Source organism: Candoia aspera, chromosome 1, assembly GCF_035149785.1.
Source record: "Candoia aspera isolate rCanAsp1 chromosome 1, rCanAsp1.hap2, whole genome shotgun sequence".
NCBI lineage: Eukaryota > Metazoa > Chordata > Lepidosauria > Squamata > Boidae > Candoia > Candoia aspera.
The window spans coordinates 109,425,775-109,681,588 of NC_086153.1; the positions used below are offsets into that span (position 1 = coordinate 109,425,775).

General features: G+C 38.3%; 1 protein-coding gene across 2 annotated transcripts; it reads left to right on the plus strand.

Annotated features, from left to right (window-relative positions):
* Positions 1-22,855: 22,855 nt before the first annotated feature.
* On the plus strand, positions 22,856-236,785 carry ASCC3 (activating signal cointegrator 1 complex subunit 3). 2 transcript variants are annotated; one of them, XM_063311715.1, is made up of 41 exons: positions 22,856-23,003; positions 26,197-26,347; positions 27,254-27,837; positions 39,336-39,456; positions 40,299-40,506; positions 41,664-41,805; positions 43,958-44,083; positions 58,993-59,193; positions 59,660-59,800; positions 78,027-78,191; positions 97,024-97,200; positions 102,677-102,748; positions 118,313-118,447; positions 128,151-128,342; positions 128,665-128,889; positions 137,945-138,064; positions 140,529-140,693; positions 141,409-141,495; positions 143,191-143,367; positions 144,067-144,292; positions 145,538-145,692; positions 146,593-146,691; positions 148,185-148,353; positions 152,438-152,658; positions 153,317-153,402; positions 154,139-154,305; positions 154,430-154,575; positions 154,672-154,792; positions 156,260-156,402; positions 166,339-166,476; positions 167,291-167,411; positions 168,488-168,620; positions 169,376-169,501; positions 179,741-179,852; positions 180,161-180,295; positions 208,291-208,515; positions 227,174-227,325; positions 229,346-229,487; positions 234,696-234,905; positions 235,744-235,919; positions 236,010-236,785. In XM_063311715.1, the coding sequence occupies exons 1-41, from the start codon at positions 22,914-22,916 to the stop codon at positions 236,149-236,151; spliced, it is 6,624 nt and encodes a 2,207-aa protein (XP_063167785.1). In that variant the 5' UTR covers positions 22,856-22,913; the 3' UTR covers positions 236,152-236,785. The 2 variants fall into 2 exon arrangements, with proteins under 2 accessions (XP_063167785.1, XP_063167794.1); XM_063311724.1 differs by lacking the exons at positions 179,741-179,852; positions 180,161-180,295; positions 227,174-227,325; ... (2 more) ...; positions 235,744-235,919; positions 236,010-236,785 and having other exon boundaries at positions 208,291-208,480.
* The last annotated feature ends 19,029 nt before the right edge of the window (positions 236,786-255,814 follow it).

A 255,814-nucleotide genomic window follows, 5' to 3' on the forward strand; every position in this document is an offset into this window, starting at 1 on the left:
TACAACTGTAACAGTAACACGCAGCAATAATTCTTGCTGTGCGAGTTTTCTAGGTGAAGGGGCAGATCTGGGACTTGCAGCTGAGGACCTCCTCCTTCTCCCACTGATCATACAATATTGTAACTAGGAGTTTGTAATTGAACAATTTTGATCCCTGTGCTTATACCACTGAATCCACCAGTTGCGGGGAGGGAATCAAAGCAGTGAAAACAGCTTCAAAATTGGCAACATAGCACTGCTTTGTGCTTGAAAAGTCAATCTTACTGAAGAGTAGTTTTGTCTTGCTGCATCTCCTACCACCAGATGGGACTACTATATTGGCAAAATTAGGCACCCCAATGTATGTCTGCCAGACACCAACACTGGGAGTTTTGAAGGCAGAGTGCAACATGTGGCAAAAACACACACGTACACTTGTGCCTCTCCTCCCACTTCTACTTTTTCAGAGTTCCCCTCTGAAGAATCAAGGGATTTGGCTTCTTGAGAGATAGTGGTGGCAAAAGAGGAGAAAAAAAGAGCAAGAAGAAATGAGCAAGAAGCAATGAGCTAAAGTCCCTAGAACAGCAGTTCTCAAAAGTGTGATTGGGGGACCCCTGGGGGTCCTCAAGACCATTTCAGGGGGTCCGCGAAGTCAAATAAATAAATATTTTAACATTTCTGTTTTAATTTCTGATATAGTATATATTAATAGATATAACCCACATAAACCAAAGCTCTTTGGGGTCCCCAATATTTTTAAGAATGTAAAGGGGTCCTGAGGCCAAAATGGTTGAGAACCACTGCCTTAGAAGACGCCATGGAATGTTGGTGGTAGAGAAGAGCAATAGCAGAGCAACCTTAGTGTAGCAGCAGAGGACAGGAAGAACTTTGAAACGTGTCAGCTGCACAACAGAGAGGTCCAGAGTACCAGCAGTCATCCTAATGGGGCCCAGGATGGGAGTGAGATCTAGGGCACTGGCAATTGCATGAGGAGGCCCGGAGCACTGACAAGAGTGCAAGGCGGCCCAGCTCTCTGGCAATAGTAAGAATGCTGGAATCCCCAGTCCAGGAGGGCTATAATAACACGCAGAGTGCCAGCAATGCAATATGAAAGCCATGGGAGCTGGCAAGTATCTGTGGAGGCTCAGAGTGCTTTCAAGTGGGTAGGGGGAGCCAAAACACTGGCAGACATCTCATCCAAGTTCTCAATGGCGGCAGCAACTGGCAAGGGATCTGAAGGCCTACCATGAGGCTGGGAGCTTAAGTTAGCCCAAGCAGCAGCCTGTGAACATCTTGACATTCTCAGCAGCAAGCCCAAGCACCAACTCTAGAGAGAAAGTCGAAATGCACAACCGAGCCACAGCATGGTTTATCAGTATCAATAGCACGTTGGGGTGGACAATGCAGAGATGCTCTTACAATTCTACTCCATATGATCTGCCAAGGCCATGCTTGGGAATTTTAACTGGCAAAGTTGCTATAAAGCAATGTATGTAGGCATAAGCAATGATATGCCATTCCCATTTCTGCAACAGTATCAAAATGAAGGACAATCTCTAGAGAAGCAAATTAGACTTGCAAATGTTTATGCTGTAGCAACACCTTTTTCAGAGGCAGTGTTTAGTTCCAAAACCAACAGACCACTTAGAGTCTTCCTGTTATTTTGAAAGGAGGCATTAAGCTATAGCAACAAGATCAAAGGGAAGAATGACAGCTGATTCTAAATGATGCAAACTCAGTAAAGTGCGCTGCTGTTGTTTTCCATGAACAGTATGATCACTTCATAATCATGGGTAATAGAGATGTTGGATATTTTCTGAGGAAGTTTCATTGTCCCTACATAATAACTCTGATTTAGGATTCTTCTCACAATTTCCGTAACAGTAGCATCTGCAGAGAGGAATTTCATTTCAATCACTTGATACACACATCACAACAGAGAGCACTTGGAGATCAGAGATGAGTCAAATATGCTTGCTAGGTTGGGCCAAAAAATGAGGCCATAGTAAATTAATTTGAATGACAGAAGAATGTGTGTGTGTGTTATTTTTTCATTTTTATGGTGCCTTCAAGGCAGCGTTGACTCCTGGCAACTGCATGGACAAGTCCCTGTAGTTTTCTTGGTTTTTCAGAAGTGGTTTACCATTGCCTGCTTCCTAGGGCTGAGAGAGAATGACTGGCCCAAGGTCACCCAACTGGCTTTGTGCCTGAGGCAGGACTAGAACTCCCTGCCTCCCGGTTTCTAGCCTGGTGCCTTAACCGCTGCACCAAACTGGCTCTATAGGGTATACCAAAATCAGGCCCCCATAGGCCTATCACAGTATGTTTTATTAATTTTATTAATTTTTTTTTCTGAGAAAAAGTTACTGTACTTAGGAATGTTCAAAGATCATATATCAAATGAGTAAGAAAGTGTTTAGAAGAAAATGGCAACCATTACCTAATGGGAGCATAAAGACTACACAAACACTTACATATGCACACATACACGCTACATTCCAATATATTTTCCAAAGGTTACCCCCATATCTCTGCAGCATGAATAGATAGACTATGAGGAAGAGAAATAAACCCAGTTTCTCCTTTCTGTCAGAGATCCTGCTTCCAGTCACTGCTTTCCTGATGCCATTAGCAGTATGAATCCAGCTGTTTTGTCCCTGGCAATTTGCTGAGTGCAGCATGCCAAAACTGTAGGAGGAGCACCAAAGGAGCTTTGAAGAGCTGCATGCAGGTTGCCCATCCATTCTGTGAATAGCAATATTACGATTCATATTCATATTATTATTATTAAAAATAATTCTGCCCACACAATATATTCTTAAGGTATATTTATAAACTGTACTACAGCCATTTGGGAGCTCTCTGTCTGTGATACCCTCAGAGGCCTCTGCAGGATCCAGTGCTTTTGTCAACGTGACTAAACTAGTAGCATCATGCTATCATGCTGCAAGCTCTGACCCTTTCTTATCTGTGTGCAATGTTTTTACCATTTGCCTCCCCCACAGCACCTCTGGATACCACACTACATGTCTGGGTGGCATCTAAGGGTCTTTCCCCACCGCTGAGTTAAAGTCCTACGCACCCATCCTTATGTCATCAGCAGACAACTTACCAGCATGACATTTGCTGCTTCGTTGCCGATCCCTATCCTGCCTTTATTGCATCTGTTCTGAGTTACTGCTGAATGCGGCTGTCCTGATTATGCATGTGCAGTATGTGATAAGCAGAGTGTTTGGCTGATTCCTCTGGCTTTGTTGCCCTTCCACTTCAATGAATCAGCTGCTGGCCAGAGGAACAATCACAACGCTGCAGCAGGAATGGATTGCATCTGACCGTATGCCCATTATTTTGAGGCTCCTTCCTTTGTCCTTCTTCATTCGGCTATAAAAAAACCAACTAAACCACAAAGGGAACTGAATCACAAGCCACACTTTTACTTATGATTTCTCACCCCCAACTTTTTTAAAAAATGTAATATTGGTAACAAATGCCATCTTCCAGATTCTGCCATGTTCCGTTTGGGAGATAATGGGGAAGGGGGTGGAATTGGTCCCATCATTTCAGCATTATGCCATTTCAGTCTTGTATTAAACTGATACGGGTCAAAGAGTTAAAGCATTTACAATACTGCTCACTGAGCACTGTAGTGCTATTATTCAGTTCCCAGAGACTGCCATCCAAATTTATTGGCTGTTGAGCACTTCCAACATTCTCTAAGGGATATAAAATGGCAACGCCCATATGTCTGTCTTATTTATTTACTGCTTCAACTGCTGCTAAATAAAATAAATAATTCCTTAAATTCATTTATCCATTTAATTTACAAGGAATTATACATTATTAAAATAAATAATAAAAGGCTGCTGCTGTATGGATAGACATGTGGTCGTGGTGGGAAAATATTTGCATAATGCCAAATGAGGGCTGCCTAAGAAACCCCTATGCTTGAAACAATACACTTATAAGAGGTAAGCTTCCAGATGCAATTCAAGATGCTGATTAATACCTTTAAAGCTCTACATGGCATAGGGCCTAGTCATCTGAGCGACTGTCTGTCTCCCATGGCCTTCTCTGGCACAGCATCCTCCTAGAGATTCATATGGCCCTCATTCTACCCACCTGTAAACAAAGTTTAAAAAACTGGTTCTTGCCCCAAGCCTTGGGTTACTGTATGGCCTAAGTCAGAGAATAAGGGTTTTTTGGACTTGGTCCCTCCAGGCAACAGCTCTTCTTTTTATATAATATCATTTTTATCTGTTTTTTTCCTTGTGAAGCTGCCTGGAATCATTCTGGAGTCAAGTGGCCTGGGAATGGAAGGAAGGAAGGAAGGAAGGAAGGAAGGAAGGAAGGAAGGAAGGAAGGAAGGAAGGAAGGAAGGAAGGAAGGAAGGAAGGAAGGAAGGAAGAAATTCTTGCACAAATCAAACCACCAGCACAGCACTGCTAGGCCTGATTCTTTAGGGAGGCAACTACAGAATGATGGCCAATAAGGTTGACAAATGATAGATTACCCATTATTAGCCTGAAACAGCCAAGATCCCCCTGATTTTATCTACTACTCATCACCTGAACTCAACCTACACATAATGGGTGGCAAAGCACAACAGGCTTCATACCTCCTGCAGGGCTCTTTGGATGCTGTCATGTAAAGGAAACGCACAACTTTAATATTGGTATAGACTTAAACCTGTCTCACAGCCTGGGGGTGACATGAACATCAGGGGGAGATAGCAGAAAAAAGCTGTTGCCAGGGCATGTTTGTTCCTGGTTTTGTGCCAGGGGTGAGGTGGAGAAGAAACTTACAAGGATGCATTCAAATGAATGGGACAATCATGTATCATTCCCACTAAATCAGACATCTTTAATTGGACCTGTCTATCTGCATCACTCAGAGAAGCCACTGCTGCATGCTTCCAGCACCTAAGAATAAATCACTTCTAAGAGCTGCATTAGAAACTATATGATTTTTGAGGGAACAGCTACATTTAAACTGTATTATTTATGGTACTGCTATCTTTGGATTTGGGATATCAACATTCAAAGATCCATTTGACTGCATGGTTTCAGTGGTGCTCCTAATTCAATCTGGTAAATGGACCAAGTTTGAAAACTTGCAGATTTATCTGGGAACAAATCCTGCTTGAATCTTAGTAAAAAAAAAAAAAAAAAAAAGGTCCTTGTTTCTTTTCCCTTTTGAATCCTAAAATCTGTGTTCTGCTTGTCAACCTGCAGAAGGTCCAAAAGCCATTTCTGATGGAATGGAAAGATCTGCTTCCTAAAACAAAAAGCTTTGTGTTCTGCAGGGAAAGCATTCAAAAAGTCTTTGAATGGTGGTCCCACTTTAAAAAAAAATATGTAAAACCTGTGTAGTAATGGAATGTTCAACTAAAAAGGTCTTAAAAGATAGTTACAATCTTAATGAGAAGAAGGTTCTTTTGGAGTGTTGTTAAATAATTAATTGAAGTTCCCAATATTGTTTGAGTAGTGAAAAGGAAATGTTTTCAGAAAATTGCTGGAAAGCCTCATTACACCAAATAAGAGCTTTTTTTCATAGTAAATTGCTTTGGGGAGCAGTCATTAAAATTTCTATTAGATTTTCAAAGCAAACATTTTCTTACTGAAGTAGTTTCCTAAGCTTCTCTAAATCCACAAAATCTCAACTAACACCCGCTTGATATTTTAAAAGGCTGCATTTATTTTTAAAATCTTAATAAAAATACTGTGTTCATAACCTCACTGCTGCTTACATAATGTTGTGACTGACTATAGCAGAAATCAGATGATGCCACAGTGATGTAAGATTCAAATATGCTTGCAAAGAAAGAACAGGTTCTTTATGTGTTCTCTATGACACAACAGCAAAAATTTCTTTGCTTGTCTTTTAATTCTCTGATGAAGGCTAAATTTTTTTTAAAAATGTGTTAAAGTTTTTATACTAGAGCAGGATAGTAAAAACTCACCTATTTCCTAGTTCTAGGGTGCTATTTTGAAAACTGAAATATAGTATTATATAAAGAAAAAATAATCATGAACTTGACCGCAATTAATAACAGGAGGGGCAAGCTCTGTGTCCTGTCTGCTAAGGAGGGTTGGCTGGCAGAGCCCAGGATGAGAGCCTTTTCTGCCATGGCACCTGCCCACTGGAATATCATCCCTTTGGAGAATAGATTTGCCCCATCCCTGGTGGCCTTCCATATGGCCTTGAAGACTTAGCTCTGTGCTTGAGCCTGGGGGCCCAGGTGTGTGACAGAGTCTGTTTCTTGGTTCTGTTCAGTGATTGATTGTTTTTGTAATATTTGCTGGCTGCTTGGGGGTGGTTTTTTTGGTATATGTTTTTATCATTTTTAATATTTTTAACCACCTAGAGTAGTGTATTTCAGAGAGGCAACCATATAAATCTAATGAACAAACAAATAAAATAAACTGTATTTAATTCAAATTGAGTTTTACCAAATTAGTGTTGTTGTTGTTGTTATTTTGACCCTACACACTTTTGTCCAGGCCCTCTACTTTTTGGAAGGTGTCATCTGACATTACTCAAAAATCAAGGACACTCTCTGACCTTAAAGAGGTTGCTCACAGTTTTCAGATGACCCGCAGTCAAGGAAAGCCCTCCCCCAGGGTTAGTCCATTTGGATTCACGTGTGGAGGACCAGAAGCAGTGAGGGGATAAAGTTAGAGCCCCAAATAGAAAGGATACCCATGCTGTTTCTAGCATATCTTTTTTTTTTCCCCCGTTTCTGACATATTTCCTATCCCTCTCTCATTCTCACTCTCTTTTCTCTCCATCCCAAGCAACAAAGCTCTTAGCTGGTCTCTCAGGAATTATTTTCAGGGCCCTTCTGAAATGAAGCAGAAGACTGCAGGCATTCCTAGGGACACAGGCTGTCCATTTCTGCTTTAGCCCCTATATTCTAGGAGACAACCTTTAAACAGTCATGTGGTGAAGCCTCAGACTAATTAATATATTGTTTTAATCTCTTCAGCTTTTCAGTATTATTTTGGTTGTGAAGCTCATATATCATATCCCCACTCCCTGCCTCAGTGCTATTTCTGGTTTTGCAATTGCTGCTAGATTACAAGACCATTTGCCAGCCCTGATTTTAAAAAACAAAACTATTCTAAATACGTACAGTTTCATATTTCAGATTCAACTTATGGCATCTTCATGATTACAGGATTAAGTAGAATTGCTTCATGCTATCTTGATATTAAACACGTTTTGCTAGCAAAAAGGGGATTTGAGAGACACACAGAAAATAAAATGGGCATCCATAAATGTAGTGATGGTTGGTCCAGATGCCAATGATGGGTCTGTAGTAAGGATGCTGTAGTGAGCAGCATCAGCGCCATTGGCCATGGAATGCCCAGGAAGGTCCAGAGCAGCCTTTCTCAACCTTTTGACCCTGGAGGAACCCTCGAAATATTTTTCAGGCCTCAGGGAACTCCTGCACATTCAGGCTCAAATATAGAACAGAAGTTACAAAATTATTATATTCATTTCATGAGTAGGCCTGTATATATGCATTAACAGTGTTCTTAAACTAAAAATAGTGAAACTGACCTCTTTAATATGAAGTTGCACAAATTTGAAATATTTTTTAAAATAATTATGTTCTCCCAGGGAACTCCCAGTGACCTCTTGCAGAACCCTAGGGTTCCATGGAACCCTGGTTGAGAAACCCTGGTCCAGAGATTGGTTGCTGATTCAAGTACCTGCTTTGCACCTTTCTCCCAAAATGGAAAGTCAGCACTGAACTTTAGCTGGGTTCTCACATCACACTAAATTATAGTTTAAGCATAATTTGTAGAATAAGTGCAATTGACAAGATTTACATATAACAATGAGCAGTAAGCCATGGTTTAAAAACCACACTGGCTGGGTTAATGGAACACGCTTAGCAAAACTGAGAAAAGCCACATTACTGCTTAATATGATGGGTGAATCCGTCCTGTATATATGAAATTAGTTCCAAAAGACAACCAGAAAGCAAAAAACATGCAGTTATTGTGCACAAGTATCCCAAGGTATTAGAATGTATTGCAATTTGCATTTTTTTTACTTTGATTTATTAACTTTATTTAAAATAAAAACAGAATAATAAAGAATAGCAGCAATAATAAACAAAAAAAATCCAAAAGGGAGTAAAGAACATCTCACTGGTATACAACCTTTTCATCCTTATTTATTCAAAACCATATTCCAGTGCATCTTATAAATTACATTTTGGTAATTAAATAACATAATATAAAAAAGAGCTATGTTACTTACACACACATACACACACACACACTCAAATATAATATTCCCTGTCACTGAATTCCAATAATCCATATAATTTTTGCTGCTTCATATTTCCAAATTGGAGTAAAACTTCAGATTCTCTTAAAGTTTGACTACCTAACTATATTTTTTTTCTTTTTGCCAACCCCCCCCCCAATTGAATTCAGTTTCAAATATTTCACCAGGAAAATGAAATATTTGGCCCTAAAGTTTTTGATTTCTTTGGTGATTGTTAGCCTACTGATTTAACTAGCTAGCTAGCTAACTAGTGAAATAAACGTACTGATTTCCATTTCTGAGACTATTTGAATTACAAATTGTGAACAACAAACAAATGGTAAGAGAAGGTAAGAATAAGGGGATACATACCCTTTTTTAAAATTCTAATCTTGAACACAATACGAATAAAAGGATTTTTTTTCATCTTTTCAATATCTTAGATGTCATTTTGCAACAAAAGTTATAGTCAAATAAATTTGATTACTCTTCTCTATTTGCACCCAAGTCCTGTGTACTTCTTCTTTACTTAATGAAATCAAACATTGTTAACTGATAAACTTTATAATAAAGCTTCAGATCTGGTAAATCCCATTGCCCTTTCAACATACGAGAATAAAAAAGATGCCTTTTTTATTTGTGGTGCTCTTTTAAAAACTGTAAATGCTTCTACTTTCCATTTCCACCAGAAATTTTTTTTTTCAGATACCCAATATGGAATTCTATAGCAACACTGGTAAGCTTAGGAAGTAAGAATATTTTCATCACAGTTATACTACTGCTTTTGAGATATATCTGATTTTTTCCAATTTATGTTTGTGATCCTCATCTCCGACGGCACCACTATGGTGTTAATTTGCATACCATCCATTAGCCAACTATGTTCAGTAGAGACAAAAGCAGGACATTTTTACTGAATGCTCTCCCTGCAAAAGCCCCCCCGCCTTATAATTTTTAGATGAAATATAATCAGCCGAATCAATCCACTGCAGGATGAAGTCCTCTTCATTGAAGTTGTTGACTGTAATCTACCATGCTGGCCCAGTACAAGGCAGTAGATAGATTTTTTTGACCCAGTCTAAGGCTTCTCATCTAGCAACTTTAACTATTACACCAAACTGACTCTCAGATAATGCTACTATTTAGTTTCAAGCAAATTGTGAAACAGCATTTCACAGTTCATATATGTGTGTTTGTACATATTTTTTCTTGTTTGATATTGTAATTTACTTAATCAATTTATATAGCTGTTTAATTGACATACAACAGAGTACAGATTAAGTAACAGAACAACAAAATATTGGTTTTATCACTTTATTATGGATGTTTCATAATGCAATTTTATTTAATTATTTTAATGTCTGTAAACTGCTTCAAGTCTGGGAGAATTGAAGTGCCAGATAAATTGCATAATAGGTAAATCACATATACACACATAGACATAGTTTATATATGTATATATAATTAATATTACTAATTGTATTTATACTGGTGAAAGGTGAAAGGTCCCCTGTGCAAGCACCGAGTCATGTCTGACGCTTTGGGGGGACGCCGCTTTCACGTTTTCTTGGCAGACTATAGAGCCGGGTGGTTTGCCATTGCCTTCCCCAGTTGTCACCTTCCCCAGGAAACTGGGTACTCCTTTTACCGACCTTGAAAGGACGGAAGGCTGAGTCAACCTGAGCTGCTACTTGAGAATCCAGTTTCTTCTGGGATCAAACTTGGGTCATGGGGAAAGTTTCGGTTGCAATACTGCCACCTACCACTCTGCACCTCATGAGGCTGTTTGTATTTATACTAATTCTATTAAATTTCTTTTCAATCCCCACCAAACTGCCCAAATGGGTGGACATGTTTTTTTATTATTATTTGGGATTTTTTTTTCTTTTAATCTAGCCAGGTTTGTATTTCCAGTAGAGTTTGATAAAAGGGAGCATTTTTTCCCCTCTTCCTTTTTCTTTTTTTGACAACAAAAGAACTCACATTGCCATCTTGCTCAAAATATCCTCACTTGCTTATGCTAGAAATGCAGGCAGGCTGCCCAGAAGAAGTGGGCAGCAGCTGGTGGATTGCTTTCCAGTTTGCATACACTGGAGTGTTTAAGGGAAAGCTGTACTTCTTTTTATTAGGAAGAAGAGCAAATCAGTGCTAATTTTAAATTGTCCACAACACAATACAGAATAATGAAAAAGGAAATGGCCATTTTGCTCCTCAGACAGATAATAAATTGCATCCAAAGGTGGCATTCCTTGTTTTACCAAAACTATAATACAGCACTGGGCCCCCAACATTTATTTTACACTTCAGTTCTAAACATGTCTAGTTAGAAACATTGCTAGTGCTACTGAAAACAGCTTCTAAGAATGAGAGTGTAGCAGGAGCTCTCTAACAATCTGATTCTAAAGCAATTGATTATCAATCAAACACATTTTTTATTTTAAGAAAATGTATTTAGCTTGTGTGACAGCCAGTGTGGTATAGTGGTTAAGGCACTAGGTTAGAAACCGGGAGACCGTGAGTTCTAGTCCCACCTTAGGCACAAAGCCAGCTGGGTGACCTTGGCCCAGTCACTCTCTCTCAGCCCTAGGAAGGAGGCAATGGCAAACCACTTCCAAAAATCTTACCAAGAAAACCTCAGGGACCAGTCCTACACTCAAAGGCACCAAAAATAAAATAACTTGTGAATAGGATAGGTAGTTTAGTATCAGTTAGGGTTTACAACTTCCCTGTCTTCCCACCCACATTGTGGCAATATTTTTTATTATTCACTTATTTTACAGATTTTGTGTGCCACCCCAATTACTAGGACTCTGGGCAAGATGCACCAAAAACACAGAAAAAAAAACATAATACAGTCACTAGAACCAATAAAAATAACCAGCAAATATGCTATGGGCCAATAGCCCACTGAAACAGAAGCCTTGGGGCATTCCTGAAGGAAAGGAAAGGAAAGTCAGGGCCAGTCATGTTTCTAGAGGCAGCATTTTTCAAAGTGTTGGTATTATGAGAAGACCTGATGTCTTGTTTAAAGAACATGGACCTCCAGAGGAGTGGGATGCTGTAGCGAATCACAGAGATGTCCTTGGAGAAGGAATGAAGTAGTTAGCAAAACATGCTTTAAGCCTGAGAAAGGAAGAAAAAGAAAGGTGAACTGATTCTGCTTAACTCTTTTTGGTACAAAAAGGAGGGAGGGAAAACTTCCAAAACAATTTCAGGGAAGGAAAGGGGGGGAAAATCCTATTTTACTACAGTATATTTAATAATTTAATCATTGATTAATAGAAAGCTTCATTCATTATAACCTAATAAGATACTGTACACAAACCCATGTTAGCAATTATGTTTTGCTCAATCCCATAAGGATCAAAGCCAGTGATTCTCAAAATGTGGCCCATGGTCTACTGGGAGTCCAGAGGTCTGCCAGGTGGACCACTGCAGGCTCCACATATACCAGCCAAAGCCCACTCTGTGCACACACAGATAATCAGCTGGGGATTGACTGTTAAGTACTTGCAAGGTGAGGCTGAAGCAGGGAGGGTGTTGCTTGTAAACTCAGGCACCCCGAGTGTCATGGAGCTGAAGACCTATTCCCAGAATTTGGGAGAGAAAACAACTTAACCTTTGCAAAGGTGGCTTTCTGCCTATCCGAAAACACAAATCACTAAGTATTTCAGGCAAAAGCAAAAGCCTTTATTAAGGGGGATCAAACTCTTTTATAGGGTACAGAAACAAATGATACATGCATTCAGTATATGTGGTATGTCACAAAGCAAGTAATCAAACAATAAAAAACATTGATTACATGTGAGAACTGAACAACAGAAAACACTGATTCTAGGTAACATTCCACAAATGGCAAATTTACAAGTTACATCAATCCTTTTCCCAGCGGGGTTTGTATCTTTTAAAACTTGCAAGTGTATTCAAGCACTTTCAGAATACACTCTATTGTTTAGTTGCTGAAAAGGTAAGTTCTCACATACCAGAAGAAAAGGCCTTGGCCCAGAAGAAAAAACGTTTTCCTAAAGTTAGAAAGAAGCCTAGACTGCCATGTGAGAAATGCCAATACCACCTTTCTTTAAAAGCTAATAATGAAGCCTAAAAATTCCAGGTAACAATTCCCCCATTTGGTTCTCAAACTATTTATAGTTTGCTGAACCATCATTATGTATAGAAAGGAAATGAGTGGTTAACATTTGAACTGTATACGGCCTATGGTTGCAGTGCGTTGTGGAGCAGATCTAAAAGCATAGTGGCAGCAGTGCATGGCAGGCAAATATTGTATTAGACAACATCCAAGTATATCAAGAAGTACCAAGACTATAATAGCAATCACACCAAGCAATAAATGTTTCACCCAGCCCAATCAGGTAGTCAAGAAGTGAGCCAATCCCACATTGATTCGTTGTCCTGCTGTTGTTCTTGAAAATGTTCCCTGTCCTTAGTTAAAGGAAACTTATGTTAGCTGACTTCTTTTGTTGTGAAATCAGGCCTTCACTTCTGTCATGAAACATGCAGCAGGTTTATTTCATATAGACACAAACTCCTCCATGCTCTACTAATACCTGATTTAAGACAAGTCTATTTTGCAGTACTATATTTTTCAGAGAAAGGATTTTATCCTGAAGGAGCTTATGGCTTTGTGAGGTTTCATTACCAAAGACTTCAAAAGCTAGACATGTTTACAACAAATGCATCCAAATTATGAATGTCTTTGTATTCTCTAGCAACTCCCACAGCTGGAAATATTGTCTTCCCAATTTGTTTTCCTCTGGGAAATTTTATGCCAGGAGTAAGTGCCCCAGGTGTTCTATAGTTAAGTCTAAATAACCATTTAATTTCTGGTGAGAGAGGGTGAATCCCTCCTGGCCGTAGCCAAGAAATTGTACAAATTCCTTGCCAGGACTTTGGTATAGTTTTAATACCATGTATGCCACAAGCCCACCATAAACCATCAGGTAGTCTGATGCCTTCAGTGATATATGCCAGGGCTTGGGCAACATTCTTTAAAGTGGAAGTGCCATTCTGCTGGGCCGTCTGCCCTGTACAGACTTGCATTCCCACATCCCAAGCCGCTTCATCATTAACTGGATCAATACAAGTATGACAGAAACACCACTTGTGTAACAGGGCTGTTAACATAAGGGAACAATTTTCCCACCTTCCCACAGACCAAGATCCATATATTCTTTGAAGAAGGGGGCATTGGAGTGTTGCCGCATAACAGTGAAATCAAATGCAATAATGTGATTTACCCACCAATCAGTACTTAGAGATATCCCTTACCTCCGTGGAATCTGTAAAGAGGAAATCCAACCATTTTGTTTTACAGGCCAGCATTTTTGACTGCATGAAACTTGGGCAGAACGAGAGTTGTGCTTTCCCAATCTGTCCCTTCACCATTTGTAGCATAAAAAGATTATAAAAGATGCAAAAGAAGCAAAAATCCAACACAAATCATGGTTGCTTAGTAATAAGTCCACAAAGATTTTTTTTTTAAAAGTTCATCAGGAAGTTACAAGAGTCCAACAATCTCCGCCTGTGAGAATTCTAGGAACTTTTCCTTTGCACAAGGACAGTGGCTTTGGGTAGTCAGTAAAATCTGGAACGGGCCCTCCCAGGTTGGATCAAGCATCTTGCAATGGAACTTTGCCACACAAATTCTCCCAGCTGGAATGGATGGATCTGGTCACTGAGAGCAACTGCAGCCCCCACCACCTTCCAGAGCTCTCTGTGCTGCTTCTGTAAGGATAGAAACTGCTTGGCAGTTAGTTCATCCCCCCACCCCACCAACCATAGATGCACTGAGATGGCAGGAAGGCCCCCCCTTTGTGAGTCCTTGGCCCAGAAGAAGCTCCTGGAAGTTTCCACATAGGCTCCAGGAGCAAGCCAGTCTACAATAGCTTGAGTACCACAATGTCCTTTCAGATGTACTGTAGTTGTTGAGCCAGAAGATGAAGAAAAGTATATGGGACAACTGGTTGCCCATTAGGAACCATCCAGAAGGAACCATTCCAAGAAGCATCATAGAGACATTGCAAGTAGCAGTCCGAGCATCTGAAAAAAACTCCTCATAAGCAATAGCACATGGAACTTGAAACACAGGTGCAAAGACTGAAAGACACAAGGTTGTTGAGCAGCCTTCCTAGCAACCTCTTCAGCGAAGCGATTGCCTTTAGCAATAAAAGGAGAGGTGCATCCAAAGGTGAAACAACCAGGCCTTTGAGAGCAATCTGGTGGCCTATGGTAGTGAAGAATCTTCTCACCTTCCATAAGATACCTGTAGCATGGCAAACATTAAGTCAGTGAAGATAGTAACAGTTTTGACTCTGGCAATACAACAAGCTTGAATTAAGGCAGTAAGTTCAGCTGCTTGGGCCCCCAAAGAAGGTGGCAAGAGTTCCACCCAGCAGATGAAAATAAATAAATAAAATTGCAGCCCCTGTTAAATGGACTCTGTCAACCAAAAAGGAAGACCCATCCAAAAAGAGTTCAGAGACAGGATTCTGTAGGGGCACATCTGCAAGCTTTCTCTACCAAGTTACGGTCTGCAAACAGTCATGTTGGTAACTTCCTTCATCTGTGTTCTCAGGAAGCAGAGTTGCAGGATTCAAAGTTGTACACCGCTTCAAAGTCACATGTGGAGTAGCTAGAAGGTTTGCTTCCTAAGCGGCTAAACACTGATGTGCAAAGGCTTGAGTTCAGCAACCTCATGAGGAACAAAGCACAGTTAATCAAAAACCCATAACCAAGTCTTTTGATATTTGAACAAGTAGGACAGTAGCAGCCAAAGCTCTCAGGCATCCTACTGCACCATGAGCAACAGGGTCCAGCTATACAGAACAGTGGGCTAAAAAAAAAGTCAGTCAGTCTGTCAAAAGCTGGTATCCAAGGCTTACAGAACCCTAGAGTTCCAAATAAGGCTCTCACCTGGCACTTGATAGAAGGCAGTGGGAACTGAAGAATAGCATCCACTCTGGCAGGGAAAAGTTCTCTTGTGCCAGGGTGTATAATATAGTGTAGGTAAGCCACTTTAGGCAAACAAAACTAGCTTGGCTGGTGAAGCCTTGTGATCCTATTCTGTGGAACACAAGAGTCAAGTCTTTAGGTCTCTGTGGGAGGCTTCAGCAGGTTTTAAAAAGGTCACATCAGTAGAGGACCAACCCCAGAGAGATTCAGGAACATCTGCAAGTTGAGGACGTAATTGAAAAGGCTCTACTGGCAATGTAAAAGGAAAGTTAACAGATAACCCTGATGGTAAGGAAAAGGTTAGATCACCTAGAATACAGGGTATGGTGGTGCTCTTTTTTTTTTTTTTTTACAAAATTGTCAGGTAAAAGGCATATTTTAAAACCAATGTACCCATAGTTGTTAATGCATAGATTTCTCAACATCAAATCCTTTCCCCCCCCATTTCAATTACCCTTCCCAATCTCTGCAATTCAAAATCAGCTTTCCCCTGGTGCACAGTCAACAAAGAACAAGAAACTCTGCATCAAGCAAACACCTGCAATTTTTTTCTTTCAGTTTGTAATATAGCATAAGGCTCACCTCTATCAGAATGTTCAATAGGCAAAATTGCAGCTTCATTAATCATTTCCTTTTCTTCCCATAAACTCATCTGGTACAGTGTTAACAAGAAACTCCTGTGTTGGAAGTGGTGGTGGTGAAGAAGTGAAGTCCCAGTTGGCAGCTGCTGTGTTGCGGCCCTAGTTAGATGGTAATGGTCCCTGGGGATAAGTTCAAGTAATCTTTTTTTTAAAAAAAATGTGACTGGAAAAGAACTATAGCCATTGGAAAGAAAGTTGTAATTCAACAAAAATCAATTTTTAGTCCCAAAAATGCAAGGATAAGGCAATCTCAATCTTATATGGTTTGCACTCTGCACATGTAGAGACACTCAGTGAAATGCTGGTGCAAGCTCAAAAGATTGTATTTAATGTGTGTGAAAGTATTGCAAAAAAAAAAAGTAAGTAATAACTCAACATTCTTGGCATTACTGCATGCACCAAGAGACAGTTGGCCAGAGGCCACCCTCCCATACAGACCCTGCCTCAAGTGGTAAATAAACACTTAATTTTGGGTTAAACATTTTGGTATAAAATTGAGTTCAGATAGGATTTTAAAAATGCATGAAATGGGGAGTCATACCCAAATGCCACATTAATCATTCTTTAATTCACTGAACATTTTAAATTCCTCCACTTTCAAAGTTGAAAATTTATGGGGGCAGGGTGAATTGGGTAGTCTGCATTTTACTATTATCAATTTAGTGGTCCAGAACTGCAGAAAATTTTAAGAAACACTGGCTGTTCAATTTAAAGAGAATCCTAAAATAACAAAGTCCAACAATTGTATGTTAAAAACTTCATATTAAACACCTATTTGTTCAACGCATTGCAGAAGTGTTTCAGTGACCAACTGCCAGATGCCTAACCGCATCAAGGCCAGCTCTCTAGCTTGGCTTGGCTCTTGAGAAAGTCCTAATTCCCGCGTGCTCCATAAAGGGCTTTATCTGAAGTTAGTAAAACCTTGAAGCGACAGACAGCCTCTGAGAGCCCCCTCAAGTCATTGCCTTGTCTTCAGAGCAAGCCCCATATAAAATGAATCATAGATAACCAGGGCATGCACTGTCCTAGAAAGATACGTGTCTGCGAGAAAAAGCAGATTTGATTGAGTGGCCTTACTTGTTGAGACTATTAGCAACAACCATATCTGAGGTAAGTGACAGGCCAGTCTAGGATGGCACCAAAGTCTCAAGTCTTGGACCCAATGCTCTGCTGGATTTCTGAAAATTATGGGAATTGTGTTGTTTAGTTCTTCTCACTTTGAGAAGCATTTAGGTGTGCTGGACTACAAATCCTTAGTCAGCCCTGCTTCATCGGTAGGGCAAAACAATGGAGAAGGTTGGTCTTATTCTGGCTTTCCCAAATAGTCAGACTTTCTGAAGCAGCTCTGGGAAAATAATGGAATGGAAACATTTTTATGAACACACCCATATCTGGCTTTCCCTTTCCCGAGGCATGGTTCCGCCAAAGGAACAGCACAGTTGACCTCTTGGAGTGGTTTGCTATCCGGCTAAGAAACTCAGCCTTCTTTTCTCCTTTTAAGCTTTCAGTTCCTTCTCACCCAAAGGCAATCGACTGTCGCCAGTTAAATCAACCTCGGCATGCCACTGATAAGCTGAAGCGGATCTTATTCAGGTTAATGGTGTTATGTATTAGCAGAGAAAGGCCATGGAACTGCAAGCCAAATACGAACTGCTGGCAACAAACCACTGAAGGAAGTTTTTGAATGCTCCTATTTGCTTCACCCCGCCCCTCCGAATCTGACTGAATTTGCAGGAAGGCAGGAAAGAAGAGCGCATTCTAAGTTTCTGCACTTGCTCGGGATTTATAGGCGGGGCGCCAATTTTAGCCCGCAAATCACGGGCGACAAAAGGCTTCCAGTGCAAACCGGAAGTCTTTCTGTCATCCATCGAGCTGCCACTCTTAGACTTCACCCCGTCGATGATGATGTGTCACGGTCTTTTCCAAATGAGGACGCTCAAGGAAACGAAAGAGAAAGTCGCAGCTTCTCCAAGGAGGTGGGGCGCCGCGCTCCACCAGAAGGAACGTTCACGCGCTGTCCTCGCGCCTGGAGCGTCATTGGGCTCCCGAGAGCTCCGTACGGCTCGCGGCCCCGCCCGCTCGGCGCAGCCGGCAAAACCAGCGGAAGGGGAGGGCCGCGCCTGCGCCTGGAGAGGAACCCGGAAGCGGCTGAGTCGAAATAGTGAAGGCAGGCACAGCCCTTCGGAGGGGAGGAACAGTCGGAGTGGCAGCGTGGCCGGCCACAGGGGGGAAGCGGAGCAGGTAAGCGGAGCAGGTAATTCGGTGCCTTTCCTTGGGCTCCAGGGCTTCCCGATCTCCTCCACCTAGAGGTGTAAGCGAAAGGGAGAGATGGTTCGAGGCTCTTGGCGTGTTTTGTCTACCCCACAGCTGTGAGTGCTGGTGCTCCAGTAAGGGCATTGCCAGTGAGAAAAGAAGCTCCAGCTTTTTCGCTCGGGCGATCTTGAGTTTCCATTACTCCGTCCCCTTGTAGCCTGTTTCTAGGTAAGTTTCCTCGATGTAATCCCCACTGAACTCATGCAGCCTAGTCTCGAAGGAGTGGGCATGAGGTCTTACAACTTGGGGGGAGGGGAGGGGTCGTGAGCTGCCCGCATTTCTGAAGAGTTGATAGAAATCTTACTTGGTACTAGTTGTGTCCTGGAAGTTCATGCTCTGTTAATGGAAAAAGGACGTTGCTCATGGTTAGAATCACAGCTGCCTATCCCAGACTTATGCTGATATGGAAGCAAGGCCTGCTCGTCTCCATGAGTCCTGTTTCCAAAGGACTGTGCATAGTCCCATTGCTGAGGATCTTTTATGGGCTGTCAGTTCTCCTTATAGGATTAAAAGAATACGCTGAGTTGTAGAAAATCAGGGAGATGACCTTGAGGGAAATAGCCAAGAATCATTATATAAGCAAAGAGGGAGGGTGGAAATATTCTTTATATCCTGGGAAGCAAGATCGTATTTGGAAGTGACTCAGGCAAACACCTATCTGATTCACTGGGATATAAGACAGAAGAGAGGTAAAGCACAGTCAGGCTTGCAAGATTCTGTGTTTACAGCCTGTCTCAATAAAGTATAATTCTAGTCTTCCTGTGGAGTTGATTTTCTGGTCTGGTCTATCTCAAACAGCTGAAATGAGTAGACTTTGAAATTTGCACTTAACTTGGAGAGAGGCTTCCAGGTACAGACTGCCAGCTCTGCCAATTAAAAGATACTGTGCAGCTTTTGAAAAGAAATGTATGTGGCTCAGCAGATGGCAGCACCCCCCTGACCTTATCTGGGTTGTTCTGTGCACTAGAAAGAGGTCTAAACCTCTTAGAATGCATCTAGATAATACAGTCACTTGCTTATTCACATTGTGAGAGGACAGCCATGTTAATCTGTTAGCCAAAAATTAAAAGAACTCTGGTAGCACCTTTTCAGACGAACACATTTTATTAAAATATTTTTAATGGGTGGTTTTAAGGAACTTTTCCTCTGCAGCGGTATCAAAAGCTTCTGTAACTCAGTTGGCTGTAAGTAGTGCCGTGGGTTTTCTAGAAACTGGAAGAAATTACAGGGCAAATTAAATTGCATGGTCAGTTTTCATCTATGCATAATCAGTTGTAAGACAGTTACTTCATACTGTGAAATTCAGAGCAATAAGAAAGCTAAAGAAAAGTTCTGTCACCATTAATTTGGTAGATTATTCTCTCGAGTGGAGCAGCCAGTGCTTTCAGGGGAGACCAAGCTAATTCATGTCTTGTTAGGCCATTGTTTAAGGTGATGTTTAGGTTGGCATTAACCACTTATTTTATTTATTCATGCATTTATATGTCCACACAACTCAAACTATATGACTCTGGGTGGTGTACAAAAAGACAAAAAAAACCATAATTAATATAAAATGACAGCTCATTAAAAGATGCTAAACACTAAAATCACAAACAGAACTGAAAGCTTCTACAATTCACTCACTGGGGACTCAGCTCAATCTGACCTCAAAGCCTGGGTGAACAGCCGGGTCTTAACTGCCTTCCTAAAGGCCTAGAGTAGTTTGGGGCCTACTCTATTAAACCACTCTAATAAAAACAATCCTCTTGACCGGTATTCTAGTTCATGGTAAATTTTAGGAAAGCCAAATCTCTCTTTGACTGTGGTACTGACCATTTAAAAAAAATAGTATTTTTATTTGGTATACCCTTATACCTAAACACAATTCAAGAGTGGGGTTTTTTTGCAGATTGTTTACTAAGATTAGGATTAACAGCCCTTTAAATCATATTTAAAACAAAATCCATTTATAACTACGAATAACTTGCTGCAAGCATTGGCAAAGGTGAAAAGTATAAACAAAATCAATATATGGCATGTTTGATGTTGTTTCTAATACAGTAAGGGCCTACCAACATAGTTATTTATGCAGATAAATCTCTGGATTCATATGCTAAGACATAATGTGGTGTATTGGCTTTGAATTTTTGCCTAGCATAAATTCCTTATTTCATCATTAGTTATAATAATTTGTCCAGAATTAAATTACAAAAAAGCTGACTAGTTAATTTAAGCAGTATTACTTTATTTATCGATTTGTATGCTGCCTCAATCACAGAATTACTGTAGATGGCTTATGCAGTAGGACTAAACTTCAAATAAATCACAAGTAAAAGCAAACAAAAGGGAATCCCCAAAGAGTATATGGAATACATTGGGGAGGATAACAGTGCAAACATATTCCCCCTTACCAAGCTACCATTGGAGAATAGACACTTCATTCTACCTCAGGATACATAAGTATGAGCTGGTTTTTATGGCTTTATGGAAGCTGAAGAAGGTTGGGGCCATATGGATTTGGGGGTATGCTGAGTACCTCAGCTACTGAGAAGCTGACTGCTTTACAACTGGGACCTGGAGTGCACCATCTTTTCCAGATCTTATTAGTTGGACAGAAACAACAGGAGAAAGATAGTCCAGTAGATAACCAGAATGTGATAAACTATGCCTTGAACAATACTGTAGTTACAGAATCATCTTATAGAGCAAGCAAGATAGTAACTATATTTAATCTGAGGACACTAGGAGTATGACTGTATTTATTTCTCACATTTATATACTGCCAGAATCTGAAGACTCATACCACATTAAGCTATGGATTTTTTATAATGGCTTGTTGAATAAATCATGGTTGGTTGGGTTCAAACAACAAATCATAGCATGATTTATAAATAAGGAATGAATTCACACCACAGGTTAAGCCAAAATTAACTTCCATAACACATTATGGCTTAACACAATGCATTAAGCCAACCTATAAAGAAATAAAAATCTTGCATCAAAGGAGAGGTGTAGTATGCATTCCTTAGCTTGAATTCCATTTTGCCTAATGTAGTTTTCTAAATGATACTACATTTGCATTGGGTCAGTGTTTTTCCTTTCTACCGCTATTTTTGTTTTTACCTGAAAGAGTAATGGATCAATTTTTATTTTTAAAAAAATAAGGGTTATATTTCTTTAAGTTGCTACCAAGCATTGCAGAATGTGATGAGTACTTATGATGTCAGTCTTTGGAAACATCTGTACCAGGACATCAAAGTCTACTCTTCTTATATGTTTTTATAGGAGGGGGATGAATTAATTATAGACTGTGATATCATTAATTGTAGTTCTGAAACGTGAGTGTTAGTGAGCTATTAATTGGGACAGTTTCCGCTGTAAAATTCAGCTGGTGTTTTAAATAACTTGTAAACATGTCTTGACTTAGACAGTGTCCCTACACTTCTTATATAATGATCCAGATGTTAACAGTGCTTTCTTATATGTCTCAGAACTAAACCCTATTCAGTTCAGTGAGGCCTATTCAAAGGTATGTAATGTTCCCAAGGAAATACATTTAGTTATTGATAAATTTGACCTAGTTACTGATATAGTATAAAATGCCAAATATTTCTTTCCTCTCTTAATGAATGCCTGATTTTTCTCTTAATTAGTAGATGTACATATATTAAGACACAATAACATTGTTGGCAATGTTTGCTTCAGGTGACATACATTCTGATTCCACACTACATAACAGGAAGCAGAAGATGGAGAAATACATTCTAGTGTGATTCCAAGTATAAATTATTGGGTCAAATGTGCTAGCATAATTTGGTCTAGAAAACGTACAGTCAGAATATAAGATTGCTATAAGGAACAGATTCAGAACATGTAAATTATGTGAAATAAAATAAGAGGAGTTATGGGAAGAGACAAGAGACACTGAAAACAGAACTGGAATGCCCAAGCTATATGTTGATAGCAAAGGAAAAATGGTTGATGAAAACCTCAAGCAGCAGAAGGCTGTGTGGTAACTGAATGCAGGCTTTCATAAGCAAGCACGAATGAATAAAGGGAAGATACCTCAGCCAAGAATCTCAACAAATAGAGGAAAATAATAAGGGAAGAACTAGAGAGGTTTGTAAGAAAATCAGAGTAAACACAGGACAGTTGACAGCTAAGGTACAGCTAGTCTGGAATAATCATGGAAGAAATTTAATAGAAGCAAGTGAAGTTACAGAAGGATGGAAAGTCTATACTGAAACCCCTTAAAATAGCATTATCAAATTTGAGAAATATTGTAATGAAGGAATATACAAGAATCAGTTCTGCTAGAAATTAAGTTCAAGAGTTATCAAATAGAAGAGTATCAGATGCAGTGTGTTGTTTGAAATTGAAACTGAAAAGGGAAAACATATATCAGTCCTGCTGACTATTTAAATTACATATTGTGGAGAGAGAAAAAATAAACTGCTTCATTACAGTTATTTTTTTCTTTCCAGTCTATGTTGGCCAGTTTCTGTTTGTTTGAGCTGGTAAAGCTATACTGTGAGCATTTAAAAACAGAATACTGTTGCCTTGAATGCCTACTTATAAAAATGCCTACTGTATAGCAGTGTTTGAGTCATTCAGATAATTGTTCTGTCTTCCCTTGAAGTTTCTAAGCCATTACCAAAACTTAATTTGATCATCTTGTTCATTTTCAGGGCTTTACAAGTTGGAAATGAATTTAATGTATCTTCATATGGATCACTGAATGGATAATAAATGGCCCTTCCTCGCTTAACAGGAGCGCTCCGTTCCTTTTCAAATGTCACTAAACAAGATGATTATAGTGAAGAATCTACTGACCTAACAGTAAGTTATTTGAATAAAGGTTAAGCACAAGAGGGATTTTAACATGTTGATCGATTTAAAATGTATACTTGTTAATGTCAATAACATTATCACAAAGTATGGGTTTCTTCCATGCGTTGCACTAGAGGTTTCTTCTAGTTAAATTTCATATGTCAAGGGTAAATTTCCTCTTGTTGGCAACAGTGGGCATTTTAGGGGATGGGTTGGTGCCAGTATCCAACAAGTTGATCAAAAACGTATCTGTTGTACTATAGGACCTCAATTTCATAAATTAATTGTATGGCATTGCACAAGTGTATGTGATTAGTGTAACTGCATAATCGTTACAATGAAGTCATTAGTGTAATTGTTATTATGTAAAAGATGTAAATTCATGCAAATGATGTAAATTTGTGGAACATTATATGGGTGTATGGGCAATAATGCAAATTACATCAGGAGTCTGAAGAGCTTCGGAAACAACAGGCTTTGTTATTTGGGGATTACTTCTGAATTAAATTCCTTCTAAAGTTCATTGAGTGGGAATACATTAAATTGAGGTTTTACTGTATGTTGTTATGTTACTGTTATCCTGTAAGCAAAGTTCTCAGTGGCTTCATCAGGAATTGTTGATATAATAATTGGGAACTTGCTAGATTAATTTTTCACTTTTCTTTATGCTTCACTCCTAAGTCTAATTATTAGTTGTGTATTGATGTATTACTTTTGTTTTCTTTTTTTGTGAGTGCAAAAATTCTGCTGCTTCACTTTTTGTAAAACAAAACTCAAATTTCTCTCCTGTTGCTGATATTCATGAAACAAAAGGCAAAGTAGAATAATGTGACTTTAAATATATAAAAAAAAGGCTACTAGCCAGTTGTATCTTTCTTTTCAGTAAATTAAAAAGAGGGAAATTGGCACCTCTCAATTTGATACTATGGTGTTATCAACACCTATACATACCCAAGCTCTTCAGGACTGATCCTGATTTCCAACATGTCAGTATAACTCAGAGTAACTCTACTGATTTTGCTTGTTATTCCAGTGGGGTTTTTTTTAATCACTATAACTAGAGAAGCAATTTGGCCCTTTCTTTCCATGTCATTTGAAATAGTGCACTTACACTAAATGAGCCATTAAAAGAGAATCCATTCACTGAAACAAGCATCAGCAACAACTAATATAGCATAAATTGAAGGAACATACTGTACAGCACTTTAATGCATTTTTCTTAAATAATCACTTGATGGATGTCAAAGATGAGTTCGAATACTTGTTATATTTAATAATCTGGATATACAGCTCTTCTAGCTGCCTCTGCTTTCACTGTAACTGGTACAGCATTAGTTAGAAAGGGCCATAATGAGATTGTATTTGTGCTGATACATTTGTATGTGTTCATGTTCTATTTCCTTTGGAGCCTTGTCTTTTGGAAGAATTGAAAACCATAATAGTAAAAAAGGACAGTGGTAGAACGGAGAAGCCTACTGAGGATAGGAAAGGAAGAATTAAAAATGAAAAATGTCACTGGAAATTGCAGTTGTGGGGGTGAGGTAGGAGTTTGATTAATAAATGGCCAGTCCACCTTTTCTCATAATGGGAAGGGAAAAAATATGAAGAAATCTGTTAACACAAGTTATTCATTCTTTCCTATTTAAATACAGAATGGATTTAATGACAATGAAGCTATTGTCATGCATTTGAATCTGGAAAAGTGGGGAATAGATCAGATGGTAGGCAACCCTAGGCTTTTTAATCCTATGACTAGTACTTTTGAAAAGAAAGATGACCTATTTTAGTTTATATGGTGTCTGTCTCTCTTGTTCTCTCCCATATTTATGTAATGAAGGGCATAGTTCTGGTTTCAGGACTTTTCTCAGCACTTTGATCATGTGATAGTTGTAGCAGGAAATGCAAGTATCTTCATAACTCTCCTATATTCTCTCTTTTATAAACTATTACACTTAAAAATCAATTTATTAACATCTGTTACACACCTCTCCCTGGATATCTTAAAGGCATCAGATGTTAAGTGGCAGCAGAATTGAGCTCATAGGCCTCTTCACAACTTAGTTGTGTAGGTGTAAGGCAGAAATTCTGTAGTTATAACTATCACACTTTCAAGATTTTTTTAGGGGGGGTTACATGCCTAATGGCTAGTTTGAATTTGTCCTGCAAATATGGGAAATGAAATAGGTGCCTGAATCTGTTGCATATAAGGTAATGCAGCTGCACGGATAGTAAATGGTATCGGGTACTCGACACATGTAACACCACTGCTACGTGAGCTGCATTGGTTGCCGGTGTGCTTCCGGGTGCAATTCAAGGTGCTGGTTGTCACCTTTAAAGCCCTTCATGGCTTGGGGCCGGGTTACATAAGGGACCGCCTTCTCCCAGTTGTTTCTGCTCATCCAATTCGATCTAGTAGGTTGGGTATGCTGCGGGTCCCGTCAGCCAGGGAGTATCAGTTGGCGGGAACTAGAAGGCGTGCCTTCTCCTCCATAGCGCCTGCCCTCTGGAACATCCTCCCTCCAGAAATTAGGATGTCCCCGACCCTGTTGGCCTTTTGTAAGGCCGTGAAGACCTCGCTTTGTGCCCAGGCCTGGGGCCTCGAGCGTGTGGATGGTCCCGTCTCTTGGCTGTATTAACATTCATGCATTGCTCGCTTGGCAGCCATGTATATTTATTTTGTATTTATTTTATATTTTAACTGTTTTAATTGTAATTGTTTTAATTGTTTTATAGTTTTATTGTTGTAAGCCGCCCAGAGTCACTCGCTGAGATGGGCGGCTATAGAAACCAGATAGATAGATAGATAGATAGATTAGATAGCCTGATTCAGGAACTCTAATGTGCATTCATGTTTCTTGCATGAGGAAAAGATTCCCTATTAATGTCATTATCAGTTAAATTTATGAGACAGATATTTTATATGGGATGAGTGCATCGGATCTTTTTGTTAAAGAGAGGGTGCAATTCTGTTTCTAAATTTTCAGGTTTTATCTTACTCTAAGTGATTCAAATGATGATACTGTTGCCTTTAACATATGAATGCAAATCTTTGCATTTGTAATTTTCATTTTTACTAAGAAACATAACAGGGTGTACACTGAATTTTGAAGTGTGGGGAAAACATGCACCTGTTGCTTTTCTTAAGTGAAAATCAATGGGTTCAAAGAAAAGCTCTCTGTTGACTATGAATTGTTGTGTTCAGGATAAAAGATCCAAGTTACAAGAACAGCTGTGCAATTCGGATCTCACTTGGCAAAAAATAGTAACATTTGTTGATGAAAACTCACCCAAGGAGCAGCAGCAATCTCTACACGGAGATTTAAGGGCACTATTTCATGCTGCCAAACAAATAGGTAAGTAGTGTTTTGGAGTGGGTATAATTAGCAATAGGCAGTCAGCCCTTGATGGAGGGAGGGATGGAAAATTCCTTTATTAATGGCATTCCAGGAATATTGTGGGGACTATGGAATAATGGGCAATAGACACTGTCAGCAGCGGAAATTTTGTCTTGATTAGCACTTATTATTAGCAATTTTAGCTTTCTAACGTGTTTTTTCCTAGTATTGTGATTAATAATAATAATAAAATTGGCTTAATGTCTTTAGATGTTAATGGCAAAAAGAGAGTAAGGAAGTTCAGAAGAAGGAAAGGAGAAATTTGTATGTATGGGAGGGGTAGGTCTTTCCCGTCCCTCATTTTGCCAGAAGGAAAAGTTGTTCCACCATCCATACCTACACTTTTTATCTAAAGCAAATCTAAGCAATAATTCTACAGTCTCCTCCAGCCCTTATTTTCACAGGATTGTTCTTATATTTCAAGTTTTCTGTTTTGTTACTGTGGACAGATAGTTGTTTTGTTTTTAGCACACTTTATTGAAGAATATCTCCTGAGGTAGAGCTTTGGGTTGGGGAGCAACATGATTTGGCCATTCTGGGCATGATCCAGTAGTCTTCTGGAAATTCCCACCACATTTTGTCTCTAGAGAGAATATTTTGCAAGAACCTAGTTACAAATGAATGTTTTTCCTTCTCTTCCTACCTTTTTAAATTATACATTTTTATTAACAGTAAAAAAAACTAATCTTACTCATTCCTTTTTCATATTTTAAAATGTTCTTATCTGGCACTGCTTCAGGATGTTTATATAAAAAACATCACCCGAGTAAAATCCATCAAATTTACAGTAATTGTATTGTAATTAGTTAATCAGATAACTTGTCGAGTTTTTTTCTATTTGTTTCTTTTTTTTCCTATGCCTAGTGGGATCTGAGAATGGACAAGAAGCGATTGAAAGTGGCGCCAGCTTCCTTTTTAAAATGTTTCACACCAAGGAATGTATTGGTCATGATGAAACTAAAGCCATCAAGCAGATGTTTGGACCCTTTCCCTCCTCCTCTGCCACTGCAGCCTGTGATGCCACCTGTCGGATTGTTTCACAGTTTACTGACGAACAGCTTGCAGCTCTTCTGAAAAATTCTGAAGAGTTAAACAGTGACCCAAAGTTATGCTTTGGCAGAAATATTGCATTTTCTTTTGACATGCATGATTTGGATGACTTTGAAGAATTGCTGATAAATGGTGAAATGGATGACCAGAAAGTCATTAGCCTGGATTATGAGAAAGTTTTTAATAACCATTTTGAACATTATCCAAATAACTGTGGTGGAAATTCTGGTGCAAAACCTTCTGGAAAAGTAGATGATACTTTCCTGTGGTGTGAAGTTGGGAAGTATCTGAATGACTCCCTACAAGGAAATACTGCAGGCCCAACAATGGAACATCTTTGCTGTACTTTGTATGAGATGCTTGCCTCACATAAAAGCGGTGATGAGCTTCAGAATGAGGTAGGGGTGCACTTAATGCTCTTCTGTTGTCAATATAACAAGCATAAATGGTTCAGGTCTCATGTTTGAATGAAAGCTATTTGTATATTAGGGTTTCCTTCCCCCACAATTACCCTTTGCAAAATCTTTGTATTTTTCCCCCAAAGTCACTCTTCGAAAATAGCACGAAGGTGACCTTGGCGGCTAGCATCAGGCAGTTTTGGAAGAATGCATCACATTCGTTCCTTTTTTGTTTCTTTGTTTTGTTGAATGAAGTGACATTTTGAACCAATGGAAAAATGGTAATGTGATGCATTGATATGAGAAAAATAATTTCACACCAAACTTGATCTTGCGTTTGTTATTCCCATCGTGTATTTCATTTAGCTGATTGCATAAGAGAAAGCAGTCTGGGATTTAATTATGACAAGGTTGCTCTGTAGAAACTTTCTGTGCTGTAGATCAACTGCCCATATCTAGAAGAACCTTGGAAGCTGGGAGGGTAAAACAGCGGCCTGAAAAGAAAATTGAGTGATCTTCATTGCATGTGAATCTGGGACTTAGAACAGTAGGGGTACAATCTACTCCACCTAAGGAAATGAAAACCTAAGTGTCCATTTAAGTGGAGTTAAGTGGAGAAAGTGCAAGTTGGGTTCAGAGCATGTCAAAGTAAAAACAGACTTACTGTATAGTGTAGTAGTTTGGGCAAAATAGTATTTACTGATTGTAAAACCAAAAACTAAATAGCTGAATATAAAACTAATTTGGCATTTTGAGTTAAATGGAGAATCTAAAGCAGAGTTGACTAACTTTACAGATGTGGGATCACTCTTGGCTTTTCAGTGACATGCCAGAAGCCACTTTCAAAGTAGATAGGGCCAGAACAAAGTCATTAGCAAGATGTTTTGCTCATCCTGTTGGGATTTTTCAGGAGGCAGAATTAACTTCTGATTGTCCAGCATGGGCAAATACCTCTCCATTTTTTCAACTTTCTCTTCACAAACTGAAAGACTTATTGGAAGGAGGGATTGGTGGCGAGCACAATTGTGCATTATTTATTTACATCTTGCCTGCCTGCTACATGTTGAACAAGGTCACTACCAACAGTAACAAAATGCATTATTAAAAAAATAACAACCAGTTAAAGCTAATTCTAATTACATATCACTTTAAGTGCCAAAAATCTGTCTGAAAATTATTTTGTTTGTCAGGCTGGCTACTTTGTGTTGTGAAAATGTTTTCTAATGATAAAATGAGAATGAGGATAACTTTCCCTCTAACATTATTCTTTGGCTCAGTTAATACTATATGTTGAAGCTTGCATTGTATATTATTTCCTTTCTTATTCTTCTGGAAAAGACTTGGATGCCCTATGAGAGATCACAGCAGTCTGGCACAAATGTATCTAAATTATGTAGGTGACTGTTAGGCTCAATATCCTGTTCTTTCCTTGTTCTGGGGAATCAATCCTTTTTCTCAACTACAGATATGTTACTATAGCACCCTCTGCTGGAACTGTGTGATAAATTGATACAAATTCTGTTTGCAAAAAAGAGAAAAGGTCTTTTCAAATGTATGTTGGTCTCCACAGTCTTAGTCTGAACTACCATGACACACATGATGTTTTTACGTGCAAGATTTCAAAAGACCTTTTTACCACTACCTCCCCACATGCATGTTGATGTTGAGGTTCCTGTTGAATTTCTCAGGCAAACTACAAAAACTACAATGTCTGTGTTTGGATTTTGGTTTTGTTTTAAAAATCCTTGGGGGAAAATATACATGCAACTGGGCTGGTTTGCATGCAGATCTCATTGATTTGATGTTTATGATATTTAGGTATTTTATCTGCTATTTTTAGTTTAAATGTGTAGCCCTGGGAAAACTTTATTTTGAACAGTGGTGCATAACATCTTTTAAAAAATGATATATCAGTGGGCAACTGCAAAGCCTCAGAAGGGGGTGTGCTTTCCCTCCCCACTTCTGCTCAGCCAGGAGAAGGAATTAACACATCTTGGTTATTCCAACTGCGATCTTGTTATACATGAACTAGGAATCCTGGGTAAAAATTCTTTAGGCAATTGCTAAAACATGGTTGCTTCAAGAAGTGGAATATAAATTAGACTTGTTGAACAAATCTGTGCATGAAACAAGCCAAGAATTAGGGAAAAAGAAAATGAATTAGTTATGGGGGAAGAGCAAAGAGCTGGATTTTGAGTATTCCACAGTAGCTTACAGAAGCTCATGCCAATACAGTGTGGCTAAATGGTGAGTTACTTTTAAATGTGAACCAGACCACTGCAAAATGTAATCTGACATATAATATGACAGTGCCTTGATTTGGAAAATTGAGTTGCTACTCCCTGGTTGAAGCAAGCTGATTTGATCCATTCCTTCTGTCACAAAATGGGCTCATGCTTTAAAGCCACTTTTAGCATTCAGATCAACGCAGCTTAGCCCCATTTCAATATTAACATGCTCTATGAAGCTCCCAACGGCTGTAGATCAATGCTGTTTTTAAAAGTATTGATATGCCCCATCTTACCTTTTCCTTTAATTTAATCAACTTTTTCTGCAACACCACACAGTCCAGGAACTCAAACTAATTGCCTTTGGCATTGATGGGATCATCTTATTCAATATACTGTACCTTCTAAGTATATTGTGATAAATTGAGAGAGTACAGTAACCCTTACAAAATCCATCTGTGAAAGAAAAGGCAATCCAGCGCCCTCCAAGTGTTTTTGGGACTTTTAAAATCTTTTGCTGCTGGCTTCATCATCAGAAGCTGCTGTAGGTTGAAATTCAAATTATATGGAAGGTCCCAATTTGTACAGTTGTACTTTATAGCATTAAACACAAACTATTTTTCATTCTTCGCCTGAGTACAATTCTCAAGTGGTGTTAGGCACACTCACTTTGAATTGTAGCTACTTCTTCATGTTTTCCAATTCTGCTTGATGACATGTTCTAAAATCTCTTAATGCAATGATTTCCATTTAGTTTTCTCTTTGCTCGACTATTTCTATTAGCAATTTCCATGTCCTGCTATGTGTACAGTATGCCAAGAGTCCATATAGTAGTTAACATTTTGAATTTGGACCTTAGGTTTGTGTTCATTTGACTACAGGGCTAATCTCTATCCAGATGTTTACTAGTAGATGCAGATTTTTCTTCTGCCCATCCCTGTCCTGGGAGATGAGTAATGCTTTGTCCTTTAGAAAGTGGGAATTTCAAGAGTTTATATGAGATGCTTTCTCTTCAACCTAACATGTCTCTTCTGAGTGTTATTTGAGATCCTGAACAGTGGGGACTAATATGCTTTTGGACATTTCCCTGCCTTACCAATTTATTTTTTATTAAAAAGCAGGCAAACAAAAGACAACAGCATCATGTTTAATTCAAAGAAGTTTCAAGAAATGTGGCATCCATAAATGAATGTACCTTGTTGTTAAGCATCTCTTTTAAAAGGAAAATGAAAAGCACCTCTCTTCACAACTCTTTCTATATTCTTTATCAAGCACAAAAATAAAAATCTAGCATGTGCTTTTGTTTACAGTAGCAGGAAAATTGGGTTTTAATTGTTGCAAACCAGATGCTTCCGAATCTTCCTTTCCAATCCACCCATGCTCCCTGCTGGCACATTGTCTCTAACAGCATCCAAGACTTAGCTTTTCCATATTAGCTCTGCCCTTTCCCTCTCTCTCTAGATGAATCAACATCCAAGTCTCCCAGATGCCTTCCAGCTGCTGCTTTTCTCCCTTGCCGAAATAGAACCAAAATTTGCTTTCAGAGTACTTGGATTACAGCTGCTTCTTTCCTAACATGGGCAGTGCTTGTGATCTGCTATGTAATCAGTTGGTTTCTTTTGAATTGGGGAAAAGTTCTAACAAAACTTTGTCTAAAATTAGATCTAGTAAAACTAATGTAATAATTATAAAATAAACTAGTTTGATTCATAGTTTTATAATGTTTTGTAAATGCAATCTAATGAAATTGAGCTCTCATGCTTCTTCAGGACCAATTGGATTGGAATTGTTCCATTTACTTTTGGTTGATACACATATTGTATCCAAACTGAAATTGGTAACAACTCATACAATTCAGCATAATTGATGTTATTTATAAAATTACAATTAATAGCAGTTTCATTGTTGATACACTTTTGGATTAGAAACTGTTTTCTTAATATCTGTGTCTTTTTTGGCATTTTCATCAATGCATGTGTTATAAAGACATAATTATCTAACGGGGGGACATTTTCCTTGACGGTCTCAGGCAGTTCAGTGTTAAACAATGCTATAAGTACAGGGTTGTTCGTTTAGATCTAAACAGTCCATACCTGCCTCATGAGAAATTGAATTAAAAGTTCCCTTAGTTTCAAAGTTGTTTTGCCTGGTGTTATGCTGGGTTCTTGATAAAAATATAAAAGCTCAAACATCATTTGGATGCTTTATATCCCAGCCTATTTTCTTATGTAAAGCAAACTTCATAAGAGCAGAGGTGAGGAATATATGACTTTCCAGATGTCCATGAAATAAAGTATCTAGAGGACCACTGGTATCTTGCCCATGTTTTGGTCCAGTCTTCTCCAAATTAATGCTAGGACTTTTACCTAGCAGCATTTCTACTGGTATACACTATACAGGAAATTGAGTAATAGTAAAGATTTTTGTTGTAATTACACAGTAAGGTGCTTTACATAACACCTCATATTCACTAATCAAAATAGCGTCAAGATACAGTTATAATTACTACCAGTACTGTGAAAATTGCTCTGTTCCCATGTGCTATTCAAGATATTACTATGATTTATTGGAGTGTTGATAGTTAAGTCATGACTTAACATATGATTGATATTAAGATGGTTGTCTGACACTTGAAAGAGCATTTTTGATGCCTTCATATGGAAGAAATGCAAACCGTGACAATAATAACAACTTTTTAGTATTTCACTGCAATTTTTTTATATATATACACACACAGAAAGATAGTGTCAGCTTTGGAAGAACTGCATCAGCCCCCTGTTATATGTAGGATTTTTATATAAACATTTTAAAAGTGGGAATAATATGCACAGAGGAATATGTGCATAGGCATACATACATAGTGACATTCTCCTTTCTTTTGTCTACATATGAGTATCTGCTTAGCAATGCTGTTTAGGTTTTGTTTTTTTTAATATTACACAAAGATAATTGACTCTTCTTTAGACTAAAAACCTAAAAATCCCCCCCCCCCGACACCTTTCTCTTCTCTTTGAATAATTTTTGAAACTACACAGATATTATGCCTCTTCCTAGAAATGCAAAATAAGAAGCATGTTGACATCGGATATTAAATTTTATCTTGAGTAAAAGCAGATTTAAGGCACTAATTTATATAATGCCATAATGTAATTTGGTAAGTGGTTTTAAAGATTATTGACAGACTTTTTCAAAGTTTTAGGAAAAAGAGGAGAAGCTGATTTTGCTGCTCTTTTTTTGCAAAGGCACATTATTTGGCATTATAGATCTACTGTTATGGAAAATGTAGTTGTTTCACCAGGTAGCATGGTACTATTTTTAATAATGGATTTAAATTATGGATTGTGAAGAAACTGTCTACAAAGCTTTAGTCGGGGGGGGGGGGAACCTGTATACTATTTTGAATACCGCATAAAATTACTCTGAATTTTTCAGAGGGATGGATGAGAAAATATAAAGGTTAAAGATCCCTTTACTCAAGTTAGTTTTCTGGTGATTTTATGAACACATTCATGGAGTTTTTGTGACAACAGTATGGGAGAGGTTTGCCCTTGCCTTCTGGGGTGTTTTTCAACTTCCTAGCCTATTCTACTCATCCAGGCACCAGTCAGATCCAACCTGGCTTAGCTTTTTGAGATACAAGCGTTTAAGCTTAGTTTAGTTAACTTGTTAAGTGGGAATCTGTAAGCTGGCCAGTCATACCTCCTCTGCCCAGGAAAGTTCCAAACAAAGTTAAGATTTTTTTAATGCACTTATATGGAGAAGATTTTTTTTAAAGCAGCACTTTACTGTTATTTTGTCTAACATACTGAGGAATGAAGACTGTCTAATTTAGCATCCACAGAAGACTTGGAGAATTTACTTGGGTGATGATACGGAAATGTTAGGGAATTATTTCTATTTCTTACTTATGCAAACAACCCTTGCTGCAAGAGAAGTCTCTTTTTCTCTTCCAATCCCTCTGCAGAACATTTTGATTATGAGTAAGTGGCAAAATCTTGTGAGATGTTGGCATTCTTTTTAATTTGGTGCCAGCACAAGAGACCAGTTCCAGTACCCAAACAAAACAATGATCTCTCAGCCACAAATTGGTAACCATTGTTCTAAGCTTTTAGCATCTATTTCTTAGACTAAAACACTAGTTCTCAACTTCTAATCCAGAAATTACTGTTAGTCTGTGAAAGTACTATTAGTATGGAATAAAATAAAAATACATTTTTAGAAAACCAAAGTCTTGCAAAACATTTCAGCCAGAACTCTAAAAATTTGGGAGATTTGATAATTTTGCAATATTTCAGCCATTAAAAAAATTATGTCCTTTATGTGCCAGTCTTCAAAAGTTCTTGATGAGAATATAGTGGTTTGCATTAAAAAAAACTGATAACTGATGGACTAAAAAAATTGTTTTGAACTTTGTGGTAGGGAGTTGTCTAAACAAGACATAGGAACAAGAACTAGTTGTTGTTTATTCGTTTAGTCGCTTCCGACTCTTCGTGACTTCATGGACCAGCCCACGCTAGAGCTTCCTGTCGGTCGTCAACACCCCCAGCTCCCCCAGGGACGAGTCCGTCACCTCTAGAATATCATCCATCCATCTTGCCCTTGGTCGGCCCCTCTTCCTTTTGCCTTCCACTCTCCCTAGCATCAGCATCTTCTCCAGGGTGTCCTGTCTTCTCATGATGTGGCCAAAGTATTTCAGTTTTGCCTTTAATATCATTCCCTCAAGTGAGCAGTCTGGCTTTATTTTCTGAAGGATGGACTGGTTGGATCTTCTTGCAGTCCAAGGCACTCTCAGAATTTTCCTCCAACACCACAGTTCAAAAGCATCGATCTTCCTTCGCTCAGCCTTCCTTATGGTCCAGCTCTCGCAGCCATATGTTACTACAGGGAACACCATTGCTTTAACTATGCGGGCCTTTGTTGTCAGTGTGATGTCTCTGCTCTTAACTATTTTATCGAGATTTGTCATTGCTCTTCTTCCAAGGATTAAGCGTCTTCTGATTTCCTGACTGCAGTCAGCATCTGCAGTAATCTTTGCACCTAGGAATACAAAGTCTTTCACTGCTTCTACATTTTCTCCCTCTATTTGCCAGTTATCAATCAAGCTGGTTGCCATAATCTTGGTTTTTTTGAGGTTTAGCTGCAAACCAGCTTTTGCACTTTCTTCTTTCACCTTCATCAGAAGGCTCCTCAGTTCCTCTTCACTTTCAGCCATCAAAGTGGTATCATCTGCATATCTGAGATTGTTAATGCTTCTTCCAGAGATTTTAACTCCAGCCTTGGATTCCTCAAGGCCAGCTTGTCGCATGATGTGTTCTGCATACAAGTTGAATAGGTAGGGTGAGAGTATACAGCCCTGCCGTACTCCTTTCCCAATCTTAAACCAGTCTGTTGTTCCGTGGTCTGTTCTTACTGTTGCTACTTGGTCGTTATACAGATTATTCAGGAGGCATACAAGATGACTTGGTATCCCCATACCACTAAGAACTTGCCACAATTTGTTATGGTCCACACAGTCAAAGGCTTTAGAATAGTCAATAAAACAGAAATAGATGTTTTTCTGAAACTCCCTGGCTTTTTCCATTATCCAGCGGATATTGGCAATTTGGTCTCTAGTTCCTCTGCCTTTTCTAAACCCAGCTTGTATGTCTGGCAATTCTCGCTCCATGAACTGCTGAAGTCTACCTTGCAGGATCTTGAGCATTACCTTACTGGCATGTGAAATGAGTGCCACTGTTCGATAGTTTGAACATTCTTTAGTGTTTCCCTTTTTTGGTATGGGGATATAAGTTGATTTTTTCCAGTCTGATGGCCATTCTTGTGTTTTCCAAATTTGCTGGCATATAGCATGCATTACCTTGACAGCATCATCTTGCAAGATTTTGAACAGTTCAGCTGGGATGCCGTCGTCTCCTGTTGCCTTGTTATTAGCAATGCTTCTTAAGGCCCACTCAACCTCACTCTTCAGGATGTCTGGCTCTAGCTCACCGACCACACTGTCAAAGCTATCCCTGATATTGTTATCCTTCCTATACAGGTTTTCTGTATATTCTTGCCACCTTTTCTTGATCTCTTCTTCTTCTGTTAGGTCCTTGCCATCTTTGTTTTTGATCATACCCATTTTTGCCTGGAATTTACCTCCAATGTTTCTAATTTTCTGGAAGAGGTCTCTTGTCCTTCCTATTCTATTGTCTTCTTCCACTTCTGTGCATTGCTTGTTTAAAAATAATTCCTTATCTCTTCTGGCTAACCTCTGGAATTTTGCATTTAATTGGGCATATCTCCCCCTATCACTGTTGCCTTTTGCTTTCCTTCTTTCTTGGGCTACTTCTAGTGTCTCAGCAGACAGCCATTTTGCCTTCTTGGTTTTCTCTTTCTTTGGGATGTATTTTGTTGCCGCCTCCTGAACAATGCTGCCAACTTCTGTCCAGAGTTCTTCCGGGACCCTATCTACTAAGTCCAGTCCCTTAAATCTATTCTTCACCTCCACTGCATATTCCTTAGGAATATTAGTGAGCTCATATCTAGCTGATCTGTGGATCTTCCCTAATCTCTTTAGTCTGATCCTAAATTGTGCAAGAAGAAGTTCGTGATCTGAACTACAGTCAGCTCCAGGCCTTGTTTTTACCGACTGTACAGATGTCCGCCACCTTTGGCTGCAAAGGATGTAATCAATCTGATTTCGGTGTTGTCCATCTGGTGAAGTCCATGTATAAAGCCGTCTCTTAGGTTGTTGGAAGAGAGTGTTTGTTATGCAGAGTGAATTGTCTTGGCAAAATTCTATCAGCCTGTGTCCTGCTTCGTTTTGTTCTCCCAGGCCATACTTACCTGTAATTCGAGGTGTCATTTGACTGCCCACCTTAGCATTCCAGTCTCCTGTGATGAAAATAACATCTCTTTTAGGCGTGTTGTCCAGTAGGTGCTGCAGATCCTCATAGAACTGCTCTACTTCAGCTTCTTCAGCATTTGTGGTTGGGGCGTATATTTGGATCACTGTGATGTTAGATGGCTTGCCCTGAATTCAAATTGAGATCATTCTATCATTTTTTGGGTTGTATCCAAGCACTGCTTTAGCCACTTTACTATTAATTATGAAGGCTACTCCATTTCTTCTGTGGTCCTCTTGTCCACAGTAGTAGATCTGGTGGTCATTTGATGTGAAGTGGCCCATTCCAGTCCATTTCAGTTCACGGACGCCCAGAATGTCTATCTTTAATCTTGACATCTCACCAATAACCACATCCAATTTGCCCTGGCTCATAGATCTTACATTCCAGGTTCCGATGGTGTGTTGATCCTTAGAACATCGGATTCGCCGTTCACCACCAGCACCGTCGGCCGCTAACCGTCCTTTCGGCTTTGAGCTAGCTGCATCATCACGTCTGGGGCTAGTTGAGCTCATCCTCTGTTCCTCCCCAGTAGCATTTTGACCATCTTCCGACCTGGGGGTCTCATCTTCCGATGGTATACCGACATATCTCTGGTTGTACTGATCCATTTAGTTTTCACGGCAAGAATACTGGGGTGGGTTGCCATTACCTTCCCCAGGGATCGCATTTAGTCTGACCTCTCTGTCATGACCTTCCCGTCTTGGGTGGCCCTTCACGGTTTAGCTCATGGCATCATTGAGGTGCTCAAGCTCCAGCACCACGACAAGGTAACGATCCTTTGCTGAAGAAGAACTAGTTACATTAGAGATAATATCAGAAAAGATTCTTGGAGGCAGAGTAAGCAGGTGAATAGCATTATTGGTGCTGGTTTGTGAGGAGGAGAAAATGACTAGATTTTGTTTTCTTCTTGATAGAGACTAATACAAATACCATTCTTTTAGTAAGTTTTCCTGTAATTTGTGTGCGTGTGTAGAATTGGTCTTTAATTTCTGATTCTCAATGTTCTTTTAATATCTGTTTTTAAAGAGGATATCAAGCTCTCATGGATTAATATGCTCTCATTATTATACTGATGTTTTTAACTCTGTTCACCATCCAGAGTTGCCCTAGCAAGATGGGCGGCCATATACTGTGAATAAAATAAATAAATGAACAATGCACTGTCTTCCTTAGTGCCCATAAAGGTTGGTATTCTCTCCAGAAACATCTCTCAAGCCAATTGTCCCACTAATTTCATATTATTTCTGAAAATAAAGCATTTATCTGAAATTGTTCAGTTAATTTTTTTTCTCTATCTTAGCTGAATTAAACCCAAACATCAAGCAAGTGTTTTTGCTCATGTTCTCCACTCCTCTTTGCTATCCTAACCTCTGTTGCCCTCTTGATTTCCTACCCCATATTTTCCCCAGGAGGACCTCTTTTTCTGCAAGTTATTTTTTATATTGATGACAGTGTCTAGTAACAATAGCAACCATGCTGTCCAATTGTCTATTTGTATCTGTGCAAGAAAGTTTCCATAAACCTTAGCAATTATTTTCCTTTCTTAAGCCAAGTGAGTTTTAAATTGAGCGCATTGCAGTGTTTAAGGCTTGTTACCAGTAATGGGAAATATATCCAATTTCAGATTAACTGTCTGGATCATTTGACATTTGTGTGTATGTATGTGTGTGTCTGTATATATGTATACATAAATAAATGGAGAGCACTTACTGAATCATTCTATAGGATGTATGGCTGTGTCTCTTCTTGCAAGTGATATCAGAGGATACTAGAGTGTATTGTGTGGCAAATTGTGTACAGAGATATTTCTTATTGAACTATAAACTGTTGTGCATTGCCTATTAGGTTTGCAATTTCTTATAAATTAGTTTTGTGCTGTTCAGCAAGTATGATTGATAGTATGATAATTTATTTTTTTCAATAATGACTTGATTAATTTGAATTCATCTCCCAGTGTTTATAAGAAGACTTGTGTGAACTTGAGCTTCCATATGTGAGTCATGTTCTGAATTGGATTCTGCATAATATCCCTCATAGGCAATCATTTTTGCAAGTGTTGATAGCAGTAGCTGTCTGCTCAGTGCGTTCATTCTGCTTGATGCTGAAATGAATCTATATAAATATAAGGAAATGGGCTCTCTTAATCAGCTCTTGATCCTTTGTAGGTCATCCCCTAATGTCACTAGTAGAATTTTATAGTATCTTCATGTGCCTGGAGCGCCATATATAATGGCAAGTAGGAGAAACTCTACATGTTTTTCAATTGTTGAACATAGTGCCTTCAGATTGTAAATATGCAGACTTTTGTGAATGGACTGTATCAACAAAAATGATAAAATCACATTTTCCTTTTCTTTTTTTTTTCTTCCCCCCTCATGTTCAGCTGTTTGAATTACTAGGACCTGAAGGATTTGAATTAATAGAAAAGCTCCTGCAGAACAGAATTACCATTGTGGAGAGATCTTTCTCTGGGCCAAATGATTATAAGCTACAATCTTTACAAGGTAAGTATCAATACACAAGACTTTACATAGCAGTATAGCTAATGTCTTTCTTTAAAAAAAATCATTTTATAAATTATAGTGAGATTAGTAAATACAAAGATTTAAAATGCATAGTTAATTTCTTCCTTAAATAATTTTTTTAAAAACACCTTTTTGAGATGTATTGTTTTAAAAAACAGGTGGATATGATTGTGGATATAGTTTGATTTCATTTTTCTTTGGGAGATGATCCATCAAAATGCTCCAAACACTCAGAATCTATGATAATGCAATTTGCCTTACACCAACATTCCAGAATAATCCGTTTTAAAATATATCACTATGATATCTCAGTCTATGTAAAAGAATCACATTTTTGAGATGGGTGGCTATATAATTTTGATAAATAAATAATAAAAGCTTGTACTATAAGTGAGGATTAGACAACAAATACAAATATCTTCCAAAGTAGCTGACCTTAATACAAAAATCGAATTAAGCATTTAATAGCCTGAATTGAAGTTAGCTCTATTGAAATATGCAAGGATAGGTGGGGGAATGAACTCTCAGTACGTTAGTTTAGGCAATAAAGGTTCTCTGGGTATTTTATAGAAAGCAGCTTTGCTATTCTATACCTGCTTCTTTTTCAGGGTTAGACTGTATTTTGATAATGGGATCTCCTTGTTTCTATGCTATTTTGTACAAGGAAATCTGAAAAACAACTGGTATATTAATTTTTTGCAAGCTTCTAGTTGATTTTAAATACTTCTTAAAACAACTTTTAAGCCTTCACAGTCTTGTTCAGAACCAAGAGTGCAGAGAACAGGAATCTGTAAATAGCTGAGTGTGTTTCTATGTTGTAGAACAGTGCAGAAAATTGACAGGAGAAAATTCTAAGCCCAACTATGGCTGCCAAGTCACCATTCAGTCTGAACAAGAGAAGCAGCTAATGAAACTATATCGCCGTGAAGAAAAACGAAATGCCAGGCGAGAAAAACGAACTGGGGATGAAGGAGAAGTTCTTGTTGATACGGGAATCTCCTTTGATCCAAAGGAGCTACGGATGCAAAGGTAAGAAATGCCATTGTAATGTCATCCTTGATGTTTACCAAGCATTTACTTTTCCTTAATTTGGCTCTAGCAATGAGAAAGTTCCAACTTCAAGTCAAATTCTAATAAAACTACAGACTATTTCTGGGTTGGGAAATGTTTCTCTCTCTAAAATATTCCACACCGATTCCAAATTGTTATTGTATAATGGAGTGGTAGGAAAAGGTAGAGAGGTAGACATTAAGCTATACTGTGGTTTACCTGGTTTTGACTTAGCATGAACCCAGCCATTGTGACATGATTTATGGCTTAATGTGTGTATGAACTTGGTCAATACCAAAATAGAAGGTATGCAACCACATACCTTGGTGGCCTTTGAAAATGCTATGTGGGGACAGTAGGGACTATTCCATTCCCTACTTCTGGTAGGAAATGGAATATTCTGAAAGGCATGAATAGGCGGTCAGTTTGAATGATTCCTCATTAACCCTTTTTTAATGTTATGAAAAATAATGTAACTTTACTCATGTTTAGGGGGAGTGCAATAAGCACATTAGCACTCTCCCTTCATGTAATCCTCCTTTATATTATAGGCATATAATAGAAAGGATGGAGGAACTTATCTGTGAGAACTTTCCACATGAATGGAAAGGACTTTCCACCCTGATTTTTCAGTGTCTTCAGTCATGTGATAACTGTCATCAGTTGAAGCATTTCTGCCATAGACAAGCATCCTCTACATATGGGTAGAGAAGTAACTACAGTAGTGCTATTGTCCTCACTCCCATTACACATGAGTAGAATTTTTATAATATCCCAAGAGGCTGTTTTTGAAAATTCAACATATATCTTTTATTATTTATCTATATGTATATATCTATATACTGTACCTATGCATAATTATATAGGTTTTTGTTTGTCTGAAGATGATAAGTGAGAGTTGTTCCCCATTTCTTCTTCCCTAAAAGTGGCCATCATGAATAATGTTAATGTGGGCAAAGACTTACTTGCTTAACCAAGGAGTGTTTGAAATGTAAGGCTGCCCTGATGCCCAGTAGGAAGTTCCCTAACCCTAATGTTGAATTTGCTTAGTATTTGTAACAGTTGCCATGACATCACTGCGTTCTGCGATGAGTTCCTGTGGGCCACACTTTTGGTGTTTTCTTTTGTGATTACAGAGAACAAGCACTTTTGAATGCTCGTACAATGCCAGTCTTAGGCAGACAGCGAGACATGGAATTTGAAAAAATTCATTACCCGCATGTTTATGACTCACAAGCTGAAGCTAGGAAAACATCAGCTTTTATTGGGGGATCAAAGGTATGCCTTTGCAGTTTGCTTCTGAGTAATGAATTAAAGTGAGCTTCCTTAGAATAGTTTAAGACATTATTTTCTTATTCTGAGAAGGTGATTTTTGTTCCCACTGCTCCCCCCGCTGCCCTTTTGATAGGTACTTGGATATTTTCTCATCATGGTGAGAAATGTCAATCACTTGGCCCTAAAGATATCTTAAAGAATTCACTGCCATTAGTTCCATGAAATAGTTTGGGGGCTTGGGTGACTTTTACTATATTCAGCTGTTTTTTTATTGAAATATTGAAATCCTTTTATTGGCAAGAACATATATTAATGGACCACCCAGGGGGTGAAAGATGTTACTTCAAGTTATAAATTAGATCTGCTCTTGAATAGAACTATATTGTACCTAATGGCTCTCAAGTTACAGAATGTTAGGTATTCTCAGCTGAAACAATGGGAAATGAATTCATTCATTTGTTACAAATCTCTGGGCCATAGATTTAGAATTTCATGTTGCATATTAATTAGGAATCTAAAAAAGTCATAACTAGATGGTAAAGCAAGTCATAACACCTGCCTTTTCTATTCCTCATTGTTTCATCATGATAGGAGACTGGAAAAATACATTCACGATACTTCCCTTTTCTTTCTTCTGCATGATGTTTATCTAACCCTCCACATTTGTTTTAATCATGGTGTAATATTTATCTGTGTTATAATGCTGATTATAGTTAGTGTTGAATTAAGTTTTGAAGCTGGTTGCAAACTTTGTTTTACTCATTGATGCAGATGTTTCTTTATTATGGTGCAGTATGAAGGGCAAGGGGGAAAAAACATGTTAAATAAAAGTAGGAGGGAGGCAAGAAACTTGAAAGACATGTTTAACTAAAAGCTTTGTGGAAGTACTCTAATATTTTGTTGAGCAGTCCCTCTAGTCTTCTGTATCTAAATAAGCTTACAGCCACATCATTGACATTTTTGGTTGGTCTGAGGAAAGAGTCCCTCTCTGATCACATACCTTGCCATTCTACTGACAGGTCAAATAATATCTTGAAGCAAACAGTACAAAACACGCAGCCTTATTCTTACCAAAACATATTTGACTGGATAACCTAAAACCATCTGCAGCCAGTGCCCCTCCAGATGTGTCAGAACTGTTAAGTCTTAAAATTCCCTGCTGTCATGCCCTTGTTGGGAGTTACAATCTCTGTCTTATACAGAGGAAGGCTGGTCTTAAAAGTGATCTATAATCTACTACAATAATACGTTAAAATGGTGTGCAATAGAAATGGAATCATGTGATTTCCCCCCCCCCCCAAACAGGCTTGTTATTTTCTTGACTGCTTGCCATGATTTTTCCCACTCCTGAGCAGATAGTGGAAAGGCCATCTTAAACAGTCAAATTTACAAGCAGGAACTTGGCTTTAGTTTCATTAAGTGGAGTACATAATGACATATACATTCAAATTACTGTATTCCAAACGTTTTCTGATTTTTCTCTCTGCGATGACTGGAACACTTGAGCATTCACTCAATCACGACTCATAAGCTTTTGCTTATAAATCTATTTAATGAAGCGAAGTGTCCAGTACAGAGAAAAAGTTGCAAATGGAATTTTCTGAGCGTTTCTACATTTTAAAATCACAGTAACTTCAAATTCCACCCCCCCACTGCCCTCTTAGGTATGTGCCCCCTCCTTCCCATGCCAGCATCTGGCTGTAATGGTTCTTCCAAGATGACCTTGGTGCAAGGAGCAGCTAGCCCAAACCAGATGATTCCCACTCCATCCATGCTCCCCCTCCCAGCTGCCTGCTGGTCGACTCGCAAGTTGACACCGGTTGCTGGAAGATGGATGTGAGTCCGATAAGATGTTCTGTGAACATTTGATTGGGAAGCCTGACATACTCTTTTTTTAAAGAGACAGATTGAATCTCACTGTAGAATTGGGAAACGTATCTCGAAGACCAGAAATATTAAGTGGAGTGAGTTAACTTTAATGGAATTCCAAAGACTTGTTTTGTCCATTTTTAGAAATCTCTGCCTGTTTTAGATTATGTTTAAACTGATTCCTAGTTTGCTAGCTGTTTATGGAATGAGATGCAATTGTTCTATGTCCAGTTCGTTACTTTAAACTACTTTTTCCCCTTCCGTTTCTTCTATTTAATTTTTACAGATGCTTCTACCAGAAGCTATTGAGAGAGAAAATAATAAAATGTATGAAGAAGTAAAGATACCTCACAGTGAACCAATGCCAATGGGATTAGTGGAAAAGCCAGTTTATATAAAGGATTTAGATGAGGTGAGAAGAACTTAACTTCTTAATTTCTGCTCTGAAGCATTTGTAGAAGCTTCAGCATTTTATTGTTCTACAATATAAATATTGAGACAGCAGTATGGAGATGAAGTAAAATTGTTGTTGTTAAAATTAAAATTAATTAAATAATGAATAATTAAATTTCTTTATAATAAATACATTTCTTTTAATTTAAAGATCTTTTTAAAAATATTCATAAACATTATATATTGCTTAGAAATAATGCACATAGTAGGTATATCTTATCCAAGATGGAAAATATAGGATGGAAATGCACAAATGCTTTGTAGGCCAAAAGTGACAACATTGAGACTGCTATATGTACTCCTGAATTTTCCTCTCTGTACTGCTTTGTCATCCTGCAATTACACTAGGAAAGAGGATATGTGAACTCCCTTTTTCGTCATGGGGGGCGGGTGCTGAAGAGATCACATGTGACCTTTTCAGGATTGGAAATAATGTACAGATTTGTTTCTCTTTACCTGAAAACCTTGACCTGTCCTACATTCTTAGATACAGGTAGCCCTCGTTTAATGACCACACATCCAGCAACCGTTCGAAATTACAACGGTGCTGAATGAGTGGTACTTACAACAGGTCCTTGAAGTTCCAGGTGTTCCAGTACCCCCATGGTCACATGATCACAATCTGGGCACTTGACCACTGGCTCACATTTACAACAGTTGCAGCATCTTGCGGTCACGTGATCACCATTTGCAAACTTCCCTGCCAGCTTCCCACAAGCAAAGTCAATGGGGAAGCTGGCAGGGAAGGTTGAAAGTCACTCCAGTAAGTCATTCACACACTGTGGAGTCCTTAGTGCTCTCTGAGCCTTGTTGTTTTCTTGCAGACATTTCATTGCCAGACTAGTTAACATCTTCAGTGTGAAAAGGGAGTCAGCCTTGCTCTCTGTTTATATGCCGTAGTTTGTCCAGCTTGTGTTGGTGGAGGTGTTGTTCTCTCCTTGGGAGTTCCTTGATTGGGCTCATGCACTCCGCTGCCCAATAGCAGCCACCCCCTGCCCTGCCATGCTCACGCCATGCAGCCATCCGAGCACGCTCCTCCGCCTGGCAGCAACCACTTACCTACCTGCCAGACTGCTTGCAAACCACCTGGGACTCACTTAACAACCCACGATCCTCATTTAATAACAGCAACGAGGACTACTTGGATTGCCGTCACTGAGTAACGCTGTCATGTGATGTCACGCTTTATGACTGCATCACTTAGGGATGAAAATCCTAGCAGTCCCCATTGCCATCATTTATATTTATTTTTAAAATAAAATGTCCTTGGAAATTTTGCATGCTAAGTTTCTGAAACCTTATTTTCTTGGATCATGTAGTCTTAAAAATATTCAAAATGCTTATGCAGTGCTTTCAGGTTGTGCCTGGTTGTTGTTTTTACTTCAAAAGTTGCATTGCAAACTGACATTAAAATAATAAACCTTGTGTCCCAATTTCTTACCTAGTTGAGTTGTCAGATGTTTTCCAAATATGGTGATAGATATTACCAAACAGGGCTGTGGGGAAAAATATGTTCAGATTTTAATTTTAGCTGTTTTCTGTTTGGAAGAGGTGTTTGAAAATATCAACCTAACATTAGACTATTTTAAATGTGAGGGGCAATACTTTGTATAACTAATACTAAGGTCAGTTTTTTTCAACTTGGTGTCTTTCAGATGAGTTGGTGTATAGTTCCCATCATACTTAGCAGTATATTTGTGTATGTGTATAACATGCACTCTACCTATGGGTAGCTTTACACAGATACTATTCCTATGAATAAATAATGCACACTCCTTTTATCCCATTTATAGTACTTATTGAGCAATATAGGCAGCACAAATGCATGGGTTAGAACATTATTGCATAAATATTCTCAGTACCAGAAAAAATGCATGAAACATGTTTTAGGAACAAAATTGTATAAACATGCTATCAAATAAATATTAAGTAAAGGTGGAGAAAGCATAATTTCTGTTAGTATATTAACTTAATGTTCTAAACATAAGCAAAAGAAAGAAAGGTATAGTGACGTATTTGCCATAGAGTATTCACAGCTTTCTGAAGTTGTAATTTTGTTGAGAACAGTCTTAATGTAAACTACTTTCAAAATAGATAAGAATCTCCATTTCTACAGTATATCAGACACACAAATCTAATGTTCTAACTTCTGGATCCACATGTACCTGCATTCACATATCACACAGTGACAAGATTTTTTAAACCATAGTTCATTGAACAAGCCATTATGGCCTGGCTCTCACAGAATACTACATTATAATGCATAGTTTTGCATATCATAATAAGCCAAAAGCAAACAAATCCTCTGGAACAGTGCAGTTGAGCAATATCCATTAAATGACTCCTAATTATGTGCATATTAGAGCAAAGCAGTGAAAGGGTAGTTCGTGTTCCTGTAGGCAGTATACCTTACAGCAGCCATCTGCCACTAACGTATATAGGAATTATATGGGGGTCTCTTGAGCAAGTCGAGTGTAGAAAGTAAGAAATATCAGCATTAGTGACTATAGAGAATTTCCTTGTGTATTTTATTTAAGAAAAGCATCAATTATATAGACTTTAAATAAACCAGTTAAGTGGGCCTTGCCAATAGAATCTGGGGGCTGAAAATCATCTACATTATTTTAGCCATGATATTAATTACCATGCAGAAAGCTTCAATTTAAATTATTGATTTTAATCAACCCTTTTATCTGTACGTCGGTTAAACACAAAAGGTACACTGCATGATTTATTCAGCTGAATAAGGCTTTGGTCTCTTCTTACCATGTTGATATAATAGCACAACAAAAAAGGCATAACTCTCTCTCTATTTAGAATCTTCATTTTAAAATATATTGTGGCTCATCATTTTATAAAATAGTTCAAGAGAGTAAATATAGAATATCTATATCTTTTGGAATTTCTTGTCTCAGTGGAAGTGCTTGAAACAATGTCCTAGCCCATGTATTTGTGGAGAAATTCCTGGAATAGAAATTTCTCTACAACTGAGAAATAAGTCTGAAGATTTAGTTTTCTGGCCATTTCCCAGCCATACTGAAAGACCAGCTCCATCCTTCATTTCCTTCTCCCCAATCTGTATCCAGCTGGTCACTTTATAGGCATTACAGTTTTAAGTGTAAGGATCAGTGCCAGTGTATATTTTATCCTCCTCTTTCCTCATACTTTTTCACCCTCTTTGTCATGGTTTTAGACCTGCAGGCAAGGTTGGTGGTGGTGGTGGGGTGTCAGTGATTGTAAGTTTTGAACGTCTTTTTGGCAGTGGAGCAGGATTAAAATTCTAGGAAGGAATTTAAGACCAGGACATAATTCAAAACACGTACTTCTCAAATATTGGCAGGATTGTTTTGAACTTAGAGCAGTCTACTATAAAAAAGGAAGAAGGTAATAAAGTAGAAATAGAACAAGTCTCTCCAATACTGAGCTTCTCCTTCATTGCCCCCATCATTGGCCTTTTGGGGCTTCCTAAAACTGGCATTTTTTGACTTTGGAAGTCACTCAGTCTCTGATCTATGGTCTCTGGATTTCACCAGAGGATTTCACCTCAAAGGTGGATGATAGGTCCAGGATGAAACTCCTGGAGCTGAAGAATAGTTGCTAAAGCATTTACAATTGGTGTTCTGATTGTTGCTGTTGTGTCAAATGCCTAGATATCATTCTTCTCTATAGTTCTCTCAATTTACACTTAAGTTAAACTAGTCACCACATGTGGGATAAGACATACAAGCTGGGTATGTAGAATTTATGTAAAAAAATACCGTCTTCTGAATATTGCTGTAGGTGAGATTGCATGTTTATTGCTGACAACTATCCATGAATTAGGGGCATTTTCACTTGCAATTGGCTGCATAATGGCTACACACATGTGGGGAAACTATTTTGTTATGTGTGCAAGGGAGTAGTCTTTACCCATAGAAAGTGTTCAAATATCATGTTATTGTTGGCAGATGCTGGGAAAGCCTTTAGCCCAGGAGAGGTCAAAAAAGTCACACACCAAGCATTTCTATAAAAATAATTTATTTACAGAAAGCAAAACAAAAACAAAACATATTTAAAGGACTTAGCTCCCTTTGGAGCAAGCCTTGCTCGGCTACATTGCCGGCAGAGGGCAAAGAGGAAGTGAGAACAAGTCCCGGCAGGTTTCCTCCCCCCCCAGGTGATTTGCATGAAGCACGTGAGAGGAGACAATCTAGCCCAAATGATTAGGCACATATAGCAGTCTTAATCTGTTAGTAGGAAAACCTCAACAGTTATGTCACAATTTAACCATGATCTGCTGAACAACCCACAGTCAGCTAGGTTCACACAACATGTTAGGCCATAATGACCTAGTGTGATATTTGAATCCAGTTATAGTGTGGAATAACAATTCATATTTAAAGGGTTTATGTTGGTAACGGTTATGAAGAACTGTGAATGACATCTATATGACACTGTCTTCGCAAACTTATTTTGATGCTTAAATTTTCTGGAGTTTAAAACATTGATACTTCATTTTCATTCAGTTGAAACAATGGCTGTATCTTATGAAATTAAGTTCATGATTTCTAAATACAAGTTTTGTGTAATTTCTACTTCAGGAACTTTAGTTTGTCTTTTTCCATATAATTACCAAGTAACAACTAGAATTTGAATACTGTTATTAACTAGAGTTAAACTTTTGTGATAAAATGGCATACATAGTGAAAGTTACAGAAGCAGATAATTATTTTGAGTTTTACGTATTATAAATCTGCTCTGGGTATGAATAAAGCAGTGCCCTCCTTTTGTCAGTGTTAGGCATTAACAGAATACATATTATGTGTCCCAGAAACACGTAGACAATAATTAGGAAAAACAGTTCCGTCAGCCACCCCACCCAAAAGCTGTGATATCTGAAAATTTGCTTGTTGGAATGGTAGAAATGAAAAAATGCAACTTCTCTAAAAACTTTAACTAGAACTAGGCTCAAATGTGCATCACACAGTGCCTCGTGTGGTGCAGAGTGGTAGGTGGCAGTATTGCAACCAAAAATTCTCTCCGCAACCCGAGTTCGACCCCAGCGGACGCTGGATTCTTGGGTAGCGGCTCAGGTCGACTCAGCCTCCCATCCTTCCGAGGTCGGTAAAATGAGCACCCAGCTTGCTGGGGAAGGTGACAACTGGGGAAGGCAATGGCAAACCACCCTGCTATAGTCTGCCAAGAAAGCGTTGTGAAAGCGGCGTCCCTCCAAAGGGTCAGACATGACTCGGTGCTTGCACAGGGGCCTTTCACCTCTCACAGGCTCAAATGAGTTTTGTTTGCATACCCAAAGAGCAACCTGCCATAATTCTGTCCTACTATTCAACAGGCTGCAGAAGAAATAACAGCATTATTTTGGCATTTGGGGAGCTGTCAGAATGCGACTTCACATTCTATTAGAAGAGTGTAAATTAAAGATTTCACTTACACCATTTGTCCCCCAAATCATACGAGGTGACAATGCAAATAGGTTATAATGATTTTTATTTTTGGCGTTCCACCAAATAAATATGGGAGTTTGAAAAACAAAACACAGAATTTCTGAAACTTTATATTAAAGCTAGAGAAGTTCCACTAGTATGAAAAGCTTAAGCTACCAGTAAAATAAAATATAAGGCCTGGGGAGGAAACAAAGTATTTGCTTGGTGCTGGAAAGGCCTCAGATAAGAGGTATATTCTGTAGCAAGGATGCTGCTATAAGAACAGAAGTTCTGTGCCAATTAGCTTAGTTTTTGCCCTGGATCAATTAGTGGAAAACTTAAAAATGAAAGAATCAGCATGGCTTCTGCCGATGTTTAAATCCTGGCTTACTAAACTTTGAGGGTGTTGGCAAGTATTTAGTAGGCGTAATCTGGTAGATGGCTGTTTTGTTTGGGGGTTTTGAAAAGCTTTTTCACAGTACCACATCAGAGACATCTAAAGAAATTTAATCATGGGCAAGAGGAAGGATCCCATTTTAAATAAATCAGATCCCTTCTTTTACCTCATGATTGTTAAGGCCCCTGAAAAGTGGCATTTTGACCTTTTATAAATGTCTGGATGTAAGGAGTGAGCAGTGAAGTGTCAAAGTTTACATATCCCAACTTTAGAGAGGGTAATTAAAACAAGTGATTGCAAAAATGGATTTTCCTCATTGGAGATAATGGCATTAGAATTACAAACATAAGGTAAACATAACCAAGTGTGAAGTGATGCACATGAGGCTAAATTTTCACAGTTTGACAAATACGCTAGCGGAATCTCAGCTGTGGAGGTGTACAGCTTGATCAAAACATCAAGTGACATTGAGAATGCTGTGCAAAAGGTACAGTAGATTTGAGATTCTTAGGACAGAAGCTAAAAAATAATGGCACCTGTATCACTGTCCCTATACATATACATATACATGAGGTCCTCACTTGAAAGAGTTTGTACAGTTCTAAAACTGGATAGGATGCCTACTAAGGAAGCCAGAATAATCTAAGGTGTGGGAGAACTTTTCAGGTGAAGAAATATTAATTATTTGATGAGAGTTAGCATAAGGAAAAAGGCAAATAAGGACAGAGCATGGTAGAGGTATATAAAATTATGCATAGTATAGCAAAAGAGCAACTCTGAAGTCATTCTATCAAACTGAACGTTGGGAGAGTCAGGATAGACAAAAGGAATCACTGTGAGCATAGCTCAGATGTGGCATTTCCAGCCCTACTTTGGACCATTTCAAAACTGAAATAGACAAATGTATGGAATACAAGGCTAAAAACTTTAGTCTTGATGACTATTTGATGAACTACTTCTGTTCTCAGAGGCATTTGCCTTTGGGTATCAACGGTTGAAAAACCATCAGCAGAGCATCATTGGTCTTGTGATTACTCTTCTCATCTTCTCATAGGCCTTTGTTTCTCCTTGAGGGGAACAGAATATCAGATTAGATAGGTGCTTGGTATGATCCAGCCAATTGCTGCTGTTACAGCAACATCATTCCTGGCTGTACTGTGAGAAGTTTGTCATTTCAGTAATATGGTATAAATAAATTGTGTGTTTGTGTGTACGTATACATATAGCAAATATACCACAAAAAACTATGCAATGCCACAGTATATGCTTGAATAATATGTTGCATTGTATTTCCAAAATGCCTGAATGTCTGCGAGAAAAAAGTAGTCTGGCAAAGGATGCCAGCTGCCTCGAATAAAAGAAAACTCTGCTCAGTTGCTGAGGGAGTAGGGCCAGCTGCATGTATAGAAACTGTGTATAAAACACTGTTCTTTTGCTTACCAGGTTAACGGGTTTTACTTATAATGTTATGGAATAACCAGTGTCAGTAAACTGAAAAATGTGGATTGCTTAATAATGTATTTGTTTAAATATTCTGTTCCAAAAGAAAAGGGGGAAGAAACAGTAAATCATACTGATAATTAGTAACCAGCAGTCTCTTCTAAATATGCTTACTCAGAAAAATATGCATACTCAGGTGCATGAGTTCTGCATGATTTTTCCCTTAAGTACATTTTTAATATGAATATGAAATATTTAATTGTACTGTTCATGTTTAAAATGCCTGCATTTTTGAGTGTCCCAAATGGCCATTGCTAAAATTGTGTGGTGCTTTTTGATGTCTGGAGACTAAGGTCCTAAGAGTATCCATAAATTGTTCAGGTAGTACAATGCTGGGTGGCTTCCTGGACTTCCAGAGCATTTTTTTTTAAAGAATCTAAGGGGTGCTAAATAGACATAGATTATTTAAAAAATCTCTGCAGGTTTTGAATTTTAAGTTTGTCTCTTTGAGGTTCTGTTGCACAAAGTGCTTCAATCTTCTGTGACTGCTTTCAACTTCGTTGTGCTATTTTCCATCTACCCAAATTCCCAGATATTATGAAGTCAGAATTATGGAGTGTGTTTAGTATGTTTTGAATAATGGAGTTCAGTTCTACTGGGCACATCTATCTAGCAATGTAGCCTTTGGGGCTCTCTACTAAATTGGGTTATGTAGATTTGATGTAGGTTTGATGTTGTTTAGAGTTTTGTGACTACCATTCCAGTAGACTGATGGCGAATCTAGAGCCAGGGATTCCCTGTAGCTAGGGCTATATGGATTGTGTAGATAGAATCCAGTGCTCAGTGTGTCCTCAAATGTGTTGGGAACAGACTTTTAAGGGAGATGTTGAAGAAGTGTTCAATGTTTTTGTGTGTGTGTGATGGAATGGTACTCATACAACATGGGGTTCTATCTTGTATGATTCGGGTGAAAGTCTAGAGGTTGGTTGATAGCATTCTTCTAACAGTTTTTACACACACACACACACACGTCATTAATAGTCTTTTACTCTAGCTAGCTATTGTATGAAATAACTTGAGAAAAACAAGCTGTGTTAAAACAGAGCTCATGACATTAATGTTTATTCTTGGAATAATGTTCTTTGTATTCACAGTTGTCTCACTCCTCCTTGACGGGTTAACGTTTATTACCTCTGTCAGCTATAATTACCCTTTAAAATAGACTTTGTCAGTTCTGCCCCCTTTTTGTTAAATAGATACTGTAGCACCAAGCTTGAAGGAGGTGGTTTATCTCCTATCATAGGAAAACAGGCAAATTAAATATGTACTCTGAAAATCATTATTCGGTATGTGTGGGGATCCCAAAAGTGGTAAGATCATTCAAGGCTTTAATCGTGACTCATGCACAGACAGCTGGAAGCTGCACCATTAGTATGCCTGTAGAGAAGGAAATCTTACTCTGGGCCTTTGTGCTCCACAGTTTTATTGCGCAATAAATACACACCAGTTGAACGCATTTTCTGCCAATTTTGCGCTTCTGTTGCTTATTATGTTTTCTAGGAACTCAAAGCATATTAGGAAAATTGGTTTCTTTCCTAGAAAACACACCTTCTGCAAATAAGCTTCCAGAACTGAGTGGAACGTAGCTCGCTGAGTATCACCACCACCTCTGTTGTGGTGAATATCATGACTCCTTTTATTGCCATCATCGTTTGCTTACACAGTATCTTGTGAGCTATAAAGTATGTGCTATGAACAAGTAGGGAATTCTAGGGAAGCTACTATCTGCAGGAGTGGCCTGATGTTTTATGCATGCTCAAATCTGTTTTTTAATATACAGCTTTAAACATTATGCACTCTTTAACTCTGTGTGTCTCTGAATTATTTATTTATTTATTTGATTTCTGTGGCTGCTCATCTCAGCGAGTGACTCTGGGCGGCTTACAACAATAAAACCATAAAACAATTAAAACAATTACAATTAAAACAGTTAAAATATAAAATAAATACAAAATAAATATACATGGCTGCCAAGTGAGCAATGCATGGATATTAATACAGCCAAGAGACAGGACCATCCACATGCTCGAGGCCCCAGGCCCAGGCACAAAGCCAGGTCTTTACGGCCTTACGAAAGGCCAACAGGGTTGGGGACATCCTAATTTCTGGAGGGAGGATGTTCCAGAGGGCAGGCGCTATGGAGGAGAAGGCACGCCTTCTAGTTCCCACCAACCGACACTCCCTGGCTGACGGGACCCGTAGCATACCCAACCTACTAGATCGAATTGGACTGGCAGAAACAACTGGGAGAAGGCGGTCCCTTAGATAACCCGGCCCCAAGCCATGAAGGGCTTTAAAGGTGACAATCAGCACCTTGAATTGCACCTGGAAGCACACCGGCAACCAATGCAGCTCATGTAGCAGTGGTGTTACATGTGTCGAGTACCTGACACAATTTACTATCCGTGCAGCTGCATTCTGCACCAGTTGAAGCTTCTGAATGCTCTTCAAGGGCAGCCCCACGTAGAGCACATTACAGTAGTCCAGACGGGAGGTCACGAGGGCATGAGTGACCGTGAGCAAAGCCTCTTGGTCTAGGAATGGGCGCAGCTGGCGCACAAACCAAAGGTGTGCAAAGGCCCTCCTAGCCACGGCTGCCACCTGCTCCTCAAGGATCCCCAGATTGCACAATGGGTCTGTCTGGGGCAGTGCAACCCCATCCAAGACCAGAGGTGGAAAAACCTTAGCACTGGGAGGCCCACCAACCCAAAGCCACTCAATGTTGCTTGGGTTGAATCGAAGCCCATTGCACCCCATCCAGGCCCTCACAGCCTCCAGGCACTGGGTCAGGACATCCACGGCATCACTCAGGCGGTCTGAGGTAGAGATATAAAGCTGAGTATCATCAGCATATTGATGGTATCTTACCCCAAGCCATCGGATCACCTCCCCCAACGGTCTCATGTAGATGTTAAATAGGAGAGGGGAGAGAACCGAGCCCTGAGGCACCCCACAAAGTAGGGGACGTGGGCTGGACCTTTCCCCCCCTATCAACACCGACTGGAACTGACCCCGGAGGAAGGAGGAGAACCAGCAAAATACTGTGCAGCCCACCCCCAACTCCCGAAGCCAGTCCAGAAGGATACCATGATGAATGGTGTCAAAGGGCGCTGAGAGGTCAAGAAGAGCAAGGATGGTCGCACTGTCCCCATCCCGCTCCCACCAGAGGTCATCTAAGAGTGCGATCAATGCCGTCTCAGTCCCGTAACCCGGCCTGAACCCTGACTGAAAAGGGTCCAGATAATCACTGTTTTTGCAACACAAGCAGCAGGGCTGTTTTCATCCAGTATAACAAAGCCTGACCTGTTTGCCATATTCATATGATTAGCTGGAGGGTGGTTAATTAGCTTTTTCCAGGCCCTGTCATGATCCAGAAATGCAACTGTTCACTAGTCAAGATTCCTTATTGTAAATGTGATGTTCTATAGATGCTAGGATCAAGCGAAGCAAATAGTTGTGTTCTCTTGGGTATCAATTAGGTAATATTAGTGTCTCTCGAAGTATTCTTTGAGTGCAAGACTTATTAGATCATTAAGTTATCCAGTGACTTAATAGGTTATTAAATTAATTTAAATGTACAGAAAGAAACCCTAATTCTAGTATAGTGCATTGAATTAGCATTTGCTTTCAGTATAGCTGATGCATACTCAAATTCTTTCTCAGGTACAGAATTCAGAACTAGTGTTTTTTTCCCCTAGTTTGTTTGGGTATTTTAACTTTTCTTTTTTCTTTTTGGTTTTCATTAAAACAGATGGATGTGAACCAGCAAGGCTTTTTTTCTTTATTGGAGACTATATCTTAGAAGTTAGATGATGGATCTAATATCTCAATTATAATAGCTAAATACTAAGATGATATAATCAAATGCTGGGGAAAATCACAGTTACTATGCTCTACAATATTCTATAAAATTTTCTAGAGCAGTTTATTTCAGTGTATTTTTCTCCAGATATCTTTAGCATCCATTGATCTCATTCCCTTAAGGCTTTGTGGCTGTGGCTCATGGGAGTTGGTCCAAGACAACCAAAAGGCAAAATTGGTGAAGCAATTCTAAAGTACCGACAACTGTCAGAAATAAATGCATGTGGTGGTTAAGTAGCAGGAATACTACTGTGTTGCTGTAAAATTAAATTAACAGTGATCTTACATCAATATAATTGAGGAACTATTTTCCAAGTTGCAAATAGATATGCTGATTCAAATCCTTGGAATTTTATATGCATATTAAGGGTTTTTTTAAAAGAAGCTCTTATTAATTACAGGAATAAAGAAAGAAGAAAAGATTTGTTTTTCTGCTCATTCAAGTATGTTATTCCTCAGCCAGGAATAACTAGTGGTAAAAGTTAAAGGACTACAAGGATGTTGAGTCATTGGGATGTTTTTGTTTGTTTAGGTTTAGCCCCAGTGCACTTTGGGTTTTATGTCCTTAGAAAATGATAAGCAAAGGAAAGGGTGTGCTTACTATTTCGAGAAGATGGTAGTATTGAGATAGGTGATGAGGAAAAGGCAAAGCTCTTACTAAATTGTTTCAGTCTTCTCCCTAATTGGACCTAAGCAGATAAATTGATAAAAGGAGGAAGTGCAATCTAAGGTAAGTTAAGAGATTATTGGGGAGCACCTGCCTTCCATGAATGAGTTTCTAGGATCATATCAGTTACATCTGACAATCTTGAAGAAGCATGTGAAGGTCATCTCAGAGCCACTTTCTCTGATTTTTGAGAAATCATGGAGGACAGGTAAATTGCCCAAGGATTTGAGAAGGGAAAATGTTGCTTTCTTCAAAAAGGAGGCAATAAAGACCAAAGTAACTATAGCTTAACCTTGGTCTGCTTGACATTATGCTGGGCAAAATTCTGTAATATATTATTAAGCAGTTGGTTTGTGAGCATTTAGAAAATAATTCGTTGTTTAGCAGGAGCCGCCATGGGGTTATCAATAACAAAGTGTGCCAAACCAACCTGATCTCATTTTTTGATAAGAGTTTAGCTGACTATGGGTATGTGTGGACATAGTATACTTTGCTGAAGTCAAAACATTTGACAAAGTCCCCATGAGATCCTAATAGAGAAGGTGGCAGAATGTGGGCTGGACTGTGCTACCATTAGATGGATACCAAGCTGATCAAATAGTTGTACCCAACAGGCGTACATTGATGGCTCTACGTCAAGCTGAAAGTGTTGAGTGGTGTTCTGAAAGTCTTTTCTGGATGTTTGTGCTGCTCAGTGTATTTAATAATCTACTGAGGCAAAGAAGCAGACTGAACAACTAGCAGTTTTCTTGCTAGGCTTTTGAACAACAGTCTTAAATTCTCCAGTGAATTTTGAGAACTAGTCAGAGTTGTTACTTGTGTCTTTTTCTTAATCTGTTTGGATTAAGGATAAGGATAGCAGTTTGTATAATAGCAATAACAATAATAACAACAACTAAAACAATCAGAATGAATTTCAGTTGTAATGGATTTTATTTAGTTGGCAGTTTTTTATTAAAGTTTGGTCTTTCCCTTGACAACTTACCCATTTAAATTTTTAATGATTGAGAGTCAACAAATAAAGTTTTTGATATTATTGGTTCTAATGGATTGACACTATTGTTGAAAACGCTGGCTTAGCAGTAGGATTCTATACTAATTCTGTGTAACCATTTATTAAAGTAGTTTTGAGGAAATGATTTCATGATATTTGTAAAAGTTTCATCCCAAATTGGAATTCTCCTTTCTAGACATATAGAAAGGGGGTCAGAATATGAAAGGAAAAAATAATAAAATACTATATTGTTATATTGCTCATAGGCATATACTCCCTGATAGTGTTATTATGATAGTTTATAAAAATAATGACATGTAACTTGGGAACTTGTGATTGACATTCAAAGTAATTTGAGATCATAGAAGTCAAGGAATTTATCCTTTTTTTTTTTTTAATTATTTTGGTCATACTTGCATTTTGTGTCTATTAATTGACCTGCTGGACCTGACCTTAAAATGTCTGGAATAATATGGAATGTTTTGTTTGTACTACTTAAATTACATCAGTGTGAAACACAACAAAATGTACGTATTCCAAAGTAATATCCTATGCTTTGTGATTTGTATTCCCAGCCATTCTGTCCATGTGCCTTTCATACCTCTTTTTGATTGCCTTGATCTTTCACAAATAGTATTGTACAGACACTGTTGCTTGTTGGGGCATTTGTGTCTGCCTTCTTAACTGCACATAATGTATGAGAGAAATACACAACTGTGTTTCTTTTTTCCTACAAGAGAGAATAGGTCGCAAGAGATAGTATGATATATGATATGGTAAACTGGAAAACTCATGATAGGGATTTTGAATTATGGTCTAGGTCCTGTGACATTTAACTACTGCACTTCACTGGCTACCCAAAGTTGAATTCCGGACAAAAGTTTCTTACTGACATACAGAAGTATGGGACTTCTGAAATAAGCTTTCGGGCAGTGCTTTTTAATAAGGCAATTTGAAATAAGCCTATTTTCCATTGTTTGTAGGTTGAGTCGTGGCAACTGGATTTCTTTCTTTTTGGTAGAAACGTTTCGCTGCTTGTCCAAACAGCTTTTTCAGTTTCTGCCAAAAAGATAAAAATTCAGTTGCTGTGACTCAGCCTACAAACAATTCCACCTGGATGACTGAGAATCTTCATTGACCTATTTTCCATAGTTCAATTTCTTTTTCTTCTACCTTTACAAGAAGGCATACAAAAATACAGAGGCCACATGCTAGTTTCTGTAGTTTAGAAAAATGATGATGAAAAATAGTAAAAGCTTTATAAAAAGGTAAATGATGTGGAGAAGTGGGTATATATTTTTTCTCTCAGTAGTTGAGGCTCATTAAGTAGCAGATTCAAGAAAGACAAAAAGTAAATTATTCACATATTTCTCCCACACGTAGATACACGTCCTGCCAGTGGGATCTCCCGAGTTATTTCAGAGTGTATCCAATAGATTAAGCGTTCAGGGGGCCCAGAAGGGAAGAAGGGTCGAAATCCTTGCTCTGTCTACCATTTAGTAGACTACCACTAAACACAAATTGGGATTTACCCCAGTATTTGCAGTTTGTTCCACAAATGCTGACAGGCATGACAGAGAAGCAAAGTATAAAATGTATGTGTGCATGTGTGTGTCTGTCTATCTGTATATGTACAGTACATATAATAAAGAATAGCAGGCAATAGCAATTGAATTGGATTTGAAGAACAGAAAGCTTTAAGAGGGATGATTGTTATACATCTAATCTAAGTGAGGATGGTGGCATAGAGATGAATTAAGAAAGCAAAAAAGAAGAGAAAAATAGGACCTATGAAAGTTCTTCCAAGAAGAAAAGTTGAATAAATATTTGGAAATGTCAGATTGAATTGAAAGTTCCCATACCTCAAAATAAAAATGTTTTTCAGTGTCTGTAAATGAGTGATAATCCATTTTGTTATGCAGAAATATTTGCTACTGTTTGAGCAGTAGTATCTTTGCTCAGCAGTAACTTTTTTATTCATTATTTAATTGGAGTGCTTTTTTTCCCTCTTTCTGAATTTTCCTTGTAGATTGGACAACTTGCTTTTAAAGGCATGAAACAATTAAACAGAATCCAGTCCATTGTTTTTGAAACTGCCTACAACACAAATGAGAATATGCTAATAAGCGCACCTACTGGGGCAGGAAAAACAAATATTGCCATGTTAACAGTTTTGCATGAAATCCGTCAGCACGTTCAACATGGAGTTATCAGAAAGGATGAGTTTAAGGTAAGAATTCAGTGAAGTAGAGGGCAATCTGATAACTTGTTAGACAGAGCTTTGTGTGTGATTGTCACGTTTATGAGAATTTAAGAAGTTTTCAAGGACGTCTTGTTTTCTTCAAGACATATGGATAGAGAGCTTGTTGACTTACTTCATTGCTGGTTCGCAATCCCTTTTTTGGTTCTGGAAATGTTGCTGCCTGTGTGAAAAGTGTTGAAAATATATTTAGCTTTGGTGCAGAACAAATGTTCAGAATGATAGTCCTTTATAAACAAAAGACATTGTTTTGTTTAAAAATAACTGAACATTTATTCTGAACCAAAATAACCAAAATGCATATGCTGCTATTAGGTTTCTTGCTTTAGATGCTGAATATCATATTTCACATAAATTGTGATCGGTATCAGTTGATGTGAATATTCAGTGTTGAACATTTTGTTCATTTATCAATCTGGTGTCCTTTTTGGTGCAGATAGTTTATGTTGCTCCTATGAAGGCATTGGCAGCTGAAATGACAAATTACTTCAGCAAGCGTCTAGAACCACTGGGCATCATGGTGAAAGAGCTGACAGGCGACATGCAATTGTCAAAAAGTGAAATTCTCCGAACTCAGGTACCTATTTCCTTTCTAGGGCATGCTGACAGTTTATAAAGAATAACAGCTGAGACTGTTGTGTCTGATAACTACCCTACATGAGATGAGAACACACACATCATTCCCTGCTTGAGCAGTGCAAGGAATGGTTGGTGGTGCTGAGCAGACTGTCATCCAACAAAGCTTTCCCCATCATTTATTATCTGGATGCAGTTTTACATGTTAGTTCTTCCAGAGTGCTGTCCAGTGACTGACACAGCTGGAGTTTGATAGGCCTTAAAAGAGAGGGTGGAAAATCTTCCTGACAGTGCAGATAATGTGGTAATGATGTTGACAGTTCCATATTAAAAACTGCTTTGTTGGATGAGGTCCAGCCTGTGATAAGTGAAAGCCAGCCACATCTTCCTAGATATGGTAGAAACTATTGGCTGGCTTCTATGTTGTATCTAGTAACACAGAAGCTGGGATGATCCATTCCATTCTCCTTGCTCAGCTTTCTTTAACCACCTGTCTACAAGGATGGGTATTCCTTTAACCACCTGTCTACAAGGATGGGTATTCCTAGCATTGTCAGCAAGCAGAGCTGCTAAACTGGGTGGGAATTTTGGAAGTTTCAGTCTCAACCATCTGGGGACACCAGGTTGGGGAAGGTTGTTGTAGCTAATTGTTTCTCAGAGTCCTGTTTTCTCTGCTTTTGACAAATACTTTTTGAAATGACTTCCCAGCTTCCCATCTTTCTATTTAGATTTTTTTTAATCCCTCTTTTATTATTTTTATAAATAACTCAAGGTGGGAAACACACCTAGTACTCCTTCCTCTCCTGTTTTCTCTACAACAGCAACCCTGTGAGGTGAGTTGGGCTGAGAGAGAGGGACTGGCCCAAGGTCACCCAGCCGGCTTTCATACTATTGCTGAGGTAGAGAATTCAGGAAGTTCATTATATGTTGCTTAAAGAAATATACTTCCTTTTTCTTTATTTTGAGTTATTGGCAATCAATTTAAAGGAAGGATTCTGAGGACTCTTACTCTGAAAAAGTGGTTTCTCTCTACTGTTTAAAATGTTATGCATTTCTGTTACATGTTCCTTTAGTTGCTTTTTAAAAAACAGAGGTCTTCTAGGTTTCTTTCTGAAGAGAAGCTGTTTCATAAGTTGTGGTATCTACCACACCCAGAGAAGAAGAGAAATCCAACAACTAATTTGTCCTTTAGAATTTCCACTTTTTTTCTTGTTATAAGACTTTATTCTGAGTTGAAAAGTCACCAGGTGTTGTCACTAGTGTTTCCTAATATTACTTCCTCTTCCAGGACAGTGTTCGTTGCCATCTATTTACTTGAACTGAACTCTCTGGATTTTGTATTTAATTTATGATTGTATTTCAACATTCGTATTTACCACCCAAATTTACTGGTTCCACAAAAGGATTGTAATTGAGATGAGTCTTATATCAGTTTCCACAGCATTGAGGTCATGTTGGTTGGAGAATGGGAGGCACAATCTCACACAATCACAGGGTACCAGGACAGGAAAAGCTGTCTTATAATGTAATGCAGATATACATTGTGATACAGATTGGAATGATCATAGTTTAAATGTTGCCTGGATTATAAAGTTCCTTGGTGATCTCTTCTTTTTCTTACTTTTTTTTTAATTTATGAGATTTTTCTGCCAGCTCAATCCAAGTGGAACCCAGGTACAACTAAAATTTAAAACAGATTAAAGAGTTCTGTTGTGTGATATATGCGCACACAGACACACACCCCTGAACTATTTTACAGGAATATAACAAAACAATGATTTCATGAATTAATATATAATATTAAGCCATGATTTATTTTATCTGTGGTTTGAACATACCACAATGGCTAGATTCATGCCGTAAACTAAGTTATAAACCATAGTGTGTTCATATATTATGTGGATATTAATGTGCTATTTAAATATTTCTGTTGTTATTTTTAGCCCAAAGGTACTTGTATCGTAAGAGGGCTTAATCTATTTAAACAAGTAATCTGTAAAAGGAATTTGATAAAGTGCCTCATTATGGATATTGGTATTTAGATACATAGTGGATGCCTGATATTTAAAATAAGCGCATCAGCTTGTTCTCACTTGGAATTCTTTATGCACAGAAAAACCCTGGAGGAAGCTGTCTGTTTATCCTATATATGCTACAGAAGCTTGATAGGTAGATCAGCACCCAGAAATTCATTTTATAGAAGTTTTCTGTAAAGAGCTGGCAATTGTAAGATTAATGTCTAGTTTAACACAATTTATGGTTAGCACATTAAATGAGAGGGCTGTTGATAGGTTTTATTTTGATACAGTATTGTTCAGATTCTGCGTGAGAAACCTTAAGCAATCTCTTAAAAAGAGTCATCAGCACAATTCCTACATATTAACTGGTTTACTATTTTGAAAAGATGCAAGACATATAAGCTGATTTTAGTGAAGTGGGTGATTCTCTGCTTAGTGGTGTGGTGCTGCTTTTCATGAATGGAGGAAATAGCTCAGAGGACTGAGTAGAATGGCATCTCAAAGTTTAGGTGATTGATTGTTCTTGCAGGGACAGTGCAGAAGTAAGCAGTGAAACAGGCAATCTAAGAGTCGAGTAGAGCTGAGGCTGGCAAATGATACCAGGACCTTTTGAACTGTGTGGTTGAGGACCCTGATGGGTTTTACCATCTGATGGATTTCCAAAACTAGAGCTATGATGATTTTATTCCTCAATGGCAATTGAACCTAATGTATAGAAGATTTTTAAAAAATGCTTCTTGCTTTTTTTAAATAAGAAATGCAGCTATATGTGTCATGAGTAAGGATGGCGAGCAGGGGGCTCCCATCCAGGCTGTAAAGCGCATGCGTAGTACTGAGGAATTAAGCAACCATTCAAAGAGACTCAGATCAGGCCCGCCTTAGCCTTTGGGGTTTATATGTCTGGGTTTTTCCCACGCTTATTCAGTTTGTTAGGATTCTAAGACACTACAGGTAGTCCTCGGTTAACAACCACTTGTTCGGCAACCGTTCGAAGGTATGACAGCACTGAAAGGATGGTGGTTATGACCAGTCCTCAAAGTTCTGGCTGTTCCATCACCACCACAGTCATGTGATTGCAATCTGGGCACTTGGCAACCAGCTCGCACTTACAACAGTTGCAGTGTCCCATGGTCACATGATCATGAATTGTGACCTTCCCTACTGACTTCCCACAAGTGAAGTCAATGGGGAAGCCAGCAGGGAAGGTCACAAATTGCTTGGGTAAGTCTCGCCCACCTGCACACCCTCCCCAGCTCCTCTGTGCTCGCATTGCACCTCACTGGTTACACACGCACCCTCCCCGACCCTAGCTGCGCTCACGCTGCCCCTCCCAGGCCACTTGTGCATCATCCCTGCCACTTGCACAGTCTCCCCCACCTGGCAGCAGCCACTCCAAACCCCACCACGCTCGTGCCACACCTCCCCAGCCACCCATGTAACCCCTCGCTCCCTCTTCCACCCAGCAGCAGCCACTTACCTGCCTGCTGGCCCGCTTGCAAGCCACTTGGGACTTGCAACTTCTTACCAGCTTCCCCACTGAATTTGGTTGTTGGAAACCAGCAGGAAGTTGCAAGGAAGTGCTCACTTAAAGACCCACAGTCCTTGCTTAATGACGGCATCCTTGCTTAATGATGGCAAAGACTGCAGGGGTTGTTGCCACTAAGTGATTCGGTCCCATGATGTCATGTTTTACAACCACATCACTTGGCGATGAAAATTCCAGTCTCAATTGCTGTTGTAGCTTGAGGACTACCTGCATTCCTTAATATTTAGAGAATTTGGAAGCTGCAGTCTCCTGTCTGAGCATGAGAATTATATATATAACCAGATCTTTGCCTAATTTAATTGTAATGATTAAGGCTAATGAAGATTCTTGTTTTGAGATTTTAAGATTGGCCTATCTCTTTGGCAGTGTAAAATATCTCACCAAAACTGTAGAGATCTGGCTGTTCTGTGGAGCAGATAACTTTTCATGTTGAAATCCAGAAAAATGCCTACTTCTATAGTAAATAATAAAGAATGATGCACTGCTAGTACTGTATGTGTTTGTCTTCATTCATTACGCTGTTGCTTTTGTTTACTTTCCCTTTTTATATATGTTATGGGAAGAATCAGAATGAAATTATTATCTGCTGCTGATCTGATCTGGTTCGTAACCGTCAATTGAATGCTAGTAAAGATGATTTTTTAAAGACTTGGACATTTCAACAGAAGAGAATGTATGTAGCTCAGCGTTAAATTGTGGAGTCCTTGGTGCTGTCTGAAAAGACATTTGTTTATAGCTTTGCTTCACTCAAAGTTTGCTTGGTCTTCAGGATTTGTGCTATGGCTTCTTCAATAAACCATAGTTAAGCAAACCATGGGTATAATCATTTTTAATTTTTCTTTTAAAAGAAGAAAGATGGTTTCTGGCTTAAAGCCACACAGGGAGAGGAAATCATGTATGTCAACCACTTCAACTTTTCTTATAGTGCTGTTTTAGTACCAACTCATGTTTTAGGAAAGGTGAGGATAGTGCTGATGGTACAAAATTTGTGACAGACTAATTCTTCTAACTTTTCCTGTTTTATTTGTGAATCCTTCCAATTTTCTGTGACAAAATTGTTATATCTCTCCTTTATAACATTAGAGGGGATTTTTTAATTCAAAAACTTAACCGAACGATCTTTTTAGTGAGTGTGTGTATAAAATGAATATACTCACAAATTTCATGTGCATAATTTTACAGTTATTTACTTTCAACTGAATACATTCAGCTTTAAAAAGGTAAAATTGTAACAAATGAATTACGTTGAAGTTTGAAATTTGCCAACTTTAAAGGGCTAGAGAAGCATAGGAAAAAGTAATTGTGGTTTGGATCCATCACTGATCTCAAACAGTGGAACTATTTCTTGCTTATTGTGAGCTGTGAGTTTTCATGGACTGGTCCAACGGCGTCACCTGCAGGTGAACAGTGTGTCTTCTTCCCTGCAGTTGTTAATTCAAAAGACTGTAGAATGAAAGAGTCAATTTATAAAAATACAGATGAATAAATAATGCACTTTCACTTCAGAATACTTTTCTTCTTGCTTGCTTTCATCATAATAACTACTAGGAGTTTAGAGTAAACGTTTTAATTTCAAAATAGTATGATTTATACATATTGCTCTATAAATTAGTTAAACTTAGTGGAATATTTGGGGAAGTTATTATGGCACATCCACACTGTTAACAATCCAGATATGGTTATCTCACAATACCTGTAAAAGGTATTTATCAATAGGATGGTAAGCTGACGGAATAGATATGGAAACATTTTTGGTTCAACTTAGATTGATAACCTGACTATGACTGATCAGTGCCATGGGAGGACAGTGCTTACCATTACATTGTATTGCAAGATTTGTAATTTCAGGCACTAATTTGTGCAAGATCACAAAAATATCCCAGGATTTCATCTTCCCTGATTGATTGATTGATTGATTATATGCCATCAAGTCGTTGTCATCTCTTAGTGACCACATAGGTTTTCTCCCTGACAGTCTGTCCCTAACCTGGTCTTTCAGGTCTTCCAACAGTGCATTCATAGCTATTGTAACTGAGTCTATTCACCTTGCTGCTGGTTGTCCTATTCTTCTCTTTCCTTCTACCTTTCCCAGCATTACAGCCTTCTCCAGATAGCTAGGCCTTCGCATAATGTGTCCTAAGTAGGATAATTTGAGCCTGGTGATTTGTGCCTTGAGTAAAAAACTCTGGAGTGATTTGTTTGATAATCCATTTGTTTGTTTTCTTGGCTGTCCATGGTATTCTCAGGAGTCTTCTCCAACACCAAAGTTCAGAAGCGTCAATACACTTCCTATCCTGCTTCTTCAAAATCGGCCTTTCTATAATCAATAAAATACAAACTAATTTCTTTTTGGTATTCTTTGGCTTTGGCTCATCCAGCATGCATCAGCAATAATGTCTAGTGTTTCTTGGCCTTTTCTAAAGCCTGCTTGAATATCTGGCATCTCTGTTTCCATGTAGGGCTCTAATCTGTGTTGGATGATCCTATGCATTCTTTGCTAGCATGTGAAATTAAGGATATTGTACAATAGTTTGCATACTCTGTTAAGTCTCCTTTTTTTGGTATTTGAAAGTAGATTGATCTGTTCTAATCTGTTGGCCACTGTGTCTCCAGATTTGCTGGCATAACTTGGTTAAAACCTTGACTGATTCTTCTATGCTTGCCATATTTCAGTGGATATTGCATCAGTTCCTGTAGCCTTCCAACTTGGTAATGATCTGACTTCATCTTCTAATACTAATGGTTCTTGTAAGTAGGGAATATCTTCTAAGGTATTTTGGAGGCTGACATCTCTACTGTACAGTATTTCAGTATACTCCTTCCATCTTTGTTTGATCTTCTTTGAACTGGTTACTATCTGTACATTGGTGTCCTTTAGCGTACCAATTCAAGGTTGGAACCTCGTTCTGAGTTCATAGATCTTTTGAAACCCTTTCCTTGTTTTTCCATGCTTGTTTCCATCTTTGGCTTTCTCTTATCTTTTACATCCCACTTGTGAGGTTTCAGACGTCTTCTGACTCAGAAGAGGAAACAGAAACCTACCAGGCAGAAACCGGGAAAGCAAATCCCAGAAATGACTCAGGAGCACAGGAGAAGTTACAGAGGCTGATTGGACAGTCTTCGGAGGAGGATTCGAATCTTCCAATCAGCACACAGGAAAGGCATGCAGAAAAGCCCGCGAAGAAGAAGGCAGCCTGATTGGCTGCAGAGGGGAATAGGCGTGCAAGAGATCGGCATAAAAGGCAGACGCGCGAAGAGTAAGCTGCTAGAGACAACCGATCCTTTGAGCTCGCAGCCCCAAAGTTACGACGGCGCTGAATGAGGGGGACCTATGACCAGTCCTTGGAGTTCTGGTTGTCGCAGTGTCCCCGCAGTCACTTGATTGAGATCTGAGCGCTCTGTTTTCCTATGTGAGTTATGTTGATAGAGCCATGGTCCTATTTATAATTCTGAAATGTTGGCAGATAGGTATACCAGAGTTGTCAAATCATATTATTAGGTTGAAGGTGTTAGAATGTAAAATAATACAACGTGAAGGCTTTACTAACTTGCCTTTAGGTAATTTCTCTATAAAACTGAATGTTAATATGCAGAGATCATCTTTTTTAATTTATTTATAGAAAATATATGTACAGTTAAGACTTTTATATAATGAATGTATCTTTTAATTACATAAAACTAGAATATTTCTTTAGTAATGCACTCTGCAAATATGATTTTAATAATGTACTTCTCATAAAACAAACAAGATTCTCCTTAAGAGAAGTATTTCATTACCTCTATTAATAACTAAGTGTATTGTGGAATCCAAAGAGTTAGTTATTGATTTTCTTTTCTTCTTCAATATTTAAGGTTTCTCATAAATTCCTTTTGTTCAGAGAAACCCACACTTCTGAAAAATTGCTCTATAATTCTTCTGTACTTTCCCTCTAGATACAAAAAAGCACTATAAACATTAAGAGATAATAAAGCACTCTTTAACTCTTTATAGTTAATGCAAATGATGCATTAAACTAGATTCTTTTCTTAGACTATAATTTACAGGTATTCTGAAGTCCAATTATCTTTGATTTACCTGTAAAAGAAATTCAGAATAACAGCCATGCTTTTTTAAGTGAGTATTTCTCAGCAGACAAATGGATTTGAGTGGGAGAAAATAGGAAAATCGAGAAGTAAGATGGAAGTAAATTATGTGTGTTTACTGGTGACTTTTTAAAAACTCCTCTAAGAAAAATCTATTTATAAAATAGGAAGCAGCAGGACATTTACCTAAAGTAATAAGAAAACCATTGGACCCATGTTGCTCTGAAGTGGATCTTTCCACCTTGCAGATATTTGGAGCTAAACTTAAGACCTCCAAGTGAATTGTCTATAATAAATGGAATATATATCATCCCATTATAGCGAGATTATCTCATCTATCACGGGAATATCTGGGGCCTTGCAAGAAGACAAACTGGAAAGGAGGAAGGACCACATAAGCTTGTCCCATCCTGCTCCAGTTATTGCCACTTGGCATGCCACTTCTTCCCTGTTCAGTTTCCTATTCATTCTCTGAACCAATTTATCTATCTATCTATCTATCTATCTATCTATCTATCTATCTATCTATCTATCTATCTATCTATCTATCCCGCCTGTATTATTTTTACACATAACTCAAGGTGGGGAACATACCTGATACTCCTTCCTCCTCCTATTTTCCCCACAACAATGAAAGAAGAGAATGGAATATTCTTGCATATATATGCATGTAAATAAGCTAGAATATTGCTTTAAAGAAACAAGGAAGCCCTGCAGTAAAAGCGCATGCGCGCGCACAAACACGTCTGTAGAAAATATAAACTCTTTCACCTTGCTTCCCCGCCTCCCCTGCCAATTTCAAAATGCAGTACTATCTTAATATTAAGAAATTTAAGACTATGGATTAATTCCAGTATTCCAAATTATAGTTAACATATGGCAATTTTTCACATTTTGTTTAGCTTCCCTCGGTAATAAGTTTCTGATTAATATGGGTAACAAAAGGAGGAAGAAAATGAAAAACACAAGCAGGCTCATTGCTGTTTGCTGTGAGGCACAATAATGGAACATTGTTGTACCTGATTAAGTAGCTAATTAGCATCAATCAACTCTGGCAGTGGAATAGCAGAGGTTAGCATAACTATGATTACTGAGGCAAAAAGAGCAAATGGGAGGGGGGAGGGTGAAAACAACAGGTTAATAATATGCAACTCTTCTGTTTTAAAAACATTTTGATCATAATTTATATTTTCAGACTGCAAAGCTAATTGTGTAAGATGAATTTCACAAACCACAAATGTTCTTCTTCTTTTACCTTGAAAGTTCAAATGTTTTAGCAGACACAGTTCTGTGTACAAACAAAGTGGGTGTTTTGAAGTTGTTCCTTTTCAACAAGAAGTACAAAGGATCACGGGCATTCACACTTCCTCATATCTCACCTTTCCTGAGGTTTATTCAATTTCAGTCTTTCCTGTTGCCACTACTTCACTAAATAACTGGTATAATATGTCATAGAATCATTTTTATTGTAAAAGAAAAATAATAAATAATGCTGTTAAACAAATAGCTTAAAGAGTTTGTTTGTTTTATACTTCCTTCTTCTAAACATGAATGCTAAAGCCTGTAACAGTTGGGGACCAACATACTCAGTAATGTCTTCCAAATATGCCTGCTAGTAGAAGCTCTTCTGGTTTACTTGACATCTAAAGGGAAGCTGGTGGGTTGACAGTGGGTTCTGAGAAGTAGGGACACACTCTCCAAAAAAATAGTGGAACAAGGCCAAAATGAAATACAATCTAATTAAATTACAATTACTCTTAAATATGGTTAAAACTATTAATCTTTCTATGTTATTAATATTTTACTGTAATAAATCCTATGACTATATTTCAAGGGCTGAATATTTAAACATTAAGTTAAATATGTATATAAAATGGATTTAAGGTTGGAGCCTAATTTTCTCATTTATTTATATGAGAAAATAAATAAAAATAAAAGTAAATTTTCATTTATATTTTGTTGCTGTCCAGCTCCCATATCTCCAGGCAATTTACAATGAGATAGTTAAAAAAAAAGAATCCAAATATAATAAAAACTATATTGGTCAGCAAGCTCCAACAAAACTAAAACAAAAATGGCCCATTTACCATAAAGTCAGATAAGCTAAATTAGAAATCAACTACCAAATGCCTGTTAAAACAACATGTCCTAACAGTCAGGAATCACGCTGAGACGAGGAGTAGGTCTCTAGTGTTTATTACTGCTACATGAGACAGAAAATCCTAACAAACTGAAGAAGCGTGAGAAAACCCAGACAGATAAACCTCAAAAGTTAAGGCGGGTCTGATCTGTGTCTCTTTGAATGGCTGCTTAATTCCTCAGTACTACGCATGCTTTTTCCCCCCTGGATAGAGGCCCCCTCCTGCTCGCCATCAGTACTCATGACACAACATCATCTTAACAGTTTTGTGAAACTCAAGTAGCAAGGGTGCCCGGTGTACCTCCAAGGGCGAGGTGTTTTGCAGTGTAGGAACAATCACAGCCAAGGATCGATCAATTGATCGATCGATCGATCTATCACCACAATTCATGTCAGTTTCCAAGTTATGAAAAAAATAATTAAAACATCCATGGTATAATTCAGCATTATTAAAAAAAAGAAATCCATATCATAAAGTCATAATCTAGTAAATCATCCTTAACAATCACAAGGACAGAAAGGCAGAAAAAAGAAAAAGAAAAAAATAGAACATGGTGCAATCATGAGCTCAACTGAAATGCTCTCCCAAAGAGCTCAGTTTTTAACGTCCATCATCAGGGAGGGGCCTAGTCTGATCTCCCTTGGGGGACTATTTCAAAGCACCAGTGCTGCCACAGAAAAGCATCACCTCCTAGCTATGGTTCCATTCACCAGAAGTGCAGGACCACCAGCACTTCTCTCTAGATCAGTGTTTCTTTGCTGGCAGGAGAATTCTGGGAGTTGAAGTCCACCCATCTTAAATTGTCAAGGTTGAGAAACACTGCTGTAGATGATCTTGTGAGTTGGGCCAATTCAGGTTGAACCAGGGAGTCCTGCAAGTACCCAAGTATTAAGCCATGAAAGGCTTTATAGGTCCAAACTAGCACTTTAAATTGTATCTGGAAACCAACTGGCCACCAGTGCAGGACCTGCAGTATTGGAACTATATGTTCCCAACATCAGGAACCAATTGACACATGGGCCACTGTATTCTGGACTACCTATAGTTTTGGAGTAGCCTTTAAAGGCAGCCCCATGTAGAGCACATTGCATGGTCTGAGTGGTAATGACAGCATCAGTTGCAGTAGCCTGGTAAGGCTGCAACTGGTGCACTGAATAAAGGTGGGAAAAAACCCTTTTAGCCATGGCTTCAACTTGTTGCTTGAGGAGGTCTGTGCCAGTAGGACCCCTAAATCACAAACCTACTCCTTCACAGGAAATGCAAACCCATCCAAAGATAATGCTGGTGTTGATAGAGAATCACAGTGAACAAACAGCAACTCCATCTTGCTTGGGTTTAACTTACATTCTCTCCCTTAGAGCCTCCAAGCACCAGAATATAGCATTGACAGCTTTTCCCCTACAGCCTGCGGTGGTGATGTAAAGCTTGATACAGTTAGCATCACAAAGAGTTGGATAACCTCTCCCAGAAGCTTCATATAAATATTAAAGAGCAGGGGAGAGAGGACTGAGCCTTGCAGCATCCTCTAAGTCTGGAACTGCCAAACTGACCTCCAATTTTCCAGCACTAAAGACTGAACTTATCCACAGAGGAAGGAACAGAACCACTGGAAAACAGTGCTGCCACTCCCCAACCCTCTGCAGGTAGTCTAGTAAGATACCATGGTTGATGGTATCAAAAGCTGCCAAGAGATCCAAAAAGACCAGGAGAGGCATACAGCGCTCATCAGGTCCTAGCATAGATCATCCAGGAGAGCAACCAGTACATCTGGCCCTGAACCCTGACTGAAAAGAATCCAGATAATCCACTTTTTCTAGGGTGCTGTGTAGCTGGTCTACCACAGCCATTTCAACAACATTTCCTAAAAAGGGAAGGTTGGAGCACAGCAGATGGTCATCTAAGACCACCACATCCAAAAACAAGCTCTTCAGAAAGGGGCACATCATAGCTTCCTTCAAGGCCTAAGCAACTCCTTTTCCATAGCAAGGCATTAATGATCTCCAGGATCCAGGTGGTCACACACCTCTCCTGCTCCTAGTAAAAGCCAGAGCAGGCAGAGATCCAAGCTACAGGTGGCAGTGAACAGTCTAAACACCCTATTCACTTTATAGTTTGCAGGCCTAAAGGAATCCAAGATAACACAGCAAGAAGGTGCTCTAGTCACAGTGACTCTGGACACCACTCTGTCCAGGAGGAGTTAACACTTTGGTGAATCTGAGTGATTTTGCTGTGCAAATTGGTCACAGCAGCCAGGCAGATGTTCACAATACTGCCTGCTCCCCTACAGGACAGCTGGACAACAAGCCACCGACAGAATAAGAAAGAAAAGTGAGAACACTTTGCTTTCCTCATTGCCACAAGGTAGACCCAAACATGAACAAGTACCTGTACTTGGTCAGATTTCTTTTTTGTCTTCCTCCACAGGCGCTTGGGGCATTCATTTCTTTTGATCCAGTCCCCTTGATTTTTTGAAAGGACAGAAACCTAATCCTTCTCTTCCTGAAATGCACATATGAGCTAGACAGATTCTGTTGGAAGAAGACAGTTCCCAGTGCAGTAGTAAAGGCAGCTCTCACCAGCTAAAATCTTGACTATCACATTTTATACCAGTGGCAATTTCCTGGTCATTTTCAGAGGGAGCTCCACATATTCCACATTCCATTAATCTAAATGTGTAGTGATAAGGATGTGAGTTGCTGTTAAGTTGTTGGTCTTTGTTCAGTGGTGTTAATTTCAAGTTTACAACCCATTTTTATGTTTGGCAAGCAATGATCATCTGCACACACCAAGGCTCTGCAGTGACGAACATCATTCTGCCTGATAAAAATCTGGGCACAGCTAGGGTGGTGGGGAGAAAATTACATGGGCCGAGAAAAATTTAAGTTGACAGTTAAAATATTGACAGTTAACCCATTTCTATTTTGTCATGCCCTAATATAAAAGCCAGATTGAAATGTCTTGCATGAGTTCCATTGCATTAAACAAATGTGACACTTTATTTTCTGGCCATTTTTGTGCTGAGGGAAGTGAAGTGGTATAATAGTGATATAAATGAAAATGCTTTGCGGCAGTGCTTGCTAAAGTAAAAGAAAACAAGAATCTGGAAAAGTATTTTAAGAGGTTTTTATTTTGAACATGAGATGTTTTCCTCAATTTTCTTAAAACGAGGGCCTTATCACTCCATGAAGTTAATTGTAAGAAAATAATGATGAAATAATTATTTTAATGGTGTCAGCAACATTTATGTATTTTGCATATTTAGGGCTATATATAATCGTACTTTTAGTGACGCTCACCTAGTCTCTGTTGTCTTTCAGCATGAATGGAAATGTTGAGTCACACCGCTGTAATAGTCTGATTATGAAGGTCACCTTATGCCCTTCAGATATTCTGGCCTATGTAAGCAAATGATACAGTGACTGTTGTTGTTCAGCAACATCATAACTTATTAACTGGGGTGAGTTTCCCGTGGTACACAGACCGCTTGAGATCCCTAAGCATCTCATTCACAGATCCTATTTCCCCATGCCTGGAGTGACTGGATGGGGCTGAATTTTGGGGGCCAGTTCTAAAGGGATGGGGTGAGTTTAAGGCCCCTTAAGATCCCCTGTAACAAAACAAAACTCAAAGGTCAGCTCCCACCCATTCCTGCAAAGCCATACTATTGCTGCCCATGCCTCCTCATGCAGTCCCCCTAGATTAAAACAAGGAGCTGCAGAGTTTGATCAGCTTGAACGTACCTTGGCTTCCCCTTCCCAAACAGTGTGCCTCTTAAACTCTCATTCCATGCTTTGTTTACATTTAAGCATGCAGGATGTCCATGCTTACATATAAACAAGCCCATAGAAAGACAGTTCAATAGCCATGCTCTTGGAGGGTGGAGAACAAGCTTGTGACTTCATTCTAGTTAGTTAGTTAGTTAGTTAGTTAGTTAGTTAGTTAGTTAGTTAGTTAATTTTTCAAACTTCTCTTACCACCAATCTCCCCCAAGAAAGGGGGATTCTTTAACCAAGAGTTAACCAAGCTTATGGCTTACAGTAAGTGTGTCAGAAGGACTTTGTGGGTTCACAGGAATTTATCCAATAGGCAGGACACAGTATCTTCTTGTGATTCTTTTCTCTCTATTAGCAAAATGAGGCAAGCTACTATTTTCAGTTTCAGGCACATATTCCTTTCCTTCCGTCTCCCACCTCTCCATTCTATCCTGACCTTTCTGATAAGCAGTAGTAAAGCAATACAGTAAATCAAAGGTTTGATTTATGCGTATTTGTTGAAGCATTTTAAAATTAACTCTCTCAGCAGCTTGGAGAGTTAACATAACCAGGTGGCGAGCTGCTGTTAAGCAAGAATCATCTTCCCTTTGAAAGAATCAGGAAAATGGAGAGAGCATACACTCTTATTGACAATTCTGCCCTGTTTTAAGTTTTAGAGAAGTCTGTGTCGGATTACTATCTGTCAGACCTCCCTCACAAATCATTACTGTCATGCTACAGTGGTATATTCAAAGGTACAAAGAACAAAGTTTCTTTCAAATACCACTGAATTATGCCAATGATTTGTTCTTCAAATGTATGTGACTATTAATAAAATAAAAACTATCCTTCGAATGGTGTATATAGGGATCCTGGGCCAGCGAGGAATGACATTTTTGCTGATTTGAACAACTCCTTTAGCTGCATCTAGCTTTTGGCAAGCCAGTGAGTCTTCTGATTTTCTTTTTCAGGAAATTACATTTCAGCATTAGATTGCTGAAGTTCTAGGCAGGCTGAGAACGAAGCTGCTTACTTAAATCCCAGGGCATAGAAAAGGCTTGCTATTGTGTTTTAAACTGGGCATCTCAAAGTTGTTTGTTATTCTCCCTTCCACATTTCCCAATTTCTCAATACAAGATTTTAGGCATATATCTTAAAAGAAGCATTATTGTTGTTATTCTTCTGGCTTTGGATTCAGTCCATCAGGCATTTGTGCGGTCCCTGTCCTCAGTTTGTTTAAGTGGTATTTCTGTCAGAGTTCTATTGAAATTCAGCACAACTGCATACAATGTGTTCACACTCTTTTCAGTTAACAAGGTACACAGTTTCACATTTAATTACTGTATTGCCATTCTTTAGAGTTCCAACAGCAACTTTTAATTATAACAGCCATAAAAGAGCACTACATTGATACAGAATGTCCCCAAATGCTTTAAAATGAAAAGGGGGGGAGGCATACATTTCTTCTTCTTTTTTAGTTGTGACAGCATACTGTGGCACAAGAAGAAGTGTGATCACAGCAGTACCAGTTTAGCTTTGGCAAATTAGCTAAATAGCTAGTATTTGGAGCATTTCACACCTTTAAATTCTTAATATGCATTGCTAAATACATTTCACCACAGTTTGCTAATTAAGGTTCTATGAAAATTACAGCTGCTAATTTTTGTGGTTGACATAGCTCATTTCAGAGTGTTAATAAATTGCATCAGTAATAGGTGTGACAACAGTTTGTAAAATCTGGTTGAACATGTACTTTTTAGAGTTATCACAGATTCATTAAATTACAATTAGTGTGCAGGAAAACTTTGCTGCTCTTGGCTTCAGTATTATCAACTGATCTGTGCCTAGTTCTTTGGTGAGTAGCATGTTCAGCTTTTCCCACAGTAGCAGTTACAATACTAGAGATTCTTTTTCCTCCTCATTTGTTTTACTTGACCATGATTTGATTCAAACTATTGTAATGACTCATTGGACTTTTGGACTTTTAGTGTTTCATTGTTCACTAGCTATTTTCATTTTAGCAAGCTATAAAATGTCAACCTTGTTATTATTTTGTTGGGATATTCAAAGGCAATCCTTCAAAAAGCTGTTTCTGTTGTGATTATAGAAAAAATGTAAGTAATGGTATAACCATGGAGTAAGTGGTTAATTTACATTTTTATTTATAACTGCTGAAAAGGAAAATTGGAAGGCACTGCTTTATTTCTTTTCTGTACTTTTTCTCTTTTTTTAAATTTTATTTTTTCTGCACTTTTAGCTCTATTCTTTTCCTACTCCTTTTTGCTATTCTCTTTATTCTAAATATTAGTTCTTGTTAGGTTTTTTTTTATCTTTCTTTTAAAAATTTTAATAAAGTTATTTGGGGAGAAAAAAGGCTGTTTCTATTGTTATGTAACCCAATGAAGCAGGAGAGTCAGGAGTCAAGAGTCAAGAATTCCTCATGCTCACTTTCTTTTAAGTGTCTCCATGTTGCCCAAACTAAAACTCTTAAGTCGCTCTCTGAGTGAGATGGGTGGGTAATAAATTTGATATATAAATAAATGAAATAAAACATCTATGACTGCTATGTATGTTACTGAATTGAATATCTACATGGAATAAGAAGCTTAATGAAAAATTAAGGTTCTTATTCCATGTAGATATTCAGGTTCAGTCCACTGCATCTCCAGATAACATTGTGAGAGAACCCAATCTGAAATCCTGGAGAGACTTTTGAGATGTCAGCTCCCTGAATTTCCTGTGTTTCAGATGTGGGGAAGCACAATAGAAAACACTTATGCGCTCGCATGCTCTCTCTCTCTCTCTCTGGCACACCCTGCCCAATCATACTGTATTTTAAGAAGCTTCTGATTTATGAAAGTCTCTTTAACATTTTTTTGGAATATAATCCAGTCTAAGCAAAACAAATATAACAATGGTTTAAGAGTTGGGTCTTTTGTTGTGTCTTTAAAAAAATTAGCTGTTCTGGAGCGAAGGAGAGGTTGAATTTTTCAGATGCTTTTTTCTATATGATTAAAAAGGGATGGACATATTTCTGTCCTTTATTTTTGTTATTAAGCAAATGTTTGGCTGTCTAGCTCATTTTGCCATACCTTCCTTCCAATAAGTCTAAATATGTAACATGTAAACTTCTAGCTTTTGTGACAACCATACCGAGTAAAAGATTTAACTAGTTTAAACCATGTTCAAGTGCAGCAAGAAAATTCCATCCCAAATCAGCTGTTAATAAACATAAACTGTTGGCATTTCCTTGTTTTTTGCAAGGAGCAAGCCATTAAGTTACTATGGCAACAAATCACTGGCAGAGTCAGAAGGTCAAACTTAAATATCCTTAGTTTTGGGTGTGAAAAGGCATGAGCATATAAGGTAAAGCTCCTGATTTGCCTGGAGGGCAGCTTGCCTGGGCTTGTTACTAATTTCGGTTTTCTTTCTACACAGCCTTCCTCCCAGTCCTCTTGGAGCGCGTGTGAATGCCTAAACTTGTAAATATGTGTTTGTGCTTTCTGTAAATACATTTATGTTTATAGAAATGCTTGGTGTGTGATTTTTCTGATCTCTTGGGCCAAACGCTTTCCAGCACTCCGCCACATAAACTGCATTTTGTCTTTACAAGTTTTATGACCGCTTGCTTGATTTTTTCCATGTCTTAAACCTGCAAATACAGTGCAGCACTAAAGGTCAATTAAAATAGTTTGCTCCATTTTATTCATAAGATAGTTCTTGAATGTGAAGTTATGCAGTAACCCTATTTTAATGGATATTAGTTTTCATATGCCCTTGAAGCCTGAGATTTATTATTTCCAAGACAGTGATTTATCATTTCTGCTACAGGGATGCAAATGCGCAACAAATACCATTTCTTAAATTTCAGTGGTTAAGTGCCTAGGTTTGGGTCTGTTTTCTGGAGTATGAGATTGAAATTCCATAGTATTAATACAACAATATTGACATTTTAAGAGATTAGTAGCAGTGTCAGCTTTTGTGCATATGTGCCAATAAGCTTCAACCGCAGCTGAGGGAACATGGGCAATCTTGCATTCCTAACTGAGTTGGGACACTTTGGTTGATTTTTTTTTAGGTACTTGCCAGATTACAGTTTTGGATCTTAGTTGCTAGATGCCCTTCTGAAAATTACAGGGGGACTTGCTGTAACAAGCCACTGACAACTGAGGAGGTCTAGGCTTTGGTTCTCCCAGTGATCATCCACTAGTGTTCTAAAAGGAGAAAGAAAGCAGAGAAAGAAAGCAGAGCCCACCTCAGCCTTCCCAAGAAACCAGTTCCACTAGAATTTTCTTTTGTGTTGTAACTGTTTATATTAACACAAGCACAATATCAGGAATGGTTACTGTTCATTAATCTCTCATCAACACAGGGAGCCTTTCCAACTGAAGTGTGAGATAGAAATATTTTAATTAGTGAGAAGTTGCAGGTGCACATTTGAAATGGCTAGACATGAAGATAACTGGGATTGGGCATCTTTTAAAAGAGTTCATTATAAGCTGTACTTAGTGAATAGGCTTTCTATTGGAGTTTCACTTACAAAGAAGAAAGTTTTAATGCTGCCATTTCACGTTGGTCTGCTTAACTTCATTAATTTTCAAAGTTGTTCTTAATACCTCAGCAAGGCAGTGAAAAATAAATTTAAAAACTTCAACATTACTTTTTTTTTTGTCTTTTTCATTCTCAGATGCTTGTGACCACTCCAGAAAAATGGGATGTTGTGACAAGGAAGAGTGTTGGAGATGTCGCCCTCTCCCAGCTAGTGAAACTCCTTATTCTTGATGAGGTACACCTGCTCCATGAAGATAGGGGACCTGTCCTAGAAAGTTTAGTAGCCCGCACCTTACGTCAGGTATGTCAGATTGTCAGAACAAATATCTTAAGTAACTTTGTATGCTAGAGACAACTCCAGTGATTAATTAAATCCTCTAATATGCCTAAGTTGCTTCCAGTAGCAGTCATCAGTAAAGATTTACATGAGAAGACAATGCATTTTTGCCTCTCTGCTTTTTGGAACAGAAGGGGTTCTGTTATCCCTTATGAAATTAAAAAGACCTAAAGACATGTAGAAATATACAAACACCCATACATACGTACATGACATGTGCAGTATAATATGTACATACAGTATGTATGTACATACAGTATGTATGTATGTACATACAGTATGTATGTATAGGTGTGTGTATATTTCTACCTGTCTTTAGGTCTTTTTAATTTCATATGATATAACAGAGCCCCTTCTGTTATCCCATATGAAATGGGATATACAGTGGTGCTTAAAAGTTCATGAACTCTTTTGAATTTTTAATATTTTTGCATAAATATGACCTAAAGCGTGATCTGTTCTCCACACAAATCCTAAAACTAGACAAAGAGAACCCAATTAAATGAGTGAGTCAAACATTATACTTCTTCATTTATTTATTAAGCACCACTGTATATATGTTTCTAAATGTTAATCTTAGTTAAGCAACCCACCCACCCCAGAAATACATACATACATGTAGGCATGTGCTGATATTAAATAATGGTATTCTTGTTCATTTAGATTTGTTTGAAAACTGTGTTGTTGCTCAAGGTCTGCCATTTTGTTTTCTCATATGCCAACAATTTCTCCAATAAAAATCATACTGAAGAAAAATAATTCTACAAGGGTAGGCTTGATAATATATTTATATATAGATCTGAGATTGTTTATTTTGATATCCTGAATAAAATAAGGAACACTCTGAAATTTGCTCACAGTTCTCACACTGTGACCCATCTTACAAAAGGCTCTTGTGTCCTTCAGTAGAATCTTTCCAGTGATTGCCATTTTGAAATCACATAGCATTTTTTAAAAATGAAAACACTAATTACTGAAATGCAGGTCGGAAAACTGGCAAACGTGAGGTGCTTGATGGCACATGCTGGTCTAATAATTGCAGATCTAAAATCTCAACTTGGATAAAAATATTTTTTATTTATGGTTGGAACAAATAACCCAGGCACATAGTTTTAGCAAATTAATCTCAGCTTGCCCCCTCAAGTCCTGCTATGTTGCCTCATTGCGGCGGTGAAGGACGGTGTTCCTGGAAGGGATGAGTGAGGAATACTGGGACCTGATGGAACATACAGGTAGTCTTCACTTAACAATCGTTCATTTAGTGACAGTTCAGACTTACGACAGTGCTGAAACAACTGACTTACAACCAGCCCTCACGCTTAAGACCATCACAGGATCCCCATGGTTACATGATCACGGTTTGGGTGCTTGGCAATCAGTTTGCATTTATGACCATCGCAGCGTCCCACGGTCACATGATTGCCATTTTCAACCTTCCCGGTCAGCTTCTGGCAAGCAAGATCAATGGGGAACTACGTGATTCACTTAACTACCACATGATTCACTTAATGCCCATGGTGATTCTCTTAACGACCACTGTAAAAAAGATCATAAAAATGAGTTGGATTTGCTTAATGACCGCTTTGCTTAGCAACTGAAATTCTGGTCCCAATTATGGTTGTTAAGTGAGGACTACCTGTATTCTTTTTCTCTCTGTCTCTGTCTCTCTTTCTCCTTGATTATTTTGCATAAATTGAGCATTCTATTGGCTCTTGAATAAAATTAGAGAAGTAATACCATGCTACGCTTCCTAATTCATCTGTGATTCTGTATTAGATACAAAACAGGTTAATAATCCTGGAAGAGAAGAAAAAAGATTACTGAAAATTAAAACTAGCTGATATGATGCTTAAAATGTCAACAGTTGGTTATAATATTGGAAGAGCAATGTGTTATTTGGGATGGGAGAGAATCACCACTAAGGCTGAAAGTTCAAGAGGGTTTATGGCAGACTTCTTTAGAGTATAGATAGGATCACAAATTTCAGCTAGGGAATTATCTGTTTTTTAGTATCCTTTGCGAAGATCAGTTTTTAGTTTGTTCAACCCTGGGGTCAAGTTACAGCTACCTTGTAAGGAAGGAGCTCTGAGGACACTGATTTGGTCTTAAATAAGAATATAAAAACATGTTTGCACATTATGCACTTTATGCTTCTACATGTTACTCAAATTGAATTGATAAAACATTTTGGAAGGAAAAGGCTTTGAGGTACAACATCAAAAGAATCCTCTGAAACTAATTTGCACTTTGATGTTTAAAGTTATACATTCCTGAAAATAGCATAGAAGTAAAATGAAAATATTTAAAGTAGAGGTGGGAGTGAAAGCAGAAGTCTCTAGACTTCTGTGATACTTACCCAACAAATTAGTGCAATTGAAATTTCTATTTTTTTTTCTTTTCTTTTTTCCTATCTCCAAAAGAAATTTGGCTATAGTGTTACCATTTTATTGGTGTATCACTAGATGCTTCTTTTGATGTCGGTTCTTGCTTAAATTAGTGATTGAAAAGATCCCATCCCATCACAATTTGGAATGTATTTGTTCATTCTAAGTTTATTGGAGAAATCAGGGATAGCTTTATTTTAGTGAGTTGCATTGTCCCTTTCTCCACCCATTTCCCAAAACATATTCTTGTGAGAGGAGAAACATTGATGGGATGGAGAATCGGGATTGGTAGCAGTGGTAGAAGCCCTTTATAAGGTTTTCAGGGTCCTCTTCTATTGCTACCATTCCTTTAAAACAGTGGATGTTTCTTGGCTGTTCCAAGTCCCTTGCTGAAAACTATCGATTGTTTATTGGCACTGAGGAACATAGGACATGAAATTTGCAATATATCTTAAACTGAATGACAAGACCTCTACTGCTTCCACTCTATTGCTGTCTTTATCTTGCAAGGATGACTTTTGGAGAGTAGGGTAGAATTGGCTCCTTCGTGAACTGTTTCAGATATGGATTATAAAGGCTCAGTATTTTTGGAGGGGAATATTTCCTTCAATTCTGAATTTCAGTTCAGTTACTAATTCAAATGAATGTCCAGAAGGCATGCTTAGTACTCTGCCCACTAGTCACGTCAGACAGGATCAATGTCACCTCTGAGATAAGAATCAAATGAAATACATGAGTCATTTTTCCAGACAGAAAAGCTCCTCACTCTGTCAGACTCCATTACTTTTTTAAGAAAATAAAGGCAGTTTTGTAAAATTCCAAACTTCAGTAGATTCTAAAATTAGTTTTTTTCATTATTTTTAAGTAAAGTATTGGACTCCAGCACACACACACACACACACACACACACACACACACAAACACAATATATATATATATATACAGGATATGCATATACATACACACACACACACACACACAATTTTCTGTCTTCCATCTTCTCTCAGTGTCGAGTGGTAGTAGTAAGTTTCTTCAAGACAGCTTCAGTGGCTTATTTCTTTCCATACCAAACAGGTTAGAACATCACTACTGCAGACACCTTGAGATCTACACAGGTGCCCAGTGCATCATTTGAACTTGATGTATAGGGAGCTGGGGGAGTGATTCCCAAATAAGCTAGTAAGAACTAGCCCTCTTCAAGTGTTAAACAAAACAGTGATATTCTACACACATTCAAGAAGACTGGAGAGAAATGTGCTTGTTCTGTTCCCCCTTGCACCATCTTCTGTGTATAAAAACCAGCTGCAGTAAAGAAACTTCTGTCTGTGGAGGCTCTCCACGAAGCTGAAAACTGGAAAATTAGGATCCTTGTTGATGTGGAATGCCTCTTTAGATAGAAGGGCTATCTACTACAGGCAGTCACCCACTATGCATGGGAATGGGGATAGCATACTCATTTTGCTCCCCCTTAATACAGGTAAGAATGGGATTTCTGAATAACAGTGGGTTCCTATGAAACCCATCTGTCCTGCGTACATCCGTGATGAGAGAAGGGAAGATTAGTACCTTCATATGATTTGTCCCTCATCAAAATTGTATTGCTGTTCTTCATTACCATCTGTGTGTATTTGTTTTCCCTATTTGAAAACTTGTGATATTGCCAGATATTTACATTAATAAAAACTGCAGATGTTGTTGGAAATTAGCACTAGTTTTATGAAATTTCTATTCTGAGGAACATCTGAATTTTTCAGTTCAAATACTGAAAACATATGTTGTCTGGAGGAATCCTAACTCTCTCATTTCTGTGATTTCATAAGGTTTAACCTTTGTTCTCAGGGTTGCTTATATTTATAAGCTTACTTTAGTTTTACCTTATATTACCTGTTAGACCTATATGGAAAGTACTTATGATGGCTTCCAGAGGGATTATGAACTTGTACCAGATTCCTGAGTAGATAAGATTTTCTGGGTATATTGTTTTTTTTAAAGATTGCCATCTTTAAAAAATGCCAATAATCACCTGATTTGATTTTTTTTTAATCTCCTGCTGCTAGAGTAAATAGATTGCAGATTTTTTTTTGATTTATTTATTTTTCAAATTTGTATAGGCACCCATCTCATATATATGATTTTAGCTTTATAGTATAAATTATGCTTAAATTGCTCTATGATAAAAATGTAACAAGAATTTGTATTTGAATTACATTTAAATTCAAATTATGTATTATGTATTTAAATTATGCTTAATAATGTTTTAATACATTCCTGCATTAAAAAGAATGTTAATTCTTTATTTCATTCATCAAGCATGCTCTGTAATGCATAGGCAGTTACAGGCCTATCATGCTAAGTTGCAGCATGGTTGGAATTTTGTTTGCCTTTGTGGTATGCCATTTTGAATGATGGCTGAATGTTCTGTGAATCCAGTCACTCAGTTGGAAAAATTTGAATGTGGTTTGTGTTTTGTTTTGTTTTGTTTTGTTTTGTTTTGTTTTGTTTTGTTTTGTTTTGTTTTGTTTTGTTTTGTTTTGTTTTGTTTTGTTTTGTTGTTGTTTGGAAACTTTTCTTAGAATAATATGAATTCTCATCCTCTGCAAGATAGAATTAGAGGCACTGAATGTCATTTTTGTGTATGTTCCTATTATTAGGTATAAGAGCTCTTTTAGATGCTTGTGAGATCAGAGTACTTTAAACACCAGGATTCATTGGATACAGTTAGACATTGAATAGCATTACTAAGATAGTTGCCTAGTTACAAATGCAGTTTATTCAGAATAGTTAAGACATACTAATTTTGCTAGACATGGTGTACTAATTACATTTGTATGTTTGTAGTTTGGCACCCAAGGAATTATAAAAACTAAATAATAAATATTATTAAATTCAGTATTTGAATACTTTTCCTTATGCTTACCATATAGGCCTATGAGAAGGAAGTAATGGACTGATAAGGGAAGCGAAACAGCAATTTAGTCCTGGAAAAGTAGGACACATAAGAGAATAACTCAAAATAACCCCACCTTGATTCTGTATAAGATGAAGTAGAGAGAAACTCTGATAGGCTTTCAAGTTTCTGTTGTTATGCTATACTATACAACAATAAAGTATCATTCCTAGAATCCTTGCGGTATCTGTTTCCTAACTTGGCCCACCTCAAATGTTGGACAGATTGGGACTGAACATATACTTCAATCCTAAATGTGCTTTCTTGTGGAATGATCACTTGTACTATATTGATTATCAGTCTTAGTACTCTCATTGGTGTATTGAACATATGGATGCAAAGAATAAATTCTATTCTACTTGGACATTGAACTTATATGGATCTACCTTGTATTTAAATGTCATCGACATAATCCATTAATAGATAAACAAGAATAATTGCTATAGTTATTTACAGTTGCTGCATATTTTGCCTATGGTGACTTTCTGCTTACATGCTTACATGGGCAAATGCAGGACCATACTATGAAATATGTGTAATAAAGAGTGGCATTTAATTATGTGTTATCTACAGGTCTATTACTAACATTTGCATCCTGGAGGAAAGATCAGTTCCGGGATCAATACTTTTTCTTTTTTTTTATCAGGAAGAAAAACATAGAATTATAAAATTGGAAGGACCATTGAGCCCAACCTGTACTCTGTTTTCAAGGGTGACACTATCCAATCCATTTGTTTCATCTGAAGATGTAAAAGCATTCCCTCCACCATCAAGGTCATTAATAGTGTTGAACAGCCCAGAGCCCACTGGGGTTCTCCACTCAGTGCCTCCTACCAATCTTATAAGGAACAATTCATGAGCAATTTTTAAAATATGTTTTATTCAATTATTTTACAAGACAAACTAATAAAAATATAATTGCATATAATAGCAAACAGCATTAACGGATAAACACAATAACAGCATTAATATGCATAGCAATTTTAAAAATAAAAATAAAAAAGGGTCTGGAAGCCTGGAAATTAACTCCAAAAATTTGAACATATTGCTCAGAAGTCTTCTTCGTTGTCCCCTTGTCCAAAAAATGGTCTAATTCTACTCATATGAACAATCCATTGCTGCAAATCAGGCATAGATTTTTCCTTCCAATACTGTATAATATTTTTTTAGCCAATCCCAAGGCTTGAAAAAATTATTGATCTTTTAATAGCTTCAAAATCCTGGAGATACAACTAAGGAAAAGCATCCTTAATAGAAAGTGATTGATTCTAAATCATATTAACAATCCTATTGATGTCAGCCCCAAATGCAATAATAATAGGAGAAAATCAAACCATGTGCCTTAATGTTCCAGCTTTTGAGATACATTTCCAATAGCAGGTGATTGTAACTAACCCTTATTAAATATTCCCTGAGGTATCCGATAGACACAAAACATTTTTCCCTATATTATCCTCATTTTAAGATAATAGATTACAAACTTCATGTTGTTTAAAGTGTTATTTCATTGATTTGCCAAAACAGGACATTCAAGCTTGTTATTCCAAAGGTCACATAAATAACTAATATCAACTTCATCAGCATCCTACAAAGATGGGTTACTGGCTTAGGATCCATTAATAATTCCTCCAAAAACACTATCTGCTGTGGATCTTCTGAAGCAGTAATTGCATATGAAATAAATGAATACAATAAATGCCTAATATGAATATACTGCGTAGGTATATTTTTTATGAAGTTCTCTGGAGAAGATCAAATTCATTTTTAATTCTGTGAAAGTTTTAGAAGTGGTTTCTTCAGAGTTGAGTGGATTCAAAGCAATAATGTTACAAGAGGTCCAGTTTACAAACCTTTCTTCCCATTTAGATTCTACTTGTTCCATTCTGTTCTCCATCCAGAATACTTACTGTAGATGGATATCTAAATTTGTTAAATAAATCTGTAAATCTGTAATCTGGGATTATCTCATATTACACAAATTTCAGCGATGAGTTGGTCATATTTATATCTCTCACCCAATATTTACCATATATGTCTTGCAGTTTTTGAGCCAGCTTTATAGCTATTTATTTGTCATGCCATCTAGATTAGAGATGTGCAGAACTTCAGATCTGAAGCTGAAAATGTTCTGCGGAATGGGTAACACACAACACCTGTTGGAATCTCCTTTAAAAAGTTGCTTCTTTTCATAGGCCTGTGTGTTATCTGCACCATCCTAGGACAATATGTAAGTGCTTTGAAGGGTTTTGGAAAGGGTGTGAATTCTCTGTTGTTACTTCCTTAGCTAAAATATATGTTTTCCTGGGATTGTGCAACAACTGTGGAAGCCCAGAAAAAGACGCAACTGTTTTATGAAGGTGCTGACATGTCCAACATGTGTACCTACACCTGTTCCAAAGCATCAGATCTGAATAATTTCATCTCCCTAATCTAAACCATACTTGACTAGCTTACTAAACAGAGTGTCACTGAGTACTTTGTCAAATGCTTTGTTGAAATGAAGCATTCCAGGAATATGTTGAGGAAGTTGGTTGATTAAAAGTGAGTTGAGGTAAGTCTGCGACGACTTCTCCATGACAAATGTATGCTGCGTTCTGGTGGTCATTGCATTGTTTTCAGGATGTTTATATTTTATGATCTGCTCTAGGATCTCCCCAAGTAGTGATTTCAATCTTACTCTACTTTTTTTTAAATAGACACATTTATCCTCCTTCAGAATTTCTCCAAGATAATTCATAAAGTTTCACCAGATCATGAGCAAACTTCAGTACCTAAGATAGGCATTCCTTAACCATCTTTCTGTCCCAAGCTTCACTCTTGCTTTTTCAGTCTGCTCTTTGCAATTGCCTGTGGAATATATACCCCTTTGTTGGGGATGCTTGAAATCAGAATAGGAATTGAGTAGCTCTGCCTTTACTTTGTTGCCTGTTAGCAATTTGTAGTCTTCAATGAAAAGCTAGTAATCAGATTCTTTGTTTTTTTTTTTCTTTTAATATATCTGAAGAAGCTCTTTTTGTTGCTGTTAGTATCCTTCACCTGATTCATTCTGAAGTTAAGCTTTAGGTTTTCCGATATCAGGTCTACTACTCTAGGCAATCTCTGTATATGTTACCTAGATGCTACCTAGTCTGGTAACGAAATGTCTGCAAGCAAACAGCCAAGCTCAGAGAGCATCAAGGCTCCACAGTTCAACCCTGCGCTACAGATACTCTCTTCTATTCATACCACATATGGATGTCAAATGCTTCAGAAAGCACTCAAATGGGAGAAATTTGCATGTAGGCAAAGAACAAACCCCACTCCCTTCTAGCACTGAAGATGTTACCTAGTTGGTAATGAAACATCTCCAAGCACACAACCAAGCTCAAAGCACCAAGGCTCCACAATCTCTGTATGCTCATCCAGGTGGCCTGTCCCTCTTTCTACTTCTGTATGGTTTAATTTTTCTTCCAATTTTCAGTGAACTTTTTTGTCAGCACCTTTGGCTTCTTTTGCTCTCTCTCTCTTTTTCTTTATAGAATCGTTTGCAATTGTGCTTTTGGTATCTTTTAAAAGTTTCCATCACCCATCTTGAGCAACTTTTCCCATTAGCTTCTCCTGACAAGAATTTTATTCTATTTATTGCTGCTCTCATAAAATCTATTTCCTTGAAGTCCAAGTTACAAATTTGCCTCTTTTCAGGTTTAGTTTTTGTTACAACCAGAACTCCAGTATTGTATAGTCACTGTCTCCTAATGTTCTTGCTATTTCCACCTCCTCAATTAAGTCTCCCCTTGGTTAATATGAAATGAAAAGGATAGCTTATCCTCATGTTTTCTACCTCTTTCTGAATGAGAAAGTTGTCAGCAAGACAAGTCAGGAATTCCCTGGAAGGAATATGCTTGGCAGTGTTTGTCTGTCAACATATGGCCAAACCAGGTTATTTGTGGGACTGCTTCTCCCTGAGAGTATCTGCCTGTCCTACCAGACTGGATAGAGTAGGCATGCTCCAGGTCCCTTCCCTGAAATGTTATCACTTAGTGGGACCTTGGAAGCGTGCCTTTTCTGTGGCTGTCCCTACCTTGTGAAACACCCTCCCCTCCCCCGGTGATCTGGCAGGCCCCCACCCTGGCTTTTTACCCAGTCGCTAGGTAGAGTGAGGGTGTCTGGGGTGGGTTATTGGGGCATTCAGGGGAATGACTTGAGGTGCTGGGTTTTGGTTTTACAGTTTTATGTTCGTATGGTTCTGTGATTTTATTGTTGCTGTGAGCTGCCCAGAGTTGTGCTTTAAGATGGGTGGCCATATCAATCTAGGGAAGGAAGAAGGAAGGAAGGAAGGAAGGAAGGAAGGAAGGAAGGAAGGAAGGAAGGGAGTGAGTGAGTGAGTGAGTGAGTGAGTGCAGGCTAATTAAAGTCCCCCATCACTACACTACATGTTTATTAAATATCTGCAATTTGTTTCTGGAAAGTATTCTTTATATTTCATGGACTGGTCATTGACTGCAATAAAGATTCTTCTCTTTTTTATTTTATACTTTATTGTCCTGGTGATAGTAAACAATGAACAACAAACTACCTTATATTTGGTCTTCCATTTATTTTAATACAGATGTTCTCTGAAATATTATGGTCCTCATTTCCTTGAATTTCTGTGCAGATGTGGGTATTTTTATCATAGAGTACAACTCCCCTTTTCTATTGCTTCTATTCCTCTTGAATAAATTGTATCTTTCATTTGCTGTTTTCCAGTCATGGGAGTCACTCCACCAGCGTATTTAGATATGCTTACCTTCCCGTTCTTGTTCATGTTTCATACTCGGAGCCTCAGTGTGTAGATAGCAAAAGTTATGCATTTTATAAAGCAATATTCTTTCAGATTTTTAGTGTGCACTGTAAAGAAAATTGCTGTAACAAGGCTTTTCTCTGAATCTTTACCTCCAGGAGTTTTCATTTCACAGGAATTAGTTCAGTTTAAAGACTTCATGATTGATCAAATCTGTCTGGCATCTCTTTTAGGCTTGAGAAAAATGTCAGATGGAAGGATTGGTGTCTTCTCCAAGATTCCAGTCAGCAAATGAAAGTTGTTGAATCCACTCAATATCACCTTTTAGCTGTGTTCATAAGTAGTCCTGTTCTTTTCATTTGTCCTTCTCTTTTGCTCCCATTCCTAGCCCAGGAAATTTCCCTCTGCAACAAGGAGCAATAACTGGAGGAATCTGAATGATGTATCAGACTCCTCTTCATATAAGGCATTATCTCCAGTCTTTTGGTTGCAGATTTCAGTCAAATAAAAATATTTCAAATAAATATCACAAGATCTACGGCAGTTATATTTGTGTATAGTTTTTGACCGTAATTGTTGATGTCTTACTGCATTTCAGAATCCCCATTTTCATAAGTAATTATTATTTTTACTGAGTATGAAAATGATTCAAAACACAGCCAAATTATAGCCCTGACATTATTAAGGGATGATTTTATTTGTCTTGTTCTCTCAATCCAGAGAAAACGCAATCCATGAGTACACTGTAATTAAGGATAGACTATTACAAAATTAGATGGAAAGCATTAGATTATATTCAGTATGACTGCCTGCCTTCCAATCTGTTGAATTCCTCCTCTCGTTAACCTATCTGCTTTGAAGGTATGAAGGACGTGCACTATATGGGCATGACACTGACTGCAAGTGGATTCATGTCATGTCATTTTAGCTTAACATGACCAGGTTGTTATTTATTCCCATATATAATAAAAGTTGAATCTTTATATTCCTAATGAAATTGGACATAATATGTGTTAACCCTATCTGGAACCATTTCTCCCCTCTTTCCCCCACTCATATCTGATATTTATATAAATATAAATAAGCTATATAAATCTGTGCTGAAATTAGTAGGTTTAATAATAACTTTAATACTCCTAAAAGAACTATACCCTTAAAATAACCTAGTGGTTGTCTTTCAAACTGGATTAAAATTTCCAACTATGTCCTCAATTACTCTCATAATCTGTGTTCAACCTTCTTCAACTCTTCCCTACCCTATCATAATAAAGTCAGTATGGCTGTATGGCACTGCCAAAATTACATTTAAATTTATTGTACTGTATCAAGCATTGAATCTCAAGATGTTGTTTAAGATTCGAACAAAATTACCTTCATCAAAGTATTTTCCAGGTTCTGAAACCTCACAGCTTTTAAATACAGAATAAGACATGCATTTTAAGTCATGAATATACATTCATTTCTGCAGCCTATAAGACTGGAACTCCCTCTCTGTTTCTCTTGTCTGAATTTCTTGCAGTAAGGTTAGGTGATACTAAGAAGCATTCTTAACACAGCCATTAAAATGGCCTATGCTCTCCTTTTCATGCACTAGTTGTCAGTAATTGCAGAGATGAAACGATGCTCATATTCCTCTCACTTTTACCAATGAATTTGATACACCTCTAAATCATGACAGGATTGGTTGTCTCAAATCTATTTTGGTGTTCCCTTCATAATGTGGAACCATGTTGCCTTTAGTCTATTTAGTGTACAAATTAAAGTGCTCATTTTCAATCAAAGCAAGCTTTGTCAGTTTTTAATTCTTGAAATAGAATTTAGCTATGCAGTTTATCCAGTAAAGTTCCTGAAGCAGTTCTCCATATTTAGCCATTATTGTAATCATCTGCTGATTTTTCTATATGCTTTTCCATTTCTATTCTATTTCCATCAATGATTATTACACTATAGTGTAGTATGTATGGAATATGTATGTAGACGTGGGTGTATGGAACTGAACAACAACAACAAAAACAGATTATCAACATTCCAATGTATATTTCAAACAGTCACATAAAATCAATTTCTTGGTTAAAAGCAAATGGGAAGAGGTAGGTCTTCCAAACCACTTGAACCTGTAATAAAAAGACAGGTCTCCTAACATGTTTTCAGAAGACATTCCACAATTTAGCATCATTTATTGAGCATTCATTGGTCAGGCCACGCCCTGGTGGTCTTGAGATTCTCTGGTGCTGCCCCACTCTGCAGGGAGGTAGGACCCATTTGATTGGTCTGCCCCTGGCGACTGATGGACCCAATGGGTTTCAGAAGGAGCTCAGGGTTATACCTGAGAATCTACTGCACAGTCCAGAGGACGTCCTGGCTGCAGCCTGGAATAGGGAGGCAGCCGGGGCCTTGGACAGAATTGCGCTTGTGCGACCTCTCTTGCCCCATCCGACACGGCACTCCCTGTGGTTTATGGAGGAGTTGCGGGTTCTGAAGAGGATCAAGAGATGTCTAGAGTGCCGCTGGAGGAAGACAGACCGAATCTGACTGAACACAAGCTAGAGCTGCTATTAAGGCCTACCTTGTGGCAGTAAGAGCGTCGAAATGCCAATATTTCTCCGCTCTCATTGCATCTGCAAAATGCCACCCAGTGGCCCTGTTTAAGATCACACATACCCTTTTGGGGAAGGTGGGCCCAGTGGCCCACCTACAGGGCCATGCGGAAGAGTTTTCTCAGCATCTGCAGGATAAAATCGCTCAGATCCATTCTAAGTTGGACTCTTAAGTGTGAAGCACAGTCTGGGGAGATGCCGTGGGAATATACTTACCCTGTTATCTGGGAACAATTTGATCCTGTTGGACCTAAGGAAGTAGACAGGATCCTCCGGACTGTAAATGCCACATGTCATCTAGACCCATTCCCTTCCTGGCTGGTGAAGGCAGCCTGGGAGGTGACATGTGGTTGGATCCAGGTGATGGTTAATACATCCTTGAGAGAGGGGGTGTTTCGGGCTACCTTCAAGGAGGTGCTGGTACACCCCCATCTCAAGAAACCATCTCTGGGCCCTACTGTGTTGGACAATTTCCGTCCTGTCTCCCACCTCCCCTTTTTGGGGAAAGTGGTTGAGAAAGTGGTGGCATCACAACTCCAGAGGATTCTGGAGGAAACAGATTATCTAGACCCTTTCCAGTCAGGTTTCAGGCCAGGATATGGGAAGAGACTGCATTGGTCATGCTTATGAATGATCTCTGGCAGGAGCAGGATGGAGGGAATGCATCCATCTTGGCTCTTCTTGACCTTTCAGCAGCTTTCATTACTATCGACCATGGTATCCTTTTGAGTTGGCTCAGGGAGTTGGGGCTGGGCAGCGTAGTTTTATGCTGGTTCACCTCCTTCCTCGAGGGCTGGTCCCAGTCGGTGGTGATAGGAGATGAGAGAACCCCTCCTATGTGGGGTTCCACAGGGTTCGGTTCTCTCCCTTCTCCTATTTAATATCTACATGAAGCCACTGGGTGAGATCATCCATCATGATAGGATGAGGTATCATCAATATGCTGATGATACTCAGTTATATATCTCCATCCTGGGTGAGGTAAGTGATGCAGTGGCTGCCCTGTCTCAGTGCCTGGAGGCTGTGGGGGTCTGGATGGGGAACAACAGGCTTCAGCTGAATCCTGGTAAGATGGAGTTGCTGTGGGTTGACGGCTCCTTTGTATCCGGGAAGTTACCATCCTTAGTTCTGGATGGGGTTGCACTACCCCATTCAGACCCAGTGCATAATCTGGGGTCCTTCTGGACTCACAACTCCTGCTCAAAGAGCAAGTGACAGTCGTGGCGAGAAGGGCCTTTGCGCAACTTCGTGTTGTGCGCCAGTTACGCCCTTTCCTGGATCAAGAAGCCCTCCAAACAGTCACTCATGCACTGGTCATCTCCCATATAGACTACTGCAATGCGCTCTACATGGGGCTACCCTTGAAGAGTATCCAGAAGCTTCAGCTCGTTCAGAATGCGGCCACGCGGGCAGTTATTGATGCCCCAAGATTGGCACACACAACACCACTGCTGTGCAAGCTGCACTGGGTGCCAGTTTGCTTCTGGGTCCAATTCAGGGTGTTGGTTATGACCTTTAAAGCCTTACATGTCATGGGCCCAGGTTACCTGAGGGACCGTCTCATACCCATAACATCAACCCATCCCACCCAACCATGCAGAGATGGCATGCTACGGACCCCGCCAGTAAGGGAATTCCACTTGGCAGGGTCCAGGAGGCAGGCTTTCTCTGCAGTGGCTCCCGCCCTCTGGAACATTCTGCCCGCGGAGGTGAGGCAGGCCCCTTCGCTCCTGGCTTTCTGGAAGAATTTGAAGACCTGGTTCTGCCACCTCACCTGGGGTGGGAGGAGCAATAGCTCTTCCTGGGGGTGGCTGGTACTGTAGATCCCTCCTCAATAAATGAGATCCTTGCTCCTTGGATTTTGTATTTATTTATTTATTATTGATTGGCTGTTTATACTGTAATTTATATTTTTATGCTTTTAATTGTAGATTTTATTGTAAACTGCCCAGAGTCCCCCTTTTCGGGGGGAGATGGGTGGTGTTAGAAATTTGAGAAATAAATAAATAAAACACTTGTTGCAATAATAGTTATTCCTGAAGCAACCAGGAATTCACGGCCACCATAACAACCATAGACGTGACCCAACTTAAGGACCACCAGTACACATGGGAAGTCACAGACCAAATCTGTCAGCAGATGCAATGTGGTTTGAAAATGAGGAGCATTGAGTTTTATCACTTGTCATGAACAGATTGCTCACTAATTGCTATAGAGTTTTACAGCATGACTACTCTTCCGCAGGGGGGGAAGACCTATTAGATCACTCTGCCCCAGGCACCTGCTGAATCCCATGGGTTTTCAGATGGCTCTTGGGGTTTCCCAAGGAAATTGTGAGCAGCTTGGTCAAGACTGTGGTCACTTGCTAGAGAAAAAAGAGGCATGCAAGCCACTGGACCAGATTGCACTGGAGCAGCTCTCTCTGTTCATAGATCCACTGTAGCCCATTGGTTTATTGAGGATCTCAGGTAGATGAAGAGACAGAGGAGACACCTAGAGTACTCCTGAAGGAAGACCCATCTCAAATGTGACTGAACACTGGTATGAGCTCATGTTCAACCCTAATGCAGTGACAATTCAATAAGCAAAAAAAGAAAACAATTTTTTCTGCCCTTACTGTGTTGACCAGTGCTGTCCAGTGGCTTTTATAAAGGTGTTCTCTTCCTAGAGATGGATGTTCACTAAGGCCACCTGAAAGCTGCTGTGATGAATTCTCACAGCATTTGGCAGACAAAACTACTCAGATTTGAGAGGGGCTGGACTTCAGCTGTACACAGCCAGTGGAGATGTCTGCAGCCTCATCTTGTGAAGTAATTGGGATAATTTTGAGTCTTTTAGTCAAAAGGAAGTGGATATGAACCCCTGCAATATTAAATCTGTCACTTCTCTGCTGGATTCCTGCCCTTGATGGATGGTTAAGGCCCCTTGTGAAGTGGCAGGAGGTTGAATTTGAGCAGTAATTAATACCTCTTTGAGTGAGGGGTTGTTTCTGTCATCTCTGAAGGAGGCTGTACTTGTACCTCCTGCTCAAAAACCTTTTTCTCAGTCTGATTGTTTTGGACAACTGTAGACTTGTTTCCAACCTTCTACGGTGTTTCTTGGAAAGACTGTGGAGATAATGATGGTCCTACAACTGCAAAGCCCCTAGAGGAAGAAGATTATTTGGACCATTGGCAGTCAGGGTTTAGGACAGCATACAGCACAAAAACTGAATTAGTCACACTTGTGGATGATTTTTGAAAAAACTTAGATCAGGGCCATGCAACCCTCCTAGTCCTCTTTGACCTTTTGGCAGTTTTCAGTACCATCAATCATGATATCCTTCTGGAACATCTCTAAGGGATTAGAGTGAGGGGCACTATTCTGCAGTGATTTTCCTCCTTCCCAAAAGGGTTGGTTCCCGTTGTGGTGGAAGAAGAGACATTTTCCTTTACTTCCAAAGTAAAGAAGAGGCCTTTACTTTGTGGAGTATCTCAAGATTCTCCTCCCTCTCCATTTATTTTTAACATCTACATGAAACTGCTGAGGGAAGTCATCTATTGGCACAGGGCTCAGTATCATCAATATACTGATGATACCCAGTTAAACATCTCATGTCTCTCATGTCCTAGTCTTCCAGGTGCACTTCAAGGTACTAGCTGTTACCTTAAGGCCCATAAAGCTGTAAACCTATTTTCTGAGGGACTACCTTCTCCTGTATTCATTTGCCCATCCAACTAGATCAGATAGGGACAACTCCCTCTGGGTCCTGTCCCTATGGAATTATCACCAGAAAGGGCTTCAGAAGCAGACATTCTCTTTGGAGCTCCCTCCCGGTAGAGATTTGATCAGCAGACCTATCTGTTCTGTCTTGCACAAGAAGAAAGTGTCCTGTGGTTGGAAGGTGGGATTGCAGGAGCGTTGTATTTGTATCTGTTAGTTCCTGTTTTTCTTGATTTTTAATCTTTATATGTATTGGGGAGGGGGGCTTATATTTATAGGTTGACATTGCTAGCTACCACAGAGCTTTGGAAATGGGCAGCATACAAGCTAAATAAACAAATAAATAGTGAACTGTTTGCTAACCTCAGTTGGCTGACTGGCATAGCTAGGAAGAGATTATTTTTATTTTATTTTTATTTATTTTATTTATCAAATTTGTCACCACCCATCTCCTCCGACCGGAGGGACTCTGGGCGGTTTACAGCACAGAATAAATATACAATAAAAACTCAAATAAAAACACAGTAAAATTCCAATAAAATCCCATTAAAAACCAAAACAATTTCTTAACTACCCCAGCTCATAAAATCCAGATGGCTATGATCTCTTCAACCATCATGTAGGAGGGGCACTTCAAGGCACCAGCCAACCCCAAGTATGTTGATTCTCCTCCCTGCCTGAAGCCTGGTGGCAGAGCCAGGACTTCAACTTCCTCCGGAAGGCTAAAAGCGATGGGGCTAATCTTACCTCCGGGGGCAAGATGTACCAAAGGGCGAGCGCTACTGCCGAGAAGGCCCGCCTCCTGGACCCCGCCAGATGGAATTCTTTTATTGACGGGGTCCGCAGCATGCCCTCTCTGCATGAACGGGTGGGACGGGCTGATGATACGGGGAAAAGGCGGTCCCTCAGGTAACCCGGTCCCATGCCATGTAGGGCTTTAAAGGTGATAACCAACACCTTGAATTGCACCCGGAAGCAAACTGGTATCCAATGCAGCTCACGTAGCAAAGGTGTTATGTGCGCCCTTCTAGGGGCGCCAAAAATAGCCCACGCAGCTGCATTCTGGACCAGCTGAAGCTTCCAGATACTCTTCAAGGGTAGCCCCATGTAGAGCGCATTGCAGTAGTCTATATGGGAGATAACAAGGGCATGAGTGACCGTCCGAAGGGCTTCCCGATCCAGGAAAGGGCACAACTGGTGCACAACACGAAGCTGGGCCGTCGTACCACAGTCTGCCGCGACACCAAACTGTCCCACCAGGCTGGTCCACCGAGGCTGGTCAGCTGGCCCGCAACGCCGTCAATTCACCACGCTGTCAGGCCACTCCCCCGTGCTGCCAGGCCACCGCAGGCCACCATCCAGCGTCCCCAGGGGTTACCCCACTGACACCCCTCACGCCATTTGAGCCTCTCCCGAGTCCCATGCGCCGCCAATCTGCTGTGCCGCCAAACCTCCAGGACTCACCGCGTCGCTTCAGATATAAGAGTCTTGAGCTGTGCAAGATTTTAAAACTGGAAGCCAGCAGTTTGAATTGGACCAAGAGGTAAAATCAAATGAGATAATTTAATAATGGAGCCTGTTTTAGTTAAGAAATCTTGTGCAGAAACCTAAAATGGACTTTTGTGTGAGTGAACTGTAAACTCAGTTTGAATTCTTTTTGTTGTTGTTGTTGATAAAAGGAGGAGGCTATGAATGAGCAATACTTTATTCCTTAGTTTTGAGAGTGTGTCTGCCTAATTTGCATCAGACTTTGGATGGTGGCTTCATGGATTTCAATTGCAAAAGGAAGCAAGGTAAAGGAGAGAGAGGATGAAAAAGGCCTGCTTAGCTTAACCTGCTTACTTCTACTGTGAAAAAGATCAGTACAGGTAGTCCTCACTTAACGACCACTCGTATAGTGGTCTGTGGCGCTGAACGAGTGGTACTTACGACCGGTCCTCATAGTTGCAACCATCACAGCATCCCCGCAATCATGTGATCATGATCTGAGTGCTTGGTGACCAGTTGGCAATTAAACGATGTCACAGCGTCCCGTGTTCATGTGATTTTGTGATCTTTACTCCCAACTTCCTACAAGCAAAGTTGATGGGGAAGCCAGCAGGAGGTCACAAATGCTGGCCATGTGACGTTGCACTTAACAACAGTGTGGGATTCATTTAACAACAGCAACCAGAAGTGCCAGAATTGCTGTTGCTAAGTGGCATGATCACATGACATTGCACTTTACAACCACATCACTTAGCAATGGAAATTCCGATCCCAATTACCGTTGTTAAGCAAAGACTACCTGTATGGCTTTCTTTCTCAATTAAAATGCAATATACATTAAATCAATATGAAATCTTTAATTAATATGCTATCTAATAAAATTAAGATAACAGTTTCTCCTTTCTTCTTTTTTCAGGTTGAATCTACACAAAGCATGATTAGGATCTTGGGGCTCTCGGCCACATTACCTAATTATCTTGATGTTGCTACATTTCTGCACGTTAATCCTTATATTGGATTATTTTATTTTGATGGTCGTTTTCGACCTGTTCCACTTGGCCAGACATTTATAGGAATCAAGACAATCAATAAGGTAATTTTAAAAAATGGGATATGATGTTGAATTCATTTTTCTCAAAAATATGTTTAAGCATGTCTATTGAGGAGTATATGTTTTGCAGCCCAAAGGAGCCAGATTTTACCCTTGCCATTACCAAAGATACTGCCTGAAACCTGAGAAGCTGCCATTTATCACAGATAATTTTGATTAGGTTAGAGGTACATTGTATAGGAGGCAGCAACTAAAACCATCCCAAAGAAAAAGAAATACAAGAAAGCAAAGTGGCTGTCTGATGAGGCTTTACAAATAGCTGAGGAAAGAAGGAAAGCAAAAAGCAAGGGAGAAAGGGAAAGATATAACCAACTGAATGCAGATTTCCAGAGAATAGCAGGGAGAGATGAGAAGGCCTTCTTAGATGAACAATGCAAAGAAATCAAGGAAAACAATAGAATGGGGAGGACTAGAGATCTCTTCAAGAAAATTGGAGATATCAAGGGAATGTTTGTGCAAAGATGGGCATGATAAAGGACAAAAAAAGGCAGGGACCTAACAGAAGCAGAAGAGATTAAGAAGAGATGGCACGAATATACCGAAGAACTATACAAGAAAGATCTTAACGTCCCTGATAACAACGATGGTGTGGTCACTGACTTTGCCAGACATCCTAGAGAGTGAAGTCAAGTGGGCTTTAGGAAGCATTACTAACAACAAAGCTAGTGGAGAAGACAGTATTACAGCTGAGCTATTTGAAATCCTAAAAGATGATGCTGTCAAAGTGCTGCACTCAATATGCCAACAAATTTGGAAAACTCAGCAGTGGCCACAGGATTGGAAAAGGTCAGTTTACGTTCCAATTCCAAAGAAGGGCAATGCCAAAGAATGTTCAAACTACCGCACAATTGCGCTCATTTCACATGCTAGCAAGGTTATGCTCAAAATCCTACAAGCTAGGCTTCAGCGATATATGAACCAAGAACTACCAGAAGTACAAGCTGGGTTTCAAAGAAGCAGAGGAACTAGAGATCAAATTGCCAACATTCTCTGGATCATGGAAAAAGCAAGAGAGTTCCAGAAAAACATCTACTTCTGCTTCATTGACTACTCTAAAGCCTTTGATTGTGTGGATCACAACAAACTGAGGCAAATTCTTAAAGAGATGGGAATACCGGACCACCTTACCTGTCTCCTGAGAAATCTGTATGTGGATCAGGAAGCAACAGTTAGAACTGGACATGGAACAATCAATTGGTTCAGAATTGGGAAAGGAGTACAACAAGGCTGTATTTTGTCACCCTGCTTATTTAACTTATATGCAGAGTATATCATGAGAAATGCCAGGCTGGATGAATCACAAGCCAGAATTAAGATTGCTGGGAGAAATATCAACAAGCTCAGATATGCAAATGATACCACCCTAATGGTAGAAAGTGAAGAGGAACTAAAGAGCCTCTTAATGAGCGTGAAAGAGGAGAGTGCAAAAGCTGGCTTGAAACTCAACATTAAAAAAATTACAATCATGGCATCTGGCCCCATCCCTTCCTGGCAAATAGAAGGGAAAGAAATAGAAGCAGTGACAGATTTTATTTTCTTGGGCTGCAAGATCACCGCGGATGGTGACTGCAGCCATGAAATTAAAAGATGCTTGCTCCTTGGGAGGAAAGCTACGGCAAACCTAGACAGCATATTAAAAAGCAGAGACATCACTTGCCGACAAAGGTCCATATAATCAAAGCTATGGTTTTCCCAGTAGTAATGTATGGCTGTGAGAGTTGGACCATAAGGAAGGCTGAGCGCCGAAGAATTGATGCTTTCAAACTGCGGTTCTAGAGAAGAATCTTAAGAGTCCATTGGACTGCAAGGAGGTCAAACAAGTCAACCCTACAGAAAATCAACCCTGACTGTTCATTGGAAGGACAGATACTGAAGCTGAAGCTCAAATGCTTTGGCCACCTAATGCGAAGAGAGGACTCACTGGAAAAGACCCTGATGCTAGGAAAGACTGAAGGCAAAAGGAGAAGGGGACGGCAGAGGATGAGATGGTTAGATAGCATCACCGATGTAATGAACATGAATTTGAGTAAACTCCAGGAGACAGTGGAGGACAGGAAGGCCAGGCGTGCTATGTCCATGGGATCATGAAGGCTCGGCACAAGTTAACGACTGAACAACAACAAGGAGCACCATGGATCCCTAGATTCCTCTTGGTGCTTAAGAGCACCATTTGCCCCACCTAATTCCTTTAATAAAAAATAATCAGAAATATAACATGCTGCAAAGCGTTATACCAGCCCTTAATATAATTATTTTCAGCAAAATCTTTCAGCTCCACAAAGTTGCCACTGAGTTGTAGAAAACATCCTGTAAGTTTCATCTGCTTTCTGATACATGATTTTTTATGACTGGCTATGCTCACCCTGGTAGGCAAGGGTTGTGTACGTGAGATCTCAGGAGCTGAGAAAGAAACAGAAGTATCTCAAAACATTATTACCAATAAGCTGATGGATATACTTATAGTGGTGCTTAAAAGTTTGTGACCCTTTTGAATTTTCACTATTTCTGCATAAATATGACCTAAAACGTGATCTGTTCTCCACACAAGTCATAAAACTAGATAAAGAGAACACAATTAAACAAGTAAGTCAAAAACATTATACTTGTTCATTTAAAGGAACCAACAGTTAACAAATATAGTGCAGACTGGCACTTGATAGAGTAGCAACAAAGGCCTTGGAAAAGACATTAAGATGCCAGGATGTGTCTATATCTACAAATATCAGAATCATGCAGGCAGTGGTTTTCCCTGTGGCACCCTATAACAGTGAAAGTTGGACTTTGAAGAAGCAGGATAAAAAAAGTTGACACTTTTGAACTTTAGTGTTAGAGAAAACTCTGGAGAATGGACAGCCAAGAAAACAAATGGATCATTGATCAAATCAACCCAGAGCTCTTACTCAAGGCACAAATGACCAGAGACAAATTATCATACTTTGGGTACATTATGTGAAGACTTAGCTCTTTGGAGAAGTCTATAATGCTGAAAAAGGTGGAAGGAATGAGAAGAAGAGCAGCAAAGAGGAAGGGCTCAATTATAAGGCAATGAGTACACCTCTGGAAGACCTAAAAGACTAGGATTGGGACAGATCGTCATGGAGAAAATCTATCTGTATGGTCACTAAGAGTTGACACTAACGTGATGGTACATAATCAGTCAGTTAGTTACTTGTAGCAATAATGATGCCCAATTATATTCAAGTACATTTTTTTAAGTGCAACTAGTTACACACTTCTCTTCCTCTTCTCCCCTTCCCAATTGCCCACAAGTAGGTTGCAACTAACTTGGAGCAGCTCTTGTTTAGTTTTTAGCTTAATCAATGCATTTCTTAGCCTCTTTTTATGATTACAGTATTTCTAAGGTGGCTTAATGTTTTATATTATAAAAACAAATGCTATGAATTCTCAAAGTGGGGCTTCCTAGGAAATTGCTGTTGGGACTGGGTGTTAGATGTTAGGAACAAGGTAACCAAGTTTGTTGATGATACTAAACCATTCAGGGTAGTAAAATCAAAACAGGACTATAAAAATCACAAAATGTCGGCCTCTGTGTGACACAAAATCCTGAATTATATGGAGTGTTGGGCTGATTAACAAGGTTCTTTTTTCCTTATATTTGCATGAATATAAGCAATTATTCTTTCTGATATTAGTGTGCATGTTGTTTTGTTTTCAATAATTATCTATTATTTATTCTACCTATAAATAATTACCTAGTATTTATACCTAGTATTTATTCTGAAAGTCTGCAACATCAGAGTTCATGATGGCTTTACTAGTGAGTCCTTAGCTCAGTTTAAATTTGAATTTGGGATTTCAAGTACAATCCTAAATATACTGGGTAGCAGAACTTCCGAACTGAGTACATTATTAGACACTGTGTGAACCTCTTGTTTTTGACTGCTGTAGAATAGAAATGACTTGTGAGGTCTTGCATTTTTTTGTAACTGACAAATATTTAGTTGCATAGTAATAGAGTAACTGTGCTATGTAGGAGGAGTTACTGTTTAGCATCTTTTTTTCCACACTCAAGTTATTAGTAATGTTATGCTTCATTAAGCTTGGACGTAAGAGTTCTTTGACTTCATAGGTGGTACTGAATTTGTTTTGTTCTTATTTTTGCATAGCTTGTTGTATTAAGACATGATGGTTTTTATTTTTCCCTACTCCCAATGGATTATTTATTCAATGTGGTCAATTACCATTTTAGTTAGGATGTGCTGTGGGCAGAATACCACTTCTGAGTTTGAATCCCATAGCTTCATTCAATAATATTTCAATAATAACATGGAATGAGAACTATCAGAATTACCAAAAATACAAGCTGGTTTCAGAATAGAGAGAAGTCCTGGGATCACATTGCAAATACCCAAAAAGGCAAGAGAGTTCCAAAAAAGACAGTTATTTTTGCTTTATTGATTATACTAAGGCTTTTAACTGCATAGACGCAAGAAATTGTGGACAGCCCTTTAAAACATAGGTGTACCAGTGTACCTCTGCATATGAAGAATTTGTATGTTGACAGTTAGAATGGAAATGTGGAACAACTAATTGATTCCAAATTGAGGAAGGTGTGTGTCAAGATTGCATACTGCCCCACTTTCATTTTAATTCATATAGAGAACATATAACAAGAAATGCTCAATTAAAAGAAATATAATATGGAATTAAAATTGATGGAAGAAATATTAATAATCTTAGATGAACTTTGGTGGCTGGAAGTGGGGAAGTCTCAAGGAATCTCTTGCTAAAGGAAGAAGGAAAATGCAAACACTGGTATTTAAAAAAAAATGTCAACTACTAGTACCAATCCAACACAGCTAGTTGAAAGAGTAGTCCTGGTCTTTCAGTCATAACATGGCTATGGCAGTTGGACCATCAGAAAGGTTGAACAAAGAAAAATTAGTGCTTTTGAAGTGTGAGGCTGGAGAAAATGATTGAGAGACCATTGGACAGCAAAAACAAATTATTCAGTACTAACTGAAGTAAATTCAGGCAGCTCATTGAAAGCACTAGTAATGAAGCTAAAGCTTATATATTTTGGACATACAGTGCAGAAGCAAGAAACTTTAGAGAGGATCCTGATGCTTGGAAGAACTGAAGCCAATAAGAAAAGAGGTTGACAAAAGACAAGATTGATAGATACCATCACCAATATCAAAAAGGCAATTTCTGACTGCAGACAATCCTAGCTTACTGTTGTCATGGGGTCATGAAGGGCCAGAAGTGACTGAGCCACAGCATTTTAAGCTGTGTTTCCATATATTGCTTTCAAGCATTAATTTATGTTTGAAAGTAATATGTGCAATTCTACATGTTTCTACCACTTTTCATGGAAAGAGAAATACATAATATTTTTCATTTACCAAATGTTAGTTGTGTACATTTTGAAAATATGCACCATATTTAAAAAGGTAGTTAAAGTTTCTAAAATAAAGTTTGGTGTCCTGCATTTCAGGTGCAGCAGCTGAATAATATGGATGAAGTTTGTTATGAAAATGTTTTGAAGCAAGTAACAGCTGGACATCAGGTATGTTCGGCTTATTGGCTTTTATTCAGAACTTATTTGTGAATAATATCAGCAAGAATTTATTCTTTGCATATATAAATACCTTGATTTCTCTCAGTTCCATTTGGAAATCAGCTGACTCACCCTTCTGAAGATTTTGAATGAAGGATGTCTTTAAAAATGATATTTTGTGTAAGATAGCTGTGAGATCAAAGATTGTAGAATGCAAATGTAGAACCAAATAGAATTTCTTATCTGTTCTTGCTCTTCTTCTGTAATATAAAAATAGGAACAAATGTGCCCTGACCTAATGAAATAATGTACTCTTCTGCAAAAGGACTGCATTCCTATTTTAACAAATAAAACACCTAATTGGATAGGGGCTACTTGATCCATGGAGAATGACTGAACTAAGAAACACCTGCAATCTGATGAGCCTGAATGGTGCCCTCTAGTCTATCAAGATGGTTAACACAAAATTGTGATGTGATGATGGAACGCTTTACACATTAGAGCAGGATGACCTGGTGTATCAGACTATAAAATATTAGACCAACATGAGATAGGTTGTCTCTTCATTTAAATGATTGTTTGAAAGATATAATTGTAGAAATGGGTAAAGAGCACTAGAGATTTATGATCTAGTAAATTTGATGTACTTATTCCAAAGTTTGACAGAGGGCTCATAAAGCCTCCACTCCATGCTGTTTAGTGTTCAGTCATTGTACCTGGCAAGTTGGTATAATTATATTGTCATGAGAAAAGCTGTTCATAATATGTGTTTGTTTAGCCCAAGATAAATCATATCAGATTTACTAACAAACTAATCAAGTGATTAATGTTAATATGTTTTCTACTACAGATTAAGGTTACTATGGTAACTAATCATTTTGGCTGGGTGAAGAGGTTGAATTTAATTGTCCCCTTTTCACGTGTTAATGGTTGCATTGCCTAAGGGAGAAGAACTTGCCTGGACTTGTTTTAGTTTCAGTTTGCCTTCTGTGTAGGCTTGCAGAGAGTATGCAGCTGAGAGAAATCTCTCCTCTCAGCAAACAGCCTTTAAATATGTTTGCTTTCTGTAAATAAAATTATTTTTATAGAACTGCCTGGTGTGTGACTTTTCTGATCTCTCCTGGGCCAAAGGCTTTCTAGCATTCTGCAACAGGTTATGGACCCAGTAAGCAGCCCGGTAAACCCACTAAGAAGCCCAGTAAAATCCCAGAGAGAATAGAGAGATCAGCTCCACACCTCATGCACAATTTAAAGGCAGGTAGCAAAGACCTGTGAAGATTTTCTTTGGAGCCACCTGGAGATTTTCCAGCAACTGCCCGTCTACAGGACAAAGAAGCCAGCTGAGGTGACTTGCAAAAGAAGGAAGAAGCCATGGCTACCTCCCAGCCCTCAGCAATGCCTCTGGAGTGCCTATCAGAGACCAACTATTTGAATTGGGCCCTGAAGATGGAGATGTATCTTCGCAGAGAGAATCTTTGGCTGCCAATTGGTGAGCAAACCCCCTAAAATCCCAGTGCTGAATGGCTTAGACAGGATGAGCAGGCTAGAGCCACCATTATCCTGGAAGTTGAGGACAATCAGCTAGTCCACGTGCAAGGTATGCAGTCTGCAAAGCAACTTTGGAATGCTTTGAGAGACTTGTATGTAAAGGCAACAGCAGGGAGTAAAGTTACCCTGACAAAAAAGCTGTACAAAGCCTACCTTGCAGAAGGAGATAGCCTTCCTGAGCACCTGCATCATATTCAGCAGCTGTTTGTTGAGTTGCAGGAGAGAGGAATGGAATTTACACCTCTCACAAAATCCTATATCCTCCTGTCCTCACTGAATGAAACGTGGGACACGCTGATTTGTGCCCTGGAGGCTATGCCTGAAGCAGACCTCACCCCATCGTATGTTACACAGCGCTTACTCGCTGAATGGGAGAAGAGAGAGGAAAGATCCCCCCCCATCTCTTCTGGAAAGCTGCAGTACCAGAAAACAAGGGAAAAGAAGGGAAAGGAAGCTGAAGCCACAGCACTAGCCAGCCAGCGATGCTTCACCTGTGGTTCAGCTGGACATTTGCAGAAAGACTGTGCCTTGAGACCCAAGAGTAGAAAGACAGAGAAGAAGAACACAAGGGCAACACAGAAGAAGGCTCTTCAGACAAGCCAAATTGCACAGGTTGCTGAGAAGGGTAATTCTAATGTATGGGTGTTAGATTCTGGGGCCAATTGTCATTTATGTAATTGTAAAAGCTCTTTTGTGCCACTGTCTAAAACTGAAAGACAACGTGTATCTTTGGCTGATGGGTCTGTGACCAAAATTATGGGACAAGGTGACTTGTATTTATCCTGCTTGGGAGAAACTGTAAAAGGTGTGTTGTATGTGCCAAATTTGCAATCAAGCCTTTTATCTGTGGCACAATTGGCTGCAACAGGGTATATCATAACATTTAAGAAAAATGTTTGTGAGATATGTAAAAATGGAAAATTGTGTGCTACTGGTATATTAAAAGACTCCTTGTACATTGTGCAAAATGCAAGGAAGCCAAGCTGCAAGGCTGCAGTTGGCAACACGCCATATCATGACCAACGCGTACACCTGATGCACAGGATATTTGGTCATGCTAATTTCAAGTATATAGCACAAATGCCACAGCTGTGTGCTGACCTAAAGATAAAACCCTGTGACAAATACTTAGATTGTGTAGTTTGCAAAGAGTGCAAAACACTAAAAGCTCCTGTGAGTAAGCACAGTGACAGAGTTACAACTAGACCTTTGGAAATTGTACACTCTGACATTATTGGTCCTTTTGCTCCAAGTCTTGGACAAGCAAGGTATGCAATGACCATCATTGATGATTTCTCAAGATATCTACTTCTTAAAACATAAAGATGAGGCATTTGAGAAATTTAAAGGTTTTGTGACATGGGCAAATGGAAAATTCCCTAGGCCTGTATCTGCACTCCAATGAGATAGAGGAGGAGAGTACCTTTCTCACAAATTCAAAAGGTTCCTAGTGGAAAAGGGGATAGAACAAATTCTAACCCTTACACCCCTCAGCAAAATGGTGTTGCTGAAAGAAAGGGCAGAACCTTGCAAAATGCGATGGAATGCATGCTTAAAGATTCCCATTTATCTTTTAAGTATTGGGGAGAGGCAATATCTACTGCCTGTTATGTACAAAACAGATTGTATAACTTTGTGATTCAGGACACTCTATTCCATTTGTTTTATGGTGTGAAACCAAAGGTAAACCAACTTAGAGGGTTTGGTAGCACTGCATGGGTTCATATTCCAAAACAACAGAGAAGGAAAGGAGGCCCCACAACAAAGAAAGCCATCTTTGTTGGCTATGAACAAAGCCAAAGGAGCTACAGGTTCATAATGGGAGAGAAATTGATAATTAGCAAAAGTGCTTCTTTTGCTGAACAAAACTGGGGGAGATTAAATTCTAGCTCTCCAGTTGACCTGACCACCACAAGAGAACAGCAAGGACTTGCTGATGGTGATCTTTTGCCTGATGAAGACATTAATCCAGAAAAGCAACAATTAAATGTTCTCTCTTAACCTTAAAATATAAAAACATTGCTTATTCATTCTGTTAATCATGTGTTTTCATTGAACCTACCTGTTTAGTGCAAACAGGAGTGGCAGAGGAGAAATGGCTTAAACTGTCTTTGGATTTGTTAATGTATGTATAGTGATAGCATTCTTCTCTTTATCATTTTAATTGCTGTTAAGTATAATTTTCATTTTATAAAGAATTAGCTTGCTTTTATCATAGGTTTATCATAAGTGTGAGTTTCTAGAACAGATTTTTTTTAAAGAGAACTTGGATTCTATCCATTCAAATATTTATAGAATCTCTTCTAATTGAAAAGTCAAAATTCTTACAGGTTGTTGGCTATAATGCATACTGTTGTCTCTTTTTCCACATGGTTAACTGTCCTGTTCCCTCACTTATTATTTTGCCATAATAATTAGGTTAATCTTCCTAATTTTTCCATCAACCTTCAGGGAAACTAGAAGAGTTCCTTTATTTTTGTTTCTGTATGTTAAGCTATCTGAACCTACTGGATTAAATCCAATATTACTCATTAGATGACTTCTTCTGTGCTGCAAACTCTATCTATACATCCCAAACTCTACTAGTCAGCCTTGGTAGAGTCTGAAAGGGCAGCCCCATGTAGAATACATAGCAGTAGTCCAAACATGAGGTAATTAAGGCGTGAGTGACTGTGAAGAGGGAATTGTGGTCCAAAAAGGGGTACAATTGGTGCATTAGACCAATTTGGGCAAAGATCCTCCTGGCTAGAGCTGCCACCTGCTCTTCATGCAGCAGCTGAGTGGGGCCCCAATTGTGCATCAGTTTTGTCTGTAGAATTGCAGTCCCATGCAGAACAAAAGATGGCAAATCTCTGATTCCAGAAAAAAGAATCCACAGCCACTCTGGGTAGTCAGGTTTGAGTTTAAGCCTGTACCTCCCCATCCAGATCTTCACAGCCTCCAAGCACTGGAACAATATCTTGATAGCATTGCTTGTTCTGCCCAGTATTGACAGACAACTTACAGGTAGTCCTCGACTTACAACCATTTGTTTAGCAACCATTCAAAGTTACAACAGTGCCGAAAAAACAAGTATGCACGTGTGACCATTGCAGCGTCCCCACAGTCACGTGATCAAAATTTGGGTGCTTGGCAACTGGCATGTATTTACAACTGCAAATTACAGTTGCAGCATCCCGGGATCATGTGATCACCGTTTGCGACCTTGCCAGGCAGCTTCTGACAAGCAAAGTGAACGGGGAAGCCAGATTCACTTAATGGCCATGGCAAACATTCTTTAAGGCAATTGTTCACTGGTTTACACGAAAAGGACACTGAAGCTTACTATTACAGTGGTCAAGTAAATATTTAACATGTGTGCAAAACCTACTCCAAAAATAGAATGTTCAGAACATTCTGTTTCTTCTCCAGACCACACCATTGTGAGGGTAGTCCAGCTGTTTTCTGGAAGTTAATTGTCCAAAGAAAAAGTGAGCAACAGACAACTTTTGGTTTGGAAGATAAACTTCTAAAAGAAAAGACAGCATTCCTAGCAGGGCCATAACAGTGTTAAGTGTAGCTATTACCTACAAAAAGGTTGCCCATTCCTGTCAGTTTGTCATGGTCAGAAGACTCAAAATTATATCTAAACTGCAGTATTTTCCATATTTATCTTAGACTATTAAGAAACGGTTTTAGAACTGACCCTTAGACAAGATTACAGAACTTGCTAGGGTTTCAGTGGGATCAATCTATGCTATGAAAGTATAGTAAATATGCTGCTAGATAAGATACTGCTGCTGACAGTAATGAATTCTATCTAATGGTTTATAATTCTGTAAGTTTTATTTAAAAATTCACTATTTGACATTTGTTTTGGGAAATTTATTCTATTCAGTGGCCTTCTATCTATTCCAACGTCTCAAATTATATAGGAAGTGAATAATGAGAATTAAATTAAAAAGCTGTGAACATTTTCAGTTCTAACAGAAATAACAGATGACATGAGAGATTTGTTTTTGACCCTTTGACACTCGTTCCAGTTTTAATCAGCTTTCATGATTTATTATAGCTTTATACTTGATTCAAGTCTGAAGTAAATTTAAAAAGAATGCAGATATAATGCTTGTATGCCAGATGTTGGCATTCTTTTATTATGTTTTCTCTAATGAAGTCATTTCATAGTTAATTAGTAGCCATAGTGTGTGTGCAGATGAGTAAATCTCAAAGCATAGTATCAGCCACTTTATGGACGTGTAGACAATTGTGTTGGAGCTCCCATTTTACCATTCTTATTATACTTAACAATAAAAGTAAAACCAGTTATTCTAAAATACATTTTTTAAAGCAAATAATTTCATGTCACCTGCTGATTTAAGGTGCTAAACTTTTGGTAAAGTCTAAAAGTTTTTCCTATTAACTTTTCTTTTTGGTTCTAAGAAATGAAACATGTATTTTATATGAAAAAGATCAGAATGCATTGTTTTATTGTCTGGTGTTCCCCCCAACCTCACCCCACCCCACCACCATTCTATATTCTGGTGCTGTAAGCTGCCTAATGAATCAGACTCGGAATTGGAAGAGCAGGGCTTAACAAGCTCTGATTGTGCAACTCAGGAGTCAATGACCCTGAGATATCTGCAGATGAGGACCAGTAACAGCAGGATCTGATTGGACTTCCGCGGGGGGGGGGGGGGGATGACAGACTGAACATCTCTGAAAGTGCGGAGACGACACTGAGGCTGGAATTGCAATCAAGTGAGGTGCCTGGTCTTGTGGGGCTTCTCTGGAGAAAGGAGAAGATGAAGAGATCATCCATGTGTGCTCCGGATGGCTGCTTTTCACAAGGAAGCCTGCAGGGTCTGAAAGGATTCTGTGGGCACCTTGTGAGTAAGAGCAGCCTGGAGTCCAGGAAAGGATCAGGCTTGCAGCCTCAGCGAAGCCTTTTAAAGGACATTGGATCTAACCAAACCCCATTTCTTAAATCACTTTAGATTACAACTAATGCTAAGGAGATCTTTAGAGTGGCAATTTAACTGAATCATTTGGTGAGTGTTCCTACAGCCCATAATGTATTTAATAGAAAAAGAACAAGACTTAAAAAAAAAAAACTAACTTGCAGCAAAAAGCACAGTAAGAATCTGGATAACAAAAGTTTTAAATGGATAAAGGGTCCTGGGGAGCTTTTTGGACTTTGTTTACTCTAAGTTCCAGGGAATTAATTAAATAAATAGCATGTACCTTCCTGGGAAAGCATTTTGTTATGGCTCACCAAGGAGAATGACTGGTCTGCTTTCTTAAACAAAAGGGATAAGGGACTGTCGTAAAAGTACAGGGATTGAAGACCATAGAAACAGAAGCTTTAAGGGACTGTCGTAAAAGTGCAAGATTTAAGAAACACAAAAGAGGGGGAAAATAGGTTAAAGCTGGCTTTTCTTTTAAATTTCTTTTGGATTTCAAATTAAGACAGAGAAAAATGGCCACTACTAGAGAAGCAATGAAAGAGGGAAGAAGAGGGTCATTGACTGATCAGCCAGATTACCCCTGAGATTTTATGGAGGCTGCTTGAAGAAATGGGAAAGACTGTCACAACATCTGTAACAGCAGCAGTGACAGCCTCCATAGAGGAGAAATTGGTGAATTTGGAGGAAACTGAATAAGAAATTTGAAGAATCAGCAATACAGATTAAAAATGAGATGCAACAAATCTTTTTATTTATTTATCAAATTTTTATCACCGCCCATCTCCCCCTCAAGGAGGGACTATTAAAGAAAAAGTAGAAATTTTGGAAACTAAGACTGAAGCAATAAGCCAAGAGATGGGAAAAGATTTAGTTAATCTGGCATTGTTAGAATTGAGAGAGAAGGAATTTTGCTTGAGGTTGAGAGCAATCCCAGAAGAACCCAGGGAAGATGTAAGGGATAGGATAGTTAAGGCTTTCATAAAATTTTTGGAATGGGACAAAGAAGATATGGAAGCGGAATTGGATAAGATCTGTAGAATCAATACAAGATATGCCAAATTGAGAAACGTCCCAAGAGATATATTAGTGCATTTTGTTAGGAAAAGAACAAGAGACCAGATTCTACAACATTTTAATACAGAGTTAAAGATGGGTAGTTCAGATGTAATCCTACTTAAAGAAATTCCTATTAGAATGCTGTGTAAGAAAAAAGATTACATCTTCCTGACTGACAAATTAAAACAGAAAAATATACCATTTAGGTGGGATGAATTGGAGGGAGTGATTTTGACTTTTAAGCAGCAGAGATTTCAACTTAATTCAGTTCAAAAGGCAAGAGAATTTTGGAATGACATAAGGTTGAACTAGAGGAGATACAAGAGACACAAATGGAAGGTGCTACAGTCAGGACCAGAAATATTGGAACAAGGATAACTGTTTTGGCATTTGGCCTCTGTACACCACCACACTGAAGTTGAAAGGAAACACACCCAGATGGGAGCGAAGTCAGGACTTCCAGCTGTAATTCAAGGGGTTTGACAAAAGTGGGGCACTAACCATTCAGGAAGTACAGCCAGTGGCATACACACACACACCCATCGTTGGTGGCTCATAAGTAATGGAACGAATGGCTGACAAGCAGCTGCATGGCCAGGTGTGGCCTGTTTCCTGGGTACCCCATGACCCATCAAGCAGATAAAAGGCCTGGAGGTGGTTCTGAGTGTTACATTTGCATTTGGTAGCTGTTCACTGGAACTCTCAACATGAGGTCCAAAGAGGTGTCCATGCAAGTGAAGGAGGCCATCATTAGACTGAGAAAACAAAACAAACCCATCAGAGAGATAGCAAAAACATTGGTAGTGGCCAGTACAACAGTTTGGAACATCCTGAAAAAGAAGGAATTAACTGGCAAGCTCAGCAACAGCAAAAGGCCTAGAAGACCACGGAAGACAACTACAGTGGATGACCGCAGAATTCTGCTCATGGTGAAGAGGAACCGTTTCACAACATCTAGCCAGGTCAAGAATGCTCTTGAGGAGGTAGGCATGTCATTGTCAACATCTACGATCAAGAGACTGCTTTATGAATGTAAATACAGAGGCTTCACGACAAGGTGCAAACACTCAAGAACAGAAAGGCCAGATTAGACTTTGCAAACACCTAAAAAAGCCTGCCTGTAAGCACTGGAACACTCAAGTTAGCTGGCTCGATGAAACCCCGGGCTAAATTTTTGTCAATGAACTCCCTGAGTACCTTTTTCTCAGTCTCTGACATGGCGTACATTTTCGGCTTAGGGAGCTTGGCTCCTGGGTCATTTTCTATGGCACAGTCAGTTTTTCTATGGGGCGGTAACTGGTCTGATGGCTTTTCATCAAAAATGTCGGCGAAGTCCGCATACACTCTTGGTGTAGCCGGCTCTGCCTCTGGTTTGGGTACGGGAGAGTTTTTAACCATTATACCGGCTAGTTGGGTGGCCCCCTGCTTGGGCGGTGCTGGGAATGACTGGCTCTTCCCGGTTTTAAAAATCAAGGAGCCCGTGTCCCATTCCACCTGAGGGTTTCTACTTTTTAGCCAAGGGAGCCCCAGTATGATGGCATAGTTTGCTATGGGGGCAACAATGAATTGTAGAGTCTATTTGTGGCCCCCCCACCCCCATGGCTACTGTCTCTGTTCGAAACTCCACTGGACCGCCATGAGCTACAGACCCATCCATTTGGGTGAAAACTATGGGTTGTTTGAGTCTCTTAGTTTGAGGTTCAGCGTGTTGATTAGCGCGGGTTGTATTAAACATTCGGTACACCCCAAATCCAACATTGCTGTGAGATTGGCTTTGTGGCGGGTTCTTAAATTTTTTAACTCCACCCTGACTAGCAACGTCGGGCAGTCATCACTCACCAGTGGGTCTTCTTTGTCGTCGTCCTCGGAAGCTGGCATGCTGTGCCTGGGATTTTCTACCTGCTCGCAGGCGTGATCTAGAACAGGTGAATTTCGTTTCCCACTGGCTTCTGGTCCTCAGCCTCCGATTCCTCACTCAACTCTCTTGGTGGTTCCATTGCCTTGTCCCTTCGGGCCAGCGCAGTTGCAGCCGCTCCCTTGCACTTGGTGGGGGGGGGGGTTGGTGACCTTCCCTCCCGGCTTGGTTGCCTCAATTCCTCCATGGGGGCACTCTGCTGCTCGATGGGAGTCTTTGCCGCATTTGAAGCACCACCCTCTCTTCCAGGTTCTGTCCTTGGTTTCTTTCCTTTCTCAGAACAGTCTCCATTGGGTGAACAGGAACTGACCCAGGGCTCTGGTGTTTCTTCCTGAAGCTTGTGCTCTCAGTTGCCTCCGGAACTGGTACTGGGTGTTTTCAACCTTCCCTGCCAGACAGATACATTCTTTTAATGTGGGGGGATCTCCTCTGCAGAGTGCCCATCTTAGGATCTCTGGCTGCAATCCCCCCTTGAAATAGTCTATTTTGGTGCTCTCAGACCAATCTATAACTTTTCCAGCCAAGGCTTTAAACTCCACAGCGTACTCAGCCACGCTCTTCCCCCCTTGCCTGAGTTGCTAGATGGCTGATTTAGCCCTCATCTTTTCTAAAGGGTCTTCAGACCTCTCCCTCAGGGTTTTCATGAATTCTTTCAAGTTGTTCAGCTCAGGAGCCATAGCATCATGAAGTTGTACATACCAATCAGCTGCAGCTCCCCGAAGCCTTGCCCCGACCTGGCTCACCTTCTTGTATTCCATAGGAAAACAAGTCCCAAACTCCCGCATATAAATGGATGCATTGGTCAAGAAAAAGGCCAGCTGCTGGGGGTCACCGCTAAACTTAACTTGTATATCTTTCAGGGTCCCCTCGTGTGCTGCCTCTGCCGTGGGAGCCACCGTCAATCCATCTTGGCTCTCCTCGTGGCCCCCACTCTGTCGCCGGGCAGGGAGTCGAACCCCTCGACAGGCATCACAGTGCGGTGGTGACCGCGTTGATCAGGCAAGGCCCCTCTGGAAAGCTGGGTTGAGAGCTCACCTGGCAGATACACAAGGGTGTCGGTAGCTTTCAACATGTGCTAAATCATCACCTCCATGGCTGACATCCTTGCTTCCAGCCCTCGGATCACTTGTGGGATCCCATCCACCTCTGACGCTATTCCACAGGACCCCGGGCTCAGCACTTGTACTTCGGCTTCCACGGGTTGAGGGATCTCCCGTCCACCCCCTTTGAGCTTGATGCCGATGGGCCCATCTGTTGGTCCCCCACTCTCACATCAGGGTTTGGGGGTCTGCCACAAAATCAAGGGTGAGGAGTGTGCTCTCCAGCTCTGTTGTGCTCAGCCTGGGTTCAGCTTCTCCTTCACTTTCCCCGCTTCCAGAACTCCCTTCCGATTCTATCCTTTCTTCTTCCACTTTGGCGTACAGCACGGTCTGGTCCGTGTCAGAGGAGAGCGATGGCTCCTTCGCCTTGGATTTTCCATGTTTCAGCATTTCTCATTAACTCTCAACTGGTTAGGATACCCGGGAAGAGTTACCGAATGACAGGATTCACAGCTTAATGTAAGCACTGGCTTACACTCAAGCATTCACACAATAACTGTCTAGAGTTCAAGCTCCTTTTACTGTTTTAATGAAGCGAAATGACCAGCATAAGAGCAAAGCTGCGAATGGGAAGTTCCTGCGCAAACCTACATTTAAAACTACATTCACATAATTACTTTTTCCCCACTTCCCATTAAAGTATGTCACCCCCCTTTTCCATCCAGGTGGCTCTCTGATGTATGTTCTCTCTCTGGCCTTGATGTGTGAATACCATAAATTCCTAGCCATAATAATCCACTCCAACCCAACGCCCGCTCCCATTTGGCAACACAGAGTTTGTTCCCAATGATAAGAGACCAAAGGAAGATGCTCCAATAAGGGGTTCTGTGAACCTTTTGATTGAAGGGATCTGACACTGCCCAGTTCTGGAATAAGATTCTTTGGACTGATGAAACCAAGATTAACTTGCACCAGAATGATGGGAAGAGAAAAGTATGGAGAAGGAAAGGACCAGCTCATGATCCAAAGCATACCACATCATCTGTCAATTGGTGGAGGCAGTGTTCTGACATGGGCATGTATGGCTGCCAATGGAACTGGGTCACTGGTGTTTATTGATGCCCTGACTGCTGATAAAAGCAGCAGGATGAATTCTGAAGTGTCTAGGACTATACTTTCTGCTCAGATTCAGCCAAATGCTGCCAAACTGATAGGATACCACTTCATATTGCAGATGGATAATGACCCAAAACATACAGCAAAAGCTACCCAAGAGTTTCTCAAGGCAAAGAAGTGGGATGTCCTTCAATGGCCAAGTCGGTCACCTGATCTCAACCCAATAGAACATGCTTTTCACTTACTGAAGACAAGACTGAAGGCAGAAAGACCCACAAACCAGCAGCTGAAGGCAGCTGCAGCAAAGGCCTGGCAAAGCAGCTTGAGGGAGGAAACTCAGAATTTGGTCATGTCCATGGGTTCCAGACTTCAGGCAGTCATTGAGTGCAAAGGATTTTCATCCAGGTCTTAAAGGCAATCCTTACATTTGTAATGATGTTGGTTTGTTCCCTTCCTGGGACGAAAATGGATCTGAGGTTTAGGAAACATGCTTGGTAGTCCAATCTGCTTAACAGTGAACAAGAGCATATGTATGGGAATCCAGTCAAGAAGCAGATTTTGTATGAAATCTTGGGTGAAAATATTAAATTATCTTAAGTGGCTCAAAACATGCAGAGAGATTTCACAGCTAGCTTTAATTAATGCTAACGGGGCTCAGCTTAAACTACTCGCATATGTTCAAGCGTTCCTGTCCATTGGTAAGCAATAGGAGTTTGTAGAATATTTGGAATCTGAGCCATTTCAAATTCAGAACATCCTATTTTGAGTTTGACATTCAACAAGGGCAGTTTCTAACATTTTGGAAATGTAACATGTTTCCAACTCAAAACAGGGCAAGTTGAAGTCAAAACAGTTCATGCATTGCTAATTAACAATGATAAAAAGACGTAAGATAACATCTCTGGAAAATCTAAATCTGGATATGTTTTTAAATAACTGTCCACTAACATAAGTTGAATAGCATTGATTTTATTTACAAACCAAAATACAGTTCTATCAAAAAGAAAGAATAATTTATTCTGAACCCTTTGGCTGATGGATAAGATAAAACTATCAGTAGGATGACAGTGGAAAGCTGTATGGTTAATATAAAATTGAAGTATCACTATAATGACACAGCAGAAATGTTCAATGTCATACACTTAACAAAGATTTTGACTGAATTTTCAAGCCCCCTGGGGGACTTGTGAAAATGGCCTGTTCCTATAGATACTCAAAATACTCAGCTTTATAGTCCAAAGTTAATATTTATTAATATTGACCATCCTGGAAGCATTTCAAACATTCCTGCTTCAATTTTAAGGCATACATTTTGAACTGAACATGGGATGTTTCAAATTCAAAATAAAATCTTTTGAATTTGGAATGTTTTGCACACCCCTACCTACTACTAATCAAAGAGATCACTATCAGAAGAGAATTTTAGTGAAAGTTATGTGACTGATGTTTTACGTGGTAGGAATCTTTGTTCTCATGCAGCGCGAAATAGTTTAGAGGTAAGTTGTACATCATAACAGTCAAAACTGCATTTCTGACATATGTTTGTAAAGAGATTTTTGAAATGTTTTAGTTTAAAATTGCTTCTTCTCATAAAGAGTATCATTATAATATTATTTCTTTATACCAATGACTAGTTAAAAAACAAGAACCCCACCCCCACCCCCAAATATTCTGTAGTGCTAACCTGGAGACATTTTCTTTATGCTTTGCTTGCATATTTTGTCATTTAAAAGTTTAGTTTTCTTGAAAAAAGCTACACAAGCTCTCAGCTCTTGAGACACCAGAGCTAGCTTTGAACTTCAGAGTACAGATCTAATTACACAGCTTGTAGCTGTGGAACCACTTTTCTCTATTCCAAATTACTTTTTCCAACTTATTTGCATAATGTAATGCATAGAGGTTAGCCACTGAAATAAAAAATTCTCTTGACATAGTTAGGACAGGCTGTGTTAACCCTCTTCGGTCTGTGGTGTTTTGTTTTTCGAGCTCATTTAATAGGCTGAATAAAAAGGGTGCCTTTTGAAAATCTTATTTGTTGGTCTTGGACCAATACTGGTCTATTTTTTTCTTCCTGATATTGTATTTTTGAAGTAATAATAAATGAAGCTTGCATTCTACATGCTGAATACCTTGCTGATACAGGAACTGATGCTACTCCCATATCCACATCTGGATATAGGACAATGGAATTCCCAAATTTTAACACTCTCCTCACGCAGCCTTAGTTTACAGAAAAGAAACAATTCTTTTAAATCTTACAGGTTTGTAAAAATCATACCTAGTGTAAAGAAAGTGGGTAGAAATATATTTTTCCTTCTCTCCTAATTTTAGAACTCTGAGTGACCCATTGAAATGCACTGGTAGCAGATTGAGGTCAGACAGAATTAAGTTGTTTTTCACACAGTGCTTATTGAGTTAAGAATCCATTGCTGCAAGATACGGTGCCAACTACTGGCTCTCAGGGTTGTTTTAAAAGAGCCTCATTAAACTAACGGAGTCTTGGTGATTTGTGATCGGGAAGTGGATGGTTTTATTCTACTGAGGGACCCCTTCCAAGCATTCTTCCTAATGAAAATTGTTTTGTTTTGTTTTGTTTTATTATTAAAAAGATTTGTATGGCCACTCATCAGTGCACAACTCTGGGCTCACAACAGCAATAAAACCACAAAAAAATAAAACCCTAAAAAACATAAAAACAAGGACTAAAGCCCATTGCCTCAATTGTCCTCCGGGGATGCCCCAGCAACCATCCACAGGCTCTCATCGCTGTACCCCAGCATCTGGAGGAAAAGCCAGGTCTTTATGACCTTCTAAAAGGCTAAAAGGATGGGGTCCTGCTTGCCTCTGGGAAAGTGTTCCAAGGGTAGGGGCTACCAGAGAAAAGGCACACTTCCTAGGTGTCACTAGGTGGCAATATATCAGGGAAGGGATCTGGAATGTGCCCTCTCTATCCAACGTGGTAGGGTGGGCAGGTACCCTCAGGGAGGGGGGGTCCCACAAATAAAGCCCCATGCCATATAAGGTTTTAAAGGAGACAACTAGCTCCTTGAATTGCACCCACAAGGAAACTGTGAGTTAGTGCAGATGTGACATGGGCAAACCGAGGGGCACCCATCCCTGCATGTGCCACTGCATTCTCGACCAGGTTTAACTTCTGGGCAGTCTTCAAGGGTAGCCCAATGCAGAGCACAATACAGTAGTCCAACTAAAAAGTGACTAAGGCATGAGTGACGTGAGAAAGGCCTCCCTGTCCAGGAATGGGTGCAATTGATAGACCAGATGAGTCTGTGCAAAGGTCCCCTATCCCCAGCTGCCACCTGCTCCTCAAGCAAGAGCCACAAATTCAGGAGGACCCCCAAATTGCACACCAGCTCTGTCCAGGGAAATGCAACCCCATCAAGGGTCAAAGGTGGCATTTCACCAGATCCGGGGGGGCCAAAAACCCAAAGCCAAACCCAGGAGTACTGGTGTGTGGCATTTTTAGTCTTTATGTTCTTTTAAACCATTTGCCTTTTCTAAGCCCTCAATGTGCATACCAGTGTTCAGGCTGAATGCTTTTATCTATTTTTACTTGAGATTTGTTCTCAGTTTTATGTGCACATGATTATGCTTTATGTGTGTATGAGCATCAGGAGTAACTTTATTTAAATATTCCATTATATAAATTCTTAAACTTGTTCTAGTCTACAAACAGTTTATTCATATTATACGCTTTCTTAGCATTATAACTCTGTTCCTCTCTGAAAGCTAACTCTACATTATATTTTTTTAAAGACTTGTATAAGTGTATTTATGTTGCTATTTATTCATATTCATGTAAGTGTGTATCAAAAATATTGTGTACTGGCTTTGGATTAGAAGAATTAGTTTAGATAACCACAAACATTTTGTTACAGAAAAATAAATATAAAGCTTCGCTATATCTAAACATATATTACATCTTTTTTGTGTCAAGGTGATGGTGTTTGTTCATGCTCGAAATGCTACAGTCCGGACTGCTATGGCTCTTCGTGAAAAAGCTAAAAACAATGGTCACATATGCTATTTTTTACCATCCCAAGGTCCTGATTATGGGCAGTCAGAAAAACAAGTAAGTGACAGTTTTGTCTGATTAAAGCAAGATCCATTTATGTACAAAATCCCATCAGATATACTGAGAATTTATGAGAAACAGGGTAGTGTAGTGGTTAAGGTGCTGGCATAGGAGCTGGCAGACCCATGTTCTAGTTCTCCCTTAGGCACGGAAGCCGTCTGGGTGACGCTGACCCCTGGATGGGGAGTCATAAGACTACCAACCCGCACTGGACCAGTGTGGCAGATAAGGGTTCCTAATGAAGAGACCTTCATCCAGCAGTGGATAACAACAATAGCAGCATAGGGATTGTAGTCTAGCACATCTAGAGGACACCATGCTGAGAGGCTGACCTAGCCTTCATCCTGGAGAAATACTGAAAGCCTCTTACTGCAGTGGTTCCTGGCTTTTGTGAAAATAATATCTGGACTCCCAGTATAAACAATTGGGGATTAGAGTCCCCCTCGGGGGAGATGGGCAATGACAGAAATTTGGAAAAAAATATATATATGAAAATAAAATTAGGGAGTAGCTTTATTTGTTGAAAGAAGGAATCGTTTGCTTCAGCATCTAGTTTCCCTGGAATATAAACCGAAGAGAAGCATATTGCCTGATAGGAGAAAGAGCTGTCTAGATCCTGTTCCGTAACTGAACTGGTTCCTCATTGAGCCATCTCATACCCATTCTCTTTACAGTACAGTTCAATTGTCCCCTCTTTTTAAACCAAACTGCTTGTTTGATTAGGTTGAAGGGGCCTAATTTGATATTCCTCATAGTGGTTATATTTATATTCTTTATGTTTGAGGGGGTTTTTATGTTGAACTTTAGAATCACAAATAGAGCTTTTCTTCAGGCAGAGATTATGCTTTTGACATGAACAAGTTATTTTAAGACATTTCCATCATCACCCCCATCACTATTTTCCTACTCCCAAAAATTAGACAGAAAAGTAAACCTGTCCCCACTGCAGTATTCTCAGAGAATCCAGGATAACTCTTCCATTTTAACATCAATTTGTTTGGTGGGAAATGCAGTCTTCTTTTCAGATAAACACAACGATCAAGAGGTTATATGAGCTTGGAGGATCTTAAATTAGCATACAAACTGGAATGAAGCTGAAATAGATCCCCTGAAAAGGAGTTAGGGTATGGGGACCTAACTTCCTCAAAGCTGTTCACTACTGTTTTTCTTCATAAGCTTGCTCAGCAGTTGCCAGAGTTTTGCAGAACTTACTTTAAGCTAACCAAGCTACGGCTTAAATTCCTTTTCTCTTTGCCTAAACCAACTAAACAAAGCTAATAAAGTTTCTGCCTGATTTACTTATCCAATCCTTATTTTTTACTCTCTTATTTCTTCCCAGCTACAATGCAGACAAAAGGTCACTCATAACTAATTTACATTAGAAAAATATGTTTTGTCTACTGATGAAATTCCACAAAGAAATTTGAGTCTATTCGTATTTTTCTTTTTGTTGGTACTTCATGACAAGCCATTCTAAGTAAGATCAATTTGTTCAGTGATGTCTACATCTTACTAAAAGATTAATATTTCCTGTAAGTGATGGCTTGCTGCTCAAGTCCTTAAGTTGCTTTCTCATTAAAGATAATTAATGGAAATATTTCACTGCCCAGTGAGACAAATGAACAAAAGATATGTTTTCATCCACTGACGTTTTTAGAAAAGAATCATTTATAATTCGTATCAAAATTTGGCTCACTTATGTAAAAGATCATAACAAATGTACATCAAAGATTTGATTCAGATATAACCTTGTTAAATGGTTAGCAGCTTTCTGCTTTTAGCAACATTTTTTATTTCTGATGTTATGAATGTTAACAGCAACTAAATTTTACTTTTTAAAATACAGTGTAATAAATGAATGAAAAGGAAAGCTTTAATGTACAGTATGTATAGTAAGATGGCATACTGTCAACTAACCAGTTGCTCTTACCCCATGTATATTCAGGTAACAACTTTCCCAAATTAAAAACCCAACAATTTTCTACAACTATTGACCAGTCTCTACCCGTTTCACTTGGGTTTCAGGCTGGGATTTAGTACTGAGGCAGCCTTGGTCATGCTTGCTGATGACCTGCAGCAGAGCCAGAATGGAGAAGGTGCATCTGTCCTTGTGCTCCTTGACCTCTCAGTGGCTTTTGGTACAGTCAACCATAGTATCCTTCTGAGCCAGCTCTGTGGGTTGGGGGCACAGTTTCCTGTCTCTGGGGCCAGTCACAGTCAGCATTGGTTGGGGGAGAAAGATCACTCCCTAGGCCCTCCCATGTGGAATGAGGCAGGGTTCTACTCTCTCTCCCCTCCTTTTCAACATCTATATGAAACTGCTGGTAAGGTCATCTACCAGTTTGGGGTTCAGTATCATCACAATACTGATGATTCTCAACTATATCTTTTGACCCCAGGCCAGCCAAGAGAGGCTGTCCAAGTTCAATATTCAAAATTATATTGATCTGGCTTGTTTAATTGTTCATCTTTAATTATAATGCAGGTAAAAATCGACAGTATGTATTTGAAATGAACTGAATAATACGGTAGAGGGGGATGAAATAAACCTATAATCAGCTATAGTGTACTATTGACTTAGGAAAGCAAAAAAAACACCCAGGTGAATCCTGGGATCTTCTGAAAAACACTGAAGTTCTGAAAAATGCTGTTTTAAGATATCACTGTCCCCATGCAACTAGAATTGTGATCCTGGAATCCTTAAATTGATAAAACAGCAATTCAGCATGGCAACTAATTTCTCTGAAAAGCTTGTTTTGCAACTTTCAGTCTACTTTCTGCTTTGTTACTTTGAATATACAGTGTCTCCTAATAAGGACAGCAGAAGAACAGTAGAAGCTACTTTGATTGCATTGTGCAGATAACAAAAGTAAACCACAATAATGTAGTCTCCAAGTTGAACCCAACTACTTGTAACTCTACAGACATGTCTACGCAGTTTTCTTGGCAGTAATACAGAAGTGCTTTGTTTTCTTTTGGGATTTTTTTTTACTTCCGATTGAAAAAGCAAATAAAGTTTCATTAATTCAAAGAATCTTATTCATATGTATCCATCATTTGCTTAATCCTGAGAATTTGAGATCAGCTCAGATGATCCTATTGTAGTGCTTCTGAAATGTTTTGTTTCTTAGACCAGCATAAATGTCATTCATAATAAATACTGTTCATCTATCTATCTATCTATCTATCTATCTATCTATCTATCTATCTATCAAATTTGTCACCACCCATCTCCTCCAACCGGAGGGACTCTGGGCGGTTTACAATATAAAACAATAAATATATAATAAACTATAAAACAATTTCACAAAGCTACCAAATATAATAAAATTCAGATGGCTGTGGTCTCATTCAGTCACTGCGTAGGAGGGCACTTCAAGGCACTGGCCAACCCCAAGTATGACTATTCTCCTCCCTGCCCCAAGCCCGGTGGCAGAGCCAGGTCTTCAAATTTCTCTGGAAGGCTAGGAGCGCTGGAGCTAATCTCACCTCCAGGGGCAGGATGTTCCAAAAGGCGGGTGCTACTGCAGAGAAGGCCCGCCTCCTGGACCCCACCAGGTGGAATTCTCTTATCGATGGGGTAGCATGCCTCTCTGCATGATCAGGTGGGACAGGCTGATGAAGCAGGGAAGAGGCAGTCCCTCAGGTAACCCGGTCCCATGCCATATAGGGCTTTAAAGGTGATAGCCAACACCTTGAATTGGATCCGGAAGCAGACTGATATCCAGTGCAGCTCGTGAAGCAAAGGTGTTATGTGCGCCCTTCTAGGGGCACCAAAAATAGCCCATGCGGCCGCATTCTGGACCAGCTAAAGCTTCCGGATACTCTTCAAGGGTAGCCCCATGTAGAGCGCATTGCAATAGTCTATATGGAAGATAACAAGGGCATGAGTGACTGTTCGAAGGGCCTCCCGATCCAGGAAAAGGCATAACTGGTGCACAACATGAAGCTGTGCAAAGGCCCTTCTGGCCATGGCTGCCACCTGCTCTTCGAACAGGAGCCGTAAGTCCACGAGGACCCCCAAGTTACGCACCGGGTCTGTCTGGGGCAGTGCAACCCCATCCAGAACCAAAGATGACATCCCAGATACGGAAGAGCCCTTAACCCACAGCCACTCGGTCTTACCAGGGTTCAGCTGAAGCCTGTTGTTCCCTATGCAGACCCCTACAGCCCCCAGGCACCGAGAGAGGGCAGTCATAGCATCACTTACCTCACCTGGGATGGAGATATACAACTCTTCATGGCCTTGCAGTTGAACATGATGCAAGAGTAGTAAAATCAAGAGGGCTGTTTGATGGTTCTCCTGTTATTGTGCTGGGACTCTATTGGGAGTGGTCATCCTTTTCAGGCATGATGATCTTAACACTTTTGACTCTCAATGTGTAATTATGTTATCGAGTCTAGGGTGGTCTCAAAATCTGGGGAGAGAAGCGTTAAAGATGGATTTGTGAATCCATCCTCCATGCTGCTTTTATATCAAACAGGCAGTTTCCAGATTAGGTACTGATAAGTGCTGTACAAGAGCTTTAGTGCTCACAGTGCCAATCTTAAGCAACTGGTTCTGGTATATTTAGCGAGTAAAACCATCCATATTTAAACTTAAATGTCTGAGGTGCTTCTTAGGCATTTTATTGGTTGGCTACTTCCAAAAAGAAAAGTACTAAGTATCCTAAAAATCAGAGAAGTGCATAAATCATGTGCATCACCAGATTTGTCTTCAGATTTTTGGAATCCAATATAGTGCTTTTCGATAAAGATCAAAATAAACAATCTACAAAACCTCCATCAATATGTTTAGAAATAATTGTGTAAGATTTGAGTTGAGTGTGATTGAAAAGCTACATGGGAAACTGTCTTTTTACTGTATATGCTTTATGGAATTATTTTAATTCATCTGCAAGTCACTTCTCTATAAGGTAACTTCAGAATGCAATTGGAGATAGCTCCATAAAGTCTATATATAAGATAGCTTCATTATGTTAAAAAAATAACAAGTGTGTATGTATGAGAAAGAGAGAGAAAGAGATAAGCATTGAGAGCCACCTTGTGGCTTTCTTGTTACTGCATATTCTTTTCTTGTGTTTTTCTATATAATGGATTTTTTTTCTGTTAGATTTTTTATCCCACCTTTATTTTTATAAATAATATAATCTTGATTTAGGATATCTGTCTTTCATTATTGCATATTTTCACTCTAAAAGTAAAGTAAGGCATGTTATATTTGCCAAAACTGGATTACTAAATTCTAAAGTTAAGACATTTCTAAATGAGAGCTGGTGCTACAGTGGCATAGTGTCTTTCATGGGTAATCTAGTAGTTTATCACTCTTTTTAATAACTGGATAATTAAGTGTATTTGCTAATTAATGTTGATTTTACCCCGACCCTAGATCTAATGGGTGTATGTGTGGTATCTACAGGTAGTCCTTGACTTACAACCACAATTGGGACCAGAATTTCCATCCCAAGTTGAGTCACTATGTTACTGGATCTGATTTTACAACCATTTTACAGCGATTGTTAAGTAAATCCAGCTTCCCCAATGGGCGTTTTTTGCTGGAAAACGGCAAAAAACTTAGCAAAGCGTGATCATGTGTCCGCGGGATGCTGCAACCGGTCGTAAATGCAAGGCAGTTGCCAAGTGCCCGAAATGCGATCATGTGACCACTGATAGTGGTGCGACATTTTGCAACGCTTGGAAGTGCTTTACAGGTTGTTAAACAAATGGTTGTAAGTCAAGGACCACCTGTATTCTGTTTTGACGTGGTTGAGTTTTGTAATTGGATAGTTATAAAACAATTCAGTGAATACTTAGTGCATGTGTGCGTGCTCCCTCTGTGTATTGTATATTTATGTGTATGTAGATGTGCATGTGTGTTTCTATGTGTGTTTATCATAAGGGCCTATTTGACTTCTCACAGTTGAAGCTTTTAATGAGAATTTTTTTCACCTTTTGCTTTCCAAGAACTCCGATAGCTCCGAGCAGCTGTGTATTCAGATAGTAATTAGCTTTACAGATGAATGACACTAAACTTAGGACAAATTACAGCCTGCTGATTTCTATATTTACACACACACACACACACACACTGTCTGTCTATCTGGTGTGAGTTTTGCTATGGGAGTGAATGGGGGGCAGGGGAGAAATTAAAGAAAAAAGGTGCCCGCTACCCATTTTTGTAGTGTGAGTTATATATGGCTCTTGAGTTGACAGACGTTAACAATATCTATGTTGTATACCTACAATACAAATCTATCTATCTATCTATCTAATCCAGTAAGCTTGTATAGCAATACTATTTTTGAGAAGTAAGAGAAATATCTGTGAACCAATGCAGCTCATTTTATTTTCAAAGTCTTTTAAAAATTTTCTGTAACATTGCAATTTCTTATGGAATATACAGTAGATTTCTTATTTATTTAAATGTCTCATGCCATTTTAGAAAGAGCACATAAATGAAAGGAAGCTGGAGATTAAAAATTTTATCTATCTATCTATCTATCTATCTATCTATCTATCTATCTATCTATCAGATTTATTCCCCGCCCATCTGACTCAGAGAGCAACTCTGGGTGGTTGCAAAAATAGTGCATGAAGTGTCTTTTTGATACTAAGATTAGTAGAAGGCTCTTTCTTCTTCACTTTCAGAATATGTTTCTTTTATTCTTCCATGTCTTTTTGTTCTATTCAGTATTTTTCCTAGTCAACAGCAAGGGAAAGCGAAATGTCAAAGTTAACATTAAAGAAAAAATGTATTTTTAAATTAAAAACTCATTAAATTCTACTGTGCAAAGCAACGTAGCCTTGCTTTAAGAGCTTCTCTGGCCTAAAAGGATATTAATTTAAATAAATAAACTTACATCACTATTACTTAGAAACAGCACCACACTTTGCTAATTCTTCTGTCATGAGTGATGTCTAATTAGATGAGTTGGTTCCCAGACTGATAAGATTTCAGGAGACTGTTAGGTAAACAATCAGCAGCAAGCTTCCCCATTATTAGTTAAGAGACCTGCCTCCACACAGTTCATCAGAAGGCTTTGAGAAAGAGAATCAGAAAATCTCCACCTTAAATGTACATGGGGATATATCAGTTCTAAACAGAAAACAATTCAGTTATTGTCATTCTTATAACTCCATCCCACCCATCTCTATAAATCTTGTTAAGGAGGACTCTTTAAAAAATGGCGGGGGGGGGGGGAAATCACTTTCAGTTTAGGCATCTGCAATTATTTAGGAATAATCTTATTCCTTGCCTTTGTTGGGAAATAGTATTACTTCAGGTGAGAAATGCAATAACATTATATGCCTGTGTGTGAAAGAGTGACAGGAAGGGTAGCTCTCAATATCCTGTTTTCTCTTTAGTTGTATGCTGCCTATTGTATCTATCAAATGGGGAAAGGTATTTTTTTATTTTTTTATTTAGTATGTTGGAGGGTTATGGAATAGAATACATGCCTCGAAGCACAGACTTAAGGAATCTTGCAGTCAATTTATAGCCATTTTAACCAAATATACAGCGTTCTGCTGTACATACCTTAAAATTTCCCTAAATTCAGGCTATTCTTTTCCATGGGTAAGAGGCAATTATTTTTGTGCCCTAAATCCCACCCTCAACTGATGGAGGAAAAAAAAGCACACAACAGGCATGAGTTTTGCTGTGGGGGAAATGGGTGCCCCCCACCCAGGTTTGCAGTGGCTCTTGAGCTGAGAGACGTCACAATACCTGTGTTGTATGCCTACAATACTACTCACCAGAATCAACCAGATTGGGACCATCTGTAAATATTTTTAAATATGCTCTTTCCCGTTTTCCCTACCCTGGCCAAAATGACTGTTGCATTGGAAGGTTCTTCAGTTGGCAAATTGCATATGACACAACATTCATCATAAGGCGAGTTTTCGCATTGAAATTTGTAGCTGTCAATACTTTGTATAGGGTTTTCATTATAGCATTTATTTATAACCTAGTTTACGCAAGGTTGAACAAATATAATCAGAAACATCTATAATTGTGATAGAGGTCTAAAAATTATAGCAGTATTGACAGTCTATTGTACTATGAAAAACATTAAATCAAAGTGGTAAGCTATCAGTTACACTGTGCTGCCTTTCCAAACGTTTGCAGGCTCACTTTCTTTCAAAAGACTTCCAAGATCAGTAGATTCAGAGCCCTCTGCCACCTTTTAACCTTTGTGGAACGCCTGTATTATGTTGATAAATATGTATCTGAATCTTTTATTCCTATACAAATTGTGTCAAGTTTAGCTGACATTCTAGTTTCTCAGAAGATATCTTGAGAAACTATTAGCCTTGAAATAATCTCCATGGTATCCATGCAAATGAAACAAGAAATACCGATGGCGGTCTAAATTGCTTATCCAGTTTGGATATTTTAAATTCTTCAGTACAGGTTGTTTTAAGGCATGCCTTTGAAATCTGATGACCTAAAAAGTTGGTTTTGGAATATGGACTGTCTCTGTTGACCTGAGAAAAGATTTTTGGGGAGAGGGTATGTTTTGTAGCAATAGTGGCTCAATTTTGGGAAGCTTTTTTTTGTCCCCAAAAGATAGGGTAGGTATGGGAGTGTGAGGATTCTGGAAAGAAAACTCCATCCCTTTCACCCCCCTCCTGCCCCCCAAAAGCATATTTCCACTGAACTCAGTAGTAGTTTCACATTTTTGTTGGGTTTGGGGTTTATTTATTTCATTTAATAAATTTATATGGCCAGCCAACTCACACACAGTGACTCCAGCTGGCTTACATATTTAAAATCCACAATATAAAAAAACCATCAAACCCTCACCCCACCCCCCCGGGGTGGCTACAAACACAATCAAATCAGTCACTTGATTGGCTCAGTCTCAACCTGGGGTCCCCAGGCCTACTGACAGAACTGTGTCTTCAGGGCCTTTCAGAAAAGTATCAAGGTGGGGACCAATCTAATCTCCAGGGGAATGATGTTCCACAGGGAGGGTGCCACCAAAGAGAAGGCCCTTTTTCATGCTCCCACTAGATGAACTTCCCTCAAAGAAGGGGCCCGTAACATACTCTGCCTTCCCACTCTGGTGGGCCGGGTAGATGTAACTGGGGAAAGACGGTTCTTCAAATAACCAGGCCCCAAGCCATGTAGGGCTTTAAAGGTGATAACCAGCACCTTGAATTGGACCCAGAAGCAACCAATGCAGCTCCTGCAAAAGAGGTAACACATGAAGCTTCTGGATACTCTTCAAGGGCAGCCCCATGTAGAGTGCATTACAATAGTCAAAACAGGAGGTGGCTAGGATGTGGGTGACTTTGAGAAGGTCATGGATCAAGCTGTTTTTTCATTGCAAAAAAACGAGTATGACAACAGCTATGGCCCTTTTGCATACTAAATTTCTAATTTTGCAAATTCAGAGGTTTTTTTATCCTTATGTTTGCCTTGATAAGTATATTTTAGTTCAAGGCTTAACCTAATAACTCTCTTCAAGTAACAGATGGTGTCTAACAATATTTTACTGTCTGCATTGATCAGGATTTTATATATAGTAAGCTGTCAGTTCTGAATAATATGTGACTAGAGGTGCATTAAGTTTGCATCCTATTTACTGTATGCACACATGGAAATCTCTGTGATTTTGAACATGCTGGGATTGCTATATGTTTTTCTGTAAACATTGTATTAATTTTGTATATATTTCCCTTGTCCCTTGAAAAGGTGCAGAAGTCCAGAAACAAGCAATTACGTGAAATGTTTCCAGATGGATTCAGTATTCATCATGCAGGAATGCTCCGGCAAGACAGAACTTTAGTAGAAAACTTGTTTTCTCGTGGTTACATAAAAGTCTTGGTTTGTACTGCTACATTAGCCTGGGGTGTCAATCTTCCAGCTCATGCAGTCATCATTAAGGTAAAAGCATGTGCTCTGTCTATTTTGGCCATTAGACATCCATAAAGTGTCATGGAACATGATTTTTTCACTATTTGCAGAAGAGGGGAGGAAAGATCTGCTGCTAATTATCTAGCAGTGTTGGAAAAGGTTGTTTGTTAAACTGACTCTCCTTTGGGAATCGAGTTGGATAGTAAAGATTTAAATATATCGCAGATTATAAAAGGATTACCTTCAGTACACTTTTGAAAGCCTGTTGTATTTGCCTAATTTTGGTCTTCAGCTCATCTGGTTTATAATTATGTGTGTTTATGTTAATTTTTATTAACTTTTTGTCAAATAGGGAACACAGATCTATGCTGCAAAAAGAGGATCCTTTGTTGACCTTGGAATTTTAGATGTCATGCAGATATTTGGTCGAGCTGGACGGCCCCAGTTTGATAAATTTGGAGAAGGTGTCATTATTACAACACATGACAAACTCAGTCATTATCTGACTCTGCTTACTCAGCAGAATCCAATTGAAAGTCAGTTTCTTGAAAGCCTTGCAGACAACTTGAATGCAGAGGTACGTTTTCTTAAGCAATTCTACATGCTTAATATACACAGGCCTTTAGAGAACAGTATAAATAAAATGGAGGAGAAAGGGGGGAACAATGCTATTTATATTTAGATCTATAAATTGTAACTATTTCATAAACTGTTTTGCATGGGTATGCTGTGACACTGGTAACATTAAGCAAGAAATCTAATGCTTCATAGGGTGCAGTATTTTAAAGCATGTGACGCAATGTCCCAATAGTGTTTTCTGTGAAATTATGCATACTTCTTAAATCAAGAAATAATACTGAAAGTATTCTCTGAATAATACTATAATGAGTATAAGTTATTCAACATATCAGGAGACCTGGCTCTTCATAATCTGTTGTGTTCTTTCTAAGAGTTTGGCTTTCAAGACCACATGATTTGAAAAGACAGTCCTTTCCCTCATTTTTTTTTAATCAGGAATGTGCAGAATGGGGACAGAATATTCTTCTTGTCTCCTGGAATAAAGTACCATAGCTGGAATACCATTGCTTTTCCAGAAGTAAACACCATGTATCACTCCCAATTTACTTAAAGTACACTTCTAGACAGACCCTTGAATAGCTGGATTGGCATGACCCAAGAGAAAAATGGAATGTTAGAGTATTCCCTGGAACTTTCTGTTCCCGTGAACCATTTTGCGCATCAATAATTCTGAGCAAGGCTTCCCTGGTAGAAAAGAATTCGATTGGCATGGATTAATGTCTACCCCAGAGACCCCAAATTTATAAGTGCAGAACTCCTTGCAGAAGTAATTAACACAGCGTTCCAGAAATGGACAGAGGCAGATTTGGCTTTGTCCCTAAAGCTCCTCTCTTGTCCTGATGGGCCCAAGGATTTGGCACTTCAGAAAAACGTAATCTGAACAGCTAATTTATTCCTGTGGGTTTTGACAGGAGATAATTTAAATCTGTCTGTCTGTCTCTCTAGCCATCTGTCTCTGTCCATCCTGAGATGTCTGAATCTTCTAGAGAATGGACTCAAAATGAATACTTTGAGAAGTAGTGTTTTCCCTGTGCCATTGTACTTCGCAAAGGGACTCTTTTAATTGCTTTGCACAGCCATAATAATAATAATAAGAATATGTTCACAGTATGGTATGGAGTTGGGTAGAAATGGTGTTAGTTTAAAGAAACAGCTTGCCCTTAAATCTAAAACATTTGAGAATGAGAGTGAGTTGGGAGCCAATTTGCCATGCCAACATCACAGGTTATGTTCTCAGTGGCTTCTTGTATATGATGTAGGTGCACAAAGGTTTTAAACCCATGGTTGCCAAAGGAGTATCTTCAGAAGAACCAAACCTGATTCAATAACCTTCCACTGTGGAACAGTAGAAATTATACATTATTTTGTGAATAAAACATTATTTCGGCATATTTCTTGTACATTTTTATCATGCAAGAAGAAATTCATGTAGTTAATTTACTGCATTTAATTTCACAGTTTATGATTATGGGTGTTGCCTTACTTTGCCTTAAAAGAGAATTAGCGGAATATGCTAACTGTGTAAGAATTAGTACAGCCCTGAATACCAGTTTCTGGGAACAACTGAAGGGGAGGACTATTATATTTATATCCTGATTGTTGGATTTCTAAGTGTATATAGTTGCCCATGGTAGTAAATAGAACAATAAAGTAGATAGGGCCACTGTTACGTCCATTTTCTTTATGGGAAGCTTTGATAGAGAGATCGCTATTGAGTAAAATCCTCAAAATGTCATGAGAAGACACCTCATTCAGCATACATTCTTTACTCACCTTTTCTCTGTAGCCTCAAATATCCCCTGAAAAATCTCTCCAAACTGGAAGGTTGAGCAGGGAGACCCTACAAAATACTGGATAGTATATTTTACCAGAATGAAGACAAGAACCACTGAAATTGCACAGCGGGATTTCGCACTGCTTGCACTAAGCTCTTGATTTCATTGGTTTACTTTTTTCAATAAAGCCTAGTAAAGCACGCATTTCAACTGTTGTGTGGATCTCCCTGAGACTCACAGGAATTTTTTTTTGGAAGTGAGGAATGTAGAGACTAAGGAAAGGAAGAAGGAATGAGAAATTATCATTGTTCCTGCTGGTTTCTAGTCTATGCAATGTTGGATTTCACCAATCATTTTAATTATTCCCATTTTAATCCAGTTTAATCAGTCCCTTTTCCATACTTTCCAGGAAAATAATGTAATTTTAGAAGTAATAACAGATAACTAAACAGAAAAGAAAGACAGCTATGCTTATTTTAAACTTCCCTTTTCATTTTGAAAATAGATATGTATATGTGTTGGTTAGAATGATGCCCACAGGGAAACAATTTGGTTTCATTTCTTATTTCCTGTTTCTTTCTATTTTATAGAAGAAAAGCTATGAAAACTAATTTTTCTTTGGCCTTCCCAAAATGCCATTTTGTTTTTTGAAAAAGTTTAATTCTGGTTTAAAAGATCTAGTTCACAGTAAGCATAAAATTAATCTTCAGTGGTCAGGAACTCTGCCAGTTCTGATAACTGAGGGTCAATGCTGGAGTGTGTTAATGATTTCAAATAAACTTATGTTAATGAAAATAGCAATGCATCTCTGCTACTATTACTGAAAATGCTGAAAAGCAAAAGCATGAAGCCCTGACAGAGCCATGAAACTATCATTTTTTATGTACTCTGGAACACTGGACATGACTTTTCCTGCTGACATGATAAGCCATGAAAGATCAGTATTTGCTTGATTACAGAAAATCCATTGTAAGTCAGGCCAATTTAAGAAGTTTTTCATTTCCCTTGGTTGTAACTCAGTCATTTATCTCTTTCAGATCAGATCTTCATATAAATATTTTTTGCTTAACTAGCTTTTGCAATGATGTGAGTAAAAAAGGCTTTGGAGCCTTCCTGGAGAAGAGGTTTAGGGTTATGTTTGTATGCAACACTGCTTGACAAAGAAGAAATGAAACATATAATCAGTATTCAATTTAAAAGCAATTAAAATATGTTAACTGAATACAGTTCATATGATCATTCCATTTATCTACATTAATATTACAGTTTGGTAGGAAAACATTTGGAATGGCTCTGCATCTGAATTTCTTTGTAGGGTTCATGCAGCCCTGAGGCCTCCAGATACACATCCCTGCAAGAGATGTTCCATTCATACAATGAGATGTTTCATTCATTTCTCCTTTTCCCATTGCAGATGTTTGCACATTTGAAAAGGCTGCTCTTGGATTTTTCTTCACTGGCATTTAGCCAATCCGTTAATGGGAAGGGAGGCATTCGTTGAAATTGGGCTAATCGTATCAGAGACTTTACCACTCAGTATAATGTCTGTTAGAGTTAAGTCAGTCACTGTATTCTTATGTCACCAGCTTATGGTTAAACTTGGAATAAGCCTGTTTGTGTCTACTAGATCCTTCCCATCCCATCCTCACAGTAGCAAATGGCTGCTTCTTTGAGTTGAGGTACAACTCTGAAACTTTAAGACTGCGTGTAGGTTTCAGAAGCATTGGCTACAACCACCAGAGAGTTCCAAAAGTTATTTCTGAATTATAACTGTTATGTGGTGAAGTGTTGTGAAATAAATGACCAGTGGGTACATTAGCTAAATTAAATTTAAACTGCATTTAAATGCAGTTCAATTAAGTTCAAAATATTCCCTGGACCCACCCACTATTTTTTGGAGTATAGTCTGCAACAACAACTGTCAAAGACCAAGTCACGCCCCATTGGTTTAGTGCTTGCCTTGTCACTCAAATGCAGGATGCGCAGTGCTTTTGGCTTAGACAGTTCAGAGAACACGGTCATGGTATTACCAATAGAAAGGAAGGCAGAGGAGTCAACAAGCACATTCCATGCTTAATTCTGCTTACATAAGTGTGACATGCAAATTGACTGAGTTTACTACATTTTGTTGAGATGTGTTGTTGTATAAATAAATCTTTGGTGTATCTGGTAGACACCCAGCCAACCACAAGGCTTTATATCTTGTTTGTATGAATAAAAAAAAATGTAGTTACCCGCTTTGGAACTAGTCAGGGTATTAAATCATGACTTGAGGTTGGCATATTATTTTTCCTTCTTTCGAAGCTGTTTAACTGTAGCTTTGCGTTACTTGCTTTGAACTGAAACTCACAACTCATCTTTTGGAAGCTGCATTTTCTTTGTTGTGTGTAGAAATACCACTTGCTCTGGAGTTAAGCTGCCATCCTGGGAAACTTAGTTTAGAATGACACATGGAAGGACATTGCCTTGATTAGACACGAATGGATTATTGTGGTTCAGGCATACAAATGGTTTGGTAGGAACAGAGATGTTACCCTCCAACTAGGAATTGTCCTAGACTCTGGGCAGGGATCAGGATTGACACCTATATGCCTGAATCATCGTTTATGATAACAATAGACAAAATGGGCATCAAATGGCATAGAGACAATGGATGGAAGGGCGCAAAGAGATAGAAAGCAATAGATAGAAAAAGTGGGGTTTCAATCTGTAATATTGCATTAATTACTTGGGATAACATGAAGGATGGATCCAACTCTCCTCTGTGGCACCTAGGTCCAAAGATGATGATTTAAAAACAATAAGTGCATTGGAGATTGCTTAATTCAGACATAAAATGTTAAAACAGCTGGTATGTATGTGGTGGAGAAAAGAAATGGCCATTCAGCATTCTGAAGCAAGCAATCTGGGAAGGCTAAAAAGGCTGATAGGACACTCGAGAAAAGAATTGATGCTGTGTCAGTTTAAAAACAAATACTTTACCTTCTGTTCAACCTGATTTTTTTTTCCTCAAAAATAAAAATTTTGACTGGAACCTTTGTATATACATAGAATGTACCTCTTATCTTTGTAAAGGTTTCTTTCATTGTAGTGTTCTCTCAGTTTAGCTCATGTAAAGTTGTTATTAACTATGTACCTTTGCTGATACACATGTGTGAATAGTTCAGCACATGGGGAAAATATTTGGATAAAGGCATATTTCAGTGTTTTAGCTTTGTCATTAAAACGACAAATATATGAAATATTAGGAAGACATCATTATTTTTCTCAAGGGCACTTTTGGTAATTAACTGACTATATTCTAGATTTCTATTTTATTTTATGTTGCATAACTTCCATTGAATATTATCATTTGAAATGGCTTTGTCCCTACATTCATTGATCTCCATTGTTTGTTTGTAAATAGGATAAAAAATCACTGAGGTATAAACTAAATTAAATTAACTTTCTTCTTTGGTTTTTCTCTTAAATTAACTAAATTAAGAGAAAAACCAAAGAAGAAAAGCTCTTTGGGACAGATTTTACTAGCACCAACTGATGTACTGTATCTGTTTGAAGTTTGTGTATGGATAAACCAAACAGGAGACTGTTTTTGTGTTGGTGGGTGCATTCTCTGTTTTGATACATTTTCTTTATGTGCAAGTTATTTACCTAAATTTATTTATTTATTCATCACATTTATATAGCATATAAATAGCATATTCGGCACATTTATACATATATAAATTGAAATACGTTGCAGCCCAAGTTAAGTAACTTTGTCTTAAAGTAGGAGTAGGGAACCTCTACCTCCAGATGTTGTTGAACTAAATTCCCACTAACCCCAGTTAGCATGGCTAGTGGGAAAGGATGCTGGAAAATATGATGCAGCAATATCTGAAAAGCACCAAGTTTCTCACCTGAACCTTAGGTACTCAGCTGATTTGGTGATTAAATTGAGAATCTCAAGGAACTATGTAAAATGAACAAAAATCCATGTTATTCTGTTATTTATAAATACCTGGTGCATGAAGTCTCCTGAAGGCTGATTTTCAAGTTTGAAAAATTATGTAGCCATGGCAGTAGTTTATAGATCTGAGAAGTATGCAAGTTCCCAGCTCAAGGAACAACCTAATTAGAATCTCTGGGTATATTTTCAGTAAAGCCTTCCCCCCACCCATGTGGTTTGCAATAGTCCTGCTTGCAGTTATATGTGTTTGGAATTTTCTTAAAGGATAATACAAAATATCTTTCAAGTTGAGCTCAACACTTAGTGACTTTGTAGACATCTCCATACAGTTATTTTTTGGCAAAATTATGGGTTTGTCATTGCCTTCTTCTAAGATGTTTTTCAACTCCTTATTCTAGCCTAATTGATTTCAATTTAACTCCACTTTTTCTCACTATTGCAAAATTCTTCAAAGCTGAAGAAATCATTCATGCTGAAATGGACACCAGGTGGCAGCAAATCTTCAGAAGTAATTTTTGCTGAGCAGCTCCATTAGCATTGAGTGTTGATTGTAACAGTAGCATTGCATTCTCTAACATCTTTAAAATATTTGTTTTCTAATAGTTTTGTTGACATTAATATATCCAACATGATTCTGGTTTTTTGGCTTGCTTGGAATATTTGCATGTTGCAGGTTAATTGTGTTATACATATATTTTCTGGTTATGCAAAAATATATCTAAAATAAAGAGAAAGGGTCAAATGCACTATTTTGATTGAGTGGGGTACTTTCCTTTGTTGTTGACTTTCGCTTTAGTAAAAGTGGGGTAAGGATAAAGATAGTATATTGCAAAGAAAAAAATTGTTTTCCTTTCTAAATGATAGTTTTAACAGTTTTAATGCATGTTGATTTTACTGTACAGTATGTACTAAATCTGGATCTAAGACGTTATTCCCTGCAAGCATATTGTTATGTTACTTATAGAGATAGAGGTAGAGATATAGATCATTTCTATATCAGGTGAACATACCTGATACTCTTGCCTCCTATAGTGGTATTATGTAAAAGATGAGGTTCAAACACTTCTATTTCAACACAGAACGGGTAGGTTATGTGCATGAATCATGAGAAGAAATTTAACAAACTGTGTACTATACTAGCCAAGTTATCTTTTCTCTCTTTTTAATTAAGTTGCACTCATTTTGTATAGATGTGTGCTATGTGGCCTCATTCAGTTATCAAACTTATATTTGACTTTTCATTTCCATGATAATAAAGTGATGCAATTTGCTTCAAATAAATAAATCAATATATGAATGGTTGCTTTCTCTAATGGCAGTAGGATAATTTTCTGATATGTGATGGTCCAAACAATATATTTAACAACTTCATGTCATCCTGTAACAGCTTGAAAGGTTGTAGAACAATCTTATTTAGGTTAAGATGAAAAACTTGGGGTATCAAAATAGATGGGGATATGTAATAGGAGCTTTAAATCTTATAAAATATATAGGAAACCAGAGACAAGGTTCATGGTTGATACTAGTAAACATGGAAAGAAGACTAAGAAAGAATTAATTTGTGAGCTTTGGGAACAGGGAAGTACTATTGACATATGGCATAGTTCCACTCTACTGTGAGGTTTCATGGTGCCAGAATATTAAATTTAACTAATTTGCTGGATAAGATTTCTGAGTAAAGAGGATTGATTCATGAATTCTAAATGCACTTTTCTAGTAAATATGAGAGAAATTCAGAGAAAATAAGTTGTATTTAAATGTAAATTTCAAAGTTGAATCCATTTTTTTAAGATGTTAAAGTCTGTTTATACAACAATCCCATTGTTTGTTTACTTTTTATTTAACTCCTTTTCACCCTCTGAATCCCCATTTCTTCTTGCAGGGGAATAAAAAGCAAATTATTGAATCAAAATTGTCTTCAATTTTGGGCATGTCCTGGATATGTCCTTATAGTTTTATTGGTAACAATTTAAAACTTATCTTTTAACCTCTCTTCTTCTGGGCTTTTATTTATTTACTTACTTAACCAGTCTAGCCCTGGTCTTTCTCTTGGCCCTGATATGTTCTGTTCATCTTCCATCCAAGTAATAACCAGGCTCAACTCTACTTAGCTTTCTGCGGTCAGCTAAGGTCAGCTAGATACTATGGGAGAAGGGGGGACCCCTTACCTGCCGGAGCAGATTTAAAGAATGCAACAGGTTCTGTATAATTAGGAATGGCAATTACCCCTTTTCCTCCTTTCAGGAAATTTTGTCAGCAGTAGAGTCATTGAAGTCCATTCTTGGAATTTTTAAAATTAACTTTATATTTACTATGTGTTCTCTTATTTTATTATGATTCTACCTGAACTCATTGATCTTCCTTTCCATAATTAAATGCATTTCTAGAATTGTAGATGTTCCAGTGCTTCTTTTTTTTTTTTTTGATAAATTATGTGGCATCTATTCATTGTCAATCTATTCATTGTCACATAGATAGTTAGTGCACTATAACACAATGATTATCTCAGTGGAAGTGTATGCCTGTAGGCTTTTCTGCAGGCCCCAACTAATTCTACCCTTTGTGTGTTATTCCAGCAAGTCAGATTTCAGATTCAGTGCTATTATACTTCATTAAATATATCAGTTAGCTTGGATAGATGGCAGTTCCCTATTAAACCTTCCTTCCTTCCTTCCTTCCTTCCTTCCTTCCTTCCTTCCTTCCTTCCTTCCTTCCTTCCTTCCAAAATACTCTCAGAATGTCATTTGGTCTGTCTCAAATCAGATGTGATGTTTTATTCTGAAAGAATCCTTTTATGAATGCAACTCCCATGAAGAATAACTTGTTTTGTTTATGAAATGGATTGTTAATACGGTATCCTGTAGGCGTCCAGAGTAGTTGAGCAAACATATTCCATCACAGTAATTACAGATCTGATTTCTGAAGTGAATATAAAGCGATGCTGTGAAAAATGCTCTACTTTTGTGTATTAGAAAAATATAACCTTTCTTCAGCAGAAAACTGAAGGTGGAAGGCTTCTCAGCCAAGCAGCAAATAAGGGAAAGAAATACACACGTGTTCCCTCTACCCAATCCAATGTCACACAATTGTCCTCCCTTTCCATATTTTACTTATGCTTTACCCTTATTTCAAGAAAAATGGTGGACTAAAAGTATATATTTTGTTCTAAGAGTACATTTCAACCACTCCATTGGTAAGTTTTCAATGTTTCACTGTAGTAATCTATTGGAATATTCAGTCCTGCTCATATAAAACTTGGAACATTATAACCCTTATTCCATTTTAACTCTTTAACATGAAAACTTGTTTTTATTTTTTCCCACCTGCAGATTGCTCTTGGAACAGTGACAAATGTTGAGGAAGCAGTAAAGTGGATAAGTTACACTTACCTTTATGTACGAATGAGAGCAAACCCATTAGTATATGGCATCAGTCACAAAGCTTATCAGGTAGAAAATGTGCAGAAAACCTAACTTGCTTTCTGGTTCTGTAATCCTTTCCTGATGGGAGATTAAATATTTGCCCGTGTTGGTTTTCCTGTGATCAGCAGCTCCTATACAGTTTGAAAATATTCAGAGTACAACATGTAAAAGAGCATACTTAGTTTTCTGGGGCATCGTGATAGGTGAAGTTTTCAACAGTTTGGCTAAATATATGGAGCACCATCAAATTAGTCACATTCATATATCCTATGTGCATTTTTTGTTTATCAGTCTCTGCCAGCTTTTTAGTGTTAAATGTAAGGTTTACATTCAAATGAAATATAAATAACACCACCGTTATAGTCTGTCTTGAACCATAGAGAGAATAGGTATTCATCCATGCACAGTGTTCAAACAAAAAGGAGTAAAAGGAATGCTCAGAGTTCCTCATGGAGTCCAAAATATGTAAGGTTTAGCATGTAAGCACTGCTGAAAATACCACTCTTTCACATCATGAAGAGAGAAAGCCTCCTCATTTTAGAGTGACAAAGCTCATTGAGCAAAGTCATTGCATGCATGCCTGCTAAGCCTTCATTCATTCATTCATTCATTCATTCGAACAGAGAGTAAGAGAAAGAGAGACAGACTGACTGACGACTGACTGACTGACCATAGAAACTGACTGGCCATAGAAAAAAATATAAATTATCAGTCTCCAAGCTGAATGTCAGTTCTGCCATGAATTGATTTGATTTGGTACTCTTACGGGATATACTTCCTACCTTCCACCTCTCAGATTGTGATACTAGCCAATCTTGATTGCAAAAGAAATGAATGAATTTATTTTTGAAACATAAAAGAATGACATAATGCTAAAATTATCTTTAGTGGGGGGGGGGGTCCCTGTCTGTCTGACCTCAAGAAGTTTATTTGTAAATTGCATTGATTTCACTTGAAGTTATTTTCCTTCCTGGGATTTTTTCCTTGTTAGTTTCTTCTGCTGTTTACGGTGAGTCAGTTAAAACAGAAATTCTTAGAAGAGAATTGTAACTTCTGCTCAAGTCCTAAAAACTTTGTATTAATTTTAATTTTAAAAATAATCCTGCTAAACCTGTACTTTCTCTCCTTTTATTTTGTTAACAATATTTTAACAATAATATATTCTAAGTAGACTTATAATTCACAGACATTGAAAATAGTATTAAAATGTGTTAGCATAAAGACTGTTAGTTTATATTGTCAGATGCTTATTGCTGTTTGTTCTTGCTACCATGTACAGGCATGAAAGCCATTTCTCACAATCATATTGGAGCTTATTAAGCCAAAATGTGCATGACCCTTTACCTTTTACAGGCAGGAGCTTTATATGAGCTATGATTAAATGGAGGAAGTATCTCCATTTTTCTAACTTAGCTATGTGTTTTGAAAGAAGTGAAGATATTAAAGATGTAATTTGGAGTTGGTTTAAGATACTGGGTTGTTCTAAAGACAGTAACTATAGCTTCCTAAACTGGACAAAATGGAAAACATATGTAAAGCAAACAGGTTTATAATCACAGGTCATCTAAACTGGAGTTGAAAACGAGAGAAAAACCTTGTGCATATCTCAGCTTAAAAGCCAAAATATGACTATCCAAACCCTGCTAAAAATTCAGGAAGAATATATTCATGTATTAATTTGCCACTAAAGATAGATCAAACAGGTATTCATGTAAAATTAAAACATTGCTCCCTAGATGGATTTTATATCATATTAAATGCTCCTATTTTAGGAAAAACAACACTTAAATCTGTTCTAAGGTGATAATAAGACGTTTAGAAGCCCAAACTGTACATAGGGAAGCTAAATATAACAGCTTTTTTATTGTATCCATGAGCACTACAAAAAGAAAAGGAATATTAATTATATAATCTGAAGTTTTAGTGTTAACATTTAGCATGCAAGACACAGATTTTGCAGTAATTGCCTCTAACTGTAACCAGTAATTTCATGGAGATAGGGCTTTCCCATCTCCACCAGAAATAAATAAATAGCAAATAAAGATTCCCTACCTTGCCATTTCTCAAGGATAGATTCACTCTTAAAGAGAAAGCCTAAATGCCAGTATCTTTAGGAAGCACAGAGTTAGGACCATAAGGCACTAGACCTCAGAATCCCCTATGATTATACCCTTTCCTTTCTTAATTTACCTTGAGGATTTCATACCTCTTTTTGGACTCCAAAAGGTAGGCTATTTTAAACATTATGCCACCATAAGAGGATCAAACTAACTTAAGAAATATTTTAATTCCATTAAATATTTAATTCTAAGTATTTTCAATCAGTAGTTTATCTTAATCAACTAATTCAACAGTAAAATGCACTAAAATGTACCCACCGCTATGTGTTTTGCTGAAGCAGAGGGAAAAAAGTAAGACAAGGGGAGACATATTTACCTTCTCTCTTATGCATGCATCCATCCATAACATGCAGTATCTGATTGTATTTTAGATGGATCCAAGTTTAGAGAAGCACAGAGAACAGTTAGTGATTGAAGTTGGCCGAAAACTGGATAGAGCCCGGATGATTCGGTTTGAAGAGCGAACTGGATTTTTTTCTTCAACTGATTTAGGCAGAATTGCAAGCCACTACTATATTAAATATAATACAATTGAGGTAAAATTCTCTATAATTTGGTATATTATAAAGCGAAAGCATGGCATTATATTTAACAACATTTTTATCTTTGTTTAGGGAATAATTTGTAATCCTGTGCCTGATTACATGCTCTTAAACTGCAGTGCAGAGAAAGTAATTGCAGATCTACATTATAGTTCACATTTTATAATAAAGGAGGATTCTAAAATCACAAGAGTGATTTCATAAAAATGCAACATACAAGAAGCATTTATATTCTTAAAATGTCTAGTAGCATGTTTACCCACATACAGGGAGTACGCATGCACCTTTGAAATTGTAATGCACTTCTAAAAAGTGATGGTATTTATTTTTCTGAATTTCAGAGACATTCTGTGAATCTTATTTGACTTTTGTTTCATTTTTCAATAGACTTTAAATCCATTCATTGTTGCCCTAGTAATTGAATCAATTGTATTTTAATAAGGGTAGCTTAAATTTATTTTTAATACCACTACGTGGGCTGTTGTTCTTCTGGATTTCAGTGTCATAGCAGAGTTCAATCTGACATTTCAAATTATAGGATATGAAAACTGCATTTCTTTTCAAAGTTAAAAATAATGTATTTTTTTCTAATGAAAGTTGCTATTTACAGTTTGTTCCTTTCTATCTTAATTTAATGTCTAGTGGGTGGGAAGGACTGTATTTCTAAATATTGTTTTAAACAGCAGACTGAAGCTTCTTGGTTTTGCAGACTTTCAATGAACTGTTTGATGCTCATAAAACAGAAGGTGACATTCTTGCTATTGTATCTAAAGCCGAAGAATTTGAACAAATCAAGGTTAGCATATTTCACAATTCTTTTAAAAAACTTTTTTGTGAGTGCCCTGAATGGGCCTTCTATATTGTGTCTTGATGTGTTTTTAGTCAGAGATGCAGTTTTCTGAAAAAAACCTGAATCGAAGTATTTCTGGAAAATGTTCCTGTGCAAATATTATTTTAATGAACATGCTTATCTCAATGGTGGTCTCACTTAAATTTCTGCAGCATCTCCAGCTGCTTTTCCCTTCTCCTTTTTCTCAGGCACTGGAACCAGTCAGGTAGAACCATGAAATCCCTGCTTCTCAGTTCTTGAGAACAATTGCTTGTAAAGCAAACATATAGTTTTGAAACTACCAAACTTGCTTGAAGGTGGAAAATTTTTCCTTTTTAATGTTTTTTAATCTGAATCTCTGTTTTCAGTCAAATATAGAAACAGAGTTTATGATTTCCTGAAGTTGTTACATTTCAGCATTAACCCCATCTAGACATGCTTTATACACATGGAGGCCTGTGTATGTTGGGTACAGTAATTCAGCACTGAATTAAACCAGTTACATACAATGGATCTGTGTGTGTGTGTGTGTGTGTGTATTATGAACTATACAGAGGGATGCTCATGACATTGTAATGAATACCAGAGTCTGCATTAGAAGAGTCTCCAGAAGATAGAACTTTAAATAAAAATAAATACATAAAAACCGTAAGTCATAGTTGCATCAATTTTTTGCTTATTTTTCTGAAGGTTTGGTTGAAACTGGGATACATGGTCTGACAAATAGGCAGTGAGATTCTCCTTTATAACTGGCAAAATTGACGTGATAGGAGGATAGGATTGCTGCCTCTGATCAGGCCATTGATTGGCCTGATTGGCCATTGATTTTTTTTTTCATACCAGAGTTAACAACATGTGCCCACATACAATTTCCAATCATTCAGTTGCTAACAAAATTGAGTCCCTGTTAAGTAAGAAATATGGGGAGTGATTGAGAATCCTGAAAATGGTTCAAATTATTTATTGTGAGTTTTCTTCTTAGCTTTCATATTGCATAAATGGTCAGTGCTTGATGGAAATGGGCTTCAGGTGATTCCCATCAAGTGCAAACATGTACCTTCTTTAAATAAGTTTTAGGCTAATGATCTTTCAGGATATCAAAGAATATGTAAATTCATCTCTGTTTTGCAAGTAAGAATGAGAAATTGAAATACTATGCATTACTCAAACTGTAGATATGAATATATCTTTACTTGTATTACAACTTAATCTTGTTAACAGTGAAAGCCTTAATATCGTGAATCATAGTACTTCAGAGTTTTGAACTAAAAGCATAATATGCCCCATGCAAACGATACAATTTTAATGAATGCATTTAAAGTTAATTCAAGTTTGCCCTAATCCAGAAGGACTAGAGGTCAGATAAAAAGGGAAATCTTATCAGGTGAAGGATGGTATGGTCAAAAGATTTAATTTGTGAGGCACATTTTTATCTGTCAATGGCAATCTTAATAAAAGGTGATGCATAATGAAATATAATTGTGTAATTATTAAGACTGTTTCAATTAGGTTCCATTAAGTACAGTGCTGGGAGACTTGTTTTTCAGAAACTGTAGAATGTTTAAAAACACATTTATTGAGAGATAATTGACATTTAATTTGCATGTGGAAGATTTAACAAGTTGCACCAGCCTTTTCAAAGTCCACTAATTTGTATTTCAGGTGAGAGAAGAAGAAATAGAAGAGCTGGAAGCCTTGCTGAGCAATTTCTGTGAACTTCCTGCACCTGGTGGTGTGGAGAACAGTTACGGGAAAATAAATATCCTTCTGCAAACATATGTTAGCCGAGGAGAGATGGATAGCTTTTCCCTAATTTCAGATTCTGCTTATGTTGCACAGGTAAAAGTTATTTGTTTCTCCTATCAATGACTTACCTAAGATACACAGAAAACCAGAAGTCTGTGTGTTTAAGCCCACATTCAATTGTCAAGCAATTTAGAATTGGAAACTGGGAATAGTATTTTTGTTTTTAAAAAGTGTAGCTTTCTAATCCACAGAGGATCTTTTTCAAACTGACTTTGTGTCCCAGAGAACTCTTGTCTGCCTGTAATGAAATCCATAGGTGCTGCAGAGGATGTTCCCATAACTCAGGAAACCTGATGGTTCTGACTATTGTTACATTGGAATAAGAGTTAGTAATAGAATATACCCAACAATTCTTTCAGTGGCTACCCAGATTATTGTGTTTGTTTACAAAGATCATTTTGGAGTCTTCTTTCTGTTTCAAAGTGATGTACAAAGACAAAGACATTAATGAACAAATACAAACAAAATGATTGTATATGCTGCCAAAAAAAGAAAAGAATTATCTAGTGCCCGCTAGCATTTTAAAGTGTCATGCAGAACAAAGTCGATTCCAACTAGTGCTGGAAAATGTGAAATTACATCTTTCTATAGGAATTTTCACAATGTGAGTTCTGTAACACAGAAGGTCGCAAATGCCAGCTATCATTGTGACTTTCTGAGTCAAGACAAGGAACATCACAGTGGCAGAGGAGTAGATGTAATACAGTGTGTTATCAATGTTTCATTTGGCAGAATGCTGCACGTATTGTTCGAGCTCTTTTTGAAATATCCCTTCGTAAGCGTTGGCCTGCAATGACATACCGACTGCTAAATCTCAGCAAAGTTATCGACAAGCGACAGTGGGGTTGGGTCAGCCCTTTGCGGCAGTTCTCTGTCCTGCCGCCACCAGTCCTCTCCAAGCTGGAACAGAAGAATCTCACAATTGATAAGTTGAAGGACATGAGGAAAGATGAAATAGGTAAGATGCAAAAGGGAGATCTCAATATTTAATGCTCTGTTTCTCTTGCTGCTTCCCTGTAGAGTCAATGTCTAGGGGCTTGGAAGATGGAAAAATACTTCTCTGGCACAATGCTCCAGACCTAAATTGTAGTGAACTGACACCCATAAGCATACTACTTTATGTTTAAGGATTTAGGAATCTGTCTTAATCTGACTGTTGGGTCATCTAGTTTAGTACTATATATACTGAGCAGCTCCATCTGGAGATACCAAGGATTTCAAGCTTTGATCTTTTGCCTGCAGCCCTTTCCTTGTATGTGAACCTCAACAAAATCTAATGTTAGTTTATTTCAATGCTTTCCATTTTAATTATAAAGCTCCTTGTTCTGTCTGAGTTCAGAATAAAAGCTTTTGGCATAAAAGTACAAAGCTGTTCACGCCATTCATATCCCTCTTTTCTTTTGTAACCTATTAGGGGCCTGTAGCTGAATCCTTTGCATCTAGAATATTCCAGGCTTCAAAACTCCAGTTCAAAATCTGGCAGCTGAGATCTGCCTGAGACTTTGGATAGTTGCCAACTATAGCCAGTCCTGGAGTAGAGGGACCAGTGGTCATTGTTTCCAGTCTGACGGTTTCCTTGCCCAGGGCCAGGAGCCCACATGATGTACATCTGCTGCTCTTCTTTTTAAGTTAGAGTTCTGTTACAAAACTGTTTTCTTCTCCCAGTGACTATGAAGAAAGTGGCAATTCCATATCTCAACAGCTTTCAATATATCCTTGCCCAGGATGCTTTTTAGTCAAACTTAATTTATGAGCAATGCCCCTCAGGAAGACCCTATTTTCTGCATATGACATAATATGTCTTGGGATTCTAAAAGTTCAGTGAAAGTATCCTGCCTTCAGTAAGGTCAAATTTTACATTTAGGGAAAATACATAATGGATTTCAAGCCCAGGTCAATATTTCTAAGCAAGAAGAAGAGTGGCATTATTCTAAATTGGTAAGAGGTATTTAATCAGTGACTGATCTTTTAAAAATCATTTTCTGAGCTGTAAATACAAATTCAAGTTAAATATTACTTTGTTTATATTGAGTGTCAAGATCTGCTTGCATAGTGAGAATTCCCCTTGATCTGCTTCCCCATGTCAGATAATACTGGATACAACCTTGAAACAACAAAAGACAAGCAATAAAGTATATTTGCCTTTGCTTGTTTTAGATATTTATAAACATTATTTTGCTTCAAGTTTCATATTACTTTGCAGGTCATATGCTCCACCATGTAAATATTGGATTAAAGGTCAAACAGTGTGTCCAGCAAATTCCCTCTATCACAGTGGAAGCAACCATCCAGCCAATTACCCGTACTGTACTGAGAGTTAGGTTAAATATCACTCCAGATTTCAAGTGGAATGATCAGGTAACAATGCCTAGAATATAAAATCTGCAGGACTTGTTGATAATATAAGCTCACCTAGATGTAACTTACCGAGTCTATAATAATAGGGCTGGAAGAGTCTTTGGAGGTACTGCTGTTTCTTCTTACCTATTAAAAACCTTCAGATGTGTTCTAGATAAAATAATAGAATATGTTTCCTAAATGTACTATAACTTAGTAACTTCAGTAAGCTTGGAAACCGTGGAAATTATGGTTCCTGCATTGGCGTTCTTTGGTTATGTACTGTATATTAGTTTATTCAGGTGATCATGTAGAAGCCTCGTCCCATATCGCTACTCCACTTCTGACCTTTACACAAGGAGATTGTGGTGTACCTCGCACCTTCCCCATCTTCAGGTTCACTTATGTTCACTTAAGTTCATAAATAGGGCTATATTGTTACCAGTTACCATATGTGCATTTTAAACAGTCTTGTGAAACAATCTGAACTGAACATTTCATCATCTGCGGTCTGAATCCCATGTAGTGCAGCTTTTATAATAAGCATAGAATAAAATGAACCTATCTTGTGGAAGAGGACATGTATGCAGCAGGCAGACTCTTTGCTTCCTATATATTGCGTAAGTTCAAATGTACCTCATAGTGCAATGAGTTTGGTAAACTATCTTCCGTTTATCAGAATGATTTGTTCACAGATTTAGTGTAACATATTCCTCAGCATAGGAATATTTTATAATCAGCGTTGTTGATTGTTGATTATTTTTGTTATTTTAACCAGCCTCACATAGGTCAGGAATGTCAGACTCTCTGAGCCAGTCAGATAATTGGAGTGCCATATAAGCCTAGTGAAATAAATAAATAAAATGAGGAAAGTCTTAAGAGAACATATTTGTAACGTTTTATGTTTACTTTGCCTCATAGGTGCATGGAACCGGTGGAGAGCCCTGGTGGATTTGGGTGGAAGATCCTACCAATGATCATATTTATCATTCAGAATATTTTATTATTCAAAAAAAGCAGGTGAATCTATGCTGTATAACAGCTTAGAATACACATGTTATGGGATAGTTTCCTAAACATTAACTTATAATTCATATTTATTTTATTTATTTACAATGCTTTGAAAAAAATGGAAGAGACGACCCCACACAAACTAAAAATACAAATTATAAAAAAAAATCTACCTTCAATTTTATACTTACCAATAGTCACTGGTTTACTAATGAACATAGTAGTATAATATGATCAGTACAAAATATTATTGTAAAATATCAGAAAATCTCTGCCATACACATATTGCTGCAATATTGCCTTTTCCACACATTTCTGACAACTTTCCTTGACCTCTGGAGTAACACCACATTTCCAACACCTCAGTATGATTCTTTTAGCCACCCCACAAAGATCCCTATATCCTGATAAGCAATCTGATTCCAAAGCTTTGGTGTATAGTTCAACATTACATCACCATCTTTAACATTTAAAGATTTTCCCATAAATCTGGTTATATGCATTATTACACTGTCCTGAAAAGATGCCAGATTATCACATGACCATATCATATGAGTGAGTGAACTCTTCAATTTTTTACACCTCCAACGTAGACAATTTGATGTCCATCCTTTCAGATATCCTCACTGGTGAGTCCAATGTACCTAAATAGAGTTTTTTGATGAATCAACTTCAACATCAGATCTTTTGATACCATTTTAACATTTTAAAGGACATGAATCCATTGTTGGGGCCTTAGCTGAGATTCCAGTTCTTTAGTCCATGTTTGAAATATCCCAGAAATGTCCACTTTAAAAATATTCTTCAGCTTTTGATAGAGATATATTATAGGTTTTAATTCTGTCAAGGAATTAAAACCTAAAATATATCTCTACATCATATATCTCTATATGACATCAAGTAAGAGATCAACTTAGGTCCTTTGAAGTGGCCAAAATATCTAGTTCATACTGATCTGTTAGAACATCCCTAAGTTGAAGATACCTCCACTGTTACGAATTGGGAAGATCAAATTCAATTTGGTCAATCCTTAAGACAGTCATTACATATCAGCTGATTTAAAGTAATGACCCCAGCTTCCACCCATTTCCAATAGAACAATTTGCTACCAATTTTCAAAGTAGATTTTTTCCAAAGAGTTATGGATTTATGAGTCTCATTATCACTCAGTCTACTTTTTTCCTTACCTACATTTCATTTCCTTTTTTGTGTACATCTACAGTATATGAGCCAGTTTGGTGTAGTGGCTAGGGTACTGGGTTAGAAATTGGAAGACCATGATTTCTAGTCTCACCTTACGTACAAAGCCAGCTGGGTGACCTTGGGCCAGTCCCTCTCTCTCAGCCCTAGGAAGGAGGCAATGGCAAACCACTTCCAAAAAACTTTGCCAAGAAAATTGCAGGGACTTGTCCAGGCAGTCTCTGAGAATCAGACATGGTTGGATGGATAGAATCATTTTAATCATTTGAAGAGAAATAATTGTTTGATCTTTTCAACCTTAGGTCATTGCAAAAGAAATTCAAATGTTGGTATTTACAATCCCAATTTTTGAACCATTGCCCTCTCAATACTATATCCGGGCTGTCTCTGACCGATGGCTAGGAGCTGAGGCTGTGTGCATTATTAATTTCCAGCATCTGATTCTGCCAGAGAGACATCCACCTCATACAGGTAACGATCTAATGAGAACTGCATTCCTGCACCATTATATAGAATTTGTTTCTTAAGGGGTTTACAAGCATTATATGCAGTGTTGGAGTGTTGTTTTCTTCTGCTTGTTTGTAGTTTAAATTTTCATTGATTCTCCACAGCAGTGAGATCTGTCATGAATGAATATATGTATGTATGTACTAATTTATAAATAACTTATAAATCTGACCAATTGCCCAAGCTGACCAACTCAGTGTGGCTTATAAAAATTGTTGGACAGCATTTCTTGAACCTAGTATATTGGCTCATACCTCACAGCATTTTTCTGAAATAACTCTTAATGTAATCATTGATTTGTACCATAAATGGGAAAAGAGCTATATTTACTTTGTTTGCTTGATGATGTCTTAAAATAAATACTTAGTTTACTTCACACCATTTTCTTCATTCTCCAAGTTACTGTGGATAGGCATAGAAACAGGTGGCACTTGGCCTTTCTGCATAAAAACCAGTGGCAATGTTCACCAAAGACCTATATACCAGTATGCCTATTGTTGTGGTAACCTCTATTATCATTAAGCCTAGCTCATTTGCAATTCAGCACACTGAATGCTTTCAGAAACATTCATGTCATGTGATATATGTAGGCTTCTTTTTTAACATACATAAATTCATATGTGTATCTGCTCTGTTTGGCATTGTTGCTCTGTACCTAATCTGTCTGGCTAAACATGTGTACCCTATTTATCTAATTGACTGATCAATGAGTGCTATTCAAAAGAAACAAAAAGATATTTACACATCAGCAAATAGGGGACTTTCAGGATTTATGGTAATTGACTGCCATTCCCATCTGGTTCCTCTGAAACAATGAAGTGTACAGAGGTCCTGCTAGATCAAGAAAAAGGTCTTTTTTCCTCTCTGACAGATCCCAAGAAATCACAGCATTAGCAGGGAATGATGAAAGAGTTCTAAAGTATCTGTGAAAATATGTTAAGAATATCAAGGTTTGATGCCTCAGCGAATTTTATGGCTCTCCAGCCATACCTTACTGTGAAGCATCCTAAAAGGGGCACTGAAATCTTGAGCCAAACCAAACTTCAAAGAAAGCATGTAACAGAATCATTGCAGTTCTCTGCTAATTTAGTAAGAGTCAGGTCATATACATGCTCCAACCTCTATATTCCAGACTTCTTAAGTGTTTGTCAAAGAGACACCTCCAAACGTAATACTGGAAAATATTTTTCTTAAATTTCTAGTTACATTAGAAACTTAATACAGAGATGTAGGCACATATGGTTCTAGTTGAATTGGTGTAACATCATATGGTGACGTGTCATGTCTCTTTTGTTGCATTATGTTTACTCAGATTTGCCCTTTGAATAATTTTCCCCTTTGGCAGAAATATCAAATTGAAGTTACTGGTACTGCTACTATTACCACTACTGTATTTTATACCATCTTCTCAGGATTTTAAAGATAATTACTAACACTTTAACTTGGCCCTGCCTGAAAACTGAACCATTTGGAGCTATGTATGCTATGTGTTATTGGTTCACAGAGGCAGCTGCATTCAACACAGAGTGAAACTTCTTTGAAGGCCAGTCCCACAATAATCAAGTCTAAATGTAATCTTGATATAATTTACTACAGCGACATTTTTATTTATTTATTTATCAGATTTATGATTTGATACATGGACATTTGCTTTCTTTAAGTAGGGATACTGCTGGCAAATTGGCAAATTAATGAATGCAATGTATTTCTAGCAATCAGTGTCTCATAGGTTTCTAGAGATAGCACCAAATCCTGAAGAACACCAATCTGCATAGTTGATCCTTTACGGAATATGCAGTTCCATTATCCATTTCCTATCTCTAACTAGAACAGAAGATTACTTTACCCATAAGAGCCCTGATCAAGGCACTGTCGTCACATATAAATCTGAACAAAGAAGGAATGGTGAGCAGTTCAACACCTCTCTTAACAGTCCTGATAAGGTCACTGAAGAGTTGGTCTCCATAAATCCTGTGCACACTTCAAAAATGCTTGCATTCCCATGTACTCCAAAGCACCTCTTCCCAGTCATTTCCAAAGCATGTTCCTCCTTTTGGAATTTGGATTGGATCTTTGTCTCTTCCACAAACAAGTAGATCTTCGATTCAAAGAAGAGACATACCATCTGTTTGTTTTTCTTACATGTATATTTTGAACTTTATTACTTTGTCTGATAGATATGGCTGATTTAGTAATAAGCTTAAATGAAAGGGATGGTAAAGTGTGTCCTTGTGTCATTCCTGTGTTAAAGTAAGCTACTTACAATTTTACAGATTTTATAAATACATCTTATCTAAGAAGCTGGATCAGTTTATAAATTAAATTGACCCTGGTTCTCAAATATGATGCTGTATTGGAATATTAACTCAGCAAATTAAAAAAAAATCTAAAACTTCCAATTTTATGTTCTGTTCAATTAAACAGGATTGTTAACACTTACTGCATGCATTATCTTAAAGGAGGTAAAGTCTGTAAAAAAAAATCCCCTATTACCCCTGGAAGAATAATCAGAAAAAACTAAACAAACAAAAATCCTATGCACTGTCCAGCTTCCTCTCTTAGTGTAAAGGACTGTAGAGTTGTCACACGGAAGAAACAGGCATAGTAGGGATTCCAGAAATGCTCCTTATGAATAAAAGAGCATGCTGGAATTTGTTCTGTTTGTTTTTTCACCTGGCCCACCTTGAAGGGCTGACATCAATCTTGAAGGCCTGTCCAAGTTTCTCTCTGTCCATCTTATACCAAAGAAAATCAAGAAAGGGTTATTTTGACTTTTTCTTATACTTCCTTCTTTCTTAGGACCTTTTCTGCAAGTCCACCCCACCCACCACTCACTCTGTTAACAGCTTTTTCATTCCTTTCCTGTATCCAGGCTCAACTCTATATTCCTTTACACCTTGGGAATTCTAGCTCAAACCAGTCCTGGAGGTCTCCCCACCTTCAGTATATATCCACATGTCTCACACTTGCCTATGCATATGGGTATCTGCCTGCATACATGTGCACCATTATACTCACATTCCTCCCCCCAAAAGACAAAGGCAAAATAAAATCAAATAAATGGATTAATAGCTACTAAATAAAATGTATTGTCTATAAAAAAAGGTACCTCGTTTATATAATTTTTTATTTCCACACCTGCCTATATTATTCTCTCTTGAAACATCACAAATACACACCCACATCCCCTTCCCTGTCTCCTTCTAGTAGAAACAATCAAGAAGAAGAAGAGGAAGGAAAAGATGATGGTGTAATTGGGCAGAAGGGATAACCTTGAGGTACAGGAGAAATAGCTGTAAGGTTACAGTAACAGACACTTCCAAGTCTGAATGCACGCCCCCACCCTCCTGCTTATCTTTGTGAGAACTAGAGAGGGTCTTGTCTGAGACAATTACTCAGATTACAGTTCTGTCCCAGACTCAGTTTTCTTTTATCTGACTGGTGTCCTGGTAGCAGTTCTTCCTCGTTCCTCAAGGTTATTCCTTCTTCCCATTACAGATGGAAGTGAGCAGTGAAGAGAAGGGGTAGTAGTGGTAAGGAAAGAGAAATGTGGAGAGATGAGATGAAAGTAAAAGATAATTTAAGGAAAGGCATTACCCAGAGGGCTAAATTTACCAGATAAGCAGCCCTTCACAAGCAATGGCTAATCTGCAAAAGCAACTTAGGTAACTATTTGGGGAAGAAGTCTCAACTTCCTTTTTTTGTTTGTTTGTTTGTTTGCCTTGAAGGCAGTGTTGACTCCTGGGGACTACCTGGACAAGTTTTCTTAGCAAGATTTCGGAAGTGGTTTGCCATTGCTTGCTTCCTAGGGCTGAGAGAGAGTGACTGGCCCAAGGTCACCCAGCTGGCTTTGTGCCTAAGGCAGGACTAGAATTTACAGTCTCCAGATGTTCTAATCTGATGCCTTAACCACTACACCAAACTGGCTTTCAGGAATGAATTAAGCCAGAAAATTATATCTTCTCTTACAATAAGAATCCTTGTACAATGTTTATTGAGATTTTCATGAATACTCCCTATTAATTAATGTTTATTATTAAACTTTTAGAATTACTGGACCTCCAGCCTTTACCAGTAACAGCTTTGGGATATCCCAAATATGAAGCCCTCTACAAATTTACTCATTTCAACCCAGTTCAGACTCAGATATTCCATGCATTATACCACACAGATAGTAATGTACTACTTGGAGCTCCCACTGGTTCTGGAAAGACAGTTGCAGCAGAATTGGCCATCTTCAGAATTTTCAATAACTATCCCACCGCAAAGGTTTGCAATGCATTTTATTTCTCTGAGAAATGTTTGTTTTCTGTAATCTGGTTTTCATTAGGACTGAATTTATCTGATGAATGGACTTACCTGATGAATGGACTTATATGATGAATGGACGACAATATTACATAAGGCTTAGTTTTTATCCAAGGATGTGTGTTTAATGAAAAATGCCAAAGTGAAAAAACTGCTTAAAATGAGGGCTGGTGGGGATGCTTTCCATTAAAAAAAAATCTATATGACTGATGGGAATTTGTTGCTATTTTACAATATTTCTGTATACCACAACAACAACTTGTTCTCTGGCTAGTTCACAGATAGGTATAAACATGAAGTAGAAAGACAGGCCTAAAATCCAAACTTAGGGGAAAAAATACTACAAAAAAAATAATACAAAGAGATTAAAACTAGATGTTCTAGAGAATAAAAGGTTTACCTGGCATCAGAAAGAGCACAGTGTTTATACTCTAATTTCACTTGGATTTAATTGCTTTGAAAAATGAAATAATTTTTCAACATGAAGCACTCAATTTTAGTTTAATTAGCAGGACAGTGATGTTTTAAATACTGGCCTGAAATCTAAATAACTACTGTGGTGTTGTATTTTTGTAACTCTGTATGCACTTTAATCTGCTTCTCTTGACTTGTCTTGTAGGCAGTATATATTGCACCGCTTAAGGCACTGGTCCGGGAAAGAATTGAAGACTGGAAAATTAGAATTGAAGAAAAGCTTAGTAAAAAGTAAGCTTTTTTAAGAAATTACAATAGTAATAGAGAAGTGAAGGTTTATTTCATTGGTACCTTTTTGCTGCAACCTTGTGAGCTTTCAGCTAATGCATAAATATTGATGTTTGTATAGGTTAATAGATTTGCTATATTTACAAATATTCCTTACTATAATACCATATACAGTTCATGAAATCTGAAAATTGTTTTCTTAAGAATATTTTTATGTACAAATAACAAGCGCTGGGGACTTTCCTTAAATACAGTATGTATGTATATGAGTCCAGCTTAATGAAAACTCCCTGTATATTGATTTAACCTCAGATAGAATCTACACATGAAACAATTCAAAATACTTCTAGACATATTGCAGTTTGAAATCACTTTGAAAAAATCTGTCTATGAATCATGATTTAGGCAGAAAATCAGCCAAACTTTTCTCTCCTAAAGCATGGATTCTCTTCCCTAGGACCTGTGTGCTGCCATCTTTCTCTCCTAGTTACAGCATAGGACTTGCTTGTGAAAGGAATTACATTAATTAGGATGGAAGCACACTCCTTTTTTTCTGGGTGGAACATGAGTAAGAAGTAAACGCAATATTAGGAATGTTATTGTGGTGTCACCCTTGTGTTCAGAGAGAATAGTGTTATTTCTCATGTTCCTGTTAATGTTCAGGACCAAGTAACCACTTACAAAGCAATAAAAGTTTGTGTTCTAATATTTCACAATGATCATTTGACTCCTTTTACAGGGTTGTAGAGTTGACAGGGGATGTAACTCCTGATATGCGATCCATTGCCCAAGCTGACCTTATTGTTACTACACCGGAGAAATGGGATGGAGTCAGCCGAAGCTGGCAGAATAGAAGCTATGTCCAAAAGGTTTCTGTTCTCATCATAGATGAGATTCATCTGCTAGGTAGGTATTGTTTTTATCTTTATTGTTGTTGGAACTGAAATGTGTTGGCATTGTTAGATGATCGTGTACATGTACACCCACACCTATCTCTATCTCTATCATCTGCTTTTTTCTGTTTTCCTAGGGGACGAGAGAGGGCCTGTCCTGGAAGTTATTGTGTCTCGGACTAATTTCATCTCATCTCACACAGAGAAGCCTGTCAGAATAGTTGGTCTGTCAACAGCATTAGCCAATGCCAGGGATCTAGCTGATTGGCTAAATATTAATCAAGTATGTAAATGATGCATTTGAACCTCTGAGCATTATTTTTTAAATATTTACAGTCTTAAGCATAAAAAAAATAACAACCTTATTTTATCTCTTCAGATGGGGCTATTCAACTTCAGGCCTTCAGTGCGTCCAGTTCCATTGGAAGTTCATATACAAGGTTTCCCAGGCCAGCATTATTGTCCTCGCATGGCTAGTATGAACAAACCAGCCTTTCAGGGTATGCAGCCTGATACATTTTTCTCTTAATGTATTTTTCTCCTAATACCCACAGTAGGCAAATTTACAATACATTTTTTGTGTATTTTCTTTGTACCTTTAAATAATGTCTTTTTAACAACATGGCTTAGGTTCAGCTTCATACATTAGAACAACTAACAGCACGGAGTGGGACTGAAATATATTTCAGACAGAATAATTGAGATTACTGTTACCATTTGACACTGTGAAAATATTTTCCTATAAGTGTGTTGAGATTTACAACATATAAAATCATTCTCAGTATTAATTCAGTAGGAGATTTGCTCCTAATGGAATATTTTAAAAATGTAAACAGAAGTTAGATGTCAAGCTAAGCTTACATAATTCTAATTTCACAGCAATAACCATAAACTTCAGAAATGTTAGTGTGTCCAGATATGTCTCTGTTTTCAACTTTTTATTCTTGCACTGGAAAGCAGGACAGATTTAAGAACCACCTTCATATTTTATTGAAGCATGTTCTATGTAGGTTCCATAAGGAATATTTATTATATCAATTAAAAAGAAGTCCCCAAATAAATTTTGGGTTGTGAACTGCTGTTGATTGTAACACGACAGTTGTGAGGTGACTTTTTAGCTGATCTAATTAGCCTTATGACAGAAGCGAAGTATTGATTGGGGACTAGAGACCAATCTTGGCAGTTCAGATTATTTACACCTCAAAGAGGAGCATTGTAGAAAAACACTAATGAACTATAAATCTGTCCAGAGCTGTTCAGCCACACCTGTTCCTGAAACAACAAAAATTCATTATCTGTCAAGCTTTCATCAGGAAATAGATGTATTGATTTCTATATGAAGAAGAAGCGATGTTAACATTGTCATTTGTTTTATGTACAAACATGTACATGCCTATGTTCCTACCTGCAGAAGTGTATTGTCATTTGTATTAAAATTGGATTATCAAGTATCAGTCAAAGATTTCAAGAAGTACTAAAGTTATTTTTACATTCAGCAAATTCTTTATTTTAAATATTGTGCATATTTATGACTGTACCTGAAAGAATGCTGTTAATACTTCTGTGCTTTAATTTAGGGAAAGCTTTTCTTTCCATATGTTTGATAGAATATAGTTATGCATATGTCAACTGTTGCCATTATAAACTTCATTTCTCAACCCATAAAAATGTGCTAAAAGCTGGAGCTTTTCATTTTGTGCAAAAATACCATTTAAAAAAATGCTGTTTTAGCTTGACTACTTTCCTCTTTTGCTATATTAACTGTTAAACCCTACTCCCTGCCCCCAAAGTAAGTTGACTTTGCCATAATTTTAGATTCTTGAAAGGAATCTTTAAAACAAAACAAAAAAAAACAAATTAGCATTTTTCATAATGAATCATTGCCACTGCAAGAAGCTGCTGCTGAAGGAAATGCTAGAATGTGAAATTACATTCCATTATTTGATTTCTCTTTTGTGTTTTAACAGCCATTAGGAGTCATTCTCCAGCCAAGCCAGTTCTTATCTTTGTATCATCCAGACGACAAACCAGATTTACAGCTTTGGAGCTCATTGCATTTTTGGCAACTGAAGATGATCCCAAACAATGGCTGAATATGGATGAAAGAGAGGTAAATTTTTTATTACTTGAATTAAGTGAATTAAAGTTGAAATTTATTTTAAAAATATTAGGATTTGGTGACTTTGTTCATGTTTTTGTTTTGTCTTTCTCTACTTTTTTTCTGACATAAAGTTGGCCCACACAATACTTTTGACGCATTAGTTGAGAATGAGCTTCAGGATTTCATGTTCCTTTAGTCATTCCTTGATCTCTTCTTTCTAAAACACAAGTTCCCATAACTTCATCCACTGGCAAATAAATGTTTCATTGTTGTCAAAGCAGAGTTTGTTTCTTTAAAAGGAGCTGTAACTGGAGTTCAGAGATTATTTGCTTTCCAAGAGCAAAAGAGCAGGAAAGATGTATGATACTTTGCTGTCTTGATTCCTTAGGCATTATCCCACAGTATTGCATACAAGTCTGCATGCATGCTTGAAACAAGCTGTGACTTGAGGTGTTTCAAATCATGTGGTGATTGTCAGACATGTCATATTTTCTATCTATGCTTTTAAAACCATGCACCCTGGCATCATGTTCCTAAAATCTGTCTACTTTGCCTAATGTGTTGCAAGGGTAGATAATGTTTTTTCTGTGGAGGGCTGCTTTATTTTAGTCTTTCCAGGATCTCTGTCTCCCTCTGTCTCTCTCTGATACACACACATATATTTGTCTGTGTATATACAGAGTGTACCAAAAGTCAGGCCCCATAAACGATTTGTTATGTCAATTACATTAAATGTTTGAATTGGTTCCATTTTCTTATAAACTCTAAATTACTCATTTGATACATAACCTTTGAACTTTCTTAAGTATAGTGACATTTTCTCTGATGTTCGCAAATTCTAATGTGATGGTCTCCTTTAGATCATCTGTTGACCTATGAGGCCTGAATTTTGGTACATCCTGTATATAAAAATAAACACACACACACACACACACACACATACATACATACATACACACACACACACACACATTGCATATATGGGGTGGGAGCCGCTGGATAACGTAGTAGTTAGAGCACTGCCTTTTGACACAGGAGACTGGGGTTCAAATCCTGGCTGGTACCTTCCTTGCCAGTAGGGGTCCTTTGGCAAAGACCCCCTAATGTTTCACCTGCCTACCTCAGATATGAGAGTGACCCAAACTAAGAGAGTCATACTGGCTCAGATGTTGCCCAGATTAACAAGGTCCGTGTCAGATGTTTGGGAACCAGGACAACCTGACGATAAGTGGGCTACTTGAACAAACCATACATCAACAAGACGAGAACCTGGAATTGATGGAATGTTACTACAATACTAGACCTAATGAGAGGAGATATATGAACTGTATGAGGGAACTATGAATGGACAGAAGACCTACATCCACGCTAACTTAGAAACAGCTAGTTGCCCAATGCTTCAACATAGTGAAGAGGAAGCTCTCACAACTTGAGATAGACCAACAACACATTACTTCCCGCACTGAAGAAGTCCCAGAAGAACAACTGGAGATGCAGCCAACACCTGAAGCTGGAATGTCACTGCCACCCCTCCATTACAGAGCAGAGCAGCTGATATGAGGTATAAGATCATGGATAAACTAGCTACAGTCAACTCTCAAGACCAATCACCAAGGCTCAGTGGAGAAGTACCATCGGATAATATGCTAGAAGATGCCAATAGAGCCCTCATGACAATCCCTACTACCACCATAACTGAAACCAATGAACTGGTATACACTAAAGCCACTGTAATCCTGGAGATGTTTGGCTACATGATTGAGAAGAACAGCAGTATACATCCACCCTGGAAAATGAGGTTGGAGGCTAAAATCAGGAAAACTCAGAGAGAAGTTAGTCAGCTACATAAGGGTGTGGAGATTAACAATAAAACTGGGCTACTGAAAAAATACAAGGGCCTGACTCCATCTGAAGCCCTAGAGACTGCTAAACAAAGACTCACAGTGCTGGCTACCAGGCTAAGGAAATACACAAGAGAAGCAGAGGCCGAAAAGCTAAACGCCCTGTTCGCCAAAGAACCATCCAAGGTGTACTCCCAACTGCCGTGCAACAACACAGTAACAGCAGAGCCACCAACAGCAGAAACTGAACAGTACTGGAAGAACATATGGGAGAAAGAGAAGACAGATACCACCAGTGCAAAGTGGCTGCAGGACCTGAGAGCAGACCACAGAAATCTCCCAGAGCAGGAACCAGTCCCCATCACATTAGCAGACATCCAACAGTGGGTCAAGAACATGAAGAACTGGACAGCATCTGGCCCGGCATCATCCACACCTACTGGCTAAAGAAACTAACAGTAATGCATGAACGCCTAGCAGCACAGATGAACCAGCTGCTAGCAGCAGGCTCCCACCCAGACTGGCTAACACAAGGAAGGGCAGTCTGATCATGAAAGGGAACAGCACCGTCCAACTACTGGCCAATAACCTGCCTCCCCACAACATGGAAAGTCCTTTCAGGCATCATAGCCACTAAGCTGCAGGACCATATAAGCCAGTACTTGAGCACAGCTCAGAAGGGCATTGGGAACAACACCAGAGGCTCCAAACACCAACTGCTCATTGTTAGAGCAGTTGCCCAAGACTCAAGGTCTAGACAGACCAATCTGAGCACAGCCTGGATTGAGTACAGGAAAGCCTACAACTCAATGCCACACACATGGATCTGTGAATGCCTGACTCTATACAAGGTCAACAGGACACTAAGGACCTGCCTCAAGACCTCAGTGGGACTGTGAAAGACAACACTGGAAGTCAATTCAAAATAACTCACACAAATGGCTATCAAATGCGGCATATACCAAGGTGATGCACTGTCCCCTCTGCTGTTCTGTGTAAGCTTGAACCACCTCAGCCAGATAATCATAAGGACTGGATATGGATACAATTTCAAGAGTGGAACTATCATCAGCCACCTCCTTTACATGGATGACATCAAGCTGTATGCTAAGAGTGAACAAGACATTGACTCACTGATCCACCTGACATGGATCAACAGGGAGGACATTGGGATGTCATTTGGATTGGAGAAGTGTGGCTGGCTGGATGGATGGATGGTAGTAAAGAGAGGGAAGGTAGTTAAGACTGAGGGGTGGAACTACCAGCGGACCACATACAGACCAGCTACAAGTACCTTGGTATCCCACAGACACATGGGAACCACAATGAGGAGGCAAGGAAGACAGCAAATCCAAGTACCACCAAAGGATAAGACAGGTCCTGAAGAGCCAGCTCAACTGGAAAAACAAGATCCATGCCAGTCATCAGATACCCTGCCAGTATAGTGAGCTGGTTAAAGGAAGACATGGAGACTGCCAATGTGAAGATCCAGAAGCTCGTCACAATGTACGGAGGTTTCCACCACAAGTCCAACACGCAGAGACTGTATACCAGGCAGAAAGGGTGGGTGGGGTCTGGTGAGTGTCAAAGCCACTGTCCTGGATGAAATCCAGAGCATCTACAGATGAGATGCTGAGTAAGACGGCACCTACAGATGAGCTGCTGAGAGAATGCCTGAGGCAGCAGCAGACATGAGAGGAAGAGCAAGCAGAGGAAGTGCCATGGCAAGACAAGACCCTGCATGGGATGTACCATCGACAGATAGCTGAGGTGGGTGACATTGGGAAATTCTACCAGTGGCTGGAAAGGGCTGGACTAAAAGACAGCACTGAGGCACTGATCATAGCAGCACAAGAACAGGCACTAAGCACCAGATCCATAGAAGAAGGGGTCTACCACACTAGACAGGACCCAAAGGGCAGACTGTGTGGAGAGGCCTCAGAGACAGCCCAACACATAGTGGAAGAATGTAAGATGCAGGCAGGAACAGCATACACTGAACGGCACAACCAAGTAGCTGGCATTGTGTACAGGAACATCTGCAGTGTATGGGCTAGACCTCCCCCCCCCCCCAGAAGTCCAGACAGGAGATTCCACAGAAGGTCATGGAGAATGACAGGGCTAAGATCCTGTGGGACTTCCAGATCCATATGGACAGGCAGGTACTGGCCATCAACATCATGGTAGTAGACAAGGACCAGAAGACAGCGGTGGTGATAGATATAGCAATGCCAACTGACAGCAATGTCAGGAAGGAGTATGATAAGCTGCAGAAGTACCAGGGCCTGAAGGAGGAACTAGAGAGGATGTGGAAAGTGAAGGCCAAAGTGGTCCCAGTGGTGCTCAGAGCATTCAGGGCTGTGGCCCCCAAGCTGGGAGAGTGGCTCCAACAGATCCCAGGAACAACATCAGAGCTCTCTGTCCAGAAGAGTGCAGTGCTCGGAACAGCTAAGATGCTGCACAGAACCCTCAAACTCCCAGGCCTCTGGTAGAGGACCCGAGGCTGAGGAAGACACATACCACCCATAGGGGTGAGAAGGGATTTTTTTATTATTATTTTTATTCCAAAATGTACTCTTGTTTTATGGATATAACTAAAAACAACCTTTTCTGCAGCTTTTTTTTTAAGCAAACAGTAATAGATGTCAGTGGCCTCTTTTTGTTTTTGCCAAGCTATGCCACCACTGCACATTATATCAGTTTGTTCCAGCGGACATCAGTGTCAGATTTCCTTTTACAGATTTCTAGATGTAAGAGGGAGGAGTAGAATTTGACTTCCATTGAGTATGGCCATCCTTTCGTAGCTATGTATTATCCTTTTGTGGTGTAGGATTTTTCTGCAAGCATTGGTTGGGGGTGCTACCTTCTCTTTGAAAATTAAATGTAAAAGCTGTCCTGCGTAAAATGCACACTCTGGACACTCAAGAGTGAAGCAGTTGTCCTAGTCAACTGATTTTTGAGATGCCTTGAAAGCTATTGATTAAATAAATTGTCATTATTGCATTTTTACTGCAACAAGAAAGGGAAGGAGGCACATGCTGGATTTTTTATCTGTAGTGTCAAAACAACTTTAGCATTGAGCATACTGGCTTTAGGGAACAGAGGCTTGAAGGGCTACTGCTATTCTATCTGAAGCAGTAGAAATGTCCCAGAGAAGTCCTGGATAAAAGAAAACAAAATAACTATAGATTGGGCATAAGTCCAAAATAGCACAAGGGGAAATTACAGATTCAGCGTTATAGTTGTGATTACAATATTATCTAAATTATAGAATTTGCTTGGTAAAGATTCTATTGCCAATGGAAGTATATAAAAATTGTGATATATGAAATTCATATCTGTTTGGCTTAGAATTTGTTCTGTGTCTGAAATTTCTGCTGCTTTTAGTTATATAGAGGAAGAAAATTTAGTAATGGTAAACTATTTACAACATATTTAACATTTTAAACATGTGCAGGATGTTAAGATTATACTACAGCTGTTCAATTAGATAGCCACAGCATTTTCAACTGTGATGTTTGGTACTACTTAAAACATTTCATCCAATTCCAGGGATGTAATTGAGAAGCCAACTGCACATATTGAAGAAATGAATGAATATCTGTGTGATTTCTGAACAAGAAGCTACATGTAGAGCTGAGACTGTTGCAGCGTTAGCAAAATATGTTTTCTCTATGGAACTAAAATTAGAAAAAAAATCTTTTACCCTGAATTTTTGCTCTATTTTGAATTGAATGATTGTCAAGCATATGATTCTATTTTTGCTACTTAGACCAGTAACTAATATTAGTGTGATTTTTACAATGGCATAATCGAATGGCATGTGATTTTTGGATACTGTCATGCATTTCTTCATCTTATTATTTGGGGCTTTTCCATGAGCTTGTTTAATCAGCAAGCATCACACAACAACAACAACAACAAAAAACAAGAATGGACAATGTATCTCCAGATACTGTCAAACTTTGATGCCCATCACACCAAGTCAGTATAGCTCATGGCAAGGGATGATGGAAGTTGTAATCTGGAGGCCATACATGGCCCACCTGTTTCTAAAGTCACAACCCTGGGTTAGGATGTTAGTGTTATTTTTAAAATTATTTTTCTTTATTTCTGACACGTTATATATCTTCACTTTTTACCCCTGAGTAAAGAATAAGTTATAGCTGACCTTGCCTGGGTGATTTTTATTCCTTTCAACAGTCCTGGGAAGTAGATTAGGTGGAAAAGATATAACTGCCTGAAAATCACTCTGTAATTCTGGGCGTGCCTTTCAGATTCAATTTCAACACTATACCAATATTAAGTCACAGCACTTAGAGTGATGCATATCAGTATTTGTGTCCATAAATAATGTGGAAGAGCTATGGGGAGGATCTGTCTTTGCATTTTCAGTACCACTTCCTTCTGCAGTATTGCATGTTGTCAATTTTTTAAAAAATGCACCTTAACACAGGGGCATTTTAACATTGCACAACATCTGTGCCAGATGTTAAATGTGTAATTATATTTTGTTTTAAGACTTCATCACTTTCCTGATTCTTTGTACAACCCATCTTTCTTTACTGGCCATTTCAGACCATCGATAAGCATTATGCAGTGGCATATGGTCTGAGTCTGATGTGCTTTGAAAATGCTACAGAGTACTAATAATGAGGATTCCGCGAAAATGGGAAAACCAGGGCAGCAGATAATGCTTCGAGAAAGTACGGGGTTTTAGCATCTTGAAACAATATATCACACTCAAAGGGACAGAATTGGGCTGCACAATCTGTTAGCTCATTCTTGTCCAATCTGGTCTCCTCCTTTCTTTCGGAGCCAGCGTTGTCATCAGCTTGCTGAATTATACCCTGACTGGAATGAATTTCAGACACAGGGTAATGTATCTACTTAAATGGAATTCTGCCTTTTTTTTTAACAAAAGCTTTTTAGGTATATTTTTTAAATATATTGTTAAATCAATAATTTTACACATGTGTAACAATAGAAGAAATATTCTACTTACAAGTTTGACAACAATTTCCATAACCTTGAAACTTTATTTATTTATTTATTGCCTTTTTGCTGCTTTAAAAATACGTAGAAGCCTATTACTGTATGCTTGGAAAGGAATCTTAGGCTCAGATTTTAGAGATCACAATAAAATGATGTGCTTATAATCAAGCCAAGTAACAAGAACAGTGTTTTTTTCCTCTTTAGCATCAACAGGTTATACTGGTTTATTGGGAAAGATCTAATCTTTTATTTGTAGCATTAATATTACAATCAGCCCTCTTCAGTAGACTTAAAGAAATTTCATTTGTCATGTGAAAATGTAAGTTTTCTTTGAGCTTAGAATAAATTTGGACAAGATAGGTTTCAGGCAGATTTACCCTTGGTGGTAAAATCAGTTCATTCTTTCAAAAGAAAACTGCTATATATGCATATGGATTTCTTCTGTGGCAGATGGTGTCTTGAGTAAAAAATTTTAACAGTGCATTTATCACTCCTTTATATATCTTTACTCAAATACAAGTCCTCTGAGTTCACCAAAATTTAGGTTCATAACCTGAAATCTGCTTTGTACTTTGAAGAATAATGCTAAACATCCTACAGTGGTAGTCAATTCTAGATTTTAATTAAATTATTCTTGTGCACCAATCTGGAAATTGCCCTTTCAGTATCCTTAATACTTTTGCTTCAATTTGTTAAGTTAATAAATAATATCTGTTTAAAAAAACCATCACACAGGGATTTTTTGCAACACGTTTTCATAATTCCGCAGCCATGGAATGTGCTTATAGGTTATCAAGAGAGTACTGTAATTGTTGCTGTGTTGCTATACCGATTTCTGTGAAAATGAGAGAGGGCCTGTTAGAAATAAGTGAAACCCCCTGTTGTTAACATGACAGAATGGCAGGGCATATGGCAGCACTCCTGCTAAGGGTCCTTTGGTTTTACTGTGTTAAATACATGGCGTTGCCAATATAACCTCAGGCCACAAGTCTAGTACAAGACAGTGGACTGATTGGGTCTTGAATGCCATCACCAGCCTAGCAACTCTTAAATGCATCCCCTCTGAATAAACACCCAGTGATGTAAATCAGGACCCATTGGGTAGGAATGTTTTATGATGAAGCTTTGATAACAAAATGTACAGTTAATATTACAAAATGCATGATCCAATAAGAATAAGAAATAAGGTGATGTTTTAATATTTTTCTGAAACTCTTCTACTGAGATTAAACCTTGCAGTCTGGACACTATGGTCTGATTTACGAGCTCAGTGAGCAAATGCAGTGTCTATACCTGAATTCTTTGGTATTGTTTGTTCCAAGAAGCAACCGTATAGTTCACTCACAGAACAACTCTAGAGGATTCTTACATTCTGATGTTTTTGTTTTTGATCATTTGTTTCTGGCTCATAATATTATTTGAAAAGCAAAGTCTGTTACTACACAATTCTATAGCTAGATTAAGGATTAAACTAGAGACAGATAGACAGACAGATTGAGATTCCTAGAGCAAAGGCCATGAATCAGAAGTTTCAAGTGATTTCTTCATTTTACTCCCTCTTGAAAAAGTTTAAACCGTTTCTCCTTTACAGTGCACTTGAAAAATGTGTAAAAGTTCCCTGTACAAATCCAGTATAAAGCAGTGGCCTCTCTTCTTTAAAATTTACAGAACAGGTGAAGGCACTTTTTTTCATAATCTCATTGGAGCATTAGTCTCTTTGTCTGCCTTTCATTTGGCCTTTATAGGAATGCCTTTTCCTTACGCTGCACTCTATACTGTATTGCCTTGAATTCCCTGTCTTAATTGTACTTCTCAGATAGATTTGGATAGCGGCAGCATCCATCTTTTTTTGCTGTGGGAGGGTTCATCTAGGAGCTTTCCTAATATTGTGTCAACTTATTGGTAGCAGAACTCCAACGAACTGGAGTCCATGTTGCAATCATTGTCAAATATTTTTATGACATTTGTGTTATATTGCTTTCTGTCTGTTTTTTCAGATTAGTCTAAATTTAAATAGATTGAGCTTCAATAAATAATACTGATCTTTGGAGTTTCCTGTACTGATGGAATTATTTTCTCTCATTAGCCAATGGAAGAAAAGCAGTTTCTTCTTTATTCACAGACCTACACTAATACTGATGCCATAAACAAATGTATCTGTACTACAGTAAGATAATTTGCTCCATTTTACTGACATTTTAAAGAAGGCAATAATGCTTTCCAGTCTACGGGTTTCTGATATTATCCACATATTTTTATGTGTTGTTCTGTATAAATGCTTAAGAAAACCCCCACACACTGCATCAGTCCTTCTGAGATTTGCCAACTGTTCAGAAGCAGTTGAGTAGTTGTGTGGAAGATTGCTTTCAGAAAGAAGGAATTCTAAAGGCCTACTTAGGTTTGTCACATGTATGTGCCTTTGCAGCTGATCCTTTGTCTGTATTTATTTATTATCTGAAAAGTGTTCTAACTTAAGTTGGGTGTTTAATATTGTGTCTCTCTGGCTTGATCTATAACCCTTATTTTGTGCTGAACCCTGTTATTTCAGTTGTTTATTAATCCCAAATAAACCTATTTGTGGAGACTCTATTTCTGTTCTCCCATGCTGCTCTCCACTTATCCCTTACTTGGAAGTAAGTTATACCAGCATAACATTTGCTATCCCCATTGCCTTTCCTTACCCTGCTTCTGTTGCCTCTGTTCCCAGTTATGCCAGTCCCCCAATTTTCCTGTAAGAGAATGGGTGACAAATTTTACCCACATTCAGGTGGTAGTCGGACAAGGGTAAAATACTACTTTTAACACCGGTATAACTGAGTATGATGTCAGCCTGTCCCAATTATGGGTTGGCGATGCTATGAAGACACCATTATAGGGACAGCATAAAAAATAGATATTGCCAGGGCAGATTTATGCCAAGGTTAAGTCCAAGGGGCCAAAAGGCCCTTTAAATTATTTAGCAAGGGAACTGTTTTTTCCCTTTATTTACAAAATGTTGTGGGTAGTCCTTTGTTTTGGAAATCCTTTTTTAAAATAGCATTCCTGCTGTTGAAAATGTTCTAAAAGGTTCTCAAATGAATCTTTTATACTGTTCTCTTGTGTATTACAGATGAATGTCATCATTGCGACAATCCGAGAGTCTAATCTTAAACTGACCCTGGCTTTTGGAATAGGCATCCACCATGCTGGCCTTCACGAACGAGACAGAAAAACTGTGGAAGAGTTATTTGTGAATTGTAAAATCCAAGTATGTTTACTATACACATAATAGCATACAGGTAGTCTTCACTTACCGAACACTTGTTTAGCAACCGTTAGAAGTTGTGACGGTGTTGAACAAGTGGTACCTCTCACTGGTCCTCCAAGTTCTGGTGGTCACACCACCCCTGTGATCACAATTTGGGTGCTTGGCAATCAGCAGTCTCACTTAAGACAGTTGCAGCGCCCTACAGTTCATGTGATCCCATTTGCAACATTCCCTGCCAGCTTCCCCATTGACTTTACTTGTGGGAAGCCAGCAGGGAAGGTTGCAAGTTGCTCTGGTAAGTCCCCCTGGCCTCCATGAGCTTGTGCCCACCCGCAGCCTCCTTCCCCCGGCCTCCTTGCGCTCATACTAACCTGCAGCCTCCTTCCCTGGCCTCTCTGAGCTTGCACCCACCCGCAGCACCCTTCCTCAGCCTCGCACCCTGCTTCCCCTGGCCTCCCTGTGCCCTTCTTCCCTGAGCTCGCGTGGCACTGCACCCTGCTTCCCCTGGCCTCCCTGTGCTCATGCATGGCCTGAATTGGGCCTCCCAGTCTGCCCCCAAACTTCTTACCTGGGACTCCTGCCACTTCCTGCTTAACGACCCATGTGTCTTGGGGTTATGACAGCAAAAGGGACTGCCAAGATTGTTGTAGCTAAGCATTGCAGTTATGTGAAGTCATGCTTTACAACCTCATCGCTTAGCAACACAATCCCAGTCCTAATTGCCGTTGTAACCCAAGGACTACCTGTATGAGAAACATTTTATTAACTTTGAAAATACAAGTCTTATTTACATGGACAATCTTTTTCTTTTTAGGTTCTTATTGCCACAAGCACGTTAGCCTGGGGTGTCAATTTTCCAGCGCATTTAGTAATTGTTAAAGGAACAGAATTTTATGATGGGAAAACCAGGCGTTATGTTGATTATCCAATTACAGGTATAGTCACAAATTGAAAAGGACTGTTTTACTGTAAGAAAGATTAAATGAATCTTTTTTCCTGAAAATGAAAGAGATCTAAGCTAAATTACATATGCCACTTATTTTGTTCAGATTTTTCAGTAATAACTGGATTACAATCATTTTTATTTTTTTGTTATATTTGAAGAAAATCAGAGGATTTACAAAATGTATTACTTATCTTCACTTCTCACCCATTAAGCAGTATAATGGGTATGGTTTAAAAGTAAAAAAAAATGCTTATAGTAGAATATTGCTTTAAAGACAATATAAGGAATATCATTTGAGCTGAAAATAGGTAACTTTCCCTATGAGTTACGAAGTATAAAGGGAAATAGCTGTGTGAGTTACATAGCTGATAATGGTAGAGAAACTACAATCAGAATAGATTTTTACGTACATAAGTACACAAAATATCCCATATACAATTTAAAAGATCTCAAATCCTGCCTGGAATTTTATGTTCATATCCTTGTCCCATCCATTGTTTATCAGAGATGTGAAATGAAAAGGGCTCCTTTGGCTAAAACATCTTTCTATGGCATTTGGAATCAAGGAGACAATATTTCTAGTCCCCATTGTTTCTTACCCTCTATGCAACCAAATTTAACACTTTAGATGTAGGATGGTGTTGTTGGATCTTTCAAATCGGCATTTGAAGTCTTATTTTAACTTTCTTTTTATAAATTGGAAATAACTTTTTAATGTCACATTTTATTTTATTTTTTAATTGTTTTAATAATTATAATATTATTTAATTATTATAATATTTAATAATATAAATCTTAAAGTTAAAGATTTATATTCTGCCTGCCATGCATAGCATTTTGAACCAGAATACAACATTTGAAAATGCATTATTATAGATGCAATATAGATGCAATATATGTCTCTTAACTAATATTTCTGCATTTAAAAATACTACTTGCTGTTTCTGGAAACCTACCTTAAAATAAAAACGGAGTCAGTCTCCCTCCCTCCCTCCCTCTCTTTCTCCGTCACTCATATACTCACACACACACTGTTGTATGGTTGTTACCGTTTCACTTTTGTAGATGTTCTTCAAATGATGGGACGTGCTGGTCGACCTCAGTTTGATGATCAAGGCAAAGCAGTAATTCTGGTTCATGACATCAAGAAAGACTTCTACAAAAAATTCCTTTATGAGCCTTTCCCAGTAGAATCAAGGTAAAGGGGGGGAAAGTATGTTGTTATGAAGATAAAATAGGTCATTGATAATTATATTTTCTGTATCTGCAAAGTGAACATCGACTGGCCAATTCCATACAGCCTTCTGGACCTCTTTATTTCCTCCAGATGGATTTCTTTCATAGATCTTGAGCTTAAATGATCAAACAGTATTACCAAATAAGTCTATGTCAAGTTTTTAATTATACGTCTATGATGTGGGCATTACCATTATATCCATAGTAAAAATCTGGGTTTATTGTCTTTCTATGTGTGCATGCATGAATATATCAGGTTTTGATTTATAGAGGTTAGAGAGTCTTAACAGGTAGATGGATGACAGAGTGGATATCAAAAGAATTAAAATAGTAATATTGTTTACAACAAACACTGTCCTTTTAAAGTATCTACTGTATATTCTGATGGCTCCTCATGTTTTGGGAAGAATTCAGTGGTTTTTCAATGGGGATTAATCCTGTGTTTTTCTATAGTTTCCAGATAACAGTCTCAATCTTCCTACCAAATGATTTTGCATTTGTGCACTCAATAGTGCTAGAATAGCAGTCTCCCAGTATAGAAATATAAAATATCTTGTGGGTTGACTTTAATATCTGCAGCCAGATTAAACTGGAGCCAGGTATTAAAACTGTTTATCTGCTAAATCTAATTAAGTGGTTTTTAATAGCAAAATTTCAAATTACTATAAATTATCTCAAGAAAGGTGGTATACTATTTATTTGTTTATTTTTACTCAGTTTACTAGAAGTTCTGTCTGATCACTTAAATGCTGAAATTGCAGCTGGAACTATAACTTCAAAGCAAGATGCAATGGATTATATCACCTGGACCTACTTTTTCCGCCGTCTTATTATGAATCCCAGGTAAGCTATTATATTCTCTGTCCCTACCTGAAGTGCTAAATGAAAGACAAGAGTCCATACTATTTATTTCATTTATGCAAAGCTCATGGTTCCCTCTCAGAACCATGCTGTTCCAAGGGCAGTTTTACAGTTTCTAGATGTAAATCCTCCAAACTAGAAGCAGTTCAAGGTCTCATGTTATGATTCCCGACTGTGTTTCATTACTAATTCTGTGTTTTTATTAAGCACTGAATAATACCATTTTTTACAAAGCATTAAGTTTAAATTTCAAAGTGTTAGTTAGTAATAGTAAGTTTTAAACTGTATCTCCTAATGTACTATCAGTATTAACATCCATTTTGATATTCCAGCTTAAATATTTTGAGATTGCCCTGTAGAATGAGAGTTAAGTACTCAGCCAACTTTCTGAAAGTTGTATCAGCCACAATCTAGGGGAAGCAGCTACTTAAAAAAACCAGAACTACAGTATTTCCATCTGCAGAACAAATGTATTTGAAAATATTCAGTGTTATGGGGAGAGAATAGTAGTTAGCATCCTGTAGACCCAGACTCACTGTTTTGTGGTAATTGGAACCAGTTTCCTGGGATGCTTTTGGTATGGGAAGTATCTAAAAATGATTGTGTAAGCTGTAAGTTGTAAAAATGATTGTGTAAACTTATCACAGAGTAATAAAAACAAACCATCAAATTCCTGAAATACCCACTTCCCCACATCTATAATTCACATTTTGTACCCTCTTTAAAAAAAAGCCATAAACACACCCAGTGGCCACCAAATATTTCCTAACCCTGTACAACAAATATGAGTTTGGCCCTCCAAAAGTAATTTAATATGAACTTTTTAAAGGGCATTCTCTGATAGGCACTTTTTACTTATCTGATTTTTAGCCAATAATTAAAATAATGTTTGTTTTACAGAACAAAATGCTAAATACTAGTACCAAATACTAAAAAAATCATTACAATACAGTATTTGCTAGAAAAAAATAGTCCTGATTCAATGACAGATGCACATAACTATTTTTCTAAAAATGAATTGCTATCAGTTTATGCTGTCTTGATTTGAACAAAATAGAAACATAAATTAATACAAAGAAATTAATACAAAGAATCCCCTGTATTAAATACTCAGTCCCACTTTAATGCTTTTTAGTTTTGGATATAGTATATATTTAGAATCACAATTCAGAATTCACTAAATACTTCATTTGTTCATGCATATGTTATTTGTTGATCTTTAATGTTAACAAAAATGAAGTACCCAAATTGATGCTAAGCATTGTTGGTCAGTAGCTGTCAGTATTCAGAGGTCTATAGGATGGCTGGTAGCTTGAACTGCATTTATATATAGGCTTTGAACGACAAAGTAAATGGGCAGTGTGGATGAATGACCAAAATGTCACAAAAACAGGTAGGTATTTCTGCAGTGTATTTAAAATACAGTAGTATTTTAAAATGCTTTTTGATTCTACCAGAAGCCATTTTGACTATTCTGAAGAATGTTGGGCTATGGTATAGTGTACGATGCCTTTGTGGACAAAAAAATGTTCTTGCCTTGTTAATGAGTACTTACGTTTCCAACCTTCTGTTGAAGGCACAGTAGAAAACAGGAAATGTATTTATATATAGAATTGCTTTATTTCTTTTCCCAGTTACCAGCTTCAAGACAGCTTGGAAAAATAGTAGTCCTAAGAAGTAAAATAGCATGGAAAAATAGCAAAGCACTTGGGGGGAAAAAAACAAAGCCAGGAGATAAAATATAAAGCAAACAACTAGAAAACTAGAAAAATGATATTAAATACTAGTAAAGTCACAGGAAGAAGTATTAATTTGTAAATCAAATATAGTCATTAGATGTTATCTGGCACTGAAGTGTTAAGACTGGGTGTTCGCATATTGAAGTTCTGTATGCTCTTAAGCCATGAGGAACACAGTGGGACTTAATTCTCAGAGCACAGGCAAGGATAATGTGCTTTTTGTTATAGAATTGCCAGTCGTTGCTTAAAATCCCTAGAGCTGTGCACACTTCCCAAGTGATTCAGAAGTAACACAGCACCTCTCTGATGTTTATTAAAGAAACTTGACTTTTTTCAGCCTTCTGTACAAGCCTGGAAAAAAAGATGCCACTGGTTTAAGGAATCTACTTGTTAAAATTAATGTGATGTCAGGGACCTGGAAAAGGTTGGGCAACTCTAATGAATAGCAGAGAGGTGCTGCTTTTGTGTGATGTCCAAACATTTTTTTCTGAATCATTATCAAAGTATGCACAGGCCTATCTTCAGAATTGTCTGAAGGTGCAGTATATAACCCACAGGAATTGAGCATAATGGCTTCTATTCTTTCTGAACTGGTTGCATCATTCTAATGAGCAGAAGCCAATTATGTGTTTTGTTAAATAGAAACAGTGCCCCAATCCTTTGGAACAAATTTTGAGGATGTATAGCAGGCCTCAGGAGAAAAAAAAAACACCTGTTGAGCAAATGGATGTCTACCTATTGAATTTAAAGTATGTCACACAACTTATTATCTAAAAAGACTTCATATTTGTGGAGTTCAGTGTTTGGTCTTTTAGCAACTAGTTCCTAGTTGGTATTTCTCCATTGCTTCACTTTTTTCTATCTTGATCCACGTTTTCCAAATATCTGTTCTATCCTCTCACCTATTTAATGTATTCTTTTCCAGTTTCAGTCTCCTCCAGCTGTATGGCTATTAGGTAGTAAAGACTGACTGATTGATTGATTGATTGATTGATTGATTGATTGATTGATTGATGCGCATGCATAAATACTGCTGGAGTCCTTCACATTGGTCTGGTACAGATTTGATATTCCCAGTCTGTTAACTAGAGCTTTGTATGACCAATGTCATAAAATGATAATGATACAGTTCATATTTTTGTCCGCAACTGCAATTTATATGCTCTTACTCTCTTTCCTTCTCTCCACACATGCACATCACACATTTATTTTGCATATATCCATATAACAGAGATTGTACCTCTGCTTACGTTGCACAAGTTTCTATGTCTAACCTTTGTTCAAATATTATTTTGTTCAGTTCTTAGCTAAAACACAACCATTCACTTCAATGGAAAACCTTCCCAGTGCTAATTATAACTAATATTATATAGGACCCAGAATATGAAGTCTAAATGTGAATCTTTCTTAGGACTTGCACAAAGCCCATCTGGAAAGTACAAAAATATAAATAGTGCTTTAACCAGGGAGCACAGTCCATAAGTCAGTTTGGGTATATTTCAAAGTAATAATTCTCACAGTATTGCTTTGCTGCCCAGCTTTTCCTGGCATACTAACCAGCTGGTTAGTTTCATTCTCCGGTATCTTATCATACTACATTAAGGATGTGAATGAATTTGACATAAATGGTAAAATGCTTCTTAGAGTGACTATTCCATGCACACCCTATGTTCATATGCACTATTTTCAGATAGTTTCAAATGTCACCAGTTGCCAAAACCTAAGTTGCAAATTGGTGAAGTAGTAACAGATACACAAATGAGCTAAGAAGTAACAGAATGAACAGATAGATTTATAACGTAAGGACTTCATCCATTGCCTCCATCCTGGTTATGAAAGGGGGGAGCTAGAAGGGACACAGACACCATAATGTGTCTGAAGTATTTTCTCTCCTGTCCCTTCTGTAACAGTTGAGCTCTATATAAATAGCTGTTCTCTAGAATTAAACAATCATACATGCTAGTAAATTGAATGCTAGCCATTCAGTCTCCATTGTTGTCAGTCATCTGGGTCTGGAAGAGTAAGACTGTAGCAAGTGTCATTAATTTCAGTGGCACTCAATTCCTATATAAATGCACTTAAGATCAGGCTATTGTCAGTACTTCTTTTTTCCTGTTTTGCTAATGCTTTTTATTTGTTTTAAAAATAGATTTCTGTCAAGTCAGGTTATAGGAAAAACGAAGACACAATAGGCAGAGCACCATTTTAATATGTTCCATTTATCTGGACATACCGACCAACTTTCTCTCTCTCTCTCTTTCTCTTTTGCAGTATTTTTTTTTCCAAAAGCAATTACTGCTTGGCTGGAGCATAATATCCTCTGCATTTATGGAGGCACACACCACTGTAGGAGAAGAAACCAGAGTAGGAATTATCATATATACTTTATCTTTGGATGTAAAGAATACAGCCTTATTTGGCAATCAGAACTCCTCTCTAGTTTCTTTGGTTTAGGAAAGATGTGAAACAATGAAGTTGTACCTTTGATAAGGCAGGAAATTCATTTATAGAATTACCAAACATTGATAGTGACTTTAGTACCAAGTCTAAAGTCAGAAAGATATATTAATCTTTTTTGTTATTTGTCCATTCTATTTATTACTTCTTGGGTTCGCCCAGAGGTAGTACACTAGAAACTGAAAAGACCTCTCCTTTTATAAAGGTAACCAAGCTAAAGTCCAATAGAAGTTTCCATTGGAATGGGAGAATAATTTTCACGTATTCCTTTCCCATCTCTGCCTAACACCTCTTACGGTGATTTGGATGGTCTCTCAACTCTTCATAGTATCTTTGGGTGCAACATAAGGAGTTTTACAGTAGTACAAAAATCATTATTTTAGTTATTTATTCTATTTATATAGCCACCCATCTCAAACGAGTCACTCTGGGTGGCTAACAATCATAAAAACAGTTAAACAATTAAAACAGTACAAAAAGAAATTAAATACAAATAGCAGCCAAGAGATATTACAATCCATTGGTGTCAGCACAACCAGGAAATGGGACCCTTCACACACTTGGGACCCCAGGCCTGGGCACATAGCCAGGTCTTCAAGGCCTTCTGAAAAGCCTGTCCTTTAGTGGGAACATCCCCAGAATGGGAAATGAACTGTGGCTAGCCAATCACAGAATCTCTTTCTCTTGTTTTTCTAATTAATCTCCCTCTGTCTCTCTCTGCTAAGACTCCCTGTGGTCCAAGCACACCTTAAGTTTTGATAATTTGAAGCAGTTGTCATAAAAACGAAGTAGTCAAACTGCTTAACTATTTAACTATTAATAATTCCAGGAGTATGGGGAACCACCGACTACTGACAAATAAGCACAGCCAATTCCCACTGAAATCACTTTATAATTAAGGAACAATAATTTGTTAAGTATCATTCTGTAGATATATGAGATTTCTATGCAAGCAAAGTATAGTAAGTAAGTAATCTTTATTACGATCTCTGGCCAGAATTCTACAGGTCAAGAAATAATTAAAATAATTAAACAATTTCTCTTTCAAATACAGTAAGACAACACAGAATTATACCTAAATCATTGAGGCCATCGGAGCATGTCTGGTTTTGCAAACAATTTGTATTGGTCTGATAAAAGTAACTGTACAATTTGGTTCCATTTTGATTACCAGTCAAAAATGGTAATAATGGCCATTCAATGTATTAATGGCAGAAATCTCTTTTCTCTTGCAAATGAGATAGCTCTCCAGGGAGTGCCAATTTCCTGCCCATTGAGGCATGTTGAACCGCAACTCTTGGATTAGATACAGAAAAGACATTGATTGGATCATCTCCCCGGTGTTTCATCTATCAGGGCTATGCTTAGAATAACATATTTTGTCCAAGCATCCTATCTCTGGCCTGAAGTTAAACAAATTCTTTTAATAGTATCACCTAAATTGCAATACGTTTTCGATGAATAAAATGGGACACTATTTGTTAAGATAGCTGTTTACATTATGTTTATATGAGACTAAGTTTCAAGAAAATTACAATAATCATGAACTGGGTTCTTATGAGATCCCCTCCCCCAAATTATTTGAATAGAAGCAGATTTAAAAAAAAATTCTGGAACCTGCTTTCATTATCTGTGTCATTGCTACTACCGTATAATCTGAACATTAAAAGCATGGTGTTTTGTAACAAATGACTTACTGGCCTGACAGTTTTAGCAGCACCATTTCAAGGCTGAATGAAAAATTTCCCAAGGAGATTGTGGGTCAGGTTTACATAAACTAAACAGGAAGCAATTGCCACCATCATCCACATTAAACCCAAAATGGTCTTTGTAACTTCATCTACATTTTATGTCTCTGCACGTCTCTCTGTTTCTCAGCTGATGAAATTCCAGCCTTGTTTATATAAGAAAAAATAGTTCACTTTTTTGTGAAAGTAGTATTCTGGATTTTGCTGTTTAATGCTTTGTTTTGGTTGTTGTTGTCATTTGTTATTTCAGGGCCAGTCAGAAAAAGGTAGCTGCTTTAGTGTTTTGATTATTTAAACCTTACACACTTAGTAAATTTTTATGGTACCTTTAAGTTTGTCATTGCATTGTTCCCCAATGGGCTACTAATGGAAGTTACCCTGTCTAGTCCATGTGCTGGATGCTGTTAGTAAAAAACTGCCTTTGACTTTCACACCTCTCAGGGGACGAGTAATTGTTGTGTTCAAACAGCCTGTAATTGTGATCCCGCTGGCTTTCTCAGTACGCTTCTGGCTATTAGAATCATTAAACAACTCAGCACCTGTTAACAGCATTGTAAATATTCAACCTTGCTTGTGTGCAGGTTGAGCTGAATATAGGAGAAAGCTTACAGAGCCCAGCCTCATAAATTAAAGCTCCTGACAAGTCAATTATTGTGAAACTGGGTTTCACTGAGAAATAAATGAAATGGGGTGCTGACAAAAAAGGAGGGCTGTCTGTTTGCAGCAGAGGGAAAATAATGACTAGATGATTCAATGCAGTGACCATGAAACTGCATTGTTTTTATTCTTTATCTTCAATTAAATAGTTAGATAATACAGTTACCCAGAAAAGGGGGAGGGTGATATATAGTGTAGCTTTATGCGCTTTGAACATATGAACATTTAAAGTGCATAAGAGTGATAATAGTAGTAGTGGTATGAAATATAAAGGCTTCATAATCTTTCTAGCTGGATCTCTGCTCTGTTTAACAGGATAGAAGTTTGTTTCTTCATTTGTTTGTTTGTTTAAAGGACCTGTGTTTACTTGGAAATCCAGTGCATGTTTATGCAGAAGTAAGTTCCACTAAATGTAATGGTGTAACTCATTTATACGTTTGTTTAGCGTCTCAGTCAAAGAGTTACATCCAACATTATGCAAGGAAGCCCCTAGTTGCATAGACATGCTTTTACTCTCTGCCCTCACATTTGCCCAAATCTGTTCTGATGAGTCCCCCTAACCTGGCAGAGTAAATTTGGGGGTATTTGAGGAAGGAAAATTCCATTTGTTTGGAGATGCTATGGTGCTTGGATAAAACCTAGGGAAAGTCTTAATTTCTTTGGATTTCCTTCTGGCATTTTAGTTTTTCTCTTCAAGTTGGGAAACTGGAGGATTTATTCAAGGATTTTTATGTAATCTTGGATATGCTTTATTCTTTTTAAGAGAATATTATCCTGTTAAATATTCCATAATTTGGTTTATAGCCTTGTAGTTTTCAGAGGAGGACTGAGTGATGTGTATAGTGCTCTACAACTAACATTCAGAATTTATTAAGTTGTATACTTACTGAATTAGTCAATTTGCAGTTGAATATTATGGTTCTGAAATTATCTTCTATTGCAAGTAAGCCCTCTCCCAGGTTCTGTTGAAATGAAATGAAACATTAGCAGAAATTAATCTCAAAATTATATTGGTATATATATAAGGAGAATGTTATTTCCGTATAGAGGATCAGATCATAATATTTTCAAAGACTGCTGTACTTCTTAACCTATAAAGTACAAAGGAACTGTCTCTTGTGTTCATGTGTATAGCGCTGCAGCCTTGGTAGCAAGTTTATTTCAGAATCGGTCACCTTGAACTTAATGGGTGTTATATCTGAAAAGTCATAAATAGAATTGTATTGCAAATATAGGTTTGTTTAAAAGCATGTATTTTGTATGAATATTGTAATAAGTGTAGATCAGTTTGTGACAGCAGCCGCTCATAAAATTATCCTTAAAGCACAAAGGTGCCTCAAAAGTAATCACTCTGTTTGGCATATCAGTCTGATTCATGAATTGCTTTAAGCCATAATATAGTTCGTTTGATTTTGGCTTAGCACATTGTATAGCCCAGATTTACAATGTAATGTACAAACCATGATTTATGAACTAGCACATTGTATGAACTCAGGAAATTTATTTTGATTTAATGAACCATAGTTTAGCATAGTATGTGCATTTAGTGATAATCTGAGTAGAAATATAAGCAAAACATTGATAATAGTCTAAATTGAAAGAAACCTGTAATACTCCATTTGTTGCATGGAGTGGGAATTCATATCTTTGGAGCATAACAGGTATTAAAGAAAATCTCTTATATGAGCCAGCTAAACTCAATTCTAGGTAGCCCTGTATACAGCTGAACATTTAAGAACATTTACTTTTCATTTAGAAGTAGCTCAAAATTAAATAATTAAGATCCTTATACAATGTTTAATTTTTGACTAGATCATGTCTTCCTAAAATGATAAGTTAGAATAAAATGTGCTTTCCTTTCTATTTTGTAACTTTAATTAAAATGTAGTGTGATGTTTTAATGATAATCCAAAAGTTGTACAGTATATCAGCAATTTTCCTTTAGAGTAATTTCGAGAGTGATAATAACTAAAGTATAACTACACTATCATACACTATCATGACTATAACTTACCGTTATGACTATAACTTACTCTCATGACTATAAGTTACTGTTCATGTGGCTATAATTATGAACACTATCATGTTTTAAGCAACACCCGTGTGCACAATGTTATATAGAGGTATTTATATAAAAATGTTAAGGTAGTGTATGAAAGCTGGGTAGCTTTCTATTTATAAGAGATTTTTCTTACGTATAGTTTGTTTCCAAGCTACATTTTGATATATTTTACCTTTGGTAAAATAACTGATATACATCTCCCCTCAAATTTATACCTTATAGCAAATTGTGCAGTAAATATATTGTTTGATAGCTAAAGGAAGCCACCTGGAGCTAAAAGAAGCTACTTATATTGGGCAACAGGCACAAAATAATACATTTAAACACTGTTTATTCTCAAAATATTTTGCTACATTTTACCTAAATGTCTTTTTTTTTTGGCAATACATAGCACAAACGCTAACAAATTCAGAATCAGAATAATTGGGAATACATAACATAAATCTATTTGACACATGCATTTTAGTAAAACACACACACCTAAAGTCATAAAGACACTCATGGAAAAATAATTGTGAATGTGCAGCAAGGCTACTCTATGCAGGAAGATGGAAAAATACAGAAATAGCCCCAGTGGAGGAATGGGTTGTGAAGATGGCAGGACTTGCAAAGATGGCGAAATTGACCTGTTTGATTAGGAACAAAACAATACTTTTATAAAAGACTGGAAACCTTTTATGGACTTTTTGCTGAAAATTGATAAAAATGGACTGGTGATTTCTGGGTTTACTGATTAAAAGGGGTTGAATATGGGAAGACAGGAACGGTATAACGTAGTTCTAAAGGGGGAGAAATGATCAAAGTTCATTTGCAACTGCTGTAAAGAAGATCAGAAGCTGCTGCTTTAACTTCAACTTTTTTCTTTCTGTTTTACTGTTTCTAGCACTTTTTATTTTATCTTTTTTCTTTTTCTACTTTTATACATTTGTTCTTGTTTATCTTTTAATTATATAATTTATATAAAGATTATATAAAAATCATTATGAATGGTACTGATCATCTTACTGCATTGTGTTTTTCCAATTGTTGAAAATCTAAATAGAGTGGTAACCAGAAAACATCCGTACGTCTTTCACGACTGTAACCTAACTTTAAAATGAAATAATCATATTGTAAAATGTATTTATTTGATTGATTGATTTTTATCTCAACTTTATTTTTGTTCAACTTGAGGCATTGTACAGTACATACATAATACTGCTGCCTCCTATTTTCCCCACAACAACTCTGTGAAGTGGATTGGGCTGAGAAAGAGTGACTGGCCCGAAGTCACCCACTTGGCTTTCATGCCTAGGAAAGAACCAGAACTCTCAGTCTCCCAGTTTCTAGCCCAGTACCTTAAGGGAAAGTACAACTTCCTGTTCTTTTATCTCTATCATATTCCCTCAATCATTCTAAATTAAAGTCAGGGAAATGTAACATTTGAAGTGGCCACTGATTTAAACCTAAAATGTATGACATTTCATACTGCATGCATGTGCTGGGCAGTGTTGCATTATATTGTTAATTGCATATCAACAATGTTTTTTTAAAATCTGTCCTATTTTCATTTATGCAGTTACTATAACTTAGATGACGTGAGCCATGACAACATGAACAAGTTTCTTTCAAACCTTGTTGAGAAATCACTTCTTGATCTGGAATATTCCCACTGCATTAAAATAGGAGAGGTAAGGTTAATTTATACTTCATCCAGCATTTGAGAGAAGAATTGGGAAATTTTATTAGGACTTACCTGATTATTGTGGACTTAAGAAATAATCTGTAGACTGTTGCATTCTTGGGGTATCCAGTGGGATTTTCTTGTCAATTTGGCATTTAAAGCAGTAAGTATTATTTACATTTGTTTGTGATTCAGATCTCAATATCATGCAATGTACACACCTCTATTAGAATGCTGCCCCAAATGTGTTTAACTCCAATCATGTACATCCTGCATTATTTCTATATCCAATGTGTATTTTTTAATGTCTAATAGGATGACCGCAGCATTGAACCTCTGACGTATGGCCGCATTGCTTCATATTACTATTTGAAGCATCCAACCATCAGGATGTTCAAGGAGCGTTTAAAACCTGAGTGTAGTGTGGAAGAACTGCTCTCAATTCTGACAGTAAGTTATTTGGTTTTATTAATTAGGATGAATCCAAAGTTCTCTCCTCTATTGCCATGATAAAATGGGCAAAACAAGACATTTGCTGTAATCTTTCTGAGATCTTAAGTTATCAGAGGTGACCTAGCAAAACCTATGAAGCCTAGTGCATTGGGATACTTGGTTTCCCCTATTCTTTCATTACTTTATAAACTAGACCTCAGCCAAAGGATATAATTTCCATCTATATCATACTAAATATAAGCCTATATTTGGGAGCATTGGTGAATACCTCTTTTTTTCTCATAAAACTGAGAATTGTTTGAATACTGTCTATAATCTTCAGACTGAGTAGTATAAAAATTACTTTAATAAATACATAAATATTTTATGTTTATTAACTTTTGGACAAGGGTAATATATCTACTTTTATAGGAATCGGAAGTCTTCTTTCCAGCAAAATTTTATATATATTGAAAGTAGATCTTGTTTCTTTCAAGTACTAATTTCAAAGATTTTTTTTTTTTTAAAAAAGGGAAGATATCATACTGCTGAATATAATTAAAAGTTGTGCTGGAAGGTTGGAGTGCTTTCATGGTTTTAATTTTAAACTTTGTCTATGCCAGCTTAATGTGTTGTCTGGCAGCCACAGACAGCTGTTAGGAGAGATGGAGTACACTTTTATTCAGTAGTTAATTTTTATTATAAAAAGAGAGAGAGACAAATATATTGGCCAGCATCCAGAGAGCTACTTTGGGCACACCCAGGGGAATTATTGGTTCTTTTTTCCTTTTGAATAGTAGAATTCCCTTTTCCTGTTGCTAATTGTTTCTGAAAGTTGCCTCAATTTCAAACCAAGGGGGTTCTATTTTTAAATCAGAAATCCAGAATATCCATTGTCATACAGAACTAAGTATAGGGTTCTTTGGAGCCAGACCATTGATAAGATAATCATTACCCTAGCCCTAACTTATCTCCCTTTTTCTTCATTGTGGTATGTAGCGTCTGAAGTAACATCTTTTAGGGTTAGCCTTTCAAGGTAGAGCAGACTACAATACCAAAGTCATGCATGCTAGTGCTACTTTTATTATAAGGTTACAGTAACAGAACCTTGCAAGTCTGAATGTGCTTCCCCCCTTCCTCCCTTTATCTTCATGAGAACTAGGGAGGGTCTTGTCTGAGTCTCTTACTCAGATTACAGTTCTGCCCCAGACTCAGATTTCTTTTAGCTGGCTGTTGTCTTGGTAGTGGCTCTTCCTTCTGTTCCTCAAGGTTATTCCTCCTTCCCATTACACTTACAGGCTACAGTGCATCAATTATATGTAGTTCAAGTTCCGGTAAACCTATAAGATGGCCAACTCTATATTTAAAAAAGGGTAGAATTACAGTTATGTGAATCTGTGACTTATTATATCTCTGAAGTTTCTGTAATTGTCTTCATTGCAGAATAACTCTCATGTACATAAATAGTATGTGACTATTTATACTAAATTGCAAAAGTATAAATCAGTATTGTGCAGCCAGGCTTTATGCAACACATCAAAAGCTATATTCCACAAGTGACTGAGTCCACCATCCATACATGTAGTTTTGAGATGCTTTAAGGGATTAAAAGCTTGCCTTAAGTCATGGACTAAAGTTGCTTCCCCCATTCCAAAAAAGTTTTAAGAAAGAAATGGGCCAAACTCTGACCTCAACCACTCTAGGTGATGTCTGGGAACTACAAAAAAAGATGCTGGACAGCTGTACTTTTTTTCTTTTTGATATGAGTTTGTGTGTGTATATATATTTATATTTATATTTACTACAAACCAAACCCAGAGAAAGGAAAGTAAAAAGAGAGAGTAAAAAGTGCAAAGAAAGAAAAGGTAAAAAAGAAGAAAGAAAAAGGAAAGATTTAAATAAAGAAAAAGAAAATAAATATATAAAGAAGTGACTTCCAATGTTCATCACAAGTATAAACAAGTTTGGTAGCTCTTCACCCCCTATAAGGTTACAAACAGATATCTCTTCTTCCCATAACCCATCCCTTATCTATGAGCAAATGCATAAGATATCTCCTTTACAATCTTGGTGTCAGCAAAAAGTTCATAAAGGGTTGCCAGAGTTTCATAAAAATATGTCTTATTTTAACCTTGATCAAATAAAACTATATTCTCTCCTTTTGCCTCTGAAAATCTTAATCTTTAATTCATTCAAATATTGTCATAGGATTTGATCTCTCTTCAATTTTTCTTTGTCCCATCACATAGGCTTTGAGGCTTTAGCAAGCATCTTTTATAAATCCAATAAAAAGATATTATCCAGGTCATTCTCTTGGTTTATCATTTGCATTTCCCCTTTAATTTTTAAAACTTCAGCCAGCTTCTTTTGTATATCCAGTAAAGAGTCCTTATCCAGGTAATTCTCTTGGCCTGTCACTTGTATTTCCACCTTAAATACCTTCTCTGCCTTGTGATCCACACTTTTTTTTAATCCAATATTTCTGATTCCACTATTTCTGCATCAAGCAAGATCTGTTTCACATCTGTTACTCTTTTATTAACATCATTTAAACATATATCCATAGAAACAGACATTGTTACTACTATTGTTGATAGTGTGGCTACTAATTTCTGGCCCCATTCTTCGAAGATCTCCTTTAATATTTCAAATGTTACAGTGTTTTGCATAATTTCGTAAATCCCAATCCTAATCAAAACCAAAGGCAGTTTTTTTTTTCTTTTTGCCTGGAATGAGAGCTGTGGGTTTTTATTCATAAATTAGAAATGATTTATAACTTCCTTTACACCATTTCATTGAAATGTGCTTCCAATAGAAGAGAATATCTGTAGCTCAAGGTTGAACTGTGGAGTCCTTGGTGCTCTCTGAGCTTGGCTGATTGCAAACAACCAAGGACTCCAGATTGAAATATGCATTTTATATAACTTAAATCCAGGATTCTGCAAATCTCCTCCTCAGGTAGGAACCAATAAAGAAACAATTATTTGACTGCTCTCTACTCTGTCCTTTATGTGTCACATAGATTTGCAGAGAATTGGAAGTCTTAAGAATGAGCCAAAGTAATGGCTGGTTGTTTGTTTGTTTGTTTGTTTGTTTGTCAAATTTCTCTGCTGTCCATCTCATACACAATGACTCTGGGTGGCTTACAGACAATAAAAACAGTACAATGTAAAATCAATACAAATATAATTATACATAAATACAAATACAAATACAAAAATACAAAAATATAAAGTATAAAATTCAGGATGGCAATAGGGTCTTATCCTTGACACAATCACGGTGCCAGCCACCCCCATGAATGGCTATCCCCCCTCCCATCCCAAGCGAGGTGGCACAACCATGTCTTTACCCCCTTCCTGAAGGCCAGGAGAGTGGGGGCCTGTCTTACCTCTGGGGGTAAGCTGTTCCAAAGGGCAGGTGCCATGACAGAGAAGGCCCTCCTCCTGGACCCTGCCAATCGGCAGTCCCTCATGAACCAGGTCTGTAGCATGCCCTCTCTGCCTGACCGGGTGGGACAGTCATCCATCCAAAATTTGTGCAGTACTGCTTAAGTCAAATCAGTCAAATAACATTATTTAAGCATTAGCTAAATGTAATAGTGGAAAGGCATTGGTAAAAAATAAGAAAATAAGTTACATTATAAAAGTGTCTAGATTACATCCAGACCTTCAGTCCTATATGAAGAAGGGATCAAATTTTGCAAATATTCCCACTCCTACTCGAGGACAGCTTAAGAAGGCTAATGTCACACTCACCTTCTCCTGCAGTCCCCCCCACTCATCCAATTTTCTCAGGTGCTGTCTGGCAGTTCCTCCAAAACAGTGTTAGGAGAAACAATAGGGTAGCTAACAAACATGGCTTTCCTCTTGCAAGAGAGTCCCATTTGATGAAAATCAGGCTCCAGATAGTTTAGATCCCACCTTCTGTAAATAAATGGGTAGAACAATATAATTATTTCTATCAAATGTAGGTTGCTGGAGTAACTATAAATAGAATATCTATGACTGTAGCTGCATCCTACACTTAAAAAGGTAATATTTTTGAAAAGACCAATAAGGCACTTAAGTTAAGCTTTTGCCCATGGACTAATTGATCCAATTTTTCAGTAATGGTTTTGGCTGCTATCCTAAATTATTTGTCCTGTGGCTCATGCAGTGGATTCTACTTAACACAGATTTATTTGGTGAAAGTTATATCTTACGTTTGCTCTGCTTCCAATATCAGATCTTCTCTTAAAAGGTAGTGTGCTTCTTTCATTTGTCATCTGAGAATAAATAAAATTAAATTTCCAATATAATTGGAATATGAAGATGTTTATAAATGTAAATTTAAATGTAAATATTAATGCTGTTATCACATTCTCTTTATTTACATTCAGCCTAAGTTTTATATTCTTTTATGTTCTTTTACTAATGGTCAAAATATTATCTAACTTTTTTTCTTACTAGAGAGACAGAGTTTTTCTGCAAATGTTTGCTGTGTAGAAGATGTTAAGTATTTTAACAAAATTGTCACTAAGTATCTTCCCATGGATTCCCAGAACACACACACACACACACACACGAACTATGCATTAATGAGCTTCATAATTAAAGGAGTCACTTCACACCTCTATTGTTAACCAGTGGCATTGCATCTGTCCTGTTCTATTGATGCCCTTCTCACTTACTTATTGAAGCATTTAACAGTTTTGGCAATAGGGAATTACATGGCATGGGGTAAGTTGCCTAATTAGATGCAAGTGAAAGTCCTTGGGGAGAGAGATATTTAAAAAGTAATTTGAAGAATCTCTTAATGATGCTGGCAGTGAAAATTGTAGGCTGTAGTGAAAAAAGGCACATCAACATTGCAAAACATGGTTACAGTAATAACCATGTTGTTCACAATTTACTTGTAAGGTTTGGAGGGAGGTTGTTTGTTTTAATTTATCCTGAATAAAAATGTGAATAGTTTTTTCTTATTTCTGAGATACGTTGACTGTCTTTTTAATCTGATAACCTTTCAAAGCTTATCTTACAAATAATAATCTATTTTCCGACAGTAAAACAAACCTCACAGAAAGCAGGTAGTGCTCCATGCTGGAGTGGTCATTCAGGCAGGGAGAGGATTTATGCCAACATTAGAAGGAATCCAGCTTTGTTCCGGATGTCAGTGGCTCCTTTAGTTTTGCTTGCTGAAAATTCCAGGAGTAAAGAGATTATTAATATGTTCTAGGTATCAGTGGGGAAAAAATGGATCTGACAATAAATCTTAGATTGCAGAAATTGAGTTCTGATTCCATTATAAAAATCATCTCACAGAGTAATCTGGACACTGTCCCCAACATCATTCCTTCCCAACAACTTTGTGGATCCAAAGAAAGTTGTCAAAATGCCAGATTTCCAGACCCAAGAGTTGTCCCTTCAAAAGAACTCTGTCATGTGTATGGATGGTGAGCAGGAGGGGGCCCCTATCCAGGGGGGAAAATGCATGCGTAGCTTAGAAGCTTTGAACTGTCCTTCAAAGAAACTCAGAGCAGACCCGCATTGAGTTTTGGGGTTTATCTGTCTGGGTTTCCCACGCTCCTTCAGTTTGGTAGGATTTTCTGTCTACTAGAGCAGTTAATAAGCACTAGAGACTAATTCCTTATCTCAGCGTGGTTTTTGCTTAAGTCAGGACGAACTCATCTGCCATGTGCATAAACATGTCAGAGCCTAGATTCTGGATGGATGTAAGGATCACCTACAAAGTACCCTAAGGCCTTAATAAAGCTACTTACTATAAGGATCACCAGAGCAAATTCCTTGCTGCTAATGATTTGTGCAGATGCTGATGCTAGGGAAAGTGGAAGGCAAAAGGAAGAGGGGCCGACCAAGGGCAAGATGGATAGATGATATTCTAGAGGTGACGGACTCGTCCCTGGGGGAGCTCGAGGTGTTGACAACCGACTGGAAGCTCTGGCGTGGGCTGGTCCATGAAGTCACAAAGAGTCGGAAGCGACTGAACGAATAAACAACAAAAATGAGTTGTGCATGGTCATAAAAATCTCTGCCTAGGGTATCCAGCACTCTTTTTTCCACACCTATGTCAGTTGCCTGCTCTGACTGTAGACTGATACTTGCTAACATTCTAGGCCCAGCTTCCCCAACTTGTTAGGTGTGGATGATGGGAGTATAATGCAACACATCTGGTTAGAAAAGGTTACCATAGAGTTCTGGCTGGTTTCCTTGCCTCCCAAGGTGTAAGTAAGCTCTCTTGTTTCTGAAGAAGACAAGTTGTTGATATGCATGCACTAGTACTGGGCAAAAGGAGAGAAGGACTATTTGGATGCCTAATTAAAACATAACTTCTCTTATCTTGCTCCAAAACCAGCCAAGAAAATTGGCAGAATGGGATACAGAAGGATATCTGGCTTAAGGCTGTTTTTCTACAGCTTTAAGAGTTGGGTTGCTAAATTTCTCTGAAAGGAAAGTGTTTTAGGGCACTAAAGGCCTCCAGGTTTTACAGGCCCTCCTGTAGCTCTTGGCTCCATACTATGAAACCCTTCAGTGCACATACCCTTCCCTTTGACTCTGTCCATGTGTGTGTTTCTCTCTTTACTAGTTCTTTGGTTTATTTTTCCCACAAGAGGGAGCTCACAGGGCCCTTCCTGCCTTTCCACAGCAGCTATGCAGATAAGACTTCATTTCCCTATTTTTTGCCATTCATTATCTAAAGGCTTGTAACCCACAAAGCAGCTTTTGAAATCCAGTTGCACTAATAAAATATCGAGGATGTTATCCTTGCTTTAAACATCTTACCTTAAGAATCAAACTTCGCTTAATTCTCTTGAGACATAACAGAAGGTACTATTAAAAGAAAGTTCAGTTCATCGTATTAGTCTTTTCTCTCAACTTTGTAGGTAACCAAGGGTTTTAATGATTTTACCACATAATTAAGCAGTGACATTTAAAAATATTATTTCAGATGAAGGCTTTTTTGGCTATAGAAAAAATATGGAAGGCCACTTTTATAGCTTATAACCATAGTAAAGAGAAAAGCAGATTAAAACACAGGATCATATGTATTGTCAAGAGAACAGACTTTTCTCAAGAACAAATGAATGAGAATGAGCAACTTTATTAACAGCACTGTTCAGCATTATATACAGCTTTGTCACAGGAGTTCAGTAAAGATACATTTTAAAATATCTAAATAGGTTGGGACAAATAAAGGAAGCAAACAAAGTATACTATAACTGTAATGACATAAATTTAAATATATATTTTTCCATTAAAAATACTTGAAATGAAGTCACTAAATGATAAAATTATTTTGAATTAAATGCTAACATGCTAGGTGAGTAAAGGATTTTATTACTAAACTACATTATATTAAAATACTGCTTTAATAAGCCACTAAATTATTATTAAAATGTTTCATGAAATTGGTAATTGATCTATCACTTTCTTACAGTTAAATGCCAATATTTAAAAATCATGTCAGTATAATATTCTACATCCAGTAACACTTAACTCATTTCATGGTTAGCTCCTCCTTATAACATTATGATAGACAAAATTTTGCTACGTGCCATATGATTTTAGATCCTTTATCTGCCAATAGATAATTTGCATAAGTATAATCTGGAATTATTGAGATTTATTGTATTAGGGGAGATATCAGAGATTTACTAATAATTGTTATATGATACAAAAGAACACTGGTCGTATATGTCTTTCTCATACGCTCTTCCTACATGGACAGAGCCTTCCATTCTGTGGAAGATTCTTCTAACTACCCTCCAAGGGTTGATCAACGGAATGTATTTAAGTGGGGTAAGGTGAATATGATGTTTTGTTTTTGTGCTCATTTCAGCTGCAGATATACTAAGATTGAGACTTGACAATCTTCCTTTCCTTCTCTGTACCTCTTGCGCATCTTCCCCATCTATTTGGGGAGGTCTCTCAGCTGTTCAATATGGATTTGGAGCAGGTTCAAAGGAAAATAGTTGAGACTGTTGGAAAACTGAAAGGGGTTGTTATCATTGGAAGACAGATACAGTTGGGCACAATCCTGAGCAGCAGAGAAGAGTCCAAATTGAGAAAGTCCTCTCCTTCTAATCCACTTGGTTTTTCCAGTCAGGTCTGGAGGGTTCAGGAGTAAAGCCCGTTTTGAGTGTACATCCCAAGACAGTATAAGAAAAGCTGTTGTCAAAATGTGCTGGATGTTTTCATTAGATGATTTCATCTCCCTTTTTACCTCCTTCCCCAGAGTCCAGAAAAAGATGGTGTCCAAATCCACATATTTCCCTTTTCATTCCAGAAAAAGGTGGCCGTTCAAACAGCATTTTAAATTCTCCTGATTTGAAAAAACAAGTTGAGGATTTGATTAGGGAGCAGTTTAAAGGGAAATGACAGTTTTATTTCCCTGTATTGAGACTGGATGTGAACCTGATAATGTAGTGATGATAAACCAAACAGCATTCTGCATCTCTGCTTACTTAGTGAATATGGAATGTTCCACGAAATAGAATTTATTTGATCAACAATTGCATTTCAGCTTAAGGATGTTCCCCTTTATCTGGAGCTGTAGTACAATGGCAATACAATGGAATGAATTTTCTTAACAGCTTGCAGTTGTATTAAGAAACATTTAAACTGACTTTGCAACCTGTATAACGGGTGCCTGTTCATTACTTTCTTAAGAAAAGTATTTTATGGTACAAGTATCATGCATCTACTTGCACTTCCAGCTTTGTCAGAGGAGTGGAAAAATGACTTTCTGTGCCATATTTACTTGAACATATATTTATAGATAGCTGTTCTTACTGAGAATTGATTGAATAATCAGAAGGGAACCAGTCAGATAAATGTGCAGGTTCTTGTTTAATTTTCTCTGCAGTCAGGTGGGAAAGAAGAAATATATCTGATAAGGCTGTGAAGTACTTTATATCTGAGTTTTGTTTTGTTTTGTTTTTTAATCCTTTGGAGCACTAGGGGACATGAATGGATCCCCATCTGCAACTCTTTAAAGCAGCCACCTCCTTTCCTGGTATCATGTTGCATAATCATGGGAAAGAGATGGTTGCTTTAAGAGTTGCAGAGAGGATCTGCATTCATGCCCCTATGCATGTCAACAGGCCTTTCTGACACTGAATCTGAAGCACTCTACAGCCCTAATACAAGACTCCTAAAATCAGAGTTGTCATGGGAATATAATCCCAGTAGCTGCCTGGTATAGGAACAAAACTTATCTGGAGGCTTTACCATAATGAATTTACAGGGTAAAACATCAGATGTGGCTTAGACGAAGTAAGTTAAAGCTCAATACATAGCTTAAAATAGGAAATGTAGCATCATAGTACCAATGTTACAGCTTGTAAATTAATGAAAGGTACTTTCAGCCACTATACAGGCAGGTTTTTCTGTGTAAAACCTTAGACTTGATATTATCTTAATAATGTGTCATAGTTTACTTGCATTCTTCTTAGCCAGTGAACCTGCCTCATTCCAGAAAGTTAAAGTCTCCTTTAAGTCCAGCAGACTTCTCTTTAAACTCCAGCAGTTACATAAATCACTATAATGGTCCTTTTTCCAATCTTTCCCAACCTGGCTCCCTCCCTATGTATTAGAAATTACCAGGTTGATAAAGGCTGTTGGTGTCTATATACCTAATAGTTGGGCATTCTAGAACTATGAATTCTGCTTAACTCTTCCTGTTGCAACTTAACTGATTTATGGCAGAATCTTTAGCAAGAATTTATAAATTAGCACCAGCACATGAATACAGTTGTTTTGATTTTCTGTAATGTACGTAAGTAGGTGAAATTGTTTTATGAGCTACAGTCATTTTTCTAGGACATAGTGGGATTCTGCATTTTTTCAGTGCATACATTCCATGGTTTGTGTGACCTCAGTTCTGAGCATCTCCCCAGACGTAAGTAATTCCTTCATTATTCCCTTACCACCGAAGTTCTAAAGCGAACTTTAAACTAAAACCACCTGTTGCTCTCAGCCTTTCCAACAAAGCACAGTCAGTAGGTAAATCAAGATGACAGTGCCCACCACTCATGGCTGACTAAGTATGCCATATCGTATTTTTTATGCAATGCAAAGATGGGAGAGAACAGGGAGAGGAGAACTAAGTTCAGAATAATGTACAACACACACACACACGGATAATCTTTTTATCATTCCTAGTGATCAAGGTCTATAAAAAGCATTAACATCGATATCTTTTCTCTTTGTCTATTATTATTACATTAATAGTGATAATGTTTAATACTTTATATTTTTAAAAAACTGGAAAAGAAAAATATAAGAAATATAGCATAATGGTTATTTTTTGGAATTTATTTCTAGTAATTCTATGCCATATTTCTTGGAAAAAATAGTTCACATAGAGAATTAGAACATGGATACAGTTTAAATGTTGATTCATTTAAGGAAGTTAGATTAAAAGAGAGGTGTAATAACATCCTACAGTCCAGCAAAGTTAAATATCTAATTTTAAAAAATAAAACTGAAACGTGTCAATGTAAGTAGTATAATATGAAGTTATTCTGATCTTGCCATTGAACAGCTGCAATAAGTTAATATGGTATCTGGACAATGTTGTACTAAGTTTAACACACAATTCTGTCCCCACCCTAAATAGCCTACATTCACATAAAAGCAACTTGATTAATAAATAAATAAAACTGAGCACACCCTCAGACATGCACACAATTTATTAGAACGGAATGCCTCTCTCAGTCCAGAAAATAGTGTCCACCATTTCATTATGGGGACAATCATTTGCAGAACAGGTTGAATACTATACTAATTTGATTATTTGGAGCACTTCACAGTTAGTGTTTTAACCTGAGATTTAGCCAAAAAAATAGGTGAACCCACAATCAAAGAATAGTTTGATTGTCGTGGCTTTTTGCTTTAATCTGTACACATCATCAATAAATCTGAAATCTGCATTTCATCTGGATGCATGAGTCAGAAACTTATTGAGTCAACTGTGTCAGAACTTTACAGGGGGGGCTCAACACTGATTAGAACCAGCCCTGAAGGAAGGAGAAGAATGAAGAACTAACACAAAACCATGTCCCCTACTCCAACCCCCTAAGCCAGTCTAGAAGGATATCATGATTGATGATATAAAAGCCACTGAAAAATCAAGGAGGCTCAAGGTAGATGCAGCACCCCATCCTGAGCCTACCTGAGATCATCCACAAGTGTGTTCAATTCCATTTTGGTACAATAATCTGACCTGAAATTCAACTGAAAAGTGTTTCAGGTACTACATTACTGGTAAAGAGTGTTTCTGCCTCAACTATCTGTAATACAGTAATAGAAAAGCATTTTTCTCTTGTGGTCCTTTGAGGGCCATACACAAATAGAGCCTATTGAAAATGCTGGCAGCTGGTCAGTCTTTGCCCTCAAATGTCTCTTGGGGAGTCTTACACGTCTCACTTACTGAGGCAGGACCTGCCCCTAGTTCCAAAAGAGTCTTTATTTTTGTTTTTCCACCAGGAAGACTGTGTGCCTCCATTCCTTTCAGCCACCACTCAAACAGTAATAGCCATTTGTTTCTCTTTGATCCACTTCTTTACCTTCCATGGTTGTCCTTCCATGCCCTCTTGAACATGCATTGTGCTATAATATAACATTGTATGTTTACTTATCACTTTATTTCCCTGTCTGATTGCTCATAGGAAAACACACACATCTAAATCATATTTTGCCATGAAGACTCTATCCATTTATCCTTTCCTGTTGTGTCTATTCAGCTGTACTACCAAAGCTATTCCGGGTACAGTCCTTACATGTCTTAAGGATTACTGACTACCACAACATACTCTACACAGGGCTGCCCTTGATGACTACTTGGAAGCGTCAGCTGGTCCAGAATTCAGCATGGGCAGTGATGGGCATGCTTCAGTGTGCCCATGTCACACCTGTTTCGTGAGCTGCACTAGTTGCCAGTTTGTTTCCAGGTGCAATTCAAGGTGCTGGTTGTTACCTATAAAATCCTTCATGGCATAGGCCCTAGTTATTTGAGGGACAGCCTGTCTCCCATAGTATCTGCCTGGCTGATTGAATCATGTCAGGGTTGGCATGCTCCTGATTCCTTTGATTAAACAATGCCATCTATCAGGACCCCTGAAGTGCACCTTCTCTGTAGCAGCACCTACCCTCTGGGATGAGGTTCCCTCCAAGATCTAGCAGTCCCTACCCTGCTGTTGTTTGGGAGGGCTCTGAAGACCTGGCTGTTCACCCAGGCCTTTGGCAAGAGTAAATGAAGTCTCCCTTTGGATTATGTGGGTGTATTTATTTTGTTTCCATCTGATTTTTGTCACTCTTTCCATTTTCACTCTTTGTTCATTGTACCTTATTTCAACATTTTTATCTATAACTGTCTAGTTGTTGGGAGTCAGGCAGCATATAATTTTAAATAACAACAACAACAACACATTTAAATAGTAGTTCAAATTTGGGTTGAGCAGAATACATAGACTATAAGAAGGAAGGGATGCAGTCCAAGATTTGTTACAAGAAATAGAAGTGCAAATATTGAAGTATGACTCTTTGAAGAAAATGGATGAAACTAAAGTCTTGATCTCTTAAGGGAAAAATGCAGTTGTTTACATGAAAAATATGTGAGTTACCTCTGCTGATACTTTTTCTGAGAATTTACCTCCCCAGTAAGTGTGTGTCAATATTATCACAAACAAGTCAAATGAGAAGTTACGCATTTTAGAAATTATCTACTTAATTTCTCCTGCATTGCACTCTGTTTGTAGTATTTGATCTGACATTCAGAATGTAAACAATGGATGAGCTATCCAGTCCATAAGGTGGAAGGAGGATGTTTGTAGTCTATATCTAACAGAGATATAAAACAGACAATTGCTGTTTAAAGTAATATGCTACTGTAGAAAATAGGGAATGGTTCTTAATTCTTTAGGATTCTTTTATGATTTAGTTAACTGGGTTCTAAAAGATGCTACTGTTGAATGCTATGTAAGCTATAAGAATGCATGTTCACCTTCTCTCACACAGAGCAGATGGATGCTTGACTGGCTGCTAATCCACAGCTGGAATGGTTTCAGCATTTTCCATGTTGCTGGGTTAGAGTGGTTTTCTAGTGGACTGAGAGGGCAGCGAGAGAGGGATATCATTATTCATCCGTATCCCAGTGGGATTGCTGCCAGGAGAGATTAATTTTTTCTCTTATGCTTGTAAAACAAGCTCAGGTGGAGTCTCTAATCCTCAGGGCACGGGTGGCAGATCAAGGAAGATGCTACAAAGCTAGTTAATTTTCAGATTCTAGGGGAAACAGAAGCTCTGTTAGATGTATAAATACATGATTGCAAATTTAAGTAGCTCAAATCCAAATGGGATCTTCCCAGACATCTGGTACTAAAAATCTCTATTTTTCTTTGTTTTCAATAGAACTTCTTGCAAGTTCGAATTGCAGGAAAAGTAGCTCTCTTCAGTTACCTTCCTCTTGGCAGATCTATTAGATATATTTTTCAAGTAGTAAATAGGAATGTAAGCTGAGTAGAAATACAGAGTGCACAGGTTTATTGAATGTGGGCAATGTGAGCTTTATTACAAAATTGCCAAGTTAAATTTTCCATTTTTCACTCTATTTCTTCCCTCTCCCCCAGTTCCCAAAATATGAGATAGCATTCATTTAAAATCCAGGGCTCAGCAACTTGAGCAAATTTCTACATCAAGTTAAACATTTAAGGATTTCTATTTGTTAGGATTTTTTTTCCTTTAAAGATAGAGCCATCAGCCAATATTTAACCAACTGTCAATATTCCTGCCATTATGGTCACCAAACTATAGACTGGTTTTAAATTACTGAGGTTTTGTAAAATGTAATAGCAAAAATATGTTTTTATCATTTGGGTTTACATAGTGGCTTCAAAGAGCAGCAGGACTGTAGCCCAGAGGGAGAGGGATCAGATGGATTAGCTATGGAGATGGTCACCCAAGTCTCAACCCAGAATCTGTATACCATAATCTGTGTGGATCCAGCCCCTTTTACCCCAGAAGTCTTACAAGATGAGAATTGGCTCAGTGACCCTGGAAGGCTAGTGTCGCTTAAGGGATTCCTGGCCAGAGTCCCTTAAGGCTCTCCACTGTTTAGATAGGAGGGGTAATCTTATCCAAGGGGATTAAAGCACCTTAGTTAACCCCAGACCCTGTGCAAACACATTGTTCACTTACATCTACACAATATCTTGCAATCCTAGCTAATACAACTCACTGTTCAAACCATTTGTGTCTCTTGTACAACATGGGCCCCACTTGTGGTCTGCACAGGACATTCTGCTAAAGCAACTGACAGAGAGGGAGGGAGGGAGAAACATGAGGGAACTCTGCTCATAACATTGGGCTTTCCTATCCCCTGACAAGGCACTTTGGAAATTCTTCATCATGGGATGGGGAAATAGGGAAAATTGTTCCACTCCTAGCAACTTTTCCTATTCAATTTATTCCATTTAGAAATTCTCCCATTCCTCTAGCTTTTGGGGATGCAAAGAAGCTCACTGGTAGTTTAAATGATAGCCATGCTGACTAGAAGGAGAAGGGTACTAAACTGAGGAAGATTGATTAGCAATCAGTAATAACTAGTTATTTGTTTCTGGGCAGCAGCTAAACAAATATTCAGGTATTTCCGTATGGTCATCAACTTGTATAAACCATACCAAAACAGTTGATTACAAAGATGTAGAATGTAAAACTTTTTTTATAAGAACTAGGCTTAAATCATAAACCTACTGATTACAGTATTTTAAGTGCTTCCTAACATTTTGTCAATGTATAAAAATATTGAAGTTGTGAAAACATTTGTCTATGTTATTTCACGCTTTTTTATATTATGGTCTTGCACATGCTGGGACATGTTTCCTTGTTTCAAGGAATGAGGCTTTGTTGGGTAATGAGGATTCCACAGCTACAGAATTTTTATACCATCTGTGCTGTGGTAAGCAACCTATGGACGACATCTCTGGCAATCCTTTGCAATTGGCTATGATGTCTGACGGGAATTAGTCTAAAGCATCTGTGAGATGCCAGAATTTCCTTCTCTCAGGTTATATACTTTCCCCCATGCTGAGCACTTTTAGGAAGGATCTAGGTTCCATAATACTTGTCTCCAGTATCAGTTAGGCAGAAATACACTGCTGTTGTTATGGAGAGTCAATATAGCAGACATGTAAAATCTCAGTGATTGCTTTGTGAGCAAGAAACGCCTTTCATAGATTATTATCCAGACACCATACCATACCATCATTGTGCAGATGTCAACCTATTTTATATGTGGTACAGTAAAAAGATTGCACCCCAGGCTTGAGGACTTTTGCTAATATTTCTGGAGAACATTATATTGTACATCAAGGCATGAGAAAGCACAACAGTGGTTAGTGAGATAATGGAACTTGCATGGATTTTGACTCTCTTGAAAGCATTTACATACATGTAAGAAATTAATATGGTACATTGCAGAGATTTTTTTGAAGACTTCGCTGGAGTTTCTAAAAAACTACAATAAATTATTTTTGGTCTTTCTTTTAGGCTGCATTCTTTTAAAGATTATACATGCTCTATTCTAAAATCTTTTTATATAAACAAGTTTTCCTTTTGTAAGCTTTATTACAGCAGTGAAACTAAGTTCTGTGAAACATTTATGAAAAGTGTTAGTTTAACTGCAAATCCTGCAGTTTTTGTTGTTGCAGTTGATTGTGAAATGCTAAAAATATCCGTTTCCTCTTCTTTCCCTCTCTACCCACTGAAGCAGTTTTCTAAAGCTATTTCAGTTGGGTGATCAGGGGTGCTACTGTAGAGATAAGCAATGGATTTTGCACATTCTGTTGTATGCTGCCTAGAGTCATTTGAAGAAGTAACATATAAATATGGTAAATAAATATACAAATTTGTACTGAAGGGTAATATTGACCCATTGTAGTGCTTGTTAAACCTTGACCATTTAAGCTTTTATCCCAGGGAATTCTGAAATTTTGATCAGTCTGCTTTACTTTTTACTGAGGCTGATCTTCTATTGCTCTTTTATACTGACTAAAGTTTTTCTGATGCCTTAGTAATTATGAATGCATCCATAGTTCACGGTATACATATGAGTAAAAAGAAGTAAAATTGGAAACTAAGCAACCTTTAACTTTGGGGTTCTTAACTAGCATGGGTGTTATTAGTCCTTGGTATACTTTGCTTCAGTATCAATGAATATGTATGTGCTCTCACTATGCATATTGTTAAAAATTTGATCTCCAGATATTCTTATGTGAGGGAGGCATCCATAAATATTTTTAAAAAATAAAAAAACTGCTTAAGTGATGGCAGTGTTTTAACATATAAAAGGAAACTGTCCTATGAATTCCTTTTTGTAAGCTCTAAAACAGTTCCTTACTTGAAAAAAAATGTCATCGTGATTTTTAGTCATTAAGCTGCTAAGCTATTGGAAGCCAGAAATCATGAACAAAATTGTGTTGACAGATATAAGCATTCCATGCTGTGTGCTGTTTTTTTTGTTGGAAAGGAAAACACGGCTACTACAAAGCTAATGACAGTATTAGATCTGTGCGCTTATGGGAGAAGAGCAAGTTTTGAAAACTAGAGCTGTTTGAGGAAGTGTCTTCTGTGATGGGTAGAAAAAGAAGAAATATAAGGTGGAGAGCAAATTAAGAAAATGATTAGATTTTATAGGCTTTTGGCTTATTAGGTGAGAAATATTCCATACACAGTTTGGCTAGATAAGAGTCTTTATTGCAAATAAAGTCCCAGAGTCCCTCTTTTGGAGGAGATGGGCGGCAATTTAATTTGAATAATAAATAAATAAATAAGAGTGAAGCCAAATGAAACAGTTTATTTCCCACTGCCATTCTAAACATGCAAGTTCCTCTTATACCCACAATGGTTCACAGTTGTATCCTCTTCTTCCCTTACTTCCCACAAATTAACCAGACTCTTTGTATGGCACTTAGTGGCCTTAAAACTGAGCAGGTATTGTTTACATAATGACAAAGTCTGGCCTGGGAACCACTGGTTCTCAGCTTACTTCTCACATCGACTTATTAATAGCATCTTGTCTGTATTTAATTTATTCTTGTTCACCCTCACGCAGCCCATTAGCAAATTTAGGCAACATTCACGGTACCAATTGCTTCCTTGGACCTGGATTATCATTTAAGTAGTAGTAGAGCACAATGCCATCACCATGCTGAGAGCTTCAAATTTCATACAGATATTGAACAGCATGGGGGATACTATACATCAGTAACCTAGACATTAAACAGTTACCCATCAACATTTTCTGAAAACCACCTGACATAAAAGACTAGAATAGTGCCACAAGGTCCAATCCTATCAATGATACAGAAGGATGCCATGTTCACTGTCATTCAGTTTCCATTATAGATATCCATGAAGGCAACCAAAGTAGTCTCATCATCAGTATCATTCAGATGTATTTAAAGATACAAAATCCCAAACAAGGAAGTGTTCCTTCAATAGACATCTCTAAAAAGTGGACATAGGGACTACATCCCATCTGCATGGAGGTATTGATCAGTAGCCTTAACTATTTGGCCATTCCCATCTTGGCCAGTTTAATTAGCCAACAAGGGAAGGAGCAATTAAGCAGGTGTCCCACTCTCATCACTCCATCCAACTTGTTCTTACCCTTGATATCTGCAAGCTGAAAAGAATCCTAAATAACAAAGAACAACCAGTTGCTGAAGTTACATGCTAAGACCTGCCCCAATCGGAACCCAAATTGAAGCAGATCCAATTGATCGTATCTGTCAGCAAAAAAAAAAGCATCCTAATGTGACTTGCCCATAATAAGCTATTAATTGTTACAGCTTCTCTTTATACTATCCTGGTAAAGGAAATCTGTCGTGGTATGGAAGTGCAACACTGGCCAGTTCTGTGCAGATACAGTGAAGGCTCTGCTATGGAATGGGACTTCAAATGGCTCTTCAGATTGGACTCATTCCTCACTCAAACTGATCCATTCCAAAAGTTCTTCCACTTGCACTCCAGTCGATTTCTCACCAACTTCATCACCCTCAATTAAACCAAGGAGCAAACTTAGTTCTAGAAGAGGAAAGAAAATACTTGGGAATACTAGTACTTACTGACCAGTTTATCCATGTATTCTACCAGTCATCCATGGTTTCAAATAATATAACTTACAGATAGTGAGGGAAACTCCCAAAAGGCATTCTGAAAAGCACCTATCTTTTTCTCAAACTCTACCTAAAATGTGGGGAAGGGGGTGCTGGTGGCAACAAGGTTCCAGAGTAACAGAGCTGCATTTCTGATAGATTAAGTTGAATTCATGCTTTGAGGGATGGTTTTGTGAATCTGACCAGCTGCTCTACTACTGATCTAGTATTAAAATGGAATATTGGGAAATATCGGTATTTGATAGTGGCTGCTAAGCAACCCTTGCTTGTGTCAGAGCCTGTGAGTGTCCATGGTATGTGGAACAATTGTAGACAATGAAGTGTAAGAGCAGATATGGCATGATAAAGGAGGCTCATGCTGTAATAGCTCAGGAGGAAAAGAATCAACATGTTTCCTCTTTGATTATGTCTATGGAAGACTGAGAAATGGAGGTCTCTAGAGCTGTAAGCCAGATAAGCAACTGGAGCTTTAGAACCTTTGAAGATCCATTATGATTATTTTGTATGAGTCTTTGCAGATTAAATTGTTCAGGTTTGTGAAGAACATGGGGTCATTTGGAACACTACCATATCTTAGTTGTTCCACATATATTAACGTCTGGCTCTATCAGTTTCATTGTTCATCCCTTAAGGAAGTGGATGAAGGTCTTTCATCTGTTAGCCCACCTCTTGCAGTTTTCACTGGAAGCTTTGGTTTATAAGAGCTTCCAATGACTTCCGCCTGCCAATGGTTTCTGAGATTTTTAACATTTTTAGGAAAGGCAGAGTTTTTCACCACCTTAAAGAAGCCAAGCATTTTCACAACTGTCATCCAATTTTCAGTCTCACTTGTGGAAAAGGCCCTGAGCTCTAGCTCTCAGTGGAAAACAAATTAGATAGATCCCCCTTTGAGTTGGGACCAGGCTTTGGCACAGAGATAGCCTTTGTCTCATTGATGAACATCTAGCAGTGGGAGATGATACTATTCACCACAATGTCATCTTGAAGTACTTGAGAGAATTGGGGGTTGGAAGCATTATTTTGTGATTGTCCTGCTCCGGTATCTCTGGACAGTGTCAGTGGCTGAAAAACTTCTACTTGGCCCCTTCAAAATTATTCTTGGGGTCCTGTAAGAGCCTTACTTCCGCTGCAGTTGTCAGCTCCGCCTAGGATATTTTTGAACAGTGGTCCCAGAAGTTAATTTTAAGAGTGTCTGCCTCTCTAGATACTGTGTTTAAAAGATGTTATGGAAGAGGAACAAGTTTTACCTGGCAAGATTGAGACTGATCTGAAAGTGGATTTAAAAATAACAGGCTACAAGAATGACATGAAAAAAGAAGTTACACTGGACATTAAAAAGAAACTGGCTGATGCCTTAATAATTAAAGGGGATATACAAATAACAAAGCAAGAGAGTGACCTGGATAATTTTCCTATTGGATTTACAAAAGAGGCTTGTTAAAGCTTTGAAGAATTTTGTGAGAAGGGACAAAGAAAAAAATGAAAAAAAAATCAAGTTCTGGGACATTATTTGAAGGGACTAAAGTTCAAGATTGTTAAAAGTAAAAGGAAGGAATATAAAGTTGGTTTATTTGATCAAGGTTAAAATAGATTCGTTGTTATCTCTGGTAACTCTTAATGGACTTTTGCTGATTAGGACGGAAACGATGAGGCTTTAAGGATTTCTTTATAGATAAGAGATGGGAAGAAGATATCATTTGTTGTATTTTAAGAGAAGATGATAAGTTACTAAAATTGTTTATACTTGTTGTAATGAATGGGGAAGTCATTTCTTTATATTTCCTTTCTTTTTCTTTACTATATTCTTATTTTTCCTTTCTTTATTCTTTATTCTTTTTTCTATTTTTTCTTTTATTTTTTAAATTTGTATTAGTTTTTATCTGTGTAATTGTAATTTTAATTAAATTACTATTTTAAAAAGAGTATGTTACCTACATTTTATTTAATATCTAAACCTCTGGGAAGACTCATGTATGAATTTGGAGCTAATTGCATTCGGTTCTCTGATGCTGCTCAGCTGTACTTTTCCTTTTGTACAAGCTTAGACTGAGATATGACTTCAGTTTGTAAAGGACTGGATTTTGGAAAACAGACTGCAGCTGAATTTGTACAAGATCAAGATGTTATTGATTCCAGGGGATGGACATCAGGGAAATATACCTGATCAGGACAGGCTTGCACTTTTCCTTAATTGTTATCTTCATAGCGTGGTGGTCCTCCTGAATCCAACGTAGTCACATAATATCAACAGGCGGATGGCCTTTTATAAGATTTATTCTATAAACCTATTGTACCCTTTCCTGGAGGAGAGAGATTTAGCATCTCTCAAACCGCACACTGTCGTATTCAAAGCCTTACCTTTCTTATTCCCAAATTACCTGCAGACAACCTCCTCTATATTTTATTATAAATTCTTAGGTCATTAATGTGTCAGTTTTTGCTGGCCTCACAATGGATATGCTTAACATCAACAGCTAATTCTGCTTCTTCTGCAACAGGGTCTAGATTATGAAATAACATAACTTGAATTGAGACCTGGCAGCTCCTTTTTATACTGTAGGGAGGAGATTAAAAAACTTATACTGACCTTGGATTTTTAGACTTAAAAAAAAAGACTTAATACCTTTTTTTACATTTTTAAGTTGCTGGATCTTAAGTGATCATTAATTTGAATTTTATTGGATGTTTGCAAACTGTCTGTAGCCATAAAATAGGAATGAATCTCAAATACTTTTTTTTTTAAGGTGTGGATTCAGATTTAAAAGACCTGTTCATATGTTATCTTGTCAGCTGCACACTCTCCTTTGCCATACTTCACATTGGAAGAAAATAATAAAAGAATGTCCTGCACTGAATGTGTTATTTCCCTAGCCATTTGATAGGTCACTGGAAATAATGGAGATTTAAAATAGGGGGTCAGAGAAATGTTACTTCCAGATAATGCATGACTGTTTCCCCGACATGCCTGGAAGGGAGAAGTGGGCTGAAACTATCATGCTTGATAGGCAATCAGATGAATTGGTACTGGTACATCATACTTTGACTGATCAGGCCAAACCCCCCCCCCCTTAAGTCACCCTGAAGGTACAAACAGAATTTTGCCATATGTATTCAAAGCAGGAAAAAACTCATGACATTCTCATTTGTCCCTTCAAACTATATAGCACATGTGTTTGTCCTCAGGTAAAGGCTGTCCTCAGTGTGTTTGTGTATCTGCCAGAACAAATAAAAATTCATTTGCATTTATAAAACTTTAAAAACTATGTATCCTATAAAACATAAAGCAAATCTTGTGGATTAGAAATAAACTTCTAGAAATAGAAAGCTGTATAAGAATAAGTAATACAAGAGTAAATTTAACTACAACTGTATTGTTAGGCGCCACTCTAATATAGGCATTTCCTTGTGCTTGGTTTGCTGCTTATAAATTTGGGGCTGGCTTAATTCCATCTGTTTGCTAGTAGGTATTTGTGAGGAGGGCTGGCTCGTACATTAGGCTTATACTTAATAAACTATCCAACTGTTGAATGCTGTATGTATACACATACATACACACTTGTATATATAAATCACAGTTTGTATCAGTAGTTTAAATGTCTTGGTGAAAGAAGCAAAATAAAAATGTGCATGTGTTTAATCTTATAGCTATAAAAAGTGAGTCTTAAAGTTGAGCAAATACGTTAAAGAAAATGCGCATAAAAGCAAATCATTGCAGGGCAAATATTTCACTAGCCTCAATGTATTTCTTAGCAGGTTTTGCCTTTTCTTTGGATCCAGAGAGCAGTGGGGTTATATTTTGTTCATATCTTAGTGAAGAAACATTTTAAATTTTATTTTCTGATAAAATAAACCTGAACGACTGTAGCAGGCCTTTTTCTTAGGACAGCCTTCATAACTTCTGTATTGATTTCATTTTTCCCATGTTTTCCTTAATCAGAGGACAAGATGAGGATTGGCTTGATAACAAGGATAAATGGACTTCTATCTCCAGGTTACAATAATTTCAGGGTTTTTTTTTCTATTCTACCTCTACCCAGCTGAATTTGATAGTAACTTGAAGAATGCTATATTGTCAAGACAGCTAAAAATGATTGGCATGTTAGAGTTTTAAAGTAAACATATTCTAATACGGATAATCTGACTTTTTCACAAACTACAGAAAACAGGTGTTCTGAGGTAGCAGTTTTGGTGGCAGTAGACCATAACATATGTTTGAGCGTACTTTTGTATCTACTTGTCTTTAGAAAATGAGATGGAGAAGCATTGAGATGCATATGTGAATGTTTTATTCTTATGTTAATGTATTTTGTTATGCTAAAAAGCATATTAAATATATGTGAGTGCTTTTAAAATAGTTTTATATAATTTACTTGATATTGTTCTGAGTTTTTTTCCCCTTAATATGCTTCATAAAGTGTTACAGGTTGAAAAACTAAAAAACAGATGTCTTAATGCATCACTAATTATGGGGTGACATCATCATCTCCATAATATAGAGATGGGATGGGATTGAATATCAGAGCCAGTATGGTGTGGTTGCTAAGGTGGCTAGAAACCAGGATAGTGTGAGTTCTAGTCCTCCCTTGGGCATAAAAGCAGGTTGGGTTGACTTTGGGCCAGTCATTCTCTTTCTGCTCAACCCAACTCACAGGTTTGTTCTTATGGGAAAAATAAGAGGCAGGGAAAAAAATACACACGCACATGCACATTTTTATTCAGTGTTGGGAATCTGAACTCAGGCTATTTAGATGATTTTATCTAAAGCAGTGTTTTTCAAACTTGGCGGCTTTAAGATGGGTGGACTTCAACTGGCTGGAGAATTCTGGAAGTTGAAGTCCACCCATCTTAATGTTCCTAAGGTTGAGAAACACTGATCTAAAGGGTTATTTAATTGTTACAGACATCCTTCCATCATATGTAAGTGTTGCCGATGGGTGCTAAACAGTTTTGATTACAAAACATTGTTTATAAAGCTATTTGTTTACTATTCCTGTTTATTCAGATTTCCATGGTGCTTCTAAAATCCTTCTTCAAACTTTTTATTTTCTATATTTCTAAAACCTGTTTTATTAATTCGTTTATTGCACAGAATTTCTAATCTGCCCCAATCCCAAAGGACTCTGGGTGGCTAAATACAAAATAGAATTAAAGCCAAAATAGAAACAATGCAAACACTAGACTAGGCTGGGGGGGGGAAAAACAATAATAATACAACACCATAATCTGTGATGGCCATCTATAATCAGCCGCAGATGAAGGCTGATTGGAACAACACTTTTTTAGTGTTTTCTAAAACTGGGTAATGTTAGCACTGCCCAGACCTCTGGAAATAGGTTGTTCCATAAGGAAGGGGCTACAATAGAGAAGGCCTGCCATTTGGTCCACATCCCATGAACCTCTCAAAGATGGGACCTTTCCAGATTCAGTTCTGACAAGGCATTGGCTGATGTATCTCAGTGCTGTGCCATTTACGGTTTCAAGGATCATAAGTAGCACTTTGAACTGGCCCTGGAAATTTACTGGTAGTCAATGAAGTAACTTTAAGATTGGTATTATTATACATTGGCAGAGTCTCGCTGCCAAACTTTAGAGCTGTTGTAGGTTCCAGGTCATCTCTGAGGCAGCCCCACATATAATACGTACGTATTACAATAGTCCAGCTGAGTGGTAATCAAGATGCAAGTTATTGTTGCCGAGCCATCATGATCCATGTAGGGTCACAACTGACACACTAGCCAAAGCGAGGTGAAAAGACCCCTATCCAAGGTTTCCAGCTGCTGCTTAAGCAGCAGCCTAGAGTTCAAGAGAACACCTAAATTTTAAATCATATCCATTGGTGTCGCTAGCTGCTGCTGCTGCTGTTGGGAGAGCATGAGCCCATCCACAGTAATTACCAGGACCAGTGTTCTCAGATTACTGTCTTTATGAACAAATAGCAGCTTGTCTTGGTAAGATTTAATCTGAGCTTGCTTTGCCCCATACAAATCCTCACAGCCTCCAGATACCTGTTCAGGACTTCCAAAGCATCTCCTATATTACCTACAGTAGTGATGTCTGGGCGAATTGATGATACTTCACATCAGTCTGATGGATAAATTATCTGAACAGTTCATGTAGATGTGAAAAAACATGGGAGAGAGCACTGAACTCTGTTTGACTAAAATAGAATACAGGAAAAGAAAGTGCAAGTTCTCTATGAAAAAGTGTTAGAAGATAAATTAATATTTCAGTGAAATATGAAATGAAAAGTGTATATAAAAGGATAGGAAAGCTGCCTGGACGAAGTGAGAAGAATTATGTTAGAGAGTACCACAGAAGTGTGGAAGTATGCTAATGACAAAGGATACTTGGTGGAATGCTGAAATGAAAGATGATGTGGATGAGAAAAAATGTGTATAAGAAAATGATTGCTGCATGGATACATATATACATACATATATATGTGCATCACCTTTTCTGTATTGTCAGAAAACTAAGCTGTGATGCTAAAGTTACATAACTTAGTAGTGCCTCAAATTCCACATTAAACAAGCTTCCCAGTGTAGTGTTGATAAAGAGGACAGTTGCATTTACAAGCTCAGGAAATGTGAGAGGCTGATTTGGTTTGGTTTAGTTTAAGACTCTTAGTGTTACAAATTAATCAGTTTGGCCTGAGAAGTCTACAACTCATTAACTTTAAGGGCTTTGCTATTTCTCATGGTTGAACTTAAGTTTTAACATAAATAAGGCTTTCTTTTGTCACCTGCATCATTCAAGCTATTCCACATCTCACAACTCAGTCCAATGTATATTTGCTTAGGAGTACTGCTGACTTTAATGACACTTGGTTCTTAGTTATTCTGCATCAGGTTGTGATTGTGCTGCATAATATTATTCAGGCTGACTAGAAGTTAGTTTCATTGTATAGAGGACTTAATGATTGCAGCCTTAAATTGCTATAAAATATGTTCCTGAAATACAGTATACTTGTTTCTGAATATACCTAGGAACTGGTATACAGTATAAATCTACATTGGACTAAAGTTAAGTATTTTTATGCTTAAAATAATTTGGATAAGAGAATAACATTGATGAAATAAAGAGGAGCTTACAAATAATATTAACTGAACAGTAATATTACTGTAATTCAAGCTATTATTTTCCCAAGCTCTTCTGATAGTAAACCACGTATTTTCAGACTTTTGGATTCTACCCCTCGGTATATCTGTTTTTGTGAATTTTCACTTTATATTGTATGTGACTGAAAATATTCTGCTTAACATTTGATTGATAGTAATTCAGAATCAGTTTTATTTAGGGATTTCATGGTAGGCCTCTACATTTTATTAGGGAGCAGTACAGTGTCCCTTGTAGCCATTGTTCTAATAATGGTAGAAACATCTCCTGAACAAAACAAATCTGTTTCATTATTCAGTTCTTTGGAGTCATTACCTTTGAATTGTTACATAAGGCAAGAGAAAACTGAGAACAAACATTTTCTTGAAAATCTTAATAACACAGGAGAGAGATTTGGAGTTGGAGTTGATTGTTAGGCAGAAGAGTAAATAAATGAATAAATAAATAAAAGTGCAAAGTGATGTATCTTTGAAACAGAATTGTATAGAAGTTTAAAAGGACCATCTTGTAATAGCCTAGAAATCAATAAATATGTTTCTCCATCACTTTGGGAGATCTGAATAGATTTAAATAAGCAAAACTTATAATTGCTAACAGTTATGAAAATCCCTCAGTCTAAGAACTGACTAGCCATTTACAATTTCAAATGCCGGATGATAACTGAAATATAGACAGACTCAATTCTACCTTAAGGCTGCATGATGTTACTTCATATTACCAATGTTACTTCCATTCTTGATGAGTTTGTAAAGGAATAATATTTTATGGCCTCATGTTACAGGTAACTGTCTTTCCCAGAAGTGCCACATAATATATTTTCGAAATTGTTGTTTGGTTACTAAATCCCAGTATAAGATTCTTTCACTTTGTAAAGAAGGGAGGGGAAAGGGTTGAGAGGAATCAGAATAAATATTTCTACCAGGGTAACCAATAACTGCTGGGGACTCTGAATACCCTTTTTCAGCTGCTTAACTTTTCTTCCTCATTATTTCCTTTGGACCAAAAGGAAACTCTGTAAAGGAATTGTATGCTGCTGTCAGAAAGGTTCCAAATCTATGTGATTTGGCACCTTACTTATCAGCAGATTAACATTTACAATCAGCTCTTGTTGAATTTCCGAATTAATTCAGCTTCTTACTGGCACTCAAGGTAAATGAAGGAACAGTTTATTTGACATTCAGTAATATTCTTATTGATGATTCCCCTTCTCCAATTTTGAACAGTTTTTTAAAGTGGTGCAGCAGGGCTTTTGTTTTTGTTTTACATAGACTGGCATTGTGTAATTGGTGGAACTTGCAGGGCAGAGTGAAGTTTGTGCTGAAAAGGGAAATGAACACAGAAAATGCTGAGTGAACAGCAAGGCCTCTTTGATTTGATTATGAAGGATGTTTCTTTATTCTGTCTGTCTTCGTACAATCTGAAAACAGTAGCAGGGGGTTACAAGCTGAGTTCATCATAGAGTTGTCAATCACTGCCATTTAACATTTGCAGTGGAAGATGTCTTTATTCAAGGACAGCTGGGCAAATCAGAAGCACAGATTTGCAGTTAGTAGCCTGTCCTGCCGATGCTAAACAAACAGGGACAGGGCAGACAGACCGGCCTGTCACATAAAAATATAATGGACTATGTTGACCTTGGTGCCCTACATTCAGTTTCGTTCCCAGATGCATAAAAGCTCCAGTGCTCATTCTCAATTTCCTTTAATTACTTACATGATGCAGATAAGAAAATGAACTTCACTTACAATCATCCATCACACACACGTAGGAAATGAAGTAGGCAAATGGTTTGAAACCAAAGGAGTATTTTGGAAGTAAATAAAATGGGTTGTTTAAGGGGGAGAAAGAAGCAGCATTTCTGTTTTCCAGAAATACCTGCTCAGCTGCAGCCCTTCTGCTGATCCCACCCCTTGGTCTATCTCATGGCTGTAGCTGCCAGGCCAAAAGAATCTCCTTGGTAAATATTCCTTAAAATATTTTTGAGAGATGTGGCTTAAATAAGAGTGAAACAAACATGCAGAATTCTGTAGGGCTTAAGATGGCACTGACCTTTTGGTTCAGAAAATAAATTACCACAGTTTTCACAAAAGATCTGGAAGAGACATCAAGGATTAGGTAGCAGTTGTCTGCCATATGTCTTTTTTAAAAAGAACACTGTTCAAAGCATATGACACTTTTAGAAGTTGCTTAGGTTTTATTTCTAGAGTTTTCTAAATTATTATTCCCAATTTTTTATCCTCTTGCCTTTGGGTTTTATCTATCATTTAAAAGGAATATTTTATTGTATAGTAACCATGTGCGCACAAGTAAGACTTATTACATTAATTCTCATATACAGCTTCCACACAGTGAATTTTAATTAATCTGGAATTGGCCAAATTTACAATTGAGAGAGCATTTTGTTCTGAAAGGCATTTGAACTTTTGCCAAAAAAAAAAAAATTACTATATTGTAAATGCAGTCCAGCCTTCCCCTAGTGCTACTTGTGCTTATGGATTAGCAATAAATCAGAAAGCTTTAGGGGCACTTGGGTAACTTTTTCCAATTTGTGCTTCCAACTGCGGCCCTTTATAGCTGCAGAGATCCCTATTTCTGGTAAGTGGCTTTATTGGGGGCTCTAGCAGCTCTTGGGTGAAATTTGCCAAAGCAAGCTTGTGGTTGTCTACAGCCCAGTTTTTTCCATTTTTTTATCATAATGCTCTTTTTTTTTCTTTTTGAGGATGCTGAAGAATACACAGACCTCCCGGTGCGGCACAATGAAGATCAAATGAACAGTGAACTGGCCAAACGTCTCCCCATTGAAGTCAATCCACATTCTTTTGACAGCTCACACACCAAATGTCATCTTCTGTTGCAAGCCCATTTCGAACGTGCGGTGCTGCCATGTCCAGATTATGTCACTGATACCAAGACAGTGTTAGACCAGTCAATCAGAATATGTCAGGTAAAATTTTTTTTATGCCTAATGGTCTAGTTTGGTATTAATGGCTGCCAGAATCTAGATTTGAAAATACACCTGAATTGTTCATGCTGATGATTATATCATAATGTAATTGCACATTTTTAATGCATAGTGTCTCACAGTCCTCATCTCATACATCCTCACATCAGTCATATGGGGTAGATAGGCCTTATTAACAATAGGCCTAGTTTATTCAATTAAAACAAATTGTTTGAACTGCAGTACTTTGGGCATATACATACAAGTTTATAAATGCTCAAAAACTACTTAACATCCCTCAGATAATGGCTACATGTCCTGTTCCGACTAAGACTCGACACAGGAAGCGGTGTTGAACTTTCTTTAATAATAGCAAGGTACACAATAAGTCAGAAGGCAAGTGGCCCATAAGCACACAGTTCAGTCATGGTGTGGGGTTTTCCCGCACAATGCTGGGCATGGCACGGAGAGGCAGTTCCACATGGTGGCAAGGCAGGCCCTGAGGTGAAGTCCAGTGCGAGGGCAGGGCAAGACTTGAAATCAGGGTCCGGCGCAGCAACAAGGCAAGGCTTAAAGTCAGGGTCTGGCGCAGCAGCAAGGCGAGGCTTGAAACCAAAGTCTGGCATGGCAGCAAGGCAAGGCTTGGAATCAGGGTCCGGTGTGGTGGCAAGGCAAGACTTGGATGTGAGGTCTGGCCCAGCAGCAAGGCAGGGCTTGGTTGTGAAGTCCGGCATGGCAGCAGGTCGACGCTCAGGTGTGTGGTCTGGCGCGGCAGCAAGGGGAGTCTCGGGTGCGATGTCTGGCACAGCAACAAGGCAAGGCTCCGGGGCAAGGTCCGGCACGGAGTCGCAATTCATGGCAGCAAGAGGCGTCAGGGTCAGGTTGCGTGAATGGTTGTCTCTGGCAACCTGTTCCCGCTTCTGGTGCCCTTTAAGTACTCAGTTTTCCTGCTGTTTTTGAGCAGGAGCCAGTCGTGCCTTTCTCTGCTTGGCCCGCTTCTCCATCCTTCTTTCATGTGCACTGATAGGTGGCGGTGAGCCTGTCCCCTGACTGTTTCCAATCGGCAGCTCATTGTCCAATTTGAATTTCACGCCCTCCACAGTTTTCCCACCTTTTCTATCAACAGCTCACACTCCTCCACCTCAGACTTGGCCTCCATCCTGACACTACAATCCAGTAATCACTAAAAATCATTTTAGTGCGTATCCATTTTATACATTACCACAGTATTGTAGATGTCAGTGCAATTTCTCACTGCCTGTTTCTGGCCAACATATATAATAATTTGCATAAAAGGTCAAAAGTTAAATAGGAATTTGATAAAGCTCTATTTTTTTTAATCCCGCATCATCATGTATGTTTATTATTCATTTCTTTACCATCAGAGTTGATAAGATAGCATCAGTTGTGGCATTTCAGTAAGCTGATCACATTGGTCAAGTACAATTCCCAAAACAGAAGCAATTTTTCTCATGCATTGTTTAACTTAATCTATAATTTCCTTTTTGCACAGAGAAAGTAGCATATAAGGGAGTCCTTGCTTAACAACCAGTTGTTTTAAGTTCAGACTTAACAGTATGACAGTGCTGGAAAAAATGACTTACAACCTGTCCTCATACTTATCATTGTTGCAGCATCCTCGCAGTCACATGATCGCGATCTGGCTGCTTAGCAACCGATTCGCATTTATGACTGTCACAGCATCCTGTGGTCACATGATTGCCATTTTCAACCTTCCCGGCCAGCTTCTGGCAAGCAAAATCAGTGGGGAAACCATGTGATTCACTTCACAACAGTGTGGTTCGCTTGACGCCTGTAGTGATTTGCTTAATGACCACTGCAAAAAGATTGTAAAATCGGGTCAGAGTCACTTAATGACCGCTTCACTTAGCAACCAAAATTCCAGTCCCAATTGTGGTCATCAAGCGAGGACTACCTGTATACAAATGAGACAGTGTTATGTTTATGTATTTATACTGGGACTGGTATATACATGGGGTTGTAATTTCTGTCTGTCTCCATCTACCTGTGGAGTTCAGATTCTCCTGCTCTCTACACATTCCCTGCAAGTATATTGGAGCTTTAAGTCGGAGGATAGTGGGGAAGTTTCTGCTACATGAGTAAAAGTCTCATGTAACATTGGACATAGCTCCTGCAATAGAATGAAATAGAAAAGGCTGTTTTTTTAAAAAAAAAAATACAAAAATAGTACCTTCCAGGTAGCTTGAGAATAAGACTGAATTTCATCAATACCGGGTTCTAAATATTATCACTGAGTATTTACATACCAGTAGTTCAACAAGATTTTTTTAAATGCTTGAAAGTTATTTCTAGCTATTTTAAGATAGCACGTTATTTATTAATAGAGTACAAGTATGATTCTAATTTGTCCCTATTTTGATTTAAGTGATATGTGAAAAACATTTGTTCTCTTTTCTTTCTAATCTTTACCATGGGTTCTTCAAACAGCTGTCATCCTGTTATCTGGAACACTCTATTGAATATATGTTGATTAAAGCAGTGATCTAAAATAGTAATACATTATATTTTCCATTCAGAGGATTATTGCTTCTTTTGCAGAATAATTTGACAGTTTGTTTTTTTATTTTTATTTATTCATTCATATTTATATGGCCGCCCATCTCACAGCGTACAATAAAAAACTATAAAACAGTAATATATAAACAGTTAACAGTTAACAAGGGGGCTACCCTTGAAGAGTATCCAGAAGCTTCAGCTGGTCCAGAATGCAGCTGTGCAGGCTATTCTTGGTGCCCCTAGATTGGCACATATAACACCTTTACTGCCTGAGCTGCACTGGGTGCCAGTTTGCTTCCGGGTTCAATTCAAGGTGTTGGTTATCACCTTTAAAGCCGTACATGGCAGGGAGCCAGGTTACCTGAGGGACCGTCTCATCCCCATCACATCGACCCGCCCCACCCAATCATGCAGAGAGGGCATGTTATGGACCCCGTCTGTAAGAGAATTTCGTTTAGTGGGGTCCAGGAGGTGGGCCTTCTCTGCAGTGGCCCCTGCCCTTTGGAACATCTTGCCCCAGGAGGTGAGGCAGGCCCCTTCACTCCTAACCTTCCGGAAGGCCCTAAAGACTTGGTTCTGCCGTCTCACTTGGGGCAGGAAGGTGGGTAGCCATTCTTGGGGGTGGCTCGTGCCTTAGAGCCCTTCCACCAGATTGGAATTTTTATAGCCACTTGGATTCTATATTTATTTATATTTTATATTTGTAACTTGTTTTTACTTTTTATGGGATTTTAACATTATTGTTATGGTATTAATTTTATTGTAAACTGCCCAGAGTCCCTCTTTTGGGGAAGATGGGCCATAACAAAATCTGAATAATAAATAAACGAACAAGTAAAACATATTAATATTATGATTCAAAGGCAAGAAGAGGGCAATACATATTAACAGCAATGGAGCCACCTCAACAACTCAGCATTCCCTTGGGACCCTCAGGCCTGATGACATAACCAAGTTTTGAGGGGCTTACAGAAAATTGTCTGCTTTGTGTTTAAATTATTATTTATTTATTTAATTTCTATCCTGCCTTTATTATTATTTTACAAATAACTCAAGGCGGCGAACATACCTAATACTCCTTCCTCCTCCTATTTTCCCCACGACAACAACCCTGTGAGGTGAGTTGGGCTGAGAGAGAGAGTGACTGGCCCAAGGTCACCCAGCCGGCTTTCATGCCTAAGGCAGGACTAGAACTCACGGTCTCCTGGTTTCTACAAGACTCCACTTTACTAGAAATGTTGATCAAATATTTCAGTACTTCCATGACATAAGGCTGCCCTTAATCTTTTGAGAAGTGTTTACCCTATATATGTTAAGCACATTTCAGCAGTGTACCTATACTTTGAGAGAACAGTATGGCCACATTTTGTTCTGCATCCATACCTAGCATTCTTACATCTGTTTTTTTATGTCAGAGCCTTCCATCTGTTTGCACACACAAACATTTAATTGGGCTTTTTGCTTGAGGAAAAGCAACTCTCTTAGTTCTGAAAGGTACTTGTACATGAAAATATTTATTCTGCTCCTGTTACCATATGCATGGACTTCAAATAATAGTACAGCTGTCTATTTGTGGTATTTTGTTTACTGGTATGGGACACAAATTTCTACCTGAATATACTATATCAAAACGAGAAGCTGCCCTTATCTTGTTATTGTAGCTTCATATAGTGGTGCTTAAACTTTTGTGAACTCTTTTGAATGTTCACTATTTCTGCATAAATATGACCTAAAACATGATCTGTTCTCCACACAAGTCCTAAAACTAGACAGAGAACCCAATTAATCAGATGAGTCAAAAACATTATACATGTGACCGCGACTTGCGACTTCCTGTCAGCTTCCCCATTGACTTTGCTTTTCAGAAGGTGTCTGTGAAGATTGCAAATGGCAATCACATGACTGCAGGATACTGCGACCATCCTAAATGTGTGCCAGTTGCCAAGGGCCTGAATTGCAATCATGTGACTGGGAATGCTACAACAGCTGCAAGTTTGAGGACTGGTCATAAATCTCCTTTTTTAGTACCATCATAACTTTGAACAGTCGTTGAATGACCAGTTGGTAAGCGAGGACTACCTGTATTTGATTCCTGATGGTTGGTGTTTATGCCATGCATTTCGATTATGTGAAAGAGCCAATCCTCGTAGTATTGAGAAATGCTGGGGAATCTGTGGTTAAAGTCAGGCAGGACAGAGTTTATGGAGTTCAGTAAAAATGTCCTCTACTGTCAGCAGCTCCATTCACTTTATACAAAGCAGCTTTTGGGTGGCTAGTCATTTCTGGAAATTTTCAGGTTCATATTATTTTGAACATGCAGTTCTAACAGCACTGTTTTATATCTTCCATTTGTTGGAAATGTTTCTTAATTTGGACATGTTCCACGTGTGGGCTTCAGCTTGCAAAATTTCTGTAACTAGCATAGGCATTGCTGAGAAATCTGGGAATTGGTAAACACTTCTAGAGGATGCCCATGTTGAAGAAGGCTGGGTTGTATGTTGTGTTTCTCACATAAAATGATTGTTTAAAAGATTACATACTTCTCCCCTAATAAGTCTCTTAAGTCTAAAAATCACTAACTCCTCCTTTCTTCGAAACACACATTTTACCCTTTTCTTTCTCTTCTTTAGGGGTGGATTTGTAAAATACTACAGCTAGTTCAGGGGTAAACAGTGTGTGTGACGATCCCAGTACCAATATCCTAACTTGCCGCATTTGAAACAATTTCCGCTTTGGGCATGCCGTTCCTTTTCCTTCCCCCAATCCCGGTGGGTCTCTCTTCGCCCAGCTTCCATGGTAGCAGTTGGGTGGCGCTTCTCAGGTGCACGCCCGCATTGCTGCAGTTTCACTTGCACTCGGGTTTCCTCTACTTCTCCAGCCAGGCAGATCCAACCTCACAGGGTGGTTGGTTTCTCACACGCCAGAGCCCACTCCAAGATCTCTGATTTCAAGCTGGCTCTAAAATACTCAATTTTCAGCGATACTGGCCAATCAGTCATTTTGCTTACCAATTTCTTAAATTCAGATGCATACTACAATAATGACCGGTACCCCTAAGGGTTTGTAGACTGGTTCTGGCCCGCATTGCAGTGAGGGGGTCTTCAAATCGAGTACACAGTGCAAACATAAACTCATTGAAGTCTTCCACCTCTGGGGCTTCAGCTTTGAACAGGTCCACAGCCCAGTCAGCTGCATGAAGCCAGCTAATGCATGTAGAAACCTCTAATGGCAGGCGAACCAAGAAAAGGGAGCCTGACATTATGGTAGCCAAAGACATCATTATGTTTCTTGTCATCTCCCTTGTTACTTCTCAGGTTCACTTTTCTGTTTGTCTTTATTTTAAATACTCTTAATTAAAAGTAAATAAAGTAAAGTGAAATAAAATGAAATAAAATGAATGCTGATGTACTACAGAATAAATACATTTACAACAATGGTTTGGGTGCTTTGTAGGTCCTATGGTTGTTTTTAGAATGACCTTTACCTAAATGCAGAATTGTGCAAGCAAAGTACATTTTTCATTTCTTCAAGATAGAGTTGGGCCCAACTGTTGACATTTTAGCTTCTCAGTACAGCTCATTTTGACAATTGCCTTCAGAAAAGTTGCCCCCAGACTTGGAGGAACCACATATGCCACCTGCAATGTGGCACAAAGGTCTTGGGAAAACCAGCAAGAAATGGAAACTCCTACTTTATTCAAATGTATTTTTGATACATTGGCATATAATGGAGATAGTAATGATGATGATGATACTGGCATCACAAATATGTCCAAATATTTTCATGAGTGGATATACTTGGTAGGGTTATGCTTTTTTTAAAGGGGAGATGAATATGAATATTTTTCAGTGTAGCATAAATATAAATGAACATGTCTGTATTGATTACAGCAGATATAAATACAATAAATAAATAAAAATAAAAAATGAAGCAACCTTATAGGTACTAGTTGAATACTTTCCACCTGCCCTCAAAAGGAGAATTCATTTTCAATGCTTGTGATTTTTACATGTTTGTTTTTGAACACTCCAGGTAGCCAGAAGAACTGTTGCATGGTAATATATTTGGTGTCAGTTTGATGATATGGTTCTCCTGAAGTACAATTTACTCCTTCCTCCTAAACTCACGACAAACCTTTTTCCCAGTTGGTGCTGGAGGAAATGACTAATGCTTAACCCATTTGTGTGATCAATTCACTTAAGCAGCTACTGTGAAATGTTAATCACAACTTTAATTTGTACTGCATTAGCATTTTGATTAACTTGTAGGCTTGCTAGCATACTTGAAGCACTTTTACTCATAGTTACTGCTCGGAAATGACTTTTTGATTAATTAAGTTTGTTAGATAGCAGCTGAGCTTCCTGAATGCTAACCTTATGGGGCTAAAAGTTCAGCAGAAAGTTACTGTGAACAACTGTTGCCATTGAATAAAATTCTTGAAAATGCGCTTTCAGTTCTAAGGTATTTACACAATATTGAATGTTGTGAGAAAATGGACCATAACCCTCCAAAGAATGCCAATTTAGTTGGATAAAATAATATTAAGTTTTATTTGTACTTTAAAAAATTGGGCATGATCTTAGAAATGGATTTGAATTTGGCATGTTTTTAAGTTTATGAAATCATGTTTTTCTTCTTTACAGAATCAATTATTGGACAATTCTATCGTGTCTGTGAGCAGATTCCCTTGTTTTGTAAAATATTTCATAAAGTAAATTACCGTCTTTAAAATGTAGTGCATAACTCAGTGGGTACTGCCACAAAAAAAATGAAAGATCTATAGAGCTGTTTCCTCCTTGGACCTTTGCCCCCTCAGAATTCTGGAATTTAAGAGTTTTATTTTAACTGGCCCTTACTGAGCAAACTGCAAATCAATTCTGCATCATTATAGCTTATGCAGTCAGTAGAATTTTTGAGGCTTCCCCATGCTGTTTTGTGTCCTATTTTGCTCCCTTCCAGAGATTTTCTCATAATCCAAGAAATAATTGATAGATCAGGATGTGTGAATTGATTATCTGGAACAACAGAACTTAGAACAGGCTTACAGTAAATATGCCTCTGAGATACATTTGAAATATGTTGTTCATTGTGGTCTCCGATTTACACATATGAATTGTGCATCTGCAGACAGGCCATTTTGAACCTTCTATGGTTTACAGAATTCTTGGGGGAATCTTTCTGTCTTAGAATCTTTCCTACCTTTGGGGCTTTTCCCCCCTCTGAAAAATTGCAGACTAAGCATTATAGTCCCTCTTATAAGCTTTCTGGCCTTAATCATAAGGTCTTAAAGGCACCATTCCACAAATGCCAGCATTGAAGATGCAGACTTTCCCTATTGGTTGGAGACTTTTTTTTCTACCTTAGGTAAGCATTAACAGCCCTACAAACAATCTTTGGTTCCAATTGCAAGTGAATTCTGAGAGTGGTGGCCTCCAAAGCTATTGTAATTTCTTTGTCTTCTTCAGTGTTCCTACCACATCCCACAAATTTCCTGGGAACACTGTCACCTCTTCTCAAGCAAGCTCAGATTCCCCATCTCCTGTAAGATGGCCACTGCCACAATGCCATTGGCACAGAGGTTTGCTTGAGAAATGGCCAAAACTTCTGAAATCCTTACCCCACTCAATCCCAATAAAATGACTCGAGCTAGTAGTCTGCATGGTGACTGATAGATTTTGAGCATCACTGTGTTTCATTCAAAAATTTAAAATATCCCATGATGTCCCTGTGAGTTTGCTGTGGCACCTCAGGGTGCCACAGTACTCAGTTTGGTAACTACAGCTTTACTCTCTTCTAGCACTTTGCACAATCAAACTTACCACATTCCCAGTTAGTTTGGATATAATTCTTGCGGTAGCTTACAGCATGGTGATGCAGATAGCTATGCATACTGGCCATCAGCTGCATATTATCCTCCTCTCCTAAATAGTATTTTCCACCTAACTATAATTGTTTTCCAGAACAAGCCCCAAGTGGCAAATTTTTATGCTGCAGCTTTTTCATCTCCAGGATATTTCTGCCCTTCAGACCCCTTCAAGGCAGGCCTCACATCTAAGCTCTAACCTTGCATAGCCCCTCCTTCAAAAATCTTTGTCTCCTTTATAATCAGGTTACACTGCATCTTTCACATCCTCTCAGCTTCTCAGTCTGTCTCATTGCCCAACACTTAGATTGGAATTTAGACATCTAGCTCTCTTTTAGAAAGGCTCTGTTCCTAAAGGGAACACATTTGCTGAATTTTGGATCTTTTGGTCTGGAAGTTCAACAACCACAACAGAATGTGTCGAACCCAGTTCAAGTGCACGATGTGCAGGATGCCATTACTTCTCCAGTCATAATTCCCAAGTTCCCTAAATTCCTGAAGAAAACAAGAGCCTCTGGCCGCTGTGCCATCAATCTCTTGTGGCATGGAGAATTTTTGTAGAGTCAGAGAGGAGAGCTACTGATTCTTATTTAAACATACACCTCTCAATTCACTATCAGGTTCCTACCATCAACAACATCTCAGCCATGGATAAGGAAGGCAGGAAGATTGAAGTCATAAGCTATATTCTTTAGGGTGCTTTCTCTTTGCATTGCCAACTACAAGGGACATGTGGTGGAATATTGTCCCACTTTTGTGAGAACAGGTTTTATCCCATTTGCCAAATGACAGGCATCAGATTGTCCGGTTCTTCAAGCAAAATCAGTGCTATTTGGAAACTTAATACAGTCTGCAATGCAGCTGATTTGGCAGCCAAGGTTATGGCATCATCTATTGCCCTTCATTGTCATATTGCCCTTCATTGTGATTTATTCTGAATGCCATGCATAGGATCAAGGACTAACTTATGATGATAATGGCTTGTTCATTACTAAAATTAATATGTTGAAAAGGGTCCAAAAGCTACACCCAGCAGCACATACATTTATTTTGCCCCTCCCCCACATCCATCCACAGTCCCACTTTTGTCACAACCAAAGAGCATCAGATGGAACATTCATACTGTACTATGTCCAGAAGTACTCACCAGATGTTGGTGTTCCACAGCATATTTCAAAACTGAGTTTTAGCCACTAGGCTCAACGTCCTAGGCAATACTTTTGACCACAGTATTCAGCCATAGCCTACACTTGGGGTCCACTGGGTTACTTTTGAGTACATAGGCCTCTATAACTAACAGCTTTCTCTATTGTTTCCAGGGTTGTAAAACTGAATTTTGAGCTAATCCCATGCTGAATTACCCTGTGGGTTTTAGGGCACTTCTGCAATTACATCAGGAAGTTTATCTCCTACAAAAAGGAACAGTTGATTGTATACACCAAAGGATGCACCCCCACCTCATTCCCAAGATATTATTCTTAGACCTGTATTGGATCTTCATCATTGTGGTTACCTCTTGAAGGCTTCCTCCATCAGTATGATCTTCTTGCTGCAAAGGATGTGGTTTGCATCTGTTGCTTTGCAAGATTCCTAATGGCTTCTTTTGCCTTTCTGTATACTGGATGGGTCCATATAACCAGTTAGTTTTTTACCATTCAACCTCACTCTAGGCTCTAGTTTTCCTAAGTACATAATACCTGTAATGGCATTGCTTTGTTTCCAAGATATCACTTTTGACTCATAGTTGTGCTATGCCATTCTAAGCTTTCTCACCACATCCTTCAGATGTTTCTCCTTTTACACGGCCTAGATTTACCTATAAAAAATAAACTATAAAAAATCTTCCCTTCTCCTCTCATAGATTATCCATTTCATTGGGATACGATCTATGCTACCAAGGGAACTACCTTCCTCCCATTGTCCCAGTTATTCAAGCTACATTCTCCTGCATGCAAGATATTTTGAGCAGAAGTGAGGACCAGAGCATGGGCTGAAACTATTGAGCCACACGACAACCATGATTTCAGTCATTTATCTCACCCATGTTTGGATTTGCTCAGCGGTGTGGTACTTTCATACTGTCCTCCTAGGTTTGTATGTCCAACAGCTCCTTCTCTTGTCCCTCCACCCTCCATCAAGAAGTCCCTGCACCAGTAGCTGGTTAGAGAATCTCACCAAGTGTGTAGCTTTCCTGTGTTCTTCCATGATGTTCTCAGTACTGACCATCTATCTTAGAGCAGGAAGCTCATCTCTAGTCTTTTTGTATCTAAAACACCTAGACCATACTAGAGGCTTTGCAGCATATTGAGTTCAATGCCTTAACAGTTTGGAAGCAACTTGAGGTTTCTGAGGCTTTCTTCAGTACAAATTGTATCAGGTAATTCTGTGGTTGCAAATAACAAACAAGTGGAACAAGGAACAAGGCCCATCCTACTTTAACATCTCTTACTGCAGATATGGCACTGATGATCTTGCATTCTATATTAATGCTATCAGAATGCTTGAAAATGACAGCATCCTCACTGATCTTATCAGCCACACTCAGTTGACACTTTTGAATAAAGACTATTTCTCTCAGCTATGACCCTCATCAGATCCCACTGGAGCCACCCAAGCTCACTATTTTTCCATCTCAGGACAACTGTCAATCCCAAAGCTTCTGCAGAAAAGGCAAAATAAATCCCCAGCCTTTAAGGCTGCACCTTTTTGTTCTATTGGAAGAATTCTCTTCAACACTCTTTTCCAGTGATCCCTTTCTGATCAGAGTCTTGAAAATATCTACAGGGATTCAACCAACTGAACCCTTGTTTCAACAACTGTAGTTCACCCCTCTGATGCATCTCAGTCACAAGAACTGCCACTGTCTCCTGAACTATCCTGATAGTTCAATCAGCAGGAGCAGTTGTAACACTCAATTCTTGATTCACTCCATCTTACAGCTTGGAGGATTTTATTCCATCTCAGCTCAGAGGTCCTCTGAGTTTCTCAGAAGCTATCCATAAGGGTTTCTTATGCTGTTAAGTAGAAAATCTTTGGGGAATTTGCACATAAAGAACACTTACAGAAATAACCATCACCTGCAATATCAAGTTCATCATATTTTGGCATTCCTTTTACACTTGAAACAGCATGGCTTGGTGCTCTCTTCCCTAAGAGTACACCTTGCAGCCATGTTTTCCTTCTACCTTTCAAGTGATTGTATCCCTCCTTTTTCTAATTAACTGGAAAAGCACTTCATGAAAACCCTTGCTTGCCTGAAACTGCCAGTAATTCCAAAAGTCAGTTCCTAAAGTCTATCTTTCATTCTCTCCATGTTGACGGTAAAGCCTTTTGAGCCAATGGCTATCATTCCTATTCATCAACTGTCATGGAACATGGCATTTTTAGTAGCTATAATGTTGGCTTATCAAAGAGGAGTTATGTTCCTTTTCTAGAGATTCTCCCTTCATTGTTTTTCATAAGAATAAAATAGTTCTTCATCCAAATACCTCTTTTCTTCCAGAATTGGTTTCTGTGCCTGGGTCAGGACTTTATATTGCTCACCATTGTCTGCTAGTCCCTCAAAATTAGTTGAGAGATTACTTTATTCTTGTGGTGTCCAAAGAGCTCTTGTCTGATACAGCTTCATCCCAAAGGGTCTAGCACCTATTTTTGACCTTCCAAAGTCTATCTAAAGGATTGGGTCTCTCTCCCCAACATTTGGCTAAATGGAAGTGGCAACCATAAAGTTTTATTATGAAATAGCAGGACAACAGAACTTCCTTCAGATCTGTGCACATTCTAGAAGAGGGTGACATTTGCAGCTTTCCTTCATGTCATCATTGCACACAAGGACTGAATTAGATCATTTTCCATCTGGATTTCATTTTTATCTATATTTATTGTTTATTTATATATTCTATTTATATGTTGTAATTATATTGTATGTTTGGTGTTTTATTGATTATTTTATTGTAAACCGCCCAGAGTCCCTCTGGTGGGAGGAGATGGGCGGTGACAAATTTAATAAATAAATAAATAATCTCCCTATTGAGCTATCCCAGACACTTGAGCAGTCCTTTCATTCAAAACTACAATTGGACTTCCCCTCCCAGTCACAATTTTGGAAAAGCAATCCTTTCTTGGTTATTTTATGACTACAGATCCATCTTCAGATAATAGCTGTCTGAGTCATAGAGATTATGATGAATCATGGAGATTATGATGAAGAACTAGTTCTTCTGTAAATTCACACAACCTGCCCCCTTAATGTACATGGAGTCATGTGACCTGTAGATTCCTTATGTATTCTGCTGTTACCCTCAGGGATTCAGGGGTTTGGTGTGAGCTGTTCCTACTGTAGTTATGCTTGATAGGTCTGCAGGACTTGGTTCTTGCCAGGAATTCTGTAACCAGCAAAAGATTTGGAATGGGCTTTGCAACAATGCATAATTTGTATGTGAATTCACAGATGACCACTTGAAGAACTTCAGTTACAGATGAGAAACTAGGTCCTATGACAAATAATATATATTTTCAAAATATACCCATTTATGTAATAAACTTAAATCGCTATACTTTCTTAATTAAATTTTACGTAGCATCCTAACTGATAGAATCAATGGAAGACAATTCTCTTGTGGAAAACTGTATATCATTCTTTGTTGCTGTGCTTAAGTAAAATATGCAGGAATATAACTATTTCCTGAATTTATCGTCTGTTTCATCTGAAGCTGCCTAATGTGATTTAATAGTAAGGTTGATCTTTGTTAAAGTATCTTCCATAATAAAAATAAATGTGCAGTAGGAAATTCTAATTTAATTTCATTTTCCTAAACTTCTGTGCCGCCTTTCACCCAAAATGAATTTAAAGGCTTTATCAAAACTTAAAATAAATCCTGATTAAAATTCAGGATTTGAATTTCTTTGACTTAATTAATCCTCCCTGAAAATAGCAGAAACTAAAAAATAGCAGCAGCTATTAAAGAACTGAGTCTGTTCTATGTCAAAGTGAAGTTCTGCCTTTACAAATGGAATGCTTACAGTGTGCCTGCTCTAGAGTTGTTGTTGTAGTAGTTGTTGTTATTATTTGGCTACCCATGTCACCATGTTGACTAACAGTTGGCATTACCATTACACACAGAGTGACTGCCTCAAGTCTTTTTAACCAGTACAAACATACCATTTGGACCACCATCACGAAGTCTTGGTTCAGCCTTGCTTCATTTCTCCTTCCCTCATTATTCTGCACTGTGACCTCCCTGCCACATATTCCAGATTAGTAGCACTACTGAATAAAAAAGAACTCATCTTTGTTGAAGTGTTTGCCACATCAGATTGGTGTTCTCCATTCTTGTGGTTGAGGAATGGTTTGTATAGTAGATTCCTCTCTATACAGGGTCACTGTTTTGGTTCCATCTAATCCTACAAAATGTAAGTTAAACATAGAAAATATAGAATAAAAGGACCGAAAGCAAAGGGCACTTTTTATTAAGAGGAAGAATCTTCCTCCTTGCCCAGAGAAGAATAATGGGTTGGATTTTTGACACCCAAGCATTATTTAAACCTGTTACTGTGATCACTGCTTATTCTGAACTAGTAATTCCAAAACAAAGATCTTAGCTTATTTACTTCTGATATATAGTACATATGGTTGATAAAATTACTCAATTTGGCCCACTGAGTATTGCTGCAATTTCCATTTCCACTGAAGTGTCAAGCATTTGTGCATTCTGCACTTAGTTAATGAATGAAAAATGTGAGTAGATTTCCAAGCAACAAGCAGAAGAACCCAGCCCTGCCATGGATTTGATTTTTACACAAATGTCCCTCTCTTGGATTAAACACCAGGCTAAAGAGAGCCAGTTTGGTCTAGTGGTTCAGGCAATGGGCTAGAAGCCAGGAGACTGTGAGTTCTAGTCCTGCCTTAGGCATGAAAGCCGGCTGGGTGACCTTGGGCCAGTCCCTCTCTCTCAGCCCAACTCACCTCACAGGGTTGCTGTTGTGGGGAAAAGAGGAGGAGAAAGGAGTATTAGGTACTCCTCAAGGTTCATTGCCTTGAGTTATTAATAAAAAATAATGAAGGTGGGATAGAAAATAAAATAAAATAAATAAATAAATAGATGAGAAAGCATAAAATAGGGAAAGAGGATTTGGCTTACGTGGCCTTGGGTACAATGTGGCACACATGCTAACCTCTTTGCTGTTCTTGATTCAGTATGAATAAACTGCTGTCAGTTTCTGCCCAGCTTTGTGGATGCCAGAGGATCTTACAACGAACTTTGGTACTTAGTGGAATGCAGAATTGCTTGCTTAGCTCCCTACTCCTTTGTGCCTAAATCTGCTTCATTGATACAATACAAAAATAGCAGTAGAATACATTGAAAAACTACCCACATTCTTCATCACATGCCACACATTTTTTGTCATTAAGGTTGTCCCTATACATGTTGTTGTTTATTCGTTTAGTCGCTTCCGACTCTTCGTGACTTCATGGACCAGCCCACGCCAGAGCTTCCTGTCGGTCGTCAACACCCCCAGCTCCCCCAGGGACGAGTCCGTCACCTCTAGAATATCATCCATCCATCTTGCCCTTGGTCGGCCCCTCTTCCTTTTGCCTTCCACTCTCCCTAGCATCAGCATCTTCTCCAGGGTGTCCTGTCTTCTCATGATGTGGCCAAAGTATTTCAGTTTTGCCTTTAATATCATTCCCTCAAGTGAGCAGTCTGGCTTTATTTCATGGAGGATGGACTGGTTGGATCTTCTTGCAGTCCAAGGCACTCTCAGAATTTTCCTCCAACACCACAGTTCAAAAGCATCGATCTTCCTTCGCTCAGCCTTCCTTATGGTCCAGCTCTCGCAGCCATATGTTACTACAGGGAACACCATTGCTTTAACTATGCGGGCCTTTGTTGTCAGTGTGATGTCTCTGCTCTTAACTATTTTATCGAGATTTGTCATTGCTCTTCTCCCAAGGATTAAGCGTCTTCTGATTTCCTGACTGCAGTCAGCATCTGCAGTAATCTTTGCACCTAGGAATACAAAGTCTTTCACTGCTTCTACATTTTCTCCCTCTATTTGCCAGTTATCAATCAAGCTGGTTGCCATAATCTTGGTTTTTTTGAGGTTTAGCTGCAAACCAGCTTTTGCACTTTCTTCTTTCACCTTCATCATAAGGCTCCTCAGTTCCTCTTCACTTTCAGCCATCAAAGTGGTATCATCTGCATATCTGAGATTGTTAATGTTTCTTCCAGAGATTTTAACTCCAGCCTTGGATTCCTCAAGGCCAGCTTGTCGCATGATGTGTTCTGCGTACAAGTTGAATAGGTAGGGTGAGAGTATACAGCCCTGCCGTACTCCTTTCCCAATCTTAAACCAGTCTGTTGTTCCGTGGTATGTTCTTACTGTTGCTACTTGGTCGTTATACAGATTCTTCAGCAGGCGTCCCTATACATAGGTTTCTGAATAGTTAATAAATGGAATAATTGCTAACTAACAACAGCAGTAAACATTAACAGAAAAATAAAAATAAAAGGGAAAGTATAGTTTAGAACAAATAATAAAAAATAGAAGAACACACTGACTATTGAAAGTACGGCTAGAATGCTGTTTTCAAAAGATGTAGAATATATACTGGATAGTTTATAGGCATGAGAACACTGAAATACAAGTCTGTATGACAGCCTGATGTATTTCTGAACTGCTGGATAAGTGCATAACTGAATGGGCTCCTGGAAAAGAATGTAGCTGAAAACCTCTATCATGCCTAGGCAGAGGATTCATCCCGTGTGAGCCCTGTGATCCTACTGTGGCAGTAGGAAACCTGTTCCATATATATGTGCAAACTATTTGTTCGTCCCGTGTTTTTTTGTTTGTTTTTTCTCACACTGTCACTTGATAAAATGCATCATTTTCTTTTTCTTTTTTTATGACATGTTTCACATTCAACTTTAGGAAACATTTTTAAAACAGTATGAAAGATACATCTCAACATTTTAATTATTTTCCCCCAATCCAAGTGGAAAGGATAAGCTATCATTTTTAAACTGAGCCTCTCCCACATAACTGAAACCAGCTTTGTGTACTTTTTTAAACTCTACATTTCTCCAGGATCAGTGTAATTTAATTGAAATAGTGCTGCATGTGTAAACAGCTCCTTTGTTTAAAGAAGATTCCACTGTTTAGTTTGCCTTAAGTAAATGCAGCCTTTTGTTTGTCTGTAAAACATTCGATTAAATGTACGGGCTAATAATGGTCACCTTTCCTATCTTGGAAATAGTATATATTTTCTTAAGGTCCATCCTTTCTGTTAAATAGGAATGGTGTGGATTTTGTTGAGCTACAAAGTTTTTAGTAGTATTTGTCAAAATTCACCTTTCATAAACATGAAAAAAAGAACTTGAGTGGTTTTTTTTAATGATTGTAGGAACAAGCACAAAAAAAACCCCAGATATCTACCTCTACTGTAAAAGTCAATGTGTATTTTTTTTTAATAGTCACAGGACTTTCTAAGTGAGACCAAACACACATGGTTGGTGGGTGCATTCCAGAACGTGAGGTCTCCTGTGAAATAATTAATGCAACTTGTGCATATTACATTTAATTACTTAAACTCTCCTTTTTGCCTCAGTATAAGGCGCTCGGGGCCACTTAACAGATGATTGATAGAAACAATAAAAAGTACAAGAACACCTGTAACTGAAATTGTCACCATGTCCTCTCCTTATTTGCAATAAAGGGGTACTGGTAGAGAGAACTGTCAGGTGCTGTGCAACTAATGACTCCAGAATCTTTGATGGATGGTGAAGCTGAAGTTGCAGCTTGTCACCTGCTAGATTATCCCACAAGTACCAAAGAAGTAACAATGGTAGCTGCATTTTTGACATTTTCTCTTGTCCTCCCCTATCTAAGGACTTTATAACTCAATTGGTTCCTTGTGTGGAATTTGAGATTATAAGAGTCCTTGGATGGAATGATAACAGAGATAAACATATCTTCCAGAGCAGATTCCAGAACGTAAGAACAGACCTTATTATGTGTTCCAGTAAGATGATTATCAGATATTGGCAGGATACACAAAATAATCTCCCAGAAAGTTCACAAATGTCTGGCTTCTATGATTGGTATTACTCTATAATGAAGGATCTCCATAAAGCTAATTCTATTGTCTCTCATCTGTATTCAAATGAATTTAGTTTATTTGTATAAGATGACAAGTGTATATAGAAACTACTTTCTCATTGATTTGAATATATATCTCCCATAACCAAGATATGTGAGATCACTTATTCTTTTTATTTTAAAAAAAGTAAAATATCCACATAGCTTCATCATGAACTTTGGCCTAATTCAAATGTTATCAACAATGAAATATTCTTGTATTCCTTGAAGGAAACAACATCTAGGTGGGACTGGTAATGTGTTTATATCTCCTGCCAGTGTAGTACTTCAGTCCTGGAGACCAGTGGTGTTAGAATGGAAAATAACTCGACAGTCCCATCTTAATTCAAGTTTTCCAAACAGTAAAATGTCAAATGAAGGATTAGCCAGACTGCTGGTAGTTACATCTGAACCAAGACACAATCTTTTATTACATACATTAAATAATAATTAAGCATTCAGTGCTCCATGCACTAAATTGTTCTTAGGGAAAGCAGGAAAGAGTTTGGTCCTGTACAGTATTACAGCTCCAGATCCTGAAATGGATTTCTAGAAGTTTTGATTTCCTAACTTGATATAGGAAAGGATAGCAGGTATACAATCAGATATGCAAGTTTTGTGCTTTGTAAATAATCATAAAGAACCTTATGCCAAACAAGCTTCCACATGTGGCTTTCGTCTACAAAGTAAATATGGAAGTCAGATTTTAAAAATCAGATAGTAAGCTAAGGGTGAAGCCAGAAGTGATATAATACCTTCCTTAAACTATAACAAGATAGTAAACAAGATCTTGAGCTCATCTCAGGCTAGATTAAAAAAATAAAAGGTCTCATGGCAAGATAGGGTGAAAAAATAATGGCTTCTCATATAAAGGAAATCAGCCATCATAAAAGGTTGCTGCCTTTGCCATTTACTTACTTACTTACTTATTATTTAGATTTATATGACATCCTTTGCTGCTGTATATGACATATCTTATTTCCATCAATAAATATTTTGGAATGCTCAAAATCATATAACCATTCATAATAATAGAGAAATATGCATCTAGAATAGTGAAAGATATTTTAAAATAACTTTGCATTTATTTGTATAATTAAAATTGTTTTCTTCTTGATATAGGCAATGCTGGATGTTGCAGCAAATGAGGGCTGGTTGGTGGCAGCACTAAATATTACCAGTTTGGTACAGATGCTGATTCAAGGGCGATGGATCCATGACTCCTCTTTGCTTACTTTACCTAACATAGAAAATCACCATCTTCACCTTTTCAGGTATACAGCTAGATGTTTATAAAGCTGGTCTTTGCGGTGCAATTGGAAAATAGGACAATGGACAATAGAGACTGTTGCTGTCTCTCCATGCTCTTGTTGTTGTAACTTGTGGTATAATGGTAAAGTTACTCAAATCTGTCACTCACATACTTTGAAGATTTTGTCTTCTAGTGATTCTTACCTTTCATGAAACTAGAATGTTCCAATAGAGCTGAAAAATCAGAGAGTAAAGAGAGACAAAAGGAAATGCCTCTTCATTTATCATATAGTTAAGTTTTGTACTCCAAGATATATCCAATGTAGCCATGTCTTACAGGGTAGACATTTTTTAAAGAGATTAAACAAACTGAGGGAGGATAAAACTATCAATGGATAGCAATCGTGATAGCTACATATTACCTGATATGTCAGAGGTAATGTCTGTGAATATGAGTTGCTAGAGAATGGGACCAAGAATGTATTATTGCACTCACATCCTGCATATTGGCTTCCCATAAATACCTGGTTGCCAGTTGTGAATCAGAATGTTGGACTAGATAAGCCCTTGGTCTGGTTCACTTCTCATGAGCTACATCCATATTTGTATGAACAAACTTCAACTTCTGTAGTGAATCTCCTACGATCTCCTCCATGACTTCAGTCTGGAATATCCAGTGGAGCAAATTTAGAAGTGTATGTTTGTCAAGGTTAAGGGAGATAGAAGAAGGGAAGACAACAGATAAGGTAGTTAGACAAGGTTGGCCATGTCATTGGAATGTCCTTGGAAAAGCTTTGGTTTGTCATCAGGGACAGGTCCAGATGGAGAGCATTTGTCCATGAAGTTACCAGAAATCATGTCTGACTCAGTGGCACTTAACTAATTCTAAATGGAAAGGAAAGACACTCTAAAATTTATTTCCATTCTAATGCAAACAGCCAGCATTGGATACAAACTTTGTTCATATTTCCATACAATTTGCTGATTACATAGGAAATCAAATATTGCTACTCTTGTTAGGACTACATAAGCCTATGAAATGCCGAATGCCAAATCTTTCCATCTTTGTACATACAATAATCTTGCTGAAGTTATCATAACAAAAACAAAGTTCCATTTTTTTTTCCAACTGTTTGCCCATCAATTCCAAAAGAAAGACCTCTGGTCTCAATTGTATATTAATCTTTAAAATCCTCTGAATCAGTGTATGCATTACCCACAATGGAGGAATGGTTGGTGACGATGATGGAACTCACTGAGATGGCCAAATTGACTTCTTTGATCAGAGAAAGACAATATCTACATATTGCTGACTGGAAACCCTTATAGACTTTTTACATAAAGCAGAAAAAATGAATTTATGGTTTTGATGATTAGACAGGATAGATTATAGAAAGAAGAGAGTCATGTTGTGACCTTAGAGTAAGAAGTAAATTTATAATTGTACTTATAACTGCTGTAAAGAAGATCGGAAGCCACTTCTTTGTATTTTTTTTCTTTTCTAGTTTTCTTTCTTTTTTTCTTTCTTGTACTTTTAGCTTTCTTTCTGATTTCTTTTTCTTTTCTTCTTCTTACTTTATATTAGTTTGCATTAGTTTTTATCTTTTTAAAACTTTTAATAAAATTATATTTTAAAAATACGTAAGCCTATGAAAGAGATTACCATCTCATTAATTTTAAATTGTAATTTAAACCAATGATGTTAATCTACATGATACTGTTAATCTATAGTTAATCTACAGTTTAAAGCAAGAGGCAAGCTGCTTAATAATCTGTGACCTTGAGCTATGGCACAGTTCTCAATACAGTTCTTTTACACATGGAACAGGCAGCAGGACAGTTTTATACTCAGTCTGCCATTTTAATTTTATTAAATCAAAAGACTATTGTTGTGAAAGGCCGATAGCCCCGTACTTAAAATTGGTTTTAATTTCTTTTTCTTTTAAAATGTCTTCCCAATTTCATTTTCTTATCTCTGGGTTTGTTTGGTTTTTTTCCCTGAACTTAACATCTCAAATGACAGTATGTTTTCTGTTTTACTAGGAAATGGAGCCAAGGGAAAAGGAAAGGTGGTTACCAAGGGCCCATTGAATGCCTTCCTGAACTAATAGCTGCATGTGAGGGAAAAGAGGATATTTTTGCTTCCATTGTGGATTATGATTTGAATTCCACACACATTACACAGGTAACGTATGTCTATGTATCCCTCTTAATATTACTAGGGAAATCAAACTGCATGGTATAAATGCAGTGGCTGATCATCTTTCATAGAGCTGCAGAGAAGATTTGCAATAGCTCAGTTCAATCTGTTCTACAGCATAAAGTTCCTCCTGCCCAACCATTCTCCCTCCCTCCAAACTCTGCTTTGCTGGAGCTCAAACTTATTGGTCGAAGCCAGACGTAATTGCTTTGGACAAAAAGTTCACACACACTCACTTGTAGGTGGATTGCAAAGATATCCATTAACTATTTCTGTGTGCCATGCTGTGCAGTTGCTGTAATGTCGAAGAGGTCGTCGAGTTGTTCATGCTGTACAGTGCAGCATACCCACTGGGATGTGGGCTTTTTACTTAAAGGCCCATTATCTGACCAGCTTTATTTGATTTGATTTTATGCATTAAAAAATTAAATGGCCTCTGTCTTAAGAGACAGGTTCTGGTGGTATTTATTACTTTTTTCACATTTCTTGCCATTTCCCAATATATAGCTCTTCATTTAAAAAGGCTCAGATAACATCAGAAATAGGATACAACAGATCCTAATATGTTCATCGGTAAAGAATCTTTGCCTGTAATAGATCTCGAGTTCCCTGCCATTTTAGAGCCAACAAAGGTACACTGCAGAGTGGCTAGTCTATGCTGCCATCCTTTTAGTCTATAGTTGTCAGTACATGTGAATGACTCACCACAAAAAAATGAGTTTCATGCTGCCATATAAGGATATCTGTCTATACAGTGTGAAAGTTATATTGTGCATGCCTTGGTTGCTTTTTATACCACAGAAACTCCTGGAAAGTAAGATGATGATGGTGGTTTTCCTATAGAATTTCTTTCGGAAACAAACTAATATTCTCTCTCTAAATTCTGAGGAAATAAAAATGTGAGGTACTAATGCCACACATAAGGGACGCGGTGGCGCTGCGGGTTAAACCGCTGAGCTGCCGATCGGAAGGTCGGCGGTTCGAAACCGCGCGGCGGGGTGAGCTCCCGTTGCTCGTCCCAGCTCCTGCACACCAAGCAGTTCGAAAACATGCAAATGTGAGTAGATTAATTGGTACCGCTTCGGCGGGAAGGTAACGGCGTTCCGTGAGTCATGCCGGCCACATGACCACGGACAGGTCCTTAGGGACAACGCCGGCTCCAAGGCTTAGAAACGGAGATGAGCACCGCCCCCTAGAGTCGGACACGACTGGACTTTACGTCAAGGGAAACCTTTACCTTTACCTTTTAATGCCACACATATCAATCATAATAGTGAAATACATTTAAATAAAAACAAAACCATTCCTTACCACTGACTTCAAATGTAATATATGTTGACTTCAGTCCAAGTTATAGATGTGTTTGAAAAATTAGAACATTGTTATAATTAGTTCAGGGAAAACTCAGAAGTAAACTAACTTAATTTATTTGCATAAATTGCCATTCTGTTATCTTTAAAACCAAATGCAAATTGGTTCCGTCTGATACGATGATGGTTATTTGGCTCAAAAGTGCTTCAATTTGCGTAGCAATCTGGTGTCGTCTCTGCAGTGAGACGATCTCAGGTAACATACAAATCCTGAATTATTCCAGAAATTAGTATGTTTAAAGCATCAATTTAAGTGCTAATTGCAGTAGTAATGAGAAAAAGCAGTACTACTGTGAGATTTGCATCTACTTCCCCATCAGTATGCCCAGAACAGCGGCTGACTGGCAGAGGATTTGGCTGCTAATTAAATAATTGTATGCATGGTAGTGTTCGCGTCTGATTCAATAGATGAAGATTAATCCTCAGATAAATATGTTTGGCTGGTATTGAAATGTCTTAGCAGTTCCTTCAAAAATAGCTTTTGTGTATCTGGCGCGTCCATATCTTTCATGTGTCTTTTTAATATGTCAATAACATAAACTGTGCTTACACTACACATCTAGATAACTGCATGTAACTGTAAATAAAAATGCATTTTGCTACAACACAAAAGAAACTGCTCAAATGTCTTGGCAATGAAATTGCACACTGTTCGAGCACAGGAAACCTTTTATCGTACTTTGCTGTTAAATCAGTCGCTGTGCTACACATGTATACCTGCCAATACTTTTAAAAAGGAAACTATGGTAGAATACATTGCTGAGGTTAATTGGGCTTAATTTTTCATCCACTTCTTTCTAAACCTATCACTAAACCAATTAAATAAAAATCTGTAGAAAATGCAAACCACTTTTGAAAGGAACCTAATCAACTCTTACAACAGGGGCCACATCCACCAGCAACAGAGTCCAAAATGAAGGTGGACCTGTCTCTTCTTCTCCCTTCTGCTGCCTGCCATGGTACACAGGCAAGCAGTGTGATGGGATGCCAGAGAGTTGGCATCCTCTATATGTTGGCCTGAAGAATGAGAGATCTACATACACTCACATGTATTTGCACAGTTTTCATTCCCTGACCAGATCTATCCATTACCAAACCAAGAAACCGACCTCCCTCCCAGAAGAGAGGAGCATCTGGCCCATTGCATCACTCATGTGGGAGAAAGACATGGGAGAATTAGTGGTTAAGGCAGTGTTTCTCAACCTTAGCAACTTTAAGATGTGTGGACTTCAACTCCCAGAATTCCCCAGCCAGCATACAATAAGTAGCTTAGTTTTTGTTTTCTGCTTCTTTCTGCTTCACTCCTTTTTCTACAATCTAACCCAAGGGTCCTCATCTTTGGGGGATGATGGGCAAATGTTGAGTTTTAGAATATATTGTAGGTGCTGCCCCAAAATGGCTGCTGGAGAAATTGCCTATTTCCAAATTAACTGCTACGGGGACACATAATCAGTTTAAGGATACACTGCCTTTTCCTCTGGCCCTCTTCCCAAAGACTTCTCCCTACGTCTCCTACTTAAGTTTGTTCTTTTTAGAGCAGGTGGACATACTTTCTTACAAAGTTTTGGGCCATAGCCACTCATCATTTTACTTTCTGAGAAATATTATGGGTTACATTTGAAGTTAAAAGGCATTTCCCACAATAGAGATTATGCTGGAGGCTTTTACATTGCTTTGTTAACTTGCTGGGATTCCGTGTTATAACAAAAAAGGGGAAGGGGAGAAGGAGAAACCTTGATAAGCACTAAGAGAAGTGCCTGCAGGCCTTTTGGAGCCCACTGGGAACCATCTGAGGGATTCAGGGTCTTGTTAGTCTTGACACTTTTTCTGGGCCAGTGACAGCTTAGCATTATTACTACATGTTTCAGCAACCCGGATCTGTCACCTTGGTAGCTGAAATATTTATTTTAAAGAATTTGTCAATGAAAATATGGAGAAGTTTCTATATACGGTAGCTTCTACCACTACAGCAAGTGGGAATTACATTAAGCAGACTTTTTAAGAAGGCCTTATTAAATGAGAAAATGCATACAAGAATTCAATACCAGAACTTCAAAATGGAGTCTGGAGGGTAACTAGTAACTTGAGTATTAATATGATATCTATAAAATATATTGTTATTGCTATTACATTGATTACTGTTTGAGGAAAAAATCATTTGCACTTTAGCCTCTAACCCTTTTTCTGTTGGTAGTGAAAACAATAAGAGATTCTTGACAGAATTCTCACTTTGCATTCTTCAAGTATTCTATTTTCTGAAAGTGAAATCAGAGTTAAAGGAAAGTGAGCAGCTAAGAGTCAACAACAGGCATTTTAACAGAACCTATTTTGTTCTAAATGTGCAGAGGTAGTTGGAATCCTGGGTCTGTATTGTATGTATGGAAGTTGAATCACTAAACACAGCCAGTATTACAGGTAATCCTCAGGTTACAACGGAAATTGGGACCATCATTGCCATCGTTAAGCAATCAGTCATAAAGCACAATGTCACATGACTGCATCGCTTAGCAACAGCAATCCCACTGCCATTGTAACCCCAAGACCACATGGGTCGTTAAACAGGAAGAGGCAAGAGTCCCAGGCAAGGAGTGGAGGGGGGTGCTGCGGGGGGGGGGGTGCTGCAGGCAGGCACTAAGGAGCACGGACAGGCTGGCAAAGGCCACAGGCAGGCACTAGGGAGCTTGGCTCGGCCGGCAAGGGCCACAGGCAGGGCAGGCCAGCAAAGGCTGCTGGCAGGGGGGTGCTGCAGGGTACGAGATCCCTGCAAGATCTTATCTGTAGTGGGGCTCCTTGGGAGAAAAATCAGCAGAGCAACTTAAAGGAGCCACTTGCAACCTTCCCTGCTGGCTTCCCCATTGACTTGGTAGCGGGATGCCAGCAGTGAAGATCGCAATTGGCGATCACATATCAGTGGCTCACTGTGATGTCATAATTGTGAGCCGGGTGCCCAAGCACCCAGATCATGATCACATGACCACGGGGACTCTGCAACAGCTGTAACTTCATGGACCAGTCATAAGTCCCCCTTGTTCAGTGCCATCAGAATTTTGAATAGTCACTGAACAAGTGGTTGTAATTCAAGGACTACCTGTACTAGGTTTTAGCCTTTATTCAGTTCACAGCATAGCTCCGCCTGTTCAAACAGATAAAGAACTCTTGGGACAACTAATCTAGAAGAGTTATCAAAATATAGCCCATGTGATCATTGCTATTTTTAAGAACATTTAATATTGAAGATTCGTTGCAAAAAAAAAACTTGGAAGTATGGATAACTTTACATAAGAATTTGAATTTTGGAATAATTATCTCAAATGATCCTCTAAACTCTCTGTATTTGCCTTATCACTAATCAGTGATTCACTCATGGATTATCTGGGAAGAGTTAATTTAGAATATAATTATAAATAGAATTCAGTAACTGAAAACTAATCACTAAAGGTAAGGTGATTTTAAAAAATGGATAAAATATAATCTTTGTAAAGCATATATAGTACTCTGGAGTAGTTTTGTGTTTACTTGCATTGAAGTAGCCAAGGCACAGAATATTTATCATAATTATTTGGGTTGTTATGTTAAAGTATCACTGACCCTTGTGGAAACATAGGGAAATCTTACCTATATGTGATTCACCCAAGGAAGAATTTTGAAATTATCTACATTCCATTGCTTGTGTTTCTTTCTATCTGACTATTATGACTTATCAAACTATAGTAGATCTTTGAAAAAAAAAAGCCTGTGCAGGCTCAATTTAATATGCTATTTTAATAAAGTTGGTACAACTGAAAATATTCGTTCATCTTGTTGCTGTTTGTTCTCTTCACAGGCTTGGCATTACTTGTCCCACTTGCCAGTTATAGAGATTAGTATGATTATTAAAGGTTGTTGGGATGATACAGTTCATGAACAGAAGGAACTAATTGTCCCAATGTTGTCAATGAACATACGGGATGATAAAAAATGGATGAAACTGCATGCAGATCAAGAATATGTTCTCCAGATTAATTTGCACAGATTGCATATTGGTTACACCAAGGTAGGGTAGCTTGGGGTATTGCTTAATACCCATTTTTATGTTTTTTTTCTCTCAATGTGTATGTTAGAGTCACCCTAGTAGACTTTCAGCAAGTCAGTTTTATATGGTTAATATTTTGCTGTTACATAGCTGATGTTTTTTTTTTTCTGTTAATAACTTTAGTTTTCATCAGTTGTTCAAATGGTGATGGCTATACAATGTTAAAGAAATTGGGTCTGTCCCCTCTGGCCCCATTCTTTCATTCTGTTTTGAAAAAAATAGTGTCAGAAATGTAAACCATGTGAATAAATCAGTACAAGTATCGTATTTATGTATTTTTTAAAATAAGGTTATTGCAGTGTTTAAAAAGAAACAGAGAAAACAATATACAGAAACAAATTAAAAGACAGTAATACAAACACATCCTACAAATTAATTAGTTATAAAGTTAGAATACCAAAACAAACAAAAGGAAAATAAACAAAAAATAAACCCCTAAAAATTGACATAATAAATTGACATAAAGCAACTAAATATATCACATATTCATTTAATAACAAATCAAATTATGCATACAAATTAGCTATTCTGCTAAAATTTTATTAAATCTATGCCAATATTGTATCATTTTTTTTACTAGTAGAAAAGGCTTTTTCAAAAATTGACATTACATATTTCTTGAATTCAGTCTTTCATAACTGGAGTAATAGTACTTTTCCAGTCTCTTAGTATCTCTTGGCTATTCCTCACATCAAATACAGCCAATGTTCCTGAAGAAGAGCCATTTATGTATTTTATATTTTAATATGAAAAATAAATTTACTTAGGTAAGAGTCTTAAATTATTTTCTTCCTTCTAGGGTAAGCAAGATACCAAAGCAGTTGCACCTCGATTCTTTAAGAACAAGGATGAGGGATGGTTCGTGATCCTAGGAGAAGTGGACAAAAAATTGCTGGTAGCTCTGAAAAGAGTTGGCTATGTCAGAAATCAGAATGTGGTCTCAGTTGCTTTTTATACCCCAGAAACACCTGGAAAGTAAGATGATGCAGGATGTTTTTTTTTAAATTATTATTCTGAAAGAAGATTGATTTGGAAATGAAAACCAATGTCCTTTCTCTCTTCCAGGTATATCTACACATTATATCTTATGAGTGACAGTTATCTTGGAATTGACCAACAGTATGACATTTTTCTGAACATCTTACCAGCTAGCACCTCAGCACAGGTCAACCCAGAGATCTCGGATATTTTAAATGACTTGGGCTAGAAATAATACGCCATATGGACTTTCTTTTGCTACCATCTTCACTCTGGGAATAGGAAAGTGTGTTTGCCTTAGTGCAATCAGCATCCAGTTTCAACACCCAGAAAATTGAAAATGACTGCTGTATTGATTCTGATGACAGAGTTAGCCTCAGTGGCCTTTTTGACCTGATAAACCAGTTGCATTTTTCAAAATTCGTTTTGTAGGCTTGTTTTTCTATTAGTATATATGCCACAGTTTCTTTTGGACAGATAGTTATTTGTCAGATATTTTAATTTGCAAAAACTAATTTTCCTGTCATGAAATCATTATTGCAACCACTTCTCAAGATCCAAAGATATGATTTGTGTAGGCATAAAGGAGCTGCCTGCACAGCTGGAGAAGCCACTACAGTAAGTTCTACTCTCAAAAAAGACAAGCTGATATCATCACAAGAAGACTTCAGTGATGTGGACATGGCCAGTGGATTTTACTCGCAGCCATTTGGTATATCTAATCCATTTCCTACCCATAATAAAAATGTTGCTGGGATATATTGCAAGATTTTCTTTTGAAGACAAATGCTTTTGACAAATCTGTCATCTCAGAATTTTCTATGTGAAATATGTATGACATGAAAATAAAATTCAGCACTTAAGCACATTGTGTGTATGCAAAGTCACTGGAACATTGGGTCTTTTCACAAATTTCCGTATTCAGTGTATATCTTATGCACTCTGGTTTTCCAATGGTGTAAAAAGAATCCAAGTTGATATGTGGAGCTTAAAAAGAATCAATTATATGTTATTAAACATTTAAAAGGTTTCTGGCCCACCTTTCAGAGCACATTGCCTGAGAAGGCTATTTTTGCAAAAAAATTAAAACTACGTAGAAACACTAAATAAAAAATTTCCACATCAAAGCCATTAATTAAATCCTGCAATATATATCAAATGTTCAGAGAATAGATGGCAATGTAATTTTTGCAATATGTACAAGTTTAAACTTTTTTCTAAAACATTGATCTGTGGAATTCTATGTACCATACTTGTCTAACAAATATATGTAGAGGGAAATGGTTTACTGTTAGAACAAAGTAACAGTTCAGTAGTAGTAAAAACTAGTTATTTTGCTCTGCCAAGTTTTTGGGAGGCCTGAATAAAAGCCAAATGCAGCAGTTCAGACTTTTCTCCTATTTACCACCTAATTAATAGCAGTGGCAAGCAGCTAATTATGTATTAGAGTACCACCGTACATGGCATTAAGTTTTCTGACTATTAACAGAAAATTCCCCATTGTTTCCTGCCTTACTGCATACCTTTTGACATTATTTTTATAGTAATTAGAAAATAAATATTTTGTTCCAGCCTTCCAGTTATAAGGCACTGGATTGCTCCAAACAATATAGCACAAACTATTCCACGTTGTCTTACTTTGTTCTAAGCTCAGAATATTCAAAACTGGTCTTTCAAACTTGGGATGTTTTAAGCTCAACCTATTATTATTATTTGGTTAATCTACAATAAGGTTCACAAAGACTGGTGAAAACTTAATAATTCAAGTCCTAAACAAGGACCTAAGAATTATTAAGGTAGCATCTGAGGATTTATTATTATTATTATTATTATTAAAACTTGTATGCCACCCAACTCCCAACAACTTTTCTTGTATTCAGCTTTCACCTAAATCACATTTTAAGTATACTAGGTTAACTGTGTACTTGTAGATATCAGAGCACTAATAGAATTGTTGTATTTTGTTCACAGCCACAATGTGATAAAGGTATGAGGCAACGTAATAAGAATGATGAACAGAAAGGCATTATTAACGTTTATCTTAATCTTCACCTTTGAAGAGTGTTCCATGGCACTGAGATGCAATGTTCAAGTGGCTCAAGCAATTAATTATACTGCAGGATTGTTACCAAGGTTCATTCTCACATAGTATGTCTTTAGTTCAGCCAGCTCTAAAACAAACTGGATTGTATCCAGACTTGCTCTTCAGCAAATAGAAGGGGTTTTTCCCTTTACAAAAAGGGCCAGGATCCAAGGGAAGTTCTTATTGCAGAAGGGTTAAGATGACATTCACCTTCCTGCAGTCAAGCATGTCAAGGCCCGTACTGATTTGGAGCACACTTCTGAAAGCTTTCTCAAGAATGGCAGGGAGAAATGCAGGTAGCTCTCAAGTTACAGCAGCAATTGGGACTGGAATTTCCATTGCCAAGCGATGCAGTCATAACGTGTGATGTCACGTGACGGCGTCACTTAGTGACAGCAATTCCAGCAGTCCCAGTTGCCATTGTAACCCCAAGATCATGCATGTCGTCAAGCAAGGACTTCAAGTGATTGCAACTTGCTGTCAGCTTCCCCATTGACTTTGCTTGTAGGAAATCAGCAGAGAAAGTCAGAAATCACGATCACGTGACCACAGTTCAGTGTGTCGTAATCGCGAGCCGGGTGCCAAATGCCCAGATTGCAATCACATGACTGCGAGGACACAGAGACCGCCAGAACACCAAGGACTAGTCGTAAATACCATTCGTTTAGCACCATCGTAACTTTGAACAGTCACTGAACGAATGGTCATAACCGGAGAACTACCTGTAAACAAAAAAAACCTTTTCTCTGTTCCTCTTCCTCCCCATCCCAGCCATCCCCATTGATAGAATTCTTTAAGCAAAGTGTTACTCACAATTTAATCTCAGCTACCAAATAAATCAAAATACTTTGAATATAAAGGGTTTCTTCACAAAGAATTATATTTGTATATAAAGGCAAAGATTTGCCTGGTTATATGCTTCTGAATATTTAGAATGGAGATGGTCATTGTCTGTTTTTTTATTACTGCTTGCTGACTTGCTTGACACCCCTGATTCTCAAATGGCAATAATTTGGATTAAAGTGTCAACACTGCTTGTTAGTGCATCAGATTTAATTCCAAAAAAGGTGCTTTGGAGCACAGAGGGATATGATCGTAACATCTATCTACAACTCTTCAAAGCACCACACCTTTTGAGGGCACCATGTAGCTGGTTTAAAGAATTACAAACAGCTGCTACATTTGGATCCCCGTGCACCCCAAAATAACTGTGTGGAACTGAATCCAAAGCATTGCACAACTGTACTTCTTGCCATTCATTGTGAATTGATCCATGTTTTGTTTTGGTGTAATATTTTCAATTTTTTAAAAAGGATTATATCAGCAGCTCAGGCTATGCTACAAAAATAGCAAACCTAACAGTAACGATACAATGATTAATTCCAGATGCCAAAAACTATTCCAAAAACAGTAGGTTACAGAAATATTTTGAGAGTGTCACCAACAGGGGGAGGGGGTATTAAATTAGGTTTTTAAGAATCACCGATCTAGACTGCCTCATAAGTTTTCTTGAAGGAGATGCATACAAATGCAATTTATAAAATGTGCATGGGGTATAATTCTTTTAATGAAAACAAGAGATGCTTCTCCAACAAACTCAAATGGAAATACCGGTGTTGCAAAATACCAGAGTGGACTAATCAATGTTCAACTTACTGCATTAGTTTTAATTTATCACTGTTTATTATAATGAGTATTTCTGCCTAATTATTATACATTAATACATTATTTTACATGTTTTACTTGTGAAGGTAATGTAAATTGATGATCTTCAGTTTTAAGCGTTTTGGATTTTGTAAATCTGAAAGGATGACTGGCATCAGTGTGAGTTTATACAAATCTGATTTTACACGAGTGAGTATAATGTTTATATGTGGATTATTCTGAGAAGGATGTCTAAGAAATTTATCATTTAGATCTCTTTGTTACTCTATAGAGAAAAAAAAATTACTCAAGAGAGAGAATAATCTCTGTACATGACAGATTCTCCACAGAGATTATGTTGCATAACAAATATATTTTGGTTCCAGTAAAGTTCCAAATCGTTCATTGTAACTTGATTCTTCTGTTCTCTAAGTTGATGAGTCCTCTTAATGAACCATGATTCTATATATGTGGAAAATTACGATCTTCTCTGCTCTTGGTAATTGAAAGAAGTTCAAATTTGTTTTTGCAGTTTATATTACGTACTAGTAGTTCTCATTTAGAACTGTCTTATGAAATATGCTTAAAAACAGTAGATCATATTTTGAGAAATCCCCATGTAATTTAAAATTTCTGCCCCTTTATTTATCTACAATTAAAACCCACTAAATTTAAAAGCCACTGAAGGACCTAAGATTATATGTAGATATATGCATTCTATTTAAAAAAAAACAATAATGACATTTTGTTACACAATATAACACAATGTTTTACTTCAGATACAGATTTCTATGAGGATATGGTTGATTCATTTGCCCCTTGTAGTAATGTTTTATACTCTCATAAATTCCTGTAGTAGTGAATTCCAATAAGTTCAGTTTAATTTTAAAATGCAGATCCAGACATAGTAAAATAGATTCACCATCTTCTTCTACCATATTAATATGGCCCTCAAAACCACTCCAGAAATAGGGGCCTCTTTGGAACAAACTTAGGGCATACATTAAGGGTTTGGTAAGAAAGGGACAAAGGAGAATGAAGAGAGGCAAGTAGATACCCATTCACATTACACTGAATGTTATCCAATTATTTAGAATAAAACACAAAATGCTGAACCCCACATTTAGAAGAATAAAGCACAGACAATTCAGAATGGAAATAAATGTTCAAAAGTAATCACCTTTGTTGTTTTTATACATTCCATGTCATGAGCCATTCTTTCCATGCTCTTTCGGTTAAGCTTGTAGTGGTTTTCATTTATCGCTTATTAGCAAATTAGAAACTATAGTTGCAAGTGACATTCTGTGATTTTTGAAGCATTTGTGCCTTAAGCAGAAATAAGCATCTTTAATACTAGGTTAATAGTATTAACCTAGGGAAAAGATTTCACACCGTGCACAGAGTAATCTCTTCGTTTACTAGTAAGTGTTAATCTCTTCTGTTCTGAACATGTTTCAGATGCCGATAACAGTTGGAGAAAGGTTTGTGAGATTTTTTTTTTCATGCAACTTTATTTGACAGCAGATCTATATCATTAGGGACTAATTACTCTGTGTAATATTGCTGCCAGGGTCAGTTTCTGACAAATGTTCATTGTTGTCTTTTCAAGGATGTTAAAAGTTAAGTTTTGCTGAAATTATTATGTAGGAATCCAAATGTGGATACTCTTCTGTTTGATTCAAGATAAGATGTTTGTATAGGAGAGTGTCTTCCTATATAAACGTTTCACTCTTCTTGTTCCAAGTGTTTAACATTTTTCAAACAAGTATTTTTCTAAAAGCCATTAAGTATCCCTTGGGACCACATCTCAGTAGTAGAATATATGGTTTGCAAGTCCCTGGTATTTCCAGGGTTTTGTCTTTAAAAAAATGCTCTCTGGTAGCAGTGGAAGGCTTCTTGTGTGATCCTGGAGAGCTGCTGCCACTTAAAGTAGAAAGGTTTGAAAGAATTGTTTGCATCTATCACCATTGCTGAAGATCCTGTACAGAAAACTCAAGCTTGAATCAACTTTATCTGCAAATCAGAGGCAAGTGGTGGTGGTAATACAGGAAAGTAAAAAAAGAAGCCTCTTTTTGTACAGAGGTCTCCTTTTAAGAATCCTTGGGGAACTCCAAGGTGAAATTGCTGGTCTTACAACAAAATAAGCAAATAACATATCCTTAAAGCTGACTTCTACCAGAGGGCTGGAAAGTGGTCAATGTTGCATTATTTTTAAGAGGCCTTCTTAAAAGCAAAGTACTCAAGGAAATTATCGCAAGTAAATTTTACAGACATGTTAAAGGTAAATTGATTACCACTATGCAAATACTTTGTATTTTATTTCAAAAGAGTGCACAGGAGCCGAAATGTAGAACTTCTGCTTTAAAGAGTCATCTTTAAAGTAGCTGTGTCTTTTCATGAGATACTGAGCTGCTCTCTTCAGGCGCCATGCAATTCTGGGAAAAGGCACAGTGCTTTAAAAAGTGCAGACTAGTTCTGCATTTGCATTCTTGCATCTTCCAAAGCACCTTTTTGGAATCAAACCCAAAGCACTGAACAGCCATGAAATTTTGCTAAGGATATAAAATGGCAGGTCTTGCTAAGGACAAATCAAAATAGCTCTTGTTTTGTTTTTTTCAACTTCCATGCCCTTTTCATTTTTTTCAGTACAAATATTCCTGAATAGGGATGATCTGGGAGGCCTGGTATACAGAGACTTTCCAAGTTTTTGGAATAAAGTCCCTTACAAAATACTCCTGAGAAAATTTAGGAATGATTAACTACAAGGGTAGATTATTACAAGGATGGATCAGTAACTGAACATACAGCAGACCGCAGAAATAAATGAACAGCTGTCACAATAGAAAGATTCAAGCAATGGACCTCCTAAATATCTGTATTCAGATTTCTACTTTTTAACTTGATTTAGGGATGAGTAAACAACAATTGGCAAGATCCTTTTGGAGCATTTCATGAAGTGGGAAAGAGGACAAATAAAAATGTGAATAGTGTAATCAGGTGCAGTAATCCTAACATGACTGACAGTAAAAAGGATCCTGAAACTGTGCTGGATAGTTCAACGTTAGTCCAGTGTGCAGCAGCTATGAAAAGGATGGATTCCATTTTTGTGCCTATTAGCAGAGAAACCAAAAATGAAGAGCCAATTTATCCATAAAGATCTATACAAATACTATGTTGCAACCACATCTGGAATGCTCTGTACCATTATGTTTGCTGCAATATGGTAAAGAAAAGAGAACAATCCATAATCATCAGAAGCAACAGGAATGCCCTAATGAAGGTAACATACAGTATTTGGATGTGACTTTAGGGGGGAAAAGTCATGGATGGGGAATAAGGCAATGATTTATAAATATATATTTGGATACAGTAAATAGCTGGAATCTTTTCAGCTCCAGATTTTCAGAACCAGATTCTAAGTAAGAAATTTAGCACGAGCCTTAAAGAAATAATTTTTAGCCAATTACTGTTAAGCCTGCCGCTGCAGAGATTTAGTGGTGTTCACAAACTGAAATAATTTTAAAAGACAGCTTTTAAAATCATGAAGGAAAAGATAATCTGTAGTTATTGGACATGATGCTTTATTACTCTCACATCCCATTTGGCACAAGTATCTGACTGGCTGTGATGTTGGACTACACGGTTCCAGCAAGGCTCTTCCATAGGAGCCTGAAAAGTGGTGGTGGTAGTGATGATGATGATGATGGATTTGATTCCTAAAAGCAGCATCTTTTTTTTCAAGTTTGCATGTATCACATTGAGGAGCTGTTCTTATGTAAAGTCTGAAGCTCTTCCTCCAATAAATATCCAGAGACTATGCAGCCCTAATACACCTAATGTAGGCCTGGCAGTGTGAGTGAAGCTAGCCTAGTGGATCTGGATCAATTAATTGCAGGAAATCTTGTCCACACTGAATCATCTATCACTGAATTCCAGCATGTTTCAATAGAGGTTAGTGCACATTTTAAAGAACATTATTAGACCATGGCTGCTGAACCTACTGCACTTCTCTTTACGTGGCAGATGGTACTAAACTGGAAAAGCTAAGATAAATGCAATCTCTATGAAAAGTATTTCAACAAAATTCTTCTGGTTGGATTTATTTTCCTTACGGATTAAAAGATAAGTAGTTAAGAGATAGTTTTCGTTTTAATGGGATTTTATTAGAATTTTATCGTATATTTATTCGAATTTTTATTGTATATTTATTCTATATTGCAAACCACCCAGAGTCCCTCCGGTCGGAGATGGGCAGTGACAAATTTGATAGATAAATAAATAAATAAGACCATCTATTAAAGTTGACAGTAAAGTCTGTCAAATTTATTTCAGTTCTTGCATCATTAGCCTTCTGCTAATAAGTCCTGATTTGGTTCAAGTTTAAGATCTGAAGAGGGCATAATTCATCTCTAGTTTGCGATTTAAAAGTCAAAGACAAACAAATCTGGGTCCCTCCAAAGTTCTTTTTTTTAAAAAAATGTCCAGATATCATCATGGAAAAGCATCAGAACATTTGTAGAATGCTTCATTTTCTGGCAGATTGAGATTAAAATAAGAATAATAGATTCTTTATTTTTTAAATAATAACTTTATTATTTTTCAAAGTATAGTTAAAATACAAAATATAGAATATAGAAAAGCTAGAGTACAGAACTAAAGAAAAAAGAAAAAACTATAAAAGTGCAAAACAGGAAACAGAAACCGAGAGTAACTTCTGACTTTCTCCAATACAGATATGAATAAATTTACAAATATAATCTCTTACCATTAGTTAAACCTTAGTAACATTTCTATCAAACAAACCATTTAATCACTAAAATCCAGAATCAAGGATTCATTTTTTTTATAAAGCAAGTAGTCTAAAAGTGGTTGCCATGTAAAAATAAATCCAGAAGCAGTATTTTCTCTTATTAATGCTGTTGTCATATTCCCCGATCAAACGTTCCCAGAACATCTGATTGGACTCACATGCATGAATAGAGTTAACACGTGTCGGGACTTGCGGGTCAGCAGAAGTGGGAGGGGGACAAGCCAGGAGTGTGAAAGCATCTTGTTTGGACTCTCTCTGGCATCCAAGGTCAACCGGCAGAGCCATTGCAGACATCTGCACTGAACTGAATGGACTGGCATGAAAAGGGGGGCTGCATACTGAAGAAGGGGGAGGGGTTTGAATTCATTGGACTGTTAAACTTGGGGAAAACGCGGGGACCTTTGTTCGCAACTTTTTCGCTGCACTGTGTACTACACTCCACTAAAGAGATTTCTAACCTAATCAATTATGAATCAAATTTAATGGCAAGCTCAGTAACGCAGTCATTACAGCTGTTAACTTAGCCATTTGGGCCAGCTCCATCAGTTTAATAATCCAATCTTCCACTGTAGGTATTTGTGGATCTTTCCATCATTGTGCATATAAAAGTCTTGCTGCTGTAATCGTATATGAAAGCAAAGTCCCATGTTGTTTCCCAAGTTCCTTCTCCATCAAACCCAAGAGTTTGATTTTGGTTTTTTTGTAAATCAACTTTAAGAATCTTTTGAATAATAACACATATTTGATCCCAAAAATTTTTGGCCTCACAAGTCCACCAAAGATGATAAAACGTTCCTTCACCCTGTAAACATTTCCAACATTCGTTACTCCATTATACATTTTAGACAACTTATCAGGAGTTAAATACCAGCAATACATCGTTTCATAAAAATTTTCTTTTAAGTTATAATTCAAACCTTTGTTCCACATGTTTTCCCATTGCTCAAGAATAATAGATTCTTTAGAGGATATTAACCCTGCAAGGTTTCAGCTGAATATCTTCACAGATTTCTCCACAATACATTTTTGAAATAATCCCTCTCTACCTCTTTTAATCTCTGGAGAAGGCTCTAATGCTGGGAAAGGTGGAAGGAAAGAGAAGAAGAGGATGACCAGCAGCAAGGTGGATGGACTCAGTCACGGTGGTGATGAGTGCTCCATTGGGAGCCTTGAAAAAACAGGTTAGGGACAGATCGTCTTGGAGAAAATCTACCTATGTGGTTGCTAGGAGTAGTAAACGACTTGATGGCACATAATCAATCAACCAATCAATCAGTCTCTTTTAAAGCAATGTTTGCAAAGATAAAGAAAGGAGAGCAGAGCAGCCTCTGTATTGCCCAGCAAAGAGCTCAAGTTGTGCTAAACCAATGCTCAAAGTGTCAAAAAAAAAACCCCACCTGTTAAAAAAATAAGTTCTTACTTTTCCACTTCCTTTTTGGCACAACACTAAAAATTGACCATTACCTTGCACTTCTGGGATGAGGTGCTGTGCTGCCTCTGATCCCTGGGTTTGTGAGGTGTCAGGAGAATTGGTAGATCAGGCTGGCAATCTTGGTTCATGCTTGGAAGGCCCAGGATATTTTCTCTCAGATATCTTTTCCTGTTTTGGAAAAAAGGCATGTGGGCTGACCTGCTGCAGTTTTTTCTGCACCAGAAGCTGAATTCCCAATCAGAATGAGAATATGTGGTTCAGGATTCATGTACGGTAAATCTTCCTCAACTCTTTTCTTTCCCATTGCAACAAAAGTTCATATATTTATTAGGGTTAAACTCAGTACTTTTTTCTTGTTTTGCCTTTTTACTTTTTCAAGCTACAGAGCTGTATTTAAAAAGAAAACCAAATCCAGGTTTGACAGGCAGCAGCCTGTGTGTGTTTTCCGAAGTGGACATCCTTTTCCTCTCATGCTTATTCACGCACAGGACACGGAATTGTTAGCATCTCTGACTTGAAACAAGGAAATCTCCCCACAATAAAGACTTGATCTTGGGAAGACAGCCATGCAGGCAATTTCCAACACAGAGGATTGCTATTTGGTGTCATGTGGAGTCAGGAGTTGCCATGGAATCCATTTGCTTCTAAACCAGCTCCTCCTGCTGGAATACTTTCTCATTATCATTTCTGCCAGGAGCGTTAAAAGGAGCTGAGTGGAAGAAATGATGGGGTAGAGCAAAGTCATTTATACATCTGGAATGAGTCTAGAAATCTAAAATCTACGTTCAGAGCTAGTTCCCAGCTCCAGGTCAGAAGAATGCAAATGGTAAATGTCCTTTGAAGTCTTTTAAAATTATTATTCCAAAACTTACAATAATGTAAAGCATAAACAATAGATTATGCCAGATGCAATACTCATTTTCTCAAGAGATCTCCTCTTAGATGGCCTGGACTACTGTTCCCATTTTAAAGCTGGGAAACTGAGGTTGGAAAACAATGAAAAAATACCACCGTGAGAACTCAAGTTTCTTCTATGTGTGGTTGACTGTATTAATTCCATTCTCATTTTGATTATTTTTTCATAAGTACAACTGATGGTTTAGCATGTGCTGTGCTCTCAGCCAAGTGTGGTTTAACCATGGTTATATGGTGATATGGCATACTGTTGAACAGCCTGCCACATTTATCTGCATAATAGCTATGATAGGAAGAATGCATTGCCTGTGATTGGATCAAAACCTCCCCATAAAGTAAAGACAGGTTTCTTCAGTTTCCACTCAGCAACATTTTCCACTCTGATGAGCAACTTAAATGTGATTTTTCTCATTATCATCGCTCTGGACAGTTTACACAACTAGAACTCTTTAGCTTTAGCAATAGAATTACATCCCAGTTTCTTGACCTTGGAGAAATTAGGAGTATAATTCAGAAGAGATTAGATACTTTTAAATACTTTACTGTTAAAGTCACTGGGACCTAAGAACAGTTTTGGATAGTAGTAATGTCTACAAAGACATTCGAAAGTGTAATTAAAATAGGATTCTGAATTGGAGACTAGCTGGGGAGGAGAAGGGCTACATCCTAGGCTTGAGGTCTTGAAGGTCAAGGATCACTCCAAGTGGACTTTCTTCCAGAGTTGCTCCATCAAGGAAAGATAAAAACATACTATTTGTCATTTCTCAATTCAATTAAGCTTTAAAGGGTTTTTTGAAGCAACCTTTTTTCTCTTTGAAAAGCCATTCCCACTTAGCCCAGTATATAAATAATGGCAACTTTTGTCAACAGGAGATATTGGGAATATTCAGAAATACTGTCTGAGTTCAGGTAGTAAGTTTTGAAGAAAAAAAAAGTATGAGGTGATTACACACCTCTGGATAACTTTATTGATTTTGCATCTCTTCTGTGCAGCACCAGTTCAGGAGACATGCTAGATTCTCTGCCCCTTCCAGGTTTCCTGAAAACCTTCAGTGATTTTAGGCAGTTTCTTTTCTTCCAAATATTTTAAGAGTCATGTTTTCATCCCTGTCAGTTTATATGTAGCTCCCATTTTTAAAAAGACTTAATTGGGATGCCAAAAATGGTAGCTTCTGATACTACTGACCTGTTTCTTCTTTTTGACACTTTCTCAGAAAATACTAATCTTCAGCTGTGGATATGATGAAATCCCTCATATTTGTCTACAGCCCTTTATTCCCAGTTAGATTTGTGCAGAATTGCATTTCTTTCCTGCCAATCAACACTACCAGCAAGGGGACCCTGGCTCCCCTGTACAAATGCTCTTTTTATTGTGTACTTGTTGGGGAAGTCAACCCCCTTCCTTTGCAATATTGATTGGCATCTGCCACTGCCATTTCTCTTAGATGTTTACTCTCTTACTGGTCACACTTGCACACTACTTTTTAAAATCACACTGTTAGGATATTTAGCAATATACATATCATGTTGCTTCACCCAACCCACTTCTATTTCTCTCCCCTACCCATATCCATTCACTGCACACAAGCAACCATCACCACTGCAACATACCCCAAAGAAAGGATAGTTTTACAAAGCAATTAGGCATGGCACTGAAGAACCAGAAAGGGAGAAATTAATATTTCTAACAATAATTTGTTTCATCGTTACCATTGGGAGTCAGGAGGCATACAAGTTTAATAAATCATCATCATCATCATCATCATCATCATCCACTACTCAGGGAAGACACGGAAGCCCTGTTCTTCCATATTATAGCACTCAGATTTGTGTATATTTCCCACTAGTTAATAAAAAGAAGGGTGACAATGCTGGAGAAGAGGAGACAGGATGTTTTAGCATACCTGACAGTGAAGGCACATTTTAGCATGAAATCACTATAAATGTGACAAACCCAGGATGGAGTCAGTGTTCCAGACAACCACATTTGTGATAGCAATTTCTTTTTCTAGCACAAGGAGGAGTGAGTAGCACTTAAACCAACAGTGGGGATGTTCAGTGGGGCCTATTATTAGGAAAAGGGTGCCTATCAAGATTGTGGTCTAGCAATGCAATTTTGTACACATCAAATCAAAATTCCATTCTATTGAATTCAATTCAGCTTATTTCTGGGTAAATAGGAAAAGAACTGCAGTCTACATTTGAATCACCCTCACTTACCCAAAGCTTATGCTTAAATAAATGAGTATTTGGATCCCAAATCCCTTCTCACTTTGGCAGTATATCCAAAGGGCTTGGTGCAATGTGTTGGCATAGACACATCTTTTAAAAACCCCACCTTTAAAATATTTTGTTGCAGAAAATGAGAAGATTACATTTTGTTTTACTTGTGGTTTTATTATAGCTTTAGAATTATTATGAATTGGTTTCTATTCCATCGGAAAAGTGGGTTATATATTTTATAACTACAGTGAAAAAGACTGGAGGGTCCATTTCTGAATGGGATTAGAATGAGGTTCCTTAATAGACTGAAATAGAAATATTCCACTTTATTTACTATACAAAGACAAGACTCTAGAAAATGTCCAGGCAATCTGGTATCCTCCAGGTAGTTTGACTTACAATCTACATTGTTAGGTATTCTCCCATAATCCCTTGCCATTGGCTATGCTAGCTGGAGCTTATGGGAATTGAAGTCTTAAATATCTGGAGGTTGCCAGTCTTCTTATTCTTGTTTTTTTTTTTTATTACTGTATGTCTTTACTGCATATGGTGACCTGTTCAAACTGAGTAGTTCAATTAAAAAGAAACAATAGAAGTATCTAAAAAGACAGACTATTCTATTCTAAAGAGTCTGTTGCAGAAAATGATAGTAATTTGATCAGTCACTGGCTATGTTTACACCACAATTAACATCTATGATTAAATGAATTGTAGTCTACTTATTGAAATCTCAGCTAATCAACAGACTAATAGTTGGTTTCTTTGTGATTCAGTAAATCAGGGGAACAGGCCAATCTGTTAAAAGATAAATCTCTTTCCAGTAGAGCAACAGATTGGTGACTGCATGGACACATCTATAAAGTTTTCTTGGCTTGCCATTGCCTTCTTTAGGAACTTTGGCAACTTCTGGGTCTAGCCTAAAGCCCTGCCAAGTTCTTGATGGTCTCCCATCAAGTATTAACCAGGTCCAAACTGACTGTTTTTCAAGATCAACAAAGGTTGGCAAGGTGCTACCAACTACATGGATTGTCTTGAGTTGTTATTTAGATGGAAAACCTGCTTGAATTCACTTTGCTGAGCCCTCCTCCCTTTATATGTAGAGGTCACCATAACTCTAACACAGAGTCAGGGCTCCACCAAAGGCAACTGAGCCTTCAACAGAAGAGGATGAATAGGACTCCAGGGTATTCTCAGATATTTCCTTTGAACCCTGTTCCACCTGTTCAGGGAAGTGTGCTTTGTGCATGCTAACTTGTCACATGAAGATACCTCCCACTTTATTTCAACAGGCTGACATCAGTGGTGCAGCTGTAATGCTCAATCTCTCACCAGAGGGGCGCCCTGTCATTGCCCTTTCTCCAAATCAAGACCCAAAAGAACAGAATGGAGGATCCCCTCAAGATACATGTTGGCTACTGCTTGGTTTCATACTAGGTTCAACACTTGGTTTGAAGCAGGGCCGCAACTGGGGGGGGCAAGCAGGGCATGTGCCCCGGGCGCCGTGCTGGGGGAAGGCACCAAAATAAGCACTGGGGGGGGCACCAAAATGGGCGCAGAATCCATGTTTGCCCAGGGTGACACAGACCCTAGTTGCAGGCCTGGTTTGAAGCATTTGGTGAACTGCATGGATTCCTCTGGCAGGGTGACTGGGGGGGGGGGGGGACTTGTCATGAGATGGCTTGTGGCTGGTGTGAGGGAATTGGATAAGGGCTAGCAGGACCCCAGGCCAGCCATTTGGAAGTCACACAGGACTGAGTTTACAGGATCAACAAAGATTGGAGAGTAATTTGAAGCAAGCAATGGCCTTCCTTCCTATCATTATTCCTTAACCAGGAGTATCCAAACTGAGAAGGGGTTAGGGTCAGAGAAAGTCCCAGAGACTTAATTTATAACCCAAACCAATTACTGTCTCCAAAGGTGGTGCAGCAATGTTGGATCAGCCTCCTCTTCCCTCCTTGCCCAGATGGGTGTGTTGTGTTCAAGGACACAGCGATGGCTTGCAGCTGCTGCTACCATCAGCCTTCCTCGAGCTGATGCCTTTAACATGGGACTACAGTTCCCATGCAGAACACTGGGGACGTGGTCCCACATCTCAGGCTAGAACAGGGACGATGTTTGTTGCAATCCTATACCCCTTTACCTAAGTGTACTGCCCAGCTTCTCCCCGGGAAACCTGAAAGGCTACCTAAGTAGTGCCTCTCCCCTTGCCTCTTTCTCCTCCCCGCCACCCTCAAACTTCCCGGAGGCCAAAGGAAACCACTTACTTCGCCAACACGCGGGCTCCGTTTCCGGCTGTCCTCCGAAGCCGGCAATGGCGGAGGGGGCCCCCAGCCGCGGCGGGAAGGTTCCCAGCGGCCACTGGGATCCACTGCTGCCCACGGGCCTGGAAGCAAGGCCGGCCTGCCTCGGAGCCCTATTGAGCGCAGTGCTTACTTCAGAGTAAACTACTCCGGGCCGCTCTGCCGGGGCTGAGTGGCGCCAAAAGAAGGGAAGACGCCTCGCTCTTATTCAGTGACACATTGCCACAACCACGGCTGGCTGCGGGACGCTAGAAATCCCGCGAGAGGAACCGGCCACTAATGCACCGACCCAGCCGGCGCCTTTTCGGACCTGCTTCTCGCTCCTCCGCGCGCTTGGCGGTGGGCAAAGCCCCTTTAGAGAGTGGAAGGAAGAAAGCTCTGGCTTGACCTGCCGTTTCCCGGTTGTGGGAGGAGGTTTTAATTCTAGGGAGGCCAAGGCTGGCGAGGGCGCTTTACCTTCGCGCTCCCGTTCCTCTGCTCTCAAGCCTCCGGTTTGATTTGGGAGGATAGCGGCCGCGGCGCGATCCTGGAGGCGCTTCGACGCCGGGACTTGCCTGATTTCTCTTTTGGGATTCCGAATCAGATCCGCTGCAAGTCTGGATGGGACAACGACGATTTAAATATTGCTCCGGCCCCGCCGCTCCTCCCGGTTTCCTACACCTATTTCGTTCTGCTTTCCTGTTCATTTCACTTTCGCATCGGGTAAAAAGAGGTTGCTAACATATGGAGCATAGCAGAGATTTGTTTACATTAGCGTGGGCTGTAAACTGCCAAGATGCTGGCAGATGCTAATCGTTTATTTATTTACTTCTGGCATTTGTGTTCGGATTTTCCTCTGAGAGCACGAGAGGCCTTACCAAAGGGTCTCCCTTCGCTTTACTCGCACAACAATTTTGAGAAGTAGGTTGGACTGAGAGATACTGGTCCAAGCTCACCCAGTCAGTTCTGAGGTCAAATAGGATTTAAATCGGGCTCCCCGATCCAGATCCAACACTGCAATATACTGACTCGCTAATCGTATTTATTAGAAATCCCGTTAAGACAAACGAACTCGATTGAGCACGCATTAGGATTGTATGCCGATGGAAGAATTGGACTTTCAAATAAATGGCTCTAAAATCCAGCCACTCGTACTTTGAAAAATATCACATTTGAAGGAATCGGTTGAACGGCCGGGATTGCGTTCGACTTGGAAGTACTGTATGACCACTTGTTACAGCCACGTAAAGGCATCCTGACTTTCGGATTTTTGAAAGAATAATGAATCTCGCAGCGGAAGCGGTAGGGAGTATCTTCAATAGATTTCTTTGGCTTTTAACTCTACCTGTCTCCAAAGACTCAAATCAGTACCATTTAGGAAAAGAAAACCCCAATCTTACGCACACCGTTTACACGATCTGGTTCACGCACCGCGCTAACTATGGCTCCTTGAATAAGTCACATTTGCCTGGGTTCGCAAAGCACGGTAAGCCACAAATCACAGGTCTGGTCTTATAGCATATCTTAAGCCGAAACAAAACATTATGGCTTAATGTGTGTGTCAGCCAGATCCTACACACACTGAACCTCCTGGTGTTCACGAGCCAGCTTGGCCGAATAGGAACCTTCGCTTCCCGATCTCACTTAATGGGGCATAATCTTACTTGGCACTGGCCAACACCAACGCGTTCGGAGAACATCTTCACCTCACCCCAAAAGGCACCCTTGCGCAATTTCTAAATCTGTCAGCTCTTGTCCAAAACATACCCCGGACTAGGGAAACGGAATACCTTTTGAAACTATTCTGCAAGGTAAGCAGACACCCGTCTACTCAGGCTGGCTCGCATCCAGAACGTGGATCCTCGGGGCCGGCGCAAAACCACGAGGGCTTCGAGCCTTTCAAACCTCGGCGGAGCGGGGCCTGTGTCCGTCGCTCTCTTAAAAACCCGAGCAGATAATATTTTAAATTCACACATCTGACAGGAGGCTGCAGGAACATTTCCCTACAATGTTCTGCACTAGATTTGGATTAGGAGACGCTAAATTTCCTTACGATCAAGGCGGCCCTGTATCTATGCAGAGAGGTATGCGAAGATCCATAATATTCAGCCACAAAACAATGCATTCTATGCGCACGCATGTGCGAGGCTACATTGGTCTGTTCGTTTACTTTGGATTTTTTTTAACAATTCAAAATGAGCGAGCTTTGGGCGGACGAACGTAAAGAAGGAGCATTTTGGGAGATCTGTAGCGCCGCCGAAGCGAAACTATTAGGTTTTTGCAGTCTTGCCCTTTGAAAAAGGAAACTCGGATTAAAACCCTGCTTGTTTACGCGGGAATCAATCCCATTCGACTCAATGGAATTTTTTCAGGAACAAGCAGCTCCCGCGGGTTGGCCGAAATTCTGTCTCCAACTTTCCAATGTTGCATTTCTTTCTAGCCCGGATCCCTACTCTCCTGCCGTCTGCTTTTAAAGAGGGAAAATGTGTGAGAGAGAGTTTGGCTGTTCTGTTGAACCGAAGCCCCACTTTCTGCAAACAGGGATTTTTCATTTTATTAAATCGTCAAGCCTGGCGGAATTAACTACCCAACTGTGGGTGGGATTGTTCTTGAAACCGAGAAGAGAGGCTTTTAAACGGCGCGTTAGGGAAGATCGGGTAAGACATCCAAAATCATTTCTGTATATTGCCTATTTCCCGAAGAAGCAAGTTAAGTACCTCAAGTTCAAATTCAGCTAATCTGGAAAAAAATTCTGCAGAAATTCCTGACGGCACCTTTCCAATATTGTGGAATTCATTTCCGAGTACTTAGAATCGGATTCGTTTGCACAACTCGAACTTTGGAACTAATCTCTGTATTGCAATCTCTTGGGTATTTAGTTGGACGAAATAAGTTTAAGACCTTCTTGGATTTAAAGTCCATGTGTGCAGCTAGTTCGTACATTAACGCGGGTTTAAAAAAACAGAAAAACTGTAAGGAACAAGACCTTGCCATGGAATAGCCTTCCACCACCGAATACATTTAAACATCGGGATCCGGGATTACTAAACTACACGTGTGCACTCTTTCCCCAGTTTCCTACGCCGGTAAGCCTGCTCTGCAAGACCTGATGGAAACTCGACATTTGCTCACGTCGAAGCCGACATTTTGCTATGGTTATCGAAAAGCCTTTGCTACAAACTTTCCCCCGTCCCCTCTTGCCAGAAGCAAAGGCTTTTTAAACTGAGCGGTGCCTCGCAGGAGAAAACCGAACGAGCCGCTTGTTCCCAGTTTGCGCCTTTTCCTGGGACTGCAGCAGCAACGGCTCGGCCCCTCCCCGCCCAGGGGTGCTTTCTTTGCCCTCTCTCTGGGACTCCGCTGGAGGAGCGAGCCACGTGTCCTTTCCGGCGTCCACTCGGGAGCCGAGAGGTCACAAACTGGACGCGGCTCCGGCGCTTTCAGGCCCGCACAAGGGTAAAAGGGGGTGTGCCCAGACAGGGATGACGTTACTCGGCAGCTCAACCAGTAAGAGGCCGGCCTTTCGGAGCCCTCTTCCAATAGGAGCCAGCTCGCTGTGTGAGTGGCATTAAGGCCGGGCAAGACTGAAGCACGGCTGAGAAATGAAGTTGGGTAAAAAGCCCTTTTGGCTATCCAGAAGTTTATTAGGCATTTCTCAGCCTGAAAATTAAGGGTTCCTCATTAAACTGTCGCTTCCTCCCGATTACAATCCTGAATGAGCCGGACAGCAACACCAGAGGATGAGAAGGCACAGATCTCCCTTCCCAGCCATGGGGGAAGAAACTTTTCCATCTTTGACGGATCGCCTTGATTTTTATTAAAGTCTCGCAATCGTCGCCTCGAACTTGGGGAGTGCAGGTAGGTAGAGGGGGATGCAGCTGGGGGAGGGAGACACGAGAGGAGACACGAAGGGACACCCGGAGGCTGCTGCAGTGGGAGGGGGGACTGAGCGGGCGGGGGAAAGTAACTCTGTCTTTGGATCAACAAGGGGTCACCCTCGTTCTTCTTCTGGGCTGCTTCTCTAAATGAGAGATGTGCTTTTTGGCTCTGTCTCTGCACAAGAGGGAGGGAGGGAAGGTAGGCGCGGACCATTTTAAAAACGTTAATACGGCAAAAGAGCGATGTGGGAAACGCCAAGCGGTAAGCAATCTCTTGCGTTATGCTTGGTCTTCTCCAGGAGGAGAAAAGGCTCCTACCCCGTCGCCCCTCCAGGCGGGACAGCCGGTTTCGTTTACCGTAGGGGTCGCCATCCTCGAAGTGCTTAAGTCTGAGCTCCGTGTTTAAGATGGGACTCGTTATAATGACTTTCAAACGGGACTTTGACGTAGGCATAGCAAGGTTGATCAGCAAAGCAATAAGGCCTAAACGGTTGGTAGATGGAGAGCGTGGGCAGCTGCGCTCTTACAAGGAAGTGGCTGGCTTGTGGCTTAGCTGAATGAAGCCGACCGAAGGAGTAGCTGCTAGAAGGAAATCGGGAAATTAGAAATTGGTACCCGACCATTTTAAATG

Bases quoted from the DNA above. Each gene is read 5' to 3' on its own strand.
- ASCC3 (XM_063311715.1), top strand. From the start codon at position 22,914: ATGGCCCTTCCTCGCTTAACAGGAGCGCTCCGTTCCTTTTCAAATGTC. The intron at 138,065-140,528 runs GTAGAAAATGTG...ATTGTATTTTAG, and splicing joins TCAGTCACAAAGCTTATCAG to ATGGATCCAAGTTTAGAGAA. The intron at 208,516-227,173 runs GTAAAATTTTTT...TTCTTGATATAG, and splicing joins AGTCAATCAGAATATGTCAG to GCAATGCTGGATGTTGCAGC.